Raw genomic sequence first — 288,358 nt, 5'->3', positions numbered from 1 at the left:
GAAGATTAAAGTTTCCTTACATCTAACAATGGCAATAAATCATCCATATTTTTAACACAGAAATGGTTTTAAAAAGTGTTGAGTTCCCTGTGCCTCGGTCACAGAAGTTCAGAATTTTCCTGCATTTAAATTAAGATCTTTGTCATTCTCAGCTTTCTTCAGGAATCTTTTCTCATAGGTCAGATTAAGATGTTTCTAGTGTGCCAGAATCATCATCTCTTTTTTTGTTTGTTTAAATGAGCATTCCTGTAGGAATTCTGTAAAATGTCAGAGTATAAAAACAGTTTATTTCCCTCCTTTGACTGGAGCAGGGCAGCTTGAAAATTCCTAAATTCAACCGCAACTAGCAATTCTCTTCCTGCAGGGATTCCTGCAGTTCCTGTATTCGTTGACTTCATTTCATTTTTAAACTGTTACGATACTGTTTTATGAACTAATATATCTTCACAAATATTTTACATGCATTTTGTTCTTCAGAATATTTTGCAGATCAGATCTTCCTCTTTCACTCAGTCTCAGAAGTTTCTCACATCATCTTGCATATCTATTTGTTTAGCTTCCCAAATATACTTTTGAACTATTTAACTGGAAAAAACCCCAAACACCACACCTCACAATGGACTAGAGTATGACCTAACTCACACCATACAAATCACGGATAACAATACCAAAATTACTGCAGTAAACCCGATATAAATTCAGTTAGATAAAAATGGACTCTCTTCATATACTTTGATTTACTTACTCTGCTTGCTTTTTTAAGGCTTGCCTGTTAGCTGATGGTTCAAATCATACTTTGCTGCTGACTTGTCTTTCAAGAAATCAGCCTGCCTTCTTTACTTGATTTTGTTGTGCATTTTCTTTCCTCTATCAGCCTATTAAGCACGCTGCTATCTTTTGAGTGTACTTTCAGTGGTGACTAATGATGTACTGATGAAGCAGAACCTGGAGCCCACCCTGATTGCATGAATGGGAGAAGCAGGGCTGATAACCACAACTGAGAGAGCCTCGTTCAATGGCAGTGGTCTGCTCAGTCTGCTGGTTTTTGGTACTGGTCACAAAGCTACATCATAACTGGTCTGCTTACTCCAAATGAGAACTATTTCTCCCTGCTCAAAACCAAAGGCTTCATATGTGGTCTGAAATGGTCAGCCCACTAAGAGGTACTAGTCATAAAGAAGAAAAAAAGAAAAGAGAAAGAGAAAAAAAAGAAAAAGAGAAAAAAGAGAAAGGAGAGAAGAAAGGAGAGAAGAAAACAGGAAAAAAAGAAAAGAAAACAGGAAAAAGAAAAAAAGAAAAAGAAAGAAAAAAAAGGAAAAAAGAGAGGGGCTCACAGCATCCAGCTTTATACCTCTGTCCAAAGCAGCTCTGGGTTTTGGACTCGGGGTCACAGTTGCTGCGGCAGTGCTTCTTTCTCTGCCTAATCAACATGCCTCAAATAACTACCCGTGTCTCAAGGGATGAATCTCCCTTAGAAAAGCAATAGGAATCTTCCCAGTGACACCAACAGGCACTGGATCAGCCCCTTAATGAGGAAAACTACTGGAATTGCTAAAAACATCCTAAATTCTATCTCTAAATGAAAGCACTCTAAATTAAGGTACATTTTCTGCTTTGCAAAGGACTTGCTCAAACTTGTGTAAATCAGCACAGTGCTTGGCTCACACTATTTTAATAAGACCCATGTGTATTAAACCAGATTATATGACACATGTTAAGGTTCATGTTTGATATCAAATTAAGTATTCGGATGATTTATGGAAAAGAGTTCACCTCCCTTTCCCCCACGTGAGGTTTAAGACTAATCTTCAACCAGATCTTCCAACACTTTCTGCATTTAGGCCTTCCCCACTTGAAACCTTCAATGTTGTTTTTATTATCGCAAGAGACCGATACCCAGCCTAGCATCTGTTATTATTCCCTTGCCTTCTCTCCCTGGGAGAACGTATGAACCTAACATATATCACTGCGATTACTGGATGCTGCTAAATTCCTAGAAAAAAGAAGCGTTGCTTTCCTCTGCCTTGTAGAAGGATTTGATTGCACTATTACTCTATGCACTAATGTGCTGCTTGGCTATAAAGGGAATTGTTGAGTAGTTTCTTTAAAAAAAACATAGCAATAAAACCCCCACAAGTTCCATAAAGTAAACGAACACCCACCATTAGCTCTTACCCACAAGGATCAGCATGACAGCTGTATTGATAATGACAGACATTTGGCTGGAATCACTTTGGGAGGCAAAAGTGTGAGTTACGCCTCCCTCTATCCACCAAGATGCTGTGCATTAGCAGCTGTTACCGAGAGCAAAGGCAGGTGATGCTATAGGTCATTCACCCCCTCTTGTCATTTCCACCGACGGAGAAGCTTCACAGGTCACCAGAGATATTATCAGAAATGATCTCCTCAGGCTGAAACAGGAATTCAATACTTCACTAGCTAACCCACAGCCTGCCTGTTTTACACCATCCATGTAATCAGTGCCGTGCTTTGAAGTGCACTTACCCGTTGTGACCCTAAAAACTCACTTCCGTTTGTTCTTCTTTTGGGTGCTGCAGTAACTTAATTTCTGATACCATTTTTTTTGAGCTTCCCACTGTAAATTTCAGCCCTCCCCTTTTCCCGCACCCTTACTTCTTTTTGCAACATTTGCCCCAATGCTTTTTTTAAAAACAGAAACAAGCCTGTAGGTATTTAGCCAATACCCTAATGAAATCTGATTTAATTTTAACAACATATGCACATTTGTTTTTCCACTACTTGCCATTCTACTTCAGTGCAGAAACCAGCCTGGTGAAGACCCTGATGCATAACTTTCCTTCTTTGAAACGTGGTATAAATGGGTACAGACAGGTATGTTGCAAGCTCCCACAGGCAATGACCCTATCTAGGGAAAATAGTTTCAAAACAGTAAATACATCTGAATATAAATACAGCTACAGGCTTGTGTGATGAATTTGAATCGTGCACAGACCTGGCATTAATTAACCATGAGTCATTAGTTTCAACAGACCCTGTCCTCAGCAGCTGACAGCAAACTCTAGTTCTACTTGTTGTCTGAGCTATTACAGGCCAAAAAAGGTGTTCCAAAAAGATTTATTGTCTGAATAGCCAGGCTGCTCTGAAACCTTGGTATTTACACAGGATTTCAGCATACACTTATCACTAGGCTTGTATCCCTCTTTTACAGATGGCTCTTCCAAAATAATCTGACAAGGGTTAAGTTGCTTGCATGCTGAGACCACTTGCTGTCCTGTAGACAAATATTCTTTTATTACTCTCCTCTACTGTGTACATACGTTTTTTCTTGTCTTATGCAAAGATGATAAATTCTTAGGGTCACAAACTGTCTTTTTGTTCTGCATTCTGCTGTACTTCAAGCTGTGGGAACACACTGAGTAACTAGGGTGTACAGGCCAAACAAATTGCTAATAAATAGAAAATTCAAATTACTTGACTAAAAACACATAGAGAAAATCCAGTGAAAAGGTGTGACAGTAAAACACCTTTGTCTGTATTGTATATGTATATAAACCTCAGTGCACCTCAGAGATTGGCCTCCACTATCCAGGATCTTAGACTGAATTGGTCACAGACTGATTACGTGGAAAATTTTCTACTCCATGAGATATCAGTAGCCTTTCAACCTATGGAACCACTTAAAGTGGAATCCCGAACCTTTAGGTTTATCTATTTTACAACTTCTATAAATATGTTTGCTTAAAAAAAGTTAGAAACAGTCCAACAAAATTTTAAGAACATTCATTATGTGAGTTTTGCTTGCATATCTTCATTAAAAGCAGCTGCACAGTTAAACACTACCTATTTCTAGTCCTGCGTTTCATTCAACAGACAAAGCCATTTTAGAGCAATGTTCTGTTACTGATAACAATTTTATTCTGTATGCTATACTGATAAGACTTTAAACAGTGGATGACAGTGCATATTACAGGCAATATATCCAAAGAATTACAGATGACATTTTATCTGTTCACAGAATGCTATGCACATTTCTTTAAACTATCTTTGAGAATCTAATCGTCATCATCTAAGTATTTTTCAAAATCTTATTTTAATGAAACACATTTAGGAGCTCATTTTAATGAAACACATTTTACCTTCTCATGCACTGAAATAAAGTACGGGTTTGCCATACTGCATGCTCCCCTTAAAGGAATCAAAGGCAGAAGACAGTTTCATCACAAAAGCAGTAAAACCACCTGCACTTCCAGTTGTCTATCTCATCCCTTTTTCATTTCCTCTGCCTGACATCAGGCCACTTTATATGCCCCCCAGATGAAAAATAAAGGTAAACTGTTCTCATCCTTTGAGATCAGGACTTAATTTTGCATATGGTCCTATGCACTGGACTTTCAAAGCCCAGTCAGCTAACTGAAAGTTGCCTTTTGCGCTCATGCCCTTCTAGCCAACTGGGTAGCAATTAAGCTATACGAGTTAAACACTTTTAAAGCCTAGTCATGGCTATGCTGAAGCCACCCATCTCCTTCCAAGCCTGTCAGCCAGAAAAGAGCTGCTGACCGCACCTCCTCCACGTGAGAGGTGCAATGGTAAGGAAGGTGACTGTCCTTCTCAGTTGGGAACCTCACTCTCAACCAACACACACACACGACAGACAAGTAGGACAGCAGGCTCTACCTCTGCATATGCTTTGGCACGCGTCTAACTAACCGAAGGCAACCACTCAGGTTTTTGCAGGAACAGAGCCTGGCTGGTTACAGTCAAATTGTGATCGCAATCTACCTACGGGCAGCGTGCGCAGGACCAAGCCTACCACAGTCTGAACAATACGCAGCCACTTAATTTCTCCCAACTCATACCCCAAACACAGGTACGACTTAGAGGATACACATTTTCATTCCTCGTATAGAGCCTGATTAATCTAAAATGAAGCACAGGAATTTTATTTTAATAACATATTTGAAACTTTCTTGTTCTAGCAAAATTCCTTCCTGTTCCATTTGCAATTTTATTACAGTTGCAGATAGGAAAATTCTAAATAGAAGTAGCAAAAAGATTTAAAAGACAAAAATAATGAATATATTTCCAAACAAGCCCAGTATCAAACAGAAAAATTTTGTAAACACTCTTATAAAAAGCTTTTTACAAACGCTTTGTAAAACCAGAGCACTGCCCTCACTTCCACTACTTCTGTACTGAAATGTCCTCACAAATGAACCTCTGCTTCTTAAAAAGCTAATCATGAGTTATGAAGATCTAGTAGAAGATAAAACTTAAGCAATGAATAAAGAATGAGATGAGATAGGAGGATGACAAATAGGAACTTTACAGGATGCAATAAAAAAGGTACGTGCTTACATTGCTCAGACAGGACTTCCACAAAGAGTGCACAATGTTATAATCAATTTAAATGGGAACAAGATCAGACCAACATGCAGAATTTTTACAGATCCCACCCTCTGCAGAAATTTCCCAGAAAATTATTTCCTTCCTAGGCAGAAAAGCAATCTCTGGTAAACTGTATACAGCACGTCTCAATTTGGGACAGTTCTCTGGTATAATCTTTGTCTCCAGTCACCAAATATAAAAGATGGATAGATCTTATTTATGAAGGTCACTATATTCATTATACCCATACTTTATAATATGCACCCATTAGTTTTTATGGCAAGAATAGTATAACTCCACCCAACCTTCATTATAAAGTCTTCAGTTTCTCTTATTGTAGGTCCAGAGGACCGAATCAAACTCCAGGAAAGAAAGTTATCAAATGATTTCTGTAAAGAATTAAGAAAACCCCAAAACATCCAAAAGCTCGCTGCTGAACACACCAAATGAACTAAATAATGGGAAACACATTTACAATGTCCTTTAATGGTAAGCCTATCCAATTTGTGATTTAAGAGGTCAAACTATTGGTTATTTTTGCATTCCTGGTAATTTAAGAAGAAGCAGACTGGGAAATGTGCACTCGCAGGCCTTATAAAACTGCCTGCCTTATTTTGAATAATAGACATCTATTGTAAAAAGCTTACTAGTGGAAAAGCCCCCCTCCATGTTTACGCGCTTTGGCTGGAGAGCCCGCTGCCCATGAGGCTCACAATGAAGAATGAGCGTTTAAAGAGACAAAAGAAATCAGCCACAGAAAATCCCGCCACCCATGTGTCCGGAAAATATGAATTGCTCCAAGAGTTGGGACGACAAAAATTGCTGACACCAGATGGTAACGTTCCCTGCGAGAATACCGCGCCATCATCTTGTGCTGAGAATCAGGCTTTTTCTCAAGGGCCTGGGGCTAAGCCTAATAATCGGGCAGGAAAAAGGAAGGAAAGGATGAGATGGGAACTCAGCTACAGCTCTGGGCTGGGGCAGCCCCAAAGACTTCTGCCCCTGTTGCACTAGCAAAGGGTCCAGCCAGCCCACCCACAGAAACCACCAGCCTGGTTTTACCCGGGTTTAAGACAATTTTATAAGACTTGAGGGCTGTTGCATTGACTTCAGTGGATTACACCCTTCTATGTAAAAAAGTAAATTGAGGCAAATCAAAACACGTCTATAAACTAAATGAAACTTTAAAAGCTGGAACATTTCTAATTAAATTTCATTTAGTCACTGCCAAATTGGGCATTACTCATTTGAGGTTTTATATTCCAGCATGAGTGGAATATAATAGGCTGGTGGTTAGGACATTAACTTGAGGTGTGGAACAACCAATTTCAGTTCCATGTGCTGCCCTCTTAGGGTTGATCCAGCTTTAGAAGAAGCAATCTGCCAAGAAGTTAGCCAGAAGAAGGAGCAGCAGGAAATGGGTTTATGTTCACCCTGTTATCTACACAGCTACACATTTAAAGTCAGTCTTATTCTTCAGAAAATAAAGCCATGGGATTCTTCATTCATCTTTAAGTCATTTCCAGGCCAACTATCAAGATAATTTTAATTTAACGGTTGACAAAGATGAAATTTGAGCACAAGGTAATTTTAACAGGTTCAGAATCACCCAGACTCTGAAGTCACATTAACAATTCTGTCCATGAGAGCTAACCCAAAACATGGCTCATGTTTTCTCCTGCTTGGGGCAAGAAAAGAAGCAAATAGCAGAAGGTCCTTAACTCAAGGAAATGCCAAAGCTGGTATTGCCTTCTGTGCATTTTGAATCAGGATCAAAAAAAGCGCTGCTCTTCAGTCAGGCACTTTTCACTTTTCTGCTTTAACCTTGACCTCTATCATCAACCTTGGCCTCTGAGAACAGACCGTGCACCCAGGAGAACTGTTTGTTTCTTCCAACCTTATTAGCTCATCTAGTGATACCTCCCCCCAGTAAAGTCAGATTTGCTAAAAGGCAAAAAACAAACCAAACCCAAACCTCAGTGCTCTCTTAGGTGAAGTCACGTGGTTGTCTGCAGGGATCTGTGTCTGTGAATGGTGGGGAACACCTGCTTGGGTTGTGCTTCTTTTAATTTTGGTAGATTACACAGGGTCTGATCGTGCCAGCAGAGAAAAACCTGTGATGATGCACCCATTGCTTTTGCAGCGGATGAATCAGGAAAATCTTTTCCTTGACTTTTCGTTTAAACCTAACCAGAAAGCCAAGCAAGATGAGTTTCAAATTGTTGTGTTTATCAGGCAAATATTAATAAAGTACCTACAGGGTTTTCATAGCTAAATAAAAGATATTTCTTAAGTATTTTACTTTACTTGTTATACAGAAAGCGTGGACAGAGACTGTGTGTGAATAATGGCAAAACTGTCAAAAAAGGCAAGGAGAAAAATGTTCACCTGTTATTGCTTGAGTAATGCAGGAGATGTTCTTAGAGTAAAAGCCCACATCTAGGAAACGTGGTCTGGCGTTAACTTTCTGTAGACTGAAGTGCACCAGTTCCCTTCTGTGACTCCAATGCAAAAGGAGACAATTCTTTCTCTTCCACACAATGCTGGTCAGGCTGTGTCAAGCATCAGTGGGAAATAAACTGAGGTCATACCCATTATTTCCGATTCCATGGATAGTGGGCAGGAAGCTGAGACACCCACACTTTGTAGCCAGTACTCATTCAGCAGTAAAGCAGGGCTCAGTGGCAACGTATGAGCTGCTCCAAGATAGGCAGAAAAAGAAATATACTCCATGCCTGCTCAGTGGAGAGCTCACCATCCTTTTGTGCACCTGATCTGCTCCAGTTCCCCTGACCCCACAAAAATTTACAATCAAACCCAGCAAAACTTCAGTCAGGACAACTCTCTGCAAGCTGCATCTGCGGAAATGAAATTAGCAGCAATATATCCTTTGCCTCAAAGGACTGCGCTGAGTCTTCGTTAGTCGAGTTTGTACAGGGTTAGAGATCACTGGATAGGAGTTGTGCACAAGTGCAAGGCGTTACGGCATTACATACTGCAAAACTTTGTTGAGCTACAATTTCTGTGGTAGCCTGGGGATCATCGTCGTCAGGATCAATTATGTCACTCTGTACTTTTGGTTACTAAGTAAAATAAACAGATTGAACTATTTAGTTTTAGCAAGGAACATAATTTTTACTAGTAATTTTGTTCACCCCTTACTTGCTGTCCCTCTCTCTTCCACTTCCTCATTTAGGATCAGAGAGCCTTTCAGGCTGGAAAGGACTGTGGGAGGTCATCCACCCAGCACATCCTCCCACACAAAGCAGCCGCAAGCCTGAATTCACACCACATAGCACCAAGGCTTTCTCCAACTGTCTCCTCCAAGGATGGAGACCACACGGCATCTCTGGTACAATGCTTGACTATCATAGAAAAAACAATTTTTCTGTGTCAAATGGGAACCTGTCCTATTTGAATTTATGCCCAATGCTTCTCCTCCTCCTGCCATGCACCTCCTTAAGGAGGCTGGTGGCACTTTCCTCACTTCTTTGTAGGTACTGGCTACTATGGGGTCCTCCAGGGCTGCCTCTCTTCTAGGATGAACAAGCCTAGGTCCCTCTGCTGCCACTCCCAGGTCACCTGCCCCAGTGCCCCAACCATCCTGGTGGCCCTCAGCTGAACTTGCTCTAGTCTATTAACATCTTTCTTGTCCTGAAGCCCCAGAGCAGGACACAGTACTCCGGATGTGGTCATATGAGCGCTGAGCAAAGTTTTCTCTTTCAATCTTCGCCTCAAAAGTAATCTAACATTTCCAGCATCAATGGTCACTAGCTTCAAAGTGAGAATCACAAAGAACAACTGCAAAAAATTCCCACTGAAACAGTTTAAAATATTTCAGCCCTTTAATGAACTTACCCCTGGAGGACTATTTCAAACTCAATAGGCTGAATTTCAGCAAGGTATTCTTTGGACTTAATAATTTTAGGTTAGTTTTTTTAAAAAAAAAATAAAAATTCAAACCTTGCTCTAAAGCCTGCTCGTTTCTCTGTACACCAGTGCATATACACACCATGACAGTTATGCCGTGAGTGGTGGAGCCACTTTTACAGTGCGCCTTTGACCAACTTGCATGGACTTTGCCAAGTTTACTAGCTAGAAGCACCTCTGCCTGTCCCGATCCTTGAGCAGTGTTAGTCAGTTGCCATTTCTAATATCCTGTCTGATTTATGGTTTTCCTCCAGGGCAAAGACTTCAACAATTGACTTTGGGTTTGGGCCTACAATCCGACATATGTTAACCATTACCTAATTTTCAGGTGTTGTGGGGTATAGGAACTGTGCAAATAATTACTTTTTTGGATCTGTGACTGAAGTTATTTTTAATAAGAGTTTGTTTGATTTCTCAGCATTTTGGACTATTTGTTTTCATTTCATTTGTAATACATTTCTGGCAACTGCACATGCCTTCCCGTATATGACAGGAAAATTATGAATGGCTTGATCATACAGAATGATTTATAAATCTGTTAATTAGTATCATGGATCACTTATTTTAATCCTAAGGCTTAGCTGAGTTATATATTGGCACAGTGAACAAAGGGAACAAATATATCTGAAAATAGTAGTTACGTTATTTATTTAATTTTAATATAAGATGAAATTAAATCCTTGTCCGTTTGCTTCACTAATTTTAGTCATCAATCAGGGTGGGACACAATTGTGAACTGGAAGAAATTGTAAATTCCTAACAGTCATTGATTTCAAATGGCTATTAGGTACCTTTTACAATTCAACCTGAGCCTTCTTGCTCAGTAACTCAGAGTGTCTTTTTAGGTACATTAGATTCATTTATAAGAGTCATTTATAATGGCAAGGATAGCAAAGGTTTGCAATAAACGTTGTCACACTGATACGTCTACACAGCAGCCCTTTTCCCTTGCTGAATTACAAATCTACATTAAAATTTCCTGCCATTTAAAAATAATCATTAGGAGGAATAGAGAGAATATTCTTACTATCAAGAGACTCTGTCTCTGTCTGCCCAATGTCTTGTCTGGGCTTCAGTACAGCAGTTTCCATCTTCTCTGCCAGACTGCCTGGGTGTCAGCAAAGAAAATGTTTGTTAGTTCTGCTTTCATTTTTTACGTGCAGTAGCTTCTCAAAAGATGACTCTGCTGCTTGGTCGGCAATTGAATCAGTCATTTTAACAAAAGCAAATATTGTGTTTTACCTTAATTCAACCTTGAAAAGATTCAATCTTGAATTAAGTTTTGAAACAACTTTTCCTGAATTTTTTTCTTGAGCAAGGAGGACGGAAGGCAAGAAATAAGGAAAAGGCTGGGAACTTCAACTCAGAATTCTTAAGTTAAGCAAACAATCTCTACTAAAAAGATCTTATAACAGGAAGCATTAGGCAACATTATGCAGAAAAGGTTATTTCCTCTTTACCTATGTAAAACAAAATAGAGGAACAGGAAAATGGCTATTTAGGCTGTTTGTGTCTGTTATGGCTTTTTTTTTTCTTCAGATTCTGCATCTTTCCTTCTCCTGAGTCCTCAATACTTGTAAGACCTGAAGAAATTAAGGTTTCTTTGACACACTAAATTTCATGTCTGGCTGATACTGAAATGTCACTTTAAAAAAATCATTTTCTAATGTGGTTATCGTCTTGTGAGCAGAAACTGGCTATGAGCAGCCTATTTGAAAGGCAGGCACATCTCCCTGCTGCTGTTAACATCACGCTAGGAATATCAGGAGCACAATTCTTTTGTACCGTTTGAAACTGCCTAATTTATTTCCTAAATGCCAGGAACTGGTGATGAATTTTGATCATCAGAAAGCAATTTAGCATGCCACATAGTGTGTTCTATTGCCTGACTAGGGACACACATGGAAGGCACATTTTGCCTTAAAGCTTAACTTAAAAAAAAATAGTGTGATGCATAGTCTAATGCTTTAGCTAGCACTAGTTTCATAGGCTGTACAATGCTTAAATTTTAGTGACATTTTCTAGAGCAACATGAAGGAACAATATATTGTGAAGGGTTGGTATTACACTCCAAATGAAACAACTTTATCCATTGGCATTGCGATTTTTTTCTTGAAGCTGTGAGAGCTAGCAAAGTGCTACAAACATTCAGAAATAAGGTATTTAATCTGGCATTTGTACAAATAGAGATTACACAGTCAAGCCAAAGAATGTGTCAATCATAACACTGGAAATTTAACAAGTTTACTTTATAATTCACTGCACATGAAACCTCTTTACAGTGTGTTTCATATCACTGCTTCTCATCCTAATTATCAAAAATCCTTTCTTTCCCCATTCACTATAAGCATGAACACTATAAGCAAAACTGCAGGTGTTTGCCAAAGAAGTTACTTCATTGTGGACATCAGTTCATAGTTTCAAAATTAATATTTACTTTGGCTTGCCTTAGGCTTTTGTTTTTATTTTTTCCCTGACCATTTAAGACAGATTTGTACGGTCACCTCAAGACAGCATGCAATGCTGGTCTTAAACTACAATGGAAAAAAGAAACCCCTATCAGTGGTAATCAGGTTTGCCTTGTAAAACGCTTTCAAGTGTTTCTTCACCCTCCCCCTCTCTTTCTCCCAAATCAGTTCCTGGGAGCTCGTATGGTACAGCTGATCGTTAGCTTCAGCTACATATTAAGAAATTAAAGCTAAAGAAAACTCCTTGACTGACAATTACATGGTGACTTTAAGGTGAGTAGATTTTGTTGGGAAACAATAAACTGAATGAGCATACCAAACCACACGAAACCATAAAACATTCATCTGGGTCTCTCTAACTGAAAAGTGTTTTGATTTTTTGCTTTAATTTTTTAATTCCACAGCCCATTTGACAGTCAGAGCATTCAGAAATTATTAGCTAAATCAACATGTTGCTACTAATAATTTTCTGGCTTCTGGAAAATCGTAGATTTTCTTATTTTTAAAATGCTTCAATGGCCAATTTATCAACTTTAAATGCTTCAATGGCCAATTTATCAACTTTAAATGCTTCAGCCACCTGCTAAACCACCAATGTAGCACTCAAACTAACAAATCACCTTTCACACAAATTTCCCTTAAATAGGTCAATTCATTGGATACTATTGGTACATATAAAGGCCCTCAGAGTATATGAAACATTGGGTGAAACCACAGACAGAGTGGGAAAGAAGCAAATATTGCTACATATAGCATGTGTCAGATACCTGACTAATTTGGATAAGGTCTTTTGGTCATACTGCTGGTGTGTCATCACACAAAGAAATCCCCTCTTCCTGCATCATCACCAGAAATATTGTATTTAGTCATTAACCCTTTGCCTATTAGGTGGCATTTCCTGATGAGGGAGTGTTAATGGCTCTCACATTAACACATGCAGCGAGCACCTATGAGTGACGGGTGAGGAAAGGGTTAAAATGAGTTTCTTTATGCATGTGGTTCCTGTCTCAGCTGTGAGATCAGTTATAGGTCCCCGGCCAAAGATAACAGCTAAAATATAACAGATGCTGGTGCTTCCACAGCTGAGGTGAAGTATTTCCTTTCATCCTCAGAAGTCACTGATAATGTCCCAATTCTCTATTCACTGGAAACGTCAAGGGCACGAGCAGGTTATTACAACGTGAAATGAATGGACTGTTTAAACTGAGCCCACGCCTGCACGTGGTGTGGTGTTTCTCCAGTCCTGAGAGATTAAAACTCAGAGCAAGGAAGACAATGCTGCACTCACAAAGGTGGTCACCGGACACTAGAAGCTGGGGTCCTTTCTAATAGGGTACCAGTGGGGATGAGGGGTCGACTGTCGTCATCCAGGCCTTCCTGGCAAAGCCATCAGTCCAGGGGTGATGTGCAAATACTTCCTCCCTGTGCCTATTGTCAGCTCGTCCTGGCCTGTCACTTTTTCAGTCCAGTCAAAACACAAGTATTTGAGTAAGTAGTCACCCTGCGTGGACATAAATACTGTAAGAGGGCCTAAACCTCCTATGAGTTCATAGAACTTGCGCTTTCCTAAATATTTCCAAGATTTTATAACACTACTTAGCACTCATTCATACTTTGCATTTTTACAGCCCTTTGAATACATCTTAACCTGTAGGATTGTGTATTTTTTCTGTGCTTTAAACACAAATACAAAATGTTTACACATCTGAAACCTGGTCAACATAAAACGTTTTCCAAGCAAACTTAATGAGCTTAGGGATGTATTATGCTAGCTGTTGCTCTTCTTACATGCCAGCCATCAAGTTGCTCTTCACTAGTATAGTTGAAATAGGTTTATAATATACAGTGCTGGCACTAGCAGCAAATGCTTGCTCCTGTGCAAAAAAAAGCCAAATACTCAGTATACCTGCATAAATACATTCATACGTCAGGGAAATTGGTATACACATAGGTACACAAATTTAAAGAGTGAATTTTTTTTTTTTTTGCTGCTTTCCTGCACAGATGTTGGTATAAGGCCAGCTAGTCCTAGAAACAAGTACAAAATAACAGGTTCTGGTGTCTATTTTGCTTGTATCAATGAAAGTGCATTTTTAGAAGAAGTACATGGATTATAAAGCCTAGATTTCAGCCCAAAGTATTTTCCACTCCGAAATCACTTTGACAAATAGCCACAGAGATGCAACGGTGACGTGTACAATTCTGGATTTCTCAATACCATCTGGCCATAGGTTTTGTATGCACCTCAAGTTCTGTTTTTGTTAAACACGCATCTTGATTGCTAACCCAAACTAACCTGTATATCCAAATAAACCAAACAAAATAAAAAGACCATGAAAAGCCACTTAAAAAAAAATTAGGAAAGCTTAACATTCATTAAAACTAAGAAAATCATATATCAAATGCAACGTTCTGTTAGTTGGAGAGGGCTGTGAGCGCTATAGATCAAGATGGATCTGTACGAATATTCGTTGTCCTTGCGCTTTGCTCAGGACTACCATTGTACAAAAGCTCCAGCCAGCATAAAATGTAGCTATCTACTTTGGTAACTGACTCCCAAAGACCAACATTTCCAATGGCAAAACATTCCTTCAGCCTTAAAACTCTCACTGACAGAAGTTTGTTTTTCCAACTAATGGACACATTTCTGCAAAAACTATCAACTTTCCATGGGAAAATACTGATAGGTCACTGGAAAGCATAACAAATGAAAACCTAGAAGCAAATCTATATTGGTAAAATATTTGCTTTTGTTCACATATATGTAACTGTGCCTTGTGGAAGTTACCAACCACACTCCTCTCCAGGCTGGACTTCATCTTTCGTGATACATCTATTCTCCTCACCAAGAAGAGAGGCCATGATTTATCGTGACTATTGTAGTATGACCAAGAGACCTAATCCAGAGAGGAGGAGGAGTTTATCAGACAGCCAAAGTACATTTTTCCACTTGCAAATTGGGCATTATTTCAGAAAAATCGATCAGTCAAAACATGAAATATTCTCAGCTTTTTTACACTATTTTCTCTTCTGGCAATAAAATGACAAACTTCATTTTTTTGGACAGTTTGAATTACTTTTTATAGTTCTAGATTGACTGCGTTGGAGGCCACGATATATGAGCTGAAGGAAATTTTAATTCAGAAGAGTAAAATTTCACCTTTCTTTCAGGAAAAGATTACCTTTTAAGTTACTCATTAGAATTTAATCTGCACGACAGGAAATCCGCTTCAAAACTTAGAATTTCTTAAAACCATATCAAAATAAGAGGAGGAGGACAGGAAAGAAATACAAGTGAATATTAATGCAAAAGGTTAAATAAAATATCAAAAGCAAAGAAGGCCAGAAAGAGGTGGGTTTTTCCCTTCAATATTTAATCTGGCATCTAGAAAAGAAGAAGTTGCAAGCCATTACGTCTATAAAGAAGTATTTTAAAGGAAAATCTCTATTTGAACAGCTGCACTGAGGTTTACCTGAATCTGTAGGAGAAACTAAGCTCTGAAACACAAACCTGAGCTGCTTATTTCAATGAATTTTAGCTAAGATGACCAATAACGTAAGAGTCAACATTTTCATTTAATCCTTTACTGGAGCAAGGCAAACTAACACCCCTGCAGCTTTAACAATGCTGTTATATATAAGGCCATGCAAGCTGTTAGATGCCATACATAATTGCTGTGTTACTATAGGAGATTTTGTTGATAGCATCCGGATATCAGAAATTGCCCAGAGGGGGCAACAATGACATGGTATTTTTCTTTCTGATGGACTGAGCAAAGCTGAAGAACCTAAATACCTTCAAATCCGGAGTTGATACCAGAAGCCATAGATATTTCAGAGTGAAAGGAACACTGAACCATCTTTCCAGCCACTCTGTTAATCAGTATTATTTATTGATCAAATACTTGCCCAATAATTGCACCAGAATATTGAATTACATTACATCCTTGCAAACAACAAACACAGTAATACCTAATGCTTCAGCAGTGACAATCACTGACAGGCAAAATGCAAAGTCTTAAATGCAAAGCATCCTTTTCATGTTCCCAGTGACGACTCCTCTTTCTCCCTTTGAGTGCCAGCTTGTTAGAAGTTGGATCTCAGAGCATCATTAGGCTTGCTGAATGTACTCAAAAGTACTCCTTGCTATCTTATGGAAACCTCGAGTAAAATCATCTCTTTTCCAACACTGAGAGAACAACTGGAGCTCTTCTAAATTTATTATTGATAAAAGTCTTTTGTGGCAGACAGAGATGAACTGTCTTCTCCCAATGTTTTGGTTGTTTTTTTTTTTTTTTTAAGCAACATGTGTTAAAGGTATTATTTCATAAAATATATGTTTATTATGCAGTTATCTCAGCCTGAAGGCTTATGGCTTTCCAGTATGTATAAAACTGTACATAACTATAATCCATAGAGACTCTGGGTTTATTTAAGTCTCTTGACTCTCAGCAAAAATCCCAAAATAGCATAAAATAAATAGAAGGCTGCCTGAATGTAATAATCTTAAAAATAAACAAACACGCCTCGTAAGCACAGAATAGCACTGTTGTCTAATTTAAGTTCCAAAGCTTGCTATCTCTATCCAGATACTGGTAAGAGCTATTCACATAGTTGTAAACTTACGAGTTTCAACTATGCTTTCCGAATAAATCATGTAACCATATAAAGATATTTTAATAGCCAGATGTACTTTGGTTCCTCAATCATCTGATGTAGTAAGAAACATCTGGTAAGGAACCTGTCCAGAGAAGTAAAATTTTCCTCCCCACAACAAACATACATACACATACACACAGAAAGATCCCTTCCAGGCTCAAATATGCAGGTCTACTTCTAAGTATTACATCTTCTCATGTTTAATGATTCTCTGCGGTTCAATATTTAACTATTTTAGCATTTAGTCACATGGACAAGTGCATGTGCTTTTGTATTCAGCAAACTACCATTAGGAATAAATGATAAAGAATAATATTCTTTTACTGATTGTATCTCAACCAAACACTCGGTCAAGGAACCAAAACAGATGTCAGCTTCTGAATCTCAGGAGGTGGATGCAGAGGGAACCTTCTGCAAAAGCCAAGTAGGTTTTCACACTTAACATTTGCACAAGGAGCTTTCAATGCTCCCATTGTTGAAGCTGATGCACATGGCGAGTTAAGTGCTGTATTTGCAAGAATAATTCTATTGCATCCAATTTTAGTTCTCTGCACAAACCATTAGTGTTTTCCCATGAAAATGTGAATGTTACTCAAAAAAAATTGGAAAGTTGTTGGAAAATCTGACAGTCTTTTGAAAAGAGATTTGCCAGCTTGGACAACACTATACCACTTCATCGTGGATGGAAAAATGAGAGTTGATCACTGAAATCTAATTTATCCAGACTAATTTTCACCAATGTGACAACTGGCTCCATTCTTCTTCAGAAAAGTCATCGTTGAGTCTTGAACATTAACAGTATCATGATGGCATTAACAAGCAAAAGCATTATTATATTTGTCACTGAAAATTGTAAGGTTTATAGTGACAGAGGTGATGTCAATTTGTGGTTTCATTGCTATACGACATAATTTACCCAGTGGCCATTTATTTACAGGAATTCTTATTTTGTTCATTTGAAGTGTAATAGGATGTTTTCTGTTTTTTTGTTTTATCAGTCCCTGGAAGGAAGGATCAATATACTTGCGGTATTTCCTTTATTTGCATGCATCACACTGATGCAACTCTGTTCAGACTTTTATGAATAAACACTTGTTTTTCAAAGAATGATACTTGGTTACTGCCAAGCTGATAATTTTAGGTAACTACTAAAGGAATCCCAGACAGACAGTGGAAATAGTTTCTCTTAATTTTTCAATAGAAGTTTGTCTCTGTTACCAAGACTTAACAGACTGATATTCCCTCTTAAAATTCCCTGTTAAAGGACTGAGAGCAGACTGCAGCCTTAGGACAAATAACTACTGTGCCTCTTAATAAACACTTCAGTAATAAATTGGTGGGTGTGATGACTAGACAGGGTGATGCAAATGCTACGATGCAGGTCTTATTTTTAGAAAGGGCATCACAGAAACTAAACCAAGAGATTGGAGCCAAGCAGTTTTTAGTAGTTATTTTATAGTCCAAGTAACAGATATAGAGACTTTTTCCTACTGCACAGTAAACCAAAGGAAAGTCTTCTAAATATTTTGCATATTTTTCCTCCACTCATCATATTGCCACTGGATATCCACGTTAATATGGAGTAGACAAAACTCCATGAAATTGAACCAAAGTGGTTAACCAATGTTAGTAAGAGTAAAAATTTAACTATATAGTGAAAGCAGATTACAGGTAACGTTTAGGCAACAGTAATAATAAAAATGCAAAGTATTCTACTTGAGGTGCTTATTAGCATAGTTCTTATCCAAAAATCAGTAAGAACTCTTGAAAGTCAGTAAGTCATAATCCCACAGATGCTAGCACCATCTCTTTGGCTCCTCAGACAAGCTCATAAACATGTTTTAGACAGCTAGCATACTTTATCTTATCTGATAAGGTAATTCCTTTTCTAGACAAAAGAAACAAAGAAAATCTAATCCACTGGACTTCACTGAAACATTTGATATGGTGCCATATGGGAAGTTATTAATTCAACTGGTAAAAGTGGAGATTAGCACCAGGACTGTAAAAGAGACAGCGGACATGATTACTAATTGTGGGGAAGTATTGAAACTATGAGGCTAAAAGGAGGTTACTAATGCAACTCCTCAAGTGTTCACTCTTCGAGCCAAATATTTTCATTTTGTGACATTTTCACAAACAGGAATAATTCACTAGTGAGTCTGCCAGCAATGTAAGTGCAGTGGAGGGCAGGAATATCCTAAGGGGAAAAAGAAAAATCAGCGATCTTAGGGATAGCATGATACCAATAACAATGATGCAAAAATGCAGAAAATCAGGAACAGCATTACTACAGATTTCTACTGTGACTGCTCCACAGATGGAAACAGCAGCGGACAGAATGACCTGGCTACATTTTCCAAACACAGGGTGACTCACTTGTTTATGCCATCTAACCCTGGATGTACCTTGAGGAATTTTCAGCAGCGACAAGCATTTGTGTCCAGGTATAAGACAGTAGCAAGGCCTCTTTTGGAAGACTGCAAACACTTACGGTCAGCCAAGCTCATAAAACATTTATCTAAACCAGAACAGAGCTACCAGAACAAATAAGACAACAGAGGGTTAAGGATGTTTAAAAACAGGGTGGCTTATTCAGCCCATTGAAAAAAAAAAAAAAAAAGAAGAGAGAGAGAAAGGTTTAAAGGGACTTCAATTTTTCTCTGCAAGCAGTCAGAGTGATTAATGCTAGCAGGGGAGAAAAGCTTTCAGGACCCATTGGCATGGGCACAAATAGGTGCCATCAATTCTCTCCCAGTTTATATTCCTCCCAATCCCACATGAACACTTCTCCTCTCCAGTACCCGCAGGCCAGCACTGTGCTGGCACACTCAGCCTCACCTGGCCGAAACAGCTAGCCCACATCCTTCATGAACGCAATGAGGAACTCGTCTACTCCCATCACCTGCAGGCTGCTGAATACTAAGAGCAGCTTGCCAAAAGAAGACAGGGAAAAGATGCACTTTCATAGTCCTTCTGCAGAGCAGGCTCCTGAAGAACCCGTGTCCTTGTATTTACGGATACAACAAATATCCCATGGGCAGTGACTTCTACTGGACCAGGTTGCTCAAAGCCCTGTGCAACCTGACCTTGAACACTTCCAATGATGGGGCATCCACAACTTTTCTGGGCAACCTGTTCCAGTGTCTCACCATCCTCATCATAAAAAAAAACAACTGACTATGTAGTCATAGTCCAGCTAAGAAAGTGGTAATGTTTCCGCTGAGAAGAAAACAGAGCATCTTCAGAAAGCATTCTGGAATCTCCTCATATGCTCTCAGTCCTTTTCACAACCAGCTACTATTGCTAAAGACAAGTCCACATATCAGCCCTACTTGCATCGCTTTTCTATCATCCCATTTTTTAAAAGGCTCAAGAAAGGCTATGCTGTCAAACCCTAAGAGAATGCATGCTTTTTTTTTTTTTTGACAGTCACACCCTACCTTTTTCCATTTCTTTTTATGTTCATTGCATTTTATTCTTCTACTGTGTCTATCTAGCCCAAATGCATGCAATTTGATTTTGCAGTCCTTTGTCATACACTATTCAGTTAGTAGCAGGTTCAGATGCCTAAAGGATCCAGAAAAAAATTAATAGTATATACCGGTTTTCTATATGGCATCTGACCAAACTGTGATTTTTTTATTTATTTTCAAAACAGAACAACAGCTACAACAAAATTATTCTTTGAGCCCTTCCCCAAATAAGTAAACTGTTTCAGTGTAAACACTGACAGTTTAAGCACTCACGAGAACACAGATTTAGTGAGTCAGTGGGGACCCAAGATACCAATTTCTAAATGAAGTCATTGGGGGATACCAGCGCAGAATGATGGAAAAGCATGGCTAACTAATGCACACTTTCAAGTCACAAGCACGTTCATACATTTTCATAGTTCTCTAAAACAAAGTTTGTTTAACTCAGGTGCTACATATAAATGAACTTTCAAATAAAATCCCTCCAGATTGCAGTGCCACAGAAATTAAGAGATTTTTTTAAAGTACTAGAAGTAAAGTCAAATTAAATTTAGATCTCTGACTAATTAACTATTCTAGATTAGTTGCTTAAAAATCTAAATACATCCTAGAGGAGAGCAAATAAAGACTGAGTGGCGCCACTTAAATGAAACCGAAAAGCCCTGTAATTAAAATCAATTCACCTTTTATTTCACCTGTGTAGAACTGAGTTCAGGTTTTTGATTTAACTACCTAAGAATACCAAGCTTACACGCTACTATAGGTGCTAATTGTACTACAACCTGTCAGATAAGAACAAACATCACCATAGTTATGTTTCATCCCCCAAAAAACCTCAAACCCTACAACATAACAAAATGGCTTTTATGGTCACTTTTAAAATTTTGGGTTAGATTCACTACTATATTAATTCACCATGCGTAATTTACAACACTTTAGGAGCACAAGACATAAACCTCTCTTAGCATACCTGGCTATGGCAACGCAAAGAGCTGGTTTCATGAGGCTGAGCTGTGGCAGGTCAACCATACCACAGTAAAAAATCCACCCTGGCAGCCTCTCCTATAGCATGATGATGCCATGCTTGTGCACAATTTGTTCCTACACCAAGGGAAAAAGCTTTTGCAACTCCAGGAATTTTTACATAGCCATGCAGTAAGGAAGATCACCAAGGAGTATATTTGGTTGCTGGCCAGTTAAGATGGAAGAAATGATTGTATAATCATACTCAGTTCAACCAATGACTTTGTGGAGCATCTGGGTGCCATTAGGTTGGCTTCTTTGGGTCTGGTTATATTGTCAGCCAAGTGGTTTCCACATAACCTGCATTAATAAAGCTCTTTTGCCAGATAATTGTTACAAACCAGGCTCAAAGTATCAAAATATGGCAATCGGTCTACTTTTTTTGCTCATTACACTGACCCGATTACTGACAACAACATAAAAGCAAATTATGATGAAGTATCATGCCTTTATTATTTTCATTACCACTGAGCCCTGGAGCCCCATCACTGGAGAGGACCCCACTGTGCAAGGCATCCTACTAAAAGAGTAAAAATGGCTCTAGACAGAAAACAGCACTCTGCAGAAAACCAGAGAGGGTAGTTAAACAATAATAATTTACATTGGGATGAAGCAGACACAAAGAGAGAGGCAAACTAATGAGAAGAATAAGCAAAGAAGAGTCTGTAGAAAGAAAAAGAGATGCTCTACTGAAAGGAGAACAGAAGAGGTGAAGAAGGCGACCAAGGGTAGCCCAGAATTAGCACCTAGTAAGACTTCCAAACATTTTTACTTTTGCCCATTAGTCTTAAATACTCTGCTGTTACTAGTTTAGTTTTACTACTGTTTCTCTTAGACCAGACAGAAAAAGTTCGTTATATTTTGGGGTAGCAGCCCTGCTCTGTATGGGTGTAATTCCCTGTAATGGCCTCTTCAGAACAATATACCTTCCAGTAGGACATAGTAATCAGTGTGACTAATACCAGTCATATGTGGTTCATTCCCACTCTCATCTTGCTGCCAGGGGAACAAGTGAGTGTGCAGGGTATGTTTTGTGTTAGCAGGATTTGGGTTTTCCCACCCTTGCACACAATGCAGAAGACAAAGCCAGTTGAATAAATGCATTTTACATCTGCAGCAGAAAATGCAGGGGCTTATGAAAGTTTAATGTTCCTGTGCATACCCTACCCTAAGTATAAATCACTAAAAATTCTGGGTTTGAAAATGGCTTAGCTATTTAATTAGGAGTTACTAGATCATCTCACCCTCTATATCTCTGAGAGGCCTAGACCTACAGGGACATCACCATGGGCAGATAGTAACCAAGTAAAACAACAAGACGACAATGTTTTCTCTGTGTGCATGTGTGCAAGTGATCTAACAAGACAAAAAAAGATCTGAATGCTATTTCTTGGGCAGCCAGTAAAGGAAAGGTGTCATAGAAATGAAACCAGGGCTACAGACAGACCTTCAAAGCCAGCAGAAACACTGCTAGTTGCTTTCAGCAGATGAATAACCCTGCTGCATCAATAGGCCAATGCCTGCACTCTCAGCAACCCCTGCTGCAGCACAGAGCAGACAGTGATGGCCCACAGGCCCTTTCACTTTGCCACCCCCCTCAATGCCATAACCGACACTTGTGCAGAACTAAAAGTGACAACTGGGCATAAAGGCACAGCAGGCAACCACGGGCCGTGGTGTTTCTGACGGGTTCAGTAGGTTAGGATACTTGCTCAGGTAACATTTCCTTCCCTGTGCAACCCTCTTCCCCCTAAATCCACCTCTCAATGTGCTTTGTAGTCACCACATTATTCTAGCTTTGATGAGCTAAGGATATAAGGCAAGGCAAAGCATATATGGAGAGAGGTACCAGCAACATTTTTATTAAGCCAGTTGATGCAGCTGAATACCTTATCTTAGCCATTCTTTCATTTCCTGTTGTTCCCCTCTCACAGCCTGTTTTGATTTAGCACTATTCATTCAAGCAGGAGTACTTCACATAGGTAATGCAAAGTTTAAAAGACACAAAACGTGTGTGTGCATGCAAATGCACACTTGTCCGTTATTCCTATACCATCCATATCTGGAGTCTAGACAAAGCTACAGAGCCAGAAGTAGGGAACAGGAAAGGAAAATAAAAGGTGAGGACTGCATCAGTGTCACCAGAGCCTAAACTGGGGAAAAAAACAAAGTGAAAACTCACTGAGCCAGGATATGACCTCCCATCAACCCTGATCCACATAGGCTCAAAAGATATTAAATCACCTCTGTGGCAGGAGCCCAATAATCAAGACCCACAATCCCATAAGAATTAAGTTGATGGACTAATTTGCCTTTGGGCTGCAGAAGGACATGCTTACAACTACAGGGTCTGAGCAGCGGCTGATGCTGTGCCACAAACAGCTGTAATGAATCTACACAAGAAAGAGGGGGTGCTAGCAGTAGTAAAAAGCCTTCCAGAGAATGGTTTAAAGTCCGCAAAATCAACCAGCCCCCATTTCTCTGCTTCTAAAAAATGGGACAGAGCAGCAAACCACACAGGGGGTGGGGTGGAGAGCACAGTACTAAGGCATGCTCATAAATTGCTCCGAGTACGACCTTGGTTATGGAAAATGAAATGTTTTTAAGAAATCACTTATTTTCTATTTATTTCTTTGATTTACCCTGCTGGAAAAATATAATAGGCAGTACAATTTCCTAAACCACAAGACTTCACCACAGACCATCTCATCTTTGTGCTGGTATCCAAACACAACAGGCATGGGATATACCCCTTCATCTCTTTGGGTGGTAAATTGTTACTCAGTCCATGGAAAATAAAAGGAACAGATGCATGAAACAAATTCGTGGTCCTCAGTTTTGCAGGTTGGATGAGGCAGTCCCATCCCCACAGCACCACTGCTTACCCTATGGAGCAAATCCTTGCCATGAGGATGTTGGTGTGAATGATTGACAACTGCACTGCGGTAAGTACACATTAACACTTACGGGTTGAAAGCAGCCAGGTTGACAAGAGCCCCAAAGTAACAGATGAGTCAGCTTTGAATGCGTCCTAATTGAAGACAGCAGCGTGGCTGGACATTTTGCACCAATGTGCTGGCCACCTGCTCACAGGGTAGGAGAAGCGCTAGGCATGGTTCCGTGCATCTTGAGAGGGGAATATTTTTCAGACGCTAAGCAAGTCCATGGACTGAATGACTTCAACTAAGCACAGCCATAAGGTCTCAGGCGCATTTTAACAGAGCATCACCAGAGTATAAACGTTTCTGTTATTACCGAATACGTAATCTATTATGTATGGGCTTAAGCACAGGGGATAAGGCTCCCTTGAAGCCAACTCATAGCTAGAAACTAGCCATTATTCTGAATTTCATTGCTTTGTTTTTAAATAGGACTTGAGGAACAGTAACAACTTCAATGTTTTGGTGGTTGTTCATTTAACGGCAGAAGGAATTAGACTACATTTGACACAGTGCCTTACTGTCTTGTTCAGCCATTTGTAGTTGGGACGTTATTTGTGATAATTTAGACATGTTCCAGATGTGAGAGAAATGTTCACTCATTTCTAAGATTCCTGTGTTATGCCAAATACACGCAAATAGAAATTCATACCAGAGGGTGCATTATTTATCATTTTCCAGTCCAAGAGGCAAGAAAAATGAAAGGCATCCAGCACAGCCACCAGCATATACATGGCTCAGAGAAAAACGATAGAGTTAGTCACTTATTAAAACCCCCAGTCTCACACAAAGACAAATTTAATGTTGGTGATTGCACCTTCTGTTAGATTTTCTTTTTGCTATGAATTTAATTATTACATATACTGTAAGCATTCTGTTAAGGCCTTATCTTTTAATTTGCATTGCCTATTTGATTTCATTACTAATTTGAGTTTTGAGGTCTTTCATTCATCAGCAAACTCACTTGTGCATTCATACAACTACTTTCATGTCATCCTCTTATTGTGTATGGGAAGAGTAACATTATGAGCAAATAAAAATACAATAGCACACATTTATCCTCAATTACACAATCTTATTTAACAAAAGATCCATTAAGCATACTGAGCAAAACAGTAGCAAAAAGGGCTCCTATTTTCATTAGCTGAAACATTTCCAAAAATGTTACAACTATTGATTTCATTTTAATTTTTCACTTCACTCCCCATGCTGATTGAAATGTAGTGCTTGAAAATGATATCTCAGGGGTTTTTCAGAGCTTTGCAAAAGTCTCCCTATATAAGTGACATTTGACATAAGTTTCAGTGATGGAGTTGCTACAGACTTAATTGACTTGTAGATTGTTCTCCCTAATTCTTCCCTCTGCATCTCACCTGAATGCTTTTACATTCATCAGTGTCACCCACAGACAAAAATCTTCAGATCTGGGATCTGTTTGAGATAATGATAATTTGAAATATCTAAGGAACATAAACCCAAAGATAATTAATTTTAGAGCTATTTGCTTACTATGCAGAGATTTTCCAAAATACTGTATTCAAAACTTATGTGAAAAGGGAGAGGTAGAGTAGGGAGGGGGAGGAAGAGAAGGAGAAGCCCATGGATTTTCACCTAAGGGCAGGGAGTGGAGTTTAGCTTTAAGTTATCTTAATAAAGCCGGTAACTTTAATTAACCAGGTATGGTTTGAATACATAGATGTTCATTAGACTAAAGCCATAGTTGCATAACAGATGGTCATTTTGTGTGCTAATACTGAAAGACCTCCTAATGTACTGAGCTTAAGTCCGCATTAAATTCAATTTTCTGCTAAGATTTCCAGGTAGCAACCGTCCTCCCTCTTTCTTTCCCCCATCCTTTGGTAATTACTGCAAGAAACAAGATGTTGCCCAATGAAAGTAGCACCATTTTTTTTTTTTGAAATGCAAGAGAAATCCTTGGAAAGACGATTAGAATAGTAATCACTACCACAGACCCGCCCGAGGTAAATTCTCTTTCCAAACATATCTGGAAAATTTCCAGCATTTTAGAATGAAAACGTATCCATTACCCTGAAGCCACAAACTGCCACCTGAAAATATAAGGTGAGGAATGTGGAGTGCTGCACTCACTTCCTAAATTGTAAGATGGAAGTGGGAGTTGCTGTGGGAAGGTACCTGCTGTTCTGAATATCTCAGGCATGCCAATTATCAAAAGGTATCATGAAAAAAAGAGTCCAGTTAATCACAGATGAAATTAAGGCTTATGACTGATTCCCATGAGGTCATCCAATTTCGTTGGACAAATCTAACATCCGTTAGACAAATTGTCTAAATTTTATGTTGTAAAATATAATTCTGAAATACCTCCAGAACTTACTGACCTAGACTCCAAGTATTACGGGCCAACTGTTCTAAACAGGTGTAATTCAGAACAGCAACACTAACTGTACTGTCAAAGGATTTATCACAAAGATTAATCTGCTTATTGTAACAAGGAGCAAAAATTCTCATTACATGACCCTGATTAAACAAGTTACTTCAGCATTTGACTATTCTTTCTGTAGTAGTTTACAGAAAGCGCCTTCACTCCATCCTTCTCCATAGACATTCAGCAAAGCATAAGGAAAACATATCATGGGCAAAGATCTCCAGAACATTGGTCCAAACATGCTGGCATCTGGTGTATTCACAGTTCCCACTTACTGTACCTGAGTTAATAACTAAGTTTGGTGGTTTTCTCCAGATCTCCACCTGCTGACCCCCGCCAAAAAGCTGAAGTTGCCCTTCACAACAAGGTGATGGTTGGTGACCCAGTGTTTCAGTGGGGACATCTGCCACCCAGATATTTTGATGCTGTTCTAACAGCACTGGTCCCAGTACTGACCCCTGAGGAATGCCACTCATCACTAGTTTCCATGTGGACATTGAGCCATTGATTGCAACCCTTTGAGTGCGGCCATCTGGCCCGTTCCTTATCCACTGAGTGGTCCACCCATCAAATCCATGCTTTTCCAATTTAGAGACCAGGATGTCATCCTATCAGAATCCACTTTCATACACTGTATTCTTTAAAGTGTTCATTTTCCCCACCCCAGACACACTGAACTTATTGTTTTAATAATTAGCATTAAAAAGCCTGAACTTTAAAAAATACAATAAGCATACAAGTAACACAATCCACATAAAAGACAAAAAGCATTTGTTCTTTCATTAGATTGACTTTTCCTTATATGCATTTAAAATACCACATCATAAAATGTATGTGAGGAGACCTTTTACTGCAGGAACAATTAACAGTTTTCTCTTTCTTCCCTTGTTTGTATAGGCAACTGGCTACCCCACAAACCACTTGGCCAAACAACCTGTTGGACTACTTCCAGGAAGCATTGAGACATCCACCAAAATATCAAAGACTGTAATTACACTTTCATTGTATGTTCCAACTCATCTAAGAATAGTCAAGCAACATTAAAGACAACAATCTCATCTGAAGCTAATTACTGACAACTAGCTCAGTACTGCCTATAGAACTCATCATCTTTGATTTTCTTCATTAAAGAACGGTCTCATCAGTTCCCATGTTTCTCAAAGTATTTCTTGAAAGGGTTATAATTTAGTGGCAATGAATTCCAGGTCCTGGATTTCTTAAAATTTTTTAACTCCACTGTCCTACTAGGTTCTTCATAGTGGGTCCAACTTTGGTCATAACTCTATTGACATAACGACTGGTTGAGAGGGAGGAAAAAAAAACAAAACCAAAAAGCATCACTGCTAAGTTCATAAAAAGTTGTTTGGGTGTTTTTTTCAGGAAAGTAAAGGAAAGATTTTCCAATCAAATATGTTTTATGGTTTCTTTTCCCACCCAAATTTTCAGAACATTTAGTAATGTTATTTTTCCTTGCAAGACATTGGTTGTAAAAAAGCACAGTTGCTCACATTTTACAGATAGGGAACTGAGGCAATTTGAAAGTCTGTGGCAGAACAGGGAGTTTTAGCTTGATCTCCAAAATACCAAGCTGATCTTCAAATGACTGACAATCCTTTCCTATTGCTGTTCTCAAACAGCAGCTGCAATAATGCCAGGCTAACCACATTCTGGCTGAAGCTGTGCTGGAAACCAGACTGATTAAATCAGTGGAAACATTGCTGAAAAGATTTCCCTAACAAACATGGTCAGCTAGTTTTCAGATTTTTCCCCCCAGGAGAGATGGTGGACAAGCTACAGAAAAAAATACACGTGATGCACAGCTTATCTCTAGCACAGTTTGTGAGAGCGGCCAGCAGAAAAAGAGGGTTCAGAATGTTGTGAGATTTACAAACCCTTTCCATGCACTCGTTTCTCCATGGTAGCTCAGGAATGTGCTTGCAGTGTTCAGAAGAAATTTCTGAGGGGGCTTCTTTCTCTAGGGACAATCCCAAAGCCTTAACAATGTCTAGTAGCTTTTGTGTTAGTATCAATGCCTCTTCGTGTTCTGCTCAATCTTTTAGTCGCATGAGAGGAGATCCTGGCACATAAAAGGAGATTCTTTAGTCTGAAAGGTTTTCCTACAAGAGCTGCCTGAGACATCCCCAGTTGGATCGAGTAGGCATACATTCAAACCATTCACTGTAGGGCATTTTCAGGAGAAGCTGTGTCAAACCTCACTCAGTTTGACACGTGTCTTTAGCTGTGCTCCAAAAATAGCTTCTAAAACTAGCACTTTTAGTTATTTTGTCTTTATGACATCATCAGTAGGGAAGAGGATTCAGTATTTCCATTTAACGGACTGCATCTTAGTGCTATTGGGCAGCATAAATGGCTGCTAAACAGAATGAGATATCATCACCTGGCAGAAGGTCTACTTGGTAAATATCCTCTGTGTGCATATGTTTCAAGGAGAAGTATTTCCATTTGCTATAAATATTAATCAAGTTTTCAATGGACTCAGTATTTGTTCAAAATAAAAGAAAATAAAAAAATAGATAAAGAGCAATAATACTCAGAGGTCATACAGACCTGCAGTGCTTTGAAAGTCTCACTTGTCCCCATGGTGATTGCTTTGGTTAAAGTATTTCACTTAAGTAAAGCACACTTTTTTGGTGCAACTGGTGGGACAGGATCTATGGGGATCCCTGCCCATATGGGAGGAAGTCTCAGCAGACCACAGACCTGCTATTTTCTACTACAGAAAACACGAAGAGGAGGCACTCCAAGAAGCACTGGGTGGCAGCAAGGCATAGTGAAGACAGTCTTTAAAAACTTCTGGAAGTGGCTGTTTTTAGTATTTGGTCTATATCCTGCTAACTCCCAGTCCTGTAACTGAGACACATCAAACACGCTGTTATCTAAAACCGAGGTCATACCAGAAAAGTCTCGATGCTAAGGTAACACTCTCTTACATCCTTACACTTTCACATCTGAAGATATACAAAAGCCAGCTGAAGTCAATACCTTACTTCTTTCCTCATGCCATGCTCACCCCTCACATGTCAAATCAGCCACACACTCCATCATCCACCCCACTTTTCCTCTCAGTAATCCCAAACACCATGGTTTCTGCATTTGCAAGCTCTTTATTGTAGCCCTGTTGTCAAGTAAATATGGTGTTGCCATTGCTTGTAACAGGACAAGCATCATCCTTGATTTTGCATTATGCTACCAGCAGAGGTCCCAGGACATGTCAGTCTGGGCCGGCCTGGGTCTGTGTTTGAGCTTGTTTAGTCATAAAAGCAATTATCTAACAACTATTAGGTGACTATTACCTACTCCACTTTACCTTTAGTTTAGCTTTGTATAACTGTATAGTGTGAGGCTTACTTTTAGGTAGCAGATGGCAATAACAAATACTACTTGGGATCCTAAAGCGAAAAGCAACATGGAAGGCATAGGACAGCAGCATAGCTTTTTCAGTATGGACACAGGATGATTCCAGATGTCCCAGGGCTATAAGCTACTGGTAACCAGCGGTCCGTGACTACCCAGGAGAGGGATGCGCCCTTGGAAGCTGGGTAAAAACAGCTGTAGGGGTAAGCAAGAGAGTAAAGAAAAAGTCTCAAACATACGTCAAAACCACCATATATAGTAAATTCAAATGTAATGTGGAATTACAGACCAGTGAAGAATGAGCTAGGTGCAGATTATGTTAGTAAACATAAAAATGCCTGCAAGTGGATCCTAAAGCAAGCAGAGAGACTTCTCCGTGGACTCAGGACGCGGACAACTTACCAGAAACTTCCCCTTTCTCCAAGATTGAAAACATTGACCTTGAGACCCAGAGTGCCAATGGAAGGGTAAGTATAACATTAGAGAAAGGGGTAGATACTAGAAAACATGTGTATGCATCGTTTTAGCTGTACTTACTTTTAAGTGTCAGTATTATTGTAAGTGGAATAATAATAAAAATCCTTTGATCAAACAATTAAGATTTTAATTATATTAATGGTAAATTCTTGGCTTTGCATATAAGGTGTGTTCTTTTTGCCTATAAAAAGATTTTGAGTGTGACAAATTAGTGGGAATTCAAAGAACATACTCTGCATCTGGGACGCAAAAATTTCCTAACAGTAACATGCTCACTGGTTCCTCAAATTCAGATTAATTCTTCCTTGGAGAAGGGGCAAGAGTGTTTTTGAAGAGTCAGAGTATTTAATAGGCAACAGTACAAAGAACATGATACTTAGAGGAGTAAGACTGTTGACACCAACTTTTTTGCAGCTTTACAGACTCAGAAACGGTGATATTTCAAATCAATACAAAGCACCAACTCGAACCGCACTCAAACCCCAGGCAGATGACACATATCACGGAGCACCAATAACATATGGTGCTCATAAACTATACTACTACCACCTCATATTTGGAGAGGTTTATGGTTATGTTCTACATGGAGTTATCTTGTCTAAAGGTATCATACACATGGATCACAGTAACAAGAACCACACCTAAAAGAAACCACCAGTCTCCTGGCTAGCTTCAATTGTGAGAAGTGGTAAAGAAATAATGCTGTTGCCAACATATTTAGGCTACAGCAGAAAGGGCCCCATGAATTCCTCAAGGCTACACAAGTGAACAAATGTCAGCCTGAAAGGGAGAGGTCAGCTTCATCCCCTACCCATGGCTTTTTTTGCATCACCTTTGGTTTGTTTAGGGCTGAACATCATCATTAGATTTTCCATCCTCCAGTCTCCTTCAAACAGGGTGGGCAGCCGTCCTGCACAGCACCTGTGAAGTTATTTCTGCAAGAGAATCTGGCCAGACCTAGCACCTCAAAACTAAGACCCTTCTCAGCAAGTCAAAGGAGGTTTCCCATTTTGCCAGGATTTTATACCACACATCAGGTGCCACCAATTAAAAAGTCTCAAAAGAGTGGCATTTCTGCAGCTATATGATTGGCAGAAAGAATAAAGATGTTGAATCCATAAGTAAGTTTGTTGAAAAAACAGAAAATACAGATCTATAATCCCCAGAAACAATAAAACCTAACTTCAGTGGAAATAGATATCTAACATGAGTTTTAGTTCTTATTGCAGAGTGGGAGTCCTAAACCTTGGAGGTTTTTTTAGAATAAGACTTTATTAATTGCAGAATCAAATTCTCTAGAAATCATTCATTTTGCTTTTACCCTTTGTTTTATTGTTGGACCAAGGCACAGCAAATTTTGCCAAGAAAGGGTAAGATCCTGTACAATATGGCTGCCCTAGGGATGGTAAGAGGCTACATAAATCCTTCCAAATGAAGGGATTTGTATTTTTTGTAGAACTATAAATATAAAGCAAATGGAATCGCTTAAGAGTCGCTATTTGCCCTGTTCATCTTGTAAACGAAACGCAATAAAAGAACAAAGACTATTTTCCATTTTTAAGGATTGTTTCTCCATCATAACTGCTCAGGCACAGTTTATTTTCCAGTTGATGAATTCAGATTGAAGAGGTTTCTGTCCCTCATCCCTATTTTAGGGAGCATATTAAATAGAGCGCAACCTCTCTATTTTTCAAAAATACAGTATCACCTCAATGCTTTACACTATAACTTTAATGCAAGGTAAAGCCCTGAACTCTGCCTGCTGAGGAAAATAAACAAAGTGCTCTTAGAAAACGGCTAGAGAAAAATTTGAAATAATTTATATACACCTTTATGGGAGCTCTTGAGGAAATATTTTAAAATAGCAAATACATTGAAGAACTTCAGTATGCATTCAACAGCTCATTCCAAATTTACCTGAGCCAGCAGATATTTTTAAAGGAAACCAACAACCTACATGACAAATAATTTAGTAGGAGCTGCTGAGTGCTTTCTACCAGGAAAAAAAAAGTTATTTATTTGCCTACTAATTTGCAGATCAGGATGGGCTTCCGTATTTCAGATTTTAACTAGGGTCCTTTGCAATCAGACTGTGACTATTTGATACCACTGTAAAAATATCTGTACAAATTTATTGGCCAGCTATCGACACTCTTTTCTGTGTATGGGGACAAAGTGAAAGTGAAACTGAGTGAGGATAACTTCAGAGTACTTCATTAGTAACCCAGGTAACTAGTAACCCAGTAACCCATTAGTAACTCTGAAAAAAAATAGCAAATATTAACCATGCAGTTCACTCTCCTGGGTTCTCCTGGTCTGTTTTTACTGAGTAAATGTATTGATGGCAATGGAGAGTCTTTAGAGAAAGGAGGTAAAAAATATCCAAGAGTAATCCATCATGCAGAACTGTGAGGAAAACAAAAAATTTACCACCTATGAGAATTTTACAGAAAACACATTTTCCTCCTTGGAACACACACAATCCCTGTGTTCTTGAGAAATACCTGTCTGAGTGAATTTGAAGGAAAATACCCCAAATCCATCCTCACTACCATACAGTATTTGTCCTTGGTCTATTTTTAAAAAATACTGATGATGAAACGTAGCAAAATGAAGTCAGCTGAATGTGGCTCTACACATAACCACTCAGGAAGACTTTTGGCTGTTCCAAGTTCCGCTTTATCCCTTTGTATCCCTTTATCAAGCTCACACATCGATCTACACAACATCATGTACATAGTTAAGCCATCTGAATCACGTATGTTAAGTGAGAAGTAGGAAGATTTTCACAATGGACACTACTGGACACAGTATATACATATATATATATTTATAGACAAAAATGTTGTGGCACAGTTTTCCCAGATATATCTTGAGAAAGGAAAATAATTTTTGATTCAATTAGTTGCAGAAACATCTTGCAACCTCTTTGCAACAATTTGTTGTGACCTTTCATAAATCAAAACAGTGTTGTTTAGCAGCCAATGAAAACATCTGTACAGAGGACAAAGAAATTAGTCCACACTCACATGCAAAGATGATTAAAATCAAATTCAGGCATCAATAATTGATCCCAGGTGTCCCTCTATTCTTTGACCCATAGCTGTCAGTTGTCACTGATGTAGTTAGACAGTTAGAAAGCTTTTTTTTTCCCCAATGCTATTTGGAAAATTTCTAAAAGCTTTTACGAGTCAAATCTAGGAATTCATGCAATAAATATCATTATTCTAGAAGCCACAACAATTAAAAACTTTTTTGAAGAATTTTAACTCATCTTAATCTGGAGCATTATAGACCATGAAAATAGCGATGGTTTCAGGACAAAAGTTACTGCACCTTTTCTTTGGATGCTAGCCGTAATAGCAAACATTTTTGTGACAGTTTTGAAACAGACATTGAAGGTAGATTGTAAAGTCAGCAATATACTTCGATCATTCACATATTATGCAGATGTGCAAACATAAGACAACAAGCCTTTTCCTTTCCATAAAGCACAGACGGTTGAATAGTTAAAGGATAGTAATGACTGAGTTCATCAGCTGAGAAGCACTATGGGTCCACAACAAACTTTCTTAATTCTTGGGCTTATTTGCTTTTTTATTTTTACCATTTTTCCTTATTTTTTTTTTTAAATAAATCAACTTATTATACACAGAGGCTATTAATACCTACAGTTGAAATTTCAAAGGACAACCCCCAAACAACTTACAGGGAAGGGAGAAGAGTGTGAAACTCTAAGTACACTCTCCTTTTGAGTCAGCAATGAGTCAAAACTGTTCTTAGTTTGGTAGTTTGTATTGATAGTTATAAACTGATCACTAAAACAGCAATAAAAATGTTACTGGACATTAAAGGAAAATGTTCAGATTACCAGCCAATTAAAATTTGTCAGAATCTTTCTTTTATTATTCACACTTCGATGAAGATTGTTGACGTCTATACAGCAATGTTAACTCAGGATCACATTTGTTCTGTTAAGCAAACAGAACCTTCTCATGTAAATAATGTACTTGCACACTATTTATCAGACAGGAACAAGATAGAGAAATATTTTTTTAAATACTTATTTGCTAAGCCAAAGCAAAGATTCTACCAAAACAGAAAGAAAAATGGTTACTGTCAAAGGCCATGTTACATTAAGTTTTTCTGTTTAAAAGGGATTTGCTCATAAAATTTTTAATCTCCATCCTTTGTGCTGCTACCAAGTTCTAGTTCTGAATTCATGGCGGATGTGTAGCTGTAGACAATAGTTTTGAGATAATGTATTTAAACGCTGCATGCCTGTACACCCTGAGCTGGACATTTTGTTTGGTTTTTTATTTGACTCATTTTTTTGAAGACTATATTCTACAACTAGCTACGCCACTGTGAATCCATTCTCGGCAGAGTTTTTTTCAGGCCTCCACAGTTGAAGAAAGCTCACTCAAAGAAAGCGTAAACAGTGATGGCTGTTGTACAGATCTATAGCCTTGATATAATCACAAGCCTGAAATAAATTTACAGGCCCAACATATGCAAATGTCTGATTTCTTATTTGCTTCAAAGTAGAGGCACAGAAGGGACATTTCTCATTAGCTGTTTTATTAGCTGGAGAGTCTTTCTCAGCACATCTCAACTAAAGAATAAAGGGTTAGAACTGAGCACTTCCCTTCACCTCTCCCATATTCCTGGCTCTTCTGCTCTAACCCTCACCCTAACATACAAAATGTACAAAACTTGAAAACTGAAAAAATAAAAGAGAACAATTGTGGAGTTCCCATGATTGTTAACATCCAATCAGTCTTGCTTTTGACTTGTATCTCCCACTTAGGTTGTAAAACTTTTCAGAGACTAGAATGAATGCCTTCCTCCTAATTTTACAAAAACCTTAGCAAAATTCAGAACTCTGACATGCCATGAGGCAGATCACCACCAGGATGCCACCATGTTCATTAAGAATCAACATCTTGTTATAACAGAATAAAAACCTACTGGGGTCAGTACCTTCGCAGCTAATCCATCAAAGAGACTGGGTCCACATGGTGACGAAGGTCTCAGTTTTGTTTTGCAATTTATCATCTATTCGTGTTCTCAGTCCGTAACTTAAAAATAAGAGTTTGTAGAAATGAGGCTTAAAAAGCTCATTTCCCTTTATAAGGAGGTTTTAGCCTTTCCTGACACAAGAAAAGTACGCACATAGAAAGAGACATCCACTGAGACAAAAATGACTGCCCTCAGCACACAGTGGCACTGCAGTAAGACTTACCATCACATTATGCTTCCTCTTGTTAGCTTGCCAGCTGAGGCAATTTGTAGTCTTTCCTATTTTTCCTAGAATTGTTCACAGGAAACCTGGAATGCACTATGCCTGGAACAGCAGGCTGAACCCAGCCAAAATAAAAAACTAATAATAGTCCAAAAACAGCCAAAGGCAAAAGAACCAGAATTTCTAAGCAGCAAAAAATAAAGTGTTATATTTGTGTCAAGCATACTTGAGATACTTAGTTAACTCAGAGAGGAAGAGAGAAGTTCTGTTGACAGGTGACCATTAATACTTTGACATTTCCTTTTGCCCCAAAGGCCACGTACCAGAACCTCACACAAGCACTCCAGAAAGCAGTAGCAGAAAAGGCTTTCTAGAGGAAGCATTCGGTCACATCAAAGGTCACTGTGGCTTATTTAGAAGAGGGACACTTATGTCTTGATGGAAATAATCAGTTGCTCTTGCAACAAAGGAATAAGCACAGGGTTACATGTGAATTTAAAATCTCTGCCTCCTAACTTTGCAGTCGTGACTGTGCTGGCAGGTTCCAAGCTCTTCTGCTTCTCGATATCCAGCTGGAATTTCATACAAAGAGGCAGATTTTCATGAGGTAATTAAAATCTTGCTGGAAACAAGATTTTTCACATACTGCATCAAGCTTAAAAGCAGAGGCATTCAAACAGAGTGCATGTTTTTGACTCTTGGGTAATATACAGTCTTTTCTTTTACCAGCTCTCATCATTATCCATGCAGAAGTCCCCTACAATTACCATTAAATTAGACTAAGTCTACAATCTTTATGCTATGATCAAAGTAGGTGCAGATGCTGAGATTTTACGAGGCATGCACTGCAAAAAATAGGATGGAGGCTAGAGGAAAAATGACAACAGCACTACCAAGTAAACCGGGTTACTAGTAACCAAACCTAATACAAAGAGGTTATCTGCTCTCAAGATACTATAATTTCTATCTAATTTAATTTACTCTTGATTAATCTTACAAAAGAGAAAAACCTAGGTCTCTCAAAAACATTTCTCACGATTTTTTTGCCTTTGGGAAAAATCACCCGAACAAATATTTCTTTCTAAAAGTCATATTCTTCTGAGTACTATCATCTAAAACAGATCATTCCTTAACCTTTACAGCCCTCTATGTTATTATCTAGAAGACTCTTATCATGCTTTTCAGCAACTGAGGACAGGATTTTTCCCGAAGCACCACTAGAGTTCATGTTAGCCATTTTTAAATTTTTTTTTCAGTCCAGAAGATGCCTGCAATGCAGCATGGAAGCATTTAACATGCACAGAAGGGTTAGGTAAGACTATTTTACCCTTTTTCCTTTTTAGCGCCTAATTGTTTTCAAACTTCTGACAGAGTTAATCAGACAGAAAGAAAATTAAGAAAAAGAATTGTACTGGCATTTGGTATTCTGAAGGCCCTGTTCTTAATTTCCTCCATTCTTTCATGTAATAATAGTTTTGGTTAAGCCTCCGGATACATGGTAAATTGGACTGTTTGAGTCCTTCCTCTTAATAGCTTTTCTTGTAAAAAAGTCCAATGTGAATAAATACAATAGGTCCCATTAGTGCATAAGGTATTTGGAGTGGAAAACACAGAGTAGAAATTGCTCAAAACTTTGCAAAAGATTTGTAGCTTTAGAGAAAAGAAAAGGTTCATTCCATTCCCTGCTCATCTCCCCTGTGATGTGCTATAATGACTCAAACCCACCAAGGTGTGCACATGGAGCAAAGCAGTGCTGGTTCTCCTTTTTTTTTGGCTCATTATATTATTTGAGAGGTAATTAACTCTTGAGCAGCCACGACTAGATAGGTGACCGATGACATTACATGCCTTTTTAGAACAGGGAGTGGCTTTTCAGGACAGGCTAAGAATGAGAAACAGCTTCCCACAACTAGCAAAAGGAGCAAGTAGACATTAATGTAACTCCTAACCACCACCCAATGCTGAGAAGTTGATCTGATATCTGAGTTTTCAGATGATGACAGAAGCTAAATCTTATTGTGTTTCTAAATAAATCTCTAAGGTTTTTTTAACTGTCATACTAATATAGACAACATTAACATACCAAGTTTAAAAAAGAAAATATTTTATATGCGCGTCTACAGTGAGTCACAAGAACATCCTAATTCTCACAGGCTCAGAAGCTGTCCCTGCAGAGGACACATCAAAACCCCACACTGATAGAACATGGGTTATTTTCCCCCACTTTTAAGTTCTGTTTTCCTCCTCTAATGACTCTTTTTATACCCCACCCAGAAAATTTAGCTCTCCTGCCTGCCCTAGTAGCTTCCTTACTCATCTCCTTTGCTTTGTCTATAAACACCCATGCAGCTGTTGATCCATTTAGTTGCTTGGGCTTTTTTAGTAGCACTGCACCTGAAGAGGTTACTGTCTCCTACACTACAGCCTGCTGCTGCTAGAAGTTATCCTCCCACTGATTGGCCTGTAGGAGCATTCTCCAGCTACTTTCAATCAACATGAGACAGGTTACCAAAGACATACAATTTAAACTAATTAACCTAGCCTAGATCCTTTTTGCCTAACCAGGTGTGGGGTCATCCACATGACCAATTCAGCTGGCAGCTGTGAGAGGATGAAAACCTCTGGGAGGAAGGATGTGATGAGCGGCCGGTAACCATCGCACTTCCTCTTCCAGCTGCATCCACAGCTCTCCCTCTTAAAAACAGTCCTGATCCCACTTGCAGAGGGTCACGCTTTCCTCTGCAGACTAACCGAACACACAGTCATTACTAGCAGGCTGAAAGCCGAGAAGAGGAACTCCAGTATAGCTCTTCCTTATGCTGTCCCAACTGCTCTTACTAGTCTCTGAGGACCTCCTCTGGCTACAACTTGGCATTTGTAGGCCATCCGTTTTCTCATCTATTTATGTACCATCAGCATCATTTGCTTGTTCCTCTTCTTAATACTGTGTCCTCCCCAGGTTTCCATAACTCTTCTCTCATCTTCTTCCTCCCTAGGTGCTCTGGTTTGTTGCAGTTAAACTGGATTAAGCAAATGAGATCATTTGGGTGTCTTCACACAGCAGTGTGTGGTTGCTCCTTGGGACAACCTCCTTCACTTATTCAATTAGACTGAGAATAATTTGAAATGAAACTTATGTTGAAGGTGTTTGTAAAATACTGTCTGCTCCAAGTTCCATAATTACTAGGCAACCCTGAAGCATTACCATGGGCTGAAATATCCTTTGCAAATAGACTCCCTGTAGTTTTCTTCTGTACCTTTGCAACATCATATTTTATCTTAAAGTCTCTTAGTGCTTAAATACATCACACTTCAAAAAATAGTCAAGCCAAATTTTTAATTAAAAATCCTTTTTTCCTACTTCCAATTAGGTGGGAAAGCAAAAGTCTCTTTCTCCCATTTATAGAAACCCCTATTTTTGTCTCTATTTTTTTAAAAAAAATTACAGAAACATTGCAAAGTGTGCCCCAGATGTGTCATTATCCAATAAAGTTCCACATGTGCAAAATACAGCCCTAAAATAGAGATTCTATACTGACAAAATTATAGCCAGCAAGAGGGGAAAAAAAGGTAGTTACGTATAACTTACGAATACTGTTACTAGCCACTGAAGGATAGTCCAGGGTATATTTCAGAAGTTAGAGAATGAAATCTCCTGGCCAATATTATAATGGCATTCCCAAACACACCCAAATGAGTTTTTATTTCATCTTGAGGAAGCATTGTGACTGTGCCTCTTCAGGTCCCACGACAAGACTTTCAACAACATGATGTCTATGAAAAACTTTTGTTCTGCAAACCTGCGGAGGAAAGACCTGGAGTGCATCTACACGACACGAGGGCTGGGAGGAAACATGAACAGGGTGAGCTGTGCAGGAAAAGAAAGCAGTCTTTGGTGTGTTTTGAACTAGCACAGGTGTGGTGGCATCAATTCCTAGTAGGATTTCTGCATGTGTAACTAGGAAGATTTGAGGAACCGAATTTAATTATCAAATAGTGTAAAGGAAGAGTCTGTTCAGTAAAACACGTAATTACATAACCAGATATGCTTTACAGACGGTGAAGAAGTGCAGCACCTTGTCAAAGACTTTGCTAAGCTAAAGCCAAAATAAGGTTATCCTTCATAACATGTTTTTGATGTGTCTTTTTTGCTTCTAGGTCCACCACCAGAAGTAAGGACTAATGCTTCTAGATTAAGACGCTGTCATCAGACTGGTCATTTTACTGAGGAGCTGAGGAGAAATCAAATGCCCTCTAATTAGTCCTGCTGACAGAAAAATCAGGTAAGGTGTGCTGAACAAATGTGCTCCAAAGCTGAATATTATAGTGCTTTATAGGTAAATGCCGTTGGTAACAATATAAATTATTTCAGCCAGATGAGCAAGGGGGGAGTTAAATATTTTTTCTACAAGTTTTCTTCAATGTTCGAAGCAACACTGAAATGCCTTCATTAGGTGGGAACTAGTAGGAATAAGAATACAGACTAAGCATACATTAGCAAGTGGTGCAGCATGGTAGAAACATATCCACAGAGTGAAGTGGCTGGTATCCCCGCTGTTGGGCATTCGGCAGCTTTTACTTCCAACTCTCATCAGCCAGGTCCCATGGCTGGTTAGAGTGTATTTTTTGGTTTAGTTGCAGCTGAAGGAAATCTGGTCCACATGCTGTCAGACTGCTCCACAAAGCGTAACAATATGTTTTAAGGGCAGATGAGTGGGTGATGTGACTCAAAGCTCGCTAACGCACCAACGCCAACGTTAAACACAGAGGAGCATCAACCTAAGCCTTCTTTAGAGCTTAAAACCTCCAGGCCACAAGATATGCAACTTTCTGCTCCATTGATTACTGACCATCCTGGCAGGTTTATGGACTTCAGTGATAACTTCAGGAATGCCTTCACTCTGAAAACTAAGCCATTTTTATTGGGTACCTAATTTTAGGACTCTGTATCTGATAATTTTTATTTATGTGTTTTAAGAAATGGAAAAGTGTAGCTGAGGTGAAGACATGCAGCAAGACTGTTCCAGATGGCCAGAGCTGTAGGGGAAAGAAATGGGATAACACTGGTGTGTTACAGACCCCACTGGGAAGAAATTAAAATGAATAAGTTAATGATAAATTATGAATGAAGTATGCGCCGTGAATATTAACCACACACACTGTGTACTTTGTGAAACTATCTGTCTCCAAAAGAATAGCTTTGTAGCCACAAGACAGCATCAGTTTATTTAGGGGAGATGGGAACACTGTAGGGAGTAGGGATCCTACAGAGCTAAAGAAATTGTCCGGTGTTGTGAAAAACAGAAAATTATTCCTGACTTATACGGCACACTAAATAACAAAGACATTAAAATTTTATGGCACTCCTAGGGATGGATGGAAGCCTGTTTCAATAGCAGATTTAATTCTCCCCAGTTATAAAACATCAAGATTTACACGAACTTGGGGAGGAGGGAAAGCCAGGGAGATACACAAGAAGCATCACATCCCAGTACAACGTTAATTAATAAATAATGGAAGTATCCTGAGACTCAAAAAATGCAGGTAGAAATATTAGTGTTAGTAAGAGATATTTTTGGAAAGGATACCTATGTGACTTCACAATGATGTGTTTTTAAGCCTTGGAATGAAACTTCCACATGTCAACAGTAAAAATAAAAAATAAGTTGTCACTTTAAATTTGTCTTCCTAGGCAACCCTGTTGAGGGGGCAGGAAAGTGGGAGGGAGACTCCTCTTTTTGAACTGTTTTGAGATGCACAATAGTAAACATAGGCAGTTCTTTAGCCTATAGGTCCCTAACCCTTGGTAAAGTTTATACAGCAATATCAGATATGAAGACTGTGCTGGGGCGGGAGTCTAAAAGCACACGACTCTCGACTGCCTTTCTGAAGACTCAAGTGTTTGTGGTCAAACACTTCCTGACACAAACATGTAACTTTCCACTGTTCTGGCATGTGTACAGTACACAGAATACAAGAGGACACAGCCTTGGAAGTCTCCGCTGGCCAAGGGAGAGCAAAGAAATCACCCAGAAATATCTGCCGGTGCCTGGCTCAAAAACAGGGTTATTAGCTGCTTTTCCTCTTTGGTGTTTTGTTTGTTTTTTTTTAACAGCAACAAAGAGTCCGAACCAACACCAGTAAGAGCACAAGGTGCCCACATAAACTGTTGAGAGCAAGTATAACGAGCAAGTATAATGAGGCAAGCAAGGACATAACCAACACCACATGCTTTCTATTAGGAGTTGGGCTGAGCTGCTGATGGTGTGTCCATGTACAACAGGTAAGAAGTGGCTGAGACGCAACACAGGGTGCAAACCTGGGAGTAGCAGCATTCAGTCTCCAGTAGCTAGAGAAATGAACTTCTTGCAACAGTGCGGAGAGCTCACTGAGGCAAGAATAAAAACTTTTGGGCTTTTGTTTTTAAAAGACTAACTTGCCTCACTCTGAATTACATCCTTCTTCAAGACACCCAGAAGACTCTATGGTCCAGCCCATGCCTCAAAATGTCACACACACAACCCCACTACAAACTTCTATTCTGCTCCAAAAGTGCAAGCAAAGTTGCTTTTAAGGCAGAAATTGAAGCAGAACATGTTTCCAAATGCATGGAATGTTATACGAGTTATACCACTGGCATAAAGGGATTTAAATATAAAGCTTTAATATTTACTTTAAGAATGAAAAGCCTGAAAAAGTCAGGATACGTATAGTTTACAAGGTTGTCAGTCATACAAAAAAAGCCCATACACTGTAGGAATATATTGGCAATAAAATCACACGCAGTATTAAAGAAGTTACTTCCTTTTTACTTTTCTTCAAAAAGAAAATTTTATCTAGGTACACAGAAAAAAACAGGTTAATTGGACATAAGCTTTGAATTTTACTCCACAGACAGATGAAGTTTTTTGTTGGAGGGGTTTTTTTGGGTGTTTTTTTTTTTTTCCCCTTGTAATTTACTTTTGGAAATGGCGAGGCTATTGTGGCATCAGTTCATTCAAAATGTCTGTTTCAGCATGGGAAGATAAACTTTTTGGCTGCTTTCTGTTACTGTCTATGCTAAAAAACTTTCAAAGATATTTTATGGATTTGCTGAGACTACTGCAACTCTTTGAAGAAGGATCTCAAATTTGGATATGAAATTGCACTGGTAGGAAGGAAGTAATGTCATAACCGCGGGATAGCATGCTGTGTCTCTCTTGAATATTATTTTCCACTCCATATACAGACAAATAGAAGGATGATTATAGAAATTGCAGTTGCAATAACTTAACCTAGCTAGCAGCAGCACTGACTACTGGCAGCATGGGCTTCAGTGCAGGACTCTTAATGGCTTGGAAACTAGTGGTGGTGCACACGTGCTCGGGTGGTCAGCAAGACCTGCAGCCTCTGCAACAGCATCCTGAAGCCCTGTCACCCTTGTTTTCAGCTTGCTGTAGAGACATAGGAGCCCTGGAAGAGACCCACTGAAATGTCAGCACGATATGCTTTCTGAGCATCTGCTGTGTGGAGTTATTGTTATACTAGGGAAAAAAACATACGGCTGAAAGCAAAGAAGAAAAACAGATTACTAGGCTGGCAGTGTTTTAAAACCACTCACTCCCTATCATCCTGAAGCTGCGAAAGGGAAAGCCAGCACAAATTCAGGCAGCAGAGCCAGGGTGAGCGGTGGGGGAGGCCTGGCTGCGTGGCAACCTGACCTCGTTGCGCCATGTGTCTGGCAGGGGAACCCGCATCTGCCACCTCTGGGGATGCAAGTAGCTCAGAAGGGTATGCACAGCTTTTACCGGATAAAACTTACGGTGAGCTGTGCTCACTATCGTGTTTTCCAGGGACATCAGCACTCATTAACTATTTAACTTCTCACCTGTCCACTTGTTGTCACCTTTCAAAAGAAGTCCTAATGCTATCTAATGCGTATCGGGTAGCAGATACATGGAGTGCGTGTATCCTGGCAAGGATAAGTTAAGTGAGTTGAAACAAATGAGGTGTTGCAGTCTATGACACAGGAAAGCAAGTAAATGATTAATAGTCCAGTGAAAGATTATCCTCATTTGATATTTCCACACTTGTGAGAAATCCATCCCAGCTGCAATTTAATGTAACTGTTGTCTATTTGGAGTTCCTACCAAGTCTGCCTCAAGTACTTTTATAATTGTTTGCATCTATTTTCCAGTCATCTTTAAAATTCAATACACAAATACCTCAGAGACCTAAAGATTTTAAGCTAAAGTGTTAAAAATACTTTGTTTTCTAAGTCCAGATACCGCAGAATGGTACAACAAAATCCTCTAGCCCGCAAGACTACAAAGTAACCTGCCAAATGACAGCAAAAAGAAAGGTTGCTCGTCAAGTAGCATGAAGATGTACTTCAAGGCTAAACTCCTTTCTGTAGTTTATGATACCTGCCAAAGGCAACAGAGCATGAGCATCGGTCAGAGCGGGGAGGGGAGAAAAATGCCTTTCTTATTCTCTGCGTTCTACTTCTACAAGGGAGGAAAAACACAACTAACAGATTCATACCACTACTAAGTTTCCTACAGTAGACTGATCCTACTGACAGGCTTTTAACTACACAGTCGTATTCTACTGGAGACACAGATACACACCATGCAGGAAGCCAGTACACTGCATCCAAGGAATTTTTCTTAAAAATATACATACACATACCATGCAGAACAAGTTACTGCCTATGAAATCACATAGGCAGCTTCCAAAATATTGCCCATTATTTCCCATGCTTTCTGAATGAGGCTTTCCTGAGTCATTCTCTGCAAGAGTTTGCCACTATTACAATTGTGGACAGATTAAGGAGACATTCAGGATTGCAATTAGCTTGGTACTGAGGACTACATTGATAGGCAGGTTATTCAGGATACAAAGCACGAGAACCCAGAATATTCTCCTTTCAAAACAGAGGTCAACCAGTCACATTTTTAAAAGGGCTCTAAAGCTTGATAAAACTGAAAGAGAGATTAAATGTGCAAGTGGACAGTGAAATAATTTATATTCTAATGAGAGATTTAAAAAAAAAAACAACAAAAAAACCAGATGAAAGGTATGAAGTCTATTCCTAGAAAGCAGCAGTTAATGGCTAGTTTACAGAAATTAGGGAGAAATTCCCCATGGCAAACTTCCCAGTAATCTAATCTCATCATCAAACATCAGAACTTTTGTAACGATGGACAAAGTGCAGTGTGAAACTGGTGATTTACTACATTAATACTCTTTTTCCCTTCTCATGTCTGCTGTGACCAAAGATTACAAGAAATCCTCTGTCCTAACTTATCTTTCTCCATTCATTTCTCACAGTTTAAGGCAAGCCTCTGCAAACAGATCTGGAGCTCTTAGTAAAACGAGACAGTTTTTCTGCAGTTCTGTATTATTATTAAGGGGAAAAAATGCATGAAGATTCACTGTAAAAATCATAGAATCATAGAATGGTTCAGGTTAGAAGGGACCTTAAAGATCAACTAGTTCCAACCCCCCTGCCATGGGCAGGGACACCTCCCACTAGACCAGGCTGCTCAAAGCCCCATCCAGCCTGGCCTTGAACACGTCCAGGGATGGGACATCCACAACTTCCCTCGGCAACCTGTTCCACTGCCTCACCACCCTCACAGTAAAGAATTTCTTCCTGATATCTAACCTAAATCTCCCCTCTTCCAGTTTAAAACCGTTACCCCTCATCCTATCGTTATACTCCCTGATAAAGAGTCCCTCCTCATCCCCATTAAGTACCGGAAGGCTGCTATAAGGTCTCCCCGGAGCCTTCTCTTCTCCAGGCTGAACAACCCCAACTCTCTCAGCCTGTCCTCATAGCATAGGTGCCCTTGGATCATCCTCGTGACCCTCCGCTGGACCCACTCCAACAGGTCCATGTCCTTCTTGTGCTGAGGACTCCAGTATACAAGGAATAATCTGGGTGAAAAAAATTGTCATTAACAAGTCATCAGAAGAATGCTGGATTCTTGTAAGATACATTAGTCCTTTTTACAAGCTCTTCCATGCCCATCTCCTTTCCTAGAGTAAAATTACTTCTGTTACTTTCTGGTACTAAGGGGGAGGGGGGGGCAGGAGTAAAAAAAATAGAAATTAAAAAACAAAAAAAAAAAGAGGAGACCTGCAGGAGAGCGCCAAGAACTGGTGAAGTTCATCTAGTACAGGAAGTTTAGAAGGTCAGAGTTTATAGGGACAAATGGTCCCTCTCCTACAGAAAGCCCTGTTTCTAGAGAGGGAAATCAATTGACTGCTCCATCAGTTATATCCAGGATGACAGATCAAATCTTCCTTCATTTCCTTCCTCTTTCCATTACACTTTGTGTACCTTCTGATATATTGCTATTCTATGTAATAACAGGTGTCCTACCTTACGGTAAACTTGCTAAGGAAGAGCTCAAGGAAAACATCTGACAAACCTGAAGACATAACATTTTTGGTACCTTTGGGGGGAATCTTAGGGGAAAACAATCTGTGCCTCCCACCTCTCATTTGAGTGGAAAGACTCAAGGAGAAAAGACTTAAAGACAGGCTTCTCCAGGGAGCAGGAATACTGCACCTGCAGTGAGTGCAGAGAGAATGCTTTATGTCAGTGCAGTTATTAAGACCTTTGCAAGCATTCTTGTAACCATTTTCCTGGTAGGATTTTCATTATTTTTTTTTGTTGTTTTTTTTTTTCCCTCCCGGCTTTCCCTTTGCCCTTCAGACTGAGTGGGACATGAGTACAGTAAAATAATTAGTTTGGTATTCACTGGATTTAAAGATAGGCTATTGATAGATAATGGGTAGGAGGCTTGGACTAAATACCATACAGGAGGCACTGAAGAGGTGTGTGTTGTTACAGACACAAAGAAGGGGAGGCTGCTTTTTAAAAGCATTCCATACTAATCATTTCTCTTTCAGTTAAGGAAATGGTATGATCCTGCAAGTTAACCTCTGAACCTAACCAGCAATCATTTATTCCTCTAATTTCTTTGTCTGACCTTTCAGAAACCCAACGGTATCATAAGGACAGTGATGATGCACGCTGCCAGAGCTGGGAGCAAGGAATAGTCCCAGGATCACTACTATTCTGTTCACACGCTATTTAGTAAACTGATCTCGCAGGGGTGGGGGCGGGGGGGGGGGGGTGGGGGGGAAGGAAAAATAATCTTACAATGTCACATGCAGCAAAGTTAGCAAGTAAACACATAAATAGTAAACTTGCCCATTATTCCTGGGTTCTGTCTTATGACTGGATCAGTCTTCAGTTGTTACTTTCACAGTATGTTTTTAAAACGCCTCTTTCTGTTAACGCTTCTGGCTTCCTTTAAGTAAACCAATTTTGCTCTTCATTGTGGAAAACTAATTTTTCTTAAGCAAGTCAATGTGATCCTCCATTTTCCTCAAGTCTTTAAAGCTTTCCCTCCTACAAGTCAGATAGAACTACCAGGTCTCCAGATCGCATTTCAGCAAATCGTGGGTTGGATATTTTCTGAACAGGGACTTTAACAGGTTGAACACAGCTGAGAAAAGGAAGTTCTATAGACTAATATTTCAGCTAATGCCTTCTTCATAAGGCATTCAGCCAAAACATTAATCTGCAGAATTTCCTTCCTAGTTATAGCAAGATTTACCCTTGAGTGTTTGTAGTGATATAGCTTTCAAGAGACCAGCTCTCACTAACAGTCTCAAAAGTAGGCAAGAAGAACTACAAACAATCTATAACCTGCACCATGAACATCTGTACCCAGTGTCTTTGCAAGTTTTCATCATTTTGTCCGACTGCTCGTCTTTCTGAATAATTTTTCTGGAACCAGCCACCTTCCACTGGGGAATTCCCTCTCTACTGTTCCTTGCAAAGACCTCAGCTACAGATGGCAATGACAACATTTCAGTTCACCTGGGATTTTGATAGCCGGCGTTTGCTGTCTTATCAAGCTTGAGGAAAACTTATTTAAGGCTGTATTTCATTGTGTTTTGGTATTTATTTTGGGAATAATGACCAAAAATAAGTGTGTTGCAGCTCAGATGACATTTATGACCAGAACAGCTTTAATTTCAAAAAAAGGCACTTAAGCTTTACCTTACCACACATGACTTAAATAAATGACCTCTAAAAAGTATCTTCTGGTTTTGGGTGAAACATCTGAATTTTAAATTAAGGTCCAGTTTGAGTCTTACACCAAGTTTACACTGAAGCAGTCCTACTGATTTTGGTGGAATTATTCCACCTTAGTAAATACAAGAACAGTGTCAGAACATGGAGAAAATCCCTTTTCTTCAGAAATACAGACAAATATCTAGATATTCTTTCTTTCATATAATTGAAGTCCATGTTAATAAACAAATTCCTTATTTTACTAGCTACGCTATCTAGATTAGACCACAGATGGTGTCCCTGTCTTAAACAGAATATGCATTTTGTAAGCAAAACATCTAATAGTGTGGGTAAGGCAGGATTATATTGGAGACACTGTTAATTTAAGTGTCGAATGCTTTTAAGAGTTGAAAGTGTTCACTCGTAACTTTAATGAATTCAGCATATGTTCTAAATTACATGCGTATAATGCAAAAAACATGAATTCTGTCTAATGTATTTTTCAATTAAGAGATTAATTGCCCACCATGTTAAAAAAAATTCAAGATTAGGATAGGTGAAGCTGCTGTCTGGTTAAAAATAATATATATATATATATATATATATATATTTTTGAAGGAATCAACCAAAGAGTTCCCTGGTAAAATCAATAACTGTATTGGGAGAAGCGGGAATGTCTGTTTGATGCTTCTAAGTAATTTATAAATTACACTGATTTTTTTTTTTTTTTTTACAAACATGTAAGAGTTGACATTCTTGATAGTCTACAGTAGCTGAAAATCTCACGTTCAGATGTAAAACCACAATATTTCCTTCATGGAAAGGCCAGGCAGCAACTGGGTATTTTGTCTTAATACTTTTTACTATCCCGATATTTTAAATTTTTTTACTATCCCATGTGGACTGTAAAGCATTCAAAGCCCATATAAAAGGGCAATGAATTTATAAGGCCTCCATTCTGCACCCATTTCTTACTGAAAAAAAAGCCAACTAGCCAAGAATATCGGCTGTATCAGTTTTAAATACTTCTAGTTCCCATGCAAAACAAACAAAACAGCAACAACAAAAAAAAAAATCCAAACAACCAAGATCATACTAGAGAACCCTTCAACTGACCCAAGCAGCTTCTCTGCAGTTACCAGGGTTTGGCAAAGACCGTTCCACAATGACGTTTCCTGGCAAAAGAAAAACTGGGCAAGAAGAACTGAACACTGGTGAGTAGTACTCTATGATTCAGACTCAGATAAATTGAATTACAAGTCTGGAACACCAAATAACAAGGAGCTGTAAATAAAGGTCATAAATGTTTCACATCAAGATATACACAAAGGAGCTGTAAAGCATTGCCATGTATGCACTCTACTCAAGCATACATCAAATGAGCACTGAGTCTTGTCACAGTGCTTTCCAACGCGTTAAAAATAATAATAATAAAAAAAAATAGACCCTTCAGCCAAAACAAGCATCTTCATCTAGTGACCAGTCTCCCAGATATCCCCCTCTTCATTTTCCAAACCCTCAAACATGAAAGTAGCTTGTTCATATTTTTTGACTGTCTTCAAGTGTTTGTGATCAGGGAGAAAGGAAATGCCATCAAAACAACACTTGGTGTAATATAAGTAACACTCACCTTACAATGTTCACAAACAAACTGAAGTTAACTTCTCTATAGGTCTAAAATAAGCAGGAAAACCTAAAATCAAAGCCCAGGTCTTCCAATTCTCACTCCCCTATCCAAGCCACTAGATCTAAGTTACCTTAATTAGACTTTCCTCAAGGAAAAGTCAAAGTATGGATTGCTTTTCAATTAAATATACACTAGAAAAGAACTGAAGAAAACATCAGCTTTAGCACAAACAGTATAACCAATTGATGAATGAACTGAGGTTTTTGGACCCACATTTAATTGAAGAGACCAAAATTCTCTTTCAATGGTCTTTGAATGAAATCCTTAGGGAGAAATCCTGGTTCTGCTGGAGTGAGTAGGAGCTTTGAGTTCCTTAAGCAATGAAGTCAACAGTTAAGCAATGAGGCAAACAGTCCAGAGTTTACCACAGAAAACATTCAGGGCTTCGCACCTCCAAGTTCAGCTTTCACATTTAAATTCTACTGAGGATAACTACAGTAGTCTGCCAATTTCAATCTGCAAAAAGGCAAGCGGAGCCAGCCAGACTCCTTCTGTGCAATATACTGGAGACAGCATCACAAACCTTCAGTGCCTCACTTCACATCCTCTGAAGTGGCAGACGACCACTTCTGACTCACAGGCACAGCACAGGAATCCAGTCACATTGATGGAGGTGCTCGGACTGCTACGGTAAGGACCCCAAAGAAACCTTATAAACAGTGAGGAGGTAAAAAACTTCACACTTCACGTAAACAGGAGACACTATCCTGCTCCCAGGGAAGCCAATGATAAAACAGTCACTGACGTCAATGGGAGCACATTCAAGCCTCAATTTAGGTTACATTTGAGGAGAAACGTCTAAGCAGTAGTTTTTGTCTTCCCCTTTACCCTCTCTATAAAAGTGAACTCTATCCTCACTAAATCATTCTTGTGTTTGTCAGCTTCCTGCCTCTCCCTGCGTGGTGGGATCCAAGCAGCGAAGCTGTTTATAGATATACAAAGACTTGTGCATGATTTTAATTTTATTCAACTCTAGAGAAGAGTAAGACTTGCCAGGGGTGGTTTCTGACACAACAGGATTCACTCATTTTCTTCATTCCCCTCGTATTTGCAAAAGCAGTGGTAACGCATTCAAACTGTAGGCCTCCTGTGGGTGTGGCAGGAGATATAGTCCGTAAATATTTGTGAGAACTCCTATAGGTACTCCTTACAGTTTTAAGAACTTGATTCAAAGACTATCAAAGACACCAAGGTACCCATAGATACAGGAAGGGATCTTGTTAGATCTTCAAAAGCATTAAAGGACGTGAATACATAATCCCCCATGGATCTCAAGTAATTAGGTACCTAACCTCCTTGGGTAGAATTACAGAACTCTGTAAATCCTGCATGTATTTGCATCAATACCTAGTAATTGCACTGAAAATGTGGATTGAGAATCTTTGCTCCCATTGACTTTTGCTGAAGCATAGGTGGGCTCTTAAGAGTTTGTACTGGTAGTGTCTAATGGCTCAAAAGGGATGATTTGGAATGAACTGATGCTACTGAGATACTGAATGCTGACACTAGAGTTAAGCATGAGTGCTCACCTTCAACATCGAATTTCAGTTCAACAGTCACAGCTTCAAAAATTTGTTTCCCAAGTGCCTCAGTCCCACATGCATTCACCTAGAGATTTCTAACCACTCAGCGAGGTTCCACTGAGCATCTTGTTTCCTTTGATTTATGGGTCTCTCCAACAGGCAAGAGTTGAGGCAAAGCCTGAACATCTTGGAGAAAGTCAGAGGGATATCGTAAATATGCTTGCATTTCAGTATGTGGCATTTGCTGCTGGTTGAGTGAGCGAAAGTCTCAAGGACGACAGTCACTGGAAAACAAACAAAGGAAGCATACAGGGAACAAGGCAACTACGAGAATATTGACCAAATATCCCTTCTTCTTTCTCATACATATGCATGTTTGAGAATAATCAAAGGAAAAGATAGGTTTTATGCATTAAAGGGAATTGAGTCTACCCAGTCTGTCTTTGTTGTATAGTCATCTTTCTGCTCAGGGTGACAAGGCTCTTTCAGAAGTCACTTATTGACAATTTCAGTATTGCTTGAGCTTTATATTGAGACCAAGTTGTCTAAAATATATGACTTCCTGAATAGCTGCACATAGCTCTTTGACAGCATTTTTGTCTCACAGAGATGTTACAGGGTGAGCTCTCCCCTCCCCCCCTCCACAAATATTTCCTTTATTGTGATCTGAACTTCAGAGAAAGATCCAGGAGAGTAGCTGTGCATCAGTCAGGCCCCACGCTGGCTCTCCTCAGGGGTGGGGAGCAGGCACTCCAAAGCTATCCTGCATGGCAAGTGGGGTCTGTCCTAATTACTAACAGGCTGACATTGCAGTCACCAAGCTATGTGGGGATCTGAAGATGATTAAGTCTCCCCTGACATCACTCCAAAAGACAGTTACTTGCCCTCCTCCAGCTTTCTCCTTCTTTTATAGGTGAAGAAAGGCCACAGCTAACATCACTTCTTCTGCAGTAAGGCCAAAAACTAGAGGAGAAAGTGATGGCTAACCACACAAACTTGATGGTATAAACTTTGTTCAGGAATATAAAGCATTCCTAAAGTACAATTAACAGCTGCTGCTTCTGAAACTGACAACATCTGATGATTTATCATTTAGTTTACTTACCACCATTTCAAAGCCTTATCTTCAAGCAAACAGGGCAGATGAGCACGTTGCCTGATGTCTCAGTTTACTACTGAGCTTTGGATGCTTTTAGCTTATTCTCTATTAAAATAAAATGTGCCATGTAAAATAACATAGAATTCAGTTTACACTTTGTGTGAGCTGGCTTGGTTGGACAAGGTTCCCTGTGCGACAATACTGCAGAAAGACAGCAAGCTGGAAGCCTCCAAACATTGCAGTCATCTCAGATATATCAGCACAGCTTTGCTCACAGAGTTCAATGAAATGGACCTGTCTGATATGGGCAGACCATCAGCGAGATGTTTAGAAGACACCTGTTCAGCAGAGAAAACTAGCAAAAGTTGAGCACGGAGATGGCTTTGGCACACTAAGTAAATTCTGTACAGTCACATCAAAGAATATTCACAGGCAACTCAAAGGAAGTCAGCAGAAACTCCAGTAACTTAAAGAGTGGGAGACCACAATATAAGCTGTTGGCATTTACGGATATTGCAAACATAAATCAAATACAGAAAATAGCACTTTAAAAAAGAATTTTATTTATTTATTAATAAACCATACTTCCATAATCTAGACCATATACTGGCACAGGCAGAAACCTATCAATTTTCACCTTCTCATTCAGGACAATTTATAGCGTCAAGTTAAAAGAACGTGAAATTAAGCTAAGTGTTTAGCGAGTGGAGCATTTTATTTAAATAAATAAATACCAATAGATAAGTCTTAATAAAAATAGTTAGGCAGAAGGCAATGCAGAGGGGTTTGTCAGAGGTCCATAATGTTGTCAGTGAATTGCTGGTTCTCAAACTTTACTGAACATTTTCCAGCAATGTACTTAGCATGTGACCTTTCTGTGGCTCCACAGTTTCCCCAACTGTTTTCATAGCTCATAAAACGTTTAGGAAGTGTTTATAAAAACTGCTTGAGGAAACCGTGCCACAAAGAACTTGAGCTTCACGTCTCAGCAGTTCAGCTTTGATTTAGTTCTCTTCGATGGGATTTCATTTTGCAAATGCCCCACTAACATCTGCATCCAGGTCCCCTTGGGATAGCACTGAGACATAGTCCAGTTTTATATATATTACTTGGCCAAGTTCCTCCAGCATGTGATGGTTGACTTCCCTCTCTCATGAAATCACACATGCAAGCGCTCCCCACACATACACTTACTGATGGCCACTTTCAGTGATCTGACTGTGTTGGGAAGAAATATTATGTCATAAACACCATTGCAACATCTGCAATGGATCCTTTTGGAACCCAACACATGAACCGCCAAAGCCAGAGAGCACTCTCGCATCAGAAGTCCATGACTGACGGTGCTTGACCTACTGCCCTGCAAGCTCACCCCAGCTTTTTATGCATGCCTAAGCGGCCCGTTTGGAAAAACATAACCAGATAAGTGTCACAGACAAGCTCTCAGTATACAGCTCTCTGGAGAATGTTTGGAGAGTGCAACAATGAAACATGATCATGTAAGAACAATGAGGTTTAAAACCAACATTTTACTATGCTTAATTAATCAAAACCAACATTCACAGCATTCTGGTGGAACTCTAGTCTTCAGGCACAAACTCATGACTTCCTGAGTCTTGGTTATTAATTAGCAAGTATCAGTAGCTTCTGAATATACTCAGGATAAGGAGCCTCCCCCCCGACCCCCGAAAGACCCTCCATTGATTTCCTATACCATAGCTTTCAAGTTAAACATCACCAAAACATTCTACCAAATAAAACAAGAAGTTGTTCAGCCATAACATATTCTACTTATAAATTAAAAAGACAATTCTGCTTGTAAACAATAAATGCTGTAGTACACACATTTTAAATATAGCCATCTTTAATCTCGTGTAAGCACAAAGGGAACATCACCTTGCAAACCGATGGCCCTGTCCACTTGGCTAAACAGTCATATTGTTCATCAAGATCTTCTGACGAGCTAGTTAAACAAAAGGCACTTAAAACCTATTCATATACCTACCTCCTTGCACCTAAAATAGTTACTAAGACAGCTTGTGAAAAAACACCAATGCTATGCAATAAAGTGCCACCAATAGCTATGGCAAAGATTTTATTCTATTTTACTGGTAGAGATTCAATATCCTTCTTAACAGAGTAAGAGAAGCACTATTTGTAATAAAAATAAATTACAGCACACACATAAAACTTTTAGCACATACTTTTGACAATAGAACTTTTCCAGTTCAAGGCTGTTTTATGACAGTAAAAAAAAATGTTATTCAATCCCAGGAATCACTTATGTGATTTTTGAGTGTCTAGTCAAGCGTGCACATTCTCACCCCTGTTAATTAATTATCCACTCCTAAGCAGTAAATAAGAAGCAGTCATTACCCTTGAGGAAAAAGCATGACATACATATCAGGTGTTAGACATAAAAAACAGCTTCAACTGGTTATGTGGTTCCCAGGCTTAGCTCAGTGGAAAATAGCTACCCCGTTCCTAGCTTTGAGGACTGTAGGACTCTAGGATTTGCCAGACAACAGAATGGTGCATCTTTTTTTAAACTTCAAGTTACCATTAAGCTCAAGCCATTTGGGTTTTGACTCCATCTAGACAGCTGCGGGAGGGACAGACGAAAAGCGAGAGCCCCATCTACATGGTCTTGATGTCATTTCAGCGTAATGAACAAACTGCTTGTGACATTGAGAAGAAATTGTAGCATGCCCTTGTGAATCTTTTTTTAAAGTCAGTTCCACTAAATTTTTCAGAAACCTTTTATTGGCTACCTTTTATCAACAAAGGCCTCTCTGTCGTGCACACACACCACATTACATCACCTTCTTTACTTCATTTTTCTTCCCCACTGAAAAAAGAAAGCCTGCAATAGTGTGCTCACTCCCCTCCACCTTAACTGGATGACGCAATCTAAGTATTTCTTATCATCCTGATGGCTACACAGATACACAAAAGGTGCAAGGCACTGCAGATCGGAGAAATAAGGTCAAATGAAAAAAGTCTGAATTGTGGCAAAGTGTGACTTTTATTACTTATGATGGTTTGTAACTTCTTTCTCTGAGCAATTAGCCACATACTGTGCTACACGCTGAATATTTGAGTACATCCCGCAAATAACTTATTTCGCTTCACAGCTATAGTTTTTGTACTTGAAAGAGTGGCCAGCACACCCTGTAACAGCTGCAACACTCAACTTACAGGTTTTAAAAATCAGGTTTTGTGTGGGCTTTGCTGCTGATAAGATTAACCATCAAAGAATAACTAAGAAGGCTTATTTTGCAAGCATAAAAGAAAACAAAAAATATCATTCTGCAATGATGAAAGAAAGCTTCAGGATATTATCAAATCCTTGCTTATGGAAACCACGGAGAGAATGTAAGAGCTGACATATTAGTACGTAAAAGTGTACCTAGCTCATGCTCTCCATGCTTAAAACCCCTACTTCACCACAATCCAGTCTCAAGAGCCTTATTTCCTAATGGACAAAAACCAGGCAAGAATCACATCTGCCTAGTTCCATGGAATAGACTGGAAAGACCAAATATTTTCCAATAATTGAAAACCTCAGATGCAATTCCTCTGGAGCAAAAGTCAACCTCGAAACTTTAAAAAAAACCAACAAAACACCAAACCCCAAAATACCCTCTCCCTGCAATGTCCAATAACTTTAAAACAGGTATGGACAAAACCATTCAGCAGACTCCTGTGTTTATAGTAACGATACAAAACAGCACAAGCAGTGTTTCCCATTATAAAGAAGGGCAGTCTCATTTGAGGTGGTTACCCACTATGCCCAGGATGCATTGCATAGCCGTTCTCCTTGCTGCCTTCCTGTTTCCAGAGAATATTATGGTTGAGATCTGTACATATCGACGCTCTGAAAGTCTGCGCTCACCACTTGTCTTGAGAATGAACGCATTTTTTGCTATTTAAAAGTCATGTAATTATATCGTAGGCAAAAACAATATGATACTAACATTAAAAAGGACACTTAAAGTCACATGGCCTGATTCCTCATTTCTTAATTAAGAAAACATCAATTGACTAATTAAGAAAACATCTATTGACATCACTGCTCTCTATATACACCTCTGCTTGGCAATCACAGAGGTAGACTGAACATTACCAATTCCACCTCACCATCACATCACTGTTTTACTAATCATTTTACACATCATTTTACTAAGGACTATACAGCTATAATAATATAGAAATAAATATAATCTTCAAGGACCTTTCATTCAAACGCATACTTGCTTGCAGTAGTTTCTCTACATACTTGAAATTTATCTTTGTGCTTCCTCAAAACACAAATGGCTTCATCAAAATATAAGCCAACCTAAAACTGATGGAAGGGATAAGATACATGAAGTACGTGACTTAAATTTACTGTACTCAAGGGAGGTAATTCCCTCTTTGAGGAGTTAAACTGCAGTCCTTCAATCATCATTGTCAAGCTGAAATGAAAGAGGCAGTCAGCAAGAAACACTGCTAGATCTGGAGAGAAATTCACAAGAGGAAATGCTCTGAGAAGGCTCTGATGTAATACATGTCCCTTTAAGGTCATAGTGAGATCTTTCGTCATGCTGCTCAGAACATTCCTCACCACACTAGGACAGATTACTAATTTTTACATATTTTTTTTCTTGTATGAGAAAACTCAGGTCTATTTAAGAAATCACAATACATTTGCTTTTTACTGTGCAGTTAATGCTGTAGACATAGACTCATATATCTACAAAATTAATTCATTGTCATGCTGTAGCTACACTACTGAGCTGTAGCTCAATAGTTTTCTTTTAGAGGGAAAACATGGAATAATATTTATTTCAAAGGAAATCAAGTATGTGGATTATGAATAAAAGCTTCTAAATGGATCTTTTCCCAGGGGATTAAATAAGTATGGTTAAACAAAGATGGGAGACTGAATACTTGGGGAGAACGAAGGCTGCCTAGGGTACCACTCACCTACTAACATTTCTGCAGAGACAGCAGGATGACCATGAACTCTGCTCACATCCAGTCCTGCAGTCCTTCCACTTCACCCTAGCGGGAGACCTGCATCGCTTCTTAACAACTCCTCCAGAGCACATACCATTTCCTCCAACTAATCAAACTGGCAAATAGAGACGCCCAAGTTATTTGCTTGTAACATACCCAATCCATGAGCCTACAGCAGTGATTGCCAGAAAGGTGTCTGGTGTCTTAACAAGACCAAAATCAAAACACTTTCCTATGACCATGCTGACAAAAGGACTGATGTTGTGCATTTGAACAAAGAACGTTGTTTTTTGTTTTGTTTTGTTTTTTAAAACATGCCATTTCTCAGCTATGATGCATTTCTGTCATTAACTTGGGAATTGCCTTACAATTTTCCATCCCATAAAAAGTATGGCATTTCAATTGATGTAGAACAGGGTTACATCTTTAACTGGATGGCAGCCCACTACTTAAAAGGCATCTCGCTTGGTTGACGCAGTTACGTTTCTACCAGCCTTGAGCACAGACAGCCAGGTCTCATGTGGTTTTACTTGTGCGTTTGTTTCCCAATTTATTGCAGATTCCACACCTGAATATGTAATCTGCAATGGTGTTGTGCGTGCTTGGCCAGAACTAAAAACTTTTATGCTCCAGCCTTGCATTTCCCAATATATAGATGAATATGAAGGATTTACACACACAGAGTACTTCTGACCTCCTGCTGCGAGTGGTATTTCAGCAAGATGTCCTTTTTTGGCAGGAGTGGGGGAGAAGGGAAAGAGGGAATTCCTACCTTTTTGCAATGGGTCCAGGACCTCAATTATTTAAGGTGAGGTGGTCAAATGACCAACAGAAGTGTCCCATGTCTAATACTAGATCATTTTATCTCAAACTCTTCTTGCTACCACTTCCACACTTTTCATTGTATAACAATATCATGAAAGCATATCCACTTTTTTAAAAAAAATGACCATGTTTGTTTCCTAGAAAGTATATAGCGTTTAAGAAAAACAACCTGAAATGTCAGTGAAACTAGATGTGCTCTTCATACTACCAAATCTAATACAGTATCTGGCATTTCATTTGCTGTTTTCACCAGAACACATTTTTGCCCAGTTACTGGCCTGACAGCTTTATATTTATTAAAAAATTGATTATAAGATAAGTCCAGTTCCTATTCTTGATTAGAGTAGTCCCAAAACAGATCAAACCTAACTTCAGTAGGTACTCAGTAATGACACTAATAAAAGCAAAATGCCACTTGTATATCCTCTTCCTACATTCCTCTGAGCTACTTAAACATCTAATCTTTTGATTACAAAGTTGTATAATCAAAGAAACATAATGAAACCAATTTCAGTATTGTCAGCCCTAATTAATTTCTATATCAGTTATTCCCTTTCTGAGGGACTATAGGCCAAGATAACACTCTACTTACCCATATTTGTACCCCTATCACTGTATGTGGCAACTCTAAAAGCAAAACTTCACAGGATTTTACAACCTGACTGTATGTTATACAAAGAAAACTTAAGTCACTTTTTATAAGTCCTTTGCCTGTAGAGGAGAAATGCAGAGCGATACTGGCTTACCACTGCTGGAGTAAAAGTCATTAACTCAAACCGAAGGCCAAAAAAAGCTATAACAAGTTACAAGAGCTTTGAGAGAAGCTTCTCCCCAGTACAAAGACGAGTTTTCTGATAAAATCCTCCTTTGTCCTGAATAACAGAACAGTGCTACGCCCACAATGATTTGCAGCACAAGCTTCAGTGTGAACACGGACAAGAAGTCCCAGTCCTGCAGTTACTAGTAAGCCTTCAAAAACATGAACCCACAAAGCAAGCTTGTTCAGGTACAGCCAGAAATTTGAGTGGTACACGACAGCCAACACTTTGAACACCTGATCTCCAAACATTCCAAACGTAGCAAGTTATTGCTTCCTGGCTGATTGCTAATACAGCTGTGTGTTTGCATTATGCCTGGGGGCAGTTATAGGTCTCCAGCAGCATTTTAATAAGATATTTTATACATATTTTCTGAATTCTATTAAGAAATTTACCACGCAAGACACTCCCAGGAAATTACAGAGGGGAAAAAAAAAACCCTAACACCAAACAAACCAAAACAAAAAACCTACAGGTGCACCCCAACCTCCGACTGTCAATACAACATTAAGGTTACATTAGATCAGATCACACTCAGGATAAAGATGCACACTGATGATGATGATTTGGTCACCTTACAGAGTTTTCTTTAAAAATAAAAACCCCTTCAAGAGTTCAAAGCCATGGAAATCCAAGACAGTGAAGCATTCGCATTTATTTCCACAATTAGGGTTTGACTGTTGTTTCAAATGGCCCAGTTCAGCATTTTCTGGGATCAGATGTACAATATGGCATCAATACACTCACTAGTGCTCCACTGTTCCTGAACATTAGAGTCCTACTGGCCCAAAGATACCTACAGATTACAGTCAAGAGACCCTCATTTGCTAGGGAGGACTGTTCTTCTGCATTAACATGTGCTCACAGTGCCTATACTTTACTGACTCAAGCACCTAATGTGCCTCATGAAAGGAAAAGAGTAAATAATTACCAGGGATTTATGTACTAATGGCTGATTATTCTCTTTTTTGGAGTTATAAAAATAAAAAAGAGACCCTACTACAAGAGAGAAGAAACCCATTTATTTCCAAAGAAGTGACAGTCCACCAAACAGCTGAAGATAAAAAGCTATGCAAAAAAGGGCTGTCACATCTGTCAGATTTGATATTCAGGTACGGCTTATCGTCTTGTGACGACTTCTATCTTTGGAGTCAAAAACTGCCCATATTTCATGTGAGACAATAGGAGGTCTCAAGTTGGAGGAAAATGCAAACCAGACATTTCTGAGCTATTCTGCAAGGCCATGGATATATCCTCACTTCTATCTCCACCCTGAGCTCACTTGCGACATGCCAAACACATGGCCACAGCTGACATTTTATGCCCATTGAGCCTGTCTCCACCATTACAGCCTCACCTGTGAGGCAGTAGGTGAGCACAAACTCAATGTCCAGTTACTGAGCACAGGCTTCTCACCTAAAGACATGCTAATTCCCATGTGGATGCAAGACTCGTCAGGGAAGCTGGAAGGCAATATAGAACTGATGTCTGGGGTTTTCTGTCTTGGGTTCCTCCTCCCCTCCCCAACAGAAACTTGGTGGTTAGAGTAAGGAATTAATCTGGGGCTTTAGCACAAAGATAACTATCTTGTTTATTGACCAAAGTGCAGGATGTTTTCTTCATGCACTCAGAACTGTTTGGTTACAGTGACATGTACAGGAGTACACAGTAGTTAAGTAAACGTGACTCACCTGATGAGGAACAGTGCTCTAATTGAGGAGAGACAGCAGTGTTTCTAGATACACAATTTATTTACATGTTTTAGATCTAGGACAATCTGTAAGTCACATACTTGTGCAGAAAATGGCATGTTTGTCATTAGGGAGGGACTTCAAGTTCTTAAACTCAATTCAGAGTTCTGCCCACTTCGGAAAAAATGTTTCAAGTGAGAGAAGGCCCAACAGCACACTTTCAAATTATTGAAGACCAAGTTATGAACGTTAAGAAAAAGACTAGAATTCATTCTAGGAATCTAACAATCCATCTGAGAAGACTGCAGTATTTTGAATTTGGCAAGGTTTACCAATTCCAGGAACTAATGATTTTTAATTTTTTTATTTTTTTTTTTTTAAAACCTCTAAATGGTAATGAAGTTATCATAATTTCCCTAAGGATTTTCAGCTAACTCATTTCTTTCAGGATCACGTTAAGCATCCAACATTTCTGAACAGCTTCCAGTTACTGGAATCCAGCCTTTAAGATAAGCAATTTTTAGACCTTTCATTTGCACATGGACTACATAACTGAAAACTCAACCTGTGACTCCCATTCCTTTTCTGCCCTGTTCACCTTTCCTCTAGTCCTCACCCTTCCTCAGGTCTTTTGTTTTACTATTTTATTCATGAAAGAATCAAAGTAAAAACTAAGTGGGTAACCGGACAGTTTCTGGGTAAGACCTTTTGTTATAAGTTACACAGTCTGGTTTCATGCCCAGCCAAGAGTCTACAGCAAAGGAAACCTGGTGGTCTAACCTAAATCCCATGGCAGAGATATGCTATATTGCCAAAATACGCGATCCCACAGAATCTGAAGTGTATCTGCTGCCTCTTTGCAGAGAAATGAAAGTTGACATGAGTGGAAATCAAATTACCTCCTTCCCCCAGAGGCGGTCATCTTCCCAGGTCAGAGGTATGCAAAAAAAAAAAAAAAAAAAGAAAAAAGAAAGAGTTCATATTTCATGGCTTGCACCATAGCTGTGACTGGACCAACAATATCTTCTATTTCCCCCCCCTGCACTCCCCACCTTCCTGACTTATATTTTCCAAATATTCCTCAAAATAGAATTATTAGAATATGGGGGTGGAGGGGTGGCGGGGGGGAATGCACATTTAAGCAAAGTACTAGTTGTGGAAATGTGCTGAAATTGAAAATTGTGTGGTTTTGTATAAAGGAAGATAATAACTGTCACATAACCTCACTGAAACATATGGTTTGCATTGATTCTCAAAACCCATAAATAAACACACTAGGAAAATCATTATGAAATTTTTAAGAAATTGTTGGTGGGAACTGGAAAAGGAGAGACGTGGCAAAAGAAAACAGACTGTCAGATTTGCAACTGCAAGCTAGCTGAGAAGAGATAATTTTAAAAACAAGTTTATGTTTCACAAATATTTACAGTAGATGAAAAGCCTAAAGGCAAGTAAGAAAAAACACAGGAAGACAGCACAGTTACATCATTAAGGCCACCATGAAAATCTCTGGACTTTAATGAATTTGCAAGACCTCCATAGGCCCCTTTCAGTGATTTAATCAGAATTTAAGTTTGGTATTAACACAGATGAGTTCTACCACATGTGTAATCTGTAAACATACATATAACCAACAAAGGTAACACACAAACATTTTAATACTTGGGATGTTTAAAGAAGTTGGTTTTTTTTTTTTTTTTCAACACTGTGAACAAATTTTCTTCCAGATGACCAGTAATTTGTCTTGAAAAATTATCCTGTTTCATAAGCATTCAGAAGCAAGAAAAGTTCTATGACGTACCATGCAACTGCTTTAGAGTTGCACATTTTTAGTTCACTGAAACTGCAGAATTAAATATGTTGGCCTACGAATATGAATCCATTAATTGGTTTGTTTTCACACTGGCCAACGAATAGGTACACAATCAATGAAAAAACTCTGCTGAGGTGTAGTAAGTCACAAAGAGACAGTAACGCAATCGCTTCTGATTGTCTGTACATACCCTTCAAGCCTCAGCCAGCTTGCACTATAATGAAATGTTTTTGACCATCAAGATGCGAAGAGTTTCATTAAATCACATGTTTGCTTTGCTGACTTGACCAATGCAGGTTATTCATATAAAATAAGACACTGATAATAAGTCAGCGTAAGGTAATTCAATTCCTCATCTTTCACAACAATTAAGAAACAGCCCTATATTTAACCCATTTTCAGCTGTATTTCATATAGATGCAGCACTAAGATACATTCCCTTTCTTTTCTGTTGCTTTAAATCTTGCCACTAATGTTAAAAATACAGGAGCCTCAGAGTTTTATAGTAATCCTCACTGATTTTGCTAGAACTGACACTGAGCAGGACTGGCAACCTGTTCTCTAGCTCTGCTCTGCACATTCATGTTTCCATGCTATTATTTAGGAGAGAAGTTTTGTTTATTCTTATCCATGATAATTTCCACTGTACATGCTGAAACTCTGCTACTGGTTAGTCCAACACTTGACTGTAGAGTTAGGAATACGTAAGTGCATTTTTTTCAGGAGCTGAGTATTAAAGACTTCTAAGTCAAGAGGGAAACAAAAACATGAATATGGTGAAAGAAACGCTTTCCAGGGAAGAGAGACATATTTTCAAAAGCTTGTTTCCCTGGATCCTTTATGAAGTGTTCCTGATAGAAGCAGTCAAATGGAATTTGATTTTCCTTTTCCTAAGGAGTGTTGGGGTGAGAAGACGGACGTGCTGCCTGTAACACTGAGCTCAGCTGCATGACAAGCTACAGTAGGTTTGTGATTGTACATGCAAACAGAGCCTGTCTAACCACATCTGTCTTGTCTTTGGGGTCTTCTAAAGAGAGAAGCTGATGACAGCTGAGACAAATACATGCCATTTCACTATGGACAAATCCCTTTGCGGTGCACACTTTTGCCATTACAAAAATAGCAATACCAACAATGCCCAATCCAACTAGAGCCTTCCTAGGGAAAATAAATAAGCAAAACTGCTTTTCCCTCCCTAAACAACCCTAAAACATGTCCAGGAAGTATCTAGATCCTCCACTGCTGCAGCAGTATGGCTGCTGGTCATCATGATAGGTGGAGCTTATCCATCTTATCCTGAATTTACTCTCTGGCAACGGATTGTTGATCCCGTGAGACTGGTTTTATGTTCAAAGCATTCTCAAAGCTTTGTTTCCTTTGTGGCACATTCTGTATCCATCAACATCAGGCCACAAGCTCCATTTTTTCCTTGTTAATTATGCTTATGCTGCTCTGCTCTGGCTTTGTTCATTGCAGAGCTTTGATAAATGAGCTTTCTGCCCTCATCATCCTGAGGACACAGAGAGAAGTCCCATCCAGTTCTAAGTGAAATGATGAAAATAAGGAAATGGTTTGGTTTTCATATTAGAAATTGATGAACTGTTCAGGGGGGAGGGGAGGGAAGGGGAAAAAAAAACTAAGAGAAAAAAAAAGAAATGAAATTCCAGAATTAACCAGACTGGACCAGCAGCTCTGAATTCCGGGAGCTGCTGGGTCAGCCAGCTCTGGATACATTTCGAAATATAAAACTATTTTTGACTTGATTTTTGCATCAGTGCAGCTTAACAATTGGAAAAATAGTAAAGTTCCTCTTATTGGGATAACTTTTCTTGTGAGTGAATCTTGTTTCCTCTGTTTAGTAACTGCCCAAGTGCTGCATTAGACCACTAGAATCACTAAGAGGTGTCCTGGCTTTGTGACCAAGTGACCCATTCACATTTAAAATTAACTTTCTGCTCAGTACTGTACTTCAAATATTGCAGCTAGTCTGTATCACCTCTATGGAGCTCAACAGAAAAAAGCAGCCCATAGCTTTGGTTTGCATAAAGAGTACAGTATGGAAGTGAGGTGTGGTGGTGGGGTGGAAGGGGGAGGCAGAGAAAGGAAAAAAACCCCAGTCCTAAACCCACAAGTCCATGGCTGCTCAGTTATAAACTAATGACAAGGTCTTTGTAAGGGTGCCAGCACCTGTTTCTCGTGGAAGAAGGAAACTGCATGCTGTATTGGTACTAACTAGTAAAATTACTGTGGCCTGCACAGATTGATTAGAGGACAGGAAAGTAAGAATACCATAAAGAAAAGTGATTTCAAATTGCTTTACATAACCAGCTAAGATTTTTGGCTTAAGCAGGTATAACATGATGACAAAACTTGTTTAAACAGCAATAGTCACCTGGCCACTCTACATATCCCATCATCCTCTGTCAGGGAGGCAGCAGTTCCCACCAAAACTCCAGGCTCAAAGTTCAGTTGTAGGCCAGTTCACTTCAAGACAGTACAAAATAGCCTGTTCTAGCTCTCTGCCCACCAGAATCAGCATTTGTGAAGCAGTGGTTTTCTGTGCTCTTTGCCCAGGGCACGCTCGGAACAGGGAACATGACGCGCTGCCAACTGTCACGTCCAGAGTGCAGTAGCCCAGTACCATGGCTAAGAGGGAGCACGTTTCTTTCACTTCTGATGCTAATTCCCTCTTTTTGTCTGTTTTCTATCAAATAAAACATCCTTCACTTTTTAGTAATAAATTACACTGAAATGTATCCAATGGTACCTAGAGGGATAACCAGCTCTATTTAAGTTCATTTAATTTCTTTGTTCTCATGAAAACTTGCAAGTTTCAGGCATGGTATGAAGAAGGAAACAAACCAGACTTTATTCAGAACCAGAATATCTCAGTGTTCCCATAATCTGGCTCCTTTGTCCTTCTCCTGCTTCTCTGTGTGTATCCGATTTTTCCAAAGCTCCCAGCAGCAGGATGGCACAGCTTTGCTTTTTTTTTTTTTTCCTCCCCCTTTCCTTGCCAACTACAAGTCATTATTTGTTTCACTAGAGGAAACAAATCCAGTTTCCCCTCTGTGCTCTAAGTTGCCAAGCACTTTTACCTGCTGGCTTCAGACTTGGATATCTGTTGCAAACAAGGCAGTAATATCTTAAAAATTAAGTCTGAAATAGATATTTTCGAAATAAACTTCTTTGGGCAAATTCTGCACTGAAATAAATCTTGCGCAAAGTCCCAAGACTGTAGATGCCCAGAGTTTGAAATATGATGCAATCTGTTTTGAAATAACTAAGAGCAAGATGCAGATTTCTGGGGTGACCAAAACTGCTACATCTACACATGTCACTCCTGCCTGACCAGGTCATACAGCCCTTTCTTGAGCAGTGGGGCCACAAACAGGCCTTTTCCCTCTCCTGCCGTTCCTCCGATACAGTCACTAGTGGAGCAATTCAGTCAGCAGGGGCTACAGCCATTTTGTGCCCCTTCAGCACGCTCATCAGATTCATCTCATATGCGGACTTCTTCTCTGACCTTTTGCTTCACACGCCTCACATACATTTCTCCTATTCTCATGAAAGGTCCCTCTCACTCTACATTTTTTTTTTTATTCAGACTAGCCACTGTTTTGGGATACCCTTGTTTCACATTCACTGGTCAGCTTTACTAATGCAACACTTATTTCCATATCGGTGCCACTTGGCTACCCTCAGAACTTCTCTTCAGCCACTATGAATGGGATACCTGAATGTCTAACTTTATGGAGAATTAGCTAAGTTAGTTAAATATGCACTTCAAAAAAACCAAAACAGGCAGTAACAGACCAAGCTGATAAACGTGGCATCAGCTCAGCAATTACCCAGTTGCACTGCATATCATAGTCCATCTTGTCCCATCAGTTTTCTTCATTAGCTTATTAGATGCGCCCATTAGATACCTACACCAGCTGCATATGTATTTGCACACACACTAAAGGGATCTTATTTTCTCAGTGCTAAGTTCTCTCACTGGTAGGGAGGATACAGGGAAGCAAATCTGGATAGCCTTACCAAGTCATTACCTGCGCTAATGTGAAGGTCTTAAATTCTCTATTTTTAGAGGCAGTGGATAACTTTGATTAAGTCTTATACTTATTTTTAAAGGCAAATAAATATGTTGATTTTTCAAATACTTATTTAGAGCTATAGCATTTCACTTGCATTTTGACTTTCCTATATTGGAGAGAACTTAACAGTTGAACAGTCCCTTACAGAAATCACATTCATGTATCTCCAGAGTATAAAAATCAGCTAACCAGTCAGCAGACCTAATCCCAGAGACATGTGAAGGCCCATGAAAAGGCAGGGTATTCAGGTGTCTTTCCTTGTGCCTATGTATTCTTTTCATACAGTTACCTCAGGAAAAGCTCTAGATTCACCCTATGGCTAAGAAAAGAGAGCGGAAAAAGTTGAAGGGAGGGTTGTTCCAAAATAAAAACAGTTCGCAAAGCGTGGTGACTTGTGTAACATGCCTTCTGTTTCACTGGCATGCAAGCCAGGCACATCTGATATTCAGCTGTTATTTTTTCACACAAGATAGTGGGATTATATCAAACACTGCGTGGCTGGCCACAGCAGAAAGGGAGGTGTGCCACGTGACTTTCATTTGACCAACATGACTAAACATGTCACTGAAAGCCTTCTTAGGAAACATAGTCTTCTTGAAATAAAAAACATATTTTGAAAGAGAGCCCACAACAGAAGTCATGGAATCTTTGGCCTTTGCGTAACATGGAACATTTTCTGGGATAACCATCGCGGTACAACAGTTCTCAGGACTGCCTGGTTGTTCGCCTTCAAGTTACAACATACATGGGTTTCAGATACTTCATGTTTGGCAGCTGGAATAAGGTACCTTGAAATATCAAGGAAGCTGAACTCCAGATATAGGGACTAGCTATTACTTTTTGGTCTGGCGGTGGGCCAAATTGTGTTCATTTTACTCACAGGAGCCATCCAGCTGAGGTCAGTGTGATGACTCACATGAGCAGAGTGCACAGGACTTGGCACAACGAGCAACAGAAGCGCAGATGTGGAAACTACTCTACAGCCAGAGACAAACAACGAGATTCACATGGCAACAAAGGATTTGAAGTTGTTTCTGCTGACCTGTTCATACAGTGAGACCCAACTAGACTATCACAACTCCCTAACGGTAGAGTTTATTGCTAGTATGTTATTTATGGTTTCAATAACCTATGTCCCGTGAACTCACTAGTTCAACAGGACCCACTGACATTTTTCTGAGCACCTACTGCAAGCTAGATCCAACGATTAGGCCTTAAATAGAGAACGTAATTAAAGATTCATTGTTCCCACAAAATCACCTTAAGATATTACCATTTCCCTACACTCAGAATATAGGAAAATAATTTTCCCAAGACATGATGTCGAATCTCAGACAGTTTTGTTACTTAAGACTTACCTTCCAATGGTATTCCTGGTATATTCCACCCATACTATAAATCCGATCTTAGAAAATTTTTTAAGTTTTATTTATTTATTTTAAGAAGCCAAACTGTGGAAACATTGAGCAGCTGTATTAGTTTCCAGTACACTTTTTTCAAATTCATGAATCCATTCACTTTGAGTAGATACTCTCAGATGGCTCTGCTTCATCTGTAGTATGAAGGACCTGAAATGACTGTGTGTGAAAAAAATCTGAACAACTGCAATCTTATATGAATTTGCATTCCATTTGGAATAACTCACAGACAGCAGGTTGGAAACTCCACCAGTTTTGACTTGTGGAGTGTTCTTGTGATTCTTCTGTCTCTGAGGGCATATTTGACTCTCCCCAAAGAGACCCACAGTTCCATCCTACAACTTCAGATGGATCACTAGATGCAAAGGTCACCTGCACTATGGCTTGCTACATCTGCTACCTCCATGAACATACACTCTGCTTCAGTACTCTTTCCAGGTTCTTCCTTGACTGTGGTTTGTCCAGAACATCCCTTCAAGGGGAACTTCCAAACCACAGAAAGGCAAAACATTACAAGCTACTGCTTACTGTGGATTGCACTATCAGTCTGTGAGAGAGCATGAAAGAGAGACAAAGAGAGGAAGAGAATTTGGGAGAGGTTCCTTCCCGATTTCTACACCATCCAAACTCTAGATATAAAATATGGAAAAAGAGCATGGGAGTAGATCTGGGGAAAGTGAATACGGCATTTTCGGTATGAGGGGAAAGCCCGTTAACAAAATGAGAAGTCCCGGTTGTAAATTAAATCAACCACATCTCATCCACATATTTTTGACTTACCACAGAAGTAATATTTTATTCCATTTGGGGTTGCTGTTAAATCTATAATATTGTCCTTGCTTTAGCAGGGGTGTGATTATCAGCATCAAGATAAACAAAACAAAAAGATTTTGGTAAATGTGTCAGAATTTCCTTAGAACTAGACAAACTCAGTGCAAGTTCTGGGATTTCTTCACAGTATTTATGTTCTAGACCATTTGGGGAAAGAGATTAGTTGCTTTGCTGACTTTGGACATGCATGCTTGAGTTCATTAGCGTGGCTGTTAGTTCTTTGCAGTCATAGTGGCAACATTAGCTGGCTTATATCATTATGCACACCACAGTGATGGGTTTGATATCTGAGGCACTGACAAATGTTTCACTGTAAACCAGTAAACACTGGTTGAACTAAGTGGAAGCAATAATGTTTTCAGCAATCCAAGATACGATACGAATACGTGCTTTTGAGTATGTCTCCATTCTCTTTTTCTCTTGCTCGCTGTTTCCCCTTTCAACTCTCTCTCAACAGCTGCTTTCTCCCAGTTTCAGCAGGAATAAAACTAGGTTCCCAACCTTCCTGCCTGACTCTTCAAACAAGCCAGTTCTTAGTCTGTCCCTATACATGCAGCATCCACAATCAGCTTGTACACAACTCTCTCATATGTACACGCACATATATCAACTTGCTCTCTTGCCTCAGAAATTAGTGGTGCTACAGGTGGAGACGGACCTATGGGGAGACTGGTGTTATATCAAACCCAGCTCATCCTGCCCAGGCTCTCAGTGAACTGTTTGTTCCCCATTAGCACCAAGCAGTACTGGTAATTCTTTTACATCCTATCCTACAATGATGCAGCCTTTCTGCCCCTAGCTTCCTGGGGCTACATTCACAGGCGGCATAGGCAGCCTGCTTCAACATACAGCAAGGGGCTACTTGGGGTGCTAATCAAAGTGAAAAGGAGACAGGTGTTCATTAAGCACGGCTGTAATAATTTCTAATTCACCATTTTAAATGTGGATCCCAGGTTTCCCACCTTATCTCAGCTTAACGATAGGTTCAGGTATATAATATTGGAGGGAGGAAATGGGTACAGCATATTCCTGAAAAGAGGACAATGCATAAAATACTCCCTGTCCACCAAAGAAATATCTACACATGTACACACTTTTATTTTAAATAGATACTAATCTAAATTAATTTTAAATAACTATTTTAAGTAGCAGAACACAGACTCCACCCTGCCTACACATGGAGAAATGCAGCATCTCAACCAAGAAATAGCTGTTAGAAACTGATTGAATTTGGACACATTACAAGTATCTAAGAAAATTCTTTGTGTCTATGCAGCATTATTAAGACTGAGTTATCATCTTTTCCCATTATTTTACATTACTTGGTATGGAAGTTGACTACTGCAAACTATTTGCAGTGTGCATTTGCATTACACGGGTAACTCCAGGCAAACCTAATAAGCCCATTTGCTCTTGAATTTAAGGGGACTTCTCAGATGCATGTTGAATGAGTTCTGCACATGCCGAGTTATTCAGAGCTTTGCATCAGTGGGTGTAGGCTGATTACAGGGCAACTGAATATAACACTAGCATCAGATGTCCTGCTTGTTTGATGGTTCAGCTCTTTTTTGCAGCTGTAAAATAACTAAAGCATGTCCTACTAGATTTGTTACAGGCCTCCTACTTGCCATGTGAAGTCTGAGGAAGAGCCTTGAGCTAATCCCAAAAAGCACTCTCATAACCTAGCCCTAAGCAAAACTTACACTGATTCTTCACACTGCAATCAACCCTTGTTTAGTTTTGTATTCTAAGTACAACAGCATCTGCCTTCTGTCAGCTACAGAAAGCCACATGTGACATTGGGCACTGGAAAGCAGACAAGTTTTGTGTTTTCCTAAGAAGTTACCCCAAGAACTTCAGGACATCACAACTAAAGAGACAGGTTTGCTTAATGCTAATCAGGGGCAGGGTTGCATTCAGTTACATCAGAAGTTTAAAGACTTGATTTTAGCCAGTCACTACAACACTGTCTCCTAACGACTGACTCCACTCCAGCAGTAACAGCACTTCTATGCTTTCTTGTCATCAGCACTTAATATTTTATCATACACAAGAATCTACCAAGAGTGACTTATGCTTGTACTATTCTGTTTTAGACTTCCCTGTGAACCCTGGCTTTCCTAAATCTTTCCCTTCGTGCATCTATGAAAGGAGACAGCAAACACTTCTCTTCCAACAGCAGCATTATTATCCATTCAATCATATCTGCAGAGGTGGCAAAGAGTTCATAAAGAAATAAAGCATTTTGGAAGGTCTGCAGGACCAAAGTCCTGCCAGTGACCATGCTAATATTTAACTGCATGAGTGGTCTGGTGTCAGCACTCAGGTGATCCTGCTTAGCACTGCTGTTGCCTCCATTTCTCCAGGAAAGTGCAGTATGGTGCACCTCACTAGCTTTTGCAAGCTAGTTCAGAAGTAGCGTAGGGAGAGCGTTTCCAGACAAATTCAGTGGGACCGGATCAACTCTACTTCTTGACATAATTAGCTCACACAGACAACTCTCACAGCCCCATGCAGCTTTAGCTATATTGTTGCCAATACCTGTGGAACAATATATGGGCTCAATACCTCCTTAAATGGCACTGCTTTTCTAGTGCAGCCACCCTGTACTTTTTTTTTTTTTTTTTATTCAAAATGTGACTACACTTGCTATCTTTTATTGGCATGCAAAAAGGCATCATTGCTTCTTCCATTAACTGTTCTAGCAGCTTGGAAGATTCTGGGGTTTTTTTTTGGTAGGCATCTCAGTCCTTTAAGACAATTTACAAGAACAAACCCTTGGCAAATGTTGCCTTTCATATTTATTGCGCTGTTCTAATTATCACAAACGTTCTTCACAGTATTTCAGACACTCTGTATACCTTGCCTAACAGTTACATTCTGTTGCTGACATCAGCATAAATTAAGTTTTTCTTGGTGGGAAATGGTGCTATTTAGAAATAGAAGGCAACAATAATAAATTCAAGGAAAAAAATGCAAAAATTCTCCATGACCTTCCTGACAACTGCTGTAATGGTCCGAAAACTGCAGATGTTTTTCCACTAAGTTTTTACAATGTTTATTTTGAAATGATTTTTTTTTTTAAATCATGTTGTTTTCCTGTTGTAATTTCTGCAAAGCAGATGTGACATCTTGGGCTTAAGGGCTTTAAGCTGATTTTGATGGCTCGGTCTTGATGCTATTCATGCAGCACAGAAAGGCCTCTTGCAGTGGAAAAGGAACCGCTGCATAAAGAACAAAGAATCACCTGGGAGGAAAGGGGTTGTCCTCACTGTGTCAGTGACGGGACTTGGCCCTTGGATTTAGGAAAGGGGTCCATCTACTGCCTAGTCCCATGTGGATAATTCTCAGCAAACGGAAGAACACAATGGGCCATATCAACTGGCCTCACACATCTCTATTTCAAGCAGCCTAAGGCCACTTAGACACACACACTGAAGTTACAGCAAAATTGGGTCTGAGAACAGCAGGAACATGGATTCCATCCTTGAAAGCATTTAAGAGCTAACTCTTTCTCCTAAAATTAAAAAACCTGCAGAAGAGTTATGTACTGGACCAGCTAGATTAACCATTATATAGACAAATTACACTCAATGCAGAATAAAGCTTTTCCCTGTCGTGTGTCCTCAGAACAACAGCAGGAGAAAAGCTATTGCTTGAATGTCCAGCTGGTGAGAGTGATCAACAATCTGAAAGGCCTTGTCTGCCTACCAGTTAAGCTGCAAATGGCTTCAGTGAGGTGCTGAACAAAGTCTTGTATTTTTTTCCATTCTGCATTCCCAGGTTTAACCAATGTCTACAAAACAAGCATATCACACAAAACCAGCTGGATCTAACGCAGTGCTATGAGAATAATAAAGTTGCTGATTTTTCTCCCTTCCTCATAGCCTTGCTCCCGTCCTCATCCTCAAGGCCCTCTCACTGACTCCCTCCCTTCAGGGTAGCTCTCCCTGGACAGGGAATTCTACTTATGGCTTCTCTTCAAAAACTTTTGTGATGAGGACAGGCGTTTTTCTAGAGTTAGCCAGAGGGTTCTAGCTAAAATGAAAATTAACATTTACCCACACCTTCCCACCATCTCACTCGCCTCATCCATGGCCCTTCAGATTGCACGACAGCACCATGCAAACCCACCCTCAATGAGGCCCTTATTCAGATGCTGGGAAATTCCTCATTTACCTGCAGTCAAGTCAAGAAACATCTCTGCTTTCTCAGGAACCTGGATCCCTGGACAAATGATGATCAAATATTTTTCTCCTGATTCTCAATAATGTCAGACCTTTTTGGAAAGTCACCTTCCATACTTAATGATTCCCTGAAAGCCTACACATCCACAGAAAGTTTGCATTCAGAAGTCCCAAGTGGGAAAACAATGCTGTATGCTACGTGTTTATGTATTCAAATTACTATGCTGCTAGAAGATAGACAGAAAAAACAAGGCAAATTCTTCAGAGCTCAGGAGTAAATGCTGTGAGATATTTTAAGTGAAGGGAGACGGCCATTTAATGCCAGTCAGATAATCATAAAGTGAAATGCACTTTAAAACACTCATTAATCATTCCCAGCATGCTGGGAATCTTGAAACAGATGTTCATTGCAGGACAGATCATGTAGTTCACATGTCCCTCGAACAGTCATCTGCCTTGGCCTCTTAAAGGACAACATGTTTTATAGCATTACCTGAGAGAACTTGGGAAAGTGGAGTGAACGTTACCACATATTAAGCACAGTTCCAGAAACAGAGTGACATACTTTAGGCAGGCAAAATGTAAGACAAATAATGACAGATATCTGTCTTAGGCGCTCATCACTACAGCATCTTATCACAACTAAGATAATTATTAGTACAGGAACACTAAGAATGGGGATTTCAGAGCTGCCTGGATGATTTAGATACCCATTAATTTTAAAATATATTTGACAGGTCATATGCAACCCATAAAGTCCTAGTGATGGATCAAAGGCCACATATCTAAGACCTACAGCAAACCATTGTCATAAGTAGATAGTAGGAACTGAAATGGTAAGGTAACCTAGGGTGGCAGGCAATATACCCAGAATGAACGCTTATTTGACCTTGCAGCATAAGACTAGTATTCAGTCTTTCACTCTTCTTCTTATACATGGTCGTAAGGAAGCTGCACAATGCGGCACAGTGAGACCATGCCTTCTGCTGTGGACATGGCTAGACACTACTCATCAAATCCATTGTTCAACAAAATACTCTCACTGGTGTTTGGCTATTCTAACTCAAATCTTTATGTCAGTATTTTATTTCTTTTGCACCTTGAATCAAACAGAGAAGCCAGCAAACAATGTAGTCCCATAAGGCATAAATAAGGCAGCTCTATAATCAAACTGAGCCCTCTACCTCCCTGAAGATTGTTCTTTCCAAGCTGTTCAAATATTGAATAACTCCAGAATATAATTACCCCTTGTATTCGATCATGTGCCAAAGTTAAACTAACCAAGCATTGTAATATAATATAGTTCCTTGAAACAGCTAAACTTTCACATTGTTTATCTCTCTGCCATATGTAAAAGGACCACCCGAACAGAATATCAGGTAAAGGTTAATGTCCCTGCTCAGTGAAAAGGAAGGTGCTAGAGAAGATGCTATAGATGACACAGTAGTAAGGTGGTTTAGCAAGACACAAAAGAGTCAGGAGATTGTGCTTTATTCCTGATTTTAGCCTCTGACAGCTGTAAGAAAAGCAGTCATATAACTTTTTCGGCCACGACTCAGTACTTTCTTTGTAAACTGGAGGCAACTCCATTGAAACGTATCTGAGCCAGAAAAGAAACACAACCCTTTATTAAAATAAAACTAGATTTTACTTTCAGAAACTGTTCCCCCCCCACCCCAGTGTTGAACATGAGAAAAGGAGAACACACTGCTTCCAAATAATCACAGAAACTTCATTTGTTCATAACATTATGGTTTATGTTTAAAGTCCGAAGAGGAAAGTGTTCCATTCACTAAATTTGACACTAGTAAATATCCTTCTATTTTACAATCACAGAATAAAGTTTCAAATCAAGAGATGTTATTTGAACCTGGGAATACCACCTGCTGTTAAAGATTTTTTCTTTTCCAGATAAACATCCAACTTTGAGACATGTAAAAGTAAGTAAACACTAAATAATCTCTTCAAACAAACAAAAAAAAGGTTACATTTATAGATAGCTTTTTGGAAAGTGTTTTAAGACCATGTGCGGAACAGCTGATGAATTTAACAGGATATTTTTTTAATATGGGTCATATTAAGGACCAAGGATCTCTTAAAAAAAAAATTGTCGGCGCCCACTAAGCTTAGAATATGGTATTTCCTGACTGTTTTGGTTCAGATCAGTATCAGAGTCCAATTTTCCTGAATTTTCCACTCTGAAGTCTTTCCCAAGCCATTGTCTGGAATACAAGGTAAGACAAAGCATGAAATGGGTTTTCCATATGTAGTGAAAAAGACACCTAACCCATTCAGTTTAAGAGAGGGAAGAGATGTTATCATTTACTGTCGACAGATAAGGTTGAACCAGAATCTCCTAACTTGTGATCCTGGTGCTATAGCAACATCATCTTCAGACAGGTCATTCACATTGTGATCCTCAAACAGCGGCAAAGTACTTTCACTGGAGTTAAGGGTTCAGGTCCCAACCCAGAGAAGCACTTTATAGTATTATATGGTTTGCTGGACCAGGATTTTAACTTACCTGTTTTACTTTCAGTCTGTGAAACTTGGACCAAATCATGTAACAAGAGGGCAAAAGAAACCCCTACAAGACTGGAAATAGGATTTCCCAAAATCTCTTTTAGGTGTTTTAAGTGAGGTTCCTGAATACTTTCTGTGCAACTCCAGCCTTAGTTTCTTTTTAAGATGATGGAGATGAAGGTTCAGGAGTGGCTCTACCCTATCATTAGCTTCTTTTCTGGTCTTTCACACTATAACACTGAATTGTGAGGCTTTCTAGAGATACTTGAACTACTAAGAGTAGGACAGAGAACCAAATGGTAAACCAAAATGACACGTGAACCAGCAGGAAAAATCACCTGTGGAAGATGGAGTGACGGAGTCTCTGCTCTTGGCTCAAAGCAGCACAATACGCTTGGTAGTTCTGTGTTGTACATAGAATAGTTTGGGTTGGAAGGGACCTTAAAGATCATCTAGTTCCAACCCTCCTGCCATGGGCAGGGACACCTCCCACCAGACCAGGCTGCTCAAAGCCCCATCCAGCCTTGCCTTGAACGCTTCCAGGGATGGGGCATCCACAACTTCCCTGGGCAACCTGTTCTAGCGTCTCACCACCCTCATAGTGAAGAATTTCTTCCTTATATTTAATGTAAATCTACCGACTTTCTGTTTAAAGCCATTGTCCTATCACTACATGTGCTTGTAAAAAGTCCCTCTCCAGTGTTCGTGTAGGCCTCCTTTAGGTACTGAAAGGCTGCTATAAGGTCTTATGTGAGTAGATCATGCATTTTAAAAAGCCTGTAAACTGGTATGACAAAATTGAGAGAGAAGTGAGGAGAATTCACGTACAGGTATGTACATACAAGTGTCTTTAGCACACTGGTACTACCAATGAGGTACCACCTACTCTGAGGTGAGCCTCAGAAAGATCCTAAAAATTCTTAAGATTTCAGCCTTCTAGAAAGAAGAGTAAGATGAAAAATAAGAGACATTTGTCAGAACATGCCTCAATCTATCTACAAGCCTGAATGTATCCACAGTGGAAAAAGACATATTACGACAATAAGGAGCCATCTCACCAGGACAGCTAATGAAGGGATACTGGACTGTGTTAAAGACAGGGAGGGATTATACTACACTTCGTGGGCTTTAAAGTCGCTAAAAGCACTTTATAAATTCCTCTGGCACCAGGAGCTACATAAGGAAAACATAAGTTGCTCTATATGAACATAAGGTTTTTTTAAAGCTTTCAAGGAAAGCTCAAACTCAGTGCTTATAATACGTTTTCAATAAAAGAAGAGATAAAAAGAGGAAAAGAGATTTTTGTATGCAACAGCCCATACAACAATCCTCTCTAACAGCTCATTTCAAGTCAGATGTACCCTCTGAAAGGATTTGCTATACTTACACAGGCTATTTTTCACATGCCACATAACCAAGTTGCAGGTGATGGGATTGACAGTTGGTGCAATTTCGCATCAGTGCATTAAAAAGCCTCCAACAAACCAAAAAACCCCAACTAACTAAAAGGAAGAAGACCCATGCTCATCTTTGCCTGCTTACTTTGTGGTACTCAACATGAGCACGTGCAACAAGAACCTCAGGTTTTGATTCTACTTTCTATACAGCCCCCCCAGTTGACTGCATGACCTTGACCATCACATGCCACCAGAGCACTGACATATGCATTTCTGAAGAGAAGAGTTTGTAAAAAAAGTTACCAAATAAAAATAAACTAGTTCTTTGGGTTTTTGCAGGACAGTTCTAATCTGACATTTAGTTTGCCTTCTTTTTGTCATACAAAAACCCCTCAGCTGCCACCACTGTACAAAGGGAGCCTGCATTTTGCTTTGTTTAAACACAGTTACAGCAAAATGCTTTAAGGCACTGTAGAATTTAATGGCATTTATTCTCTCTGTGCCTCTTGGAAACACATTAAAGCCATAATTAGGGCTGGCAAATCACTTGCTACTCATTAGCTAAGAGAAACAGAAGCAAATTTGAATTGTATTTAAATTGACTGCTTGTTGTGTATTGAAGGTAAGCCAGCTATTCTCACCAGTGGGAGACAACCAAAGTCTACAGCCATAAATAAATGAACATAGAGATGTTTGTTTATGTACAAACGCAGGGACCTCAAAACAAAGGTACCTCACAGAATGCCACTGACAGGCACCACATATCCTTATAACCTTGAAAGAATCAATTGCTGTGGCCACAATCTTATTTTTAATTCTTAAAAATCCATCTTCAACATTAACCCTAGCTAATATGTGTGTGTATTGATGTGATTAAGTTTAAAATTTCAGAAAGAAGATCGGTATCCATCAGAGCAAAAGCCCAAAAGATTCTTAAGCGAGAATTTAAGGTGACCTTGGACAATATGGCTCTTTAAAACAGTGCTAAAAAGTATATAAACACCAGAACTAAGTAGCAGTGCTGGACACATCAGCCACAACTGTTTTGATATAAACATATTCTACTGAAAGAGCAATTTGATTTTTACTTGGAAAAGAGCTGCTTGTGGTACAAAGGGCTTCTAGACAACGTGTGATTAAATTAAAATCAACTACTAAACTGGAACATCTTCACTAAGAACGCAGAAAAAATTAAGATGCAAGTAGGTCACCCTTCACTCCTCTTTCAAATTTCTCAAGCTGTCATCCAAACAGCAAATAATCAGGAGTGCTCTGTTCAGAAAAGTAGACTCCAAGAGGGAGGACATTCTAGCATTTAGGAAACTGGCCAAGACTTGCAAATATGGGTTTGATTTCTTTCTCTCACAAGGGTTTCCAGTGTATCTTGGATTACATTACCAAGGGGATTCCAAAATCTAAAAATCAAACTTGGTAACAAATTTAGCATCAAATTTTCATCATAATAGTTACTTAACTTGGAAGCATCTAAGCCCATCAGCACGTATTCTTTCTACCTTCCATTTAATGAAATAAGAAACTCTCTGTTTTGGAGTACAACAATAGCACCTTAGCCTTACCACTAATGAACAACTCTCTTCTAGTGAGGTCCCCAAGGGACACCCTCAGGGAGTCTGGGCAGCAGACTCCAGCTGCAGACTTCCATTACCCACTCCAAATGGTGTTCCAGTTCCTGCTTCTTCCATATGTTAGAGATAGGACACACAGAACAGACTTGCTGTAGACATGCATTGAAAGCAAACTGTGTCTATGTTTAGATTACAATTGTCACACCAGCTCTATGGTGTCTGTCCCTCAGTTTCACACTACAACCTTTGAGAAAGCAGAAATGGTCCAGGTAGAGACGCTTAGGCGCTGCAGTAATAGGGCCATGCTACACAGATGGAAAATACCCCCATTTGGGACTGTATATAGGTAGGAAAAGGAATGGAGTGGCGGGTCTAGTGCAGCAAGTATTTAAAAATTTTTCTAGGTCATGGACCAAGGGGAGAACAAGCTCTAGGGACTGCAGCATTTTCTAGCAAAGGAAAATCGATCAGTTGTATAAAAATGTCCTGACAGTTTGGCACACCTGTACTTAAGGTCTTTAGTGAATAACACCATCACACAGTACAATGTGTTTTCTATTGTGTTACACGAGGCCAATATTTAGATTAATTTTACTTGACGTTTTCCACTTCATATCATTACTTTTTTCATCAAAATGGAAAAAAAAAAGTAATAAGATAGATTCCCCTGAGAAACATTTTTCCAGTGTGAAGAATTTGTATCAGGGATTGCTGGCCAATGTACAAATTTACTGTAAAACAATCAAATGCAGTTTTACCTGTAGCTTTCTACCCTCCCTACACTCAATCTGCTGAAGGTAGTCCTGGTTTTCCATTTTCTTCTCCTCTGTCCTGTTCAGGGTACTAGTGTGACCCACTGTATTGTGAAAACAAATGAGCTCCTGGTTTGTTTTTCCTTTATCTGTCCATCCTTCAACTCTTGTGAGGTTTTAACTGAAGCTCACATTAACAGAAAACATAAATCCCTATCACTACCATATTCTTGTTTTCCAGTTGAAGCACAAAATGAATACACATGAAGTTGAAAAACTATAATGGCAAAAAAGATTCTTATCTTCAACTTTTATCTCTCACTTTAGGTCTCCCTGCTTCACTGCCATATATACTGTTGGAGCCTCTCTAGGATGACCAGTAGCCAACAGAATTTTCTTTAAAGGAAATGGCCCTTTCTCATCTTCCCCTGCTACTTGACAACCATGCGAAGAACCACCAATTTTACTAGGCTATTTTGAAGGTCCTAACATTGATGTGTGATAGTAGTCAGGGACTCTAACAAGCTAGCAACAGAAATACTGATTAGAAACTGGCACTTGTCTTATGAATCACCAAAAATTGAATGCACCTGGCTTAGTATCTGTAATTATTTTGTTATTGATGACACAAATACTTTTTCATGGAAAGGATATCGGTTTGTTTTTTGTTTTTTTTTTTTTGTTTTGTTTTTTTTTTTTTTTTTTTTTTCACCTGACTTAGGCTAAATCTGGACATACTTTCTATGCCTCAAGACTGGCCCGTGTGCTTGGACTCCTTTTGATGCAAAGGAGGAAGGAGGAAGGGTACTATTCTACCCCAAATGGACTTAAAATCAGCTAACTAAAGACTTGGCATGGTAGCTTGAAGGCACTCCAAAGAGTTGCAGTTTAAACACACTTTTAGCACCATAGAAGGATAATTTCACCAAGGAAGAAACTGTGCAGACATAACTAGACACATTCAGGAGTGGCTATGGATGCTACAGATACAGTTCTTCCTCAGCTGTTCATCCAGAGAGGTGAAAAAACATAGGTAAAAGCTGTTAAAATTATCAACTCAGTGCTGTGACACTTCAACTGAAGTGCTGCCAGCAGTTCCTCATGTACACATCCAATTCCCATGATTTTTAACCTATTAAATTTTTTTCCTTAAGGTAAGTTGGTTTAATTTTTTCCTTATAAAATGGTCTCCTTGTGCAAAATACCAGTATCACATCTTGAAATAACATTATATACTCAGAATAGGTTTTAAGAAAAGGACTTAAGTTCTTACAAGAATTGGAAGCTGTCCTACTTTAAAATACACTAGAATTTTGTGCATCTCCCTCTCAGTCTGGTATTAGTCACAAATGAAGACAGAATATCAGACTAAAGAGATCCAATGTCTATTTCTAAGTCAAGTGGCCACTTCTAAGCACTTCTGTGTGACAACTTTTGACAACGGAAAACAGCATTTGGTCATAGTTTTGTGCATACACAAATCATTAAGATTTTTACTTACACTTTATACATACTAATCAGCCACAAACAGTCCCACACGAGCCATGATCAAGAACAGAATACTCACATTTAAAAAAAAAAAAAAAGCTTCTCCTTTGAGCTATCAGCAACTCAAGGACATACCAGGAAGTGGTTATTTAAAGAGTTTTCTGATCTTCAACAAGAAGTTTGCTGCTAAATGAAAAAGAATGTACAAGCACAAAAGCAGCAGTGCTTTGTGTTACGCTTGCTGAGGAAGAACAGACTTTCCCATTCCTTCCTTTTCAGTGAAGCATCATCTACACTATGCGCAGTCCAGGAACATCTCTGGCACTGATGTTTTAATTTATCATTTCCCATAAATGATTCCCTTACCTGATTAAACTTATTGTTCTAACACTATTTATGCTGGTCTAATTTGGGGGAATTTTTCTGCCTGCCAAGAGCACTCATGACTTTGCAGCCCTATTTGAAACTCAGCCCCAACAACACAAAGAGGGTTCCTAAAATAGTCCATGAGCTGTTGCAAGTTAATGCCAGAATGAAATCAAATATTTGCCTGTGCTCTTCCAGCTACTCTATCTGATCTCTGCTGAGAAAAGCTCAAAAGCTGTATTTTTGTTTACTGTACTTAATATAATGCTTAGGTGTAGAAAGATGGGCTCGATGTATGCATCTGTGCTAATCTTACCTCTGAATTCACAGAGGACCAACTTATGAGCATTCATTCATTTGAATGGTACTTCTATGAATTGCTAATCAACAGATTAACTCAGAGGAAAGAGCACAATGTAACACGAGAAAGTAAATACACACTGCAATGAAGATGAAATAAAATCCAATGATTTAAAGTACAGTGTCCAGAGTTGCACAGAGACCATCCAGAAAGACCAGTTCTTTTTGGAAAGAGATGCTGGATCAGACTCCGCTGTTATGACCGTAGGTGTGTCAGCTGTCATGTCAGCAGGTAGCTAGCATAGGAGAATCCTTCCAGTTGTTCAACCCCCACAGGGAGCAAAAAGAAGTTATTCCCTTTTAACTGAATGATATCAGAAGGTTTTTTTGTTTGGTTGTTCGTTTTTTTTAAACTGTGAAGACATTCTGAAACAAAGGACTTGGGAAGCAATAAGAATTAGTTATGTAGTCGTCCACATTTTACTCAGTCTAAAATCTATATTTCAAAGATATTTACAGGAACAAAGCTTTAGTAGGGTAGTTTTTCACAATGTTACTAATATTTGGCAATACTGAATGATGAATAAATAAAATGTAAGCAAAGAAGTGCCAGATGAGGAAATGGTGATTTATGATCAGCAGGTATGATGCTAGTCGCAAGGTTTTAAACAACTCACGCAACCACAAAAGAGATTCAGAAAATGTGGATTTTTGAAAGATGCAACATCTGGTGTAATTTTTTGAAGCCACAAGGCCCCCCCAGTCTCTAGAATAACGCGTAGAGCAACTAAAGCCAAAAATATAAAAGCTGGGGCAAATATTAGTTGCTTTTTTTTTCTTAAGGAAAAAAAAAAAGTAACACCACATGAAGAGATGAGTTCAGCTATTCCAAATCTTTATTATTAGATGTTAAGTTCGGACAACTTTTATTTCTTCAAATCAAAACTTCTGGAATTCTTGCTAAAGATAAATTTTGGTAAAATGTCAATGCTCTATCACCACGTCATTACATTACTAAACGAAAATAAGCTGCATAATGTCAAGTTTCAGTTAACTGCTTTACCAAAAGTTTGCAGAGCTACCTTTTAAAACTAATGAGGAATTCCTTTTAAGGTCTTCACTTGAACCCATGCTCCTTTTTGTTTCTCAGAGGATTTAATAAAAGGGGACTGGGGGTGGAAGCTGGAGGTAAAACTAATAGTGATGTAGTAATACATTTTCTCCCAGCTAAGAAGGCTGCCTGGTGAATCTTTCAGCAATATAGAAAATACTGGCAAAAGTCCTTCCTATCCCCTGAAAGAGTCATCTGGATTACATCCTCTCTAGCAGTGGGATTAAACCACTTGTAAAGAAAGATATCTCTTTTCATTAGGTATTTATTTATTTATTATTTAAAGAAAACAACTTTAAAACTAGCCCCATAAAAAAAGAGAATAATTTGTGTGGGTTTCTCAAGACCCAGATTCAACTTTACAAGTTATTCAGAAAGAGTAACTCGTTTGGTTTATATTTTCAACGTGTTGCAAGAGCCCTACTTATCCATGAGTCTGATTGTGACATGCCTGTGGCGTGAAATTACTATAGGGTGACAGCACTGATAATTTTGCAAGTACGAGGATGGAAATAGGGGCCCCAACATCTACAGACAAATCTGTGGTCTCCCAAAAAGTTCTTTAGTTGAATGCACTGAAAAAGGGTTTAGCTGTAATCGATATTTCCCCAGCACAAGAATTTTGAAGAAAGATGCTAAACCAAGTAAGTAAATCACTACACTGTAGTTTTCTTCAACACTGATCCATTAACAATATCAAGGGAAAGGTTTTTTTTCCCACCTCTGCAACTCCAACTGAAAAGCGATGATTTTGGCTACAGGTTAAGCACACCTTTGAGTAGGCTTTGGGATGTCTACAACCATGGAAGACAGAAGTTTATTGCTCCTGCTCTGGTCTTAATGTTGGCTTTCACAGGGCCTGTGGGAGATCCTCTGACAGCAAGAAGGTTTGAAAGCAGCTGTGATTACAGTCACTCTGAGGCTGCCAAATATTGCATGTGGGGTGAGACAATGCCCCACTCAAATTTTCAGCATGTTTTCTGCCACCAGAGGTTTTACATTTTGATAAAGAAAGAGCATAACATCAAGACATCAGACAGTAGAAGCATGGGGGAGGGCGGATGTCAAGAAAAAAAAAAACCACAACCCAAGGTTGGTTCATCAGCAGCACAGTATGGACCAAGGGCATACATACAAAAGAGCCATATGAAATGATACAAGACATTTCAGGGACAGAAAGTAGTTCAATTATGATGACGGCTGGGAACCTAATATAGGGATCCAAATTCGCAGAGTATTTTAACTATGAGTTTTACATCAAACTTTCCAGAGAGGTTCAAATACCCGCTCTTTTCAAACTGACTTTTCACATCACTGCACACCCTCTCTGCCAGAGTGCCATTTCCAGCTACTAGTGCTTTGAAGGAAGTACACCATCTCACACCAAGGCCATCCACTCAACAGCCTCTCCAGATCTGACACACATCACTTACAAACAGAGCCATCGGGGCACTCTGAAATCAGCTCAGCCCTTTGCTCTTCACAGAGATATTTGTAAACTACATTTGGCACAGTTCTCCGAGTACACGCAAACTGTCTTCCCCATCGCTTCAGACTGTATCCTGACATTTGATTAATTCATAACACAAACGTCTGTTTCATTAATCTCTTCTGTCATTATTTTACAGTCATCACATATCTGCATGTCAGATAATTCAACACTTACTTATGAGTTCCTTGTGGACTTTTCTCCGAAATTATTTCCTTTCGTTTGTGCACATTTCGTTTACTCATATTGAGTGGGTCAGTGAAATATTTTACATCAGTGTCAATGATTTAACAGAGGATGTTCAAATGAAAGGGTAGTTTTGATTTGCTCCTCATTTATCAAGACTGCATTTTATTTGTCAAAGGATGTTGTGTCAGTTTGGAAATCCTGAAGCAGTATTGCACATGCAAAATGTTACAAGAAAAACAAATTTGCCCCCGTTGTTTAGTATTGTTTTAGGTTACCTTAAAGTTTTAGGAAGGATTTTATGGTAATTTATGAGAAATTTGTTGCAAGAATGAACACTATCAAGGCAAGGAATGAATCCAGAGACTCTATAGCGAAAACTGGTTTGATGGACCCAGTTTTAGACATACTCTAAGTCCATGTCAAATCCATTAAATCCTTTACTTTGTTGTCAGATGTTAGTTACCCAGCAGTTTCTATCATCAAAACAATTGTATTTTAAGTACTATAGAGGTATGGGTAAAAGCAGAAAGGAGGAAGACATGCCTCACTCAGTTCCAGTAAAGGCTACTTTGGATGTCAAGTTCTCTTGTTACGTGTAACCACAAACTTTTATGATCATCATTTTTTCAATGAACTTGTGAAAAGCACAGGAAAGAAATTCTGCATTCCCTATAGATATCAAGCTCGCCGGCTTGACAAAGTAAACTGGGATAGAGGAGTAAGAGCTTATAATGCTACAAAATTGCTTCATCTTCTCCATGAAAAAAAACAACTCAGCACTGTTTGCTCATCATACACAATTCACTAAACCTAACAGAGCCTGAGGACTTGGTGCAGGTGAAGAATTAGTTATGTGTTTCAGAAGCAAGGGAGCTGTGTTCTGATATTTTGTTGAAATAGTACAGCTACTATTCTCTACCAAAACAGAGCTCGCTTCTTGTATTGGTCACAGTGCACAAAGCTGGATTTTCAATTGGGAAGTCAGTAGCTTTAAACAACAGGTTTAGCGCATTCAAAATTATTTTTAAATAAGGAGAACACCTATGCTTCAGGGGACACCACCTCCTTCCTCTGAGGAAAGGAGAAGTTCCTCTTTGTCCGAGGCCTAGTTTCTGCTCTGTATGCCCATGCTCACATATTAGGCTTCAGCCTTCATACAGCGGACAACACTTTCACCTTAATACTATTCGACCTTACCTTTCCTATAAATTTATAAGTATGCATAAAACAGATAAGACTACTTAACTCAGAGAGAAAAGCTCTTTGCTCATCATTGCATCTCTCAGTATCTCCCCCGCTATCAGTGTAAATATACTGGATCATAATGAATTAGAGTACCTTGAAGAAAGGGGACAGGAGACTACATTCAAGATGTTATATATACTTGTCTCAAATGATCATACACACAATGAATAAAGTGTGTGACCAGCTAATTAAAGAAGCTGTATTATTAATGCAAATACACTTTAAATAAAAACAAAGTAAAATACCAAAGCTAAGTTTAACCATGCTACCTAAGCATGTCTCTAATATAATCTTCATCTGGAACGACAATGAACATGGAGAGTCTTTCATTTTTTACTATTTGTTTGGCAAATTCCTTCATTCTTTTACCTTAGTCATGAATGCTTTTGACAACAGATACTTGGCTGAGAAGCTGGAAATCAAACTGTAAGTACTGCTGTAAGAGGTAACAGACAGCATCTTAATCTTTCAACAAAAGAGGATTCCAGCTTTACAGTGCAATAGCAGACCCGCCTCTGAGATCACATCTCATCTTTTGTGCTGGTCACTGTATCGAACTGTTTCAGAACTGCACATTCTCTCCTGAAGGCAAATTGTCTACAGATGATACAGAACTATTGTCTGTAAAGTAAAACCAGCAGAGATCTTGGTCCTTTGTCTTTCAGTATAATAGAAGCATCCACTTAAGTCATCAGGACAGACCTTACTTTTCCTTTACCATTAAAAGGTTGCACTCTGCTTGGTGGTTAAGTTGCAAACACTCATCTGAGTGTGCACATGTACATTTCCTACACACATGTAGGAAAGTGAAAAAGCAGCTAGAAGAATCCCAGATCAGATTTCTAATGTTGCCAAATAAAGTTTATTTTCTATTGGTCAACTTGAGGTGAAAGCAGAAAGAACAAAAGAGTTATCCACCCTATATGCCAAATAAGAATTCTGCAAATCCAATTATTGCCTTTCTTCTAATTCCATTTCCAAAGTTGTTCCCAGAATTTATCCTGTTGCACAAAAGTGAGAGAGCAGATTTTTGTAACAATTGCCACTGATATACAGTCAAGAAGCTGCTTCTTGCCATCTTAGTCTCTAATGTTTGCCAGCATTTTTTAAAAACTGGTTAACACACTGACATTTTTGTCACTGAAGCAATCAGATCTAAGTACAGATGAAAAGCAAAATCTTCATGATGTGCCAGGATTGCTATTAAAACAGCTGAATTTTAGAAACCCTGAGCATTCAAAGATCTGCTGAACTCAGGGGCAGAAACAGTGAAGCATTTGTCTGTGCTTCCCCCTTCAGGCAAGTTGCAAAGAAATCTTTCTAAGCATCTTTCCTGACCCAGGTTTACCAGTGACAGCAAACTGTCTCTGATGCTCAAGTGTCCTCAGTCATCCAAGATCAGGTGGCTATGTAATAAATTCAGTTCATTACGACTGCCCACTGATGTTTAACATTGCTAGCAAAACACTGGTTAAGGCACCCATCACAGCAACACATTCCTGAAACAAGGTCTTGAAGTAGCAGTAAAGCATTTGTTTAACATTCATTTCATAGCAATTTCACTTTTTTGCATAGCAAGATATGTTACAGCTCGCTGCTCTTCTCCCTGTAATATTTAGGTTGTCTGAAAATCTGTTTGTAGCATGTTCATCTTATGAGGTCTCCTGTTAGTCTTAGATCTAATGGTTCATACATGAAAGTAATAAAACTCACAAGTCTAAAAATAAGTAAAACGTGTTATTTCAGAAGGCACAGGTACGCACGCTATACATAAAAGCAACGTAACCTTTATTAAAGCTTTGCTATAATCTGAGACTGAAAGTGCTCTGATTATTTCTAGATGTCACAGGGACTTAATACCTTCTTCAGAAATAAAAGCCAAGTCAATTCATAACTACAGGGCCACAACCAGCACTTTCATAATAACTTCGCTTGAACTTTGCAGTTACTCCTGACATCTTTAGTTCACTTTTCTCTTGATATATAATACATATTTCTGGTTTAGGCTGTCATGCTGTGTTGGCTCTCCAAGTCTTGTATATGTTGTATACTGCCAGCTATGAAGTCATGCTAAGATTGTGAAATACATCAAAGCAAGGACATTCAAAGTTTCTTCAGGCATTCTCATCTCATTTCCTCCTCCTCTGCCTTAGCTGCAGTTTATGTTGCACTAAATTCAGGCATGAGCCTGAGATTCTGGTAATCCATCAAAAGAATAAGATGCAGACTTTAAAGACATTTTTCAGAAGTACTGTTAGTGGGCGAACCTCAAAGGCATTGCTGAAAACACCCAGTATATTCACTAAACCTCAAGTCTTTGTGACAGTCTTTTTGGAATCAGCTGGCATCTTGCTTTTTCTTCTCCCAAGTAATATGAAATATTTCATGCTTTTGGAAATTAAAATGCAGTTTTAGTGGTGGTTTTGTTTGTTTTTAAGCTCAGATGAAACTCCAAGTGGCTACATCTGCCTTGATTAACATTACTTGTGTCATACATTACTTGTGAAACTTGGATATAAGTAGACATGCCAATAGAGTTAAGAGTAATTTTCAGAATTGGTAACGCCTCAACATTTAGGTTACTACAACTTTTTTCACTTACAGGTCATACACTGCTAAAGCAGATCTTTACGTCATATCACTGAACAGCCCAAGAAAAAGCTTTGGTTAAAGCTGTTCACCCACCACTGTTAAATTCCATATTAATTTTTAAGCCTGCCTTGCTATCAGCATAAAGAAAAAATATTATTCCCAATGAGGATGTTAAATTTTTTTGATAGATAACACGTAAGCTGACATCAAGTTGCTTTCTATTACACTATAAATTGCATTGATTTTCCTAACTATTCAGCTTGTCTTAGCATCAGAAGAAGATAAAAGGTCCCAGAGACCTGGTATTTTCAGTAGAGTCCATCTATGTGCTCCTACTTGATCAGTTTGCCAAAATAGCGTTGTCCGTTGTCTCTTTTTCTACAGTAACTCCAGACATCCCCACTCTCACAGGCTGCTATGCTTTTCTTCTAGAAGCTACTCAATAGCAGCTTGGATACTTTAAAGTCTGTTGCATTTCCTTTCTTTCTAATGGAGCAGATCTACTCCATGAACACACTAATCTGTCACGAAAGCACACCTGTGGCTAGGGCACAGTCTATGCAAATTAACAGGGTTTATCAGCACTGAAGCTTGGGCTGTTCTGATTGATCTCACTATTGTCACAAGCAAGATTTTGTCCAACTCACATGCAATGACATGAAGAGTTTGCTAGTGGCAACTACCAAGAATTTAGTGGAAGCTCAGGAATTATTGCCATCACATAGAAACACAACACTCCTCTGGCTTTTAAATAGATTGAGCAGTAACTCACTCTTCCACTGCAGCTCATAATGCTACCATACAAGGCAATGACACTCAGAGATCTCATCCATTTCTCTTTTTGACATTTTCAGATGAAAGAGACATTAAAATACTAAGCCATATCTGTACTTACGCTGTGGGCTGGCAAACTGATTCCTACTTCAACCTAGCTGTAAAAAATACACTCTGAAATAACCACTAGCTATATAGGATGCTACTTTATACCACCTGCGGCTTCCTTGATCAGTTTGCTCCACTAAATGTTGGCGCATCAGCTGATACTGCTTTCACTCATTGCTGAGCCAACAAACACCAGTTAAAGCCATCTAATTTACTTAATAGAACAATTAAAATGAAACTGGAGAGCGTTTTTGATTATGATAAAAATTCAATTAATTGTGTTCATTATGATTGTGTTCATCATTGCACACCAGAGTTACCGGAAAAAAATTTACAGAGAAGTTTCCCCCAGAAGGGACATTCACAACACACTTCCATTGCTTTAAAAATATACATGCAGTTACTTAAGATATTTCAGGTTAGCAGCCATACTGGTAAGACAATTTTATACTGCAGCTGGCATACTTTAAAGGCTCATTGTATATTTAAAATTCAATGACTTAAAAGAAAGAGTGCAACAGTGGCCAGAATTTCATCGACCTAATTGCTCATGAAATTTAAGAATGACAAGCTTCTTTTCCTCACAATTATACTAAACTTTTCAGGAACTCAGCTTTCAGGAACTGGATGCATGTAAGTTATTGGGGGTGGAGTTTTGCTGGTTTAATGATTCCACAAATAAAACAAAAGGAAGAACTGTGTATGGGATTTGGGTTTATTTTTTTTTTTTCCTCGAAATAATTATTAAACAGATATAATTTGTGGTCTTTATAAAGTGATGAAGTTGATGGAACCATTACCCACACTCCCATTCAGATCAGCTAACACTTCTGCTGATGCATTTTTCTCTGACAGGACTTTCCAATAAATCAAGGCAAAAATGCAAATACAGTTAATATTTCATTTTTCTCAATATTATCTTGTCTTCTTTGTCTTTCTGTTCCCCGAGGAACCAGATGGTTAGAAGTGTTTCCGGGACACAGCTCCAAGATACCCTCATGTGTTATGGCCAACACCAAGCTCTCTTCAAGGTTCACTGCTGGTCTCTACAACCCACTTGATTGGACAATTCTCATCACTGTCCTTCCAGGCAGCCAAAATGACCGGACAATATTCTCTTCAGAAATATTAATCTATCACATACTAAAAACCAAAGCGCTTTGGAGCCAGTCCAGACAGCAGCAAATCACAGTCCTCCTCCTATGCCTCTTGTTAATGGCAGTATCAGCTCTGTAATGCTCAGTCTCACATTGCACTTGGGAGGCTATCACAGTCCTACTCCACTTCCCAGCTATACAAACCCCTGCTCTTTAGTGAAAACAGAATTTACAACAATCCTAGCTCTCCCTTGTTCAACAACTGACTGCATTGGTTCTCCGTAGCAAGAGGGGACAGATCTTTTGTTTGCTTTCCAAGAGTAACATTGTACCTCACCCATTCTTAGGGCATTTCTCAACATGTCCTAAAGCAATTTGTCACATTATGCATTGATTGCTTTCCTAGTTTTCTATAAAAAGACAACATACTGTTTTAATTATGCAATACAAACAAAGGCACGGGCATTTCAGAAGGACAAGAGCATGGCGGGGGGTGTTTGGGCTTTTTTACTTTCTTCTGCTGCCCTCCTACCAACTTTTTTTTAATAAGATAACTAGACAGACTTCCTATGAGTTCTCCTGCATGTAGATAGAAATGAAAAAATCTAATAGAATTTGTTACTCTAAAAGACAGAAAAGCATAAGGAAAAGGCTATTGTACAGTCCACTGGAATGCAGAAGAGTCTTTACAGAGTTGGGACAAATGTTTAAACTCCAGCTTTTCTGAATACTAAAGTCATGTTAACTTTTCCAATATTTTTTCCTTCTCTAAACACCAACCCATCTATTTGGATAGGTATACAACAACTCAAAACCGATGTAAAATAATGTCAAATAGAGAACAAAGACAATCCAGTTCACATCAGATTTTGACACATCTTTCCAGCATTCTTTAGGCCAATTTAGAGAGCCACTGAAGTTCTTTGAACTATTCATGGAGCAGGGAGCTGCACGAACCAAGCAAGTATGAATAAGTACTTGCATAAAGCAAGCACTAGCAGATAGCTCACAGACCACTAATCCCTCATTTGAGCTACTCTAAGCTAGTAACAGCAGCAACAATCTCCAACTACCCTGCCACACAAAGCACTTAGCACTGAAAAGGTGTAAGAAGTACATTCTCTATCATTTAAAAAAGCTGTAAGTCACCCAAAATCCCAATTTATAAATTATGTCAGTAAACAATAACTGCCACAATTCAATGTGTTGTAGCGTGTAAAAATTTACTTTGTAAAGGACAAAGGCAGCCAAAGCTATAATCTAGCAGCACATTCTTTGTGGAGATTCAGAATATGTTCTCTACTGATAAAGGTATCCTTCAGCTTGCATCCTAACCATGAAGTGTTATATAGCTGTCTCGTTCATAAAGAATCAGAATACATTTTTAGTTTTACTATGAAGAAGCCTCCAATACAAACAAAATCACCTTCTATTGATACGTGTTTAACCGTTGCACTAAAGCACCCCTTCTTTCACAACTGCCAGCAGTAGAATTGTTTGATGTGTCTCACCAAGTTAAAAGCGTCTAGAGCAAAACTTGGGGTTGGAAGTGAAAAGAAAAGAGGAATAACAGTTTTCGGAAGTTAGTACTAGATCCACATGCAGAGAAGACTGGCAGCAAGGTAAATACACTTTAATAAGTACTTGAGAACAAGGACATCACAGGGCCTATGATTTTATCATACCTGCGCCTTCTATGAAGCCTTGAAAGGAGCCGATTTTGTGATACTTTTTAGTTTTCAATTGAAAAAGTCCTTGAGGGTGTCAGCTCAGCAGGAGGAATTACCCTGAATCCAGTAAAAAACTGAAGGAGACACTGCTTCAGTGGCATAAACTGAGGACTAAAGCTCATAAGCTGTCCTCTATGCTACCAAAAAAAGCAAAGTGCCCAGAGAATAATGCATTTTTGCAACTTAGATTCTCTTTTCAAAGAAATTAAATGCAATCAAGCACCAATTCATAGGCACAAGGTTCCTGTAAACAACTATGACTCCATACCACCTCAGCTGTAAGACTACTTGTTTGCAATCACAGTCTAAAATCAAAATGAAGAATGCAGAATATACTGAAGGGAAAAAAATATAGCAACAAAGCAAGCCTGAAGACAACACAAAAAGTTTGAAATCTCATAAAAATTCTTACATACAAAACCAAATGGTATCGTAGACTACTTGAAATTGAGAAATACCTCTACAAAATAAAGGACCAAGAATATGCCAAAATATAAATGTTTTAACAACATTTTGGGGGGGGGGGGGGCGGGGAGAAGAATGCATAGATCACTCACTGGTACAGATTTAAAAAATGGTTTCACCACTTGTATGTTGACAATCTAAAACTTGTACCAAGAGTAAGGCCAGTCCCAGGCATACAGAAATAGTGAACTCGCATCCAAAAATAGAGTGAAAAAGTAGAGTTTGTTAAAAAAGAAAAACAAGTGACAAAACCCAAACAAGCAGGGATTCTTATTTGTCTTAAAGTTTGAGTTCAGGTTCATATTTTAAAATTACTTTTTCTTCCATTTGTTCAAGCGACTTGTCATAATTAGGCCCTATTGATCCACGGTAACTGTGAACTCAGTCAGACTAAGCAAGAAAGAGTTGCTTAAACATAGACTTAAACTTAAATCTAGATAGAAGGGAGAAGGGAAACACAGTCACACCAGTAAAAATCAAGAACAAATATACTTCCAAAGACAGCTGTTTTCCTAACTAGGCACAAGTGGTTTGTCATTGCTAAGAACCAGAGAACAGTCCTTGGTCTGCTCTACTGGCCCCATAGACAAAGCCTCCATACACAGGCTCTGACTGGAGGCTACCAGTAGTTGCATGAGGTACCAGGGGTCCCAGCACAAGAAGAGGGCTGTACTACCAGCAAAGTGGGGTGATGGGGAGGAAGGAAGCAGGACTATATTTATCTCAGGCACATGTGGGATCCAAAGAAGCTTTAGGGACTGAATTTAGATAACAAGCAATAAACAAGAGGAATACAGGGCAAAGATCCAACAGTCACATTGATATCAACTCTAACAGGTAGAGTAAGCAATGGAAAGACACGTTAAATATGACTATTACCTAAAGAGATTCTTTCACGCACTTCCAAACAAGCCTTATGGGCTTCCACGTGGACGAACAAGGTCTGCAGAAGAGAAAAACTGCCCAAATGACTCTGTGACCAACAAACAAGTTTTTGCCCAGTCACTTCTTCCTGAAGCCATACTGCAAGAGATCTATGTACTTCATGAAATCTTTCTTTGCAGTCATGCACAAAAAATAAAAGCCAGGAAGCCTCCTGGTTCTTGAAGTTGAATTTCCTACAAAATGTACATGAATATTCATAGGGGTCTCATGGATTAATTCATATATTTAATTACTTTTTCGTTTGCAAGGCCTGTAGTGTCTCATTCTTCGCATTTTCTCTCCTAGATCAGTACTGGCTTTTTTGTTATCACTGCTTACTTGTTGCTTCAAAAAAACAAATGAAGATTAAATTAATTTCTGGAAATTTGTCAGAGAAAGATATCTAAGTCTTTAATAGCATTGGACAGTTAGATTACGCTTGTCCCTCAGCATCAAGAGCTAATCAATCAATACATATTAGAATTTGCACTAAAGATACCCCTGAAAGAGACAGGAATGGAAAACAGCATAGTTTTTGTATGATCTAAAAACAAAATGGAAGAAAGAAAAAAACCAAAACCATTTCTGCAATTACAACATCACTGGATACATATAGCAAACGAAGAAATGGATGTCTGGGTTTTAACGGCATTTCCACTTCACTGGGTCGGGATCACATATTGTACCCTGTAGCAACACAAAGTGTAAAGTTCATAGTACATAGTATAGTATTCTCTATACGTAGAATAGTTCATAGCATATAGTATAGAATTATGCATATTAGTATATAGAATAATTAGTATTTCATTGTAACCTGTGTTCTGAACCTAGGTTTGTATTCAGATTAATCAAGCTCCTATTTATTTAGTACGCAGTACAAGCATGTCTCCTTTCATGATCAGTTTTGGTGAGTCATGCTGTATTCAAACGAAAACTTGAACTCTATTAGTTAAGATACAGAGAATCCCATAACGCTAAGTCTTAGGAAAATTAGGGTAAAATAGAAACATAAAACCAAATAGTAGGGCAAAAAAGCTTCCAAATAAATCCAAACACCTCACAGTGTGACATTACTTTAGCAGGGTTACTCCTGATCAAGAGCTGTACATGGAAAACTTCCAAGAAAAATGTTCTTACTACTGAAAGTAGCACTGGAGACATCAGTAAACTTGATCTCGCACCTATGCGTTGCACTTCTCTAGCGTCCTTCATTTAGAAGGCTTCAGAGGCATTCCCCAAGATTATCTGGATTTTCTTCACATTTTCTCAGGTCTAGACTACACAGCCATTGCTTCTGACCTAAAAAGCAATCATTTCAGTAGTGGAACATGGCAACTTTTTAACCAGTATGCAGCAGAAACCCTATACAGCCAACTACAATAGGAAGAAGACAGTAGACTATTAACAAAAATCACAGTTCAGCTGGGGGAATAAGAGCAGGATTTTTGTCTCTCAAGCAACCTCGTTCTCCTTTTACAAGGAAAGAACCATACAGTTCCTGGAGTGGGAACTGACTGAATGGTTAGCAGCTCCTCTGTAAAGACTCTGGGGTCCTGGTGGACAGGAAGTTAAACATTAGTGACCCATGTGACCTGGCAACAACGAAGGCTAGCAGCATAATGCAGCTGTACCAACCAGAGCATCACCAGTTTTCTAGGGAAATGATTATGCTTCCTTAATTAAGGAAATATAGCTTGGCTCTGAATTCAGTGTTGTGCAACCCCCTAAGGTCCCTTCCAACCTGATTGACTTTTATTAGTGTCACCAGATTGCCAGGGTCACGATGGTAATTACAGAGACCGCTTCTAGCGGTGCGGAATTTCCCAAAATAAAAAGCATCTACTTCTGCAAACTATTGTGTGCCAGGAGGTTTCGTGTCCAAGATCTAGCCTCACTTGGCCCTACCTTGCTTTGAGATCAGACAAGATCTCTATATTATCATTAGGTATTTTTCTAAAGAATAGCACCTACCACACTAGCCAAGTCAGTTGATCTTAACAAAATCCATGCCAGCATATTTGAAAGATTACACGTATTCACTCATTTAATACAATTACTATGATGTTTTTATTGGAAAACTCTTGCATTCCTCAGACTCTCAGTGCTATTCCTTGCGAAGAGACCTACAAGCATGGAACATTGTTTCTTTTGTTTCACATCACCAAAATGAGTACAATCAACCCCATGAGATTTCAAGACATTTATCAAGAGTCAAGCCAGGGCTATAGAAGTTGTCTGGTAAAAAGCAACGGTCACTATGTTTATCATACATTTGATGGAAGAAAAAAAAAAAAAATAAAAGAAAGAGACCAGCTGAACTGAGGAGAAAGTTACTCATTACATTAGACCATTGATTTATATTGTCCAAACATACACATTCAACTAAAACATTCTATTCAACCACCATTCACCACCAACTCAATTATACATAATACAGCTGTATCTACACCAGGATTGTGGCAGAAACAGTAATATCTCCATCCCTGGTGGGGCAGAGAGAGCAGAATGAGGAGGGGAAAATGACACTGAGATATTTAATAGCAGTTCAAAAATTTGTTGAGTGTGATTAGTACATTCCAGGTAACAGATTAAAATGACTTCATACTTCAAGCATCTCAGGATGTTTAAAGGATTACAATAGGTAAGTATTACTTTAAGGAAGCACCACATGGGATCACTTATTATGAAGTCAGACCTCAAATTAAACACATGGAAAAGAGAAATGCTTTGGTAATTTACTCTACGCCTACCTCTAAAACTCCCTGTTTCATCTTCTGCGCTGCCTGCTCGGTTCTGTGTCAAATTGTCTCCTAATATACTCATAAGTCCTGCCTGTCTCTTGTTACTGCACAGGCGTGTGCCAGGCAGCAAGCCATCTGGAGGCATACATCTTGATGGCTAACCAATACCAGCTGATTGTCTGCCTCCTATAGTTAGTGTGATCCACTGAGGCAGCAGAACCACACTTCACATCCATACTCTAATCACGAGCACACCTGCCTTACACCAGTGTCAGGCATTGGTCTTCAAGCTGGTGCAACTTCATCCAGAAAAAAGACCGTTTCAATATCTGGACTAATTCACTCCAACCTCAAGTTTTCTTTTAAACTTGCGGAAATTCTTCCTTCCTCTTGAAAATTAGCAAAAAAATAAAACTACTTATGGGGCTGACCTACTTGCATAAATTCAAAATGAATTGAATATAGGAGTTAAAAAATACAGTACTTTAACCATTTCCCATTCATATGTGGCATTTTAAGATCAGCATGAACAGACAAGAAGGAACTTTTTGAAAAGCACTAACCCCCCCACACACTCATATGTACAAATTCCTTTTTGGTTTTGAGCTCTGTCACCCCCACCTCCCCAGGTGCCCATGACAGACTGAGACCAATAAGGACTACAGTGGCAGACATTAACTACTTTGCTATAAACAACTCAGCCACATCATCACCAGCTTTCCCTTCCCTACACGTCATCAGATACAAAGCACACTGCAGAGCTGCATATACTTGCGCACACAAAGACCTCTTCACTCAGTACCTCCAGGACTGTATTCATCCCTGGGTTACCAAGGCTCAAGGTGAGGCATTCAACTGTATTGGGAAGGTTATCCGGCAGCCCAAACACCAAAATGTGTGTAAAACTTAAAGCCACATAGCACATACAACTTACCTCAGAGAGCTGGAGGAATAAATCACCACTCTTCATGTAAACCTAAACCTATCTCTTCGCCAGGTCAAAAATCCCACACAGAGCAGACCTATGCTCACCCACACACATCCTCAAATAAGGGAGCAAAGCCTTCCCACAGCATGCCAGCAGCTCACAGAAGCACCCCCTATTTGGATGCCATCACCTGTGTAGCACAGGTGGTAGGAATCAAAGCCTAAATCACCACTTAGCCACATTTTTGCTGGTTCAGAAAGATAACAGCATCATATCAACAATGCTTTACAGCTGTAATAAATGCCTCTGTGCCCATCTCAAAACAAACCACATATTTTCTTTCTACTGTTTCATTTGCAAGAGTATTAATAAAACTGTTTATTTTAAAAGTGAAGAGAGGTGGTCTTTCCTCACAGAGCTCTAAAACTCTCCAACCTTTCCTTGTATCATCTAGGTGCATGATCTAAAAAATTTGCATGAAGGTTATAGAAGGTTATAGTTTTTCTTGTGGGAATCAGGTTCCCTTCTCTCAAATCTGCTATTGTCTTTACGCTGTTTGGTTTTAAGGATTAGCCCAAGAGAGCTAAGCTAATTAGCGCCCTTCTTCCTGCACTCTAATTCCTAGCCAAAGTACTCAGTCTGAGCCACTTTCCTTACACTTTTCCATGCTTTCTGGAAAACTATGGTGAAGTAAGAATTTGACATTTCCTTAAAATGCATGTTTTGTTGGCATTGATGTGTTTAAAACAGGGTGAAGATACCACATTAGCCATAATACTCATTGCTGCTTTATGATGAGTGTGAAAACACTGTCAAAGCAGCAGCCCTAGAGAATGGGGTGAGCACTATGGAGAAGCAGGTGCCTGTTTCTCTGTAGTTCTCACCTCATTAGAGAGGCTGGGCACTTCTCCTTGCTTACACATACACGAGTGCATACATTGTGTTAAACTGCTTGCTTTTTCACTGGAAGTTGTCTCCTGGAGTGACTGAGATGGGGCATCTTTAAGATGACTGGGAACAGTCAGTGTTTTACGGCTCCAAAATAAATTAATACAGTCTATCAGGAGTCAGCAGAGATATTTCCATTGGCAATCAGGAATGTCATTAATAACATTTTGAAATGTTCCAGTAGAATCCCTCATTACCTCAGTAATCCCGGAAGGAGGAGAAGCCAAGAAACATGCATGTTTAAAATTTCAGTTACATAATTTCCTTCAGGTTTCACAAGAGACAATTCTGCTTGCCTTTTTCCACGTAGTATGAGAGCCAAAGTTTTCTCATGCATTTCATTCCAAGTTTGTTCTCTATTTTATACCTTCATTAGTATATAACCTTTGTGGCTATATATGGTTGTACACTACGGTCCATTGCACTGAACTATGTATTCTCACTTTTAAGACTAACATATGAAAAAAAAGGTCGTGGATCGGTTTTAAAATAAATTGTAGAGTGAGCTGTGGATACAGACATGCGATATGCAGTTTGAACAGCAGGCATCCTATGCTTTGTTAGCAAAACTTATCTTCAGTAGCAGTTCTGCTCCTTCAAACAAAAAACTGAGTTTCTGAATTTACCTCTTAGCATGTACTTCTTTCTCTTACTATTTATATGCTTATCATTAATATACTGGTTATATGGCTGTACATGTGTTCTGCTGTTTCTATTTCTTTTTTAAAAATAAGTTTTTGATACGTGATATAGTAGGAAACATGGTGGAAAGTACCTGTGGTTAGGCTGAAAAACAGCAATGTTTGGTCGGGCTTCATTTTTATGCAGAGCACCATGGAAAGGCACTCAGAAAAGTGCCTCAGGAGCTGAAGTGTCTCAAGGCCCCACTTCTCCATTAACTGAGCTCCTCTTGTAGTGTTATAACTTATATAAAAGGAACAGGTCTACATCTGAAACACAGACACCTACAGAGGGAACAAGGGCAGCAGCTAGAATACAGCAATTCCTAATAGGAAAAAATTGTTGTAACAAACCCTTCTGTATTAGTGGTTTGAACACGTTCAGCAAAATAGTGGATTTCATGAAGACATCTTTCAATTGTACTTGATAAATTGTTATATAGCCCTTCACTACCCTTCATGATTATTTTGTCCTTCAACTTCTTTGATATTGAATTATGGGCACAAGCTAGAACATAGGAAGTTCCGTTCAAATACACGGAAAAACTTCTTTACAGTGAGGGTGACAGAGCACTGGAACAGGCTGCCCAGGGAGGTTGTGGAGTCCCCTTCTCTGGAGATTTTCAAGACCCGCCTGGATGCAGCCCTGAGGGATGTGCTTTAGGCAACCCTGCTCTAGCAGGGGAGTTGGACTAGATGATCTCTAGAGGTCCCTTCCAACTCTGAAGATTCCGTGATTCCGTGAATCACACCTTTCTGCTTTACCTTTTTTTTTCCCCTACTGTTTTCTACTATCACTGTGTCCTGTTCAACCAATGCCTAATTTGCCAACAGAGCTCAGGGCCTGTTTGCTTCTCCCGTATACCCTTTTGTTCCACATGTCAAGGATCCCTATAAATTATGTATGTGTCCTTTAACAAGTAACCTATTGCTTGCCATCTCATGGTTTGAAATTCTGAAAATTCACCTTTTGTGTCAGCAGACCTGAAATGTGAGAGATAACTGTTGTCATGCCTGTACCACTTCTTTTCCAAACTTGCCTCACTCTTGATGAATTGTTCTATTCTGGGAACAGGAACTTGTTCAATTACAAGAAATTTCTCTACCAATAAATTAAACACGAGTCTTCTACCACCACCAATGTCAGTATTTACATTCTTTTAAAAAGCATTGCCTCATAATGAAGTATGTCCATCCCATTAGTAGCTTCCAGTTGTCCCTGAGTTATGGTTCAACCTGATGTATTTACTTGACTTTTCCCCACTACTCCACTCCCTCCCCGCCCGCCCCCCCCCCCAAAAAAAAAAAAAACAAAGCACTGCACCAGAACAGGATGTCCTACAAGAACTGGCAGTGAAACCTGCAATCATTAAAAATCCAGTACTACATTTTGCAACATTTTTGATGAATCACTGGATAAATATTTGGCCTGAGCATGATTTCTGCAAGCTTGAATTGACTTTTCTCACCCTATTTTCTTGTCCCTTGATGCTTTGATCTTGTGTAAAAGGAAGAATGGACCATAAAAACACTTAGACAGATATTCTGGCTTCACAGAACATGTTTTTTCCATTTTGACAGTTTTTAATATGGTTTCTGATTTCTTGAAGAACTGTAAAAAGAGAAACTGTGATTTCCCAAAAAAGAAAAGAAAAAAGAAAAACAAAAGAAGTATATCCAAAAGAGTTATAAAATATATTTAAGGATATTCCAGTTAAAGTTCATCAAAACAAGTATCTCAAGATGTATGTTATGAAATGGATATAGGCTCTATAAAGAATAGCTATAATTGTACACTGAAAATGAAGGCTTTTTATACTGTCATAAAATTACACTCAGTTAAAAAGATCTACAATGAATGCAGAAAGATTTGATGAGGGTGGAGAAGGAAAATATGAAATACATTAAACACATTAAATAAGATAAACAGGAATTAATTTTGAAGTTAGAAAAATTGAAAGACAGCTGAAACTAAGAGGGAAAGCACTGTGCTGCTTACAAATCATACAACTGTTAGTTTAGTTTTCTCCTTATACCATTTTTATTCTTATTTTTCTCTGTAGAGTGCCAAAATTATCACTACTTTTTATTGCTGACTAAGCTATCAAAGACTATATAGCCATATCAAAACTAATTATCCATTGTGCACTAGGAAGAAAACAACCAAGATGAGAAAAATAAACATCCATGATACATAGGAGAAATTTATATATACCTTTAAAAAAAAAAAAAAAAACCACAAACCCAAACAACAAACTTCCCTACAGATATTCCAAGTTTTCTGATTGCCAAGGTAATAGCTTTGATGAGGACCAGCAAGGCAGTGAAGAAAATGTAGTTTAAGGTGTCTCGTTATTTCTTTCTTTTCTTACTGAGATACATTAAAAGGCGCACTTCCAAACTGACATCTTATAAACTGCTCACACATTTATACGCTTTGGCGATATGTAATTTGATGTAGCCAAATGATTGTTATAGTCTCAGAAAAAGTTCATACCCAATACTTGCATGCAGTTTTAGTTTTCAGTTTCACAGTTTAACTTTGTCGAGAAGTTTTTAGTTTCCTGATGAAATAGTTTGGCCTCCAAGTTATGTCTGAGGGTCCTGCTTTTAATACATACCTTCGCAAAAGAATCTTTAGAGTGAAGAATCAGACACGCACTGCGACCCATGGTTTTTTAAAAAGCAGCAACTTTTCTCTTGATACCTACGCATAACTAAAACATTGTGCATCTTAAAAGCTGTATAGATACAATCTAAAAATGAAAACCATCAGGATAACTGTTCATATCCAGCAATTGCTGACCCCCCATCCTGGCAGGTAAGAATACATGGATATCATAGCTGGAGCTGTCTGTCAAGCAACCCAGCAAGGCCAGCACCCTTCCTCATTGCATATCCAACATGAAGCTCCTGTGGTGTGAACCATTTTCTTTGGGCCTCAAAGCACAACATCTAAAGTTGTTCCAACAAAGACTGAATGATCATTTTTAGCAAGGAGTAACTCAACCTCATAAATTGCAGTAGTCTTAATGAGATCCAAGGTAGAGACTGGAGGGGCCAGTAGAAGACAGAAGCAATTTAAATCTCCAGTGAGAGAAACACCTGTATTCATCAACACACAGCAGTCTTGTGATCTGAGCAGCAATGCTTGATTTTAGTTAATGTTGACTGCAACTCTCAGATAAATGATGTAGGAATATGGGAGAATTCCTTTACTTGGGACCACCAACCAATACCAAATCCCTGACTGGGAGTGATGGAACAAAAACTAATAACAAAGAGGAAAAATGTTCTTTCGTTGGCTTGAAAAAGCTGTGAAATTTGTCTATCTTGTCTGCTATTCTCAGTTACAGAATACCAGCACTCTTGTTCTTTTGTAGACAGAATACATGACCTAAGAGAAATGAGTACTAGGAGGGGGGGAAAAAAGGGACTCAAATATAGTGTCTTTTTATCAATGACAAAACACTTGTCTCACCTTTCTCAAGAAGTTTAGAAAAAGTGCTGCTTTTTATCCTTTCAATAAATATTTTTCTCTCTCTCAATTCAAACTATTAAAAATAATAAGAGGAATATAATACAACTTTAAATGAGAGTTTATATACCACATGCTTTATGACAGCTGCTTTTATTTCACGTTAGATTAACAAAGCCTTTATACTGAGACTTTGGAGCTGACCTTACAAAGCAGCAATACCATTAGACCCGAAGCACATGTTTCCCATTTAATGTTTCTGAGGTAACGTTCTTTGTGAAAGCAAGAGAAATGAGAATGCAAACTTGCAGGAAAAATAAAAGTCCGAGTGTCCTCCTTTTGAACAGAATTAAAGTCAGTTTGGACACTTGAAAATATGAAGTGAGAGGCCATAGCCTTACAAAGAGTTTCTCAATATGATCCCAAGAGTTACAATGCTCAGCTTTCCTTTAGTATGCCATAGCTCATTGTCATTTCCTCTCAAGAGGCTGAACATATTTTGCCATCTCAATTTGAAGTGAAAGGTCTCGCTTACATCAATGTTATTTCAGTTTTAACCAGCATTACTCAAATGATTTATAAGCATACCCAACCAAAAGAGCACTGTTGTAGTTAATCACAAATGAACCCAACAGAGTTATTCTGGGGTGCAGCAGAAAGGAATTTGATCTGCCACATTTGCAAGAGTCATGAGTTAATGTTATGCATGGAAATTGAACTAATCTTAATGGTGTTTTACCGTTGTCATATTCTAGTGGCTCAATGCAAGAGCAATGTACTTGCTTTTTTCTTGATAAGCTTAAAGTACCTATACGCAAATCTTCCCTCCTGCTTTTGTTCAGTAACTCCAAGCATTAAAGCCTGGTCAGTATTCTTCAGCTACCGGCACAGTCACAATTTTATGCTTGAAACTCTTTCTATGCTCTTTTCAGTTGGTGAACCTGAAAAGCTGCAGACTAGAGAGTCTACAAGGTTCAAGGTGAACTCAGAAGAGACTGACAAATGCAGGAAAGAGCTGGAGAGGGGCACAGTTTGGTAGCCAGTGGATGTACTTTGTATTTAGGACCTTGCCAAAGAAAAGAAAAACTAAATGCAGAGGAAAAGGACAAAAACTGTATGACAAATTCAGTGCTAAAATTCCTATTTATGCCAGTGGAAGTTGGATCAGGGTTCCTGTAAACATATGGCCTTTCACTCAAAGCAAGTCTCCCTTCTGAAACACGCTTCTGCAAAACCTTCCAATAGTAATTATGCAGGATTTGCTGGAGCTGCAGCCAGGTTCCAAAGCCTAAAGACCACCCCTGCACTGTTATCTGGGACCAGCTTAGAATGGAGACATGAAATTTACTTTTTTTTTTTTTTTTAAAGAAGACGACAAGAAGTTTGTTTGTTACATCCATGTTTAAACACTTAAATTTGTAATTCTAATTGAAAACTACAACATTTGTCCCTTCCTACTGACTCTAATGAGAATTCTTGGATGCTAAGCACTTCTGGAAATTAGAGACATTATTTAGGGGGCAAGACAATGAAAGAGCAGTCTACCCAAAGCATCCCTCTGTGACAGTCTTGTCCTAAGCCTGAGAAGTTCCAGCTGCTTTTTGCCCCAAGAACAATGTTAATTTTCAGAGAGACCCACCAGCAGCTGCACAATACTTTCTCCTAATCTTGCAGACAGTCTGAATTTACATTCCTGATATCAGATAAAAATAGGCACACAAGTTTTCTAAGGCTTAAAAAAAATTAAAAAAAATATATATTTTTATTTTTTTTAAAAAAAGTGTGGTCATTTTAACTTACACAAAGCAAAACTGAACAATCTTACTGTTTGTTTCGCCACATTCATTTCCTCACACTTACATATTCTTTAGACTCAGGTTAGACTCCTCCAACCAATCAACCAACCAGCGAACAAACCAGAGTCCTCCTCCTGCACCACCCAGTCCAATCACGTCATTCAGTTCACAGCTTCTGCCCTACTTCGTGCTGCCTTTTCCTCACTAGTGCAACCCTTTGTCCTTTTCTGTTGGGCCTGCAGACATGCAACACTCACTCATATCAAAGGACGACATATGTCTGCACTCTTCCTTTTCAGCTAGACGTAGCTGCAGTTAAGCAACTTCAATGTCTAAATCTGTATTTCAGTAAGGTTATGTACATTCAGATCCAAGAAATCTGAAAGGTGAAACACTATAAATAAAAGTCACTCACGTGCAAGGGCAGATTTAAGTACCCAATATGTCTTATTCAAATTATAGTCTGAATTACCCCATCATCCTTGGACTAAGGTCCAAAAAAGGCTACTTTTACCACATTACAGTCCAAATCACAATTTTTCTACCAACTTTTTTCCATTATTAATTACAAACTGTGGGCAAATCCCCTCTTCCCTTTTTTTTTTTTCCTCTCTTTGTTTTCTTTAATAGCTGGTCTTGTTATCATTAAATTGCATAAAACAGGCCAATAGTTAGATTTCTGTTCAGTTTTCTGTGTTTGAATTGGTCATTTTGACTTCATTCTCTTTGATGTCTAGAAAATAACCTTTCTTCATACTGTTTGTATTCAAATGCAAAAAAAAAATAATCTGTGATTCTTTTGGTGTGCTATGAATAAGCATGGACATGTTGGGACAGGAAATGCATACATGCCATGATAATTAAGAAAGACTAATTTGTTAGCAATTCCGTAATACTCCCCAAATGCAGAAATTCTAAACAGTGTGAAGTCATCTGCATAACTCCTCTTCTCTTTTCAGCTGCCAGGGTCCACAAGCAGAGTCTTCCATAACAGGGATTATTGTGGGGAGTGAGACAGCATGCCAAATTTTGTGGACTAACATTGAACGACGCAGCACTAATCAGTACGATATAGTGCATATTTAATACAGCCACTGAATCTCCCATTTACTAAAGGAGACTCTTTTCTGTAAACTCCTTCCATCTTATGATTTCTCATGCTTTCTCAGCATGCTTTGGGAAACGTTGGCCTTTTCTGACACATCCATTTGCAAAGCCTGTAGCTCCATGTGCTGCCCGTGCTAGCGGTAGGTTAAGAATTGCACCTTTAAGAAGCTGCTTCTTAGCATTTTTGAGAAAGTGTCTATTTTATATATTTCTGCAATGAAGTTGTGTGTCTGAAGGATAAAGAAAATACAGCAAAAATGCTGCACTTAGACCTCTTACGGAATGATTGAAGTCTTCATCACACTCCCCCAGCCTCCAGTGAACTCTCTCACATGCTACCAGAAGACAACCTAATTTATATCCAAACAGCTTAAGTGATGGTATCAAAGATGTACCAAATCACTATGCACAGACTTCTCCTACTTAAAAGGAAGATTTCTCCTCTACCATCTGTTTAAGGCTGTCTCTCTGTAGCAACCTATTTAACATATGTTGCATAGGGCTTCACTATAGGCCTTCAGAGCCCCCTCAGGAAGCACCAAAACTCTAACTGCTGAATTTTGTCACTAGTTTGTCTTTTCTAAAGGAAACTAATAATTTAGCCACTGAATCCTAATTGTATATGTGCTAGAGAGAGGATGGATTTATCCTTTTACTAGAACAAGAATTCTCAAAAACAGTTTAAAGTCCCAAACTTGCCAGAAAACAACACCAAAAGAAGATCACGGGAAGGAGTTTAAGACGCAGCTCTCCGGCAGATGTTAAAAACCAGCACATCTTCAACACAAATGCAGCAATTTTATATATAATCATCCAGTTATTCAAATCTGAAACAGGAAAAACAAAAACATGTTTTCTCTTTACACCAAGATTATAAATTAAGACATGAAATTGGGTCTTGTGAGGTTACGGAAATGCTGACAGCCGAAAGTTTTTGTTGTCGCGTTACAGTTTCATCTTTTTTTTTTTTCCTTTCTCTCTTTTTTTTTTTTTTATTTTTTTTATTCTTTTAAACAAATCTGTTCTCTCATTTGAGACAAATACCATTTCTAAAGAAAGAGTTGCGGGTGTAGACTGAAAAAATTAGTAATTTCTGAAGAAAGAGTTGCGGGTGTAGACTGAAAAAATTAGTACTCTCGTTTGTTCTTTGTGGCCCATCAGTGATTGTAAAATCTCAGCTGATGACAATAGGCAGGCATTGTTTGACCTATAGGGAAGCTAATGTAAAAACATGAACACGCTACATAAGTTTATTTTTTCTGATTCCAAACTGAACTTCACTTGAAGTCCTGAATTACTCCTGCTGGGTCACTTAACTGGGAGACAAAACTTTGTTAACTTACTAGGAGTCACCATTTGGTCTCTGCTATATGGCCGTCCCCTGTACACCTCTGTTCTGAGAAAAGGCCTATAGAGCATTGCATGACAATAATTTACAGCTGAATTTCCACCAGCAGTGTTGCATTTGGATTGCGCTACAGATGGAATACTCTCATCTCTCCCACAGAAGTTATTCACAGCATGATACCACGTTTTAACTCGTCTCGTGGTTTAGTGCACTGTATTGTAACATACATCAGGGACTTAACTATTTGGGTAAAAAACATAGTTGACTACATGAAGAGGACACAATATTTTGTCTTTATCAAAGTCCATGAACTTGATAGTGTGTTAGTGAGGCCACATAAACATTAGCCTTCCCTTTTGACCCCAGTTATCCCTCTCCATACAGGGAGCCCCAGCTTGCATCAGAAATGGAAGCACTGGCAAGAAACAACTTTTTCCAGGATGACAGATTTCTGATAAAGGAAGGAAAAACAAACAAACAAACAAACCAACCCAAAAAACTTTTTTTTGGGCACAGAGGCTGCTGTCAACTATGGAATTGGATGGATGAAAGTTATATCCTGCTCTTCCTGGCTGGAAAGAGTCACACAGAGAAGGAAACAAGCAAATCCTAGACGGGGAGGGAGGCAGGTGGAGGGAGCAGATCTCCTCATCAAGACTTTGATGACCTGAAGGAGCAGTGTATTCATTGAATTTGCAGTGGCAAACTGGTTTGCAGACCTCAAGAAAAAAAAGAAGAAGAAAACGCGAAAAAACCCCAACAAACCAATAAACAATGTAAACTGACTTCTGAAAACTTTCCTCTGCTTCCTATTTGTTTCTTCGTGTATCCTTAATACCCTTAAAATTTCCAGCCTTTAAGTTTTGGTGACTCAACCAGGTAAGGTGTATGACACCAGAAGGAACCGGGCTCACATTTCCTGTGTGCTCTGTGGAGTGCTAGACCTGGGGCCGTTTATATCTGAAGATACTCAGCAGAAGACTTCTGCTGTGTGCAGCTGAAGTAGTCTGCCAAGCAGTGACATAACAACCGTGAAGGAACCCAGGGAAAAATCTAATCAACCTGCAACTTCTATGGCCCTCTGCTGTATCTGAAGCCCAAGTGTGATTTCCATTGCTCCTAGTTATGTCAGTGCTCACTGAGACTAGGCTATACCTACAAAACTTTAATTTCAGGAAAGCAAGCAGTAATGCAGCTCTGTATTTTGCATAAACAACAGGCAGATTTCCAGCCACTGACTAAGGTAATAGTCTATCACATTTCAAGCCCTGAAAGATCTTAGATACATTCCACAATTTATAGAGGTACTACATTCCTGCACGCAGCACATTACAGAAGCTACAACACACACAGCATTGAAGAGAGGAAGCATTCTGATTTCTTAAATCCTTTCCACTCTGAAAGGCAGGTGGAGATTTTTGCCCCTTTTGTCCCCTCGTGCAGAAAGGACACCAATTTAAAAAGTTCCAACTTCACAGTATTTAGTGACAGTCAATATTGGAAAGTTAAAGCATTAGGGTTAATTACCAAGTCTGGGGCTCATAGTCCCAAACCACACACCAGCTTTGTAACCATATACTTTACACCCTTTTCTTATACATACTATTCAGAATTTTAAGAAGCCATCTACAGCAATTCTACTTTTCTAAATAATTGCATCGCCAAAGCAAGCCACGCTGGCCTGTAAGGCAATTTTTACAGCATAATTCTGACATTACATGTTTAATGGCTTGACAGCATGAAATATATTGGAAGATGTCCTCAGGTTCAGCTTGTTTGGAATGTTTTAAAACATAAAAAGTATCTGTTCAGGCTTGATGTCCACAAATTATCATGATTATCAAAACTAAAAAAGTGTAGTATTTCCAATTAGTATTCCACTTTCTTAAATATTTTTAAGAAATGCTCTTTGCAACTGAGCATATTGCCTTTCAAGTGTGAGTACATGGAAAGAAGACAGGAAAGATTCATAGCCAGCATTAAACGTAAAAAAATATCAAGTTGTTAGTTATTGGGTATTTTAAGAGAAGTCCTCAAGATATGGTTTATCCATAGAAATACAAACACCCTGCAAAACCTGGAAAATAAGAAAATGAAGGAACTGAGTACTAAATCTGTCATGAATACACACAGCTATCCATTTATTGATTAGCAAGGTGTCATTTTTACACATCCTTGAGTTGAAACTATATATGCTCTGTATTCCTGAGATTCTATGAAATATCTCTTAAGAATTAGAGTGCATAAGAGTAGCAGTGTGACCAGTCCAACCCTGTGTATTAGTGCAACTTCTGTGGTTATTAGTGTTACAATGGTTATAACCTTTGCAGGCATCATGGGAATATTTTTGGAAAGTATGTCTTAAGTCATTTGTGTCCCTATGGAGCATTTTACAATATGATAAATATACTTTGTTGGGTTTTTTTTTTAAAATGCAATCAAAGTTGTTATTGCCCTACAGAAAACTGTTGCCTTCAGCTAAATCAATCCCACTACACACCTTCAAATGAGGTGAATACTCCCCATGCTATTTAGATGAGGAAACTGAGAAATTTTGCAGCTTCTCAGAATAAGAGAATGAGTATTACAGAAACAGCAGCCAGATATGGGTTTCCTGAGCTTCCAGATATGTTCTCCATTCACAGGACTTTTTCCCCAGGGACAAAACGTTTTTACACACGTGGATGAATTTTGAGGCCAATCACAAGGTGAATGAGTATGGTACCCTGACTCATGTCACAACAGAAGATGTATGGGGCCAGTCACAGATTTCGTCCAGCTAAGTATGTGTAAGGGAAAAAGGATTCTTCCTTAAGTCTATATTTTCATGCTTTCTGATTATTGTTTCTATTCCAAATGTATGCCTTTGAAATCAACGGTTTATGATTTCAGTTTTTTGTTGGTTTTTTTTGTTTGTTTGTTTGCTTAGGTTTTTTTAACTATTATTTATAGATGTATAGTCTTACTTGCAGCATCAACTTTATTTATTTGAATATTTTACATATTTGAAATGAACAGACACAAACATGTCAGCCTTGTGGACAATGGCCAAACCTGTGTACTAGTGACTTGTGTCCAACATTTATACTAGAGAAAACCTATCCTTGCAACATGGGTGAAAACACTCTAATATTGCTAAGTAACCTGCTCAAGAGACAGTATAGCACATTACGGTATAATAAAATTACTCCTTGCATATTAAAAAAAAATTGATATGGTGCCATGGGAAAAATCGTTAGTTATATTGGAGAAGGTGGGGATTAGGAAGAGAATTAAGAAACTGGCAGCCTCTGACAGTAAGCGTGAGATGCCCTCTTTTACAATGCATCCCCCAGCATTTTGAAAAGCCGTATCACACCAAACCATACTAGCAGGAAACAAGAAGACACTGTGCTCCTGTGGCTCGTTACAGTGCTTTGTTCTCAGTGCACTGAGAAGCTGAGTGCTTAGAAGAGTATCAATTCTGCCAAATGAAGAGACACAATGCTTCCACAGCAGAGACTTACCAGATCAGCATGTCAAAGGTACTGGTTTCTAATATGCAGTTGGATATTATTTGCAGATGATGAAGTAAAAGGATATTTTGTGGATCTTGGTGATTCAGTGGGAGAATAAAGAAAACAAGAAAAGTCACATGTTCTCACTGTGCTGATAGTTCTGCTCAATCTCCTTTTAAACACAAGGCAGGTCCTTGATCTGCCTTTCTCCCAGCAGTATCTGCCTTGAACACAAAATCTGCTCTAATAAGTCCAATGGGAACCTGAGGAGTTGGCTACACAATTGTACAGACATTTTCCGAAAGCTGGTGTAATTGCAGCATACGTCTGCAGCTCCTTTCCCCTTAGCAATGCCAACGTAGTAGCACATAACCTACATAGCCAGCTATACTGCGTAGGGAAACATGATTGCTGATAATTGCTTACTTTTGTTCAAAAATACTAAGGATTGGATTAAGTAAAGGAAAAAAATAATAATCCATTTTAAGGAAACATGAACATATTTTATGTGTGTGTTGCTTTAGGATCAGCACAGCAGTTTTTGTTGTGAATGCAGTCCAAAAGGAGTAAAGTGTCACTAGATCCATTCTATCTCTCTCTCTCAGCAGTGATGTACCTGGTGTTTCTTAGAAATTACACATCTAACAAAACTGAAGCCACACCGACTACGTGGACTGCCTACCTTCCTGATTTCTCATGTTGTTTGGGAAGGCTAAGAGCTTGCCTCTGTGTGTGGCAATCCCTAAAACGGCCTCACTGGGTTTCCTTTAAGTAAGAGAAATTCATCAAAGCACATCTTAAATTACTTATTATGGCATCATCTTGGGCTAAAATGAGAGCCCACATGAGGAAAGAAGCTGTAAGGGATGGGAAGGCGTGGGAACTAAAAGATGACACATGGTAAGAGATGCCATGTGCCTAAAGAGAAACTATGCTATTTCAGTTTACAAAATCTAGCCTGCTTGGTATACCCAAACAAGCAACATTGTTTAGGGTATGTGCAAACCAACTGGGTGATCACAGGGACTACAACAGAACAGCAGCTGACACACTAATGTGACTAAGATGCATTGCAATTCTAGTTAATTCTGCAGATACATACAAATCCAGCAGTTACTTGCAAATTATTTTAGCCTTGTTTTTTCAAAGACAACTAAAGTAGCTGATACTCAAATGCCACTTATATGCAATTAGATTAGGGGCCTTATTTCCTTAGATTCTTGACAATTCCTCACTAGACTTGTTTGGTATTTCTATGGGAGCAGTATAAGACTTCCTTTATCAGTTACAGGAAGCCTTACTGCCTGCCAATCTGTAATAGGCTCAGTTTTGTTTTTTTCTTTGCCATTTCAAAAATAAAGTTATATAAAAACAAAGGAAACAAAAAAAACGGCTTACCCACTGGCAGCGAGCAATGCTAAAAGGCATCCAAGGCAGTTCTGTTGTACTCTGTACTTGTTCTTTGCACATTCATACTCTTGACAGTAGATTTTAAGATGTCATATCCAAAGCCCCATAATAAATGCCACTAACGCAACTTAAAAGCTAGTGAAAACTAAGGTCTCCATTAGAAAAAGAATCAGATAAGGGACAGTAAATAACACTTCCAGTTTCTTAATTGCTACCTTTCCATTATGGCTGTTGAAATTCATTAAGGTGCCACGCTGTCTGCATTTTATGTATAAAGTAAAAAATGTTTCTCATGATAAAGGAGACAGAAATGCTTTTTACATTTCTTATTTCAGGAGATGCTTGAAGACTCCTTTAATTATTCTATATTTTCTAATGCTTTAGCTTATTTCTGACATGGTATTTCATTTCAGCACAGGACTCCAGAGCAAGGGGACCCCAGCTGAGTTTTACAATACCTGTGGAGCAGGCTGATACTGCCACCTTGGGGAGGACTCTTTCCACATACTATGAGAAGCCTAAGCAAGTGTCATATAAATCAGTTTAATTTTTTCCCTGTCATATCCTCCCAGGAAGACAACTTCTTAAAATCCTCTGCCTGTGCTGTTGTAAGACCTTCCAGATGTGTCCCAACTCGGACTGTATTACACTCATAATAACACTGGAAAGAAATGCCTTTTTCAGTTGGGAAGTTTGCTTAGCCAAGTGTTAGATATCATTTAAGTAGTGCCTCATTTACACTACTCTTAATGTTACAGCCATCTTGCCAGCGTAAAAGCCCTGTTCTGCATCCAGCTGGGCAAGCTGTATTTTGCTCCTCTGCTTCTGGGATTCTAGCTTTCTTGGTAGTCTAAATACTTGTCCACGCATAGATTAAATTATATTCCTTGCCAGGCTACCGGCTCAGTTGGATACGACTGCCAGTACATATACTGCCTCAGATGTCATGAGAGACATTACTGTGCATAGGAACAGTCTGATGAAAAGTACAGAGCTAGAGTGTGACAACTTAACCAAAGTCAAGACTTCTAGGCAAATTAAAGGAAGCATCTGGATTTTATCTTCACAATATCCATAGTTTTATGAGAGTGACCTACCCTTTTGCTTTGCAAATGATTCACCCCCCATCCGGTCTCCTTTGAGTTTGTATCCACTAGCAAATGAAGGAATCTTGCTATAGAATTTCTATATAAATATGCCTTGAGACAAAGGCTGTGCACAGCATTCAGTCACAAGGCTTTTCACAGTGGAAACTATCAGTAGTTGCCTCAGCTACACATACGATACAGGAAAAAATTCAACGTCTCACCTCTCACCAGAACAGGCAGGCTTAAGAGCCGTGAGCTGTCTGAAAGCAACTAACTTCTCTATGTGCTCTTAAAAACATACAGCAATAAAACTATTATGCAGCTGTCTACAGCCAAGTGACACAAATGATGAACTCATCCATTACGAATGATGTGAATTTGTTGTGAGTGGGGGGCTCCACAGTGAGGAGGCTGTGAAGGAGGTACCACTAGCTCCTATCTTCTGCCAAAGTACTGGCTGTGCCTGTGGCACCACAGCAGGAGACAACAGGCTTCTAGAGAAACCGAAGTCTCACGCCACTGCTGTGGCAGGCTGTAACAGCCCTGGTACTGTGGTAAACCAATACTTACAGGCTCCCACATAGAGCTACATTTTGGATGACAAAGTCCCGAGCAGGACTGGGGTCTGGAAAGCACTTTCCTCTTCCTCCCACCACAGACAGTCTACACACCAGATTCTTGCTCTCACTGTAATGACACATATCTTAATACCCTTGGAGTAAACAAGTGCCTCCACCCACCTGGGATTTACAGTCAGAGAGGTGGCTTATCTAAACCTTTCCTCGTGAACAGACAAGAAGGGCTCACTCCACTCTTCTGTACTATTACTAGAATGTGGTTATTAAAGCACAAATTTGTATTTATTTCCACTAAGGCATACAGGACTTCAAATCAGTTACTTTCCCACTTGTGGGAAATTGTCTAAAAAGCAAGAGATAGGTCCTTTCTGGACAATCTTTTTATCTCTAATTTTAATGCTACTATAGCATGGCAATGAATGATGTTCGCAAGAGAAATGTATCAAGTTATCAAGCCAACAGCTAAGGCACATGACTGGCAGTTAGGCAAGCCTTCAGTTTCCTTCATGATTTGTAAATAATTTCTGTATTTTAATCCATTTTTTGATTATTTTAATCCATTTTTCTTAGGCAAACAGCTTTACATCTGCATATGGTTTACATTTTGCTTTGAAAATATTGCAATTACTAATTCATCGCAATAATAAAAGAAAGCGCATACGCTCTTCACATGCATATATATAAACACACATTCAAGAACATGCAATACAAAGTCATCTCAGTACCTCCATTATCACTGTCACATTTAACTGCTGGTAGAACTCAAGTAACTTTGAAAAATATCAACTTCAAACAAACACTAAAGTGATTGCAAAAACTGTATCTACAGTTAAGTTGAAAAAATTCAACAGTGCCAATTAATGGCCAAATGTATCCAATTGAACAAGGATCTATCAGTAATAGATTAACCAGATTAATGTGTACGTAACAGTCAAAGCAAGGTACATTGCCACTGTTAGTTTCAAAGTCCACATAATATGAACGTCTCTTTATACTGCACACATGGTTTATGAATGAAGTCTGAATGAAAGAGGATTTTAAGGGAAAATAAGGTAAGTGACATAAAATGAAATCAATCTAATTATTTAAGCGTAGACTGCTTACAGGAATAAAAAGAACAAATCCTTCATCATGATTTAAAAAGGAATGCACAAATGCATGACCACCATATCATATTATTATGCTACAGAAAAAGAATACAATGCACATCTAGACTGATGGATAACTGACAACAACCATTTCATAATGTGTCCTTTATAAAAGGTATTCTTAAAAAAACTAAAAAAAAATAAAAAAGAGAAAATTGGTCATCAAAAAACCCATTGCAAATTCAATAAGGAATATCAGCATGTACGGTATTCAATGTTGCCTGTAACTAAATTGGTATGTTAACAGCTCTCGCATGTCTGGCTTCGTACTGAAATTATTTAAAAAAATTGATTTGGGCACGGGTTGAATATGAGGGAGAAAGCTTGAACTGCACATGCAAGAACGTAAATAAATTAATCACAGGAAATCTCATTCCAAAATTACCCACGATCTCTCTCTGAGTACCTTAAAAAAAACCCAAAAACTTCCTGAAGTTCAGGTGTCACTGATAACTTAAAATCAACTACTTATTTGCCAATATAGTTTTCCATTTGAAAAACCTCTGATTTTAATCATCCAGTATTCCTGTTAGACAATTAATGTGCACCAAGACCCCTGCAGATACTGGATTACACAAAAGTACAAAGAGAATGAGAAGGCTTATTTATGAACAATTATAGTAACTGTAAGTGATACTTAGGTATCTCTCCCCTCTCCATCCACCAGTCTATGCTTTTCTTTTCCACTAACTATGCCATAAGTCTAAAAGGTTGTACAGTATACATTTCCAAAGTCTCGATTTCACGTGGGGTTAGAACCTGCAGCATTGGCAATTTCAGCTCTTCTTTTTTTCATTAAGACACACTTATATTTATCTGTATCAGAAAGCCCTTTTGGATTAGTCTATTTAAACTTCAGTGGTAGCTGATGAAAGACATATTCTAAGCTGTTTTCTGCTGTGAAAAAGTGCTCCTTTAAAAGCTACTTCTCCCTAAAACAAGATTTACTTCCTGAAACACAGTCACTCAATAATAGCAGCATGTATTTGTCACCATTCTCTTCCACCCCTAGTTCTTCCTCCTTCTCATAACCTACTCTCCCTGCATGCCAGTGCTGTTTTTCATGGTTGTTTCCCAACTCCGCCCTTGCCTGTTGTCTCTCCTTAGCTTTACCTGCTTTACTTGTTCCTAAAACTCTTCTCACATTGGATTCTTTCCCAGCTCTTCAGTTTCTGCCAGTGTCGGAGTGCAGCCTGTTAGGTTGCTCTCATACCTGTGACACCTTCCATGAGGTCTTGTTATTTCTAAGCAACTGACTGGGAAGGAGAGCAAATATCCATCTTTGCATCAGAGAGGTATATGTGCTGTAGTGAATGTCTATCTACACCACACACTCCTCAAAACATTTCAGGCAGGGAAGGACGCTCAAAAGACATTCAATTTTCTAATTTTTGCTGATATATGGGGTTTTTTTAAGTTATCTGAAATGGCTCGTGTTATTTGTTCCTTCACTTAGTGACAGGTTTGTGGATAAAAGCATAGACAATGGTGGAGAGCAATGAGATGACCATCAACCTTGTTGTCCTTGGAAGAACTCAGACTGGTAAAAGTGCTGCTGGGAACAGCCTGCTGGGCAGCTCAGACTTTGAGACTCATCGCTCCCCAAGCTCTGTGACTACCTGCTGCAGCCTTGGACGCAGCTGCCGAATTTCAGGGATTATACGAAGAAGTGGCTGTGAGCTAGCACTCCGCGTTCAAGTACTTGACACTCCAAGCTACCCCCACAGCAGTCTGAGCAAAGAGCAGGTGACAGACACAGTGAGATCAGCCCTGGCTCACCACTTCGGGGAGGAAGGCCTGCATCTAGCTCTCTTGGTCCTCAGAGCTGACTTGCCTCTGTGCCCAGATGAAAGCGATCACACAATTCAGTTCATCCAGGTAACAAATAAATAAATAAATAGAAGTCTCTGCCTTAACAGCAACTCTTTTGTGTTCAGGTGACAATAGCTATGGAAGAGTTGATTGCAAAATTGAAATAGAGAAGTGCAGCTGAAAACGGGAATACTTTCCAGTCCAGCAGTTGAAACACACCATTCACAACTCCAACACCATGCACCATAGCTACTAAACATGAGAAGAAGCAAGAACTGCTCTCTTTTGTATGTGGGCTCAGCATAAATGAATGTAGGAACCAAATTTAGCCATCAAAGTAAGCTCTTCTCTCAGAAATTATACTTAATGCTTTATCATGACAGATCTAGCTTGTTGAAGAGAAATTCTATTTAAAGCAAAAGTCAGGTTACCTCCCTCTCCTGCGGTCTGTATAGGACCAAGGCAGAGAGCGACAGGTCCAAAGTCACGCAGAAAATCTGACTGACCTGGGACAAGAACGTTTAGCTCTGTCCTGCATTGTCACTACTGCTCTATCTGTTCAAGAGAAAATAACTTAGAAAGTTACCATAAAATTTACTCTGGCTGAGGAAAATTTCCAGCATAACTGCCTTGAAGCAAACATTTTGCAGCTCCTGGGGGAAATTTTTTTTTTGCAAGTAGGTAAGATATGTGGGAAAAGACATTGAAAAGGAATGGCTTTCTTTTCAGTTGGAGATTTCGCATTACTGTGCATACATATCTTTGGAGAATGAAAAAAAAACCAAACAACAAACCAACAGATATTGCTCAGTTTATCTACCTGATCAGATGAACCAGGTTTGTATGATTTATGAACAAAGGGTTTCAGTTATTGCCAAAGTCTGCACATGACACTTTGCAGCTGTTACACTAATGAACTTTCTAAAAATCTTTAGGGCTGGAAGGTTCTTCCTGGTCCATCAAGTCTTAAAACCTGCTGTAACTGATATTATCTAAATATATAATACATATGTAGAGAAAAATATACCAATATATAAAAATATTGATAGAAAAACAGCTTTCAAAATGTCTGATTTGCTTTCCTGTTCTTCCTGATTACTCTCTATGGGTGGGCTGCTCCACACTTTTCTGGTAGTTTGAAAGTTGGTTCTAATTTCAACACATTCTTACTCATTGTCAGTTTACATGTATTTGTTTTCAATGCTACCCTTTTTCCTTATACAGTTCTCTCTCTCTCTATAGTTCATGGTATTTAACAGAAAGCAGTATTTACTTAAAATATCTTTAGTCTAAGCCAATGAAAAATCATCATGCTTCTAGTTTGAGACTGTTTTGGATCAAGTCCATATGGGCATTAAAAGCATAAGAGAAGCCACCATGCCTTTTGTCTTTAAAGGGAGCTTTAAAACCCCTACTAGAAATGAAATAAAACATGTTTAAAGATAATAATACCACTTCCTTCTGCTTCATGATTACAACAGGCTCTCAGCTTAGCTAATAGTTGGCTTTTTATTTATTTTTCCCTTAAAAGATTAGATGCTGTGATTCCATCAGCTAAACACAAATAGGGCAAGACAGCTGCTTGGGTGCTGGGAATATGAACAGTAACAGCTACATTTCAGTATGTCATTCCAAGAAGACATCAGCACGAAGACTACCTTTAGCAATCAGGAGTTTTCACAATGATCCTCTGCAAATCAGGGATGGCATATCACTAAAGATGGCATATCAGCAGAAGACTACTGGCATTTAAATCTCTGCATTTTTTAAAATTTAATAACACAGCCTAAGAAATTGAGAGAGTGGCAGATATACATTTCAGAACTAAAATTAGCATTGACCTTGAGTCCTCAGCAAACCAATACAGTATCCTCTTTCTCCAAAACTGATAACCCAACACTTTCTTAGACAGCTTATGCCAAAATTTTTAATTTTTAAAATTTTTTTCATCCCTACCGTCTAAATGATTCATGATTCTATGATTCATCCCTACTATCTAAAACAGATTAACGACTATCAATACACCAGGTTTTTCTAACTCCCTGCTTATCTTGGAAGTAGAAAGACAGCCTTTAAAGCAGTTTTGTACACCTTGGTATTTAGGTTACATAGTTAAGATCATTGCAAAGCAGACTTTATTACCAAAGCAGGCTTCTTGTCACACACAGGAGTTAGCATGATTGCCCCGAAGTTGTAATTTCATTTACATCTGTAAATGAAAGCCCAATCTCTTACTTGCATTAAAATTTTCTGTACTTACTGACAAAAAAGCAGCTTGTTTTCTCCATTCCTCTCCATCAGATGAACTACAGCACTTAAAGACAAACTCTCTGGCCCATCACTTCGGTGAGCATTTGATTTGTGTTCTTCCTGAATTGCTGAAAATAGTTCAGTTTTATGGAATACAGCTGGAATTGCAGTTGGTGTTACATAGAAATTCATCATTTACGTTTTTCAACACAAGGTGATTTGGTGATTTTTAAAAAAAAAAAAAAATCAAAGAGCTGTAAAAAGCGTAGAAATATGGGCCTGTGGAAACTACTGATGTAAACTAATGTGTGACATAGCTAAACAATCATTTTTCCTTATTTATACAGATATTTTTTAACTGGAGAAATTCTATTAACATCTGTAGTAAGAGAACCGAGAACTGCTAGTACTGCACAACCACATATTTCCACTGAAAGTGGATGTCAATGTCTTGGGAAGGTGAAAAACCCCAGAAATTTCAGCAACTCGGATAGCATGAACTGGATTACTGCCAGGCAAAGAACATATAACTGGTCTGTTAATGCATAAGTATATGAAGTGGGAGTGGGGAAAAGGAACAAGAAGAGATAACTATTTGAAATTTGTTTTTCATTACAGGAACTTCTGGGTCCCACATGGAAGGATTTCACTGCAGTTCTACTTACTCATGCTGACAAGGCAGAAGAGGCTGGATTCAGTGAGGAAGCATATTTGCACAGTGCCTCAAGTACCCTGTTGTCACTTTTGAGCTCAGTACAGCACAAATACATTTTCCTAGACAACCAGAAGACCATAATTAAAGAGGAAAGAGCTATTGTCTTAAGAAAGCTCTTGAATTTTATAAGAAAAAATAATTATCAAGTGCTTCTACCTAAACACAGCAAGGAATAAAATTAGCTTTCAGGTATTCATTTGTCTATTTTCTATGGTAGGTAACATTTAATAAAAGAAATAAAAGAATGAAACCATCAGCTGGAAAATTGCACATCCATACCAAATACCTTTGAACACACACTTGGAAATATCTCTTTAGATTACTTGCCTTTCATACAGTAGCTCACACTACTGCATCCAGAATTCTAGCTTCAAGCACAAAATCAGAACAAGCTAGTGCTCTATATCACGCTCCTAATACGTATGTAGTCACAAATGAGTTTTTATGCTACAGCAGATTGTATATTGCAATTCATACAGAACACAGATCTGGAAGAAAAAAAAAAAAACAAACGTGCATGAGCTCAGACTGTAAGGGAGTCTCTTTGCTCAATTCTTCAAGCTTTCAGAAGTTCCTCTGAATTCCAAAGTTTGTAAAGAGCTTTCCAGTATTAAAAGCTAAGATTTATCCGCTGTAAAAGTATTTCCTTACCTTGATTCAGGATTAATTAGAATTGAGATTTTGAACTTTAAGAATTTTGTTTAATAAGAAATTATTGGATATGTAGTTTACAAGGCAGATAAAAAAGCTCCCATGTGCTTAAAGCTATTCAGCACATTTAAAAGTACTAATTACTATTGCTTATTCCCAGATGCATGAAAAATTAACGCAGTTTATAGGCACATACAAAACTAATTCAAAAAAGAAATCTGTTCATCTCCTCTTTTATGCCTGTTCCTTTTAATTTTATATCGTTGTCATTTTGTTTTCTCTCTCAGCTTACTGGATGAAGTTCAAAGCCTACAAAATTCAAAGTGGCTAAGTTTTTTTATTTCAGTGGTTAAAAAAGCACTTACTGTTTCAGTGGTTAGACAGCAACCACTTAAATATTATATACCAAAATATCTGAAGTATCTCTAAATAGTTACTTAAAAGGTTTATTGATCTGAAATAGTTATTTTCAGATTATTAAAAGGCAGGAATTAAAAGAAGTAATTTGAGGCTATTACCATAGCAACCATGACTACTTGTACTACATTATTATGGAATAACTCTAATTGTAGAAACTGAAAAAGCTATTTCTGTTATAACCAAAGCATCTTTTGTATAAAATATCATTGCATAAAAATACATTAAAACAAAAAATGAATTGACTTTATACTTGTTTGGGCATTGGAATCGGATTTTTTTTTTTGGTAGTATTTGACTAGCTCTGGCAATCTATTTGCTATTCATTCTTTCTTTGTACTATCTATCATTTGGAAGGAAATATCTAGGTGGACTAGATGAAGAACTATTTTAGCAAAATGACAGTTTTGATCTTATTGACATTAAAACAGTATGTCTATTTATGCATCTTCGGGCATAAATGGCCATAGTTTAATCTTCCCATTACAACTGTCTGCAGACTTCTGAGACAACATAGCCAAGAACAAAGTTGCACAGGCTTATAATATACCTGCAAACCGACTGGAAGAAGAGGAGAAAAACTATTAAAAGGTGACTAGAAGAATGCAGATGATTGTAGTTGTCACCAACCAACTGCTCGTTCTGCACCTCTTGAACAGCAGTTAGCACACAAGAAACATCGCAGAAATTTTTCCTTTTTGAGATGCTCTTGCTCCACAGATCCTCTAAACCTTTTAGCTGTCCAGAAAATATGCGTGCCTGCCTGTAGTTCTATCATGAACAAGCCTTGGCAATTAAGCCTTGAGCATTGAATGGTTAATGACTGTTGACAACACTTAACCTCAAAGACAGTAAGCATGGTGAATGAGTGAATGGTGAAAATGTTGGAGACATAACACATTCTGTACCTCTGGAAGAGGACTCAAACAAAAAAGGTATTAACCATGCATTTCAGAGGAGTAATATACTCATGGGTTTTATTGTGCTTGCATTACTTTCCATTTCAACATCTGAAAAAGCTTCTAATAACCATTTATTTATTTAATTCCGCTGTTTGCCATGGTCTCTGCCCTGCAGACTCCTTTCCCTTTCACTTCAAATGGAACTCCTTTGTACGTAGCAACACACTGGTCATTGGTATGAAGATCAGGTTGGATTTGCTCCCAAATCTTCTTCTTGGGATTAAGTTCCTTCTCAGGATCTCCTGTTTCAAAACAAAGAATAACCTAATAGCACACAGCACAGAAAGCAGAGCAAGAGCTCTATGTACACATCTGTGACAGCCCAGATAGCATCACTGCACACACTTTTAAGGGAAAAAACCACATTACCTGCAATCTTCAAAACAAAAACTTTAATAGGAGTTAAGGACTGTCTAGGAAATGTCTCCAGAGCCTCTCTCAAACCATTGCTAGTTGTTGGTTTACAGAATTTACTAGAGACCAAAATGATTCTGAAGAAGTAAGTAGGTGTGGACCACAGAAATATAGTACTCACCAATGCACAGATTTGTTGGCATCTTAAGTTTAGGAACTACTGAATTTTTATAAGCCATTAATATTAAGTGAATTTAGCAAGTGCCCTTGCAATTGAGAAACATTGAACTTAGACAAGAATAGTCCAAAATTAGGATACTGACATATAATTTTAGTTCCAAGTTTCAACACTGTTCTGCTACCTTTTGTACTATTTGACAACAAGCTCTAGTGCCTAAAACAACATAAGCATTAGAGGTCAGCTTGTATTTCAACAATGATGGCCTCAGTCCCCTGTTTCTGTGTGTACCCCATGATAAGCTACCTATGCCCTAGAGGTATTGACAGTCTAACTACATTAACAAATCTGACTATTTAAGGATCTCTAATGACCACAAAATACAGTTTTCTCCTACTAACGTTTTGAAATGCTGTTAACAAATGACATAGAATAAGTGAAGTATTCCAGAGTCATATTTTTGCTATTTTTAAGTAGGCAAAAAATACAAAGTATAGGAACAAAACAACTAAGCTAAATAAACTCTCTTGCTGTAAAGATTTATACTCAATAAACTGCTTCCTGCTGACATAATCTAGATAAAGCAAGACAACAAATTCACTGTACAATTATTTTCTGTTCAAAGGTCAAGTAAATTTAACCTTGTAAATTCTAAGAAAATGCAGATTCTCTTAAAGAAAAAGGAGATTTCATTAAAACAAGTTATTTAAACGTAACGCTGTTGGGTGCTCGTGACCTCTTGTGTGTAACACAGGCAGGACAAATTAAAAAAAAAACCACACAAGACTTGTTTTAAATATAATTAGAGCACATTTAAATGCTGAAAGAGATCCCATGCCATTTCATCATTGATACACTATATATATGTGTATATACTTATGTGTATATACACACACATATATATGTGTATGTGTGTGTATATATATGTGTGTGTATATATACACAGACATTATGTGTATGTACGTGTGTATATATACACATATATGTATATACACACATATACATATGTGTATGCATATATATACATACTTATATACACATATATATATATATGTGTCTGTGTGTGTGTCTGTTTTTACTTGCTTGGAGTGCCATATGGGCACCATTTTGCCAAAACTATTAAAATCTTAAGTTCCAGAAGAGGCAAGAATCAAAAAACAAATCCTAGTAAATAGATCCTCCCTGATATCCTCTCAGAAGAGCCAGGAGTTCCTAAAGGAATATGAGGAGCTCTCCAGGTGAGCAGAATGTCAAGTACTCTCATCTTCCACTACTCAGTGTCCACAAAGGTTCAAGAAGAAAAACTGTTAAGGCTACAGGGATTTTAATATACAGATTTCTAGTAGCTGGTTGAAATTAATTTCTGCTTGGTGTATTCCTGAGTAGCTGACCAACAAGCAGTTAAATGAACTACTGTCATTCCAGCCTGCCTTATTGTTTTTCTCCTTTAAATGTTTTCAACGATTCAATCTACTCACATTTTCAATGCTTGCAAAAGTAAGTTACTTCCGCCTGTAGACAAGTCTAACTTCTGTAGCTTTGATATCTGTGACTGTGTAAGAGAACAGAGAAATCTGTCCTGATCTGCTTAAGTAGTCTAGCCTTACCAGAGCAAGATTCAATAATGCAGTCATTTTACAACAGTGCACTTAATATTTAAAAGAAAAATCAGTAATACCATTAATAAATTAAACATTTAGACCTAATTGTGCATTTTCACAAAAATAAAATCCTGCTCAATGCTTAAGTTCATGAACAAAACCAGACTTGGATTTAGACCAAAGTGAATGTACACGAACTATTAAAACCATTAAACAGAATGTTAAATGATCCATTGCGCATTTCCTTACCCCTCCTCAAATATAAAAAGCTAGTGAATTTTTTCAGTAAGAAAAAAACCTGACTTTTATTATAAAAAACACGCTTTGGATGTTAATAAGTTTCTTTGGAATCCTGCATCAAGCTCCCTTGGGATCTGTGGCGAGCTCATATTAGATTCGTATAGGCACCGATTTTAAATACTACCAGAGCTTCAGGCTGTGCATTTTCCTGTGACTTCTCCTCATTGCATTCCTTCTTCCCAGAAAATATTCTTTAGAAGGATTTCTATAAATAAATAAATTTAAACTTGTAATGGTTTAATGAGCTTCTCACTCTATTTACATAAAAGAGCCAAATAAGAGGTCCCAAATTTTCTTAAGCATATCATCCACGTGTAGCAGTTTTCTGGGGGGAGGTGGGGTGGACAGTGACAGAACACACCAAACCCACCAGAAGTTGTTAATCACTTGGATAAGAAGGTAAGTGACAACAATCTTAGTCTCTAGCTAAAAGAAATTTAAGAAAAACCCTAAAGCAAACCAAAACCAACGAAGAGTATTAATACCTTAGTTTACAAAGGCAACATGCAAAAGACAAATATGCAACAAATGAAGTTACAGAAGCAGATGTCAGAATGATTTTGTAAGTCTCCATCCACCAATGCTATTTTTCTTGCTTTTTCCTACTCACTTCAAGATAATCAAATGACAAGTCTTAAAAGTCTTTAAAATAAGTTTTATGTAAATCAGAGATGCATCACTCTACTTTGAACTACTAAGCATTAGGTATATTTTCAAAGTCAATGATTAGCTAGCCTTAATCTCATACCTAAGAATTTTCCTGAGAAACTATATATGAAACATTAGGAAACAGCTGACATATTTCAGACTACAATCTTTAGCCCTGGACGTATACACTGTTCATATAGGTTGTAAAAGCCTTAATTTGGCACTTATCACAGCTCCATGTCTTTGGCTCCCTGTCAGAAGGAAACTGATATAAAGCACAGAAAGCCTTGTATCCCAGGCTGCAGATCATAACTTTAGAACTAGTACAACTTTTACACCACCTTTAGTTTATTCTATGTCTTTTAACAATCAAGACGTCAACAGATTATCTGTATGCCTTAACACCTGGGAATAATTTTAAAACAAATGTTTCTTTCTAAAACTGATTTGCTCTAGGAAAAGCTTTTTGCAACTGTATGGAGTCAAACAGTTTAATTATTTTGAGAAAGCTGACCTCAATAGTCACATGCAAGAAAAGACATGCTGGTTAACAGAGAACAGAACTACTACCAGCTCTCACGTTATTTTCTAATGCCAGGTACATGAAGTTACTAGAGATGTAAGTTTGGAGTGAGGTTCTCTCTTAGACAAAAACAGAGCAAAAAGACCCTCCACCCCTCTAAAAAGCCACATGCCCAGGTTGATTTGTACGCCATTTTGCAGGGCTTATGCACGAGAAGGGTTTGCTCTACAGCTTGATGCACATCCAGAGCAACAGAAAGCAACATGAGTGTATCGTTGCATGTAACAGAGGGCAAACATCCAACATTTAATCTATCTTTACTCATGGATATGTGGCAACCACTGGAAGTTACGAGTTAATATTCCTACGATTTAGGCAATGGAATTGCTGAGGCCTTTCAGATTTCAGTACAGCTTACCAGTTCTGCATCTCAACTATCAAGCTTGGTATATTTTTAAAACAGAAATCTAAACATTAAAAGAATGCTGCAAGACTGATTTCCTTCTTAAACACAGTATTATTTTAAAACTTTTTCAATCAGAGCATTAAATCACAGCAAGCTGAGCTTTCCTCCTGTTTCTAAAACACCTAGATAGACCATTACTTCCTTTATCATACACCAACCAAAATACCTATTTTTTTAGGCCATCACTCTCAAATCATGAGAGGTATAAAAATATCTATATACATTTATGAAAGGTATTTCATGCAGATACATCCAAGCGTAGAGCTTGCCAAGAGGTTCATAAATGAGTCTGACCTCGGTGCCTGGGAAGGTCATGGAACAGATCCTCCTCAGTACCATTACACGGCACATGCAGGAGAACAGGGTGATCAGGCCCAGTCAGCATGGGTTTGTGAAGGGCAGGTCATGCCTATCAAACCTAATATCCTTCTATGATAAGGTGACCCACTTAGTGGATGAGGGAAAAGCTGTGGATGTTATCTACTTGGATTTTTGCAAAGCTTTTGACACCGTTTCCCACAGCATTCTCCTGGAGAAACTGGCTGCTCATGGCCTGGACAGGTGTACTCTTCGCTGGGTAAAAAACTGGCTGGATGGCCGTGCCCAGAGAGTGGTGGTAAATGGAGTTAAATCCAGTTGGTGTCCGGTCACAAGTGGTGTCCCCCAGGGCTCGGTGCTGGGGCTGGTTCTCTTTAATATCTTTATCAATGATCTGGATGAAGGGATCGAATGCACCCTCAGTAAGTTCGCAGATGACACTAAGCTGGGCGGGCGTGTTGATCTGCTTGAGGGTAGGTTGGCTCTGCAGAGGGATCTGGACAGGCTGGATCGATGGGCTGAGACCAATGGTATGAGGTTCAACAAGGCCAAGTGCCGGGTCCTGCACTTGGGTCACAACAACCCCATGCAGTGCTACAGGACTGGGGCAAAGTGGCTCGAAAGCAGCCTGGCAGAAAAGGACCTGGGGGTGTTGGTGGACAGCCAGCTGAATATGAGCCAGCAGTGTGCCCAGGTGGCCAAGAAGGCCAACAGCATCCTAGCCTGTATCAGGAATAGTGTGGTGAGCCGGACGAGGGAAGTGATCATCCCCCTGTACTCGGCACTGGTGAGGCCCCACCTCGAGTACTGCATTCAGTTTTGGGCCCCTCGCTACAAGAGGGACATTGAGGTGTTGGAGCGTGTCCAGAGAAGGGCTACAAGGCTGGTGATGGGTCTGGAGGACAAACCTTATGAAGAACGACTGAGGGAGCTGGGGTTGTTTAGCTTGGAGAAGAGGAGGCTGAGAGGAGACCTTATCACCCTCTACAACTACCTGAAAGGAGGTTGTAAGAGATGGGGGCTGACCTCTTCTCCCTGGTGACAAGTGATAGGACAAGAGGAAACGGGTTCAAGTTATGTCAGGGGAGGTTTAGATTGGATATTAGGAAATATTTTTTCACTGAAAGGGTTATTAAACATTGGAACAGGCTGCCCAGGGAGGTGGTGGATTCACCATCCCTGGAGGTGTTTAAAAAAAGGGTAGATGGGGCACTTAGGGACATGGTTTAGAAGTGGCTTTTGTCAGGGTAGGTTAAAGGTTGGACTCGATGATCTTAAAGGTCCCTTCCAACCTCAGCAATTCTATGATTCTATGATTCTAAATAAAACCACTGCTGTACAGCTAGAAATTATCAGAGGTACGATAGCTTAAAAAGGTTAATATATGTCTATGTAGAAAACAGAAAGCTACCCCATTTTCTCACACGTGAAAGCCAACTTTTGAGCAACAAATTCATCCTGAAGGTGAATATTTTGTTGGTAAATGCACACAGACAACTCCACCCAATACAGGGAATACTGGGAGTTAGACCACTTTTTCTTAACATAAAGCAATGCAGTGATCCTGACCAGAATACCACTGTTTATCAAGAACTCAATGATCCACATTAACAGTTGACCAGAGTAGGTCCGGGCTTCTGCTGTGCTGCACAAATTCCTAGGGCACAGGATAAACGTAGCCAGCTGATTGTAACAGAGGAGCCTGCAGGCAGCTCTCACGTGCTACCAGCAACTGAGCCACCTGCATGTCCTCACCTTTATGGACTAGTGTAGCATCAAGTTCTCATTCGAACTTCCTTTCTGTTTGATAGTTGAAATGACTAAGAGAAGACAACAATAGCTCGAACAACCAAAAGAGGAGAATCTCTTCTATCGACAGGGACTGCACAGCATGCTGCAGGTGGATCAGAAGCCCATTTGATGCTGCACCAACTCGGGGTTCCCATCAACTGTGCAAGGTAAGATTATTTATACTACTCTCTCTTTTCAGTGTCAGCTCTAATAAACAAACAGCATTTTAAATTATACTTTATGGAGTCTGAGCGCCTTTCTTAGTGGGATCATAATGGACTGGCACCTCCTGATGAAAAACACTTAAAACCATGATAGAGAGAACAAAATAACAGTGCTAACAAAGAAAACAACGGGAGAAGATAAATCTGACCGTATCCCTTTCAGCTTGTGAGAATAGTGAACTGGCATTTAGGTAGAAGGGAACCATTCATCAACATGCTACATCTGTGATGGTTATTTGAATTCACAATATGCAGGGTGAGAAACTAATCATTTTGTAGATGACTAGGAGGTGGAGGAAGTACAAAAATGAATGAAAATGATCTTTTGAGAAAGTTTAAATTTGATTATTTTCTTATTTATATTCTGAAAAAACACGGATTTATTTATTTAATTAAGTGGGAAGAAGTCCAACGTCTGTCTTTGGAGACCCAAAGAGTCATTTGCTTCCAGACAAATGTATAAAAACCCTAGTGTTTTGAGTATTATAGGTTCCTCTCATAAATAGGAGACTTCCAACTCCTCCATCTCCTCCAACAACAACAAAAAAAGCCTACCTCAAGTTCTGATACTTTAATTAGGGGGAGGAGCCGGAATCAGGAACTTATTACTTCATCACTTACACTGAGACACTGGGAAAGATGCTTTATATTTGCTTATTGTAACTTGCAAAGTGCAAACACATTTGTCTGTACACTTCAAAAGCAGAAATACTTCTCAAGACTTAAAGTGGGTAATTTTATATTAAACTACTATACAACTTTTTCAAGTTACAGTTATTTCCCTGTATTTTCCAATTTTTGGCAGGTGGTTAAGTATTTTCAATCCTTTATTTACAAAATCTTAGCACGCTAGTAATAAAAAAGTTTGAATATATCTAATTCAGAAAATTTCAACAAAAATTGCAACCAACTTTAAAATACTGTTTTATCTGCTTCAACAATGAGGTCATTTTGGCATACCTATTTCCTTCAATTTCCCAAATATCTACTTACCAGGAAAACCTTCAAAAGTGATTCTATCCCCAGGTACTGCACCGGGCGGGGGAGCCAGAATTTCCACTTTTTCTGGGGAACTGGCACACATCACCATTGCTTGCGATACTACCCCTCTCATCTTTGCAGGCTTCAAGTTACAGAGTAGTATTGCCATCCGATTCTGCATCTTGGGGGAGGAAAACAGAAAGATGTGAGTACTTAAGTGCCACACGCTTTTGGGGACTCAAGGTATTTCATTATAACAAAAGAATTACAATGAAGAAACCTTAACATGGACAAGAGAACCATACCGCAATAGATGCACAATTTTAATGCCTGCACACAATAACATCTAAACCGGTTAAGAGCTGGCCAGTGAATAATAGAGTAAATTCCGAATTGTGACACACTTACCACAGAAATACCAAACGTGCAATACAAAAATCCAAAAACCAGGCGATTCATTTCACCCACATTCCACCTTTACTCATTCTAGATCACCACTTAAGTCCACTTTCAATATAGCACTATTAACCAAACCATTTCCATTTAATAATAATAATAATAATATAAAACCACTCTACAAATTAGGCTAGCTCATAGATAAAAATTTCAAACTGTGTACTGGAAGAATACAGGTGTTGTACATAATTAGCCCAGTTGAATCTTAAAATTTATCTTATTTAACCCAAATGCTTTGAATTTTTTTAACCATTGAAAATGGCTGTATATACTGTGCACCGCAATTTGTCATAGCAAAACTGTAAAACTAGATTTCTTCCTTTGTTCTTTTATTTGAATAAAATTTGTAATAGTAAACCACAGAAAGCACACTTTGTTAGGGGAAACTGCCACACTTTAGCCTAGAAAACAAACCACACTTTCATACTGAACAAAAATTACACCCAGAACATTCTTCAGAGACTGACAGAAAGGAAGCCTTAATTCCCATATTCTGAATGCACACACACATATATGTATTTCTAGCTTTCAGTCTTTGTGCATTACAATATAAACTTTAAATAAAACTGCAGGATTAATACTTAACAAAACTCCTATGATCAAGTATTCCGAACACTGCATGTTTTCCAGTAGAACATTTTAAAAAACAAAAATATAAATCTCCAAAATGAAGCACTTATAATGAAAAGATGATCTTGCATAAATTTCAAGGCAGACCATTGACTGAAAATTTCTTAAGTTATTGCTATAGGTATAAATTGCCCAAAACACAAGAAATAGCTGTAAGATATCAGTGACTCTAAAATGCAAGTTGTAGACATTATCTAGCACTATTAGCAAATGGATATAAAGAATAAAAGAAACAAGATTTCTGCATTTGATACTCAACTTTAATTTTGACTAACTGGAAAAAATTCTAGACTTCAGAATATTGATTTTTTATTATAGATTAAACAATTGACAAAACCAGACTGCATTAATACAGAAATAGAGATCACCACCTTCATCAAACTAACAAGAAAGAAAACCAAACTAGTATCACATCATTCCTTTCCAATCACAGTGGCCCAAATGTTCATATATAGCATAAAATTTCTGTATGAGAAGTTGATTACTACTACTAAATTAATATCAACATTTCAAACGTACACATTATCTCATCACTTTCACTAGGAAGTATCTTCAAATGCTTTTGAAAAACTGCTCTAATACTAAGATAAGCTCATGAAACTCAACCAGGCCAAGTGCAACGTCCTGCACCTGGGTCAGGGCAACCCCAAGCACAAATATAGGCTGGGCAGAGAATGGATTGAGAGCAGCCCTGAGGAGAAAGACTTGGGGGTGCTTGCGGACGAGAAGCTCAACATGAGCCAGCAATGCACACTTGCAGCCCAGAAAGCCAACTGCATCCTGGGGCGCATCAAAAGAAGCATGGCCAGCAGGTCGAGGGAGGTGATTCTACCCCTCTACTCCACTCTCATGAGACCCCATCTGGAGTATTGCATTCAGCTCCGGAGCCCTCAGCACAAGAAGGACATGGAGCAGTTGGAGCGGGTCCAGTGGAGGGCCACAAAGATGATCCAAGGGCTGGAGCACCTATGCTATGAGGACAGGCTGAGAGAGTTGGGGTTGTTCAGCCTGGAGAAGAGAAGACTCCGGGGAGACCTTATAGCAGCCTTCCAGTACCTGAAGGAAGGGGAGGGACTCTTTATCAGGGAGTGTAATGATAGGACATGGGGTACCGGTTCCAAACTGAAAGAGGGTAGATTTAGATTGGATATCAGGAAGAAATTCTTTACTGTGAGGGTGGTGAGGCGGTGGAACAGGTTGCCCAGGGAAGTTGTGGATGCCTCATCCCTGGAAGTGTTCAAGGTCAGGCTGGATGGGGCTTTGAGCAACCTGGTCTAGTGGGAGGTGTCCCTGCCCATGGCAGGAGGGTTGGAACTAGATGATCTTCAAGGTCCCTTCCAACACAAACCATTCTATGATTCTATATGTTGTACTGATTTCACAAATAAATGGTAAGAAAACCCGTAAGTCTAAATAAATGTTTTTGTAAAACAAAAAGAAAAACCTACCCCAGTACAGTCAGCCATAAAACAAACATTGCTATGTCAAGGTTTTGGTTTTCCGTTTTATTATAAATGGCTCAGTTTTTAAACTGTCTTCAGATAAATGACAATTCCCTAAGTTAGAGAAAAAAGAAGCTAGACCTAAGTAAATGCTTCCTAACGATGCAAAAGCTTTTTGGTTTTAGTTTTTTGTTTTGTTTTAAACTGGTTGTGCTATTTTTTATATAAGGGACTTTCTGTAATGTTTCCAGAAAACAGGATTTCAATTACAATAGTAAAACCCTCTGTATTCATGCATAGTAAGTGCAAAAAAATGTTTATGAACCATCAAGGAATCTGATGTTTCAGTATTATTCTGTCTGCATTGCTCTTATGAGATCTTTTTACAGTAAATGATAAATAAAATCCTGAAATGTGTCATATACAAAGAATCAGATCCAGTAATTCTACTGATGGCCACTCCCTGTAACGCCATAAATGAGACGAACAAAAGAAACAATCTAGTTTTTCAAAAGTAACTGTAAAAATAAATTGGGGAGTTTGCTGACAGATAGATAAGATTGGGCAGAAAGAAAAAAAACAAACAAACAAAAAACCCCCAAACAAATGGGAAGAAACCTGACTCCTTTTCCCAGTATGTGAAAAGTTCCATCAGAAATACAGGGTGCTACTGAAAAAGCAGCTGAAGATGACACAGATACACAGTAAGTGTTTGTTTCCTTCTGCATATGTGTTATTATCCAGTAAAGCAAATTCTGGTTAAGAACAGTAGGGCAAATCTCTAAGCTTACAAGGACACAAACAGAAGCAAGTCTATGTCTACAGGGAGCTGATAAGGCTTCGGCATCACAGTGTTTGATACATAAATGAGCCGAGAATAAGCAAAGGAAATACAAATATTATCTCCTTGAAACAATAACCTCTGCTGGCCTTCCAAAGAGACATTCCTATTGTTTCACAAGTCCAGGAACTTCAGAACCGCCAACTCAACGAGTGAGAAACTAATTTTGTTTCAGAAAAAAATGTTAGCTGTTACAGTTTCTATGGTTGGACACACAGCTACTTCACGTTCATAATGAAACAAAGCATTTTCGCAACACGCTGGTAGAACGAAGAAGCGGGGTGTGTAGGGGTGGCGTGTGAGAAATAAAGCAACCAAACTACGATGAGAAAAGGTAAATCCTGAAGTTCACCACAAAGAAAACCCAAGATCATATCACTGAAGCAAAAGTGTTAAATTGCTCTTTTTCAATCCTTGCAGTTATCTGTATAAATGATTATCATCTAACTACCTCTCCATATCTCAAAATCAGACACAGACTGCAGTGGCTAGTGAATATGAGTTACAATGAACACACTGATTGCTTTAAAACCAGAGCCAGCTGCAATGCCAACAGCAACAAAAAGCCCTCCTCTATTTATTATGTGCTTGTCTGGATCTTAAGTTTGCCAGCAAACTAATTTGCAAATCACAAGCTTAGTTACATACATATTTCTATTTGTTTCACACCTGAAAAGAAACACAGTAGCACTTAATATAACCCTGAAGCATATCACTACAAAAGCAGAGGAAATAAAATGAGTTTGCTTTAAGAAAGGTATCCTATAACACACAATGCGTCAGTAAGTTTATAGGCATGCTGCAGTCCCTGTTCTTTATGATTTATAGAAACATTTTTTCCGTGCAGACTAGACAAAGAAAATTAGGATGTCGAGAGTATGAATAAAGAATATAATTATCATCTTGTTTAAGAAAAAGAAATATAAATTCCAGTACCCTTCCTAGGTGGACAACACTAACCCTTAAACAACGATCTAGGAAAAAAAAAAGGATGCAACCATCGAAACCATTTGTGAAATCACTACACATATAGAATCATATGAGTGGTTTGGGTTGGAAGGGACCTCAAAGATCATCTAGTTCCAACCCCCCTGCCATGGGCAGGGATACCTCCCACTGCTGCTCAAAGCCTCATCCAGCCTGACCTTGAACACTTCCAGGGATGAGGCATCCACAACTTCCCTGGGCAATCTGTTCCACCACCTCACCACCCTCACAATAAAGAATTTCTTCCTGATATCCAATCTAAATCTACCCTCTTTCAGTTTAAAACCGGTACCCCATGTCCTATTGTTACACTCCCTGATAAAGAGTCCCTCCCCTTCCTTCCTGTAGGCCCCCTTTAGTACTGGAAGGCTGCTATAAGGTCTCCCCGGAGTCTTCTCTTCTCCAGGCTGAACAACCCCAACTCTCTCAGCCTGTCCTCATAGCATAGGTGCTCCAGCCCTCGGATCATCTTTGTGGCCCACCACTGGACTCGCTCCAACTGCTCCATGTCCTTCTTGTGCTGAGGGCTCCAGAGCTGAACGCAATACTCCAGATGGGGTCTCATGAGAGTGGAGTAGAGGGGCAGAATCACCTCCCTCGACCTGCTGGCCATGCTTCTTTTGATGCACCCCAGGATGCAGTTGGCTTTCTGGGCTGCAAGTGTGCATTGCTGGCTCATGTTGAGCTTCTCGTCCACAAGCACCCCCAAGTCTTTCTCCTCAGGGCTGCTCTCAATCCATTCTCTGCCCAGCCTATATTTGTGCTTGGGGTTGCCCTGACCCAGGTGCAGGACGCTGCGCTTGGCCTTGTCAAACTTCATGAGGTTTGCATGGGCCCACCTCTCAAGCCTGTCCAGGTCCCTCTGGATGGCATCACATTTCTGTGATGCCAGTAAGATCGTAGCCCTGCCAGGGTGCACGTGTCTCTAACTCCTCTTATTTGTTTGCCATGCTACATGTGTTTGCATAGAGGCATTTAAGTCAGGTCCCCAATGAAGCTGACTTACTGGGTGGAGTGGCTAGAATTCCTTTGTGCTGCACTCCAAGGCGCCCTCCTGCTGACCTGTGATCCTTCTTCAGGCCCTGGGCATTGATTGCTGGCACTGGCACCAAACTGGTAGAAGTGGGATGGATTGAGGTTCCACTCCCCTGTCAACTCTAGTTTAAAGCCCTCTACATCAGCTTGGCAAGTCTTAGACCAAAGATGCTCTTCCCCTTCTCTGACAGATGGACCATACTAGCCCCCAGTAGACCTGGCTTCTCAGAGTCCCATGGTCTAAGTAGTCAAACCCCTGGCTGTGGCACCAGTCTTCTAACCACTTGCTGACTTGCCAGATTTGACTGGTCCTTTCAAGCTCCTTCCCTTTGACTGGGAGAACTGAACTACTGGCGCTCCAGAGTCCTTTACTGCCACTCCCAGGGCTCTGTAATCTTTCTTGATACTCCTCAGGCTGCTCTTGGTGGTATCACTGGTGCTCATGTGAAACAGCAGCTGATAATAGCCAGTGGACTGTACGACGCTTGGCATTCTCTCAGTGACATCCCCGATACAAACATCTGGCAAGCAGCATACTTCCCTAGAGAGCGTGTCAGGTCAGCAAATGGGTGCTTCCGTACCTTTCAGAAGAGAGTTGCCTATTACTATCACCCATTGCTTTTTCTTAGTTGCACTGGTTGTTACGCAGGGAGCAAATCAGGCTGCCTTACTCAGCTTCGGTGTCTCTCCTGATGTAACTGTTCTTTTCTCTTCAGTCTGCAGAGCGGTGAAGCGGTTCTGCAAAGGCACCTCAGGCTTTGGGGGAAGTCCCTTCCTCCTGCTGGTCCTTGCCATTGCAAGCTTCCATTCTTCTGCATTCTTGACCCCCTTCCCTTCTGCATGTGCGGGTGGGGGAGTTTTTGGTCGTTTGGTTGTGGGTCCACTGTAGACTGCAGCGTTTCTGATTGTTTGGCCATGGGCTATGATGCTAGGAACATACAGAGATCCACTTCAAAAAGCCAAACGCAGTGGCAGAAAAGCTGTCAACTCCTGCTGAAATTTCAGAATGTTCTCCACTTGTCCTCAGCTGCTGCTAAAGACTTCAGCATTGACATGGTCCACCTCATGCTTCAGTACTATACCCTTGTTACTGATGACACATGTATCTATACACGATACCTGAGGGTGCAATTTCTGACTTGGCTTCACCATGATCAGCAGTGCACAAAAACACACTGTACGACATACAAATTGGGCATGCAATAAATTTTCACGCCCATAAATAACTTGCACTGCATACTGAAATGTTAATGAAGATACACATTGTGCTTCCTAACCAAAAGTAAAATCAGATGATAAAAATACTACAGCCTCAAACACTGCTAAATTACCACATCAAACACTGCAATCATAAATAGCTGAATTTTTGATGAATTATGTCTATAGTACTTGATCTGATGTATACATTTTCATTTAAATATATGCATATGCCAGGCCTTCACATGTTTGAACACTTCAAAAAATAAAAAAAAACAAAAACACACAAAAAGATGGAAGCTTGCGCCTAAGAATTTACTGCCTATATAGAGACTTGCCAAAACCAAAACCAGACACATAAACTAACTGTTCCCAAAGAATGTGCAAGAATGATCCCTAATTCTCTGTTAGTGAGTACTTTGGATTATTTTTTCCAGACAGAAAGCAGAAAGAGAAAAAACGATAAAAGACTGTTACTGCCGCTGCATTCTGTACACTTCACATTCATAAGTTTATTTAGAGAGGCTTTTAGATGTTTTTTCTACAGGCTTTCTTGAGAGCAGACTACTGCTAAAAATGTGTAATTTGATTTTTTTCCCCACTGAAAATCCAGTAACTGGACACTATCAGGTGATCAGTGCAGAGCAGTTATTGTACTCTGTCATTTTTTTCAGTTCAATAACTTTCTGTATCATAAAAACAATCTAAATTTCAATTGCCTCCTACACTGGCAGTCTTACCTTAGGGAGAAGGTGTGAATAGGGATTGAAAAGGCATTTGAGAAAATGTAGCTTTTCCACACTAAGATCAATTCCTTCATGACCCATTTTGCAGTTGCTCTATACAACATTGCTTTAATTGCCAACCTTGAATTTAAATTTAGAAGCAGCCTTCAGTGAATTCTTCCCTTCCACTAATCCTTTAGAAGAAGTGTGAAAGGAAAGTGCAATCTTGAACTTTCAGGTTGTTCCCAAGACATACATAAATCATGCAAGTCAAACACAGAAGTGTATCAACTAAAAAAAGCGTAGAGGCAGACTCTGTTCCGGACAAGGAAGTAAAAATATGCATTTTGTATTCCACTGCTGTTTAAGCCACTCACTGGCAGCTAAGTTAAATTTACATGCTCTTTGCTTTACTCCATGCCAAACGCTTCAACAGGCTATAAAGAGAGTTGGAAGGCAAAGGTTTCAAAAGTTTGGATGACAACAAGAAAGTTACTATGGATTCTCTACTACGTACTAGAAAACTAAAGGGAGAGTAACATCTGTTTGGTCTGGGAGTCCACTGTGTATAACGGCATCACAGAGGAGTCAGAATAAGATCCCAGAACAGAAGCACTGCAAGCAGAAAGGAACTGATTTGGGGTAAGGGTACTTCTCCATTTTCTGGCAAATGTGTTAAGCATTACCTCCATTTGCATTTTATTTTTGTTTTCATGACGGTAAAATCTTTTAACACAATGAAAACACGTCCTATAAACAGATGATGGTCTTAAGATACTTTAGGAAAGGAAAAACTATCAGTAACTAATTTTGTCAATACCTGATCCAGAGGAACATGTTTCACTAAACCACTGACAACAGTCCTTGGGCTTGCTTCACCAACATCCACTTCTTCAACATACAGACTGTCTGCATCTGGATGTTTTTTGGCAGTAATGATGCAGCCAACACGAAGATCCAGACGAGAAACATCTACTCGAGCATCACTATTTCCAGCAGCTGGCTGCTGTTTCTTCTCCTTCTTTTCACCTATTAAAGAAAGTTTAGTTCATGAAATAAACCTTAAAAAAAGGCATAAGTAACATATATGACTAGACTACATATATATATATATATATATGAAAAACGAGCTACAATCTCAGAAATAAGTGTAAATCCATTGTAAAACACAAATGAAGAGTAAAGAGTTAGCACTTCTATTACTAGCTTCCAGTGGAGAATCCGCATACACACTCTAATTTAGATTGTTACTATAAGCAACACAACAGATGTGTTTTCTTGCTTGTAAAGTGAAGTCATCGTGAACTTTCAGTGTAGCTAAAATGTACGTTAAGTGATACATATACTCTGCTAGAGGCCACATCAATAAGCCTGATAGCACCATTTTAATAATTAGCAAACACCAACAAGTCTTGCCGTGGTGTTTCGCCAACAAAGGGAGACCAGATAATCACAAGTCATCAGATTACCAGTGCTTAAAAACAGCTCTCAACTGTGGACAATGCTAAATCACTGCAACTGCACTGTTACAGTTGCAAAGCAACCCTTCAAGGCTAACATGCTTCACTTCCCAAATATACTAGTATGTGAAAATGCTCATGGCATACGAGGTTCCACTGATGTGGAGTCTTTATCCTATGGCAATGCAAGGGTTTGTCATCAACCATACATACTTATGGTATAAAAAAGCAGTGAAGCAGCAACACTCCCCATACTCGGCTTCTTATTTAGATATTCCCTTCGAGAAGAGCAAGTTACCTCCAGTTTGTCTGTTACAAAGACTGTCCTGTTTAAAAGACATTCAAGATTTGTTTAACAACTATGATCTCTGGGAGATTAAGAAGCGTCTAAGAAGTGCTTACTTAAAATAAGCATATTCTATTATTCTTTCATGCAATATAGCTTACACATTAATGTAAACTAAACTCCATTCTTTAGGGAGCTAAAAAGGAAAAGTGGACACAGCAGGCAATTTGATTAATTTATCACTGCTCTAGTACAGGGCTGAATTTAAATAACACATTCAATAATAAAAACGCAGCATTTTTTTAACATAAGCAATAGCTCTTCAAAAATACTTTGGTTCGTATATGATGAATAAAAAGCTCCAGTGCATATTACTGGGTTTTATTAATCTAATTGTAATTAGATTACAGTTAGATTAATAAAACCAGCCATGTATACAATAATGGAAGAGAAACTAAAAAAACAGTTAATATTAAATACATAAGATCATTTCAAAGACCTGCCATCTTTATCCTTGGAATCATTCCTAACTGTTCTCCACTTCATGATGTTTCTCTACACTAGTCTGAAGCCAAAAAATCAGCTTTTAGCACCCTGTTTATTTCACTTTAGAGAAATGAAGTCTGTTACCAAATAAGGAAAAGAGAACACAGCAAAGCCTGTCTGTACACAGCATATATACAGATACACAGAAAATATCCATTTCAATGTCGCAGGCTAAGGAGAGAACTGCACTTCTCTGGACAGCGTCAGAGTCAGCTCAGAATCAATATGCAGAGAAGCCTCAAAGATGGAAGTTTGCAAGAAGTGGAACTAAGAACATGGGAATAACCAGAGAGGAAACAGATGAGATTGGTGACAGAAAGCAAAGGGATTTGAGATATTCCACAATTTCATCAATTTCAAGACTGAAAAACAAGTTCTACGTATTGGTTACTTTGATTGCTAAATACTCTACCTACAATAGATGTTGAACTCCAGAGAAATAACCTGTTAGGACTTCTATTTAATGTTCATGCTATATTTCACCTTTTTCAAAAACAGTTACTGGAAGAAAAAAGTCAAATGGACTGCTTTCCAAATTTAAGCTACTTATACAAGATGAGGGGAAATATAATACAGGAAAGTTTTATTTTTCCTTACCAACTGAATACTTCCTCTGCAGCCACTGAAGACTTGCAGAAAACAGTCAATTGCCTGGTATGACATTTGGTTTCTGCTTTTATATTTACAGCTCTTTCAAATACTACTGATTTGTCAAAGGCTGCAGTACATCAAAAAATAGGAAGCAGCTGACAAGCCTGGATACAGCTCACCAGAAAAATCAAAGAGATACGGTGCCCTATCAGCATAACATGCAAACTCTGAAAAGCTGTACAAATCAATTCATAGCCAATTAATAATAATTTGCATAGGAGAATGATTATAAAATATGAGTTTAAGTTACAAGATAGACACCTGTACTTTTGTGCAAGTGCAACAGGCACACCTTTTCTTCTATTAAAGAGAGTTTGTTACACAGAAATCAATACAGACAGCTAAAAAAGAATAACAGGAGGAAAGGCGTTAGGAAACCTACACACCCTTCTACTACACTTCCTCCCCGTTGCCAAAACCAGATCATGCTATCTGCCTATGTCCTTTACCCAGTACTTCCTCCTAGCCACACAGTTTTCACCAGTGTTCACATGGATATATCTGATCAATTCTGATGGAACCTCACTGCCTGCAAGAATTTTCCCGGGGCGGGGGGGGGGAGGGGATGGGGTCGGAGCAGTATACTTAGAGGATGTAGAAAACTGTTTTCATGGCAGAAAAAAAATTTAAAAATTTAACTAAGTCTCAGAACAGAATGCCCTCCAGTCTGCCAAAAACTTTCTTAAACTTCATGTCTTCCTCTTCCTCCCCCTGCCTTATTTTTTTCCTCCTTTGTGTGTATTTTTGTTTTGCTTTTTCTGTTGTGGGATTTTAGGGAGCTTGGGGGGGGTGGGGGGTGCACTTGGCTTCTTTTTGTTTTGTTCATTTTAAATAAAGGAGTTCAGTCATATTAAAAGAAATTTGGCATGTATCCCATTTAGCTAAGAGTCTATATAGCTTACTTGATGGTGTTCATTAGCTTCAAGTACTCCCAAGACTTTACGAGCTAGCACATGACTGTTCCTACTGTGGCTGTAAGAACTGTATTTTTCTGTGCCCAAAATGATGTAAAAGCACTTGCATAAATTAAATGCCTTAACTGTCTATCACAGCTAAGAAAACTGAAGTACCTTTTTTTTCTACTTTTTCCTTCTTTTTCTTATCTTCATCTTCACCTTTAACTTGATCTTTGGAACCAGATGATGTGACTGTTGTATGTTGTGGAACATCATCTGAAAACGAAGCTGTAGAAACAGTTGTACCAGAAGGAACTGCGACCTGTTTCACTAAAATCAAAACACAAAAGTCAGAAGGGGTACCAGAACTTTGAACACTATGACATTTTAAGTTTCCAACATAAATGAAAAAAGTAGAGAGAACTCAAAATTTTGCTTAAAATACCTGAACCACAACTGCTGAATAGTGAAGGAGAACATTACAAAACACATATCAGAATTAAGTCTATATATGACTATTCTGATCGGTTAAGAACAATGCCTCTGACTACACATTTTTTAAATGGGAAAGAGTGCTAAATGCCAGAAAACATACAAGCTAACACCACCTCTTTTTACAGTTTATTTCAACACCTAGTTATCTTTGAAACTAATTCCGGATCTCTCATTTGTGTTTATCTAGTTTCAGTTTCTAGCTACTAGCTCCTGTCATACTGCAGACTATTCCATAATTTTCAAAGCATAAAATCATTTTTATGTTGGAGTCAGATCATTCCTCAACTCTTCTCTGATTAACTAAAGAAACTGCGCCTAAATAATCACATTCTAAGAAATCACCTGCAGCCCTAAACCGATCTGTTGATTCCTCACTTCCCATCCTTAAATTCTCCATGTTACATTTGTTTTTCTTTTTAAACTGCTGATACAGAATTCCAGACATCATCTCACTATCAATCTTACCAGATGATAGCATAAGAATCACCTCCTTTCTACAGTCTGCTCTTCTCAAGAATCTCATTAAGGCTTTTTACCAAATCATTGCACTGGGTAAGCATCATCAGTGGACAGACCATATCATTTAGGCTCCCTTTCCCAAGAAAGGTTAGACCAGATGATCTATCTTTTGAGGTCCTTTTCAACCTGGGCTGTTCTATGATTAATAACTGTTTGACAAATCCTTCTAGTGTCACTATTATGCAGTTCCTCATTCTGCATACATGCTTCTTTTTACACTTGAGACATTTATTAACTTCCCTGAAGAACTGCACTGTGTTTGTTGATACCAGCTCTCTTCAACACTAAAGTCCTTTGCACAAATTATGTTCTTATAAAAATTTTTTAAAAATCATTTGAATCTGAGTTTGTTGTACCAACAACCACTTGCTTGCTAGTTGTGGAATGACTTTCTGTTTCTCAGATTTAAAAAAAAAATCTCAAGAGATATTTTTTACATTCTGTGTCCATCTAGTTTCTATGCTCAAGTACTTAATACTGTCAAAAATAACATACGCTAATTCACTTCAAAATAAAAGATCTGAATTTAGTCCTAGTACCTTTTAGATAAGCAAGCTAAATAAAGGAAGATGCACGTCAAGCCAAACAGTAATTTCCTAGTCCTTTCACATCTTGGAAAACATCCGGTATCTTGAGACTCCTCTCTCAAGCATAACAGAGATTCTGTGAAATATCTTATACCTGTCAAGAATTGCTGCAGACTAACAGACAATGGAGAAATACAAACTAACAGTTTGGTTTAGCATATGAAAGGACTTTCTTCATGCCCAAAGGAGAAAAAGAACTCTCTGCATTTATAAAACACTAGTCTTTCTGAACACTGAATGCATTGGTTTACCAGTAAAAGATTCAGTATGGTTGAATGCTAGCATCCAGATACACTGGATACTATCTTGCCCAATTTAGAATACTGACAGCATAGGTAAAAATAGTAACAGCTGTTGAGGGCAGAAGAGGCTTTCTTTGGAAATAATTTTAAAGAAGACACACTGGATCAGAAACACTTAAGTTTTGTATTTTCCTCCTTTATTTTTTAATATGAATTATATAATGATGGTGCAAGCCAAACAGAGCTACACAAAGGAGTGCGAAGAGGGGAAAACAGCGCAATGGAAGACTGGTCTTACTAAAGCATGGAATCAAAAATTCAAAACACATTGTTTCTAATTTTACATTAACACAGATTTTCTAATTAGTCACTGCCCATCTGTACTTTGAACTATGGCCTGATTTTCCACACAGATTTTTCAGTCATACTGGATTAAATACTGAAAGCATCAAGAAATGTTAGACATTCACCAATTTCTAAGGTATTATAAGAAGTCACTGTCATCAGTCAAATTTGGGGCTTATTATGAAAGGCACTGTACAAAAACATACAAAGAACCAAGTTGCATGTCTGATTAAGATCTGGCACATGTACCTGTTTGGCTTGCAGCTTACTAAAATGTTGGAATTAGAGCAACATATCATAGGCACGGAATGCAGGAAAATCCAGAATTTGTAAGAAATGCCATAGAGTCACATAGAGAAAGATAAAAATGACGAAGAATTACTGTAGTTTGATGATAACTTGTGCTAACTGGATCTATGCTGTACGAGGATAGGATTTTTTTTACCCACCTCCATTTCGAATTTCTGCCTGTATCAGCTCCTGTTTCAGCCCTTCAATTTCTTTCTTCAATTTGGCATTTTCCACACGAAGCTTCTTCTCTTCTCGAAGAGATGCCTGCAAGACTAGAGTTGACACTATACTAAAAACGACAGGTTTCAATAATTAACATTCATCAGAGAATGTGAAACACGGTGAGCCAAACATCAAAAAAGTGGAAACTTTCAAGGAGTGTATCCATCAGTACTATTTTGGAATCCTTTTTTGTTGAAATAGCTTTTTGCCTTTTTTTTTTCACAATACTTATGTACTCAAGTTGCCTCTCAATATATTAGCTTCTCAGTCCCCCAAACAGACTCACAAGAAAAAATTCAAAAAAACCTATTAGAAAAAGCTTGAACATGTTTGTAATATGGAGCACCTTAATTCACTAATATGAATACGTACAAAATATCAAAGCTGAAGGTACGGTACTCTTGAGAGAACCCCATAGTGGTGAAAAAGCAGTAACACATTCAGGCAAACACAGTCCCATATTCTTCCCGACTCTCTCCCTCTCCCCACAAATGGAATCATGTCCTATCAAATTTCCATAATCTGTTTGTGTCATTAATCCTTCCACATTCATGCCTTCTATATTCCAGAATAAGCAGCTTCAAAAAACCCACAAACTGTAAGACATTGAAATGGTGCTACTACTACAAGCTTTATCTTGGAGAACTTGAAACACACTTAAAAGGTTGACAGCACCAATAAAGTTGTCCGTGTTCTCGTTTTTTCTTATGAGCATTTAATGTTAACCATCTGGTTAACAACTTTACCATAAGATAGATAATTCCTTACTAGCTTTCTCCTTGAGCAGAGCAACTTGCTGCTTGAGGTATTCAATAACTTGATCAGCCTCTGCACCCTTCTGCTCCAGTCTGTTCAGGACTGCATTGTTGGCTGCCATCTTTACCAAGAAACGGGATAAAAACCTAAACAAACAACAGACAGTATAAAATTAATGACTTCTTACATGAAGCAATTTTGAAATCAGTTGCTGAGTAAGAAAATTTGCTAAATGAATAAGGGGGCTCCCACCTCCTAATGCAAAGCCCAAACAAAAAGCAACATTAAAAGGAATTTGATGTTTGACAGCTGCCCATATGTATTTTCGAAGAAAAGCCACATTTCTTCCCAGCTGCAAAAAACATGTTCTTCCTTCATGAAACAGAAGAAAATTCCACCTTCCACCTTCTCAGAAAGAAAAGTCTGATTAAATTAAAAAATAAAAAAAAAGGGAATAAAAGGGAAAAGGCTGGACAGGAGAACACTGTATCCTGGTTTTAGCTGAAAAATTCATTAAGTGTACGCAGAATTTTATTGAGACTAAGAAAATAGAAACATCCTACAAAAATTTCCAATTTTTTCTAATAAATTTATGTAGAATAAACTGAACACTTCATACATTGTGGCTGTGCATACATTAAGAATTTACTGTTATTTTACTTTTAAGCAGAAATCATCAGTATTTTTACTCATTGTGGATTAACACAACTTTTATTGCAGAGTTATTTTAGCACTGATTTTGAGTGTCTTATTTGGTTTCCACTCAAATGGAAAGCCAGGAACCCAGGTAACAAATTAAAGAAGCAGGAAACACAGAAGGCCTGGAAAGACAAATAAATGCTGTCTAACCTTCTTTCAGGATGTTCAACTCCTTTTACTATATTTCTGTGATGTTCCAGTACCTAGCTATGCCTCACATACAGCTCTTATTTTTTGAAAGCTACCAAATTTGGTCTACATCCTTTTCCACAACATTTGTGTCTAACCATAAAAGCTCAAATAGTCGCAACAGAATGATGAGATACAGTTACAGTAACCTCTATCTGCAGCATAGTGCTTTTACCCTCCCACTCAGTGTCTAGATGAAGAAAAAAAATCTGTACTAACAGCTGTCTCATCTGTAAATCAAGAAAGAAAACTGATTATAGGTGGGAATAAAAGAAGCCTTGCAGATCTTCACAGGCAACAGTGATGTAATTCCTGTGAATTTGCCCATCAACTGCAACAAAGGGAAGAGTTGGTAACAAAACAGCAATCCAGATCCACGCATTGGCTCCTCAACTTTATCAGAGCCCAAAAATGCCTTTTCTCGCATCAAATTGGCAGAAAACTTCCCATTTTATTGCAAGATTATTCTGACACTATGACCTAAATCTGTTTTTAATGTACAAATATTCTCTGTTGGGATTTGCAACAAAAGCTGTGCTCAAGACAAAACAGGTTTAGAAATAACCAAAAGGTGAACAGATACAACCACACTCATGCCACTGTCAACATACCACCTTTGCTGCATTCTTAGTACCAACTTGCATTTGATATCTGATCTTCTATTACAAAGAACCCAATTCTCCACAGCTATGTATGTTTAAAAAAAAAAAATTAAAAAAAAAAAAGGGGGGGGAAGACAACGAATCAGGAATTGTGTAATTAAAATTTCTCAAAGTAAAATTCACAAAGCCAGGGTCAGATGATAGGTGGGGTATATTCGTCCTGCAGAAGTGATGAATGAGCTAACGTCTTGCCTTCTTTGCAGTCTAATACAATCAAAGCCTGTTTTACACAGACTGCTTCGCTTAAGGATATAAGAGTATTACTGCCATCACACCTTCCATTCATCCACAACAGATTTTTCTTTTAAAAGAAATAAAATCTCATGCAGAAAAGAGCATAAAGCCATCTCTCCAAGTCAACTAAAGTAATCTTAATAGTGAACTTAATCTCTGCTAATAAGAAAATAATTTTGTTTTCATGGGCAGTCTGAAAATTAGAGGTGTTTAAAAAGGAAAACAGTGATTCCAGAAGTAACTGATTTAGATGTCAAATGGAAATAAACATAAAACTATTATGGCACAACACAGCATAATACAAAGCCTAGGGTATTACTGTCTGCATACCAGTAAGATTTCTTGCAAGCTACATATTCTCTCAGGGGAGCACAATACTAACAGTGGAAACTTTGCCAACAACAACAGAAATGCTACTAAAACTTCAAAGTGAATCAAATTGGTACATTTTATAGGTTTTAGCCAAGTTGGCTAATGAACTGAAGATCTGGAAGTAAAGTTACATGATTACAATGGGTAGACATTTTCCCACTTGTCAAATAAATTTCTGTAAACCTAGTATTATAACAATAACACAAAGGAATAGGTATTTCCCATACTAATATAAAGAGCCAACAGGCTGAAATGAACTGCTACACAGGCACAGGAATCCATACAGCAGAGTGATAAAACTGTATCTAAAAAGGGCACATAAAAAAGTTAAGATCCACCCTTTATTATAAAACACAAAACACTTAAAACCATTAGCATTGCAACAATCAAAGGTTATAGTCAATGATTTTTGGGAAGGTTTTTTTTTTTTTAAGCTTTCCCCTATTTCCTTTGCCCTCTATTACCCTGACACCACCCCACCGTGCACCAGAAAAAAACCAAATAACCAACCCCTATTGGTGATACACAAAGTAAAAATAGGAAAGAAAATCAGGAATAATATAGTTTAAAAAAACAGAATCATATCTCATTACAGATACATTTTGGCCTGTTTTGCAGAAAATGTTCCAGAGGCCAACTGAAAGTAAAAACACTTCACACAACTGTGCCTAACGAGCTACTTTTTCCCCTCAAACAAGAAAATACTTCTGAAAAACAAGTAAGGACCTCCTAAGAATGGTAACCCCCTGAAGTTACCTGGTTGCTCAGCTTAGGGAAACTGTTTAATCTCAGACCTCTCAGGAGGTCTGAAAGGACCTCAAAGAACTACTTTGTATCTATAAAACATTCAGAACTGCTCCAAAACCCACTTGCTCCACTATAACGGAATTCAATCTTCAAATGAAAGACTCAAGTTCTGCAGTCATTCATGAAGTTACATATCAATACATAAAAGTTGTTTAATTTCTCATCATTCAACTTGCTGATTAGAAGAATTGCCTATCTTTTTTTAAACAGAAAGCATTGCCTTCTGTGTTCTTCTAAGTAGCTGCAGTACACCCACAGGAGAAAACAGGCATTATTCTACTTTGTTTCTCAAGAACACATGATGTGGAAGGGTCCCCAAAGTGGTGAGCTCTCTATAATAAATCAAGATTTCTTGTATAGTACAAATTACCATAAAATTTCAACCTGTTTTACACATACTGGTTTATAAACATTGGCCTAGACCTTAGAATATATCCGGATCAAAAAGCAAACGCACCAAGAAGATGCTAAAAACAAACTCTGTTGTACCTTGCTCTTCATTATTAATTTTCTCTGTTTTTAAAAGCGAGAAAAAGCCACCCCCCCCCCCCCCTAAAATTAATGACAAGATTTAAAACTTAGACTCTGAAAAATGTTTTGGAATCTATCCATAGTCCAAACATGGAACCAATTACTTTTCACTATTGGAAAAACAATTATTTAACCAAAAAAAAACAGAAATTGGAAGCCAACTGATTCCCAAAACCTAAAATAATTAGCTCTAGGCATTCCTTTTTCCAGCTAGAGGTTTAAAAAAAAGCTCAGTACTTCGAAGTTCTCAGCTTTTTGTTGCGACGGTTTTTTAATGTCAACACACGAAGATTACTAACTGCACGAGATCTAACCTGCAGACTGCTTAGTAAGACTTGGTGCCTACAGGTCAACATGTTCTCCATGTATGCATCGAGTACATTTATGACAGTGGTGCAGCATTTTTTCATCATTTTCAATTCAGTAAGGATTTATGCTGCTTTCCTAGATGATGGGCATCTTATTTCTTGGTCTCATACTTTCCATGGGTCATAATGCAACACAACCAAATGCCATGTACGTTTCAGTTGGTCACCCTGGGCATATGTTGAGACAAAAAGGTTGCCAAATTTTGTCTCAAATGATGTAAAATGAAACAAAATCACAACTGCCTGCTTTCCCACATGTACACTAACTCTTCCACAACAAGAGGGTAAACTTTCACAGTTCACCACACCTAGGCAGCATTCTTCATTGCACAGCTGCTTAGCTCCAAACCCATCATTGCTCTTTGCTTTGTGCTAACTATGGAAGAATCAAGTATTTCTACAGCAAAGCAAATCCTACTGATCTTCACCAAAGAGCAGATACCCATCACAAGCTGGCCCAGATAGCATAAACATATGCCTTACAGAGAATGCCATGTTTATGAAGAGCTGCCAACGAAGACCTAAGATGAGGAAAGAAGCCACTATAGGAGAAAATAAAAGTCTGCATAAATACATGTTTCCTTTTCAATTGAGATGCACTGTTCAAATTAAAAGTTTGTCATTACGAAGCAGAACCAGTAGGATCAGCCTTATCCTCAAAGTTCTCAACAACACTATGGTAATTTCTCCAATGCTAAATAAAATTCATTAATTTAAACTATAGAAAAATATTTAATGGCAATTCCTCTTCCTGAACTTTGGGGTTTAAGTCTCAAGCAGTTCTCAAATTAAACTCCTTTTCTTCTTCTGTGAGATGTCTCAAAGACATTTTATTGTGGCCAACTTGTATAGCAAAGTATTCCACTTTCTATAAAAGAAAGTATCAACAATCACTTTGTTTCTGCCAGAAGTGTGTTCAAAGACTTCTATCCAAGCATCTTTTTTGAGTATGGTCATTTCTGGCAGACAATCTTACAAAAACCCATAAATATAACAGAACGTGCCAGCTGTTTGCCAGATTCTGCTTTCCTATGCTTTGCACTTCTATGAACTGTCAGAACACAGTGAAATCAGATTTCAGAACCTCACATCACACCTTTTTATTCTGCAAAGTAAGGAACAGTAGTGAGTATATCAAAACAGAAGGAAAAAAAAGAGAGTAGAACTATGTCATCTCTTCCTAAACCAAAGTATCAGTGCAACTAGGAAATTGTTGTAACTCATCCCTTCTCCTGTCTCAGGGAATCAGGATTCATGCTTTAAAAATCAATTCTCTCTTAAAGGTTTCTGCTAACTTCTGACGAAGTATCCTAGACCTGATGCCATAAACATCTTTGTCTAAGATTTACAATATCTGACTGGATTTCACATTTTTGGTAGAAAAACATATGGTTTTGTTTTCAAAACTATGAAAATTTAAACTATAAAAAAGCCTCAAACATGAGCAGAGCTACGACTGATTAGTTTTGAGATCAAATCTTAGTTTTGACTCGATCATCTCCCTGCTTCACTCTAATTAAAGCACAGAAGATCACCAGCAGCTATCAATTTGTCATTAGGGAGGCAATCATCTACAACATTTAGTTACAAATTACAGTGATATAATTCTATTGCTAGGACATTTCAGGAATCAGCTATGTTCAGTAAATTTCATGCACTTACCTACCACGGAAGGTTGGGTGTTTCACTGGATTTTTACCTGTTACATATTGTAAAATGCAATCATGGCTTTTACACCCAAATATTCCTTTTCAGGAAATGTGTTTCTAAAAGATTAAACGTTTCTATGCTTCCAAAGATAGAGAAGAATCAGATTTACTTATTAGAAACACAGGTTTTCCACAGTTTTGTCTGTGGAAAAAATATAATTCCTCAATCACAAAATAAAGTAAAACATGAAGCTGTTCACAAACAAGTTTCAAAAACCATGCCTTTTAAACCCATACACAAATAGGCTAAGGTATCAGTAAGCAGCAATGTAATGCTGAGAAAGAAAACAGAAGTATCTTAGATATTAGGTACAACTTTTGCATTGCTTGAGACTACTTAATCACAATCAAAGACCAAGATTCCTTGTTATAAAAAAGCAAAAAGACATAGTGCACCCCATTACACTTAAATATGTTTTCACTCACATTGAAAAGACAGGCGCTTATTGGTTAAGATTTAACTACCAGCTCATCTGTCTTTCAGAAGTAAGTATATTGTTAACTCCGTAAGGGAAGAACGTAGGTTTCCTGAATCTCACATTGACAAAGTAACTTTACACAACTGAAAACAAGGTTTAAGGCCCTGAGCAAATATGTGTAACTGCCGAAAATGTAGATGCTCACCCAGGTCCTCCTCTGCATACAGTAAAGGAGACCTACCAAAATATTTTTGGCACAACAATGGTAAACACTTGAAAAGCAACACCTAGCACTGATATTACAACTAAAAAAAAGAAAAAAACAAACAAAGAAATCCACACACACACACAAACAAAAACCAGCACATTTTTTGTCAATGTTTTGAGGAATATTAATAAAGTACAATGTAAAACCTCAGAATCTAGAAATTATTATCAAATAAATCATTACGGAACCTGATTTTTGACCTGTCAGTACTAGATCAGTAACCTCCTACCAGGTACTAGAAACGTGGCACTATAAAAGATCAAATGAAAATTTAAGTATTAACCTCATATTCTGCTAAAGAAAGAATGCTCTTTTTAATATGAGCAAAATTAAATTACAGCTTAAAATTTAAGAGGGTATTGTAAAGTATGGCAATACAGTTTTGCAGACTCATAATCACAAAAAGATGCAAGAATTCTATCTTCCTCATTCTCCCCAAACAAGTGATTGCTCTAACTGGGTGTTTAAACAGTTGAACAGCCTGAATATTTTTTTTGTTTGAGTACTGAAATACAATTTTTAAATTATTCACAAACTATAAACTCCTGTGTAGTCAGTATTGAAAGCAATTTTCCAAGCAGCAAAGTATTAGGCAAAGTTGTACATTTCTGCCATATGTTATTTCAACTTACATCTTTTGCACTGAGAGAGTCAGAATAATTGCTTTGCAGGTTTCCAAACAACTAGCATGTCTAACAGTCCATCCAAGAAGCAATGCCAGCCCTAAGGAATGATTTGCTAGCTCTGGAGACTACAGTCCAAGCCTTCTGGCTGCCAGATAAATCAGGCTCAATGCCAGCTGCAGACAGGTCTTTTAGTAGTCCTAAGAGCCCGCCCCTCCCTATTTTAAAGGGCTGTAAATAGTAAAAACACACACAACCAAACTCCTTCATATTAGAAAAACACCGCAGCATGAAAGAGATTTTTTTAAAAATGTCATGGAACATTGCACAAAAAAAGGCCCATCCACTGGTACCAATTTTGAGGCAATAGAATTTATTCAGTAAAAACTTTTTTTAAACATGAAGACAAGTCTGATTTGAAAGGGAACGACGTACCAAAATCACAAGCAAGTCACAGCACAAAAATCAAATCTATGAGAAGAAATGAATGAAGAACTAAGACAGGCATATGTTAGAACAGATAAAGGTAGAAGCATTAAATTTTTATTTTAAGACTATTATGACAGGCTTAATTTGAATTAAAATGGATCTCTTGGATCTGCACAGTACAGACCATCAGATACTAAACAGTGAGAAGTAAAAATTATTCTAGTATTTTGTTCAAGTTTGCATTTCAAGGTTTAGTAGATGCCACAACATATTAATTAACTGCATCGTATCTTAACACACTACCGCTGCAACATTCAAAAGGTTAAGGTAAGTTAAGAATATTTGCAAATTCATTCACATCCTGGCTGTAAGCTTGTGCTAAATTTGTATTCAGGGAGAAGATTCTACTAATGGTTGTCTCAGTTCAATTCTGAATTAACTTTGTAGTCTTTCCCACTTCTGAGCAGACACCCCAAGGACTAAACAAAGCAGAGACATGACTACAAGGAGTTCTGTCCAGGTTAAGACAAAAGTCAAGCAATTTGGACGTGGTTTGTAACAAAATTTTTGCCTTCAGAACTACCAAAGCTTTTCAATAACAAAGACCATATACAAAGTTATATGTAACTTAATAAATTAACCTAAGAAGACTGCCCAGTAATTCAATAGACATGGATAGCTCACAACACAGCTCAAGAAAATCAACTTCTTTGCACTGCTTGACTTAAGCCTCAACAGGTTACACGCCCGCTACATCTGCCGGGTCCCCTGGAAGTTCAGTAGAGAGTCATCTGGTTGTGCTTTATAGTGCAGTCTGAAATTTAAGTAGCAGTTCATATGCCAAAACAGTTGGACAGCCTTATGTATTTTTTCAGCAGTGTGTATCTTTTGGATCCTGCTGCATTAATATTTTAATAGTGCTATCAGAATTTTATGGTAAACTATCACCACGTGCAGAAGGAATTCTCACATAAATCCCATGATGGAAAAGATGCAACACCCACGACACGCTACCTTGTTTCTTTGACCTTAAGCACCAATTTCCAAACCCAAAATACAACCAGTTTTTTGGAACAGAAAGCTTACATCAAAAATTGACAGGTTTTTTGGGTTTGGATTTTATTTTTAATTTATAAAAAATTAATTTTCCAAACCATGGTGTATCCAGTGGCTATCTCTGAATATAAATACAAAGGGAGCTGCTACTCATGCCTCAAAGTATCCTCATAAAACTTCCTCGACAGGTGATGGACTTTACAATTACAGACACACACACATGCCTATAAATTCAGAAATATAAGCGCACCCAGCTGCATCTGGACAAGTCTGCAGGGTCAGCATATGCCACAGGAAATCGAAGAATCTGTACTGCGGTTCACCCTCTAGGGTTTTACTGGAGAGTGAAAGCTTTAGATTACTGTTATAACTACAGAGTAAACTACCCATAAATCAAATAGCAGAAGAATAATCAGAACCGCACTGAAATCTACCTGTTGATACCAAGCAGAACACTGTTTCTTAGGTATTTTATTGACTTTTGTAACTTCACCCTAAAAAGCTGAGCATTCACACTACCTCCTTAATTAAGAACAGGCACAGCAGTTATAAAAAGGTAAAGAAGAAAGAAAAGTTTACCCCCTCTCCCTAAGACAAGTCTCACTTGAAAACAAAAATACATTTTAAAAGTTTCTCTCAAAATCCAATCTTTTTCTTTTGGGTCTGTCAGACCAATAAGGATAATAACCCTTGTCACATCCTACCTGCTAAAAAGACATTTTAAAGGTATCTTCTCCTCAGAAACTTGAAGGGTTTTGAAATAAGAATACCATTAAGCAATGTACTTTATGTCAGCAACAGTCTGCAAAACAATGGTATTGGTTAGGTAGTTCACAGGAACATTGATCCCCCCTTTGCAATTTTAATTCACAATACTCTCTATGTCTGAAACCTGCCTACTAGTTATCTTACATAGTTCAATTGTGGTTAAAAAGAATCTTGAATTTATTACTTTTACGTTAGTATCAGCTTTTCTACATGTAAAAGTAGTATCTTGTAGGACTGCTAAAGGAGAACAGGATTTAACCATTCTGTTAAAGCAAATGCTAAGGTTAAAAATAACCACTGTTTATTCACGAAAGCATTCAGCAGACATCATGCAGATGTACAGCAAAAGGATCGGTGTCCTCTAACTACATCCGCATTGACAGTTGCTGGTATTTACTGAGGCAGAAACTTTAGGTATTCTTTTATGTGGGCCAAATAAAAGCTGAAGAAAATTAAACCTGAAAATGTGCGTGTTTGTGTGCGCATTGTCTGTATGTAATCAATCCAAGAATAAAGGCAAACATCTCTTAATGGGGAGCAAAAAAGATGACAAAGATTTAGGGGGAAAAGCAGTCCTCCCCAAACTTTGAGGTTGCAGTTGCGGTATCTTATTTACATATGCAAAACCCTCTGAAACACATTCAGCGTTCCGGCTTCATTCATCACACAAATAACTGTAGTTTCCAGTGTTGAATTTACTCATAATACAGGAGGATAATATTTTAATGAAAATCTTCTATAAAGATACCAACTTACCCTGTGCAGAGAAAATTATTTATTCAGCTGTGGAGTGAAACGCCTCAATTAACTTTTAAATCTAAAGTGGGCCAACAACAACCAATCCTCAGCAGCCAGAAGCAGTTACGTGTCACTTCAAAACCACATGCCAGCAGTATCTACCACTACATATTCCTGGCATCAGCCTCAAGACACAGGTCTTTCCTTTCATCATGTACAGGGTGAAGAAAATTAAAATTTTTAGCAGGCATCACATTTGCATAGAAAAATCTCCAGATATAATTATTAAGTATTGTAACTAACTACCTTTTGGATCAGTGATTTTAACTGGTGTGGTAGAAATATACAGAATACTTTTTTCCCTTTTGGAAATAAAGGAAAAGAACTCTGAAGAAAAAAGTTTTATGTAGATTTATATTTCTGCAGATGAAGACTTCGCTATTCACAGTAGGAAAACAAACCAACCAACTTCTGAAGCAAAGACTGTATAGCAACTACCTGTCAATCATTTCTAAATAAAGTGCACAAAGTAACAATTCAAAGGATATTTGAAATCAAAATGCCAGTTTTCCTTCTGCTCAGACTATAACATCCACCAAAGGCTATATTATTACATAGCTTTCAGATCTTCTATGGATTTGAAAGAAATTTTTACAGAAAGATGTCCTTTATATACAGAAAAAAACCCCACCACTTTTTCCCATACGGCAAATGCTGCTTACATTGAACACAGTTTTTTTTCTTTTTAAAATAAGAATCATTTAATTCTTTATTAACAGAGAACCACTGCTCAAATGTTGTACATTTATTTCAGATTTTGAAAACCAAATCCATTTGCCAAGTCTGCTAAATCAAATGTAAAACCCAGGCAAACAAAAGACACTTTGGACTATTGTAGTTATTCTAGCTGACACACAGAGAAATAACCTACCCAAAACAAAGAGGGAGATCTCGAAGGGCCATTTTTGGCCTAAGTTGTCTTCTATGTTCTAAACTAGGGGAGGACACCAAGAGTTTTTTGGATAACCTTTTAGCATCCTTTGCAAAACTCTAGCTGTTACAGGCCAGTGCCTGTACCTTCTTCTTCCCTCTGTTAATTTAACATTGCTTACGTTCATGAATATCTTCTCACTAAAAACGTCCCCTCACTGGTACTGAGAAGAACTAAGTTAGGAACATCAACTAAATATCTGGTTTTATGAGCACTTGATAACCCAATTTCAAAGTAAGTATAACTCAGTAGTCCTTTGGGCACAGTCCAGAATAGCAAAGTGGTTATTAAATTAATAGTATGTTAGTTTAGGTAAACTTCTGGACTACGTCTTCTACAAATACTTAAGCAGTGCTTCAGAGAAAGCACAGCAATACTGTATCTTTTAATGGTACCAAGAAAGTAATCAGTCCTGTAATTGCCTTTCAGAACCTTCTTGGTAGTTGCATGTAATGAGAAGTATTTCAGGTTCACAGCTTTTAAAACTTCTAGGATGAAAATGATTTTTGCCTCTTTTAATACTAGATCTGTGCAGAGAAGAAAAAAAAACACAACACAAAATCTTAAAAAAAACCACAAACGAACAAAACCCTTGTGCACTTGTCTTGGGCATTGATAGGGCTGATGCCAGCTATTAAGACTGATGATACCTGACAGAAAAATCCTCTAAGCAGCTTTCGGGGAATAGCTGTATTTCATCTATGGATTCAAAGCTTCTTTTGTTTAAGACAAATTGAGCTAAATTATAATTTTGTGTGTTCCAAGTTATTCTATTAAAAATGCAACCATTTTAAAACAATTTTTTTTCAATTAAAATATCTTGGTTTAGCACATTCAAAAAGTACAAATTTGCAGGTAAGTTCTCAGTAAAATTTAATTATAAGCTACATGTAAAGGAAAAAAAAAAATATCTGTGCCTAGTTCTTATCTTTAGCATTATTTTACAGATGGTCATATGAATGTGAAATTACTTACCTGCTATGATGTAGCAGGGTGATTCAATACCTAAGAGAAGATTAATTTCCCTGGTGTACAATTCAGTGTCATATCCTAGTTGGCAATGGTGACTTCCTTAATGTGTGACTGTTAGCAATTACTAGAGCACTTCACGCAGAAGGTTTCAAGCCTTATGGTAGGACAAGCACAAATGTGAACTTACAGCCTTCGCTCCAGAGCGGCTGCTACCAAGCCAAACGTAGTGCCTCTTGCATGCCACGTGCAAGCCCGTACGCTCTTGTGGGAATAGCAGTCCCTAGCTGCCCTGGCCAAGTGACCTGCTGAATGATCTCCTCACTTATCTTCAGAGTCTGAAACAAGATGCCACTACAAAGCTGTATATTAAACTGTAATTGAAAAACACTCTGGGATAGAAACCAGATCCAATAGCCATGGATCATTTCTGAGAGGGAGTCTTGAAGTCAGAAACTAATCTTTAAGCTATTAATTCATACTCAGTTGAAGTTATGTTAGGAAAGCTCCTGATGAGAAGGAAATGGAAATAAAAGTCTTCTATAATGGGTAGTTTTATGCCAAAAGATTGTACCAAATGATCTCAAGAAGAGATTTGCTAACTTGAGGCAATTTTTGAAGATGTTTTATGCATTGCCAGCTGCTTTCAAATGTAAAAAGCATCTCAGAATCTGTCTCCTTTCAGATAATTAGGATATGAGACAACACTCCAGGGAAGCAGTTACGAGAGGAATTCAATTTTCCTCTAATCCAGCACAGAATCTCTGTCACGTTTTTTTCCAGCATTCCGAAGAAAGAAGAACGGGTTCTTCTACATGAATTGTGTTTAACAGATGATGGTTAAATACAGTATATATTGCTCTCTAGTATGAATGCTGGTTTAAGCTTCACTCTCCACAGTTTTTGAAGTCAAGGAACACTTTCTAGGGTGTTAATTTATATGAAGTGGCACAAGAACTTAAGAATGGTACACAAAGTTGTGGAGTATAACAGAAGTTGTAAAAGCTAGGTCAGCAGAAGGTATCTCTTTTCTGGAATTTCTCTCCAAAAACTGTACACAGCAAAGAAGAATTTATCCAATTCCCATTTCGGTAAGGTATCAAAGTAACTCTCTTTAGAAACAGCAAGTGTCAACAAGTGATTACAGCTGCTGTTACAGACCCCCATTAATTCATTTAATCATCAAAATAGATCCAGTTCAGATTGTCGTGACTCTAGGTTGTAAACGTAACTTGAGAGAAACCTTATCTTTCATCTCTTAGGTAGAGATGATTCCCTTACTTATCCCTTTAAAAGTAATTCATAACTTCATTAATAATGTTCACACTCCATATGGACAACAAAGGGGTTTTGGACAAACATCCCCTCCTCAGTTTCTATGGACAGAATGGGTGACCTACCCTTACCAGAAGGCCAGTAACCAACTGACAATATTCTGATAAAACAGAATCAAGCAAAACAAACCACAGAAATGCAAGTGAAGAACTGGAAGGTGCTCTGCTCCAAGATTTCAAAGAAAAGATTATTCAGATGCTGACTTACTTTCCTAGTTACTTTTATCCCCCCCATTCCTGCCTCGATCTCATGGCAGGAGGCAAGATTTGTTGAGTAACAGAAAAGGAACAGAGCCAAGGACATTCAAGAGGAAGAACATACATGACGATCCAGAAACAAATTCTTTGGTGGTCGCACACTACTCTTAATGGAACTCAGTGTTAGCCTGTAAGCAGCAGCATTAGAACTATTAATTAGAATTATTAATTACCATAGCATAATAAATAGCATACAAAGGAACATATAATCAATTGAATTGCTCCTCTTCTTTTTCCATTTGAACAAGCCAGTTATTTAAAATATGATACTGAAAACTGAAATTGCAAACTGTTTTACAAGCTAGCAATAAGACAGTAAGAGGACATTAAGAACTGAAACATCTGCTAGTTCTGAAAGGCATGCCATTTTTAAGGTGGTTTCTTTAGGAAAAAAAAGAGAAAGAAAAAAGTCAAAACTGGCATTTAGAAAAAAATCCCATAAATTATACCGATTTCTTTTTGTGTTGGCCAATCTGGTATTACAGCGCATTATCCAGAAGCAGACCATGACTTGCACTGTAAGCAACTGTCCCCTAGAAAACCGAACAGGGAACTGGCACACTGAATTTTATCATCAGGAATGCCAGCAGTTGCCATGCCTAAAACCACAGTTATAATTGATTACAAATTTCTAACCATACTGAATTGTAAACATTTTGCAGAAGCACAAAGCATGCTCAGACAAGGTACTTTTCTTATTTAAATGTTAACATGTATGCTTGGACAATTTAGGAATACTCAAATGAATATGGTGACAATCTCAAAACATTTGGAGCTGCCACGCTACCCAAGCAAACTAGCACATTTTTATTATGCTTAAAATGGGCTTTCCCTTGTTCTGTCTATCAGATCTATTCAACCAACTGGAACCACAAGGACTATATTTTCAGGAGGGAAATACTTGCTTGCAAAATGTTTCACACTTGTTATGGACTTCACCATTAGAAGACTTCACGTCTCAAAAAGTGTAAAGGCAACTAACTAATGAACGAATCAATTAACACAACACCATACCACAAACATTATAGACAACAACTTCTCACCTGGGAATCTATTCCCTTGCCACGCCTCTTCCCTCCAGTTTAAAGGAAAAAAAAAAAATAATCAGCTCAAACTTGAAATTTCTCTAGAAAAGAAGTGTGAGGGAGAGAGTAGGAAATAAAGGAGAGGCAAATCAGGAAAGGCCTGACTAGCCACATGTCATTACAGGCAAACTGCGTGAGCTGCTCAAGAGGCTTCCCAAGCAATATTCACATTGCACTCATGCCTACTCAAGACCCCCCACAATTGCCACAGATATTTGCTTTTGTTCACATTCTCCTTTCCTGTCTCTCAACTTTTTAAAGACACTTCAAAGAAGATCAAAAAAGCTTGAAAGGATTGTAGTTGTTTAGTCTATAGAACAGAAGATAGATGGGAGACTTCGTCTCATTCTTCAAACGCTAAGGAAGTTGGTATGAGAACGGGACTAAACTGTTCACCAGGTCTGCTGCAGACAGGAAAAAGCAAGGAAGATTTAAGTTAGACATTTGGAAAACTTTCAAGTAAGAGTAAAGGACTGAACAGCCTGCCTATGGAGGTTGTAGAATATCACTAAAAACAGGTCAGGCAAACATCTGTCAGAAGTGATTAAGGTATAATAGATGAGAATGAACTTGAGATCTTTTGCTCCTCTTCTGCTAAGGTCTTTTCATTACACCCAGCATTACAAAACCAACAATATGTCCCTCTTTTACATCCCTGTGTTTTATTTAACTTTAAAAAACATGTATTAATTGTGATATTTCCGCATATTCAAGAGTGATTATTTGGGAGAAGAGAACACATCAAAGATTTGATAACTGTGAAAGTTGGATAAATAAACCACCTGTGAAGTAAAACACCAATGTATTAATTTTACCCTCACTCTGAAGAAATTGACCTCTAACATCATAATGCAGACAGTATTATATTTTCTTGTTCTCCCAAGAGAAAAGAAAATTGGGAAAACTTTAACTGATGACTTACTGATCTGTGGTCACCAAGCTGTCAGTAAACCATATTTCAGTTTTTCCATAAAGAATTTTTTTTTTTTTTTAAGGAAAGCACTTTTTCCCAAGCACACACAAAAATAATTATTTATATATTTACATAAATAGAAAAAAATAAATCAAAACAATGAAAGCACTTTTGTTCAGAAGGCTGCTTTGAGAATTATCCAAATCTTTTGAAACTATATTAAACTATGAGTAAGAATGGCTTCCACCACATCAGGGGGAAAAAAAGACATCAGAGACTCTTCCCCCCCACTGTTCAATACTAATGTAACCATGGAAATGAAAACTAAACACCAATTTCCCTCTCACTCCCAGTATGACAGGAAACCTAACAAGGGAAATGTTTCTTGGTGACGGTAATAAGAAACATAAAGGTAACTGTTAAGAAGGAGAATAAACAAGGGTTTCTGGGACTCTCTGCTGGACTGACATCGTATAATTCATATCACTACAAGAAACAAGAGACGCTATTTACTTTCCTCACATGTGATGTCCCTAGCAGCTGCCCTCTAGGCTGACCCCTCGGGTTTATCTGTGTTGCCTAGCATTTGACATTATTTACATTTTAGAAAACACTTTCTTAGAAGAGAAAAACGTGAATGAATTCATTCACATGGCAGCTGTGACATACAGCAACCAAAACATAATCAGAAAAGTTCATAAATATTATGGTAGATATCAAATTTGTCTTCCTGCACACTTGATCAAGCCTTATGACAACTGCTTTACATTACTTTTATTATATAGGTATTTCCCCAGTATGCTTACAGGGACCTGTAAAGTAGGTGGGATTTGTAGAGGCATCCAAGAGCTCAACTTTTCTTTTCACTCTCGGTCTAGACAGGTCTTGCTGTCTATCTCCTATTTTGCATCTCAATACATTTTTTTTCTTGCCAATTCAAGATCCACTCTTCATTCTGATACTGTTATTTGAGTTCTTGTGCTCCAGAATGTACAAGCTATCTCTGCTGCTTCTTAGGGCTTTTTCAGAAGTGACCAGAGTAACATTACCATCCATAAAATTATTTACTCTACTTTGGGAGGGAAGGGAGAAAAAAATCCAAACCAAACACCTGAGAAGCCAGTACTTTTCTAATCTGTTTCTACTGCTGATTAGTAAATTTACACAGAGCAGCAATCTTAGAAGTGGTCTGTTGATTCAGAAAGAAAACACACAAATCACTGCAGCCAATTATTACCTTATGTTACCTCTTACTATCTAGCACAGTTCTATAGCGTAAAACGTATTGTATAATAGAAGTACAGAAATATCTTGAGGCATTTTTACAGTATTTCCAGAAGCTGTTTTAAAGCTTCACACCAACTGAAATGACTGCGCTGTATAGCAATATATTACAGACTAATACAAACGTGAAGTTTTTTTACTTTCTACTTTAGGCTTAATTTAAGAAACAACAACCCTCACTGCACGCCTCAGCCCCCAAATCCACAAATAGTGGAGTTTATAGGAGAAATCAAACAAAAGATTAATCGATAATTTGGAAAGACTGATCAAATTATTGTGATGATGTGTCACTTAAATTAGGAATTCAGTGTGTCAAGCACATAGTATGAAATTTCGGTGATAAATGTTACAGTTAAATATATATATTTCAACATTCTCTAAATTAGGACTCTGTTCTTCAAAAATGTGATTCTACCAAGGATATTAAGCAGGCAACTTTAGAAACAACAAAAGCAGGAAAAGGGAGGTCTGCCACCAACACGCCTTGCATGATGGAGCATTACTCACATGACATTTTATAGTTCTCTTTTCAGAAAAACATAATATTGTGAAACTGCCAGGACAGTAGAAAGTCAAAGACTCTATCCCTGACTGATTTTAAGAAAGAATTTTAAGAAAATTCACCCCCTTGAGAGGGGTGACAAGTGGTGTCCCTCAGGGATCCGTACTGGGACCAGTGCTGTTCAACATCTTCATCAATGATTTAGACACTGGGATCAACCGCACCCTCAGCAAGTTTGCTGGTGACACCAAGCTGAGTGGTGTGGCTGACAGGCCAGAGGGACGGGATGTCATCCAGAGGGACCTGGATGAGCTAGAGAGGTGGGCCCAAGCAAACCTTATGAAGTTCAACAAGGCCAAGTGCAAAGTCCTACACTTGAGTCAGGACAACCCTCGTTATCAATACAGGCTGGGGGATGATATGATAGAGAGTAGCTGTGCGGAAAAGGACTTGGGGGTATTGGTTGACGAAAAGCTGGACATGAGCCAACAATCTGCGCTTGCAGCCCAGAAGGCCAATCGCATCCTGGGCTGCATCAAAAGAAGCGTGGCCATCAGGTCGAGGGAGGTGATTCTACCCCTCTACTCTGCTTTCATGAGACCCCACCTGGAGTACTGTATCCAGCTCTGAAACCCTCAGCACAAGAGGGACACTGACCTGTTGGAACGGGTCCAGATGAGGGCGACAAAGATGATCAAAGGGCTGGAGCACCTCTCCTATGAGGACAGGCCAAGAGAGCTGGGGTTGTTCAGCCTGGAGAAGAGAAGGCTCTGGGGAGACCTTATAGCGGCCTTCCAGTCCCTGAAGGGGGCCTATAAGAAAGCCGGGGAGGGGCTGTTTGCAAGGGCATGTAGCGACAGGACGAGGGACAATGGTTTTAAACTAGAGCAGGGTAGGTTTATATTAGACATCAGGAAGAAGTTCTTTACAATGAGGGTGGTGAGGCACTGGAACAGGTTGCCCAGAGAGGTGGTGGAGGCCCCATCCCTGGAGACATTCAGGGCCAGGCTTGATGAGGCTCTGAGCAACCTGATCTAGTTGAAGATGTCCCTGCTTACTGCAGAGGGTTTGGACTAGATGACCCTTAAAGGTCCCTTCCAACCCAACACATTCTACGATTCTATGAAAATGCCATGAATTGATTAAAAGGATTTTGCAAAAGCATAAGAAGTCCTAGGGGGTTGCTTGCTTCCCCCCATCATGGCATACAATTAACTTCATTACTAGTCTTTTCTTGGATAAAATATATAATTGAAGTAACAATAATATATTAAACAGACTTCAGTCAAATATATTTAGGAGAAAAGCCATTACAGAGAATATCTCCTAATTAAAAGGATGAAGAAATATCCATGGGCTGTTTGGCCACCCTTCAATAAAGAGGCCCTAGATTAGCCTGCCTGGTTCAATTCATAATAAATTAGGGTTATAATGATGTCAAAGCAACTTCATCATACCTTTCTGCATTAAACTTATTTTTCAGATTGTTTTCCCACTAGCATATGGTTCACCATCAGAAGCATCAAGTCTTAAAGGGCTCTAGACAACTCAAGAGTCCTATTATTTCCAGCCTGATGGACAATTTTCAGATTTGCACAATGTCCTTTTTTTAGCAAATACCTTACTCATTTGATACTGTTCTTCCCAGACTGTCCACTGCATTCAGTCTGGGGAATGAGAAGCTGTCTCCTTCTCTGTTTACATTTAAAGGTGTAAAAGAAACACCTATAGCAATATATAGAAAATATGCACAAGCTTCATATTTACAACTGGAAAAAGACATTCCGAGCCCAAATTTGCTGAAGATAGCTTTAAGAATCATTTTGACTTAAACCACTCTGCCTTCAACATCTTACACCTCCAGGATTCAGTGCTGCTAAAACATCAAGGCAACTCATCAATATATTTCTTAAAATTCTTCAAAGTCAAAATTACCATAACAAGAATATATTGTTAATGTGCAACAGGGTGGGCAGAATATATTATGATGATCTATATTATGATGAAACCATGCTGACCAGCAAAGATCCTTGAGGTTAGCTAAAAAAAACCACCACAAAACCAAAGCAACAAGAAAAAAAACTCAAACAAAAAAACCCTACTTTGACAAGTCTTATCAAATAGTTGGTAAAGTTCTACCAGTTACTCATTTGTAAGGCCTTATGTGTTTAATAATATCCAGTATTAAAAGTTAAGTTTTAGGGACTTTGGTTTTATTTTACAGATTTGGGGCTTACTTTCCAACAGGTCTGACGAAGAATGTATTATTATTTAAACGTAACTGTAAAATAATATAGTAAGTGAAAAATGAGGGCATACAAAAAAGGGATGCTATATTTAATCACTACTGCCTCACCTTACTACGATTTCATTTAAGTATCCTGAACCACAAAACTATTTGTAAAAAGCAATGATTGTATTACAAATAGTTAGTAGCTGAGTTAAAGAAACAGAAGGAGCAGGAAATGCAAGGATAACTTATTTTGCAGTAGCATTTTCTTCATTTTGCCAGCTGCTAAACCCAGTACAAGAACTCTTACTGATTAGCTCAAGATATACAGTACTTCAGTAACACTGCCATATGCTGGTTAGCTGTGGACTTGTAACGCAACCTAACAAGCAGAAAATCGTAAGTTCATCATCCAATTCATGCATCCCTGTACAGAGTACCTGTTATATGTTAAATCTTGCAAGTACCTCTACTGAGGATGGACAAAAAACTTAGTTACACGTTGTTTTTCACTCACTGATGACTATGCAAAAGCATAATGAACATATATACCATTTACGGTACATATGAGAGAGCATCTATTTTTAAATTAGTAACAGCTGTACCTATGGAAAGCTCAGCGGATACTCCGTGCCTGTGCTTTCCAGGCTATTACACCATTTTCTTCAACAGCACACCACTATACCACTTCCAAACTGCCATGTCAGTTGATGGGCTGAATAAACACAACTGACTTCAGAAGAACCACTTCACGTGCATGTTTCCTCCCCTCAAAGTGCAGTATCTGTGTTTGCAATGCCACCCAACAGCTACAGCAGCCCCGAGATTAAATCCCTTAAATAAATTAAACAACAATGAATGCCATTCCCTCTAATGCCCCCTCTACGCGCTGCAGGGAAAATCCCCCTCAGAGGGACAGCAGCGGCCTCCCTACGACCACCGCCACCGCACACGGCCTACGAGGAATCTCTGCTCCAGCCGCCCCCCCCACACACTGCGCCAGCGGCTCGAAGAAAACCATCAGGGCCCTGCCCGGGTCCCACCTGCCCGCCCCAGAGAGCTCGGCCTAGCCCGCGGGGGAGCCCCGGGGCATCAAACCGCCGCGACACAGTCACCCTCAGCGACGGGCAACCGAACTAAGGCACCCGCGGGCGCGCTGAGGGACGAAGCCGCTCTCGGTGTTGAAACTCAGCCGGGCGCCAGCAGGCCCCACCGACAGACACTCACATGAACGGAGCCGCCACCACACTCCTTCACCCGCTGAGGGAAAAAGGACCCTCTCCTCCGGGCTGCCCAACCGAGCGCCTGAGGTTGATAAGAAGTCGCCCGGGAAGCCTCACTGCCCCCAGAGAGCTTTTTTTTTTTTTTTTTTTTTTTTTTACGGCTAAGGTGCTCATCACGTCGTTCCCAGAGTACTGGCAGAGTACACACGCGGGGGTTAGGCCTGTTTTTAAAAGGCCCAAACAAAAAGACAGATCAGGGATCGTGTAGGACGCCTCTACACCGGGGTCCTTCCGGCGGCCGGCGGGATGCAGTGACGCCACGGAGCTTGGTGGGGCGGCGGCGCTCCCTCAGGTACCCCCGCCACCGGCCCCGCTAGGCCGGGCCCAGCCTGGCAGCCCCCGCCGAGGGAGTGCCCGCCGGTGGCCGCTGGGTGAAGGAGGGGCTGAGGGAGCGGCCGGCCCGGCGAGTGTGGCGGGAGCGCGGCCGGGTGGGGCCGGGCCGCAGGGCGAGCGCTCCCCGGCAGGGCCGTGAGGTGTGCGGGGCCGGCGGGAAAGGCAGCCGCGCCGGTTCGCGCCTTCCCGGGCTCTATTTTGGGCTGCGATCCCCGGCCTGGGCGCAGTGCCTCAGGGCTGGGGGGGGGAGGTCTGTGGCGAGTGCGCTTATAGGGACTGAGAGGTTAGCAAGGGTGCCCGGAGTTACCAGCATTTCTACCAGTCATTTAGCAAACTGGTTAAAATTAATTTATCTCTTACTAGATTTAATTCCTGAGCAGCTGTGTATAATGCATAAATCAAATGGTAACAAAACCCGTCTTTTTATGTGTGTAGGGACACTGACGTAGCAGAACAGGCAGATAGGCTGTAACCAAAAGACACTGACAAACAGGTAAAAGAAATAACATATTTGTAAAATAAATGTGACTAAAAGTATCCTGGTCTATCAAAATTAGGTTATATGTTTTCTTCATGCTATCCAGGTGTTATTTTTCTCTATTAGCTAAATATTCTAGCTGCAGATATGAAACTTGAGATGTCTGTAAGTCTCACTAACCTTTATTGCTGCTGTCAAAGTAGCAATGTTTTAGTCTATGTGGTAACATTGTAAATGTTCCAAACACCACCAGTAACTCTTCTGGAAATACCTACACAGAGGCTTTCATGTATATATGACAAAATTCTCCATGTACTATGGAGAGGGCGTTTCTAAAATCTTTGGTGGCTTACATTTCACTTGAGTGAAATGATGCCTTACTAGCCCTATAAGAGTACGGAAAGGAATTACTATTTAGCATTTTCATGAAATAACTCTTCAAATATTTGTCAGTTACTGTGCCAAAAACACCATGATACCTGTCTTTTTTTTTTTTCCCCCCAAAATTTGTGTATTCATTGAAGATGAAATAATGGCATTGGTGCCTTGTCAAAATCTGGCTTGCATTTTCTGTTTATCTGAAGTAACAGTTTTATAATGAAAATTTTGGCACACTTATTTATTCTATCTGTTGCTGAATTGGTGTAGCTGGAATCTGAAGCAAAGTGTTTCTTTCTGCCCTGAATGTATTAGTTTGGACAGAATAATAATGATTAAAAATATTAATTTTTTATAAGTATGCCTAATGTGTGTATGGTCTGTAATTATCTGCCTATGATTCCATAGTTATTCTGTATTTATAGGTAATATACTTCTTACATCAGTGAATGTTAGAGAACTTCGGAAATATTGTAAAAGACAATGTTTTGATGTTATGCCACAGGGGAAAACATTTGGTTAAACACAGTACTGCTTACATTTAGATTTTTAAGCCGTTTTATGAAATCTCTGTAGTACAAGTGGTGTTTGTTTATACTGCAGATGAAAAAAAAACTTGAGGTGAACTAAATTTAAGACAGTCCCCCTAACCACTGCAAAAATTAAGGTGATTAGTTAATATTTTTCATTTTATTAAGTGAATGTTTCCCAGCTTATTATTTTGGTTGTCCTAACAAACTCTTACTTATTTTCTGTGCTCGCTTCCATAGGAATCTGAATTCAACTTTTCTTCAATATCTGTTATACATTTTAATAAACTTTATGAATAGCTGAGTGATGGTGAACACTGGGAGGCAAATCACAGTTTTGGTTTTTTGTGAAGTAGCAACACTGTAGCTAAAATAGCATATTTTATTTCAGTTACTTTATCAAAGTAGTAATTACTCTAGTTGCAACGGGAATGTTTTAAGACTTAAGAGCAGAAGAAAAGATATCTTGTGGAAGAATTTCTTCTTATGAAATGGCCTACTGTGATTTAATAAAAAAACAGTGTAAGCATAGGATGTTCAGGCCACCTTTTATCCTGAAATTGTTCACAATTGCTTTAAAAAATAATTCAATAGCAGTAGCAGTACTGATTGTAATTATGTTTTAATTCTGAAAAGCTGCCTTCATTAGGCAAGGGACATTTACACCTGGATGCTCAGGAGGCATTTACATAACAAGCCATTTCAAATTACTAACATATATTAGCCCGCATGGCTAGTTGTCTTTATTTCTCCATAGGGACACTTTAGAAACCACAGGTGTGTTTCACAGGATGGATTCATTCAGGTTGCTCTGTTTGTATGTGCAATATTTGCTTCTGAGAACCAAATTTCCATGTTTTGATTAACTAATTTTTTTTAAGGGCAAAGTGCTTAGTGTCCATTGACTCAATTGCCTTAGTACTGCTGCAGTGAAAAAGTTGTACATGATGGCTAGAAACTGCTAAACTGTAAAGAAAAAATATTTGTTCTCTGAGAGTAGTAGTTATTCAGAGGAGTAAGTTGCTCAGTAGATGAGGGGCTACCTTTTGTATTGCATTTATCGGTGTTGGGCATGGCAAAGCTATCAAATGAAAGATTATCAAAATAATGCTAATCTGAATATTAAATAGGAATTTATAAAGGTCTTCTGTTTGTGGTGGATTTTGCTAAGTGTTGGTTAGTGTTTTTGTGTACTGTAAAGGTTTCTAAGGGAGATTTGAATGGAGGTAGTGGGCTAAGGAAGGTCATTCAGAGGTGGGATGCAAAACAGGCCGTTTCTGGATTTCTAATCTTTATGACAGACCTATTTTGCAGATGTGATAGACTATCTCATAATCAGAATAAACGGTGCTTTGGAAACAGTGACTCCGTAATTTTAGATGACACTAATAACACAAGTCTTTGCTGTTTCTTCTATTCTCACTGTTTTGGATTATCAGAATTGAATTTCCAGAATTCAATTCCAAAATTTAATTTGCCTTAATTGTTTCTGGTGTCAGTTTAAAGTAACAAACCTTCCTTTTTCTCTTCCTATTTCAAAGTAATAGGTAAATTCTGCAGGATATAATTCGTTCATCCAAATAATAAAATTAATGCAATATGTGTCTTTTCTGTATAGAAAAGGTGAGTTTGAGGTGTAAAATTGTGTGCCTTGAACATGAGAAGGATGTGTAGCACTCTCTGTGTTTATAGTTGTGTCAGACTTTGATGTGGATTAAAAAAAAAAAAAAAAACCACAAAAACCACCCTCACAATTTAAAAATAGATAAGATCTTTTTTCAGATGAATTTTTAAAATATGTTCAGCACTTCTGTTTGAATTTAGAAATGTCAGTAAGTAACTGGAGAAATGACTAGCCTGAAATAATTTAGTTAAAAAAACCCTTTCACTTAAGCTCTAATATGTGGCCCTTTTTAAAGGATTAAGTTTTGAATTTGGGAGTTACTTGGTTTATTTTTCAAGTCAGTCCCTGTAATTTATTGACGTTGAGAGTTAAGGACAGAGATCAGAGTTTAATTGTGAAGGTAGCTATTCACTGAACATCATCAGAGAGAATTTTTTTTCATTGCTTTAGTGGGTTCTGCAGAATTAACTCTATAAGAGAACTTGTTTTTAATGTATACCTTTTAAAATTCTTTATTGATTCCTTTAGGTGGCTGAGAGGAAAGATTGCTTGCATTTCACATTTTTTCCTTTTTTTTCCTGTGTGCTTCCTAACGAAAGGAAGTGAGTGATAAATCTGCGGTTTTCTAGTTGAAAGTATTGCAGGTGGTATAGTTCATCCCTGTAGACCAAGTGATCTGGAGTACGAGAAAAGTGTAATCTCTTAAAATGGTTATTGAATTGATGATATTTAACAATTCTTTATATTAAAATGCCTTTCTAAATGTCAGCTGAATGCAGATACAATGTATCAGAGAAGTATTATCTAGCAGATTATTTTTCTGCAGGAAAAATAAAAACATTTCTTAACTGAATAAATATATTGTACATTATGTATTTAACCTTTTAGAGACATGATGTATCTCACTGTTTGGCATAATTTTGCTCTTCCTCCCCTCAACTCTGATCATATTAACTTTTTTTTTTATTGTTTTAGAGCAGTTATTAGAAGACTGTTGTGCCAACCTAGATTATAATTCATTCTCTAAATCAAGATTGTTTTTTTTTCTCTTCATGCTTAATATATATTTTCTTTCTGAAGCCAGGTAGTCAATTTGCTAGACGTGCACGTTTTTACAGGAATGCGGGTCTTATTATAATTACATAGTTAAATCTCTCCAACTGGAACATACTGCATGTCAATAAATCTTTGTGCTTGCACTCAGTCCAATTTATGTCTTTCCAATGGATGTTTTACCTGTAAATTGCATTCTTGGCATCCTAAAAATCACTTCAAAAAATATTAAATATTGATGAGATAAGAAAGCATTGTGTCTTTACAAATAAGACTGTTAATACAAAAATACTACTATAAAAACTCCAATGCTCAAGGCTGTTTCAGATTTATTTTCTTCCTTTTTTAAAGTTTGATTCCTTAATGCTATGCATTCATATTCAATGTGATGATGTATGTTAGAATTTAAATGTGGATATCTCATGTCTGTGTTTCTTCAGGGGGGAAAAAAGCCACAAATGAGATCAGTCTTATATTTGCTTTGTATCTTAAATTGGACTGTATTAATGAAAATAGAAGATATGTTCCATAATTTCCATTTGTATAGACTTAGTAAATATGTTTGGTATATAAGGATCTCTATGCAACCTGTTATGGGGTCACTCTGTCAATTAAGATTCACAAAAGAAACTTAGTAGGTTTTTAACAGGAATTTTGTGCTGGGAAATAGGTTATTCCCTTAGAGAATAAACTACTAAACAACTCTCTTTCTCCTGTGTGACTTTCTCATGAGAGAACAGCTTTTCCTGAAAGCAGCGGGTCGATTTTGGCTGAAAGAATAATATGAAGTAGCACTTAGCTTCATTAGTGCTCTGCATAATCCTGTTCTACTTGGTTTTTGTTTCATAAAGCCCCTAAAATGATAAAAAAATTATCACATCTGCTTTGAAAGAATTATGTTGGTTTTATACTTTAAGCTTTTCATGTTATTTCTCTTATGGGCTTCAAATCCTGAGGGTTCTTCCTCCTTTTTTCGTGAAGGAACTGCATATCTGTTTCTACTCTTTAGAGCTTATAATTACTATTCTGTATCTGAAAAAAGAGTGGGATGTGCTTTTCACATCAGTGGACTATTTCAGATGATTGTATACACAGATGCCTCCAGAATCTGTAATGTCTCTGGAGTTGAAGTGAGCTGGATGGTACTTTTCTGCATAGGCTCATTAATGAGCTGAGCAGAGGCTTGATTTGGTTTTTGGATTTTGGTACTTGGTGCTTCGGATTAAATTCTTAGTTTGCAAGTAAAAAGAGGTCAGGTATTTTTACCTGAGGCTACTTCTGCATGTTTTAGGTTTTCATATTCTTGAATGGCGTAGTGGTTGGTTATGGAAAAATGCAGAGAAAACGTTTAACTTGCACTGATTTGAAATGCATAGTTCAGAGCAGAGAGAAAAATGGTCATGAAACTAAGTGTTCCTGGAATTAAGTTGCAAGCTCATTTCTTTTGCTTGACAGAAATATTTAATGTAGATTACTTCCTCAATTTGTTATTGAGTCACTGTGTGAGCTAGCAGTTTAGAAATGGTGGTAGGACAGAAGACTGTTACTTCATAACTTTTAATATTAGAAATGCAAATAGACGCTGATTATCACCAAAACTGTGGTAAGCTGCTGATACAAGATGGTATTTTAGAAGAGGTTTTTTCTGTTTGGTGCCTTTACTGGTTTTGAATAAATAAATATTGCAGTAGTTGTCTGAAGATTGCTTGGATTAAAGCATTTATCTGCTCTTAAAAATAGTTTTATTTGATTCTTAAATGTGTGTTTAAATCTATCACTGTATTTTCATCTTTAAATGTAGTGTTTATTATGAAGCAGCATTGTATTATTATTATTGTGTGTTCATTATGCAAAAATGTCCCATTCCCCCATAACAGAGGGGGAAAAAAAAAACAACAAAACATTTTAACTGCATTATTTAGTAAGCTGAGTCATAAGAACTCTGTGTTCTTCTTTTAAGGAATACGAATTGCTCCAAAGGACTTAAGATTGTGTGAAAAAGATGTTTCCTTTAAAAGATACCGAGATGGGTGCCTCCACGTTCTTCGCTTCAGCTCTGCCACATGATGTTTGTGGAAGTAATGGCCTTCCTCTGACACCTAATTCCATCAAAATTTTGGGGAGATTTCAAATCCTTAAAACAATCACCCATCCCAGGCTTTGCCAGTATGTTGACATTACCAGAGGTAAACATGGTGAGTATCTGTTTAATAAGGAAATGTTATTTATGGTTACAGTTATATTTTTGTGGCAATATATCTAAAGGTGACTGAGCAGAATATTGCCTTTATAGCACCAGAAAGTGGCTGGTTTTCAGTCTTAAAATGACTGTATACCTTTGCTGTGACTGGCCGTACTGGTGCTTTTGTTTCTTTTCTATGGAATCAAGGCAGGGGTAAGTTGTCTGTCTTCTTTTGTTATGCGTTATGCTAACAAAAGCTAAGAACTTTCTTCTTATATCTCACTGTAAAATTTTTGTACTCAGTTGCTGTGCCATGTCATTGTGTGGGACACTGAAATGCACACATTTTTGATGCCGAGCTCCTACACCCATGTTCTAATCTTGTGAACTTTTTCATGTGATGGTTAGGTTTTTTGTACTTGGTTTGTAGCCATTCTTGTTGTGTCAGTCATCTTGTGTCTTGGCTGCAAGCTTGACTTTTTTTTTTTTACTCCAGCTCTTTAAGATCTCTCCCACTAACAATTACTTTATTCTTTTATTTTATTCTATTTTATTTTTTTTAGTAACTGTTATCACACTTATTGTTTGCTCAAGGCTTGAGTTGTTTTTTTTCTGCTCCAGATGATCTTATTCTGTTGCAAGCTCAGCAGGAGTACAGCACTTCATTTCCACAAAAAGGCTGCAATGCCTGTGACAGTTTAAGTGGTTGCCACTTTTAACTTTTGAATAAACAATGTACCCAGAAAAAAGTGCTTTGCATGTATTTGTTTGATTAGCTAAAGGGTATCATAAAGTAGAGCAAGTAACTTTTTCTCTTTTAGAATGCAGTATGATAAGATGTTTTAGATTTTTAGAAAATGAGGATATTGCCAACTCCAAACACTCGAGTTTTCTGCTGGGTGGGGGGTTCTTTGTGTATTTTCATTTGCTCTCAAACTTGTAAATTTTTCATTTTCTGCAGCCAGGAGATCTATAAAGATTACTCATTTTCATCTTGTTTTCACTAGTACCTCTTGAAAAAATGGAAAATGGGATTTTCTTACAATGCTGTCTAGATAAAAGGTTAAGAAACATTAGCTAACATAACATTTAGTAAATGAAAGATACAGTTAAATACAAAAATGTGGCCTTTTTGACAATGAAAAGTCAATGACAGGAAGGTTTATGAGTATGTATAAATATGAAGGAGAAGGTATCTTTTGATAATGGAAGTAACTTGAAGAATAGCAAGTAAAATGCCTAACCATAAAGTCAGGAGACTGTTCTGTTCTTAGTGCTTGGAATGGCAGTTAGTCAGTTTCAAATAATATGGAAAATTTGGTGGCAAATTTTATCATTGTGATACTGACAGAATTTTTCACTTGTGAATCCTATGCACAGCGATTTAATGTTCTTTCTCTTGTAAATGTAATCTTTCTACCCTTATAGAGAAATACTAAAGCAGACTAGGAAAACAGTGCAAAAAAAAAAAATATTAATTAGACATATGCATTCCTCCCAAAAGACCCTCAAAAGGGGAACATAAAAGTAACAGAAAAACATTCACACTGAAATCTTTTTTTTTTCCTTAAAATTAAACTACTTGTAAATCTTTGCTAGTATTGTAGAAGGCTTCCAAAGAAAGTTTAAGCGACCCTTGGGTTTCAAAAAGGAGAAACAAAGAGTTGAGTAGCAAGCATTCCAGCTTTAATGTGATGACTTGTGTTCGTCAAAGTATTTTCCATCTTTATCTTACTGTAACAGCCTTCTTATAAAAAATATGTTTGAAAAAGTTTAGTTTGATTTAGTTTTGAATCTGAACATTCACTACTAGCTGTTCTGCAAGCTGTGGAAGTAGCAAAGCCTAGCTTTAGGAGTTATCTCACATCCCCATGTAAAACCTTATGCTATTGTCTTTGCCTACTTTATAATTGCTGTCTTCAGTGCAACAATTATTTTGTCTTTTCCTCTGTATTCAGAGCCAGCCCATCAATCTTTGGAACACGTGGGACCCCTGCAGGTCCTATAGCTATTTGCTGGGCAAGAGGTGCTAGAGATAGCAGTGTGTTAGATGGCCCATCAGGACTGAAACTCCTGTGCTCACTGGGTCCCTTTTCTCAAAGCTGGTGTTACTTTGAGTCTCTCTCATCAACCCAGAGACAGACTTCTGCAAACTTGTAGATGCTTATCTTCTTTGAGACCTCTATTCTTACGTCAAATCTGACTGACATTGGCTGAGGGGTTCAACATTTATTAGGAGGTTACCAGATGGATTTACAGTGATTTACAATGAGGAAACAAGAAAGATAATCTGCTGTATCTCATAAATGAAAATGGTGGTGAAATCCAGGAGTTGTACATCTTTAACTTTTAATTATTTGTAATTTTCCATACAATGTATGTCAAAATACTTTAATATTTGCCAAATCGGTAGGCTGAGAAGCCTGTACTCCCATTGTCTCATTTGGACTCTAGTCCTCTTATGCTTTTTCTCTTTTCTTTTCCAATTAGAGAGACTGGTTGTGGCAGCTGAACACTGTGAAAAGAGCCTGGAAGATTTGCTACGAGAAAGAAAGCCAGTCAGGTAAGGTGTCGAGCTAAACTCAAATTTGCACACCATAATTTCACATATCATCTGTGGCAAAGTCCTGGACTTTTTTTTAACTTTTATTCGTTTATATAAATTTTACTCTTTTAAAGCTTAACCTAAAGACATTGTTTATCAGATAAATGCGCGCCTGAAAGAGGGAGGACTTATTTCCGTATAATTCTAAAAGCTAGAAGAGTTGTGGGGAGCTTACTTACAACTGAAATACTTTGTAACTCCAAATCCTGTCTGTCTTGCAATAGTGGTTTTGGGTTTTCTAAAATCAGACCTATGACAGCGTAAGTGTCTTCCTAAGAATTAATTTGAAGATTGTATGTCTGCCAGATGATGAAATACAAATTTCACTAGAAAAGGCAGAATTTGGTGTGTTCATATGCAGAAATATATTAATTTATTAACTAGAAAGTGCACAGGATGTCAGATACATATGCAGGGTGCTAGTAAGTGATTTGAATTTGGGCGAATATAGTCACTTCAGCACGGCTTTGGTCAAAACCAGGTCCAAAGGCTGGATGTCGAGAATATTTGCTTTCATACTAGGATGTATAGAATAGTTGAGCTGTATCTTAAAGAAACAAACAAACAAAATCTCCATCAGACGTGTTGCTAAAAGTGTTAACTGTAACTATTACCTTTGGAGCAAAGAAGTGGCCTCTTGTCCTAAAGAATGCGTAACACAGAAAATGTGAAGAGTGGAAGAAGAGAAATACTATTTCCATTTGGGATAGCAAGGCATTGTATGCTAACTGGTTATTTCCAGAACACACAAATACATAAATATAAAACACATCTAGAAAAATCCAAAGTCTCTTCATTCTAGTTTCTGAAAAGTTTATAGCAAGCATTGGATTTCATCTCTCTTGATATTCATGCAAGCGTAGAGGTGATGATTACTCAGTAAAATAATCAACAAATTTTTGTGTGTCTTCCTGACTAACTGCACTTAACATTAAGCCTCTCGGGTGGGCTGTGTTTGATAAGGTACCGTGCAGATAGACTTCTTGTGACTCATCCCAAATTAGATTTGTATAAAGGGAGTAAAACTGGACCTGTAGCCTTTTAAGTCTTGCAACCCCTAAATAGGATGCTGACTATGTTGTCTGGCAGAGATAAATCTAAATGCACAATACCCTTTGTCTGTGCGTTAGCTTTTTGTGAACTTAAGCTTGTATGACAGTCTGTGTTGCAGAGGACTTATAGCTTGAGGAATGTTAGGCAAATATGGCTTCCATTTTTTTCATAAGATAGAGAGGTATTTAGGTGTAAAGGGATTTTCATGCGTGTTATATATTACAGGCCTTCATACAGTTTTGCATCCGATTCTGATTGTGCAAAGTTCCAGAAATAGTTAAAGCATCAGAAGCACTTTTCTTTCCTTTTTCATTTAGTTCTCACGCTGTTCTTTGAACATGTGTATCTTGGTGTCAGATGAGAAGCAGCCCAGACTGTCTGCTGCCTCTTGCCTGTTTTTGAAAAAGTATGCATGTAGCTATTTTAATTTGCTTTGAATTGCTTGATACAGTATACTTACATAGATTCTGACAACTTCTGTTGCAATTTAATCCTGTAGCTTTAGAATTGCAACGGGCAAGATATCCTTTTCTGAGGCGGGGGGGGAATTATATTTCTCTATCATAATTCTATAATCAAAACTTTCTCAAGTAACAGTTGTGGTCTGTATGCACATCCATTATGCCCCTCTATACCAGCATGTGTTTTGTGGTATTTAGAAAGATTTTTTAAGATGTTTTTTAGATAATTTACGATGGTATGCAACTTTGGGTTTTTGACATGCTTAAAGAAATTATTTAGTTTGTGACAGTTACCTCAGCTATTTGGGCTGTGGCTCTGTTGAGAGTAGATGCATAAAGCCTGGCTTTATTTTTTCCTCTTCGCTTGAAAGAGTTTTTACTGAAATAAGTTATTCTACTATTTGATCTTTCTTTTAATGAGCAGATTGGGATTTCTTCAGGAAGTTGTAGTCACCCAAGGTATAGGACTAAAATATAGCCTCTTCATAGCTTTAAGAGACATTAGTGATTCATCTACACAAATTACAGCTTTTGCAGTAGTAGCTAAATGCTAAATTATGTTAACTTCAAATGAAGTTTCTTGCAAGACTGATATTTTCCCTCTACTTGTATTTTCTTAATGAAAACAGACACTTTTGGTTCTTATGCGAGACCCATAAATTTCCAGAAATAGCTTGGATGGATCAATTCCCAGTTATTGGTTATCTGATCTGTCTATATCAATTACCTTTGGAGGGTAGTATTTGGCTTCTTTTCCCATCTATTCTGATTGTATTGGTCAATGATAGCATAGCTGGTTACACATCCGGAGTTGATGTGTATGCTATTGCAATTAATTTTATGAACTGTTTATGGAAGCTGCTCTTCTGGTTTCTAGATTAATTTTCTTTACACTTGCCAGTAACCTAAGTCCTTTGCACCTGTACCACAAGCTGATATAAAATCATCAGGAAATCTTCTATTGTTAGTGCTGAAATTCAAGGCATTATATTATGTACTGTCTTATCTTTCCATACATACTGGAAAACAGGCTGTACAGCTGTTTGGTAGTTATTTGCAGTTAATCTTTCCTGAAGTCATGCGTCAAGCGTAGCACACGTTCCTTAAGGTATAAATGATATTTAAAAAAAAAAATGCACTGGAGTTCTTTGTTCAGTTAACCTCAGAGTTTTCTAATTCTGATGAATCAGTTGCACATAGGGGCCGAATACTGGAAATTAGAGCTCTAACCATTTATTTTATCTGCTGTATCACAGTGCAGTAAGTCATTTTTACTGAGCATAGATAGCAACAAAAAATTTCTAGAACATGGATTTGTGATACATTCAAGACTTCATTCATTACCTAACAACTCTATAAGGTAAATTTCAAGAACTCTCAAATGAATGAAATGTATCAGCTCTTAGCAATTCTTATCATAAGTAACCAGATACAGCTCCGATGTTGTCGTGTTCTATTCAGGGAATAGCCATGTAGACATCAAAACTACAATTAGTGCTTCTAAAAGTGACATTAATTCCAATTTTCTTTGCTGTGCTTCCACAGGCCATCGCAATAACAGCAGGGAAGCTCTTTTGGAGTTGTGTGCCACAGGGAACTCAGGCTGCAACCATGGATAAGAGTTCTAGGATAGGAGAGGTTAGGATAAGAATTCTAGGCATTGATGTCCCATTTTTTATCAGGCCAATCTCCATTGTCCTCTAGATTGTATTCTGGGTCATCGTTTCCTGTTTGTTTATTCCTGATTTATTGTCCCATTTGTTACTCTGAGTCAAAGAAAGCATGCACTTAATTTTAGTTTATAACAGTCACATTAGTGCAAAATCAGGTCTCTGAAGTATGTTCAGGAGTCAGTTAAATTTTTAAAGAGCTAGGAATTTATGTACATGGTCAAGCAAAAATAGTAAATACCTGATTTAAGCTTATAATAGTTTACTGCTGTTCAGAGATTTGAAAACATGTCTCGGTCTGGCTTGCTTCCTCTGTGTTGTCTTGCACATACAAGGATTTTTTCTTGTGAACGAATTGAAAAGAAGACACACAAAATTATGGTGGGTAAAAGTTTTGTACTTTAACAGTCTCACTAAGGGTAGTTTTCATGTTTGTGGCAGTCAAAAATTTTACTAGATTTTCAAAGTTGCTAGTTATTTTAGCACTGTTGATACCACAGACCAGAATGTAAGACGTAAATTTATTTTTAAGGTTCTCCATCTTTTAAACACATTTACAACTACTCCTTTGGGATACCTTTTCCAGACAGTGTTAAAGGAGTCATTTTCTCTGCTCCTGTGCTGTTATAATAGGAGCTGTGAGCTTTTCCTTTTCCGTCATGCTTGAAGTGTGTTTCTTCTTTGAAGAAGCTGGTCTGCACTTGTATTCATAATAATAAAAATGCCAGCAAATACTGACGTTCAGCAGACTTTTGGCACCTACAATAGACTTTTTCTGGATTGGTCTTCAATTTGTGGCTTGGGCAGTCTGAGCCTATTCCTTTCTTCAATAAAATATAGTTGTCATATGTTTTGAAAGTCATGGTTTTGAAAAATTACTAGTGAACCATCAGAGATACAAGGTATAGTTTGTTATACACGGAACATTTGATGGGAAGCAGACTGTGTCTGCAGCTGTTTACTAGTTTGGAGAAAACATGATCTGACTGATTCGGATGAGTACATTTTATTTGGCTATATTAAACAGTTGTCTGCTCATTGATTGGATTAGATTTCCTTATGCCATCCTTGCTGTTAATGTGCTTTTGGCAAACTTGAAGTGAAACTACATTACAGAAGAGGTTATTAGACAGGGGAAAAAGCAATTTCTGAGTAGCCAGGGATTCTTCAAAAATATTGTAAGACAGGTGCAAGTCATCAAAAGGCTGAAGGTTTTACATGATTTGACTTGAAGAGCTGCATATGAGCAGAACTTCAAGGGCTGAGTGTATTCTGCTTTGAATCAAGTCTGTGTTGGAATTTCACATGAGAAATCCATATGTCATAATAAGGCTGCATTTAGCAAGGATAAATGATGAAGTCGTAAAATGAAGTAGCATTAATAAACAAATTTATAATTATTTTTTTTCCTAAGCATGTATGAGAGTCTATAGTTTGGGCATTTAGTGTCTGTGGAGTTTTCCTTTAGTTTCTTGCCAATGCTTTATTTCCAAAGCTATGATGAAACATTAGCCATTAGTCCAGACTTGTTTATATATTGACCAGTGATGCTTTTCTTCATACAGGGGTATTTTTTTACTTCTGTAAGTAATTTTTAGTCTGACTGCAAATCTTCCTGTAGCATTCCTTTTAGCATAGGTTGTCTCCTGTGACTGTCTTTCCCCTTACAATGAGAAAACAACTGTTTGGAATGGAAAAGGGGTATAGCTTTCATGAGGTGGTTGAGCTGAACATTATTGCTCTTGATGTCTGAGTGACCTTTTTTTGGTATGAAGCCAAATTCTTTGCTTGTATAGTTGGCTGCAATGTTTGAGGGCAGCACAAAGGCATCACAGATCATGTGTCCGTGTCTCCCTTACATGTGAAACGTAACAGCGAGTGCACGCTTGTTTCTTATTTTCCTGTCTTCCAGGAAAAAAGAAAACAGAAGTATCCAACTCCTTGAGATTATAATAATCTCTTCTTCTTGCTATTAAAAAGTAGCTATGATGGCTGTATACAACATAAAGGCTGTAGATGTGGAAGAAGTGCCTAATTATATTTCGACCTTTTGCTCTGCTATGCTTCTTCTGTAGTTGCTTGTAGACACTTCATACAGATTTCCGTGCTAAAAGCAATATTAAAGATCTTGAGCTGAAGATGAGTTATGCTGAGTTAATTGAGAACAAAAGTAGTGGAGAATTTTGAGTCTCCAGTATCTAGTGAAAGAGGATGTTGAGTTTCTCTCAAACAGACCAAACACCGTCCTCAGCAGGAGGGTGGCTTAATCCTGCAGAGATATTTCTGCAAGGAGCTGTGTAAGGTTCAGTGTTAAAATTCCATTTTGCATGAATGAGCAAACTACTACTAATGAGCTAATGTCTGGAAAACCAAATGTCAAATTTGTACTGTGCAAATCTTACTGGATTTAAGCCACATCATTAATCTTAATGTTGATTTATGATAGTTGCGTTTAGAATAAAAATTGCCTGTAGACTTGTGAGAGCAAGATGTGGTTAGTATATGGTTATTCCAACTTAATATAGCGTTTGACACTTCATCCTGCTTTTAGGAAGGAAAAAAGGGAAGAACTAACACGCATTATACTTGCTATACAGTGCATACTTCTAGAAAGAGATTATATTTTTAAACTGCAAGTTCTTGCTTTTTTGGAGCAATGTCTTCAGGGGACCATTTGTTGCTAATTAGGAATCAGACAGCTGGTTTATTTAGATGCATTGATATGCTTACAAATATCTTTAACGTCATTGTGGTTTGAGATTACTTTTTCTGTGCACATGGATGTTCCCTCCTTAAGTTTAAGCTCCTCTGTTTTACAGAGCAAATAGACCCAGAGTTGTGTCTTCACTCCGAGCCAACTGCTTTCCTGTCTAGAAGCTGCATTAGTCCCATACCATCTCTACATCGGTGATGGGCTAGACTTGAAATTGTACGTTTACAGAACATAACATTATGGGAAACATCGTATAGCCCCTTTTTCACTGCTCTGCAATTTTGTGGGCACTGGATCATGAACACAGCACAAAGTCAACAGAATTGCTTGGCTTCTGAACCAACAGGACCCTCAGATGGACAGATAGATCTGCAGACAGAAGGAACTTGTATTGGGACTGAATGTATAAAGACTTGTGTGTGTCTTTATAGCTAGAGAGATACCAGGGAATTGGAGATTGCTGTGGTAGGAGTGTTTAGAAGGCTGGCAGATCAGGCTAGTTTTAAAGTTTAAAACTGTTAAATTTCATTCATTAACAACACACATCTTGCTAAAGGTTAAGTCACACATGTTATTAATCATCACTGTGTACACAAAACTGTTAGTCTTTAACACGTATTGTAAATTAGCTGTGAGTATACAGTACCATGGAGCTGATGCTGTACAGTTAACAGTGGTAACTACGTCGCTTGGTGGTTCTTGGAAGTCAAGGTAATCAGGCTGGAGACCTGAGTGAAATAAGAAGTGATGTGGACTGGTCTTTCTTCTACTATTATCTTATGCCTGACATTTTTGTTACCACCATTCTCCAGCCCCTGCAAGGTGTGGTCTTCTGTACACCCAGTAACCCTTCTTGTGTATTTGGGAGTATGCCCTGCATATTTACTGTCTGCTGTGACTCTCTTGTCCTTTTGTCTGGCAACTTTTGTTGCGTGGATTTCTCCTATATGCAACTATATCCATCTCTTATTGCCCCTTTGGTGATTGTATTTCTCATATCGCTTTCAAGGAAATTTAATATTAATTATATGCTGATTAATACATTTAAATTTATAGTCACAGGCATCTGCTTTGGGTACGCTTAAGTTTATTGTTACCTCTCTAGATAGGTGTTTCCTGCCTGTTGTGATGATGCGTACTGGGATATAGATCAAAGTGATGCACTCCTAATGCCTTTTGGAATATTAGTTGTTAGCTATGAAATTCCTAACAGCACCGTTGCTTATTGGCCTAGTTGTAAAGTCCCTTTGATCACCTGCATTTGCAGACTGTTCTTCTCTTGGAACTTTCCGTTCTGTTTCACTTTTGAGTAGCATCTGTACCATTGATAGAGGGATCCTGATATTTTGAGCTAACTACTAAAGCATACCTAGCTATGGCTTTTAACCTTAGATATTTAGATTTTTATTTTTTTTAAGTATGGTATAGCTAAATTGTTTGCTAAAAGAACCCTGTTGTAAAGTCTACTAATTTACAGGAAATGTCTGGGTTTAGAAGAGCTGTGCATTGTTGCAATTTTTGTCCATAGCTTTAAAAATTCTGTTGCACCTTTATAAAGTGGGGGCTGGGTCGGGGGTTAATTAGCAATGTGGCTTGTTGCTAATGCTTAATCCTCTCATGCAGAGATGCCTAAAGTGCAGTCTTTCTCTCAAAGGTTGAGAATTTTTTAAAGAGATTGGTTTAGTGTGGTTTTACAAAGTTCTAGGTGTTTTTCCCGCTCTCCAGTAACATGTATAAAAAGAAAGCGTTCTCAGTTATCATTCATACTGATATCTGTACTTACTGGAGTTAGTGGTTATATTTGTTTCCTTGAAATGACTTTCCTTTTTTAATGTAATTTATGTTTTAAAAAGTTAATTACCTTCTAGTGTGTTAGATCTGCAGCTACTCTATCGAGAAGTAGCCAACAGGCTTACCCTGCTCCTCTTTTTTTTTTTTTTTTTTTTTTTTTTTTTTTAACTAGTGGTGCTTCACAGAACTGCAGAAATGAATAACAAAAAAATCAGTCCTGGCTGGCTGCAAGGACAGCATTTATTGTTAGCTAGTCATGGTTTCTAGAGCTGTCAGTTCAGGTCATACTGCCACACAGCTGCAATAATGTTAACTGCATTAGTAACTACACTTCATTTCCAGCTTTCCTTTTACAAGTTTTCATTAATGAGATTCTTAATGAGATTTTTCTTATCCACCTGTGGCACCACAGAAAGAATGAGAGAATCCATCTCCTTTTATAATGAAGTTAGGGACCCATCGCTTCTGTTGCAATGGGAAGGAGAAAGTCAACATGGATAACGTTAAGAAAAACTCTTCCTCTCAAGCCACAGATATAAATCTTCCTTAAAAATAAAGTAAAATATGCAGTTGTCCATTTAAGGTAATGTCAGAAAGCACCCCTATGATCTTAAAATGTCTGCTCAATACCTGGCCCTCAGTTGCAGTACGGCAAGAGTCCTCCACACTGACAGGCTAACCTGTCTCCCTGGCTGCTGTGGAAGAAGCTGTGGACATCTGCAGCTCAGATTTTTGCCCCTGCCTGTGCTCTCCTGGTGCTGCGGGTAGTTCATACAGGAAATGCTGGCTGAGGTTGCCAGCTGGCTTGGTCGTAGGGTTGGCCTGTAGGCTGGCTGTACTCCCCTTGGCCCACAGTGCTAGAGCGTCTTTGTGGAAACCAGAAGCATAGGTTACCACGGTACAACATGAGGTAAAAAAGCCTTGAATGAACCGTACTAAGGAAAGGGACCTTTCTCAGACTCTCTTTATTAGCAAGTAATGTGATCCAGTAGGAACAGATGTGTAGAGCAAAGTGTGCTATACATCTTTTAGGCGTGCTGATTCCATATAGCTCCAGTCTGCTCTGGACCAAATGCCCACTAGCAGCTGCAGGACAGTAGGCAGGTTCTGGATTCTGCCTTCTGGTTCATCTAAAAGGAATCCAGTTTGTGTGCTCTGAAACCACCCTGAGTCAAGCGTGGCTGGAGAGGCTGATCAGGAGAGTATACTTTAAAAGTACAAACTCAAGTCTAAATGTAGAACTCCTTAAGTTGCCTTGAGCTCTCTGCTGCAGACATAAAACTGAAGGTTGCTGTTCTCATTTGTTTAACTTAAAGCTCAGTTTTGCATAAGCTGCAGAAAAGCTGAGCTGGCTCTACATAAGTAGCTTATGTATCCCTTTTGCTGATTATCAAAGTAACCTGTAAGTAGAGTCAAGTCTCTTCTCTTTTTGCCTTAGTTGCTTAGAATTCTTGACAGATATAATTAATTTTCAAAGATGGAATACTTAATGTGTTTCAGTGCAGATTGAAACAAGGGAAGGTAGAAGTTGTGGGGCATAGTTCTTGGTTTACTTACAAGTAAGATGCTGAAAGTAGATGAGGATAATTGGTTCTTGTATGAGTTTGTGTTACTTCTTGGGGGGAAAAAATAATTATTTTTCTCTGTATGTCTTCAGTAATTGCTATGTACTCTTTAGTTTTAAATATAGTACCTGTGAGGTTGCTCACTTTCATTTTCTGAGCTACTGTAGGGAGATGGCATAACATTTATAGCCTTCATGCAAGTTCCTAAAATTCTGAACGCTTGTTCTTGTGTTATTTTCTTGACCATTAGCTACCATAGAAAACTTTTTTGTTTGGTTGGGTTTTTTTTTAAAGAGAATGATAATGCCTACTTCCAATGCAAACTTCCTTCTCCCCACCTGAAGATTCTTGCACAACAGTCACGAGATCATCTTTAATCTCTGCAGGAGATTATTCCTTGGCTGCTGCTTGCACTAAATTATGTGCGCAAGAAGACTGTTATGCTCAGAGAACCTAAATTCGTAAAAGGGAGCTCAGTTCTTCAGCTTTTAGGTCTTTGAAGAAGGGGAGCTTTCTTTTTTTCATGGTGTGAATGTTTTGAGAATTCTTTTAGTTTTCTGTCTGCTGGAGAATGATTTTGGACTCTTTTTTTTTTTTTAATCCTCAAACAAAGGGAAAAAATGTTGGATTTAGTCAGGAGCAGAAGACATGGTGTTGAGAATCCCATTGGTACTAACCTTTTCTTAACCACATTACACGGTAATTATCATTATCATGATCTTTGAATTCAGGCAGTACTTTAATGGTCGGGAGCCCCTTCCTTTGGGTGTCTTGAGTACGAAAGCTGGATTTCTACGAGTTCCTCTGTTCTGTTCCCTTCCAGCATAGTGAAGAGTGGCACATCTGTCAAAGCTGGGAGACGTTCAAAGATAAGGAAAACACTGGGTTATGCAGTACCTGCTTGCTCTGTGATTAATTTATGTTTGGCTTCTAGACATAACTGAAGTTTGTGCAAGTTTATGATAAAATATAAAGGCAGACGTGTGAATTCTTTCCTGTCTGCTCTTAGTAATATTTTGTAGTCTCCAAAAGAAGTCATTCAGGTTTAAAACTTGCTAAAGGAAATCTAGGCATCTAGGGTTGTTTTGGGTTTTTTATTTATTTACTTATTTTTACTCTTCAGACACTTTGATCATCAGACATCTGCAGACTTCATACGATGATGGTGAAAAATGAGATGAGCATTGGAGACATGTTTCTTTCCTATACTTAGGCTATGCCTAGCCATTTGGTGCCTTTCTATGCAAAATTTCCATCAAATCCTCAGCAGAAAACCTTATATTGGTTTTATAATAGAGAGATTTCTGAAATTTCATTTTTCATCTGCTCTTGTAATTTTATCAAAGATAATAAACAAATGGTACAAGCCAACTTCAGCTGTTTTGTCAGTGCAGCATTTGCAAAAGTAATAAAACACTGGATTTGCTTTTCTTTATGGGGAAATGTTTAGCACTGTAAAACCCCTATTACAGTCTTCTGTGTATGCTGTGCATATGCATGTTCTTGTAAATATAGAAGCTAATACACAAAAAAATTGGCTTAAGGAAAAAAATTGATTAATTTTTTCATAAAGAATGCTTAAAGTAGACCTGGAATTTTGTGGATATTCCCCAGTTCATTTCTTTCAATGCACACATTTGCTATAAACCAAGAACTATATAATATAGGAATGAAAGTCCCTACTGAAAGATTCAACCAAAGGCATTGTTTCCACATAAAATATCTTTTAATTTTTTATTCTTGAGAATAATGTCACTCTAAGTTTTCTTAGAAAGCTGCTTCTTAGTAATAATATCTCAAAATAATTCCTCTGCTTGCAGTTGAAAGTATGACAAGACCATTACCTGTCTTGTAATGACATGGTTGCAGAGTTTTTTTGTAAGAGCAAATGTAGATTATGACCCACTTGTTGTCAGAATGAAAACTTCAAAATGTTGCTGTCTTGGTGTTTGTTTCTGAAGAAATCTTGCTGTGACACTGATCTTTGTAGCAGAGAATCCTCAGCCATAGTAAAATCGCAGGTATCTTTATAAAGTGGGATATAAGATTACAGCTTCCAGTTTGAGGCTTGAGTTCTGTCTGGGTAAAGACAGCGGTGGCAGGAGAAGAATCTTCTCTCATCCTCTTGAGCTGAGCCTGAATGGTATAGTGGTTCAGGGTGAAAAGAGACAAATTTACTTTAGTGTCTGAAAATAACGTACCTCAAGCATTTGTCTTATTAAGGCAGTGCTTCAAAGGTACAGTCTAAGGTGGCCCACCGATACGTACATGGCTGTGCCTTTGATTAACAAAACATTTTCCTTCTGACTTTGGTGTATAGAAGGAAGCTGCACTAAGTTTACTGTGGCACAGTAAGACAGTTCTGGTAATAGTGCTCCCACCCACCCTGCTTCCCTTTTTTCCTGGCAAAGACCCTACTAGTAAACTCTGCAATATTACCTCTTTTCTTAATGGGAAGAGGCAGAAAAGCAGTGATGAAATTAATCAGCAGAATCCTGTCAGAAAACCTTTGAAAAGCAGTAATTTTGAGTGACTGATGCGAATAGTACGGAAACTTGATGACTTTACAGAATTGCTGCTGAACAAGCACATGGTAGCGTCTATTTTAAGTGTAGAATTGAAAGCTTTGAGTAACTTTTGGATATTCATTGGGTGGGCTAACAACACAGGATGGGCAGGTTTGGTTGATTACTATAATTTCTGGTACCTCTTTTAATTCAACTAGAAATGAATGCCTGGCCATTAAACACTTTTTGTTTCTTGATGTGGATTCAACAATTATTAAAGATATCAGTGGAAATCATATGTATTAAAACCTTAATACCGAGTGATTGTGGTAACTATAAAAAATTATTTTATTCTGCTCTTCCTCTTGAAAGAGCATTTTAAACATGCTTGAGGCCAAAATAGTATTGCCATAATTGACATTAGGTCAACACTTATACTTTAAAATTAGTATACTTTAATATACTTTAAAATTAGCAGCCTCATGAATGTGTAGACCTGGTGGCTTCTTTTTTTATTATTTATTTATTTATTAGTCATTTTGAATCAGGCATCTACCTTTTCTAATGGTTCCCATGGTATGAAGTTGTTGGTTTTGTTTTCATAACAAAGATTATGGTGAAAAATCCAAACCCATTATTTTGTTTTAGCCTCAGCTCTTCAGGCTGAGATAATTTAGACGTGATCTTTGCTACGTCTATACTTTTTCTGTCATCTATTTTCTATTTAACAGGTAATATTAGGTGTTTAAGTCTGAAAAGATTGTTAGTATGCAGGAATTGTGACAGGGCAGAATTTGGGAAGCAAGCAAAGTTTGCTTGCTACAAAAGCCACTTTCAGACTTTTTATGAACGTGGGTGTCTTCAAAAGCATAGTGTATGGGCAGACACTGATCTGTAGTTGCCAGTTGGCATTCTGCATGCAAACAGCAGTTCTCTTTCAGATACATTATTTACTTCAACATGGAGGAAGGTAAGGAAATAGGCACTGCCCACTATGTGACCATTCATCAGGTATCTTCAGAAGTCACCTTTCCTTCAATGATTGTGTGGTTTAAGGCTCTGGTAATACTGCTACTCATACCATTTACTGCATAGTGAATGTTTAATAGACAAATGTCAAGGCGTCTACGCTTTAGAGAGCTGAAACTTAACATACCTTATGCCTAGAAATTTAGATGCTGGCGCATTCAGATACAAAGGAATGGTAGCCCTTGCCTAGAGCATGGGATTTGATGCCTGGTCTGGAACTAACTTAACAAGAAACCCTCGAGCAGCTGAAGATCTGATTTGGTGCTTCTTATTAGAAAAAGGAAGAGTATCCTAGCTGCAGTTAATTCTCTTATTTGCTTTTTATATGTTGTCTGATTGGTTTCCTGAGTCTGTTGATCATAAAATGTGTGGCCTTTTAAAGGTGCATGTATTTGTTCAGGTGAAGTCCAAAAGAAAACAAAATAAAGATTTTTGGATATCTGACTTCAATTGATCTTAAGTCTACTCCTACATTTTACCAGTTCCCTCCTTTTGGAGGAGAGGAGCATGTGAGATGTGTTATTTCCTTTAATGAAATGTTGGCAATGTGATACATGATACACGTATATAATGCTATTGAAGTTGGGTTCTTTATTGTATATTTTGAGGTCATTCTCTTGGGTTTCATCATGTTAGCTCTTGTTCTCCTGTTGTCACCTGTGCATCTAGTTCTATTATGTTAGTTATCTGAGAATGTATAGTCTGTAGTAAGAATGTGGAGTCTGTGATCTGGTTTTAAATGAGGGCTACTTTACCTAGTCATTATGTGTGATGGTAGAAATTTTGTTTATTTCATTGCACTTTTTGGTCCAATGAAAAGTATCATTATTATACCTTTTACATATGAGCCAGCTGAGGCTAGGATGCAAAACATGAATTCACAGAAGTTAATCAGTGGCAAGATCAAAAAGTGGGAATGTGGATGTCTTCCCCCTTCTGCGCATTAAACCAGATGGCACCAGAGGTTTCATTAAGATGGTGCTTTTTAAGGTGGGCTTACTTTTTCAAAAGGACTTTGTTCATTTGCTCCCCTGTTTTATGGGATGAATGCTGGGTGTCTTAAAGGAGTTCAAGGTGCAATGTTTTAAAATTTTTGCTTTATGAGGAGCAGATATGCTTAAATCATTCAGAGTGATAATGATCTGAAAAATCACCTGTCTATTAAAAATCTTTGTGTGCAATCTGCTCTATATATGAAGTTGTTCTTTATCTGTGCCTTCATCCATTGTTTTATGGACTTTTTTTATTGTACATTACGAGTTGAGACCTTCATAAAAATGTAACATCATTTGTGTTGCTTTTAAAGTCATTCATGCTTGCAGCTTAGAACTTTAAAAATGGAATGAATGGACTTTTTGAGTTTCCTCAGATGAGCAATATGAATTTGTTGAAGATATCCTGTGTGAAATACCTCTGTGCATAGGTTAGAGACTTCCTGAGGACTCTGCCTGTAAATTCTTTTTTTTTTTTTTGTCATTTATTCTCTGCTTGTTGCATTCCCTTCCAGTTCATTTCATTCTGATAATGTGAATGCATTTCCAAGTAAATTGGCAGTGTTTACAATCTCGGTCCCTAGTGCCATTTTTTAATCAAACACATAATAAAGTGCTAAATAAACCATTCCCACCTGCATCAAACGCTTTATGTTCTGTATAGGGTATTTTGTAATTTATTTACCCAGGAAGACCCAATTTATCTGCACATCTGTTTTTCAACCCAGTCCTGCTTTTTATCCAGTTTTCCAGCTGGTTGATTGAGGCATAAGGAGGTCAGATGGCTTTCTTGAGGTCAGTGTAGTGATTGTCTCAGCTGGGATTATACCCAAACGTTATCCTTTGCTGTAACCACTTGGCCACACCACTCCTAAGCAGTCTGTCCACATTGTTGGTGGTAATGGAACTAACTGCAAATGTCATTTTCTTTGTTTTATAGTTTTGCTTGTATTGAAATATTGTCACTTTTATGAGTTCAGAAACATTACATCTGTTCACAACCTGGTTCCGTTCCACTTTGAACAGACACAATTTTTTGTGATGAATCTCCTTCCTGGATTCCAAATGCATGTTAGTTTCACAAGTTCTGGGGTAGTGATTGATGACATTGGTGGTTTGTGTTGCTCTGGTGTGCTTCCTCAGGGCAGACCCTGTCTGACACTCCTCTTTGGAAGAGGAACCCATGTTTTTGCTCCTGTGTATCAGTGCCATAAGCTTCTTAAGACTCCTGGTTGCTGAGATTCTCTTTCTCTAGAGTTTACTTGTTTACAGCAGTAATACAATGTTAAAACAAGACACACATATTTGATAAAGGACTTCTTTAAGCATGCATTTCTGTGTACGTACCCATGAGTTGTAAGTCTGAGGAAAGAGGAACTCTGGAACATGGTATCATCAGCATAATCTTATCCCATTTGGTCTTGCTCTGCCTTCCTGAGGAAAGTCAAAATAGTTCTAGTTCTTGTTATCAATTTTCTCTTGCCTTGAGTTGCCACTGCATTGAAGAAGCATTATTTAACACTAATCCACATATGTCTCCAGTTGGTACAAGAATTAGGGGGTTCTCTACAGTTAAGTAGGTGATGAGGCTTGCTTTCTGGTGCCAGTCCTGTGTTGCTTCAAATTCCAGTGGGACCTCTGTTCATTTCACTAGATGAAACGCTCTTACTCAAAATAGTCCATTAAGTGTTGATTGCACTTTCAGTACTATCCAGGCACAGCTTTCTTCCTTTTACAAAATGGATTAGGTACTCAATGTTGACTGTTACAATAGCATAAAAAAGTGAAATACACAGCTGGCCATAACCAATTAAAAAATACTACAAATGCATTTGTAACAAGCAGAAATATTTCTCCTGTCTCCAAGATATTGCTGCTGCCTCCACTTTGCTTCCAGCCCCAGTTATCTTTGCTCCTGTACTGCTGTCCAGGTACATCTTTGTGTTCTGGTTAACTACACTGTAATAGCTACAGCCGCCTGGATCAAAGTCATCAAAAGGGGAGACTGCTTTGTCTAGGAGAAGGTAGGACTGGAGACAATAAGCAGGCAGGAAGATCTTTTGACATACCCAGTTACTCCATCATGTGAAACTATTTTATTGCAGCACCAAAAAAGGATGGAGAAGATGCATTTCCAGTTAATGCCATGAATGCACTTCTGTGATGTGATGAATACAGTGAATTCATGTTCAGATTGGCATTAATTTTCCTTTAAACTGGAGGAAAAGAAATCTGTGTGAACCTGTAACTTCCAGGATACTAACATAAATGCTGAAATTTTACCTTTTCTTTTCATTGTTTCTTTTCTCATGTTGGAATTCTTTTATTCCAACAGTTTAATAGGTCAAGTCTCTTTACCCACCCATCTCTGATTTCCAACTGTATGATCTGCATTCCTCTTGTTCTTAAGTATTCAAGATGTCATGCATCAAGTAGTTTTTATTTTCCTTTCAGCAATCTCTGGTATATGCAGGGACTACGGCTGCTGGCTGTCAAATGCATTTTTCCAAAATCACTTTTCCCACTCTGGAGTTAGGCAATTGTTTTCTTTCCTTGACGCTGAAATTTAAAATTGGCTTTCTGGAAGTTAGAGCAACAGAGCACCATGAAGAGAACCTCATGAAAAAACAGACAGCAAGGAGATCTTACCAACAGAATATTCAGTGTCTGTGCATTTCCACAGTAACTCATGGGTGATATTCTGTGAGCATGGATATCATATATGGTTGCTCTGTATTCCCTCTCTCTTGGGTGTTTGCTTGTCATAATTTTTGGAAACAGGATAGTGGTCTCAAATAGTTTTTGGTCTGAGCTAGTACGACCATTTGTAGGGTTAGGAAGATGAGAAATTTTACCTAAAAGGGAAGTAATCAGTTGCAGAGTATTGTTTGTTCCTAGAGCATCCTATCTTGGAGTCCAGCTTTCTGCTTCTACAGGCAGCTACATTATTGTTCTCAATCACCAATAATAAGTTATAAATAACCATTCAAACTGAATAATACATATTTTTGTTTTGTTTGTGTGGGGTAGTTTTGTTTGGTTGGTTCCCCCCCCCCCCCCCCCCCCCCAACAATTCAGAATCCCGCCTTTCTGTCACAAACTTTCTGATTTCTACATGTGTTTCCTTTTTTGTTTGATCTTATGTTTATGTTGACCCATGGCTTGGGCAATTCTCCCTAGATGTTTGTTCCCAGGTACTGCTCTGTCACTACTGGGCGAGTACACTCATTCTTAGCTCTCCATTCCACTAACTGGTTTAGGGGCTTATTGTCTTTACTTAGTTCCTGATAAAACCCTCTTTCCCTCTCACCCTGTTTGTTAGTATGTGATCCTTTTGAAGACAGGTAAGACTCTCAATATGCCAATTTTTTCCAGTATAACTTTTCCCCTTCACCCTAGCCCAGAAGCTGTTCTCAGTCAGATGGAAGATTATAGTGGGCAAGCTAAGAAGAATCTTTTCCTTTTTTTTTTTCCTCCTCTGTATGAATCCAAAAAGTGACAAAAGTGTCCTAAGCAATCAGATTATTTCATCAGTAGGTCTGCAGCACCACAAGACATTGAAACTCTGCTAAAACATCTGTTTCCTGACAGGTTAGGTTCATTATTCCTGAAGTAAACTTCGAGAAAATGGCTTTGTGTCCTTAACAGTAAGAATGCAACAGGTTGGAGATCAGGCTGACTGCTAAGTAGAAAAGTTAACGGTTTTTGTGAAGGACACAATGCAGCCACCTGTGTACTATTACAGTGTGGAAATTAGTCATTTGTCTGGTATAGCTTTTGGTCTGACAAATTCTGGAGGTAATAAAACAATCCTCATTTTTGTGGGTTTTTAAGCCCTCTTCTCTCTCCACCCACAAATGCTATGCACATGCCTCTCTGAACCATGCTGGTTTTGTACTGTTGGCTGAACTTGCTCATATCAACTTGTAGAGTTTGGTTTTTTTTTTTCTTACCAACAAGGTGAATTTCTGAGGGAGGAATTCAGTTATTCTTCATGCTTCCTTTGCTATGGTTCTGTACATTCAAGTTACAGACCTAAACCAGGTATTGGTTTTAATCCTTATGTTCTTTTAATTCTTAATTTCTAGAACGAAGGAACAAAAATGGCCCCTTTTCATGGCAACGTTTCTTCTTCTCCAAGCCAGGAAAAAAGCATGCAATGATTAAATCCAATCAGTTTGATTGTTACATCAGTGTGCAATCCTGTCACTTGAAGAGAAGCCCTTTTCAAAAGCCTAGCTGAGTAGGCTACAGCTGAGTAGATTTGTTGGTATCCAGATTGAGGATTTAAATGAAGCCTGCTCCTTGAAAATGTCAGGGTAGTTGTAGAGAGACCATGCCTTTTTTTTTTTTTTTTTTTCTGTCTGTGAAGTGCTCCTTTTGCAGAGAAAGTCCTGTTTCTTCCCTCTTTCTCCTCTTGGCGGAGAGGAAAAGAACTTTAAAACAAATCTTGTTAGGAGAGCTAGGAAACTGAAGACAACTAGTGCCCCTTCAGATCTGCCTTTTTTTGAAGTGCATTTCACACTTACATGCTTTTACTTACTGCCTCCTAGCATATTTCCCTTGAGCAATGGAATGACTTGCTTCACAATACTTTAAAGTCACAACCATGATCATCAGCTGCTGCAATGAACAGGGTATTTAATGCCATACACTGTCACTACGGCTCTCCTTAGGTCAGTGTTCTAGCATGGTTGGTACTTGCATGGTGCCGTGCTTCCATTTTGTCACCTTTTCTCCTGTGTTGTTTCCAGTGCTGTTGCTGCTGGTTTTTTCCTCCACCTGCTGTTAAAGGAGGGTGCTGATACCTCTGCAGTTTAAGAGCCCTAGTGCCTAAACTACTCCACTCCTCTAGATCTCTCATAGTTTGACACTAGCTAGCCTATTAAAAAATAGGCTTCCAGATAATCAGGGGAAAAGTTTCTCAATATGCTCAGATGTTGCCACCAATATTGGGTATTATGAATGTATTCCTCACTAAAGACTGTGGGGTTTTTTCCTATATGTGGGGTTTTTTTAAAGATCAACTTAACCTGAAGCCTGGAAGCAGCTTCATGAGTGCACCTTATGCACGTGCAGAACCCCATTGCAATGCTTGCGGTGTTGACAGTGGCTGTAGAAACTGGGAAAGAGCTGATCCCCACTGAAGGGAGGGGGTAGCCTTGGTAGCCATCTCCAGTGAGGCAAGGGACTGCTGTTGAATTTGGCCTTGGGGAGTTTAAAGCAGAGAGATCTTTTGTGCTTGATAACAGCAAGGAGAATTGTTGTCGGGCCCTTTGCAATTAAATGCAAATCTCACGGGTAATAACCACAAACAGTGTGTTTTACCTAATAAATGAAGTAAGAACTAGGTAATGTGCAATAGCACTATGAAGAGCTTGTTATACAGAGTTCCCTCTGTCCTGGGGAGGTGGTGTACATGCTTCAGCTGCAGGGTGAGGTGCTTGGCTGAACACTTCTGCCCAGCAGGGTGGCATCAAGAGCTTAAGAACGCTGAGAATTTTGTGTGTCCTGGTTTGAGGTGAAACAGAATCAATTTTCTTTCCAGTAATTTTACTTTTCGGCTAAGCCTCTTCTAAGTAATGTGCAATGAAAAATAGTTATCATTCATGTGTTGCTTGTCGCTGTAACGCCATGGGGGATTTATCATAAAGAGCAAAGAATCCAAAAGCAGGATTTTTCAGGCATTTGCCTGGATTCTATTTTTATGAATTGCAGGAGAACGGCGAGAATAAATGGGTGGCTGAGGCCCCCTAGTGCCACCAGAGCACACTGCACTCCTCAGGCACAGAAGCCACAAAATTGCACGTTATATTTACTTTTATTTTTAATACAAAGAAATACTTTTTAGGCTAAAATACCTCATGATGTACTAATTGTTCACATGCATTTGTTTCCTTACTGGAAGCATGAATTCTCACTTATTTTTCATGTCTCGTTTTGCAAAGCTGTGCGAAAAGTGTGTGAGAGAATTTTCTTTGCAACCATTATTGTTAATATTTGTGTTGTGGGCAAAAAGCTATAGAGGGAAGCTGAAGGCTTGTAAGGTACACTTTTTATCACAGCTGTATGTCTGCCCATGAACGACTGCGAGAAACCACTGCACAGCTCGTGGTGCCTGGTGCTGTGGTGTATTATATAGCTTGGGGGTGGGAGGGATGGGGAAGAAAAAGTGCCAGGGAGGGAGGAGCGGGATGGTTGTGGGGTTTTGTTTTGTTTTTGTGGTTATTGGCCATGTGGTTTTGGTTGAATTGCTAAGACCTTGAGAATCACTTCCAAATGCTATGATCTAAGATAGAGCAGTGTGGATGTATGTTAGAATAGATTCCCTTTGTGCTTAAAATTTAACTTAAAAGTGTATATTCACAATTAGTGTAAAGTAGTATAGAGCTCTCTTTCTTGGAAAAAGGTTAGCGTCTAGAGCATAGCTCCATGTAAGGTAACATAATGGTGGCCTTAGACTATTATTGAAACAGTTCTTTTCAGTATTTCTGTGCTGTCCTAGTCTCAGAAATTGTTGGAATTGTGGCTTTGTAAAAATCTAGCCATTTACTCTTGTGACAAAGTTCTGGCATTCCATCAGGTATGAAAAGCAGCTAAAAAAGCTTTAATAAATAAATTAATTTTGGTGTTTAGTCAGCTAGTTGGCTTGTCACTCTTGCCAGTCTGTAATGTTCCCCCTCATTTTGCTGTTGCATAAACTTTTAATAAGCAAGAGAAGGTGGTGAGCCTTGTCCAGAATACTATTGTATGTTATTCTTTAACAATGAAATAATAAAACTGGAGATGTAAAGTTAGGCCTTTATAAGCAGATATGCTTTGTTTTCTGGGTGTTTTGTAAACCAGTGTCTACAGATATAAAGTTGTCAAACAGACCTGAAATGTCCTCTGAGAGGGAGTGGGCGGGAAATGACACAATGAGATGGGTAAAAAGTTAAAAGGAATCTCTCTGGGTGACGTTAATCTGTGCCTTTTGTTCTTATTTTGGGTGTGCTTTGGAAGCCTAATACTGGTGGTCTCTGTACAAACTTCCTGTTTACTTGCTCACAGAAACTCCTCTTTAGGGCTATCAGTTCTTACAGTAAATGATAACTTTTGTCAAAATACATAGTTATGTCAAAACAGTTTGGATGGTAAACTTCATTGTTTCTTTCTAAAGACAGTTAGGTTGATGCTTCTAAGCTTGTAAAACAAAATGTGAAAATGAAGTTTTCCGCCCTTTCTTTTCTTTCTTGGTTTAGATGTTGAGATGATGGAAGATTATAGGTGTGATCTAGCTGTGCCTCTACACTATCTTCTAGATGAGCTTTAGTTAACATTGGAGTTTCAAAAAGTTTTGTTCAGTTGAACTTTTCCGTGAAAACCAATATCAGACTTAGGAAGAACAAAAAAATCAAGAAGGGGTGGGATTTTTTTTTCCCCCAATTAGTTGAGGTATATCTAATAGTTTCTATTGCAGATAATATTTTATACTTTGTCACAATTTTATGATGTTTTTAAGGACCAGTTCAGGGTGAAGAAACCTCGTTGTGCAATATTGAGGAGTTGTTTATGGCACTGAGCATATCCTACCATATTCGGTGTTGATCCCTTAAACCGTTCTGGAATTGTAAATGTCTCACTTGCCTTTGAAATAGCTGTGGAATGCTACATTTTTACAACTTAAAAAGGGCACCATTCAGTATAATGTGTTTGGTTTATTTGTTTGTTTTTTGCAGTTCTTCAAGGATCTTATGCATAGCATATGAGGTTTTGCAAGGTTTGCAATATATGAACAAACATGGAATGGTCCATCGAGCACTCTCCCCTTGCAATATTCTTTTGGATCGAAAGGTACAATTACAGGAATAAATCTATGTTTCTGTTTCATTTTTGTTCTTTCCTCTTGCTGCCAACAGTTAGCATGCTGTGTCATATACGGAGACTGGGCAGTCACAGTCCTTCTGATAGGGAAAAATTGCATATCTGGAAAGACATTGGTTGTTGTGGTGGTTGTTGTTTGTTTTTTTAATTAAAAAAAAAAAAACCAACACATAAAAACCAAAGAGCCTACAGTTTTCCCCTCTATCCTAAATTTCAAATGTATTTCAGATTTTATTTTTCTCTTTTCCCATTGTCTTCTATCCCAAACTACTTTTTTCACCTTTTTCTCCTTAAGGTTATAGTCTAAGTCTACTTGTTGTCATTGTAATTAGTTAAAAGACCTTCAGCTGTTCCTGGCGGATTAGCTGTTAATAATGTTTCCTGTGTTTCATGGTGATCTGATACTTGACTTTTAAGATATCAACATATTTCTTTGTTCATGTTAAATTATTGAAATTCCAGTGTCTGTCAATTCTGTTGTCACAGACTATTGAGTTGGCAGTGTGGAATACAGGTTCTGCTCATAAAAGCTGAGAGAAATGGATAGCTGCTGTTGTACCCAGAGCAGTAGCTTCATTTAAACTGACAGCTAAGCCTGTCTACATAACCCCTCTTTCCTTCTCCTTCTTACTCAGTTTAGATAGAGTAGCTAGATCCTCCCCTTGGAAGGCAGAAAGAAAGAGGAAGAAGGAAAGAAGGAAGGAACACTCTTTTTTTATATACCTGTAAACAAAAATCATAATAATACTTGAACAAGCAAAAGTACTTTGGGATTTTAAGGTAGTCCTAAAATCAATAAATAACAGAAGGGGGCCAGGAGACCATAAACTTCTAAACTTTTCTCTTGCGCTTTGAATAGCTTTGCTGATGTAGCCTTCACTGTTGCACCATCTGCAGGCTGGCTGAGTATAATTCAGAATCCAGCAGAAACAATACCTCAGTTTAACCTCTATGACTATTTTTTTGTTGCTTTGGTGTTAACTTTCTGCCTCCACAGAAAAAAAAGCAAGCACCTGGAAAACTTGTTTGTTTGAAATATGTGTTGATACACTTAAGGAGAGCAAGATAGTAATGAGTTGATGGGAAGGACTGGAGGAGCAAGGCTGGGTAAATGGAAAAGGTGAGGGAATAGTGGTAGTGCTTAGGGAGTTTTAGGGTTCAAACAGGATTTTGAACAATTTTCAAACAGGAAAAATGTTCAGTAGAGAATTTAAGCATTTTTAATTTACTGAAAATATACTGTAACTTAACAAAGTTCTGATTTTCTTGTGTGTTCCAAACAGGGTAATTACTTAATGCTCTTGGAAAGCAAAAGCATTAGAAATAAGCACCTTATTAACTTGCAGTGGAGTTCTTCATAATAGACAGAAATGTAAGAGGGTGACTTGTTATAGGTATCTGCCTTCTGACAGCTAATGCAACTTGAATTTCTTATTTTTTTGAACTTAAACACAGATTCTTCCAATGTTGGATTTTGCTGCTCTTGATCATTTATTTTTTCCTTGTCAGGGACATGTGAAGTTGGCTAAATTTGGACTCTACCATATGACTGCTCAAGGTGTTGATGTTGATTTCCCTATAGGGTAAGGATGTAACTATACAATAGAAATACGTCAGGGATGTACGTTTTCAGGAAATATACGTTTTGAGGAATCATCTTCAAAAATGTGTTGGATGCACAGGTTATAGGTTCCTGTTTTCATATTTGTTGCATACACCCCTCACACAAAAGATTTTGATCATGTCACTGAAGAGGTTATCATCTGACTAGGTGAAATTAATGAAAGACAGATTATGGGTACCATGCAAGCATGTTACTGTAACTATGATGTCAGTCCTTACTGCCTAGATTTGCCTTCAAGTGCTAGTAGTTCCCTGTGACTCAGATTCTGGAGGTACAGTCTAATTTCAAATTTAGGAAAAAGCAGTCAGAACAATCAGTACTTTGCTATTGCACATGACCATAGGCCTCTTGTTTCTTTATTGTTTTGTGATTAATTTTCAAGTGATCTTATTGTCTAGCCAAAGTTACATGCTTTGTTGCTGTGTTTCCTTGCCACTTTTTGTTGTTTTGAGGTGTCGTGTTGTTAGCAATTGAAATACTGAGCTGATTCTTAAGGATTTGCTGAAAAGAAGTCATGATGTTTCCCTTCAAAAGGTGATTTCAGATTTTTTTTTTTTTTTTTAGGTATTATAATGCATTGTTGACAGACAAAGCAATAATGTTATTTTAAAATTATGTAGTAGCAGGTAGAATATGTCCTCAACACCTTTTGTTACTTTTTTTACAAATTCAAAAGTTATTTGATGGGAACACTGTCAACGGAGGGCAGTACTGCCACCGCCTCCAAATATGGGTCTAGGATACATTTATTTAATGTACTAGTGCTGAACCTCAATATACATTTTCTTTGAGATATGTAGAAATACTATTTTGAAAGCTGCTGTTATTTGCTCTCACAAAAAGACAGAGCTAGTGATTGAGATTTGCCCTTTTATGTGGCAGGCACTGTGTAATTTGTAACTGGGGTGAAACTTTGCTGCAATGTGTAGATTTTGACTGAATAAAATAGAACAATCTGCATTGTTATGAATTCTAGTTTTCAGAATGCAAAATTATTTTGATTACTGTAACTGAAATGTAAGTTTTTTGGGCAGACAGGATATTACTTAACGTCACTGCATCTTTCTAGGTACCCATCATATCTGGCACCTGAAGTAATTGCACAGGGAATAGTCAAACCAAGTGATTATACTCAGTGTGAGAAGCCTCTGCCTTCTGGCCCTAAATCAGACCTGTGGTCTCTTGGTATAATATTATTTGAGCTTTGTGTGGTATGTAAGACGATAATTCTCTTGATTGTGATTCTTGGGGAATAGTTGCATTAACTTGATTGCTCTTGAGTATGGGGCTAATGACACTTTGCCCATCACCCGAGTCCAGATACCAGAATATGTTAGCATTCCTACCTGGACAATGTTGGTGGTGGTTCAAGTAGTAGGATGCATATTGGCTTGGTATGAGTGTATGTGTTAACCATGAAAGGCAGCTGCCTGTTAAACCACAATGATGTGGTTGAATGATGAAATTCTTAGCAAGGAATAGCTTCTGAGTCAAGAAGTCTCTCTAGATTTTGTTGTTGGTGGTGGTCTCGTTGTGCTTTTAAGCATGAAATAACCATTGATGTTATGCCTTCATTCTCCTTGGAAAGGATGAGAAACTACTAAAGTTTCATGGAGAGGAGGAAGAGGGAGAATCTGCCTTATCACCAGCGTTTAAAGAGCTTCTGTACAGAATTAAGGGTTTATTTGTAAAATGCTTATTTGACTCTAGAAGTTAAAATAAATTATGACAGGAAAATCTTTATTATTTGTATACGTTAAACTGGACTTCTTTCATTCAAAGGTAGTAACGTTCTGTAGGGAGGTATGACCTAGTAAATACCTCAATATAGATATTTAGCCATATTATATAAGGTAACGAAATTGTCAGAAAACTGCATGGTCAAGAACCTGTTTTATGTAGTGATTAGATCAGGACATTGGAAATAGTCATCTTTTGCATATTCTGCTCTTCTGTAAATTTGCATAGCATTCATAGATCATTACTTATTCCTTTGAATAAGTACCTGTTCTTAAAAATGCAATAATGATATCTTTTGAAACACGTTTAAAGGGATTTTCAGATGACTTTTCAAAAGCACTGTGTAATAATACAAGCGACAATGATTAGCATGTTTAGTAATTAATGACAGTTTTTGAAAGCCTGTTAGTGAATTAATAATAAACTTTCAGGTTTGCTAAGGTAGCTTTGGGCATTGTTTTGCATATTTTTTTGGGCTTTGCATTTGTTCCAGTTAGGAGACATTATAAATGATACATTTTTTTTTTCTTTATGATTGCATGAAACAGTTTCTGCTATAGTTGGAGTAAATAATGTTTTCTGTTCTAACAGATAGTTTTCGTAAAACTAAAATTGATGTGTAGAACCTTTTTCACTGTCTTCATGTATAGGTTGGCGTGTATGCTATCTAAATATTTTTATTCAACCGTTGATTTGATTTTGTTATTCATTTAGGGGAGAAAATTATTCCAGAGTTTGGAGATAGCAGAAAGATTGAAGTTTATAATCATGTTAGGTAAGTAGCACAAAATCAAATTTTTAAGTTTCCAAGCAGCTCCATAATTAGAGCTTTACAGACTAGTCAGCTTGTGATGCTCAGACCTAAGGCACTTTATGTTTCTCAGCTTTCATTTCCAGAATTAAATAGGCACTTGAGGCAAGGTTGCTTGTCTAGAGAAGGTACAGAGGTGGGTGCCAGGAAAAATAACTTTGCAGAAGAGCCATGGGAATGTTAGAGTAAGGGCAAAGTATAAAAAAACATGCTTAGGAAAGTTTAATTTTGATGGTTATTTGTTGTTTTGTGTTGCAGGAGGTTTCTGTAATGAGTTAGTAATTATATGACACTAAAGACAACTGTTCCCGCACAATCAGTGCTTGTGTACCAAATCCTCAGCAGGGAGAAGCAGGACTCAAATAAGAAGACAGAAAGTAAAAAGAGAGCTGAGAAGCGTATTACTGCATCCAGGCTTTTGTTTCTGGCTTCACATACAAACTATAAAATGTTACTGTAGAGGTGGAATTTCCACTTAATGTAAATGGGTCTGGAAGTGGGACTATTTTGTGGGGTTTAAAACTTGATTTCTTCTGGGGTTTATGTATAAACCACGGGGAGGGGAAGGATGTGATTTTGCAATTTGAAGCTTTATCAGTAAGTTGTTATTATCCAGAGCAAATAGTAATACTGTTGAAGTTACTGTCAGTAGAGACATCTTTTTCATTCAGCAGTTAGTGCTTGGCTGCTGAAATTCTGACTGTTTTGATATGTGATTTGTTAACAAAGCTTCCTGAAGCACTTCAGTCCCCTTCAAGTTGAACGCAAGTTATTGGTAACCCTGGTTCACTGAAAAACATACAGTGTCCTGACTTGGGAATTATTTTCTCAATGATGTGTTGAAAACAAGTTAAGAAATACTGCTAGTATTATCTGCAAGTAGCAAGAAAATGAAAATTACTTTGAGCTTCTATATGCAGATATTTTTAAGTTCTCTCCAGGATTTTTTTATTTTTTTTAGGAAGTGGAAAGACTGTTTTAATTTATTTGGCAGACACCGAAACTCTGGATTTACTAAGCCTGCAAAAAGAGTTTTACTGTCAAATTAGATGGGCTGCTTAACTTTCTTAGGCTTCAATTTTTTTGTCTGCATAGGTGATAATAATTTTCATTTCTAATTTTGGTAATTCACTTTCAGGTGATGTGTCAATGTCAATAAAAAGCCGGAGTTAAGTGCTTTTTATTGGGGTGGGGTTTCATCTCATATCCTATTTAATTGGTATCATTTTTTTCGTAGTCTTTACCTTTTTTTTTTTTTGTTCTGTTTGTTTTCTTCAAAGGCTGCGTAGATGATATTGTAACTGTATTGGCTGAAGAACATGGTTGCCTTGATATTATTAAGGTTTGTGGAACTAGTTTGCTCCTCCATGCTGTCTTATGCAAAACATTTTATTATTGTTGCAGAGTATTACACACACATATACATTTTAGCTTATTTAGTCACTAAATGTATTGCAGTATGAAGAAAAATTTTGAAGTCTAAACTATATATCTAAATTCTTTCAAATAGTCAGTACTGGGTAATATTCATTCTTTCCTAAAATTACTGTCAGTCTCAGTAAATGTTAATGCTCTCTGGATAGTTTAATAAGTTATGAATTTTCTTTAAATTGTTGGGGGTTATGTATTTCTCTTCTAGAAATTTAGTCTTCTATCTGGTCCACTTTACATATTCTGATAGTGTAGGTTTATGCAGTTCAACTCCTCCACACCCCCAAAATTAATTACTGAATTTTACTCTCTGTTTGTTTTGAGGCGTTGTGTAAAAGGATTCTGACTATTATCAGAAGGGAGTTCCCAGGTACTGCATTGTTTCAAGCTGGGTACAGTGTATCTAAATCTAAAAAATAAAATTAAAAAGCTGCATACATTGCAAATTTTTCAGACTTTTTTCCTTCAAAGCAAACGCAGGGGTAGGGGGTGAGGAAAAATTACTTCCCCAGCATTATGGTCTGACCCAGCTAACCTCATATGTGTAGGTGTGAAATCTGATTGCCCTCAAAGAAATAGGCTGTATGTTAAAAGTTAATTATGAGCTAAGTGGCTTGCTGAATTAAAATGGTAATAAACAGACCTCTTCTGTATTTTTCTTATGTTCCAGGACCTTTCTGAAAATATCATAGCTCTGCTGAAGAAATGCCTTACATTCCAGCCTTCTAAGAGGTAAGTATTCAGTCCAAAAGCCTAGTAAACTCTGCTGGGATACTCTGAAATTAGAAGACCTGTTGCTGAACTTTTTTTGGAATGCTGAAGATTTGTGCTACCTATAATAAATTCTTGGTTTTGTTGCTTTTCAATGTTTAAAGGAAAAGAATGAGGGGGGCGGAAATCAAGTATGCAAAACATTGAGATTGAATCTGAGTATTTTGGGGGAAAACTATTCAGGCATTTGTAGTTCTAAGCTTTTACTGGTTTCATATCTGGAAGTTGGTGATAGTTATGATAGCTCTATTGTAGCCAGAATAAGGGCTGCTTTCATCAAATCTCTTCTTTCAAAGTACTTTTTCATTATGTCAGTCCACCACAGCGTTCTTCTGAAAACTGATTTATGCTTTTCTTCTTTAATCAAGGCTTTGCATTTGCATTCTTCCATCTCTGCTTATAGGAATTTCAGGGTAATTAATAAAATAGTTGCTATGTACGTTAAATGAAGGCAAGATCTGGACTAGGGCTGTAAACAAACATGGTGTGTTAATGCATCGTGAGTTGAACAAAATCGGTAGACATTTTTTGCTGTTAAAATTTCTGAGATGCAATATAATTTAAAATAACTTGCTACTATTCGTCACTGGGGACATTTCTTCCTGAAATGTAACATTTTTGGAAGCACTTTACTCTTAGTGTTTTACTCTCTTTTCTTAATTCAAGGCCAACTCCAGAGGAATTGCTGCATGACAGTTTGTTCAGTGAAGTATCCTCAGTATATCCTCCCTTCCACAAACCTGTTGGTCTGTTCTCATCTTCTCCAAGGTGTGCTAATTTAACGCTTCCTGAAGACATAAGTCAATTATGTAAAGGTAAAAGCAGGTGGTGGGATAAATGTCACTGGAGGGGGAAGGAAAATAAAATGGGTTTGCATTTTCTTTGAATACTTTGTTGCAGAGAAACTATGAAATGTTACGATACTACATTCTTGTAATAAGTAGTTTAATGGGCGGAGATAAGGGCAAACATGTTTTGATGTATGTCTGCAGGTTAAAGGAGGCCATCTCCATTTTGTGCTTCAGCCTCGTGGAATAAATAGCTGTCACTAGTAGTCAAGTCCAGTTTGGAATATCAGTTTAACTTTTGCCTTTAGAATTTGGACATATGCGTGTGCTAGGTAGTATTTTTCACTAAACTGTGTTGTGAATTGGTAATTGAATTCTGCTGGATCATAGCATGACATGATTTTTTGAAAGTATTGGAAAACTAAATTCTTGTGAAAGAGGTGGCATTCTAGAAAAAAAGCTAACATTTCTGAGTTTTAAAACTACAGCGTGCTGAAAGTGTTACCACTTTTAAGTCCTCATTAACTTCTTCTGATGAACTCAGAGATTTCTACATGTTTAGAAAATCTCAGTATACAATTTTTGGAGACTTAAGATTTTATACCTTGTTAGTATAGGAATGGTATGTGAGGGGAAGATAGATTATAACTACTCAGTATGAATCACTAGTTTCGTATTTTTACTCTTAGCGCTGTATTGTGTACAAAATAGTGTTTGGTTCGGTTAGTTTTTCTTTTTTAAAAGATGCACAGGAAGCAAAAGTCCCCACTTCAACATATTGATCTGATTGGTTCTATTTTCTGGCACCAAGGCATACAGCAGAACTACTTGCTTTTTTCTGACTTCTGGCCATCTGCTCTTCCCTTAAATCTTCCTAAAGGGCACTTGCAAAGGGAAGATCACTTTTCCTCTAACTTCACATTAAGGTCTAGGACCTTTCGAACATAATAGTTGGTTTTTTTGACAACATGTGTTTAGAGTGCTGGGAAAAAATACAAACTGCCTAAAAAGCTGCAACTTATTTTTATGTGGTTTCTCCTAATAGATGAGGATAGCGATTACCTAGCAGAAAGATCAATTGAAGAGGTTTATTATCTCTGGTGTTTGGCTGGAGGAGACTTGGAGAAAGAACTTGTCAACAAGGAAATCATTCGATCGAAGCCACCTGTCTGCACGCTTCCCAAGTAAGGAAGGAGAAGCACTTTAAGGGAAAGGAGGGTGGATGGAGAAGGCCAATGATTCTGAGAGAACATTTTGGCTTGGTTTTTAGTTCCAAGACCTGTCTGTGTGAAAAATGTTCAGCAGAAAATCATGTCACTTCCTCTCGTACCCAATTTAAGGCATTATTTGAGTGCCTTATATCTGTTGCCTACCAGCACTTCATATTCCTTTCTGAAATTTGAAGAAATGTAGGTGAAGTGCAAAATACTGAACTGGAAGTCCCTAAACTTAGCACGCTTTCCGATACTGTTAAGTTGTAGTAAAAATGTCTCAGTGGGCTTCAACAGCGTATCTGTAATTGTAATTTAATTTAATATGTTCTGTGGCAAATTCTCACATTCTGAATTCTCTTTGACAGGGCAGCAGTGCTGAATGGTCAACCCAATTATTCAGCAGATTAGCCAATTACGTTTTTTTTAAATGCTTGTTTTTATGACTTACAATTCTGTAATACCATTCTAGTCATTACTACTTTTATCTTACTGTTGCACATGTTGCATTTTTATGTAGTATATTAATGTTTTAATCACACAATCTGATCTTAATAAGCGTAATTATGTGTCCGTATAGATCAATTTGCTGGTTCTGGATTTTAAAAACACATGAAGTCAGTGTACAGACAAAATTCAATAGCTTTAAAAAATAAAAAATAAAAAAAATGGAGCTAGATTTTAAGTGATATTTTGGTGGCAAAATTAGTGTGAAATTTTGAGGGACTGCCTATTTTTGTACCCATAGGTGAACACACGTGCTTTTGACTTATGAGGGGAAAACATTTTTTGTCGTACTATCTGTCTTGAAGATGAGGTGTTAATTTCAAAACTGCAATATAACTCCATCTTCTAAGTGATACTGAGAATGTTATCTTAATTTCCAGAAATCAATTTCATGTTGTTGGCTTTAAAAATATCACCAAATAGACAATTTGTGCATACTCTTTCTTACATGCATTTGTATCCTTAGATGGACTGCAATAGAAAAGACCTGGGTCAGACTTTTGCTTGGTTTTTGTCATCATGGGAAATAGCTTTCATTTGACAATGTTTCATTTTTGCTTTTCAAAATAAATGGCAGTCCTGGTCTGTGCCAGGTCAAGGAATAAAAGGGATTATTAATCCCATATTACTCTCCCTTTGTGTGCAAACCAAAGTTATAGAAAACCTGAAATGTGCCTTTTTACAGCAAAAGCTGTTTGAATAATTTAAGGTGATTGTACGTTCCCTTGATAGCAGGTTTCATGCCATGCAGTCAATACAGTATACTTCTAAGAGCTAGTATTTTGTTCTAAAGAGGAAACTCATTGATGTAAGAATTTTCTATTTTTTTATAACTCAAGTCTTAAGTTATAAAATGACATGATTATTTTTTTTTCCCCTTTTGAAGCTTTTTATTGGAAGATGGTGAGAGCTTTGGGCAAGGACGAGATAGAAGTTCCCTCCTAGATGATACAACTGTGACTTTGTCTCTGTGCCAACTCCGAAATGTAAGAAGAATATTGTGCACTTGTTCTTATGTCTTCACTGCAGAAACATTTGTTTAAAGGGAATATGGAACAGCAGCTCCTACTGCTGTTCCTACAAATGACAGTGTTATTGATTCCAAGAGAACACTTCTTGACGTCCAAGTCAGATTCTGATTTATGCTATTAAATTGCTTTGTCTGCAAATGCTTACTAAATTTGATTTATCTTCTGTCTCCTTCCTGTGTCCCTCCCTTTCATTATTTTTGTTTTCTGTTTTATTCTGGTGTAGCCCAAATAGTTCTGTAGTACCTGATATTCTCCACGATTGCTAAATTGGACAGTGAGTGTCGTCTTGCATTCTTTAATTCCTGTCTGTAGGTGGCTCACAATATTCAAAAGAAAGATCAACTCAATTCAGTTGCAGCTCCTTAAAGGCTTTATACTTAAAGCTGAATACCAAGTTTCCAGTAGTTAATTACTAATCTTTGGTGTATATATAGCTATTAAACAACTAGTTCAAAAGATCACTTCAAAGCTTTTTGTCAAAATGCAGTAATGCAGTTTGCTTCCATCTTCAGTGGAAAATCAACATATGATAACTCATCATTTTGGTGTCATGATCAGTTACAAGATTTACTGCATATATCACTGAAATGTTTTAACTGTTCACATGTCTTTGCACATGTTGAGCTTTATTGCTGTAGAATTAGAAATTTATGCTGCACTGTTTGCAGCTTGCGTTTTATAGAAGCAAATGCAATTCTGTCACAGTTCTTATAAATAAAAAAACCCAACCAAACAAAAAAAACCCTTTCCATATGATTACAGGGGTTAATACAGAAAGGAAGATCACTCCTGAAGTCTTGATCTCTGCCACCATTACGTTAACTTTGGGGGCAATGTGGCAAATACTGTGGAAACATGTTTCTTCAGTAGAACTTTGCATTACTTCACACAAATGCATGGAAACAAACCAAAGAACTGGGTTTGCTTGCTTGGGTGGGGTTTAGGGGGTGGAGGGGAGGTTAAGAATATGCAACAGCTATTTTAAAGGTAATATGCACTGCAGCTCCTACTGCAGTTCCTAAAAATGGACAGATTTTAAGGCCTTTTTTAAACTTTTTAATCTGTGATTTTTGGATATTGCTGCCTACTTCTATAAATATAGCATCAGATAAGTATATACTGAAGTTTCTTTTGGGGAAGATACAAGCCTGAATCTTGCGGTGTTAGTTGAAATAAATTTTTGAACCTACGCAATTCTTCAAACACTTTTCATAGAGCAGAGCATGATGCTTATAATCAAAAGAGGATCAGTACTGAATGAACTGAGAATGAACCATTCTGTCAATCCCAGGAGGAACAGGCTGTGTGCTGTATGCCTTTAAGTTAGGGATTGAACTGCAAAACAGAGCACTCAAGGGAGGATGGCATTAAACATTAATCACGATGCACCAAAGATGTCAGAAAACTTCAGGCAAAAGTCCAGGCATGCTTGTCTGTCACCTTTCCAGAGAGTGTCTGTATTTCTGTGCAGCTTTCAGATGCTGATACTAAAAGGAACTCGGATTTGCATAACTCTTGAACTGATTAAAAACATAAAACCAAGTTGTGCAGTTGTTTGCAGCTACTTGGGTAGGATTTCCATGTAGAAAACCGAGGAAAAGAAAAAGAGCTATGTAATATTATTGATCTATTAATCCATCCCATAGAAACTATCTTTTGGGGGGAAATAGGTTTATGAATGAGATGAGTGTTATCTTCAGATAGAATAACTTCCATCAACTGAAAAAGCCTGTATTAGAAAAAGTTTTTAGTATTAAAGGCTGTACGCTTCTTTGCTGATGGAGGACTGAGCTAACGCTTAGGTCTTAAGGCAAGCTACTAAATTTGGCAAATGAATTGCTAATTAATAGGTTTTGTATTCCAATAAATTTTTCCACTTGAATTTGGAGTAGCATTCTGATAGTTAATTATTTTTGTGCTTCATTTCAGAGACTGAAAGATGTTGGTGGGGAAGCATTTTATCCTTTGCTTGAAGATGAGTAAGTATGTGTGTAAGTTTGTACATATATAAAGGGCTGAATTTTGAGTTCTTAGCTTTGAGTGGTACACTGCACAGCTAGACACAACTGTCTTCCAAAAGCAAACCTAACATGTCCTTGTTCGGCTCTTGGAGTCAACAAGAGCTGATAAGCCCACTGCACTGGTGGACATAGGGCCCTGATACCAAACTGAGGATCCCCACCTGTTTCTCTGTTCTGGAAATCATCTGTTTGTGCTGAATATTCAAAATTATCCATTTATAAATTGTTTCTGACTCAGAAATTCATAACAGGATATTAATTTTTTTCACAATTATTTGTTTTTCTTTCTGTTCACTACTACTATCCTAACTCTTTTTTTCTAGCCAGTCAACTTTACCTCATTCAAATAGTAGTAATGAGCTGTCTGCAGCTGCTAGTCTTCCTCTGATCATCCGGGAGAGGGACACAGAGTACCAGTTAAATAGGATTGTCCTGTTTGACAGGCTGTTGAAGGTACGGAATCTTTATGATGGTGGGTAATTGGTTTTGGTCCGTTAATTAGTGGATTTTTAAGGGACCAAGTAATTGAAAAAGGAAACGGAGATACAAGAGACCACAGTGAGAATGGGGGAAGAAAGCCCTACAGAAACAGAAGACAGAAAATAAAAATATGAGAAAGTAGTGATGAATATAAAAGTAGATTAAAGTATGCACATGAAAACAGAGCTGCTACTAATACCTGTTATTTACTGAAGAAAATACTTCTGCATGCTTTATTTCATAACAGACTAAGCTGTTATAGGTGTATGTATGCCTGTAACACTTCTGCATTTTCAAGCAGTAAGGTACTTGGAAACAATACCAGTCTTTACTGTGGCAGTGCCATGTTAGAAATATGTGTTTTATACCAAAGGGGGAAAATACCAGTCCCTAATTTACATATATGCAGAGAGACGGATTCTTGCTTAAGAATGATAGAGCTGATGTGCATCATCAAGTGCAGACTTAGGAAGGTATAAACTAGAATGTTTAATAAAACAAAGTGGGATACATAGTGTGAAAGGAAACATATAATGAAGAAAAAAAAATTAATAAAAATTTGGATTAGTAAATTTATATATCCAGTATATACCAAAGCACGTCAGTAGATTAATGAGAAAGAGGCGGTATTTTAACATCAAACAGCAGTCCTCAGTCCAGCCCTTCCAGCTAGGAATGAAATTTTCTTGTTCTAAAATCTGCATTCACTGCTCAAGCTGACAGCATTTGTCCTTTGGGGCAAAGACCATCCCAGGACTGGGTTTTGAATTGTTTCAGTTACACGGTAAGATTTTTTTTTTGCTGTTAATCTCTTCTCTTTGAAGGCCTACCCATATAAGAAAAACCAAATTTGGAAAGAAGCCAGGGTTGACATCCCTCCTCTTCTGAGAGGCATGACCTGGGCTGCACTGTTGGGTGTTGAGGTAAGAGTAGTGGGAGGGCATTGGCAGTAGTTCTGGTACTGACTGGGGAGGGAATGGGATAGGAATGGGATTGACAGGGAAGCTGGAAAGGATTTGAAGATTTAGGAGGTAGAATTACTAGAATTTCAAACAAAATGAGTCATGAAATTGTAGGAACAAAGATAATGTTCAGACAAACTTGCTTGTTGTCTAGAATATTTGATTTCAGAGAAGGTATGTAAACTTAACTGCCTTTAATTTTGATTATGGGATGGAAAAATACTACCCATACAGCCAAATTTTGCTAGAATGTTTAAATACAATTGGTAGTTAACAGTTGGGGGTTTTTTATTTTTAATATCTTTGACAAATGCAATTAGAATCCTTCTGCTCCAGTCAGCAATAGTTGGGCAAAACAGGATGAAACGTATCAAATGTGTTTTTCTCACCTACCAATCAGTGCACTTCCCCCAAAGACTGGAGAATAAATAAATTAAATGTAACCCTTTTGGACAAAGGACTAGAAAGGAATGTCCCAGAAATGAGGACCTCACAGAGATTGCTTGACTGTCCAGCTTCTGCGTCTACCCTGCTTGCAATCTGCAGTAGTGCAGCAAAGAGGTTCTTATAAATAACACATACCGGGTTATTTAGGATATTTAGCTTAGGAGGTGATCTGCTGTGTGCTATGTAATATAACAAAAAAAAAAGCTGTAAAGGTAAAGAACAACTGCTGGTCAGGGTCGTAGCCTGGGGTGGGAGCTGAGTCAGTTCTCATACTTCATCACCTTACTGTCTGTGCAGTGGGGGTGGTGTTCTCCTGTCCCATAACATTAACGGTGGACTTGTTGGCGTGCCTATCTTGGAATTCATGCAAGGACAGGCTACTTAAGAGTGGTGTATACTGGTAATATCAATATTAATTAACAGGCAGCTGGATTCAGTGCCTTTACAGAGATAATGCCAGTGGCTGAGGTCAGCACTGAGTTTAAACTAAGAACATCTCTTAACTTGAAAATGGAAAATTGTATCAAGTACATAGCTTTCTGCATAAACTGCTGAAAATCTCTGAAGATCATACTGAGAAGGTCACAGAAAGGTCTATATGTCCTGAATTATAACAAAATGAAGATGTCTTTATTAAAGTTCAGCTGTCAGAATTTTTTGTACTTTGGGAATTTTTTTCCCAGGGAAAAAAGGTACTAACTAAAGCACCTAACAAAACCAGTCAACTTCTGTATATCAGTGTGTAATATGCATTTATGTTAGTAAGGGCTTTCTAAATTCGAGTATTCTTCTTCCACGTTTAGGGTGCCATACAAGCAAAATATGATGCCATTGATAAAGACACACCGATTCCTACAGATAGACAAGTAAGATTTCCAGTGTTATCAAATACTGTCACTTGACATAATACAAAGATCTTTTCTACCAGTTGCAGTCATTTGGCTATTACAGCAGATGTGGCTGATAATACTAAAAGGGTTCCCCCTGTCCTCTAGCCTTATTCATGCTGTAGCAAGAATCTTGCAAAGCAGATAGGAACAAGTAGTTTAACTCATGTTATAATATGTGGAAAGTGAAATCCTCTTTTACTTCGGAATCACTGTTTCTGTAGCAGCAGCAAAGTGTAGTGAACAATGTTACTGATGGATTTTTAAAAGTCCTGTTTTTATCGAATGTTTGTTGCGCCATGTACCAAATAGTGCCGTGTACCCTGAGATCCCATAAGGTGAGCTGTGCTTCACAAAAATGGGTTCTTAAGCAATTATGTTCTCCAAGAAGTCTTGCCAGACATAAAAAGACATCACAAGCAACAGCTGTTCCTTTCGGCTGGGTGGGGAAATAATTTCTATCAAATTGGGTACAACATTCTGAGAATTCTGATTTGATTATCCTTTAGAGCAAAGTGATATTAGCACCTGAAATGAGTCCAGAAGTTGTGTCAGAAAAAAACTGTAACAGTTATCTGCTTTCTGCCTTTTTCAAGGATTAGAACCCTTTTAAAAATATGAATCTGGAAAAAGAAAAAAAAAAATCTCTTTTTTTTTCTTTTTATCTTTGACAGGGCTGTTAGTCCCCTGTCCCTTTTCATTTTTGGTTTGGAGAGTGATGGAGGAAGCAGATTGTGTCTATGATGGTGGTCTGACCTACATTCTTTGGTGACTTCCACCTCTGGTGTTGCAAGATTGCTGTAGTACTAGCCCACTTATCTTGATTTCTTTTTATATTACATACTTGGCTGTGGTGCAGATTGAAGTTGATATTCCTCGTTGCCATCAGTATGATGAATTGTTGTCATCACCAGAGGGTCATGCAAAGTTTAGACGTGTATTGAAGGCCTGGGTTGTTTCCCATCCTGATTTGGTGTACTGGCAAGGTGAGTTTGACTAGTCGGTGAGGTCAGATAATTAACTGGAAAGCTATGGCTGACTTATAAATACCTCCCCCTCTTCCCCCCCCCCTGCCCCCCCCCAAATTGTTTTGAGTGCTTTCCTTCCTGTTTCTTTTGAAGAATGAATCTGTGGGTTATTGCAAATTTAGATCCTAATAACTTATATTTAATTTGTAATTCAAATTTGCCCCACTCTTTCTTATATATTTACTCTTCTTAAGTTTCAGTCGCTTTATTTAAAAAAAAAATAAAATAGTCTGTTCCTTACTACTCAATTCTAAGGTAAAACTGCAGAAGTTACTGAGTGAGTTCTTGGGATGGTAAATTCCATTTCTTGGAAGCCTTGGCAGAATAGTCAGTTCAGCATTATAGTTCAACAATTTGAAATTCTCTCTGTTTTCATGCATTGATTTCACACTTGTGAAATTTTTGTGATAAATTAATGAATTTATCTTGTGCATTACAATTAATAAGCTCTTCATGCCATTTCTCCATGGCTTTTCTCTCTTTAGGTCTTGACTCTCTTTGTGCACCATTTCTGTACTTGAATTTTAACAATGAAGGTGAGTACCTCTTTCTGCCGGGGGTGAAGGGGAAGCACTTTCTGTCGTCTGGATCTCGTTGTAGACAGATGTGTCCGCACCTGCTTATAGATGGAAACTTTATGTCGTTACAAAGGAATTTTAAAGCTATTGTTGCTGCAGGTCAAAATAAATAGTTGTTTTTTGAAAAGTGTATGTGGTGTACTGCTGTTCAAGCAGGGGTTCAAACCCTTTGTATATTGCCAAGTACAGTAATGAATATATAATAAAAAGCACAAATAACCTTGATTATAGACAAGCAAGAAATGCTTCTCTAGTACTTGTCCTTTTCAGTGAAGCTGTAGTTAAGCCTTGTGTGATGTGAATGTGTTATTTGTTAACCTAACTGTTAACCTGTCAGACTAGCTATATTCAGAAAAGCTGCTGGTGGTTTTAAATGCCTAAAAGCTTGTCAGACCAGTGTTGGATATGTGGCCTTTAGTGTCTTAGAATGTGATTTGTTCAGAATAGGTCTAGTCCAATCTTCTATTCTCTTGCAGTTGCCTTTCTTCATGTACAGTCTGTGTGTGGGAAAACTAGTTTCTTAGGACAATGACTCCTATTAGTCCTACTGTGTGTACTCATTTAAATATTTCAACAGAGTCTTCTTGCTCTTGGACATGTTTCTATACAGTTTGATTGTAGAACCTGGTTTCCTTCCCATTGAAGCAAAACATAATAGTAGTGAATTAGGTAAAATTTTGTGTTCTGGTTTATGAACTTCATTGTACACATTTGGCTCGGATGTTTAAAAATTGGTTTCAGTGCTAGAACAGTTGTAACACAGAGTTCATTTATAACATGATCATGTGTCATATTTGCTATAAATCTGATGTTTTGCTTAGAAACTCCCAAATTATATTTTATATTTATTGTCTTTGCACAATTTACGACAAACCCGTATTTCTTTTTACATCTGTGGTCTAGCACCATGGCTATTGTATTACAATAGATTGAATCTCAGCAAGTTCCCAGGAATTAATCAAGGGGATAAACACTTAAGTTTTTACCCTCTAATCTCTATTTGATATGTGTGTGAGGAGCCATGAGATGTTTTGGGACCTTGACTTTTTGATACAAACATCGTCATGGCTTTCCAAACATCATCTCATTACTTTGGCACAGAGAAGTATGGAAATAAACTGGGAGCAGATCAGGTCCACCCAGCTTTATATTGGTTACTTGGTGACAGAAGGAGACCTTTTTAGAAGCTTTTAAAATTCTTTAATGAGGAATGTGCCCGTTTTATGTTTTACAATATAATTCTTGTGTATAGATTGATTTTAAGTATTTATGTTTATTGTCTGCTTAATAATGAACTCTTTTAGGTGTTTCTACTTTTGTAGTTTTATACATTTTTCTAATTCTTTCAGCTCTGGCATATGCCTGCATGTCTGCTTTTATCCCCAAGTATTTGTATAACTTCTTTCTGAAGGATAATTCTCATGTTATTCAAGGTAAGTCCCTTTATTTTTTGTAGTTCTAAGAGAAGTAGAATTATTTCTGGATATATAAATACACTTTTTCAAGTGGTAAAATTCAAACACGCGCACTCTCTCTCTCTGCCTGCCTCTCTCTCTCTGCCTGCCTCTCTCTCTCTGCCTGCCTCTCCACAAAGCAAAAAATGTTCTGTGTGATATCCAAGGTAAGAGTCAGTTGATCATGCAAAGTTGTAAAATGAGGAAACAGTCTTTCCAGTGTTAGATTGTAAAGACCTGCCCTTCAGGTGATCAAAATCATACTGTTACAGGAGCTGTTTTGACAATGAGGGAAAATAAAGAGGAACAGCACAAACTAGGGACTCCTCAGAAAATGGAAGTTATGGTATTGAGAGTGTTAGGGATTTGAGGGGAATTCTTACTGAACAAAAGATGGTGTCAATGAATACAGGACAAGAGTTGGAGATCCCTGAGGAATAATGTTCCGTAGTTCAGTCTTAGACAACTATGTAGGTAACTCAGAGAAATTAAAACAGTAGTTTGTAGGTAAATGTCTGTTCTACTTGAAAGGTAATGGCAAATTTTGTGGAAACACGAAGAAGGAATTCTTTAGACCTAGAAAGCCACCTTGGCACAGTCTGTGTTGTAAAGATAAAAACTGTCTCAAAGACAAATTAAAAACCAAAAAAAGCTGTTTGAAAAGCCATCAGTAGTTTAAAAAAAACAAACAGGTGGTAATGAATGTTTTTAATTGCAAGCAGTTAGGAGTGTTTATTGAATACTGGGTTTCAGCATGTCTCGCTATCCTTGTATTTCTTTTCAAGAAATTCTTTTGTACATAACTTGTGAAACTCCTCAACTTAGAAATGGTGTCTGTCATTTTTTGTCTTCAAAAAACAAAAGGTAATTAAGAACTGATCAACAAAAAATAATTAGACATAAAAGCTGTTACATATTGGATAATAGGGAGAGAGCTAACATAAGGAGAGAACACAGGGAGAGTTTACACATGAAAGACAATGGGTAAGAGGTGATATGAACTGAATATGTAAAATAATAGTTTGGAAAAACTGTTCAAGAGAACTTGTTTGCATCCTTTTTTCTGTAAAGAAAGAGTGCTTGCTGGAAAAAAAGGGGCAGTAAACGTCTAAAGATGAAAAGAGTAAGTATATTATATCAGATGGTCCTGTGAAGACAACTGCTTTCGACTTCAACATTAATAGCTTGGTAAAGACTTTTCTCAAGGGGGTATGCTCTTCTATGAAATAATTCTTTTGCTCTCTAGAGTTGCCTAATGTTATTTCTAAGGTGCTTTACCAAAATATGTATCAGCCAAAGTTAGAAATATAGGTGAGTAGGATTCTGTGAACCAAAGTAGCGTAGCGTTCCTAAGTTCATGTGCAACATCTGGCATCTTCGAGGGCTTGGGGAAGCTGGACCTTTTAGGATTCTTTCAGTATTCTAATTTAATCTTTCTAGGGTCATATGTCAAACACCAAAGTGTTAAAATAAAATTCTGAGTAATTTCCCTGCTCTATTGGGTTGGAAGAGTATGTCGTTTAACTGCCTACTGCAATTTTAGCTTCTATGCTTTTTTGTGTCTTTAATGTAGGGGTAGATGGGAGGAATGTTTCAAACTATAAGGTTCGACATAACTCATTTCTGAGCTCGTCCTATACAATAAAGACAGGTGCGTTTTCTAAGCTTATCAGATTCATTTCCTTACATGAAATAGGAAGTAAGGGCAGTTAAAAGGCTTTGGGTATGGAAAGTCCAATTATGTAAAATAAAAATTCATATAATATAATTCCAGCCAACAGCAATTGGCTGGACCCAAGTGATACATTCTTGTGGAGACTTGTATGTTTTCAGCAGACCCTTAATTAACCGTGTAATCCCACATAGTAATTATATTTCATGATACTGGCTAGTCAAATAAGGATGATATTTATCAACCTGTAGTATATCTGTAGAGAACAATCGTGGGCATGAATCTTCATTTTTAAAGTAAATGTGCTTCAGGGAAGCTAATTGTGAAATTGTTTTCATCAGCATATGGCTGAATGCGTAGGATTACTGGTTTGCCATGCCTGACTTGTGATTACTGGCTATTTCATGAAATAAAACTGATATAAGATGCACCTTAGAGATGTGCTTTTTCTACAATTATTATTGTGTAGCATGGTATGAATGTAAGGCATGGATTCAGTTATCTCCCTAACTTGTATGCATGTGAATCAGAATAACTTTGGCTTGAAACTCAGAAAACATGAGATACGCAAGCAGCTTCAAAGCAGTCTTGGTGGCCTTAGTGTCACAAAACTCAGCACAGGTCTGTTTACCCACTTAACTCCCCATCTGAGTGCTGCCAGGGCATCTGTGGCATAGTATCAGAGGGGAGAGGCTGGCACTCCGAACAGGTTTAGTATGTTGTAGCTTTGTCTTTGCAGCTTGGAGCAAAAGTTGTGAAATTCTGAAGTAGGCTCAAGAGGTCTTAATTTTTATTGGAACTTACCTTGGAAAATTAGGCATCCTTTCAAGTATAATTTGGAGTAGGAGTGTGGCTTGTTTCCCTTGTGCTCTTACAGTGAGAGCAATGTTTAGCAGTCTTCCTGAGGCAGAATCAGCTTTTAAAATTTCTGGTCCAAATAGAATTCTATTACAGAGTGATTGTTCTTAACTTGCTGGCTTAACCTGAGAGGAGCTAACATGAGTGCAGATAGTCAAGATCTAAGATAGGAGTCTATAAACAGCTGAATGTTTAGACCCACTTCTGTTCTTAAATAAAGGTGTCTATGCATGGAATTATCCCAGCAGAACCACTTCTGTGCTTCTTAGCAGTGGAATTGTGATTGAACTTTGCCATTTCAGAAATGAAGACAAACTGAGTAATAGGGAGTTATTTGCTGTCCCCAAGAGAGACTGCAGTAGGCATCTAGTCCTTACATTAGACTTCAAAGGAAGCAATGGCAACCCTGGATGGCTAAGTTGTGGAGCTGTGTGGACTTAGTGTTTGAGGGCTTATATTTGGGGACAGTAGTCTGTGGAGCACTGAGATGTCAGCATGTTCTGATCTGGGAGCTGGGTTCACATTCTCTGTCTCTCTTTCCTCGACTAGCTGTCTGGGCCTTAATTACTCTCTCCTTGGGAGCATGGAGGAAAAGGAATTGCCATCTGTTACAAAATTGCAATGTTACTGCCTCTTCATCTTCCTTCTAACAAAGCATATGACAGTGTGGACAAAACTGGGAGAGGGGCAGAACAGAAAGAAAGAAATCTGTCAGTGTCTCTGTTCTGCTGTCTGCTTCTCTTCCAATTAAAAGCAAGTGTTGTTTAGAAAACTTAATGAAATTGCACCCATCAGCCTAACGTGCCATGCTGAAGATGTAATAAATTTTATCTTTCAAGATAAGTATTTCTCCTCATCTGTTCCAAAAAATACAAATTAAGATGTTACTGATCATGGAACCTTAAAGACACATTGCCTTAAAACCTCAACTTCTGGATTACAAAATTTAACTTTGTAGAAAAGAAACACAGAACATAATTTAAAGAGTATAAACTTTGTGTATTGCTAAAACAGTTTGGGTCTTAAAAATCCTTGGAACAGTTTTGTTCTAATTTGCTTACATCAATATCTTGTGGCTCATACTCATACTGAAGTCTTTAACTTTGCATGTTGGACATTCACCTCAACCTAAGTATGAACCAAATAAACCATTGTTGAAATCCAAATGGAGAAGTACTAAGGAAAAGAAATGAAATTTTTCTTCCTCTGTATTGAATATAATGGTGACAAGGAGGACAGTAGTGGTATTCACTTGGTGGTTTATTGTCGATTTAAAAAAAAATAATTTCCTTTTCTACAGCTCCGTTGTCAGCTAGCAGCATGTGGTGGCGTCATTGATGATGATCTTGAATTTGCTTGTCATTTCAGAATACCTGACAGTGTTTTCCCAGATGATTGCATTCCACGATCCAGAGCTGAGTAACCACCTTAATGAAATTGGTTTTATTCCAGATGTAAGTGTTAAGGGTTCTTATATAAATATTGTTCAAAGGAAGTAAAAAATGGAAAATGGGGGCAACTAGGATGACATGCCTTTCCAGACTGTTTCAGTAGCAGTTTGATATAAGTGAAACTTTCACATTAATGGACCTTTCTGAGTATGCTGATAAAATGGTAAAGTTTTGATTATTGTTTTACATACCTCAGTCCTTCCCGTTCTGTTGGCATGGTGAATACAATAAAAATGCTACTAGTCAGATGTTATAACTTACTGATTCAACTTAAAAGACGTATATAATTTTATTTTTAAAGTGTGGATTAATATACGAAAATAATGTGGCAATAATTGACTAATAGCAAAATTTCTGCAAACTAATTAAATGACATTAGTTAACACAAAAGACACATGAATTTGCAAGTAATACAAAAAATATGTGCAAGCAATGGTTAATCTGTAGATATGTCAGACTTTGGAAAATGCTTAGCAGTCATTTGTTGGAGTGTATCAGAAACACTGGACAAGTGTGTAACTTGTGTCTAAGTTTTACACTTTCATTGGAAGAAGTCTGTAAGATGGAGGAAAACGAAAACTGAGAACAGCCAAAATGTAGTAGAGAGGGAGGGCTATGTTCGAAAAGGCAAAACAAGGCCTTCTTTAGAGCCTTGCTTTTACCTATCACTGTAAAGTGTGAAGCTTTCCTCATTTGTGTAGAGATGTGTATAGTCCAGAAAGCCAAGATAATACTAAAAAAAAAAGTTTGTCTGGCAACTATAGCGTTATTGAAGTTTATGGGGGACGTTTCCGAAAAGTATATTTAGGCAAGGCTATAGAGAGTGTGTTGTTAATTGATACTGTCTATATCATGATATATTTGACACTCAGAAATTTGGTAATTACAAGTTAGTCGTAACAACGTATGATGACTGAGCAGTCAAAATGGATGAAGGAAACTGAAGTCAGGAGATGTTGATGTAGAAATATAAATTTCATAAATAAGAAATTTATATGCATTTCTTCTATAGGCAATAGAAAGCTCATTTTATCAGAAAAGCCTTATACTTATTAGGAAATGCTTTAAGTTGAAGCAGCAGGACCAAGCCTCTGAAAGTCATTTGTTGTACACAATTTTGGTGTGAATTTGTGCATCTTTGGGACTTGCAGATACTCATTATCACTTTTTACAAAGATTGTAATGGAAAAGCAAATATATGCTTTCATTTGTAGAGGTGTTTTTAATATAATCATTTGTTTATGAATGATACAAATTTAAAAGATACTGTGGCATTAAATTGAGCAGAAGAGAACGCTGGTGTATTGCATTATAAACAGAGATGTTTGAGAAGGCCATGTGTATTGCTGATGACCCACATCTGAAGAGGGCAGGTGGGAGGAACATGAAGGGAAGGTGCAGAGAAGGGAGAATGTTCAATCTGTAGAAAGCCTAAATATGATGATTAGGTAATGCAGTAAATAATTACAAAACAGAGGTATTTTGAAAACAAAACAAAACACCTTGCATCAAATACAAATGCTAGTTCTAAAGTTAACACTAAGCCCTGAAGAAAGGTTGTCCTTTCTAAATCATCTGTCATCTTATTTGTTTTTTTTAACATATATATATATATATATATATATAAAAATGAAAGTTGTTCTGCCTTTTATATTTGTGAGAAGGGTGAGTTTTGTACCTGTACAAAGACAGCACAGGATCCATCAAGGTGAAGGATACGCACTATAGTAATGAGATCCGAACCAGAGTTTCGTGCTTGAGTACTAATCCTATCAAAACAAACCCTGATTAATCTTTCATCATTGAAGTGCAGGCTCCACTGAAGGAAAGATTGTGTTTCTTGGCACCCTTCCCATTTGCTTTGGGTCACGTAGCTCTCAGAATATTGAACACTACTGAAGCTCGAATAGTTCTAAATATTGTTAGCTGATGTGGTGCCTGGATTTAGTACATTGCTGTGGCTATGTGATTTCCATGTAAATAGAGGGATATATACGGTGAATCTTACAGTTCTACTTTGCTCACTTTCCCAAAGTCCCCACCCTATATAATGCTTTATAACACGTTCTATATTTTACTGAATAATTCTGACACCAACAGGAGACCATTTTGAACTGAAGAAAAACAAGGAAGTGTGCTATGTTACTAAAAGGGTAACTGTAGCCATAAATCATTCTAAAGAGCTTTCAGCTGCGAATTACGGAAGCTAGACATAATTGTCAGCTGGCCATTAACAGAGATGACAAAATCTGGCCGCAGTTACTTAATATCATCCTGCTGGAGCTGCTGTCATAGGTAGATACCTTAGCTTGGTTTTGGTGATATGCAGGAGGTGTCGGTGATAGGGCTTCATCTAAATGAGAATTAAAAATCCTGCAATTGAAGTACTCGATCTCTGTTTGTTCTGTTACACAGTTACCTAGTGGTGAATATGATGGAGATGTTTCTTGCTGGTATTTTTATCTTGTGAGGGAAGTAATCGTTTTTTAAATTTTGTTTGTGTAGGTGCATATAGGTAGGTAGAATCTAATATTCTGTCGTTTCTGTTATCTATCTGTGAATATTTTTTTTTATAATGGTGAAGACATAACAGTGTACCAGTTTAAAATAGCACACTGCATTGAATGACAGGTGGTCAGGTGAGGATTATTCTATAAAAGATTGCAAGAATAATGTTTACTCCTAGTGTGTTTGTTATCTTTAAACCTGTAGGTATTTAACCATGATCTCAGCTCTGTAATTTTACGATGTGTGGAGGATGAAATTTCTTAAGAGATTTTTGAATTTTCTTAGAGGTTTCTAGTAAACTTAAGTATTATATACATGCATAATGAACAAGAACTTATGAAGAATCTTGGCATTTTTGATGTTTTGAAAACCCAGACCTTCAATTTTAAATGATTCATTTTCATTATCTTGCCACCAGGTGCAGAGCTTCACTGTAGCTCTGTTATGATGTTCTTAAGGTGCACCTGGGTCATACAGGACAGCTACTTTATTCTTAACGACTTTTCACAGAGCAAGAAGCTTGTGTATGCTTTATAATATTCCCTACCATCCTCACCAACAAACGTTAACACTCATTTTCACCTTGCTATCCCTTCTAAAATACCATTAGAATCAAAATCCCCTGAGCCTAAATATCTTTAAAACTATTGTCTTTACAACTGACATCTCAATTTTCTGTACAGACAAGTGTGTAAAGCTCTCATCTTCTGGAGGAACAGTCAAATAATGATACAATCCAGATGGTAATAACAGGCAATAATAAAATCCTTGTGGAAAAGGCTTTCTTCAAGATTTGAGACAATGTCTCTAATGGCTTTGAATGTCTAATGGGAGATGCACTCTTCTCAAAATACGCCCATCTGACCATGGGCAAATGAACATCTTCACCCTGTTGAAAAACAATGAACTGCATCTCCAAGCTCAGGTACTAAGCAGAATTTGTCACAGCAGAGCACTATTGGAGAGGAAGCTCCAGCTAGGGATAATGGAAAGACAGAGAATGAAACGAAGTCTAAGGACAAGAGATTTAAATTTTAACTTTAAAAAAAAAATGTGGAACTGACGTGAGGGGACTGCTGTCTTCTTCATATAAGAGATGTCTAAGTCCTTACTTAAAAGCATCAAAGAGCTTGTATTTTACTAGCGAAGCAAAATGATAATTGGGGCATTGCTGATCTCAAACTCACTCTAAAAAGTGAAGTATTGGTTTTACAGACTCTTATTTTGATGTGACTTATTCCCAGGCTGTTCCAGAAGTTCAGATGCTACTTTGATTAAACATTAGGCATGCTTTCCAGATACAGAGTTAAGTGTGAATAAAAATCAACCCTATTATGTTTAGGGTTCAGTAGTAAAGAGTTGAAAACCTCTGAAAACCAGCCTGTTAGTACAGAAGCATGAGGCAGTGTTGTTCCAACTGATGATTGCTAGGGGGCAGTATTTACTAATAATATGTTAAAAGTGCGGTCATTTAACTACAAGAATTTGCTAGCTTATTTATTGGAGGACTTCAAGTCAGTGCAGTTCTTCTTTGTGTTTTTTAATTTGACTTGCATGGCGGAATAATACCACCAGTGTTGTAGTGTTTGTTTGTGTGCTTATTAATAGTAATCATAACCTCTACAGCTTTACCAAAACCTCCTTGTCTGAAAATCAGAGGGAAAAATCTCTTCAATAAAAACTTGCCTGATACCTTCTACTTGAATAGTTTGACCTCCTTTTCATATTATTATTGATAGGTTTGGTGAGGATGGTTTAGAGCAGTGCTTTGCCTTGCTTTTACCTTTTAATAATCTGTTTGATGTTTCAAATTTTGTCTATTCTCTTATGTATTTCTGTGTAGATGCATACAAGATAGAGGTGTTTGTGTGTGAAATTAGGAGAAAGTGTGAATCTGCCTTGGTAAAATGTCTTAATCAAATATATGAGAAGGAGGAAATAATTGCTTTTAAATACCAAGGAAGTAACGTAGTTCAAAATGACATCTGCGTAATATGTACCTCCAAGCAAAGAGGAGCCTCAGACTATTAGGAATGCTTGTTTTCCTACTGCATGAAAAGCAAGATATTGCATACAAGCAGCAAGTAAACAGGTATTAGCTGATCACAACCACTGTAGGGGATGTTTCAGGGAGCAGGGTATGTTGTTATTCAGTAGAGAACCATCTGTTGAAGACATGACAAAAATATACTTGGGGAAATAGTATGAATGTATTATAAGACAGAAATGGTGATAGAAATGGATTTATTTGGGGTTTTGAACCCTTAAAATCAATTGATGGGTTGCAGGCCAAGCTTTATAAAAGCCTCCTGAATATTGAAATTGTTGGACACTCTGGTCATCACAGCTTTTTTAATTTTCTGCATAGCATGTTTCAGATACTATCAGATGCTCAATTGAAGATTTAAGAATAAAATTTAGAGAGCTGTGCTAAAGAGCTTTTCAGCAAATGTGTGCATTGTTTAATCAGTGCCATAACCCTGTTACGAATTTATGGAATAAGTAGTAATTTATTAACATAATATTGATTATGCTTTCTGCTTCTCATTTGTTTACTTCCAGGGAAAGCTTAATAAGAGGACCAATTTGCACTTTTTATGAGCTAAAAAGTAATATATTAAGCTTTATGTCTAACTGTAAATCTTCAGAATTGGAAAACAGCACATGAGCTATGCAACTGAGTAAAATTTAACAATGGTCATCTTGCTCTTGCCTTCCTAATTTGTGGGGTTTCTGTGCAGTTCGATGTCTCAAGAACATAGATTCTGTTGCCTTCAACACGATAAATACTTCGGTGAAAATTAAGAAACTCTTAAGGTGTCATAAATAGCTTAGCTCTTATGCATACTGAAATTTGTCTGTATGATGTCATGAGTATGAAAGTTTGCAGAAATTAAAGGCTTTCTGTAGCCATTGCCGCAGCACAAGTTCTTAGACAGTCTCCTAGTAGTATTAGTGCTGAAGCAGCCTCAAATTCTTCAGATGACACCTACCTTTAACAGTCACAGTAGAACTCCATACATGCTTAAGATGTTAGTAACTGAAACTATATTCTTTTGACGATGAAACCATTCTTATTTCCTTTCACTGACAAGTGTAAATTTTAATAAATACCGAAACAGGAGAAAAAGGTAAATACAGTTAATTTTTCTGTTGGAAGATGTGATTTTCACTTTTAATTATTTATATAGAACCAGGTTTTTTTTCCATAGTGAAAAAGATGTATTGAATTGAGTTGTTTTATACTTACTCGGGCATCCTTTGCTAATTTTCACTTAGTGGTATATGTGTGTTAGGTGAGAACTGCGACAGGTTTAATAGAGCAGATTTTCGAGTTCTTTAGGACTTTGGGGATTATTTTTTGTGAACATAAGCCTACTCAGGGTGGTGGCTGCTTTTGTTGTTGTTTTCAATACAGTATCACAAACTAATAATTTGAAGGAGATGAGAATGGGGGCCTGGGGGAGGAAAAAGCTTTTCTGAGGGATTAAAAGTTGTGTTATAGTGGTTCTGCCACTGCAGTTATTTCCATTTTAAATACATTCATGCTGAGCTAGGCAATTTTTAATGTAGTAGACAATAGTCACAAAAAGCTTAAGCTCTTAATGTAACATTTTTTTTGTTCTCTTCCTTCCACCACCACCTTTTGCAGCTTTATGCTATTCCTTGGTTTCTTACAATGTTTACACGTGAGTATGCACTCTTTTTCTCTGATTAAATGGTCTTGTATTTTGTAGAGCAAAATTTTTCTCACTTTTTCAGCTAAAGCCTTCTTAATTGGTGTGATTTGTCTATCATTTAGTAGATTGCTTGTAATTTGCAAGGATGTGTTGTGATTTGAGTCTCAACAGTGCCTGCCATACTTTCTGCCCTGACTTGACAAAAATTAGCATTTTCTTATACTTTTTTATAAAATATTAAACTTGAACTGGATTAGTTTATGCATGCAGTATTTAGGGAATGTGCAAAGGAAGCTGTTATCAACTAGAAAAAGATATAATAGTTAAAAACCAAAACCAAACCTCACTACCTTCCCCTGCCCTCACCGAGATAGTGTAAGAAAAGACAGTAACTTTGTTTCTGAAGGCCAACAAAACAGCTTTTTTTTTTTTTTTTTAAATCACACTTTGACACATTGTTATTCTGCTAGCACTGTTTACTATGACATTTGTTCAGGTATGTTAGGAACAAAAAGAGCTTTATAATTTGTTGAACTTTTAATGAAAGAGGACAAAGTTAATAAGCAAGTCTAGAAAGCAATTAAAAATCTTTTCTCAAAGATTTGTGTGATTTTTTTTCATTTTGTGTCAATATGGGTGGATTTTGAATTAAAAAAAGCAGCAGGATCAAAAGAGCTGATGGATTATTTCTCTGATGAAATATCAAAGAATTTAATGTGAGATTCTTGATTGCAGTTTCTAAAGATCTTGAGTATAAAGCACTGGTTCTTGCAGTTGTCCATTCTAAAACTTTCATGAGAATCACGACCTTTGGAAAACCAAGGAGATGGTTTCCTTGGCAATGAATTGCAATAAAATTTTAGAATTATTTAGTTGAAGGATAGCTTATTTTAGGAGAGCCACCTTCAGCTTTATATGTAAAATCATAGAATCATAGAGTGGTTCCGGTTGGAAGGGACCTTCAAGATCATCTAGTTCCAACCCCCCTGCCATGGGCAGGGACACCTCCCACTAGACCAGGCTGCTCAAAGCCCCATCCAGCCTGGCCTTGAACACTTCCAGGGATGGGCATTTTATGTTGCTATTTTTAACAGGCTTTTCTCCTTGTCTTTCCTCTATTTCTAATTTTTGCTCTATTCTGCTCATTTTCTTGTCTAATTTTAAGTAGTTGAGCTGATTGATTAACTCATTAATATCTTCGTACTATTGGAAAAACTGATATACGTATCCTGATGCATTTTTGCGCTGTACCAAGAGAAAAATAATTGCCTAATTTTGTGTGTGTTTGAAATCTGAAAACCTGCACATTTCTAAGTATTTAATGATGAAATAAGACACTGATTTCCAGAATAGTCAAACTATATATGAAGACAAACCTGTTTCTAAACAGGTTGAGTCCTTTTTGTTCCCAAGTAAAAAAGAAATAGTCCTAAGACAGGGGAGGAAAAAAGTATGTAGGCAAGTCTTTAACAGTGTTTGTTTGTGTACATATGTTTTTATCAACTTGTATGCTTACAGTGTTTTTTTTTTTTTTTTTTTATTGTCCTCGTTCATTATGCAGATGTCTTTCCTTTGCACAAAATTTTTCACTTGTGGGATACATTACTGCTTGGAAATTCCTCCTTCCCATTCTGTATTGGAGTTGCAATACTTCAACAACTGAGGGATCGTCTTCTGGCTAATGGATTCAATGAATGCATTCTCCTTTTTTCAGACTTGCCAGGTACAGAAAAAAAACTATTTTTTCCCTCTTTCTCTGTCTCCCTCAGTGTGTTGCTGAAGTAAGTATGTGTTTGCATGGGAATATATACTACATGTGTATTGAAATCGTGGTAGATTTAGGCAAGCTTACTGTCAGGATGCGTAGGTCTTAACTACATCTTGATGAAGTTAGGAGAAGTCTTTTTGCTGTCATCAGCAAGAATTGGGTGAGCTTGTTGTTATTTCCAGCTGAAGGCTGGAGTAATTTCTTGTGAAATTTAGAACAATTTTAAATAATTCATAAGTGACTGTGTGTAGACATGCCACGTATAGAAACAATCCAGTTGATAGGGATTTTTTATTGAAAAAAAAAAAAAACTTAGTGCTGTTCTGAACTGTGCTTTTCCACTTTGATGCTGGTACTAGCCTGTTTTCCTTTCAAAAATAATTAAACTTTTGCTGTGGAAGCAATTAATATAAAAGAGTTAGGGAAAGTAGTATAGAAGCCCCAGGAATTGCTCTGTGTTACATCAGTTTCCATTTGAAATGTGAAGCTTTCAAAAGCACCCTCAAAATCAGATCAAATGCTGCACGATCATTGTGCAGAAGTTCTTTCTTCTTGTTCAGTAGGAGGCTGTTGACCTATCCATACAAGCAAGTGTTGCATCTTTAAAAACAAACAAAACAAAACAAAAAATTGCAGTCGACCATGAAATTTGGGTCTTACTCCTGAGCAAGTTTCTGGTGAGACAGTAGAATGCATTTGAACTGAGTAAGCCCCGTAAACTGAAAGATGTCTTTCTATTTGTGATGGACTAATATTTATGTAACACATGAATTGGAAGGCTACTGCACCTAGAACATGCTTATGTTCTTGTATTAATTCCCTCTCTCCAACCCAGGATCTTACTAACATAATATAGGTCTTGGTTAAGAGGTGACACGGTTTTAATTGTGTGGCCTTTCTTAAGGTAACTTTAACTTTTGGCTAATTCCTGGTCTAATTATAGATTTAGTAGGCTCTGCTTGAACACCATGTTCAATAATTGAATAATACAATTCAATAATTCATAATTCATTTAAACAGAAGTCATTCTTTTTCAAAAGAACTGGATGAGAGAATCAAGTTTGGAAGAGCATTTAAGCTTAAAAGCTCTTGTTAAGTGTGACTGTCTCCACAACTGCAGTTACAGAGGTTAGCAGTAGTTTAGGATATGGCAGCAAGCATCCTGAGGCTCAGTTCAGAGCTGCATAAATCAGTCTCTCAGAAGTTCATTGTGTTTTCACAGGTGAAGCTCTGTAATTTTGCTAATTATTATTGTCACAAATTCTGTCTCTCACTATATACCCTTGCACATCCATCAGGATTTCGAAATTTTGCTTTCCTGCTTTAGTTTGATATTTTTGACCCTGGCCCTGGGGAGAGTGAAAAAAGATGGTTTTGAGGATGAAGTTGCCAGGAAAGTGCAGAGGTTTGTGGGGTGATGAAAGCGCTTCCCAGAGACAGTGAGAACAAGCAACAGCTTTCCTTCTGGCACCTTCAGCGTGGGAGAAATTGCTGGACATTTGCAATTTTTGAGCCCTGCCCTGGGGAGAGTGAAAAAACCTTTAATTTTAGTATGTACTATGCAATTGCTACTATATTTTTCAATTTATAAGAAATTTAATTAGGCCATTCTTTATGGTGTGTGGTTTTTTCATTTTCAGTCTATATATTAGTCATTTCAAATGTCTTTATTAAATTTAACTGGATATCTTTAGATGGTCTGAAAGGTGAGCGCTAAACTAAAAGATTATCTCTCTCCCCCTTCCTTCCTCCCCCATCTATTAGCTGTATGTCTTAGTTAAATATAGAATCATTAATATTAAACTTATTTCCTTGCCTAAGGTCATTTCTCCCTATTTTTTTTTTCCTTGAGTGGTTCTAAATTATATATTCCAATTTACCTTGAACCAGCTGATTTACTGACAGTTGAAGTACTTTATGCTGGGGTCATGTGTAAGAACATATTAGTTCTCATAATACATATCTGCTTATATAATAAAATTAAATCACTAAAATCTGTAGGGTTATAATGTGCGTGCTTTCTGCTGATTATAGTTTGACAACTTTGCTGATACTATCGTAGGAAATGTTTTGGTAGAATGGTGTTTCTGAAAAGACTTATTTTTTTAATGTTGGTGATATCTGCAATATTTTGGATGTCAACAGTGGCACAATTTGAATATTGTGAGATTAATCCAAAGCATATCATAAAATGACTACTAAGGGAAAAAAGAATGAAAATGAAAGACAATCGTAGTGTGACTTAAAAGTTAAATGTTATTGGTCTAGCTGAGGCTTCTGTAATCGGTAATTTCTTTGAACATATAATTATTATAGCCTTGTGTCTTCTTTCTGATCTGAATCTTATTTCTGAATTAAGATGTATTGACTGCTTATGTTTTTTGTCACCTCTGTCTTCCAAACAAGACTTCTGTTATTTTGGTTAAATTGTGTGCCATGCCTGAGAATTTTCGGAAAGTAATTTACAACTAACCTTCACCTGAAACTGGGTCACCCTGAGGAAGAGATTGTGTTGTTCAAAATATCTGTAATAATTTCAATCTAAAATCAATTGTTGCTTAACAGCCTGAAACTCCTGTGGTTTTTAAGCTTTCTGTGCACTGAAATGGCTTATCTCAGGCTGCCAGTGAAAGTAACTTGCTTTCCAGAGTGATAAAGCTATTTTACTGCAATCTAGCAACTTTGTGGAACACTTTTTTAAGATTTCTTGGTTTTACAGCAGCTATTTCTAAAAATGTATATTTAAAGTTTAAAAAAAAAAAAAAAACCCAAACCAACACTGCTTTATTCCCTGCTCACTGCATATAATGCAGTTTCAATTACTGTTTAAAGAAGTTAATGATGTGAGGAAAAAGAAGGGGCACAGTGCCATTATTGATTACTTGATTCTGAAAACCCTTTCCAATACTCGTCTCAAAGCTTTGGCCATATTTTATCTATAAACCCAATACAATTGGGCATTAATTGCGTTTTTCGGGAGCTCTATTAGAAATTTTAATTTGTTTTTATATAGTTTTAACAATGATTATTGTAGCTTGACTTGATTACCAAGTTCATTACCCACTCTACAAGTAGTATGAGGTCACCAGCACCTTTTGTTAGGGAACAGACCCAGGAAGGACGCATCCAGATATGTACAGCTCTTTGCAAACAGTTGTAGGATCCCATAAACCAATTCATTCCCACCTGGAATGGGTGCAGTATAGGGCCTGGCAAACAGCTCTTCCTCCAGAGATTCATGCCAATATCATCACTGATATACAGAGATTAATTAATCCCCTTGAGAAGAGATAGGACAACTACCAAAAGATGGGGATAGATGCTATTACAGAACAGGTAAACACCAATCCTAGATGTGAGCTAGAACATACTTTCAAATAAGCCTTGTAGCTTAGTTCACACAATAACTTCATCTTCTGTAATTTTGGAGTGAGAGAGAAGGGTTCGTTCTTTTAATGCTGTGCACCTTAGGACGGTGTGTTTTTGTGGACTCCAGGCTAGTCAGTGCTTCCAAAGGAAGAATGTCAGCCTCAGATAGGAAGTCCAGAAAGACTGGCTGTGGAAAAGCAACAAGGAGCTACAGTAAAAACGTTTAAGTGGAAATTGTAGAAGATTCCACTTTGTGAGATATAGGCACGTAGCTTTAAGATGCAACATGTAGTCAAAGGTGTAGCTATCACTGAACCACAAAAATGATTCTCCAAGGAACAGAGTTTCTCTAATTTGGGAGAAATAATTATACCTGTTAGCGTTATACTGAGGTACCAAAATGCCAAATCCCATGATGGTGAAAGCCATGTAAGTGCTTAGAAGGATTACATCCAGCTCAGAAATGGACTAAAGATTTAAAAATAGTGGAAATTCTACACTAAGATCGCATGGTGCAGTTTTGAATTATGTGTTTCTGCTGACAGCAGCAGGATTAGACTCACATCAGAGAACTCTACTTTAGATATGTATCCAACCCTAGGTAGCTACTATTTTACTTTCTGTTGTTTTTCTGCCTGAAAATCCTTTGTCTGACCACATCTGTGAATTCATACATTTTTATTGTGCCAGAATTTCTGGTGGTTCAGCATTTAGTTAATTAAGATTTGGTAGGAGGAAGAAATGGCAGTTGGCCACCAAGCCCATGCTGAGTTTGTGGGTGTTTTGGTGCCTGTTCACATTTGTTTCACCACTTCTTGAACAAAACTCTAAACTCTGAGATCAAAACACCAACTTTGAAGGGACTGAGAGAGAGACAGTGGGGTCTTCTGTGTGCAAGTGAGCAGTGGCAAAGCAAAGATAATGTACTGTCTTGATTAGGGTTTGACTTTTTATCATACAGTTTTGAAAATGTCCTATTGCTTTGATTAAGGCTCTGAGAAATAGATGTCATAGTAGCTCTTTTAAAAGGAAACTTTTTTCGTAACTTCAGCTATGAAATTTTGACACGTGGCTTTGTTATAGCTTGCCCAAGTTCAAAACTGTTGTCCCCCGTGTAAAATGAGACTGCAAAGTGATTTATCTGGGGTCAGCGAAGCTGGGCTGCTTTTTTCAAATTGCAGTATATTTGAAGAAAAACAGTAATTTGGTCACTATGTCACATGATGCCCATGATAATGGTGCTGTAATGTAAAAAATTGGATCAGACATAGCAAAAGACATCAGAAGTAAAAAAGGAAATCACATTTCTAGTTTTCTTGAAAGATGTGGATCAGGCTGATACTTATGGAAGCATCTTTTTCTGAACGTATTCCTTGCTTTTACCATGTTAGGTAGCTTCTTTAGATGCAAGTGGTAGCTGCATTTATAATGCAATTCCTGAAGATTTATTGTTGCTAAATAATGCCATTTATGAAGCAAAAACTGTGCATAGCTGCTAGTAAGTGGTTCTTTGCTTGTTTTGCTGCTTTTTTTCTTTCTCCTCCCCCCCCTTTTTTTTTTCTTAATGGCTTACAGCCAACTGTGGGTTGAGAACTGGCTTTGGTACAGAAGCAGAGCAATTTGTCGTACACACCTGCTCACCAGGGCTGTTCAGTAGTGTCAAATTCTGTAAGATTGATGTCATTTTACCTGAAGCTGTGAATTCTCTAATTATTCACATTTTTCCACTTGTAGTGACATGAACAAGATGCAGTTCTATTTATAGATTCTGCCTACTTGAGACTAAAGAGAAATGCTGTGGTGGGTGACACACTAAGGAAAAAAATACCAAAATCCTTATTTATTTATTTATTTATATTAGTGTTCTTCCTAGTCTGTAGTTGTCACTGGCAGAAGAAAGACAAATATACATTCTTTAGCAAAGGAGTGTCTGTCTCAAGAGATGGTCTTTCCTAAAAAGGGTGAAAAGTGAGTTCATCAGTAGAACTTTCCTAGTGCATGTCTTAAAATCAGTCTGATGTGCAGCTTATGCCTCCCGTTTCTGGATGGGAACTGTATGTACTCTTCACAGCAAAAGGGGACTTCAGAGAATAGAATAATCCACCTGTTAGTCATGTAGGATTTTTGTACACCTTTACCCTGGAATAAAATCAAAGTACAGGAAGGTAGACTGTCAAACATACTAGCATTTGTAGGCTTGGAAAGGCAAAATTCAGGCCGCTCTTATCTGAGCTTTGCTTCTAGATGTGGTAAATTATTTTTCCCTTTACAAAGGTGTCTCAGAAAAATCTTTCCTTTTTTTTTTGCTTTCATTAAATTTATGAGCATAACAGCTGATTCAGGATTAGACTAGTGCTTAGAAAGCAAGAGTGTGCACTAGATTTTTATTTTTTTTTTTCCTCCTTCTACAATTGCAGAAAATGTTGCCATCAGAGCAGGGTGCCTAATATGATATCTGTCTACATCTTTGTTATGCTGAATGTGTGTGTTTGCCTATAGAGGTATAAATGATCTTTCCAATAATCTTTAGTTCTCTGCTTGTTAATTGAGGAAGATGTTAAAATGAGCTTCACAAATACTGTGGTGTTAAAATTCCTTGATTAAAATGAACATTAGCAGCACATCTCTAATCATCTGTATGATTGTAGATATATTTTGGGGGGGTGTATGTTGTTGACAGATACACATAGCTACTTAAATATGGAACTGGAATGGCAGAGTAGACTGAGAGGTAGAAAAATCTTTCTGCCAAAATAAGGACTGAGAAACAAGGTCTGTTTGAGTGAATTCTCAGTGGTCTCATACTTTGGGATAGCTGTCAGTTCTTTGGTTTACTTGTCCATATTCAAAGAACTTTAACTCTTGCCTTTTTAAATCTGCGTGAGGGATTTGATTCTGTCTGTCCAAACTTCTTTGTTCTTAATATACTAAGAGCTGAAGTTTAGTAGAAATCAATAGAAAGACCAAAACTAAACATGGAGAACTAGAGCAGGATTTGTACCTAAAGCTAAGGCTTTGCTGATTTTGCAAGCTCAGAATAAATTTCAGGACTGGATTGTTATCATTGAAGGGCAAAACTTGTTCACGAAGGACAGGTATCCCAACTTGGAAAAGCTCGCATTGTATGTGAAGAACATTATCTGTATTCTGAAAATGGTGATAAATGGGCTAAGTGCCCATCAGGGGTGTGTCAGGTGAAACCTCTGTCACTGCAAAAATTTAAAAAGCCTAGACAAGTACCTGTAGGGGACAGGCTAGTCACGCATCATTTGGCTTCAGAACAAGGCAAGGAGCTAGACAATCTCTTGCTGTTTCTTCAATCCTTATGCTTAAAACAATAACCCAACCCTACCAACAACTTTTTTCTTTTTTTTTTTTTCTCACCAACGTGGTTCTAAAGAAACAAATTCAGCAATCATGTAAGCTGATAGACTATAAACCATAAACCTCTCTGCTGGGAATGTAACCCTGAAATGACACAAATTTAAAAATATCTTAAAGGTGGTCATTTTAGGGTTGTGTTGGTTTGTTGGTTTGGGGTTTTTTTGTTGTAAAAATACGATTATTAGGAGTGTGCTTCTTGAATACTTTCACGTGTGAATTCAAATGAAGGCTGTTAGAAAGCTTTTTCACAGATTAGGGGAACTTTTTTCCTTGACTTCTGAGTAGGTTAATTATGCAGCAGTCTTTAAATCATTTAGAAATGTATATTGGCAAGGCTGGTGTGACATTAAATACTTAAAGCTACTAGTTTTGCACTGTGTAACATTAACATAGACTTGATTAATGGTAAACACTGAAAGTTCATCTCAGTAAGTTATCTACTGTAGTGCCAAATGACGAGCATTTTTTTAGAAATGAGAGCAGTTTTTAAGCATAGGTACATAAGCAAGTTGGTTATTATCCTTCCTGGTTACAGTTGCTGTATTTGTGGGAAATTAATAACATTTTAGACTTGAATATATTTCTTGCTCTTTGGTAGCTTGTGGGTGTTACATGGTTCAGAATATACTTTAGGCAGATCTAGATATCTTATCTATATTAATCTTTACCCAAAGTTTTCCCATCACTGGTCAAGGAACCAACAGGTCAAGTTAGAGCCTTTGATCCTTTTCTCATGTACTCCTTTTCAATATTACTTGAATTTTTGTCTTATTTCAAAAGCAGGAATTCTACGTTACTTCATATTATTTCATTAAAAATATCCTGAAGGCTGACAAGAGGAGACCTATGTTAATACAAAGGTCTTCTATTTACAGCTCTTTAGAGATTGATCGGTTTTGTAAGCATTTGGTCTGGTTGGAGTCTCTGATTGTAGAGATTTTTTACAATTTTATAGGTGTTATGTCTGTGAAACAGCTGAAGTGGCTCGTATCTACCACCCAGCTACAAACTTAGCATGATCTTTACTAATGCATACTAAGCTTCAGTATTTGCATATTACTTTAGTCAAGCACAGATTTAGGATAAAGGAGGTACGTTTCACTAGAAGTTGAGATTGCTAAATGTCTGTTGAGTAAGTTTTTAGAAGATTTTAACAAACCATACAGCACAGAAAAGCCAAAAAACTTTTTTCATTCAAAAATTGAAATGTTGTTGGATGTTGTGTTGGTGGCACAAGATCCTCATCTCTACGTATTTCTAACAAGTTTCTCCTCTAAGCTGAGTTTTGTAAACTTGTCCTTTTATGCATCTTCTGTAAGTGATTATCATCAGCTATGACATAATGTTCATTCTTCTGCTGATCTGCTCTATTTCCCCTTATTCTTGTGTATCTCAGTTTTTGCATAGTAGCCTCCGTCTGACTATTTCCATTATACAGTGTGAATTCCTGTCCTTGGCCAGTATCCTAATGTGATGTTAGGGCCGGTCCAGATGTATTTAACATTTTCTTAGTTTGTAGAAATATCAGCTGTTAAACAGCCCTGACTCACCTCATAAAACTGTTTGAAACACACTTTCCTGTCAGAGCTTAACCAACATTACAGTCTTTATGTAACCTATTTGGGTCGTCTTTCTCAGTAAGACAGATCATGCGGCATTTGGTGGTTTACTTACAGTAAACCTTTAGTCTTCGTACAGTCATTCATCATTCTGTCTCTTCTCTGCTCATCTTTATCAGTGCAGGACAACATCACGTTTCCATGCTGGAAGGCATTCTTTATGAAACCTTTACGCTAAACTGCTGAGTCAGCAATTTTTACAGTCATATGTAAGAGAACGATTCATGTTTGTCCTTTATGCAGTCTAATGTCTCAGGGAATAACTCAGTGTTTACTGCTGTTTGTCTCTATTGCTTATTAGTTTGGTAAGTGTTGCATGAACTGGTCCAGACGACTGCATAACTGCAGGTACTACAATAGTTGTACTTTCTATAACTCTCCTCTCAGCTTCTCCTGTTTATGCACAGGCTGCAAACATACCTGCTCTTGGTCTCAGCAGAAGTATCAGTATCTCATGTAGAAATGTTGCTTCTACTTGAATTATTATCTTCATAACACTCTCCATTTTGTAACTCGTTATCTTGATACATTCCTAATTTTCAGTTCCTGACAATCTCCTTTATGGATGAAGACAAGACATGTCTTTGGACATTGCACATCGTTTCATTACATAAACCCAAAAATCTTTCTCTTCCCAGTGTTTCGAACCCTGATGCAGATGGTTGATGTGCTCTCACCAAGCAAGTGCCGGGAATATTTGATTTTTATTTTTTTTATACACTAACCACTGCTTGTGAGCATTCAGGCTCAACAATAGTTTAAATTGTTGTCTTTCCTTTCCAACAGCAAGGTAACTGTCACATGTACACTGAAAATGGCAGTGTCGTCCAGAGATAGCAAACGATATCGACTGTGGAGAACTGTCTAGAGAATTTTTTATTCCAAGATAGTGAAAGAATTGTGGAGTAATGTGCTGTCAGACAAGGTAGCTTGTCAATGCGACATTGAAATTATTGATCCTTATTACAGTCGTGCAACAAGCAATCTGTCTGAAAACGTAGTACTATGCATTGTTCCCTTGCTTCTGCATCCAGTCATTTTTCTAGCTGAGTGCAACTTCTGTACACCTGCTGTATTACGTAAAAAATATGATGGCTCCTTGGTTGATAGCACTTGTCCTCCCGGCAGCTCTTGAGAGATGCATACCTTGCCATCCATGTAGAAAGAACAAGAAAGACTTCTATCATATTAATTTAAGAGTTTTAAAATTTAATGACTGATATTTATGTTGCCTTTGAAATTTTGTCCCAAGATGTACTGAAAGGGGTCCTGATGTGTGTAAGTAAGTGCAAATTACTATCCACAAAACAATGAAATAACACAACTATCCTGTAATGTATGAAATAAATGACAGAAAAAAAAAAATTGCCTTGACCTTTTTGTTTATAGTAACCTTCTAGCAGTAATAGATACAGAGATGTTGTCTAGAAATGTCACTTCTCTGCCTAGATTTGTCCTTTTAAATATCTAGGCTTAGTGTATCTTTTTGTATGTCATCAGAAAAGAAAAGGTTTATGGCCTTTCACCTCTATATCTTCTGAGAGCAGGAATCATGAGATTGAACTGCGTGACCTATTCAGCTTCCCTGCTTTTATAGCACAGAGGTTTTCCAGCCTATTTATGTGGCTGTGTGGTGAAAGCTGATGTTGCCTGGCAGGGTAGTAATAAACTACTTGTGATGGAGAGGTCAAACCAAGCCCATAATTCTGGGCTGTTTCCAAAATGCAGAAGCAGTTTATTTTGGCCAGATTTCATAACTGGTATCCTGTTACCCAAGAAAAAAGCTCTGGAATTGATTAACTGCACACAAAGACTTAGTCTGTGTACATATGCATTAAGAAAGAACAATTCGTGTTATGTTTTTCTCCATTACTTGCTTTCACTTGCTGTGAACATCCGGTTTTGGTGTAAAAATAAAAAAGTCTCTGTGCTTTTGTCACAGGTGTGTTGACTTTATACTGATGCTTTAACATCTGTTGCAAGTGGTCTACCTCTCTCTGGTATCTATAATAATAAACACTAAATATATGTAGCTTAAAAAGCTATGTCAGGCTGAGCCATGCTTTTCAGCTGAGGCTGTTGAGAGAAGGAGGCAGCAGCTTGGTAGGGAGTGATAATTTAACAAGAACAGAGCAAAATGAATAACATCTCAGAGCAACCAGGAAACTTAGTTCAGAAAAGGAGCAGAATATTTCAGTAGGCTTAATATTGGGCTGGGGCCAGGGCAAAACCAGCATATGACTGTTAGATCACTCTTTGTTTACTTCCCCACCACTGTCTCTTTCAGTTCCTGTAGTTGCATAATTAGAAATCTTAGGAAAAGTCTTTTGATGCCAAGTAATGGAGTAATTAGCTGGTGGCATAGAATTGTTTCCTGTAAGGCTTCATTGCTGCTTGACTGTGAAACACTTGAGTTCAGTTGAGCCAGAACTCCTAAAAACAGTGTTTTAAAATGAAACTTGTGATTTTTAGTTCCTAGGTACTTGGGTGCCAACTTTGACTTTTTGAAATGCAGGTGCTCCGCACTTTTTGAAAACCAGACTGCTTAAAGATGTACTAAATTTTAAAATGAGAACTTATTTTTATGGCATTTATATTATGTTAAAGCACACTTCGCAGTTAAAGACACCACGTTAGGTCAGCATGTTTTCATTACGAATTTTCCACCAAAAAAATTTGTGTGAATGAAAACAGAAGGCATGTGCTTTTTAAACTACAGAACACCCCAGTGTTGGGACCTTGAAGCACACAGAGATGTTATATGTATGCACATGAGTGAGCAGGCCCTTCCTGTCCTTTCTAAATGTTTCTGTTCGCTTCTTGCTTTGCTTCTTGAGATATATGCAGAGCGTGCTCTCAGAAGGATGTTCTTCTAAGTTATTCGCACATGACAAGTAGTCTGGCATCCTGGAGAGGTGCGCTCTCTGTTTGTTCAAAGTCGTGATCAAGAATCTAGGCACTGGCTTGTTATATTTGCACTTCTGACATACCAACAGTATGTTGTTGTTAATATGTGAGCTTTAATGTTTTCTGGCTTGTAATACAGTTACTTGGGAGCAGGAAGAGTACGAGCAGGATTAATACTGTGTGAATGCAAAGTCTTGGTGCGATAACAAAAGATGGACGTTTAATTGGAGACTGACTCATTTGTCATATGTTTGAAAGGGCATGGGAAGAAATCAGAGTTGAAGTAGCAGAGCAGACCCTTACTTATTAGCCAAAAGGAAGAGAAAAGATCTTATCTAGCAAGGGTGCAGGATTGCATTGCATTTTAGTTACTGACGGGAAGTGATTTTTCTTAAACCAAAATTTCAAGCAAAGGGTGAAGATGGGCTTGAAGGTTACTCAACTGTGACGCTTGTTCATGCAATGTGACTAATAAATATTCTGTAAATATTTACATCAGTTTAATGTTATCTTAAACTCCAGTATCCTGAAACTAATTGTTTTTAAAAAAGAATGCAAGTAGATTTTTCACTACCACCCTTGTGGGTCATAAATGTTGACCATTCCCATATATACACATACATGTGCCTATGTGCATACATATGTAACTTTTTTTATTACTTGCAGAAACCATGATGAACTTGTTATATTTTTATTTTGCAATACTTAGAAGCAGATCAATTATTCAGCAGACTGTAAATTGGTGTTAGGCTTTTGATGGCCTCCCTCCCAAACCATTTTAAATTCCCTCTTGTTCCATGGAATTTCATTTTCAGACATGGCCCCTGTCCTCCTGAAATGCTGCTTAGAAAAAATGAGAAACTGAACAGCCAAGAATCACAGAACAACAGACTCCTAAATTTTTTACTTACACCCTGATGTGTGAGAACTGGTTATAGTTTTTAGGGAAACCCATTGCTGCATTTTCCCTTTCTCTAGATGGTTTGCTTTTGGAATTACAGAGCTTGTTTCTAGGAAAAATATTTTGATAGTCTGTCTCAATGCTTAACTCTGTCAATCTCAATTTCTGCTTTCAGCTATTTCATAACTGTCTACTGCAGTAGCATTCCTATTCCATCCCCCAGTTCTCTGTTTTCAATTTCAGATATTTGTAGGCTATTATGCGCTCACAACAAGATGTTTCTCATGCTATTAATTATTGTTGTTCAGATAACTTTTTTTTTTCTTACTGGCTAAATTTTGCTTTCATCTCACTTATTACAAAAGTACTGCTAACATTTCCTTAGCTAAGAATCTCAGGAGACAGGGCTATAACACACAATTATAATAGTCCCTTTACAGAAAAAACAAAAACTATAAATGTATTACAGTCTTGAACTGAAATTCTCAACTTCTTATAAATCAAATGAGTCTTCAGAAGTGTAGAGAAAGTGTGACTGTAATGACCATGCTTCAGACTGTATTCGGAGCTCTAGGAATAATAACCAGTGAAAGACATCTGCTGTCTTTACCTGAATTTAGAAATTGTGTAAAATGTTCCAGTTGTGTGGATTTTCCTTGGGAATGATACTAAATAACAACCTTCTATTACAATATATTCAAAACGAAAAATCTAATATGTTTTCATCACAGAATGAAAAATTGTTAGTTACTGTTGAGACACCGTGTTGTCCGTTTATATCTCTGGCAAGTATTATCCCAAGTACCTAGAGAACCTGATATGGTTAAGGAAAATTGTGATTTACTTTCACATCCACAAAAAGGTTTTAGAGCTACCATTAAAATTAGGTAAACCACAGCTTTAGTCCCAGATTTTTCAGAATTTCAGAAGCAAGATAGCACATAAACATGTTGTCTTCAGTGGAATTAAAGCCTATGCTCCAGGTTGTATCCTACCTGAATCCTACAGCGTTTTGAATGGGAGATTAATAGATCACATCATTAATTCAGATTTTAAACAAAGCGAATAATCTTATCCAACTGGAATGGATGATTCCAATCTTCTAATTTCGTCGTCTTGTGCTCACCACCCTGCTAAATGACTGAGGTTTCTGGTGTAACTCCCTGATTGATGGCAATGCATGAAATCTGTTTGAGATATACAGATAAAGCTTGGCTACAGTGCCTCTATTTTCTTCGTAGAAGCTGATGCTTCGGTCTTCTAAATTGTGAGTGCTGTAATGAATCATCCAAGATGCTTGGGACAGACACAAGAAAGAAGGGCTAATAAACCTGTTACTTGCATGATGCAATACACTAGGTTTGTCATAAAAGGCAAGCTAGAATAATTTTTCCTTTCATGAGACCGCAGACAAGAGATGCAAAATTAACTAGTCTTTTTACAGTGACAGAAAATTAAATTGTTTTTATGTTACATCTTGTTTGAAGACAGATACATGCAGATGCTCAGCGTGGCAAAAAATGATGTTTGTAATAGGTTTACTTTTTTGTTTTCCTTTTGCAAGTGTTTTACATTATGCTTTGTTAATTTTTTATTTGACCACAGCTTATTTTAGGATGCTTCCCATTTGATGGGTGTCTGCTCTCCTCCCAAGCTGAGCTGTAGTTTGTCACACACGGCACTTCATTCCTTCAGTCAGAATGTTTCACTGTGAATGTCTGACTAGGTTTTGGACTTTTTTTTTTTTTTAAGTTCTAAAAAAAAATCCATTGTGTTAGCCATCAAGCACAAATTAGTGTTGAGAACTCTTGTTCTTCCACCAAACAGATAACATTAGCTTTGTCAAAATGGCAGGCTGCACAAAGCTCAACAACGGAAAGCTTTCAGTTTGGCTCGTAGCAGTATTGAACTGATAAATAAGACACTCAGCTGATCCAAAAGTCCCGATGTCCATACACTGCACGAAATGTACTTTTGATGTACTGCAAGTACTCACATTTAAAAATCAGTAGTCCAACGTGCAAAGACATTTAATGAAGATGCCTTACAATGCCTAGGCTTCAGTTATATTGCTGGCTTTGCACTGGTTAAAGTTCTGTTACGCTTCTGTTAAACAGCTTGCTATATTTCCATACATAACTAGGGATAAAATTAATGCTTAAACTGTCTTTGCTAGTTTTTCATAATAAATTTCTAAGTGTTTTTTTTTTTATGGGAAAATTTTTTTGAAAACTATGTGCCTTTTATGTGGGGGAGAAAGAGACAGAGATAGAGGTGTATAAATGGGTATATGTTTATTTAGCAATGTCATAGCTAGGTTAATTGGCTTTACTGATTTTTCATGATTACATTTCTTGTTTTTTCTTTAAATCCCTGATCAGAGATTGACATTGAGCGTTGTGTTCGTGAGTCAATCAACCTGTTTCGCTGGACCCCGAAGAGTGCTACATACAGGCAATATGCACAGCCTCCACGGCAAGCCAGTGAGAGCAACGGCACAAGAAGTTCAATGTCCTGCTTTTCAGCAGACTATCAGGAAGCACCTCGAAGTGACCTAGTAAGTGATTTGGGAAGTGGAGGGGGGAGAGTTGTTCAGAATGCATATTTCTCCGGCCCCAGATGTTTTTTTTCTCTTTTAAATTTAGACAGGAAGAAAATACCAACCAAACACCAGTTTGGTTGGTACAAACCAAACTGGCATTTATGTTGTCACTTCCAAGCACAGGGGTTTAACACATTCATGAGATGTTCTGATTTGCTTGTAAGCCAGTGCACAGTGTTAGAGCCTATGCCATATTATTAATTTTGATGAACAATCCAATGTAGTGAATGAGAGTTAACTGAAAGGTTGTTGGGTTTTGGGTTTTTTTTAAACTTTACTGCTTTGAACTCCAGCTTCTTTGATGTACATGCCAATAAAATTATTTCTTGTTGTGCCGGATTTCTGCCTCTCCCAACTCCTGCTCCTTCGGTTCTGTGGTGTTTGTTACCACAACAGACCAATGTCCATGACTCACCAGCAGAACTACAAAGAGTCTTTATCTTAGGAGAAAAATAGTAAAAAGAACAGTTTGCCAGAGAGAAATAGGTAACTGGAAAGTGATGCAGGAAGCTCTGACTGTTTTTTCTATCTTGGCATGTCAGGTTAAAGGTATGGCTCAAGTTATTTTGAGAGGTAGTATGAGAGTTATGCCTGTGTTCATCTTGGCAAAGAATAACTAGTGTCTAAGAGTATATCTGCATTAAATAGATACTCAGCTTAGTACAAATATTTTTTCCCGTCTCTCTCCAGTAATATCTGATGGTTGTTTCTCTTGCCAAATACATCATCTGAAGAATGGCCATTTGAAATTATTCCTTTCCTTCCTCTCAACAGTACAAATCTTCAGTCTCTTAAAAATGAAACACTTTTGTTTTGGTTTTTTTTTCCTTCCACATTCTCCTACAATCAGAATTCATTCACAAGTACATTATAATAATAGGGGAAGGATATATAGACCTGCCATATCTATTTAGTCAATTGCATTAAGTTGTTTTTTTGCTTTTATTTTTTCATCTGTTTTTTCCTAACTACTAAGAAACTAAGAAGTGCACTGTCACTCAAGTATATCTTACTTTTGAAGTAGTCCTTAAACCTGAGTTTGATATTCAGTCATTTTCTTGTTTTTTAATTTAGTTTTGATTTTATTTCTATTGCTGTATTTTCTGGAAACCTTAGCCACAAGTCCAGGAGTCCAAGTGCTAGACATGCAAATGCAGAACAGAAGGAAACTCTGAAGAGCTTGCAGGATTTAAGAAATAATAAGTGGATGTAGAAATGCAATTGGGAAGAAAAATGAAATTACAGGAGAATACTGGCTGTTGTCATACAGGAATTGTAGCCAACACAACTGCTGCTGTGCTGTTCTAGAGATATGTAGAGGGACTTTCTGAAGCAGCTAAGGGCTGCACATTCATAAAATAATTCAGATAGGACCTTAGGAAGTCATCTGGTGCAAATTCCTGCAAAAACCAGGCCCAACACTGAATTCAGTTGGGGTTGCCCAGGGCTTTGTTCCATCAAGTCATGAAAACTTCCAAGGAAAGAGATTATGCAGCCTCTCTTGGCAGACTGACAGTGCTAACAGTGAAAATGTTTTTGTGTATGTGCTAGCTTTTCTTAACATTATGATGACAAAGAGTAAAAAGACAAGCCTTCTCAGTCCTAAGAATGTGCTTGTGCCTTTCTGTGTCCAAGAAAGAGTGAAGGGACTTGGGAATAGCAAGGGGGCAGATGGGAGAAAGCAGCAACGGTCTACTGAACTGGTAAACAGAACAAAGATTTATATTTGTAGCAGAGATAAAAATCCATTATTTTGGGTCAAGCAAAGTTTCTTTCAGTGTCCTTCCATTTCCTGAGAAGTTTTTTGGGTGGGTTTTTTTTTATTTTTTTACTGGTAGTAATTTTATTTTCATACCAGAAGTTTTGTTTCTTTATAATGCTAGTAACTAGGCTCATCCATTCCAAAATTTCCAAGAAATTAAGCTAATGGTTTTGGTATGTTACATAGAAGAAAAATAAATACCATAACTTTTATTGCCTTCTCTTTCATTTCTACTTCTTTCTACTTAGCAGCAAAGCACTTTTCATTTACTGCAGCGTAACTGATAGTTTCACTTCTTTTGAAGCTCTAGTGTATTGGATCTTTTGAGTACTGCTGTAGGGTGTTGGGTTTTTTAAGCTCCTCATATGGAGCAGCACTATGATTTATACAGAAACACGTGAACATATTCAGGCTTTATCTCATGGACACCTGAATGACAAGGAAGCTGATTCATATGTTAAGTTACAGTCTACAAATGTGTTTGCTCTCATATGCTGTATCTTTTTTTGTGTCAGGTTTTGAGGCAGATATACACAAGCCAAATATGTTTTGGGCCCTTCACTACAGGAAAGAAATTGAGATTCTTGAGCAAGTCCAGAGAAGGGCAACAAAGCTGGTGATGGGTCTGGAGAACAAGTCTTATGAGGAGCGGCTGAGGGAGCTGGGGTTGTTCAGCCTGGAGAAAAGGGGGCTGGGGGGAGACCTTATTGCTTTTTACAACTACCTGAAAGGAGGCTGTGGAGTTGGTAGTTGGTCTCTTCTCCCAAGTAACACGTGATAGGACAAGAGGAAACAGCCTCCAGTTGCGCCAGGGGAGGTTTAGACTTGATATTAGGAAAAATTTTTACACCAAAAGGGTTACTAAACATTGGAACAGGCTGCCCAGGGAAGTGGTCGAGGCACCATCCCTGGAGGGATTTAAAAGACAGGTAGACATAGTGCTTAGAGATATAGTTTAGTGATGGTTTTTGTCAGTGTTAGGTTGCTGGCTGGAGTCAGTGATCTGAAAGATCCCTTCCAACCTAGACAATTCTATGATTCTATGTTATAGTTCTGTCAGCAGCCATAGTTCAGACTTTGAAAATCTGGTGTAACATGAGCCACTAATCAGCTGACTCCCACTTGTGACCAGTTCTGCACTTCTGGATTTGTCTTTATAAGACGACGCTTCTCAGAGGTTTGAGCAACATTGCTAAAAAAAAATCGAAATTATTAATGAAATACACTCTTTACACCCAAAGGTGGTGTGGGCGTTTTTTGTGAGGTGTTTTGCGTTGTTTTGGGTTTTTTTTAACCTTAATCCTGGAGCTATCTGTCTCTTTCTTCAGATGTGTACTCTACTGGTGTTTACTGCTATGGGGAAACTTTTTTTTCTACTTAAAAGCAATGGAATCTTGAGTTCAATCTTTAGTACACACAGTGGCCACTAATGGATTTTCTAAAACACCATTGTCTCCTTGGTGGTCAGTCTAACTCTTAAAAAATTACTTTGCTGTTTCCCCCCTATTTAGTTGCTCATTATTTGGACAAGCAGTTTGTACTACATTTGTATCTCCAGTTTTATATTTGTGGATCACCTCTGTATTTAAGGGTGGGGAGGGTAGAAAACAATTCTTCTGTAAACAAAGCTGTGGGCTTGCTTCTGAAGGTTATTTATGACTTCATGAAACATTAAGTGTTTAGTGTATTTAATTCTAAACACCATCTGTCTCCTACTCCTATATTTTGTATTTTCCTTCTAAGCTGCTTCAGTTTGTTTCTTAAGTGTTTTTTATTGGCTACTCAAATATTTGTGTGTATCTGCATGTTATGGTGCTTTGGTTAATGATAACATGAGAAGTATTTGCCTCTGGGTGAGCATTTTTCTCCCTAAATCCTCAGCCAGTAAAACAAAACTTTTGACTTTTTTATCACTAGCATTGCTTAGTTTTCATTTTAGTGGCATCTATTTGCAACTTCATAAATAGGCTTGGGTGCTCTCTTCCCTCCTGGACTTTTGTGTTGCTTAATCTTTTACTCTTTCAGCCGGTAAGCATATTTCTACTGAGATAAAATCTCAAGGAGGGAGGAAATAGTTTTGGAGAGAATGAATGTACAGTTTAAGTGATTTTGCATGTTTATTTTGAGAAAGATAAAATGTCAAAAATAAGAATGGAAGAAAACCTTTAAATTCACTACCGAATTTTAGTAGCAGTCTACTCAAATTTGTGTCTGTAATCTTTTCCTGAACAGTACACTGATTTTTTTTTTTTCTTTTTTTTCTTACTCTTCCTGACACTTACCTTCATCCCTTGGAAACTCCCAAAGTGTTTTTCTTGAATGTCCAGGGGTCATATTTGTTGCATAACAATTTTCTGCATTGCTTGTACCTCTTTTATTAGAGGCATGGTAGCTTGCAAACTGCCTGTACACTTCTAAATGATGCAGTTTCTTTATCTTTATGAATGTCTGCTCAGATGTGGCAGGTAGACTTACAGAAATCCCAAGGCTGATAAAATCGTGCCTTCATCTTGGTCTTCTACTACCCATCCTCTTCTCAAGGGTGGGAGTTCTTGATGAATTTTGGGGACTGAAAGCTTTCAACTGGAGAAAAGTATGCCAGATGATTTTTGATCCTTGCATTGATTTAAATGCCACTGGTCCAGTTCAGTTTTTCATTTTTGAAGTAGGAAAAATGCTTAAGTAGGAAGGTGACTTAATGGCTTGATGAAACAGTACAAACATGAAAAACATATTTATTTTTATCAAAAATATTATGAGCAAAGTTTTCTCATGGCAACTTTTCTTTGCAGATAACCGAGGATACCTAGTGTGATAGACTTCTTTCAGATGGAAATTCAGGCCTATTTGCAATAAATACACCAGCACTCAGGTGCTTCTAATTTCCTGTGTGCACCTAGGATATATTTGTCCATATAAAATGATAGACTCATAAACTTGCCTAGGTTGGAAGCAATCTTTCAGATCACTGAGTCCAAACTCTGACAAAAACCATCACTAAACCATATCTCTAAGCGCTATGTCTACCTGTCTTTTAAATCCCTCCAGGGATGGTGCCTCGACCACTTCCCTGGGCAGCCTGTTCCAATGCTTAGTAACCCTTTTGGTGTAAAAATTTTTCCTAATATCAAGTCTAAACCTCCCCTGGTGCAACTGGAGGCTGTTTCCTCTTGTCCTATCACTTGTTACTTGGGAGAAGAGACCGACCCCCACCTCTCTACAGCCTCCTTTCAGGTAGTTGTAAAGAGCGATAAGGTCTCCCCCCAGCCCCCTTTTCTCCAGGCTGAACAACCCCAGCTCCCTCAGCCGCTCCTCATAAGACTTGTTCTCCAGACCCATCACCAGCTTTGTTGCCCTTCTCTGGAGCCACTCCAGCACCTCAGTGCCTTTTTTGTGGTGACGGGCCCAAAACTGGACACAGTACTCGAGGTGGGGCCTCACCAGTGCCGAGTACAGGGGGACGATCACTTCCCTAGTCCTACTCACCACACTGTTCCTGATACAGGCCTGGATGCTGTTGGCCTTCTTGGCCACCTAGGCACACTGCTGGCTCATATTCAGCTGGCAGTTGACCAACAACCCCAGGTCCTTTTCTGCCAGGCAGCTCTCCAGCCACAAAATGTATTGGCTAGGTTTATATTAAGTCCTTGAATAACTGTCGTGTGAAGTTCATCTATTCTTCTAAAAAAAGCATGATGAGTCGTGTATACCAACACTTCTGTTTCAGTGTACAAGCTAGGAAATGTCCAAGTGCAATGGTGCAACGTCCATGCTGTTCATAACAGCTGTTATATATATTCTGCCTCAAGGGTCTTCTGACTATCCTGACCCATTTCAGGTTTCTTTTGTGTTCTGTTTTTGTAGGGAACTTGGTTTTGTTTTCTTCTTTCATTGTTCTGCTACTGAACAGAAAGCTGTTCCTCAAATTTGTCTTTAGTTCATGTTCTGCAAAGCATTAACTGATCAAGATCTGAGTTAATGTTTCTAATTTATTTTGCGTGTGCCTTTGATGCTTCTGTTTTTCTGACTGTAGCTGCCAACAGTTTGAGTGAGAAGTTGAGTTTATTTGTAATTTTTGAGATGAGTTGGTTGAAATACACATTTTATGTCGCTCTCCTGTGAGTGAATAAACAATTCTCTGTTTAATTTGATGTCATAAGTTCATCGTGTTCTGGCAAATATTTTTAGGAATTGTTGAAAGCTTCAAAACTTTGTGTATTTGTTAGCTTTTCAAAATTGTTTTTGATAACTTATAAACCAGGCAGCTAGTAACCAAAAAGGGGAGCGTAAGGAAAACTCTGCTTCCAGTGCTTTGGTTCTGCAGATTAAATAACCTGAAGGAAGCCTTTTATAGCACTTGCTGTTACTCTGCTTGGTTTTAAAAATATGAATGTATTTTAATATGTTTTAGGACTTTTTCTGTTAGAAGATAAGGCATTAAATCAATTGCCAGAGTAGATAAAACAAGGAATATATTGGCTTAGGAAATAACTGATGTTAGATGTTAATATAAGAGTCTCTAATGAATGTTGTGGTTGTTTTTTAAATTGTAATATAAATAGCAATTACTTTAATTGAATGTAAACTCATTGGAACAAATGTGCTGTGTTTTTTCTTAGTCGAGGCAGAATTAAAGGAATATGTTTATAATAATATAAATATTATTTAGATGAGACTCTTAATAGTTTATTAGACACTCACTTAGATCATATTTAAGGATTGTAAACATATTTTGTACAGACTTGGTTTCCGAGTCTCCCTGGGACGTGTTTGTCTGCTGTGAATGTAAATGGGGCAGCTGGAGCAGCCAGAGCACTCTCTGCTGCAGCCTTAGGCTCACGTTCTGGATTCACTGATTGTCCATCTAGTCCTTCCTCACAAGCCTTTGCAATTATGCCCACTTTGAAGTTGAAAGCTGGGTGTTTTTGACCTTTTTGACCTCCCACAATTGGGATTCCATGACTGATTAACAAATGTGCTGAAGGGGAGGGAATAATTATACCTGTAAAATTAATTAAAAAAAAAAAAATCTAGCTGGTTCTCTCTCTGCATCTTATGACACTGTGGGGGTTTGGGGAATTTTTTGGTGGTTTTTTTTTTGTTTGTTTGTGTTTTTTTAATTGTTTTAAAATCAGGTTCTGGATTTGATAGCCTCTGATCAATTAAATATTAGGAGTTTCCTTTTCCTCTTTTTTTCAGTTTTGCCATATTACTGGGGAAAAGAAATTTACTTTAAAAAATCGTAAGCAGTAGCCACTGTATGACAGAATAAGGGATATGACAGCTATCATCACCACCCTTTAAGGTGTTGAAATTATTGAAAATGAGCTGTTTAACTAGATAAAGAAAGGAATCGGGCCCATAATAAAGTAGTAAATAGAACAGAACAGTACAATCAAGTTTGCTGCAGCTGTTAAATAGCTCTGATTTGAGCCAACTCTGGTTTTCCCTTTTATTCCCAATCGTAGCCCCTGTGGAGTGTATCCTGTGAGAAGACACTGTCTGAAATGCATATGGTAGCACTGGTAACGTAGCCTGAGGTCAGTCCTTGCCAAAGTAAATTATTGTATTATTGAAATGAAAAATGGAAGAAAACCAGAATTTCCTAAGTCTCTCTGGCCAGTGTTACATCTGCCCAGCCATACTCGATACTCAGCTGCAGCTGGCAGTCCGAATCTGAGCTTGGCCAAGTGGCACTGTGTGTTTTACCTATGCTTTTTCCATCTGCAGATTGATGCCACTTTTCCTCACTGATTATTGGTGGATGATCTCTGTGATACTGGTGAGCTGGTGTGGTTCTATTCTTGAAAATTTGGTGTTGTGAAAATGTTTCTTTCCACAAGTACGGCTGCAGCAAAGCCTTGCATTATAACTAAGTTTTAGCAAGGAGGAATTTGCTTGGTGTCACTGAAGAGTAGTAGCAGTAATCTATTTTTGGAACACCTCTTTTTTTTTTTTTTCTTTTTTTCCCTTTTTTTTTATGCACATCCAATGCACGGAGAATGTTAGGAAACAGTTACACACCTCAGTGTTTTAATAATTTCACTGGTAATTATTTAGTGGGTTGCTGACGATGTGATGTAAAGTTAACATTTTGTGAGGGATGCTTTAAAATCTTCCCCTGAGACATGCAAAAGATGATCAGCTCGCAAGCTCCTAAGGAGGGCAAAAGTTCAGGCTGTAGTGGTCCTGAATTGCAAGGTGGCTGGCTGGTGGTATAGTTGGTACTTTGTTTTCATGTGGTTTAGCACTGACTCCGGCCCTCTTTGAGACGGAGGACTGTAGCGGAAATAAGTCTTTTTGGTAACTAATATAAATACTTGGTGTGGTTTCTTGGGTGTCAGTTTTATTTCATACTTTGTTAAATAATCCATATTTTATCAAAAAAAAGAAAGTGGCCTGTGTCTAAAAAAGGAAAATGGAAAAAGCCGTCTGGTGTGTATGTGAATTTACTTTAGGAGAGAAGTAACACTCAGAATAACCCACTGAGTGCTAAAAATATGCTTTAGAACCAGCACAAATCTGAAAAGCTTGATGCTTTTCTCAGCTTCTGTTAAGCACAATTAGAGACAGCAAAGAGAAATGGTCCACTTGGTATTGCATTTTTTGTATGTGTGTGCTTGTAGGATTAGAAGGCAATGGGGTTTGGCAGAAGTTTTTGAAGTCGGGTTTTGGAGGAGCAGTAAACTCAAGGATCTTAGTAGTTTATCTCACGCACAGATATGCTCATGTGCACAGACATAGCTGCCTCCTGCCTCTCACAGCAGCTCTAATTCCAGCATGCACTAACTCCTCTGTATGCCATATATTGCTGCTGTGAAAGTTATGTCTAGAGCACAGTGCTGTGTAACAGTGCTCTTGAGAAAAGGTAATAAAAATGAATTTTCATGATATGGGTAAGGGATGTATTATGTTGGAGATAATTATTTCTGTCAAAGGCCAAAGGTGTTCTTTTCCCTCTACTCCCCAGTCTTCTGTCCTACCCTATTCTCTTTCTCTATATAGGTCTCTGTAGGAGCCTGCCTTAGCCTAACCTTGAATCCAGGATTTCATCGCATCCCTTTCTTAATGCCTCAGGCCAGGCTAAGTGCTGTGCATTTTGTCAGTTGAGTCAGGATGCGGTGTCATGATAATCTAACTTTATTATGAAGTGCAGTGAGAGGATGAAAAAGACTTTACTGAATGCAGCTCTCTTGCCTGGTGCTGTTGCTGCACTCTTGCAGTTGATAGCCTAGGACAAATTGGCTGGTGGCCTATGTGACTGTGTCAACATCATCTTAATCTACTAGTAAAATTGCTACAGCTATGTGTATATGTTTTCTTATCTGCCGTTGTTACCAGTGGAAAATGTTATTTTCAAATATGTGCAACAGCATAACTAGAAGAAAGAGTGCATACTGATTGCAAAGTTGAACCTGCAGCAAAAGTTAGTCACAGAGCCCATCCTGCAAACATGAATGAACGCATTTTCGGTTGATGGGCAGAAATGTTTCTGTTGATGCTAAAATGGTGATTTAGGTATATCTCACCAAAGCTTCGGGACAGGTTTCTAAAATGAGTGGAGTGGTATAGAAATCCAAGGAGATTGATGTGAAAAGCACGTACAGCTTACAGCGTAACTGTTTGGCTAACCATATTTTCACACTTTTTGACAATTACTCAAATTCAGCACTCCTCTTGATAGTCACCAGTTAAGGTAGAGCCTTAACAGTATGTTTTACACTTTGGCAGGCTTCACAGTGGTGAATAACTGAAAATGTCCCAGAGCTGTGCTGCCATTGTTAATGTCAGTTGAGAAAACAGGAATAATAGATAAATAGCAACTCCAGTTGAATCCTGAAAAAAGATGGATCGTCTAAATCCAAGGTCTCTGACATTGAGTGACATTGTGACACATAATCACATTGTGAGGGAAAGGAAATTCCTCTTTCGGTTGCAGTTTGCATTGAGATGTGATATTAAATTCCTGTTGGTTTTGTTTTTAAAGAGGGCAAGGGAATCTCTGAGAGTTTGTACTCTTAAGATTCTGCAATATTTTTTTCTTAAAGTAATACTATTCTCAAAGAGAGAGCATCTATCAAGAGGAAAATAGAGGCACCAATAGAAAGCAGGGAAGGCTTGCTAGACCTTCTTGCTCCTGCTTTTACTTCAAGTGTTATTTCATGTTAAAGCATTTTGTGGGTATTTTCAGGCACAACTGGATTATGGCTCAGCTTTGTGTTTTAAAATGGTTCCCTGCAGTGGTGAGAAATGTTTACCTATTTTATTGCGTCAGAGGCAATAACTACTGAGACTTTGCAGCATGTCTGCCTAGCTGCACACAGGGAATAACTTGTCTTTCTGCTCTGCTGACTCAGCTTATTCAATTAGGTTATCCAGGGATGACATATGTTACTCAATTATGTTATTCCAGGGAGAAAGAGGTTTCCTTAATAATGAGCTACTTCGGCAAGCTGAGCTCACTCATATTTTTGTAGACTGCCTACAATGGCGTATGAAGATATTTGGAGGATGTTTATGAATGGCAATTGGCTAGAAGTTGCTGTTTGCTCACTCCTTAAGGTATGAATCCTGGCGAGGGGAGCTTTGTGGGGGAGTCAGGGTGATAGAGGAGGTGGGAGAGTATAGCTTGCAAAATGAAATGGAGCAAACTAAAGACATAGCAAGTAGAGGAGATAGGGAGCATAGAGAAGGCAGGCACCAATGTCTTGACTTGGAAATAGCAGAAGCAGAGCATGATGACAAGGGAACGCTGAATCTGAAGTGTAAGAATCAGTTTGCTAGAGAGGTTGTGTAGAGAATAGTCGCTCTCAAGTGTTTGAAAAATTTTAGAAAACAGTTCCTAAAACCTGGAGGTTTTGACTGCTCCTCCTTTATAAGCGGTATTGATTTAACATCTAAAAACATTGAAGCCTTTTTGTGTGACCCTTTTCGAATAAAGGTCATAAAAAATGGCGGGAGGGGAGAGGGAAGGGGGATTAGGGACTGTGTCAAGATATGTATTCCTTTTTATTTATTTATGATCATTAGAATACTTCCCTGCCTCTTTCTGTCAGTGACAGTGGATTTAAGCATCATTCTCTCTCAGATTGTACAGGAGCTAAGTACTTTTCGCTTATCAGGCCATCAGAATTCAAGGGAGCAATGGGAGTCATTCTATTTGTTTAAAAACAAACAAACAAAAACACCCCACAAAAAATAAATATCCAAAGGACAATGCTCCTAGGGGATTAAGTACTGCCTTCATCTACTTTATTTTGAAGAATATAAACAAAAACATTTTCATGGAAATTACTGAGTGCAAACACACTGGTAATGACTGGTTTCAGTCATAAAAATCCTTTTAGATGAGGCAGCAAAAATCCAGTGTTCGTACCTGGTCTTGTTTTCAGATACTTCCTGAAAACCGACTGTGCCTGTTGTGCAAACTGCTTTTTTGATAAAAAGACGATAGCAATGGCTTTGCCTACAAATCTGCCCTGAAGTGTCCTGTTCATGCTTATTCTTCCTCTTCTTTTCTACCAGTTGTTTTCATCTGACAGCTATATTTTAATTGGTATAACATAGTGCTACTCTATATAAATATATTTATCCCAAAGTTTATATGGTGGCACCATGACACTGAGTACTGTATTTAGGTGGAATACGCTGTAAAAAAAAAAATACATTATCTTTGTTCCATTATGGTTATTTGAAGTAAAACCAAGAACAAACAGCAATGTCTTTGCTGCAAACTAGTGTGACCTTTGATTCAGAGTTGCATCTGTTTGTAGTTGCTGTGTGAATCTGCTTTTGTTTCTTTCTCTGTTTGAACAATTCTTCAGAAATCTTTTAAAACCGTTATCTTCTAAGCTGGTTTAAAAATGTTTTTGTCGTCTTGTTCCTAGATGTACATGCGTACATTGATTTCAAAACCAAAACTTTATGTTCCAGCAATATGGAATGACATCTACCATGAAGCTTGTTTCTCTGTAAAGGACTTTCATACTGGGAATAGATTATTTTACTTGAACCCCAGATTTTAATTATACTGACTTTCACCAAAATTCCTCCTGTATTACATTTGCTGCAATAAGTTTTGCCAACTTCAAAGACAAAAGGGGGGAAACCCTGCTTCTACTCAGAAAAAGCTGTCCTTTCCATGGATAAAAAGTTGCTTTATAGCTCCTGTGTTTATCAGACGGGACTGTTAAGTTCAGGTTCAGCAGAACTAAAGATACTTTAGTATCTTTGCTTACTTTCTAAAAAAAAATTAAAATATATCTTCATTTATAGCCAGGATGAAATGCCTGTAAGAGATTACAGGCTAATGGAAAAATAGATAGGAGCTGTGATTGTGCCAGCCTCGTGTTCTGGAGTGCTTTAATCTTTCTGAAGCTTGATTTCTAATTTGAGGATGTTTAAGCAGCTTTAATTCCTAATGTAAAAAAAAAAAATATTAAATTCTTAATGCCTATTTCTTTTTATTAAGAGCAGTAAATGCATATGGCTTAGCAATTCCCAGGCCTATTTGAAAATTAATGGGGTGAGAAAAATAAGTACTTTGAAAGTAAAGAATTTAGGGTGTTGTCAGAGAAACTTCTGTGAGGCAAGCAGACCTCAGACTTTAGCTTAAGTACTCTTTTTCCTGTTACCAGCCTGCTGATTAAGTGGTCGTCCCTGATGAACAACTTCTTACAGCTGACTAGTCTAAAGCAAGATTCGTGCTTGAAGTTAGGAGATCTCCTTTGCAGGAAAATAGGCAAAGCAATTTAAGTAGTAAGTTCAGTATCTTAGCACATGTAGACTTTTGTGTCAAAGACAGTAGTCACTGAGGTGGTAGAAAGCAGCTGGAACACTGTTGTGGAGAGGAGTAGGAAAGGTGTTAAAGGTTCAGAAGAATCTGCAAGATTTGGGTGCTCAGGGGCCATGGAAGCCTCAAGAGCTGTCTGAACTCAAGTCCAGTGCCAAACTACAGGTACCCATAGCAAGATGGCAGTATGAAGAGGACTTGTGAGGAGGACTGGGTAGAAGGATTGACAGCTTGGAGTTAGCTGTATTTAGTTTGTGCTGTGACAGACAGACAATTAGAAAATTCCTGTGAGAAAATGTCTGACCTGAAATATAGTTGTTAGCAGATACAGCAGATAAAGTCAAATTTTTAAATGTAATTAGGAAAGATGATATTATAAGTGCATGCACATAATTCCCTTTGCAATTTGAAGGAAATAAATTAGTCTGATAAAACAGTTGTTAAAAGAAAGAATTGATTCAACAATTCTATTTCCTGCAAGTCTGTCAAGGAGCTTTAGGCTGCAGCTTTCTTCAAAGATTATATAGAGATCTGTATCACTAAATATACCGTTGAAGCAGATCTGGACATACTAGGTCAAAGCAAAGCCAAGATGGTTCTAAAATTCACAGCAGAATGTGTTTTTCCTTATTTTCAACCCAGTTGAAGGAAAAAACCCGCTTGTCCTGGTTATTAAACCCTATTCACAGGACAGATAGTGTCTATCTGTGGAGCACTTCTTGTGGCTTTATACTTCCAGATAAGGGGAAAATGGTTTTATATCAGTTTAGGTGAATTTTGACTGATTTGTTTTCTGATGCAGACTTCGTACTTTCCTCTTAAACTTTTATGCTTTCCTGAGGCATTCATCCTATCTGCTGAATTAGACAAGAATTGTATAAATAAAAGTAGGAAGTAGTTGTATAATTAGAGTCCATCATAATGTAAATGTTTCTCCAGAAGACTTAACCCAGGTCATCTCAGCCAGCTTCACTGGCATAGTCCACATTTATAATGCCTGACTTTGCTACCGGAGTATTTATTGTTACCTGTAATCGTCTGACCTCGCTTCAAGGACTGAATTCTTTTTGCAGTGGATTTGCTTCCCTTCCCTCCACGGTGTTGCTCCGCAAACATTCTCCTGAGGGGAGAAGCTGTCACCTGAGGAGGGTGTAGTGATGTCTGCTAGTTTTAGTCATCAGGCAAATGTCTCAGCCAAGTATGTATTTATGTAATCACTACTCTTTCTATGTTGCTACCTTTCTTGGATGTTGCAAACTTGTGTCTGCTATAAATCCCCTAGACAGGGACTGCTGAATTCATTTGACAAGTCTGAAGTTTGTCATTGTTCTTCCTCCTTCTCCTCCGCTTTGATGCAGTCCATTTCCTTGGACTTCTCTTGGGGAAATCCAGCTACTCAACAGGGAGGTGGCTTTAGACAGCAATGGGAGTTGGCTGTGTCCTCTTTCACAGTTATTTTTATGGAAACAGGTCTCCCTTGAGTATTGACTATTCTGTTGAAACAAATAATATGTTATCCAGAAAATCAAAGATCTTTCTGATTATAAAGCATCATGACCTCTATTATTCTGAACTTGGGAGGAAATTATGTGCTGAGACTACCAATTTGTAAATTGTTTTGTTTGAATACTGTCATATACAATGGAAAAGGCAATTTGGTGGGCTTATTCCCTGAAGTACAATTGCCAATTTTGTTGGTAATTTTGAGTGCTTTTTGATAACCTGCTTACAACAAAGGTATTTCTAACAGCAGAAGGACTGTCTAAGAAGTCTTCTTCTGGGATATAACTCAGGAAAATATATGCATGCCTCTCTGTTCTCTCTAGCACGTTCTCTAAACTTGGAATAGTTCTCAGATTAAATGAGAAATTAATATGTTTAGAACCTGAAACAAACACTAGAGCTAACAATGGTCAGTCGGGCTAATACTAAACAGTCATACCTCCATTTCCTTCAGTGTGTTACTCCTGTTTTTTTGAATTTTTTTCATGGTCTGTAAGCACGTAGTGTCTTGAATCTCTGTGATTATTGCAATCTAAAACAAGATGACAGAAATGGAATATTATTTCAAAGCAGAAAATTTGGTACTGTGATACTCTAAGACCTATATTTTGTCTGCACTGTATAGACTCATTCTCAAAGATAATACATGATAATTTTCTATTTGTTCTTTCTTTTTATCCACTTTCTGTAGTCCATCTCTGTATGCCTGTGCTCATGTTCAGAACAACTGCAGAGTGCACAAGCAAATCTTGATGCAATGGTTGGCTGTTTCGTTAATATAGGTCTTCTTCCTCAAGAATAAGACATCAGAACAGACTGAAGATCTTTCAGAAGATGCTCCCTGTAACAAATCCTAGTTATTCCGATTGTTCCTGTCTCCTGACAAGCCAGAATAACTCACTAGAAGCAGCTGTAGACTTAGTTATAAAGAACTTCTGCCTCTATTTGGCCTCCTGCTCAGCAGGAGCACAATGGGTGCATGAGACAAACCAGTTCTGTTATAAGATGACTAAGCTCCATAAGTATCTTTGATGTACATAACTCCTGGAGTAAGTCGAGTACCATAATGGTTGGGGTTTTTGCATATGTAACCAACCTGTTAACTCTGTATCTGCTGGATTAAAGCATAATGAAACCAAGCTGCTTTAAAATTTACCTGTGATTTTTCAGATTTGAGGCAATGGCAACAACAGAAAAAAAAAAAAAAGGTTTTTTGCTGCAGAAGACTATAAGTAATAAGCATACTTTTTTAATTCCTTAACACCATGGTGCATGCTAATGTATTTTTAATTACATAGTATATGAAAGTTTTAAAAAATAAGTACTTTCCACAATTAATTGAAGTGCAGATGTAGTTCTGGAAGTTCCACTAGGGTAGTCGAGAGATTAAAGAAAAAAGTCTCATGTTTGCATATGTAATAATAGGAAAAGTGACTGTAGCAGTCCTTTAACTTTTAGATCTTCAAATAGGTTTTGCAAACCCAGTGTACCAAAGGACAAAAGCTTAGGGCATGCTGCAGATCTTTTTGCCTATTGCTTGTAAAGAATCTGAGTTTGACGCTCTTGAACAAACTGGAGGTTTTCCTCATGCTTTATTCTGAGTGAGTCAAGCTAATTCTTTTGGGTGAAAGTGTAGTTGTAAAGGCACTTAAAAGATTCAGCAGCCTAAAACAACCTCTGAAGGAAGGCGGAGACATGGCTTCAAAAGTTTCACAGCTGTCTTACGGTTGTTTCTGGTGGTTTCTTTCTGCTGCAGTTCAGAGATTTGCACGTGTCGGTAATTAATGAAAATGCAGAACTTCTGCATTCTCTGTTATTCACAAAAATATCACAGAAATATAAAAAGCGGTTTTTTGGTTTTTTTCTGGTTTTTTTTTTTTTTGCTTAATTGAGGTATGCATAAGCTTTTAAGAATATAAAATTGAGAAATGCCAGCGCTTAGGAATATTTCTGAGATAATTCACAATGAAGGCTCTCTTATGAAAAACAATTTAAGTATTATCAAACTAGTTGCTTGTGTACTACCAAGTGTGTGGTGGTGTGTGTTGTGTTGTCATCTGTCCTGTCCCCCAAATTAAGGAACAAATTTTCTGCTTTATAATACAGGACTATTTCTTACATTTCTGATGTCCTGATTTGTGCCTAGTCTTTGGTCTGGGATAATACCTGTTGTTTAGATAGCCCTGTATCTTACAGAGGCATCCCTGCAGTTTCTGTGCCAAGTCTCCAATTGCTATCCTTCTTTCCCACTCCAAGCATGAAGCTTTTCAGCTTCTCCTTTCAGAGAGTGCTTTCTAGCCAATTTACTTCATTTCGGATACTGAGAAACATTCTGTGAGTTTTGTGACCCCCTCAGCCACAGTGAATAATTCATTAATAAATCACAAACTAAGACAGTTTTCACAGTTTGTCAAACAATTTTATTTTTTAATACATTCAACAGAAAATAGGGCTATAATTGGCAGATACGCATTTGGCACTGGTCTGGAGCTTTTCTATATGGATAGTTTAACTCAGACTAGTTCAGAGTTGTAAGAGGATGATCTATTTCTGCCTAACAGGGTCTAATCTCTGACTTTGAGGCTGTCAAATAAGTAGAAGTTTCAAAAAAAACCACCATGTCTCTAATTCTGTCACCTCTAATATTGATTTTCTTCTTTTAAAGTCTAGGGATTCCATCAAGTTGGATGACCTGAAGGCAGAGGTGTCGCCACGAATTTCAGCAGAAGATCTGATTGATTTGTGTGAATTGACAGGACCCAGTCATTCCAAAACGCCTGTAAAGAAAACAAAGTCTAGCAAGCCAAAGCTGCTGGTGGTGGACATTCGTAACAGCGAAGAGTATCCTTCAAATATGAGTGCCAACCTTGCCAAATCATGCTTGTGTCAATTACTTCGTCATTGTTTGCAGGTAGTGAGATGTTAGAATGGTAAATAATGGAAAGGGACATGGTAGAGGTACAGTGGAAGGACCAAAGGCAGATTTTTTTTGTCATGGAGAGGCCTAGTTTGCAGAGAAGAGGACAAATGTATTTTTACCTTCCGCTTTTAAGCTGTGGGTCTAGTGAAACCACTTCGTACCAGTAGCATGGGTGCTTTAATAGTACCTTTGGGGGTTTTTGACAGCTGTTGTCAGCAGATCTTCCTCATTTAATAATACCAGTATTTTGGAAAGGTGTGAGGCTTTCCAATTAAGTGGAAGGGAGACAGAGAAAAGTTGATAGCTCATGTGCTTTGCCAATCCCTCAGTGGAAATTGAGTGCTTTACTACTGTCAGGCAATGCAGCCATATGGCTGCCCTAACTTATGTCCTCTAGTTAGCTGATAAAAAATATAGCTTCAAGATGCCTTGAAACTATATTTTTATCAGGGGTGCTACCCTGTCGACGCCTTACTCGTTTGTTCTTTTTCAAATACATGGCTCTTTGCACGTGGAGTATTTTTTTTTATTGTTTTTCAGAAGTGGCATGGTTAACGGGGCTGGGTTTGTTTGGGTTTTGAAGAGGGAGTCCTTATTACAGATGTGCTTTGCAAGGAACACACGTCTTTGTCAACATCCATCTAAAAGTGAGAATAATAGCAAGATTTTATTAGATGTAACTCTCAGTGTTATACTGAGTATTTGAGAATATACTTGTTATTGGTTTGTACGTTTTCTTAAAATATTTAAGTGTTATCCTTTCATAATAGCAAAAGCAATGTAGATAGTTGTTTTTGTGGTAGATGTACTCTTAGTTTGCTCTGTTACAAGCTATAATTCTTCATGGGCAAACAATACTCAATTGAAATATAACAAAAGAATCATGAGTTTTAGTCCACCTTTTACTTTGAGAAAGGAGGATCTTTCTTTTTATATATGCCTGGCTTGTTCTTAAAGGTCTCCGATGATAGAGATTCAACAGGGTCCCAACATCTTTACCATTAGAAAAGATCTTCCAGTGTCTAACAAATGGTACTAACATATTGCGTGCATATTAGAAAAGTGTAGATTCTAAACAATGAAGTGAATGGTGGATCAATGCCAATATTTGGGCCAAAATATGTCGTAAAAATTTAAATAAATAATGTTTCAACTTTTTTTTCACTTTTTTCAAGTGGTTTGTTAAAATATCACTTGAAAAGTAATTGTATATGCAGAAAAACACTGCCACTAACATTTTTCTCTATTAATATTTAGTAATATTTATGACTAAGTATGGTGAAGTAGAAAAATAAATATTATTTTTACTATGTAGAAGTAAATTTATTACTTACATAGTAAACAGAGTAGTATAGTTGGACTATTCTAAATTAAAACTGTTAATTTCAAGGAATTATAATTTTATTGTATGCCAAACTTGAACCTGTAATGTGATCTGCTGTGTAGATAAAACAGAATGGTCGAAGGAACAGAAAAAAGCAATTTTTCTTTTGCTTCCATGTATTAATTTCATGTAACAGTTAAGGATTCCAATTAAGTAGAGATACACATGTCTGAGTAATTTGACTTTTTCTGGACTCCAGCGGCTTCTTTACTCCTGGATCTAGAGTGTTGAAAACGTGGTCCTCTTTGTTCAGAAAACAGTAAAAATGCGGGCTATTTTCTGAGAGATAATTTCTTCATCAAGAGATAATACTCTTTAAACTCCTGTTTAAAAGAGAAGTCCCTGGAATTAAAAACTGTAACAGGCTATTGTTACTGCATAGAAAGCTTTGATACTACGACGTTAAATAATGTTTCTGTTCTGCATCATTCTTTTATTAATTATTTAAGCAACTTCCTAGAAATCATCAAGAAGAATGCAGAAGGAGAGTGAATAATATAAAATGCCTAGACTACAATCATGGCACTGAAAGGCTGCTACCTGTGTACAGTAATGAATTTATTTATATTATAATCAGGATCAAAGGCAAGGTGTTTGCTTAAATGTTTCTGTAGCTTTCCTAATAGCTTGATAATAGGTTCTACTGTACTGTTGTACTAATCCTATTCTACTGGATTCCAAACTTCGATAATTTTAAAATCATTTGACTATTATGAAGTAAGCGGTTTTATGAGGCTGTCTTTCATATTACAAAATTTTAATCAGATTTTCCATATCTCTTTCTTGAATGAGAAGGCATGCTGGAGATAGAAAATCTCCATAGCTTGAACAGTGCACTGTAATCGCTGTTGCTGCTGTTTTGATCTGGTTGGAGTTTATGGTAGACTGAAATGTCCTGTCCTTTGAATAATGGGTGGACTTAAATCCTAATAACCATCTGGTATTTGGAAGTAGGGAATATCATTATTAAAAAGGCAGCCTGGTAGGCAGTAAAATTACCCCTTGAGTGAGTTGGTTTGTATGTCAGTTGTAGAAGAAAACATGTGGTATGTAAATGCTATTAAACTGTCAGCAGTTCTGAATATACATGGGAAACCATAGGAATAGTGCGTTCAGTGTCCTGTTCGTTCTCGCAGTAAGGAAACAGCCTTTGTGTTTGTCACGAAATTTCAACAAACTGTACAATAGGATCAGGCAGGCTGTTACACAGTTAGATGTTACTGTGGGGTGTGTTGTCGAATGTGACAGACCACTGTGAGATGTTTCAAAAATATGATTGTTTCTTATGTTTTGTTATTAGTCTTCTGTATCGTCTAGGCCTGTCATGCTAAACTTCACTCCCACTTTGTTTTCAGTGTGATTTGAAAAAAAGCATGAGAGGACTTTCAACAAGTATCAAACACGCTTCATACTTCATACTCGGATGCACTTGAAAGCTAAGGCACTGTTTGGTAATGAAGCTCATGTTGCAAGGCCAAGAACTTCTGGCCCTTTTTCCCAATAGACAGCTTTGTAACAAAGGCTTTCTAATGAAAAGGTAATATACTCAAAGCAGCATCTCTGTTGGCCAGCAATTCTTCTAAGGCTCATTTCATTAAGCATGTTAGCAGAAATACTGGCAGCCTTCCATTCCTTTTATAAAAGTTATATCTGCATACTTATCATCTCTCGGTTTGAAGCACAAAATCTTGGCCTTTTTGTTAATTGTCTTAGTACTGGGATGCTTAAAATGGTCACTTAAGATTAGGGAGAATATGAATGACAGCAAATACAGTTTGAATCTAACTAGTTTGGCACTAATGTTGATATCAAATGTGTTTCTTTTTTAAAAGATTTGGTCAAGTTTCTCTGAGCAGTTAAGTGCACTCCGTGGCATACGCGTGAGCAACCAGATCTGTCCAAAGTAACTTTCCGTCTTAATGATGATTGTTTCAGAACTTTTACCCTGGTTAGTAGCAATGAGAGTGATGTGGTTATAAATGGGGTTGGGGGGAAGGGGGTTAGCACAGATTAGTGAAGGAGAGATGTCATAATTTTCCCCTTCAAAATAGAAACAAACTGACAACATTAATGAACAGTATGTGATCATCTCTTGTTCTTCCAAATGTTTTTATATAGCCATATTTTTCCCACAGTGTAACAACGATGATCATAAAGGTGAAACTGTTACATAAAACACAAGAAATGAATGCTAATATTAGCCTAAGTCAATTAAATCATACCTCAATTTAAGGCAATTACTTTATTAAAAACAATTCTGGGATTTAATTATAAATTAAACTAGCTTTCTGCAAGTAATAAAGAGTGACTAATCTAGATATTTAACATTGTGTATATTTTTGCAGAACTTTGCTGTTTCCCATCTTTTCAAAGCTGTTTTTGTTTCTTGTTGGGGAAGGGGAGTGTTCCAGGCATGTGTGTACAGTCTATGAATGTAATTCAGAGATCTGTTAAGGTCATGGCACATTTTCAAATCCATAAAAAGCTAGGTAGTAGTGGTCCAAACTAATTTGTATTGAAGAGACTTTCACGTTCAATATTTGTTTGTAAAACAAATCTCATTGAATGATCATCCTTTGAAATTGAAGCACAACTAACATATCTCAGAGTTGCTGGCACTCCTGTGTTGTTTGCTTTTCAATACCCAATAGGCACTCGTTGTTAGTGGGACTGCAGATAATATACATGATGCTCATTGTCCAGGAATCTGAGCGCATGTACATTAGAATCTCAGTTTGGGTCAAAACTGTAGGGACTCGGGGGGGCTGGCAAGAGGTTTAAGGAAATTTTCCAACGATCCCTACATTCTAAATACTTCATTCTTTTGCATAAAACTCTGGAACAGGTGCTCCACCTGCTTATTGATATTTGGTTCCTGTTCAGACTAGAGCTATTTTCAAGTGAAATCTATGAAAATATGTATACTGTAGATACTGGTTCCTTAGCACGAAGTGTTCTAATATAGCAGATTGGTTTCTGGAGTGCTGTGCTATGTCCTTTATGAAACAAACAGCTCTTTGTCCCGTCCCTTTCTATGTAGTATTAGAAGTTGGTTTTTCCATATAAGTAAATTGCAAATGAGGTTTGTCAAAATACACTAGCACAAAAGACCAACCCTGTTGTATCACGACAGCCAGGATGGAGAGCAGGTTCATTCTACAGCTGTGCACGTACCACAGATTTCTCTGCCTTTCAGATGTCCTTAACTGAACTTCCTCAGCTTTAACCGTGGCCACATTTCTGGCAGCATCAACGTCCCGTTTGCATCAGCATTTACTGCAGAAGGGGATCTCATCCAGTGCCCGGCAACTGCCACACTCCAGAGCTTTAAAGGCAGAGTTGTGGTGATTGTAGGAAATGCAGTGAAGAACACAGCTGCTGTAAGTATACTGCTATAACATATATGTTTATACTTGGAAATGTATCAATGACATAAATACAGACAGTAGTAAATAAATGCTAGAGTCAGAATAATTCAGATTAGTAATTTTGGGTATGATGACAGGATTTGGGGTGACTTTTTGTTGTTGTTCATTTCTGCTTCTAGACAAACACATATTTCTCTTCAAGTGACCAAGTGATGTTTTGAAATTAAATTATTTAACCTTACCTTTTTCAGCTTTAAAACCATTATTTTTGGCACGTTACAGAAGTGACATCAGCACTTCTAATGTGCATTAGAAAGATATAGTTTTCAAAACTGACTTGCGTTTACTTTCTGTGGTGTTAGGAAGCACCTAGGTAAGTAGGGTGGGGACAGATATGTGGTAAAGTCCAAAGGAAATAAGATATAATTCATATTCCCACTAATAAAAAACAATTTATGGATTAGTTTTGTAGAATCATTTAGCTCATGCAGTTGTGCTCAGTGAAAAGGAGAGTGGTTCCTACTGGTAACTTTCGTGTGATACCTTTATTGTAGGTGCCTTTAACTAGACAGGGAGAATATTCAGATTTGCCTATTCCTTTTTATGACTAAGTATTTGGTGGTGGTGTGAACCAGCAGAATAACAAGTAGAAGTACTTCGTTTGCCATTCTTTCAGGTGAAGGAAAGTTATCTTTTTCTTTTTCTTTTTTTTTTAAAAAAAAAAAAACAAAAACAAAACATGCTCTTAAGTATGGTAGACTTTTAGTTCACCACAGTTTCTTATGCCTGTTTACTCAAAGGACGTGAACTATAACCCTGATATGACAAGGAGTGCTGTGGACCATTAAAAGGTCTTCTGCTATGCTGCTTCACCTCTTGATTTGCTTTTAGAGTTCTTGAAAGTCTAACTAAAAAGTGTAGAGTTTTAAATAGCAACAAAATACTGGATTGACCAGTTTGACCACAAATTAATTAAATACTGGAGCCTAAATACTGGTAGGGACTCACGACTTCTATCACACCCTTAAAGTACATATAAAACCAGCCTCAATTTGACTGTGTTGATAAAACTTAGAACTCCTTTCTTTTGTGGGTTATTTTTTAAGGCCAGTTTCAGTTTTACACTGCATGGCTGTATAGAACTGTCTGACACCATTCATGAACGTAACCAATCCAAGACTATGTAGCTTGAGACTTGACAAGAACAACAACTATTAGTTTTTTAAGTTTTACTAGGTAATCTAATCGTAAGAAAAATCGAAACATGAATATGTGGAAATAAAAACAATTTTGTCCAAAGAAATGTTTTAAGAGATTCAGCATAAAATGTATTTTTTCTGAACAGAGTTATGTATTTCCAGCTGAAAAGGAATGAGCCACAAATTGTACCCTCCACAACAAAGGAGAATTTTTCAGAAGTGTTCACCGATATTTACTCCATTGCAAATATGGAGATTGGCACTGTTAGATGTTTGGTTTAAATTTATGCAGGACTGAGAGAGGTAGGGGTACGTGTGATTAAACACTGATTATTTATGGGGCTAGTTGTAATTAGAAGATTGAATCTTTCAGTTGCGGTTCATATTAGTAGCCTACTTGGCATCATTTCAATAAATTAAAAATTTAAAAAAGCAAAGTTGAGTGTACTGAACAGACATATAGAAAAAGCCTTTTTCCCCTTTTCACACATCTGTTTCTATCTTTTGTATTTGATTTGGTGCCAGATGATAAAATATTTAAATTGGAAAGAAAATGCTGTCTAGAAGGGAGAACAGAAAACGTCACCACAGCACTGTTCTAGCAGGAGGCAAAGGAAGCCAGCAGAGCTGCAGACTTCAGCATAGCTCTGGCTCTAGTTGAACACTTCCTTAGGACAGAATTAAAACAGTGTAATCCTGTTTATTAAGCTGTTTAATTTACTCACCCAAAAAGTTAAATGAATAGATTGACTGATATAGAAGAGCTGTACTGAATGTGCCATTAGCAGCATAAAGGTATTGTAAAGAGGAGCTTGTGGTGGTGCTTGGCTTGCACTTCACTGCAGAATATTCCTTCCTTTAGGCTGGTTCTCACTTTGTGCCAGCCTTTCTTCTCCTAGGGGATTCTGGGCACTTGTTAACAGAGCAGACACTTGTCTCTGGAAACAGCAGGAAATCTCTACATAAAAGGCATTATGCTGGAGTTAAATCAACCAGATTCTATTTTTATTTTTAACTTTTAAGTATGTTAAGTGGCGGCATCTGTTAAGTGAATTAAACTTCCCTTTCCCACAGCCATTGACAGATAAGTACCTTGTAAATTCCAGTATGAGCAAGGGATCCTTACAGTTGGGAGTATAATAATTAAATGGGCAATGAGTGCTCAACTGTAGCTTTTTTTTTTTTTTTTTTGGTGCATGGTAAATAGCACAACTCCTGATTTTTGTCACTTTTGAAGTCTGAGTTGCAGCAAGTGCGAAGGTGGATCATAGTTCTGCGTATGTAGGATGGGTATTGGTTTGGGTCCTTTTTTGGAAGGGTGACATTATTCCTTCATTACTCCTTCAGTCAACTTTGAGGTGCTAAGCCGTTCTCTGTTTCCATTTCTCCACTTCCAACTTCTTGTCTGTATTACCACAAAGTTGACTGAAATTAGAACAGGAGAAATACCTTACCTGATATTAAGTCGTGCTCCAGCAACTCAATTTTGACAGTGACACGCTTCTACTTGTGTGATGTGGTTGTTTAATGTATATGTTTCCCCAGTGGCTTAATACATGTGTTTTATTGTCAGTAACAGAATAAAGCATACAGGACACTTTAAACTGTCGAATAATTAGCAACTCATTTATTTCTTGCCTTGGAAAAAGATAAGCTGTAAGTAAAAGCTTCAAAAACATCTATTTTTATAGCAGGGAAATATATTCTAAATTTTGTAACTTCTGATTGTTACATTGATTATTTTTTGTCAAGATAAGTTATGCTGCTATAAATACATTGTCTAGACAATTTCTACAAGTTACTGAAGCAAAGTAGTCATTCTTATTGTATGACAGCAACTAATAGATAAAATATGTTCATTATCTCCCAAGCAAAGACAAGCAGTCCTGATTTTCCGTGAGATCTTTCTGACCCTTTTCAAGGCAAGAGGGAGAGGGTCAAGCTCAAGATTCTTTTTGTATAACATATTCCTAGCCTGAAAAATTTTTTTATTTTTTTTCTATATGAAAGTAACATTTTCTCTGTCTCAGCACACTATCAAAAATGCGTTTCTTCTTATATGAAGAGTGAGACACATAGGTTGAAGTGTCCGGTTACCACTGAATTTGTGTGATTTTTTTTTTTTTTTTTTTTTGTTGACGTCTTCCTCAGGCCTTTTAAAAAGGCCTTGCCAAAGAAGCAAGTCTCTGCATGCTGAAACTGGTTTCTTGTTATATACCTGTCTTAAAAACACAAATGGACACCCATGAAACTTCATAGGGTGATCTGAAGATTAGATGTTGTGTGGAATACTAAAGGGCAGGTGCCTTTGTGCTTGTAAAGACAGACGCATTTAGTTAGAAGGGCCTAATGAAACTTCTGTGGTGAAAATAAATAGGAATTAGGCAATAAACTTCTTAAGATGTTTCCACTATACATCTTTAAGATTCTACATTTCCAAGTAAATATTCTCTGCAGAAAAGTGATTGAAAGAGTGGAAAGAAAACTGAAGATATTTTCTCTTTGCAGGGAGGGAGGGGCTCCTTATGATTCCCAGAATGGCTTTTTTTCATGTTTGTTTTGTTAAGGCATCACCCTCCCTTTTGCATTCAGACTTGGAGCCCACTGGAATCATCAGACCCCTCTTTGTTGCCTTTAAAGAGGAAGAGATTAAGCTTGTATTTTGAAGAGTCTGAAAGGCTTAGTTAATCAACAGCAGCCTTGCTGGTGGTAACTCTACCCAAGATGTGGTTAAGTCTCATTATTTTATTCTGTAAAGTCTGTATTATTTTATTTATTCCTTTTTATTATCATAACGTGCACACGTTTTCCTTCATCAATGGAAAGTAGCTCAGCTGCTGTTGCCAGTACGTTGCTCTTCACATGGCCTGAGAAAGACACTTGGGCTGCCGGCCAGGAGTTGTGTTAGGCTGTTGTAATTCTGCCCCCATCAGTGGCTTTGGTTAGTTTGCACTGAATGCCTCAGGTACAGCAAAGATGACCTAAATATTTCCCCTTTCCAGCTAGGTATGAAAGAGGAAAAGGGGAAAATGAAAGATGGAGGCTCAGGAGCAGAATTTGACTATTCCTTTTGCTCTTCTGAAGTAGGTGCTAAGGAAAGCAAGCCGTTTCTAGAACTCCAAATAGGTTCTCTTCTTTAATCTTTCCTGAGACCGACCGTTACAGTTACTGGAAATTTTAGTTGGTTGTTTGATGTAGACATTGTTTGGCCCATCTGTGTGCCTTACTACACAGAGGTCTGGATGTTTCTGAGGTGAGACATTGTGGAGTCCTCAGCTTTACCTATCAAAATGTCTGACTTCTGAGAGATGCTGGCAAGCAGGATCTCAGCTCTTCTCAATCATCTCAATCATCCTGTAAGAACAGGAAAGATGGGAGATGGTGAACCTGAATGCTGGAGTGGTGCTGTCAGGCCCAGAGTTTCCTTCAGGCATGGCAGTCTTGGCTGTGGTTATATCGTCTTTGTGGGCTGCACCTCTGAAAGAGCACCCTTGCCCCTGCATGAGCTTGCATTTATTAGGTTGTATCTGTAACACTCAGGGCCACTCCATTATAACATAGAATTATTATTTTCTGGGGCTGATTTTCATCTCTGAGACTGTTTTGTATTTCTTGGTATTCCAGTTCAGAGAATCTGAAATAGTGATAACTGAAATAGAGATGGTAATGAACTAATAAATGTCTGTTATAGGTCCAGGAGATTTGTGTAAGGATATTGCCAGCTAGGGTGGTATTGGTGAATTTGGTAATTCCAATATCCGTACAGGTTGTCTGGGGCAATGTTGTTTTGCTTTTCTCTAAACTGTATCCAAATCTGCTTTTGAAGAGAACTGACTGACTGACTGCTTCAGGAGGGAATGTGTCCATTGGGTGAGACATCCGAAGACTTTTGTCCTGGAGTTTAATAAAAAACAGGACAAACCTGGCATTTTCGTGTCATGGTAGTAAAAAGTACTGCAAATCACAAAGAAAGGTTTTTCAGTATCAAGTATTTCTTTGAGCATTTTTCAACATCTAGGGCAATCTTTAGACCTGGAGGGGGGCAGAATCTTTCAGGAAGACTTACGCTTTCTTTTTTATATTCAAGCCAACTGTTACACATCTCTTTCAAAAGTGCGCATTTCTGTTCAATAACAGCTTTTTTTTTCCTGTATAATCAAAAATAGAATAGGTTTGGTTTTCTGCATTTTAATTTTACAATCTGTTCAGCTGTATTGGATGCACTGAATATATTTTGGTCAGTACAAATTAGCTGTGTTACAGCAGCTAAATCTCTACAATTGAGTTTTCATTTTCAAGTGCTCACTCTCAGCTGGGTATTTTTTTGTATATATGTATAACTTCTAAGTGGAAAATTAAAAGTGCAGGTGTTTAAAAGTTATTACTTGGAGAAACTTGAACGTTTACTCTTATTCTCAGTAAAATTTACTCTGAAAGCAGCTATTAAATACCTGTCTGGGTAAGCTTATTTTCAAATCTTTGCATGTAAGTTCTTTAAGTTACTGCTGTATTTTTGTACTGATGGAATGGAAAGTGCTCCTTTTTGGCCAGGTCTGCATGTAAAGAATTTTTCTCTGATCTTGTCAGAGCAGCAAGTTCTGTGCTTTTTTCCCCCCTTTCTTTGGGTTGCTTGTGTGTGCAGGCTGTTTGGGTTTTTTTTGTTACATAGTAAGTGTTTGCACAAAGTTGTGGTTTTTGTATTTTATGCCATTCAGTTTATGCTAAAACAGTAACCATTAACTAGGTACTACTGTTGTGGGTTGTTTTTTATATATGGGAGGCTTTAGGTACCTAGCTTTCCCTTGGTGTTGAAGCACTATTTCATTTATCTGGAACCCTTTGATATAAGAAGTATCTGACTAAAAATAATCTTGTGTGCTGGGTCTACTTTATGGCATATGGAATGTGCTAGACTGACCACCATGACTATGGTGTGCTTTCCAAGTGGTGAACTCTTGACTGAAATCATACAGCAAGAGAGACTGCAGTCCCTGAGAGGTTTGTGTAGCATGTGTTTAGAAATGAAAACCTAATAATAATCTTGTGGCAATGGATAAGTACTACAAAATTTGGTTGATATTTATCTTCCAGCTTCTAAAGTATATCTTTTTGCTCTAGACTTCTTTCAGAGTATAATATTAACATTTAGTCCCTGGTAACATTTGTCAAAGCAGTCTTTTTCTGGTGTTCTGGTACAGTGTGTTACTCCTCCTTCTTCCCTCCCAACTTGCCCTTTAATTACAACCTGTCACAAGAATGTCTGTGAAAGTGAATAATGTGTACATAGCAACCCTGATGGCTAGCCCAAAGGGTGCTGGGAACGGTGCTGCTCAAGCTGTTGTGTTATTAGACTCTTTGCTGTAGACAGTCTAAACATGTGACGTGCCTGGTATGATACATTCAGCGCACTTGAAAGCTGTGATTTTACTGCTTGGAACAGGGTAGTAGAAACATTTTGATAAATGCTGCAATGTGCAGTTTATTAAGGTGCTTGACGGTACTTAAAGAGGCAGTCCTGTTACGCTGTTTGTATTGAGAGCAACACCAATACAGGGTAAAATGTTTAGCATTTGCCCAGATTTGATAGGAATTTGCTGTGATCTTGTCTGTCTTTGAAAGCCTGATTTCTTGTATCTGCATGAAAGAGTCTTAGCTGACTGCTTTCAAATGCAAATTGCAATTCTCTGGCTCAGTTATACTCACCAGGAAGAATGTTTTATGTGGAACTGATTGATGCATTACTTAATGAAGGAACAGTGTTTCCAAAGTCTTCACCAAAGCCATCACATAGTAGTAATTAAACAAGTTGCTCACCTATTCATCCTTTCATATACAATATTTGCTGTGAAAGTGGCAAGACAAAGTTCGATTTAAATGCTAGATGCAGCCAGTAAAAACACAGTAACTGAACTTTCTTGGGAAGGACATTTTGAGGAAAAACCACCTGATGCAGAAAGGAAAAAGCTTAAAGTCTTGTAGCATCCTTTTAATCCTCTGCCTCAGATAAGCATAACTCTATTTCCCCCGAGTAGTGTCATTGTCTAAATGTAAACAGAAACATTACAGAGAACTGTGATCCATTGGTGGTATGGGGAAACAGATATATCTCAGAAGTAATGTCAACACAAGCATTTGATAAATTTGAGAAAGTATAATCACCATATAAGTGACAGAGGTTCATTTCTATTTAAAATCAACCTCTAAAATGGAAATTTAATTGTACACTACTTACATGGTTCAACAAATCTCTCTTTAAAATGTAGGTGGTTTACAGGTTACTGAGGGTGATGCAACCCATTTGCTTATCTCCTCACCATGTTATCTTCTGTCTTAAGAGCATCTCTGTAAACGAGGTTATTTAGTGGACTACAAATTACGCATTCAGGTGCCTGTTATTAAACTTCTAGTTAACACTTTATGGATAGCATTTATAAAGGTGTGAAGTCCAAGGTGGCAGTTTCTGCTGTAGAAAGTCTGTGGCATTAATTCAGAAGAGCACGGCGGTCATTTTTGATGCATGAAACTTTGCTGGTTTTGGATCACTGATTTTTTTCAACATTTTAGGAAACTTTTTTTTTATCTTTCTTAATTTCTTGGATTTAAGTTACTGATATTTGAACATACATGAAGGTCATCTTGGGGAGGAAGTCTATGTAGCTATTTCAAATAGTCCTTCCTCTCATGCCCCTCCATCAGTGCACCTGCCAGAAATAACACTTTCATGTGTTTTGAAAATACTGGCTTCATACAGTATATTTTGGCAGGGAAAGACACCAGGTGGTGTTGGAACATTTGAGAAACATGGTGAACAAGTTCCCATTCGTGTTTGTGACAGACGAAATCCTCTGTCTGGGAGAAGAGGGCACAAACATATACTGAGGAACAGAACTATAAAAAGTCAAAGCATTAATTAGGAAGACTGCAATGCTAGTAAGCTGACTTCTAAATCTACTCTTTATTGAAAGTTACTTTTTCTACTTTCAGTGACACAATGTGGGAAGGCAGATGGTAAAACTAGGAATGTTTTTAATTGGATCAAATCCTATTACCCTGTGAGTTAAACGTTGACTCTTTTCTTCTTTGCAGTGTGGAGACAGGTGTATGTGCAAAGCTCTTGGAGGCTGATATTTGGAGTTTGATAGCAGCTCTCGGCTTATGGCAATGTATATGCCTCTGGTCCCCTGACTTGCAGCTAATTCCGACAGTAGCGAGGTACCAATAGTTGTACGTTCCCTGCTCACTGGATTTTTCCCTGACTGGAAGTTCAGATGCAATATTTTGAGCTGTATTTACAGCCTTTCTCACCAAAGCTATGTAGACAACTGCAGACAGTTCTGTGACAATTTAAAAAAAAAAAAAAAAAAAAAAAGTTCAACTTGTGGTATATCACCTTTGCAGAGGCCCTGCAAGAAGCAAGAAATTCCTCACCGTAAGGATATAACGGAACCTCTTGTCATATGCAGTGAAGAAAACTTATTTCCAGACATACCTTGGTTACTAATGAAGTTCTTTCTAAAATACAGTGGGACACAGGCCTTGATACTCAAACCCTACATACAAAGCATTTGTTTGCATATTTTCTTTTCAGATTACATGGAATGGTAGTTATATTATGGCTAGGACATCCAAAAACTTGGAGCAGAGTTTACAGTTTATTCTCAGAAGTGTAAAATTATCAGTAGACAGAGCGGATCCTCTCTGCTGACACATTGTACTCAGCAAATACCATACTGCTTCCTGTCAGTCTGAACGCTTGTTGCTGTTTTTCATTTCTGCCAGCTGTGAGCAGCAATGGTGCCCGATGGAAGAGCACTATACAGGTGGAGAGTGCGGTAGGGTGACAGATAGGTACATATGAAGTAGAGATGTCTGGTAGGAGTATTTCAGGAATATATACTATTTGTGTAGCTCGTGGTATGCTCAGCTGAGTGCTATTTTTGACAAAGAAAAATATCTTTGTCTCTGTTTTACTATACACCACATCTTTAAGGACTGTGATTATAGCGAGAGGTAGCTGGACTCTCCTAGTGATATCTCTGTGCATATTACACCACCTCTGCATCAGAGAGCCTTTCTAAAAACATGGCATTTACTTTTCTTGTGAAAACTGGCATCCACATATGGTCTAACTTTACTTTACTATTAGCTGTTTTGATTGTTTGATTGTGGGGATTTTTTCATTTGATTCTTAGAATCCTGCACTGACTGACCCAAACTGATGGGGGAAGAGATGATTGAACTTACTTTTGGTCATCTTTAGGCAACCAAAATGTCCTGGCTGATCCACTGTGACCTCTTATTCTGCCTCAACAAGTCCTTGGTGGTTACAGCTCATGTACTAGTTGCTCACTCCCTGGTTAAATCTGTCCTGAAGCACAAAGAAAGGAATGCAGTAGCTGCATTTGAAACAGAAGTGGACAGAAATTAATTCCTTGCATATATAAAATACCTTCAGTGTGAATTAAAAGTTCTGGCTATGGAAGGAGTTTAAAACTTTGCTACTATGAACTCTTGCCTGTTAAAGAGATTATTTCAGGACTTGTACTTGATCAGGTAATCATGTGGAACATCTTGTTCTGCCTTAGTATCTGTTACACTACTGAGGGCAATTTGGAGGAATGTAAACGTGAAAAGAAATCCCATGTACTAAGTTTGGATGGGGAGCCTACTGCTGTTCTTGAGTTGTTTGTGCGAAGTTAGTTATTTGGATGGCATGCTTGCACTGAGTTCCGGGATAGTATCACAAATCATTTTAAAGGGTCAAAAAGGTAACTATGAATGTTTTATGTAGCCCATTTGGAAGCACTCGGTGATTTTGCAAATGGTACTAATTTGTCATTCAAGTATAAAGCAACAAACTGGAAAACTTGGGATGGCAGGGCAGTCTTTCTCACAGCTATTGGAAATAAGGTAAAACTATTGTAGTTTTTCTTGGAGTAATCCATTTTGGTGGCTTGCTTTTTAATGTATTGCAATCAGTATTTAAACGGCAAGTTTGACATGTGATACACAAAATACTGTTCCTTTGGGTTTTGATTTTGATATTTTGATAGATAATTCTTGTTATTTTGATTTTTTTAATCATTATTATTATTTTGATACACAAAATTTCTTGATCAGCGTAGCAACTTTTCATGAAGTTGTTACACAGAAACTGACAGCTGCTGTGTTTGGTTTATGGATTGAATTAATTGGGGAGAGGGGCTTTCAAGGACTGGGCGATGTGCGTGTGTGCTTGCACTATGTGACCTGCCAATGGTCAGATTGGGGGGACCGGGTAGAGTACAGCTGCTAGACCCCAAATTCATGTCTGACATCTGTGAAATCAAGTCATGTTGGACAAGTTTGACAGGTAAGCAAATGGCTATCAAACTGTGACGCCTATACGCTTGGGAACCTACAGAAAACAGCTGGTAGCTAGATTAATGCAGAGAAAAATATCTGTTGTTTCATGCTTTGAGAGGGGTTCCAGTGATTACTCTGAGATTAAATAATCCTGGTTGAATGAGGTGAAATCCTGCCTAAGCAGACATAAATAAAGTTTGGGGCCATCAGTGTGACATTTTCATGACCAGCAAATTCATCCCAGCTGTTTCAACAGCTAGGCCTGGGTTCCTGTGTTGGACTAGTTGGTGCAAAGAACGAATTTGTAGGGTCCGATAATTTTTTTTTCTTTTGTTTAACTTGTCTTACTTAAAACAAAGTTATTTCAATTTAAGGACTATAATATGCAGTGTGCTAATGATATATCTGTTTCAGTTTGCAGCTCATCTAGTGAAAAACAAGTACCCAAGGGTCTGCATCCTAGATGGAGGGATTAACAAGATCAAGCCAACTGGTCTCCTCACTGTTCCTTCTCCACAAATTTAAGTGACTGTAAACATTCAGGACAATCTATCTGAATAGGGAAGTCTTACCATACAACATGGATATCCCAAAACCAATGGGCATTATGGCATCTTCACTATACAAGCTATCCTGATGATCAGTGTCTTATCCTGCAGATGTAGAGCACGTGAGCTTTGCATTTATTCTTTGATTTAAAGCTTCAGTTGGAACAGATGAAAACTGTGAAGATTCAAGCTTTCCAAGAAACCTCTTTCAGCATTGATGTAGTGCACAACTGGTTGAACAAGTCTGAACACAAGAAGAACAACTCAGCTGGCATTTGGTATATTATAAATATTTCTGCAGAACAAAATAAACTGGCACTTGATGGCTCTAAGCTGCACTCAAATAGATTATTTTTCAGAAGTATTTTACTGTGAATATTGAAAATAACAAGCTGAAACTGTATCCTGTGTGTATCCTGTGAAAAAGTGTGTTCTCTATTATTTTGAAGAGTAATTGCTGTAATCTTGTGACCTACTTTCTTTTCGAGAAAGCATTTTTTCCATCTGGCTTGGAAATAAAGATGTGTCCCAGATTAGAGTTCACTGTAAGAGCTGCTGCTGAGGCAACCCAAACTGTATCATATCCTGCAGAGGTGGAGAAGGCCTACTCTTTTGTGGAGAATTTAACATTCTATTTCCATAAACACAGCAAATGCAACAATTCCTGAAACAATTGCATTTACCAGAAACATAGGCTTTTGACAATACTGTGTCTTGTGACCATAGATCAGTTATTCTGCAAATAATAGTGCTTTTCCACTTTAGAAGCTCATGCCTTAAAAAGAGTCAATGCAACTTTAATTTTCATCTGAAAGCATTCTAGAGGAACCACTGTTGGGTATGAATTGGAAGTGCAAAGTTCTCTTTGGTTCTCTTCTCTACTCTTTCAGTTAATGCTGTCAATTTTATTTTTTTGTAAGTCCTATTTCTTAAACATGAACTTTAAAACTGACAGGCTGAGACAGCAAACCTGTTTCTAAACTAAACTAGATGCAAGTGCTATAGATGAGTGAAAGCAGGCTTCCACAAAGGGCATAAGGTGACTCTGCACTAGAGATGTGGAAATTACTTTGCAATAAGAAGCCAAAAGTATTGAAAGTACCTATAGAAAGAGAAATTGCCATGTCTCTGTTGCTGAGAAGCTAAAAATAAATTTGATTCAGACAAATACCACGTTACCATATATATATGGGCTTTCTTGGCTCTAAGGTCAGCATAATATACTGACGCTTTCAAGAAGTTTTTGACTTTAAAAATTCAAGATGCCTGGTAGAGTCACCAAGTAAGGGATCAGAAATGAAATGTAGGGACAGATCATCATGTTCCTCTGTCAACACAGGGTTTCTACAACAATCTCTGGTGAGGCCCATGGTGCTCAGCTGACTTCAGAAATGACCTGGAAACGGAGAAGAGCAGCTAAATAACACGCTTCCTGATGCTACAAAAGCATCCACCGTGATCAAAGTTTTGCGAGGCTGCATGGAGAATAAGAAAGACCATGATACTCAGTGTCAGAGAGATTCACTATGAAAGGGTATACCTGGGGCCCTGGAGAACAGTTTTAACCATGTTCAACAGTGAATTCATTGACAGATAAGGTGACATTGCAAATGCCTAACAGCAGCCAGAAAGCCACACAGGATATTGGTGATTGTATGGAAGGAAATGAGCAAAACAAGTTATGCCATCAGAGAATTAACCCACATGGTACATTCTGAACACCACACAGATGCTTTATAGTACAAAAAAGATACACAGCATTAGAATGGATACAAAACAGAGTCAGAATAAGGTGATTTTAGTTACGTTGACTGAAATTCTTCAGTTTGGAAAAAGAGGCAACCAAAATAAAACGTCCCACCTTTTGCTGAGAGCACATTCTTAAATGTGGAATTGGTCACCAGAAGAGGCCAACAGTTGATAAAAATACTTATAAAGAAGGATTAGACAGCTTTGTGGAATAGCTCTATCTCTGACTGACTATTAACCACAATGGTTGAGAAACATATTCAACTCGGGGCTTTTCTGATCTATAGTTAAGAGAGGTTGGAAGAATACACCTGAGAAAGACCACCATATTTCTTGCACTCCCTTTTCAAGTGTTTGCCCTTCATAAGTGGATATTGGGCTATATCCAATACAGCAGTTCAGGTGATGTTATATATTTAATCCTAGCTTGATATTTGCATCTCCTTTATATAGGTACTCAGAAAAGGACTGTAAGCACAAAGAATAAAATGCCTTTGAGAAAACAGGTTTTAATGTGTATCCAGCCACTCATTCCTGTAGTAGGAAGTATTCTGTATCTCTTACAGGTATTTTAATTCTTAAAGAAGTCAAGTTATCTTTCAAGTGAAAAATACCTAATATTTAGCAGGTGCATCAATTCCTTTTTGACTAATACAACTGGGTTTAGTATTAAAATGCAGTTCAGTCTTCACTTTCAGTCTAGGTGAGTAAGATCCAAAGCCTATATATTCCATTTGCACATGGATATATTTTTGACAGAGGACTTTAAAAACTGCCATTAAGTAAAAGTTTAAATTATAAAGTAATGCGTACATGTATTTTCCAGGAGAAGTTGTGAGAGAGGATGTATCTAAAAGCAGGAAATGTCAAGAACTTCTAACAGTATTGAATTTTTTTCTCATGTAAATAGAACTACCTGCAAAGTTCTGTAGTTAACAGCTGGATATGGCTGCCAGTTCCTGATATACCTGCACTTACTACTTTAGTCAGCATTTTAAAGGCTGTACCTATAAATAGGCATACTATGCCTGCTTATTTTAATTCAGCTAAGTAGGACAAGCACTCAGTCACAAAATTGGCTTCTGATCTCTTTTTCCATAGACAAAGAAAATCCTTGCATTCTGTGGTCATTTCTCATTAGAGAATTTTATCTAGTTTCTGCAGTGTTTGCCCAGCTTAAGAGCATCAAGATGTATTTGCTCTGTTACCCCACCAATTTTGGCACTGCTGTAGTGGGGCAAGTGGTTGTCAGATTTAATAGAGCTCTTTCTTGAAAGATTTCTGTAGGCCAGGTTTTCCAAACATATACATTTCTAGCACCATGGTTTGTCCAGCTGTACCATGGTCATTCTCTGCTTTAGACTGCAACTGGATACTATAAAGATCTAGTAGCAGAAAAAATTCTTCATCTTCCATGCTGATGTCTTCTACTGCTTGCAGACAAATGTACCAACTAAATATTTCCAACTGTTTGGCCTGGAAAATGCAGCCTCTCCCAGTCTGTTTTTTCCTACCGTTTTAAAAACATCCTGAATCTGCCTCAGCCACCTGTGCCTATAGCTTCCTATCAGGATGGCCAGATTCCCCACAGGGCACCCAGGTGGGCATTGAAGGAGAATAGAGCAAAGGTGTTAAACCCTCTTTTGGCAGTCTCATGCCTACTGATCATTGCAGACTAAGAAACATTTGCTGTTAAACTAGTGTCCTTCTTTAGACCAGACATAGTCCTCTGAGATTTTTATTATACTTTGCATCTAAGTTTCTTGGTTGTTTTTGGAATTTTTTTTTTTTTTTTTTAATAAGTAGATATTTGTGCTATTTGGTCTACTTTTTTGAGCAAGGACTAAGACTATTTGTCCTTATCCTATGAAGCTTCCTTCCTGGACCCATCTTGTCTCCCTTTGTCATCCTGGTTTCTCTAAGTCTGGGTCATCTGCAACCATAATACCTTCCTGGTTCAGGATGGAAACAACTCACCTTATGTAGCAGAAAGGAGGGGTGTTGCAGTATTTACTTCACTTTAGTTTTCATTAATGTGGTTCACTTCAGGTACTTCCGGTTTGTTACTTTTTTCATTTAGAATGAGTTTTCCCTTCAGACCTGTGTTCTCCCCACTGGTAGTCCAGGATATTTGATAGGCAGTCTCTCTGATATTTCTGAAGTAGAAACAGTAACCGTAGCAGCTCAACAGAGACAGGTATATATTCTTTCACTTCAGTGATTTATTTTTCTGATCTACTCAATAATCTCTAGAAGTGTGAAGGGCTAAGTAATTTGTCAGAGTGGGCAAGGGGTTAAATTTCAATACCATCCTTTCTTTGATTCTTTTTTCAGGCTTTAATCTATTATTAAGCTAACTGACAAGACACTACGCTTCAGTTTGTTGCTGTCTATGCCTTTCTGTGATGTAATCTGTGTAGGCATAATACAGTGGTGCAATGTTATTTTTGAGACCTTCTGGATATCAGTAGGTAGACTTCCCTTGCTGCTCTGTCCAGCTAAGGGAGATGCTTGTTGGAGTATCTCTTAGCTGGACTTCAGAGCTGCATTGCACACAACTCAACAAAAAATACCCGAATCAAATGAGCTCTTCAGCACCTGCATCACTCATGTTATTATTCAGAGAGGTACTGTGAGAGCCTGTTAGTTTTGTGGCCTGAGACATACTTGCTGTTCCTATTTTCAAGGCGTGAATGTCATCTAGAATATCCCTTCTGGAGATTTAATTTACATCTGCAGTTTTGGTAGCTTTTCAAGCTTCTTTAGTTAATATAAAAACTAGCTATATCTTTAGTTAGCTTTCACAGTGTTCATATTGAGTTACTAGGAGGTCTGGGAATCGTGTGGGAATGAGTGTGGCCTTTTAATCTCCCATTTCCAGTTATCTTTTCTTTGCTGATGAGTCAGACTGGCCTCTCCCAGTGTTATGTTAGAAACTTAACTACTGCCATCAGTCTTATTTTGCTATTTTTAATTCCTTCTCCTGGGCCCAACTTGCAAAGATTGACTGAAAGAATTATTATTTCTCCCAAAAGAGTGTTTGTTTCCAGGGCAAGCAGTGAAACTTGATCCATGCTGGCTGAGCTAACATGAGATTTGTATATTTGACTAGCAAAACTACAGATTTTCCTTTTTCTTTGAATCCCAAGATATAATGCCAGTATTGTCATTCTTTTAGAATTCCAGCCTCAGTAGAGAGCAGATGCCAGAAACTGCATTCTGTTTTGGAAATAGTGTTTCATTTGCCTTGCAAGTAACCATGAGGCTTGAAGTTTGCTGCTGGTGGTGCCTTTTAAATAGTAACACCAAAATACCTCTTGGACAACAGTTTGTGTTCTATGACAACGGAGTCTGTATTCCATTAATTTATGTTGACAAATTCATCTCACGCTACTATGTACTCACGCTACATAGTTCAATATTGCAGTGTGGCTGTCTTACTCTATCAGCATTTCATAAACCAGTGTTCAGCAGAGTTTAAAGAATCTGGCCCAAAAAGCAGGATCAGTAGAGTATTATTACCACTGAATCAATTTATAAGTATTTCTTGTAAAGCTTTTTCCCAAAATGTATTTAAGCATAATGTAAATCCATGTTCAGATTAACCTCTGGTAGTGGTCTTGCACATAAAGGTAGAGAGACTCCAGTGCATGCAGTCTTATAAATCACATATTTTACTTCTCCGGTAATAAGTCCTTATGTGCTTTAGGAGCTGTATTCTATAATGCGTAGAAACCAGGTTTCCAGACACAATAATCTGTGTGAAAGAATAGAGAGTAGAGTAACTCAGAGATTGATGTGGTAATCGTTATATTCAATGGGAACAATCCAGAGAAAACTCGTAGATCACTCTCTTAATTAGTATTTCCTAACTGAAGCCGTATTAAATTTGTCTTTTCTTTGTCTGTCTAGGGTTATCTGGCATTATGTCATTTTAGAGAGTCAGAGCATCTGATGGTATCAGCTCTTACCAGCCGAGCTGGCCAAAGGAATAAAAGTACTGTGAGTACAGAACAGGTACATGGAATAATCGTGGGGTTTTAAGAGATTTGGCTTGAGTTATTGGGCTATTATTTCCTGCCTTGCTACAAACTTTTGATATGCCTTGCAAAATCTTGGTCACTCAGTTCCCTTCACTAAAATGAGGCTAATAACACTTCCTAATTTTACTTGGAGTAGGAAAAAGAAATATAGTGAGTACTGTGATCACTTAAAATGTGTGAGTATGAGGACAATGCAGACACTAAACTCTTCTTTCCTAGGAGCAAGCTGTTTCCTTGGGAAGGCAAAGTGACAACATGAGTTCTCCATCACTAATTTTGTAAACAATCATTTCAGTAGTAAGTACTACTAATGAATGAATTTCAGCATTCCTACAAATAATTTATCAAGAATATAGTATTAGTAATGAAGAAGCCTTTGTATTACAAAGCTTGTTATCAATTTTGGTTAGCTACATCTAGCAATCCTGTTAACAGTGCATAACAATCACTCTTGTGCAGTTAGGCCATAATAAAATATGATGTATTTTCAATGACTACAATACTTAGATTATTTTTTTTTAACTTGATTATGATCAAGATTGATGTTGATCAAGATGAAATCCTAGCCTTCCTTATAAAGCAGAGGTCAGGCATAAGAAATGTTTTTACTTTTTATTTTCAGTTCTTTTTTCTCTTTTAGCAATTCAAGTGACTTCGTGTTGTATGCACAGAAGTTATATGTAGAAGTGAAGAAGTAGATCAGTTTGTGTAGCACTTTTGGGTCCTGCTATGGCTTGTTAAGGCATATCAACTCTGCCTGCCTCAGCAGTAGTAAAACACCAAATTTTTTTTGCTAACAGTTTTCTCACAGCTTCTCAATGGGGAAACATAGGCATTGAGGCCTGCATGAAGGGGTAGCAGGAGGGGTCTAATGTCAGTGACGCGTTTATATGCTACACTAAAATACCACAAGCTAGGAAGCGTCAGACTTTCTGGATGGATCTCTGTTCCTATCCCATCCACCTTTTCTCCACTTCAGATCTCTACTAAAAGAACTCAATAAGGAACAAATCAATTGTATTAACAGAGATAAATGTAGACTAGAATTTTGGAACTAAATGTCATGGAGTCCATCATGTGATATTTAGCCTTTGCTAGTAGTCATCTTTTTAGATAAATTAGCATGTGATACTGTTATTACTCAATTTTTCATCTTTTTAGACTGTCAGTGTTCTTACACAAATTGAATACATTCATCCTCTGGGTATTCCTGACATGTTCTAACAGCTGTTGAAAGACAGGATTTTACCCTTAATCTTCTCTCACTTGGCACTCTTACAGCAAGCTGACTCAAAACAAGTCGGAGCTGTAGTTTTTTTTTCAATCACTTCCATAGAGAGAACTTTATCTTGTTTGGGAGCTTAGTGTGTAGTTCTGGCACCAGTGAGCACAAGAGTGGCACAGCGTATCTTCTGCTGTGTAATTATAATTATTACTTTAAAAGTATCGTACAAACCTGGAGTTTCAGAAACATACTTCTAGTGAGCGCACAACATTCAGCTTCCACAAAAGGGTTGACTTTCTTGCCGTTATGTCAGTTAATTTGATTTGTCTCGGTTCAGTTCCTACCCTAAATGCAAATTTTCTCAAACCCTTTGAAATTTGAATGAGCTGATATGTCTGACTTTAAATCTTTGTTTCAAGTAAAGCTGTTTCTTCAAGCAATGATGTTTCTCCAGCCTCAGAGAAATAGGTGATATCAGATGTATGATGATGTCCTCAACATAGGCTGTCCTGTGTGTTACATGTCCGCAGCGTAGAACCAGTTCAGAGCTCTCTGGCAGCTCTTCAGCAACTGGAATACTCCTACCTCAGGTCTGGAAAGATGCCTGGTTTACAACATGGGAATGAAAGTGGAAAGTTTAGTTAAGCATATAACTATATGCTATAATATATACCTATATAAAATATAGGTATAACAATGTAGTTAGCAAACAGCTTGCTTTAAACTGACAAGGCTGTTAAAAACTTCCAGCTCTTTTTGCAGGATCCTCTGAACCTAGCTAGAATAGCTCAAAGGAATTGGAATAATGAAAATCCCTCCTTTGCAATATTTGTATAGACATGTGGCGCATGCACGTAGACATGAATCTGAGTGCTTTACCAAAAAAGGTAAATCCTCTTGCCATTTCATGCAGAGAAATTTTGCAATTACTTTTGAAGAAGAAACCAGCAAAATGGGCAGAGTTAGAACCCAATGCTGTTGCAATGTATCTGAGCTCAGTCGTTCCAAATACTCTCACTCTTTTTGAAATGCTTTGTGCCTCTTGGTACTATATGTGCAAATATATATTTGCCCTATGTTTCTTCTTAATGTCCTCTACGTAAACCAGTATTTGCCCAGGCTTCTTTGCTCTCTTTCATCCTGCCTGATAGTGCTTTTACAGTGTACTTTGCAGGCCCTCCCTCCGGGATTTCATTCAACTTTTCACAGGGCCTTAGCTTTTGCTCACCTTCCCTATCGGAAACATGTGATGGATTTTCTTTCTCGGAAGAGTTTTTTAATGCACTCATTGTGTCTCCTGTTCCTGGAAACTGCTTGTTCCTTATTAGCAGATGCCTGAAGCCACTGGCGTTACGATCCTGGGCTTGTAATGAAATGAGATTGCTGCTGTGCGAAGGGGGAGGGAGGGAGGAGTGGAAAATTTCTCTCAGTGCATCACTTGGAAAGGCAGCCCTCTCATAAAAGAATCACCAAGAGAAGTCTTCATGTTGATGGATGAGAACCAGTGGGGGTGGCAGGAGACAGTTGAAGGCAACAGGGAGTTATTGTCTAATTACTCTTTCCTGGCAAGGTAGAATAACTGACACTTAGGGCTGTGCTTCAGACTAGTGCCTCTTGCTCACTTCTTGTTACGGGAGCACCAACGTCCCTCATGCTGGGGCTGCTCTTGGGTTATTGGGTTATCACATCCTGAGGCAGTGGTGTGAACTGTCACCTCCCATTGTGGCAAAGACAAGGTGGCTGCTTTTTTCTTTCTGTTTTGGTTGGTTGGTTGGTTGGGTTTTTTGTGAAGTAGTGGGGGAAAAAAAACAGGCTGTGAAAAAAGGCAAGCAGCCCTACCATGTGTGCTGCACAGAAAAGTTGTGCAATAAATGGTCACAGTAGCAAGTAATCTAAACATATGAGTATTAGGAATTTATTACACTGAACTTGAAGATATCCTGTGTTTCTGGTGGTCATCTGGTGAATGCTAAAAGAAAAAAGGAACTTCAGCCTTCCTTCACTTTCCATTTTATTCAAGCTTCTTCTCATTTCGTCTTGTCCCTTCTCTGTGATACCCCTCCATGTGAATCCAGGACTGGATGAATCCTGTTAAGCTTGCATTAGGACAGACCTCATGGGGTCAGCAAACTTGCCGAGAATTTGAAGTACTTAAGGCTGAATAAATACCGTACTCTGGCTGTGACAGACTGGTCACTGTGATGCCATGATACAAAACAGAACATTGGTGGTTTGGCAAATGGAAATTTTGTTTGTTACAGAGCATTAAAAGTGTTTTGCCTTTGGGTCTTGTGCAAATACAAATAGGTATGTAAACTGAGTACTTCTCATTATTATACCCTGCCAGTGTGTGTGTCCAAGCAGGGAGAACGCGTGCCAAAGTGCAGAAGGAGAAGCAATGGTCCAGGAAAACTCACCATGTCCCTTCTGCCAGTCTTGGAAACCCAGGACCACTTTCTCCCAGGGATGGAGAGGTCTTCCTAGAAGCAGCACTGGGTCTCCCTGGTCCCCTGAGGAAGCAGGTAGGGCAGATCTGGCTCTCCTAGAGCCTTTCTGAAGTCAGATTCCATTGCAGCTCCAACCCTTCTCCAATATCCATGACAAGTGGCCACCAACCAGGCTTTTCATCCTCCAGGGTGACAGGATTAAATTTGCCAAGAGCACTGAGAAATCTTTAGCTGGTACATGTAGTGCAGCGCATGTTATCTCTCGCTTTCTGTATAAATAATATTATACGCATGCACACAGTCAAGGGGATGAGATGAGGTCAGTCTAAGAAAATGGGAAGAGGTGTTAGTTCCTGACATTGTAGCTGTTTAATTGTTTGTTTGTTGGTTTGTTTGTTTATTTTAAGTGTTTATAAGGAACTGATGATGGAACCTAGACTAAACGTGGGAACTGGAGCTTACATCTGTTGTTAAACATGCTGTAAAAGGTAAGAGTTTCTGAACTTTTCAGAACTATTGTTAACTTCAGTCAGGAGCTTAGAAAGATCACTGCAGAACCATGATGGGGGGATGATAGACTGCTAAGAACCTCTTGTCTACAAATAATGCTGTTAGTGTGTACCCTCCCTGACCCTTTGCCCCTAGCATGCAGGACCCTAGTTTCTTTCTCAGACCTTCGACTACTACTGTAGTTGAAGCAATAAAAGCATTTAATAGTTCAGAGTTACAAATCACAAAAGAACATGCCTGGCAATTTTTCTCAGATTTTGGCTTGGTGTTTTCAGGGTTTTGATTTTTAGCACAGGCAAATATGTATTGTGAGAATAAAGTTATGCTGTAGAAGCCCCTAAGCATTATATCCTACACAGTTTTCAAAGGTGGTTGGTCATCCATAGCAAGCAACTTAGACAGAAGTGCAGCAGTGGATGGGTCACCAATTTGAATGGGAAGCTGGGCAGGGAGGGTCTGGGAGTTTTGACACGATGTGAGGAAGTTCAAGGTGTGTTTTATTCTCTGTGTAAATTCACACCTAAAACTTGAGTCAAGCAGACTGACCCAGGGATCAGAAAGTAACGATTCCTGGGCTCTTACTCTGAGCTAGGCTTAAGCCTATACTTGCTTGAGGTGCATGGAGGACTTCACCTTATTGTAAATTTTGGCATAGCTGGCTGTCATTACTGATGTAGGGAGCAGATGAAAAGGACTGAATGCTTGCCCCAGCCAGTTGGTGGGCATAACTGCGGGTTAATCCATTGTTCTGCTACATTAAGGGTTAGGGTAATCTCCACTGTATACCTGTTCGCTTGCTGTAATGTTGTGTTGTCCTGTTGCAAAGCCTCACCTGTTCATGATGTATAACATCTTGATAGATTATTACAGCATTGGACTCTTGCAGTTTTGTGCAGAAACTATCAGACTTCTGTCTGTGCTACTACGTATGAAGCAGCTTAAGTAAAGGTTATTTCGTGCAATAGAAGCTGCTTCTGGTAACACATAGCCAATTTTCAGAAGTCTCCAGTTACTTACACAAAGGACTTGCAAAAAATATGAACCCTTTGTTAAATGTCTACATGGAACCAAAGTTCCTGAAAATCTGGACTCCATGCTTGCTGCTAAACACTTAAAAATTTGGACTTGAACTTGGAAAATTTGTCCTCATAAGGGTCAGGATTTATTTACAGCCTGTAAATGGTTTCAGTGGGAAACGCTGGCAGAGCCATCCCGCTAGTATTAATTGTTAACCTGTTTTGGAGACCACCCATTCTGCCGGTGCAATAGAACAAGCCTAAATGGGGCATTCATTGCCGAGATTCATCCTTACTGATTTCATTTCGTTGATTAAAAAAAAAAAAAAAAAGTCTCCTGCATCTGTTTTCCTCGTGAAATCTTAAGCCGACTATAAAATCCTCTTGAAGTCTCTGCTGACCCTATTTCAGATTTCATTTTCAGGGGAGTGCTTTTTAATAAGAAACCTTAAGAAGTTCAAATATTAGCAGGCATGAGGTGCATGTTTTCCTGTGCTGTTTTACTGATTCAGCAAGATACTTATGCAGATGTCAGAGGCACCGTCAGGTTGAAGATGATGTCATGACTCCTAGCTTTAAGTTAGGCGTAGGCCTAAATACCTTAAATACTTTATTCTGATCTGGCTAGAAACAATTAGCAGGGATGATCAAAACATCGAGCTTTGCCTGAATCCACGCAAAGACCTGACGGTTCTCTGCTGTGTTTTTGTTTTGTTTTATTAAGCTAAAATTAAAAATACCTCCTATAGCCAGAAAGCATTAATCAGGCTAAGGAATAGCAGTCAGAATAATAATGACGGTACTTTGAGGGAAAGAGGAGGGGGTAGAAATAGTCAAAAACAAAATGGAGAAAGGCCACCCACCAAAGACGTGTTGAAGGGATGTAAACAGCCTTGAGAGTATGCTCAGACATCCTGGAGCTGCTCAGGTTCAAATAACACATCCCACTCGCGAGCAGTTCCTGTCAGAGAGAGGAGGAGCCTTTCTTCGCTGTAGTTGTTGAGTTGCAGCCTACAATTAGGTAATGTTTTGTTTCAGGGGCCTGCTCTATGGGAGGTACTGCTTGTGCAAAGGCTGCCTTTACTCTTGGATTTAACAGTGGTGTAGCCTCCAAGGAGAAAAATTATCTCATTAACTCTTGGCGAGGAGACGGTGTGCAGCCAGAACGCTCCACATGTGCACAGCATGGTCTTCATCACGCAATACAATTTGTAATTGCTGATTACTTTTTGGCTGATGTTGAAAGCTTGCCTGTCAATCCCCACCTAGAGTGCAAAACAGTAAGTAATCATCCTCCCCCACCTCCAGCCTAGTTCAGCGTGAGCTCCACAGAAGAGGCAGGAAAGTCTTGCTGCAGGAGAGGCTCATAACCTTTGGTCATATACAATCCTCCAAAACCATAAATTAAATTCCTGAAGGATCATAGTGTAGGTAGGTTTTGCATATGGGTGCACGTGTACTTAATGCATTTCAGAAGTGTTTTTTCTCTCTTTCTTTTATTTTTTTTAACACCTATTTGAGTGGCTGGGTTTTTTTTAATGATAACCATGGAGCTTGGGAAACTGTGGGATTTCTCGTATAGAGGTACATCCAGTATAGGGTTGTTCTTGTTTGCAGTCAAGCAGTAAATTATCCTAGTGCATTTTGGAATATTTAGAAGACGACAGTATTTGGACAAAAAGCCATTTTTTATTGTAGCTTTTAGAAGTGAAAAATTAAAGAAGCTGAAATTATGTTGTTTTCATCAAGATGATTAAAAGTTTGAAAAGCTCATGTCACTGAAAAGAAATGAGTATGCAGAAGACAGAGATATTGTGTATAATAGATGTTCTACCCAGATTTGTCAATCAGTCAGTCAAAATCTTGAGACTTGGAAAAGAATTCCCATTCACCAAATGCTCAGCCTCTAACCCTGGTTCCTTCTCCAGCCTATCTTGCATGCTCCCAGTTTTCTCCTCATATATGGACATAGGCTTTCTTTTCCTGCCTACTCCCTCTGCCTCACTTACCAGAAAGTCTGCATAGTATGTTGTGTTATCTGTTATTCCAAGTAGATAACTAATTATTTAACCTTTTTTTAAGTGGATACTTAATGACATAACAATTTACTGTAACTGGTAAATTTTCTGAAATCAAAGGACCATTTGAAACCCTCATGCAGGAGGAGAGAGGGAAAATCTGAACTTCATATTCCTTGCATTTCTTCAGGATTGTCCTCTCAACACTGGAACTCCATTTGCTGGAGAAACTGAAGAATGTGAACCTGCTGATCTCTGATACACTGGTGTCCTTGCCAAACTAGGTAGCGATGTGTGAGACCATTTCTGTATGTTTCCAAACGCAGCTGTCCCTGTGTTATAGCAGCGTGGTTGGGGATGATAGGCTGTTGCCCTTCTCTAAAGGCAACAAGCCTTACACATGCAGTCCTGCCAAAAGATGCTCTCACCTGTACAAATGGCAGCTAGTAGAGTAAATACTGAATGAACTGACGGCAATTCCTATGCTTTTTTTGAGCACATATTGCTACAGGGAATAGTTGTTTCATTATGCCACTGTGCCCTATAAGATAGACCAGACTTATTTTGTGGGAAGATGGTATAGGGTTATTCAGAGCTCGTGACTGATTAGTCAAGAGGCAAGAACAAAGAAGCGGTTCAGCAGTTCAGACCAAAGTTCATTTTTGTTTATCCAAAAAACCACATCTGTCTGGAGGTGTCTGTCCAGTCCACAGCTCATACAGATTAGCTGTTAGGAACATTACTTGTGACACTGTGCAAACCTGTAACTGTGTCTGGTGTGCGTGTGCCAAGCTTTGATTGCAGGGTAGAGACAACCTAGAAATGCACAAGTGTATGGTGCCCAGCATGGGCTTAAGGCCTGAGGTGTCTTTTTACTTTCAATTTTAAATATTTCTGAATTGTCCTGCCTCTCATACAATTGTTCTCAACACAGCAGCAGGACTGGGAGGGCTGGTGAGGACTGTTGATGCTGCATGAAATGAATCCCCAAGTTGCTATTACAGTGGAGTACTTCTTCCCTCCTCCAAGGCAAATGAACAAAGCCTGGTGCTCAAGTGGGCATCTCTGCACACACTGTGCTGTGCATCTCTAAGTACACCAGGCAAAATCCTGCACAGTCTTTGGCTGGAAGACAGCCTTGATTTTAATAGATAAGAACAGGACTTTAGGGAACGGTTTTCCAAAAGGGGCAAGTCTGGGAAACTAGACTGCCTAGTCACTTGGGTTGTGGTTGACTTGGCTGGTACTGATGCTTCCTGGGCTGCTGACACATGCGAAACACCAGAGCTGTGAATGGAGGGCGCCTCAGTGATGCTGACAGATTGGCTCTACAGAGCGGCTTGTGGCAAGACTTGTTTTTGCTGAAGGCTGGAATTCATATGCATGCTGTATATGGCAGCATTTCTGTTTTGATTAGAATGTGTGTGTGTGGGAAGCTCTTTGTACTTGCAGGCTGCCTTATTAAGGTATGATGATTTATAATGATAGATGTGGGGATCATCTGAACTGTAAAGTTTTTCTCTGGGGAAATCTGAGATAACAAGGTAAATTAATGCTTTCTGAGCAGATTAATTACACAAAATTATGCTTAATTGAAAGGAATATTTTACTGTAGCTTAATCCAAAAAGATCGAGAGTCTTCAAGGTCCCAGTGGACCTTTTGAGATATCAGTAGGGCTGGAGAATATTGGCAGTCCAGGTGGGAGTTACAGTCGGGTATTACGGGAAGAGTTTGAACTTCAGACCCATTCAGAAGGGGAAGAAGGGCTATGGGAAACCTGGGAGACCTGCAAAGTGAAATAAAATGTTTGTGTAGGCATTCAGAGTATACTGTCAGCACAGAAGGTTCTTTAACATTTAAAAAAAAAAAAAAAGAAAGTAGAAATTGTGCTCTTTCTTCAGTATTCAGAGTACTTGCAGGTAACAGACAGGTCCCCATAGTCTATCTGTTAACCACAGAAAATGTATGGGAGCAACTTAATATGTACAGAGAACAAAGGGATTAATGTCAAGTGTTGCTGAACAAATTTATTATCCAGAAACTCTCAACTGAGTGCAAGTCTGGAATGCATCCGTTCTCCCAGTATTGCGCTAGTGTAATTATTTGTTTAAGAGGTATTCACGTGTTTACTGCCTTTAGTGAAGCTGGTGTTTGCTTTGCAGAGACCCACAGGTAGGTCTGGCCTCTTTGTCAAATCTCAGGCACAGTCATGCGTGAATGCGGTGCACTTTTCTCTCAGTGCGCCAACAGCTCAGATTTCTCGGAAGACGTTCAAAACTCGACGTGCAGAACATTTCATGCGAAAGAAAAGATTATCAGATATAATCTTATGTCTTGTGGACAGTCATTTAATGTGACAAGTGTACCGTAACACACTCGTGACATATGGATATCCTGAGAAATAAGCAATTTATTTGATATAGCAGATTCCCTCTTCCAATTTCTTTGCCCCCTTCTTGTAACCATAGGCTATTTCGGATATTGTTTACCAGATGTGTCACTGATGGCAGCATTGTGTTGTTTTTTTCATGCCTAGGGGTTTTGGTTTTGGCCAGCTTTTACATCCTGCCGTTTCCCTTTCTGTCTTTGGGATTTGTATACAATTACTGAGCAAGATTTCAGTATCTTCCAGTGGCAGTGCATTCAGCTTGGAGCTGAAAGGCAGGATGCTAACCAAAAACCTGGGGGATCAAGCCTCCAGTTTTCCCCTGCAACACAGATTCTGTTTCATGCCAGCTTTTGTCTCTCTTCTCTTTCCTTTTACCACCTCTGAGGATATAAATGCTATTCTCACTCATCTTGTGATCAAGCCTGATGATTTCTTTACAGTTAAAATTGAGCACAGAAAATCTTCTGACATTAATGTGGTGAGCTTGATCGTGAATAGCTGCAAAAATTATTACATCTACAGTAGTAGCTCACTCTGTTGTTGAAACAGTGGAGCAAATCCGATAGTCCTGCTCAGTAAAGATCATTATGCGTTTTTCACTGGTCCCTGTCTCCTGTTGGTAAATGCATTTACCAAGAACAGCAATGTAGATTTGGACCCAGAAAGAGAAAAGTAAAACGAAGCAGTTCAGACTGGGGTTTTTGTGGATGTGTCTCGTTCCATGTGTCTCTTATTAGCATTCACAGTGAGTACAAAATTGTCAATTAGATAGAAAACCGTTAGAATCTGATCTGCCCCTGAATGAACATTGAGGTAAGATACTGAAGCTGGTAGTAAATAACATTGTTTTGGGCAGAAGCTTCCATACTGAACTGTAGGAGGAAACTTGACTACGTGCTCCACTGTTTGATTTGTCTGTCTTTCCTGCTCTTTAATACAATGATAGCAGTCATGTTTGTTCCACATTACTTCTGTACGTTGTTAGGACTTGATTTTTCTGTCATTGTTCTTATACACTGCTGCTCCTGCAATGAATTCTGCTATTGTTACCGCCTTTTTTTTGTTTCCTGGGATTATTATTTTTGCGACTTCTGGGTGCGTGCATTTGTGGTGTTTCTTGATTGTATTTCAGGAAGTGTTTTCCAGTGCAAGTCAATGGGATGATGCGGTAGTTTGTCATTTGATACTACAATTTTGTCAGAGCTATCTGAGCATGAAACTCGATAGACTGGGCATTAAAGAGCAATCTTGAAGCGTCCTCGTGTACTATGAACTGATGTTTGTGTGAGCTGTGAGAATCCTATTTCTCAAGCTGTGTTGAGCTGGGGCTGGTATGCCTCACTGCCATTTCTTTTAACCACCAGTGAGACAACATGAACACGTGGATACAAAACTGGTTTGGGGAGACTGAAAGTTTATTCCTGCCTCTGCCACTGAGTTGAGGCTGCTCGATTAACTTCATTAGAACTTTGTTTGTTTTTCCAGTGTGTGCCTGATTTGAATGACTCTTTAGAGCATATGCCCTTTGGGAGACAGATATGTTTTCCTGTATGCTTATGCGAAGGCCACCTGTGATTGTTTTTTTCTGGATTCTATTGCAGTTCAAATGATAAATATATTATGGTTTCAAGGTATTTAATACCAATATTTGAAAAGCCCTCATTGTATCATTCTTTTCTAGGACAAACCTGTACCTGATATCTCCAGCAATGGGAGACTATGAGGACTGTCCACCTTAGTACTGCATCAGTATTGTGGTTTGTATGTAGAGAAATAGAATATTGCTAATTAAATCATCCAGTTGTTTGTATGGGGATCCAGAACTAAACATGTACCTGTTTGTTACAATACTTAAAAATACAAACCCAGTATCTGGCATTGTAATGGTCACAGCATTAGATCCTGTGTGTTTATCTAGCATCACTGCTGTTAGACCCTGTTGGCACTCTGCAACCTGAAGGGCTCATACGCAGTAGCCTGGAG

At 38.1% G+C, this 288,358-nt stretch overlaps 3 protein-coding genes across 17 annotated transcripts; 2 read left to right on the top strand and 1 right to left on the bottom strand.

The window, feature by feature from the left end:
• Positions 1–113,149: 113,149 nt before the first annotated feature.
• Positions 113,150–119,733, top strand: GIMD1 (GIMAP family P-loop NTPase domain containing 1). Its single transcript, XM_054203453.1, has 3 exons — positions 113,150–113,222; positions 114,775–115,196; positions 117,999–119,733. The coding sequence occupies exons 2-3, from the start codon at positions 114,804–114,806 to the stop codon at positions 118,269–118,271; spliced, it is 666 nt and encodes a 221-aa protein (XP_054059428.1). The 5' UTR covers positions 113,150–113,222; positions 114,775–114,803; the 3' UTR covers positions 118,272–119,733.
• A 379-nt stretch (positions 119,734–120,112) lies between these two features.
• Positions 120,113–162,883, bottom strand: AIMP1 (aminoacyl tRNA synthetase complex interacting multifunctional protein 1). Of its 4 annotated transcripts, none has more exons than XM_054203449.1 (7): positions 162,784–162,883; positions 142,109–142,264; positions 141,299–141,429; positions 138,836–138,991; positions 135,643–135,851; positions 127,522–127,690; positions 120,113–120,367 (listed from the first exon to the last, which is right to left on the bottom strand). In XM_054203449.1, coding segments are annotated over exons 1-7 (990 nt in total). In that variant the 5' UTR covers positions 162,786–162,883; the 3' UTR covers positions 120,113–120,200. The 4 variants fall into 4 exon arrangements, with proteins under 4 accessions (XP_054059424.1, XP_054059427.1, XP_054059426.1 ...); XM_054203452.1 differs by having other exon boundaries at positions 141,299–141,412; positions 142,131–142,264; XM_054203451.1 differs by lacking the exon at positions 162,784–162,883 and adding an exon at positions 162,600–162,753.
• A 187-nt stretch (positions 162,884–163,070) lies between these two features.
• TBCK (TBC1 domain containing kinase) lies at positions 163,071–271,526 on the top strand. 12 transcript variants are annotated; one of them, XM_054203431.1, is made up of 27 exons: positions 163,087–163,131; positions 163,608–163,665; positions 169,196–169,430; positions 171,908–171,980; positions 193,522–193,636; positions 195,176–195,249; positions 196,360–196,501; positions 197,745–197,805; positions 199,122–199,183; positions 199,943–200,004; positions 200,710–200,858; positions 201,877–202,015; positions 203,436–203,535; positions 205,510–205,559; positions 205,925–206,054; positions 206,906–207,004; positions 208,294–208,356; positions 209,237–209,363; positions 209,891–209,941; positions 211,333–211,416; positions 215,336–215,421; positions 221,579–221,615; positions 223,168–223,329; positions 237,936–238,111; positions 254,879–255,054; positions 259,738–259,897; positions 270,844–271,526. In XM_054203431.1, exons 3-27 carry the CDS (start codon positions 169,238–169,240, stop codon positions 270,952–270,954), a joined length of 2,682 nt encoding a protein of 893 aa, XP_054059406.1. In that variant the 5' UTR covers positions 163,087–163,131; positions 163,608–163,665; positions 169,196–169,237; the 3' UTR covers positions 270,955–271,526. The 12 variants fall into 12 exon arrangements, 11 of the variants coding, with proteins under 11 accessions (XP_054059409.1, XP_054059406.1, XP_054059410.1 ...); XM_054203433.1 differs by lacking the exon at positions 163,087–163,131 and adding an exon at positions 163,287–163,312; XM_054203434.1 differs by lacking the exon at positions 163,608–163,665 and having other exon boundaries at positions 163,071–163,131.
• Positions 271,527–288,358: the final 16,832 nt, after the last annotated feature.

Source organism: Rissa tridactyla, chromosome 5 (genome assembly GCF_028500815.1).
Source record: "Rissa tridactyla isolate bRisTri1 chromosome 5, bRisTri1.patW.cur.20221130, whole genome shotgun sequence".
NCBI lineage: Eukaryota > Metazoa > Chordata > Aves > Charadriiformes > Laridae > Rissa > Rissa tridactyla.
This window is presented reverse-complemented; position numbering and strand designations above follow the sequence as displayed.

Coding starts and splice junctions, on each gene's coding strand:
- GIMD1 (XM_054203453.1), top strand. CDS start 114,804: ATGGTGGAGAGCAATGAGATGACCATCAACCTTGTTGTCCTTGGAAGA. Junction 115,197..117,998: donor ACACAATTCAGTTCATCCAG/GTAACAAATAAA, acceptor TTTTCATTACAG/GAACTTCTGGGTCCCACATG.
- AIMP1 (XM_054203449.1), bottom strand. Junction 138,992..141,298: donor GGCAGAAATTCGAAATGGAG/GTGGGTAAAAAA, acceptor TTTTGATTTTAG/TGAAACAGGTCGCAGTTCCT. Junction 120,368..127,521: donor CACTTTTGAAGGTTTTCCTG/GTAAGTAGATAT, acceptor GTTTTGAAACAG/GAGATCCTGAGAAGGAACTT.
- TBCK (XM_054203434.1), top strand. CDS start 169,238: ATGTTTCCTTTAAAAGATACCGAGATGGGTGCCTCCACGTTCTTCGCT. Junction 207,005..208,293: donor CTGCACTGTTGGGTGTTGAG/GTAAGAGTAGTG, acceptor TTCCACGTTTAG/GGTGCCATACAAGCAAAATA. Junction 259,898..270,843: donor CAGTGAAGAACACAGCTGCT/GTAAGTATACTG, acceptor TATCTGTTTCAG/TTTGCAGCTCATCTAGTGAA.